General features: G+C 43.3%; 6 protein-coding genes and 2 long non-coding RNA genes across 22 annotated transcripts; 6 read left to right on the plus strand and 2 right to left on the minus strand.

The window, feature by feature from the left end:
• Nucleotides 1–11,044: 11,044 nt before the first annotated feature.
• TMEM106B (transmembrane protein 106B) lies at nucleotides 11,045–33,865 on the plus strand. 2 transcript variants are annotated; one of them, XM_053409856.1, is made up of 9 exons: nucleotides 11,045–11,200; nucleotides 15,263–15,333; nucleotides 18,984–19,196; nucleotides 24,707–24,770; nucleotides 25,677–25,836; nucleotides 25,963–26,103; nucleotides 26,203–26,252; nucleotides 27,555–27,608; nucleotides 30,067–33,865. In XM_053409856.1, exons 3-9 carry the CDS (start codon nucleotides 18,989–18,991, stop codon nucleotides 30,203–30,205), a joined length of 816 nt encoding a protein of 271 aa, XP_053265831.1. In that variant the 5' UTR covers nucleotides 11,045–11,200; nucleotides 15,263–15,333; nucleotides 18,984–18,988; the 3' UTR covers nucleotides 30,206–33,865. The 2 variants fall into 2 exon arrangements, with proteins under 2 accessions (XP_053265831.1, XP_053265833.1); XM_053409858.1 differs by lacking the exon at nucleotides 15,263–15,333.
• Nucleotides 33,866–43,116: 9,251 nt separating this feature from the next.
• Nucleotides 43,117–51,574, minus strand: LOC128424412 (uncharacterized). The gene is made up of 3 exons (XR_008333011.1): nucleotides 51,487–51,574; nucleotides 44,271–44,370; nucleotides 43,117–43,307 (listed from the first exon to the last, which is right to left on the minus strand). It is a non-coding gene; the product is annotated as an uncharacterized LOC128424412 (long non-coding RNA).
• Nucleotides 51,575–56,882: 5,308 nt separating this feature from the next.
• On the plus strand, nucleotides 56,883–79,158 carry LOC128423838 (wnt inhibitory factor 1-like). Its single transcript, XM_053409354.1, has 6 exons — nucleotides 56,883–57,165; nucleotides 63,035–63,130; nucleotides 63,557–63,661; nucleotides 64,569–64,664; nucleotides 75,550–75,670; nucleotides 78,579–79,158. Exons 1-6 carry the CDS (start codon nucleotides 56,931–56,933, stop codon nucleotides 78,643–78,645), a joined length of 720 nt encoding a protein of 239 aa, XP_053265329.1. The 5' UTR covers nucleotides 56,883–56,930; the 3' UTR covers nucleotides 78,646–79,158.
• On the minus strand, nucleotides 79,078–123,730 carry VWDE (von Willebrand factor D and EGF domains). 3 transcript variants are annotated; one of them, XM_053409338.1, is made up of 31 exons: nucleotides 123,497–123,730; nucleotides 121,201–121,385; nucleotides 119,734–119,965; nucleotides 116,230–116,289; nucleotides 115,125–115,384; nucleotides 113,206–113,295; nucleotides 111,831–111,975; nucleotides 109,788–110,002; nucleotides 108,982–109,055; nucleotides 106,849–107,122; nucleotides 105,015–105,223; nucleotides 102,654–103,648; nucleotides 101,202–101,338; nucleotides 98,678–98,833; nucleotides 98,204–98,308; nucleotides 95,892–96,006; nucleotides 94,245–94,495; nucleotides 93,896–94,115; nucleotides 92,926–93,063; nucleotides 92,090–92,236; nucleotides 90,420–91,106; nucleotides 89,455–89,550; nucleotides 89,276–89,371; nucleotides 86,983–87,078; nucleotides 86,119–86,214; nucleotides 85,010–85,105; nucleotides 83,034–83,129; nucleotides 82,825–82,920; nucleotides 82,082–82,177; nucleotides 80,190–80,293; nucleotides 79,078–80,084 (listed from the first exon to the last, which is right to left on the minus strand). In XM_053409338.1, exons 1-31 carry the CDS (start codon nucleotides 123,579–123,581, stop codon nucleotides 80,064–80,066), a joined length of 5,673 nt encoding a protein of 1,890 aa, XP_053265313.1. In that variant the 5' UTR covers nucleotides 123,582–123,730; the 3' UTR covers nucleotides 79,078–80,063. The 3 variants fall into 3 exon arrangements, with proteins under 3 accessions (XP_053265313.1, XP_053265316.1, XP_053265314.1); XM_053409341.1 differs by having other exon boundaries at nucleotides 94,007–94,115; nucleotides 123,497–123,729; XM_053409339.1 differs by lacking the exon at nucleotides 89,276–89,371 and having other exon boundaries at nucleotides 123,497–123,729.
• LOC128423836 (uncharacterized) lies at nucleotides 115,237–159,689 on the plus strand. Of its 12 annotated transcripts, XM_053409344.1 has the most exons (9): nucleotides 115,237–115,309; nucleotides 116,517–116,598; nucleotides 139,847–139,928; nucleotides 146,414–146,477; nucleotides 147,884–148,345; nucleotides 151,902–151,986; nucleotides 154,768–154,916; nucleotides 157,907–157,987; nucleotides 159,245–159,689. In XM_053409344.1, exons 5-9 carry the CDS (start codon nucleotides 147,905–147,907, stop codon nucleotides 159,515–159,517), a joined length of 1,029 nt encoding a protein of 342 aa, XP_053265319.1. In that variant the 5' UTR covers nucleotides 115,237–115,309; nucleotides 116,517–116,598; nucleotides 139,847–139,928; nucleotides 146,414–146,477; nucleotides 147,884–147,904; the 3' UTR covers nucleotides 159,518–159,689. The 12 variants fall into 12 exon arrangements, with proteins under 12 accessions (XP_053265319.1, XP_053265326.1, XP_053265320.1 ...); XM_053409351.1 differs by lacking the exon at nucleotides 139,847–139,928; XM_053409345.1 differs by lacking the exons at nucleotides 115,237–115,309; nucleotides 116,517–116,598 and adding an exon at nucleotides 123,870–123,980.
• Nucleotides 159,690–171,719: 12,030 nt separating this feature from the next.
• On the plus strand, nucleotides 171,720–221,023 carry SCIN (scinderin). The gene is made up of 16 exons (XM_053409363.1): nucleotides 171,720–172,257; nucleotides 176,166–176,320; nucleotides 177,152–177,313; nucleotides 183,107–183,256; nucleotides 197,961–198,053; nucleotides 198,206–198,338; nucleotides 198,472–198,560; nucleotides 202,188–202,403; nucleotides 203,870–203,991; nucleotides 204,672–204,762; nucleotides 208,714–208,884; nucleotides 209,830–210,007; nucleotides 210,431–210,552; nucleotides 212,937–213,014; nucleotides 215,963–216,023; nucleotides 218,660–221,023. Exons 1-16 carry the CDS (start codon nucleotides 172,056–172,058, stop codon nucleotides 218,791–218,793), a joined length of 2,157 nt encoding a protein of 718 aa, XP_053265338.1. The 5' UTR covers nucleotides 171,720–172,055; the 3' UTR covers nucleotides 218,794–221,023.
• An 8,666-nt stretch (nucleotides 221,024–229,689) lies between these two features.
• Nucleotides 229,690–232,438, plus strand: ARL4A (ADP ribosylation factor like GTPase 4A). The gene has a single exon (XM_053409365.1). It carries the CDS (start codon nucleotides 229,953–229,955, stop codon nucleotides 230,553–230,555), a length of 603 nt encoding a protein of 200 aa, XP_053265340.1. The 5' UTR covers nucleotides 229,690–229,952; the 3' UTR covers nucleotides 230,556–232,438.
• Nucleotides 232,439–254,549: 22,111 nt separating this feature from the next.
• On the plus strand, nucleotides 254,550–256,035 carry LOC128423843 (uncharacterized). The gene is made up of 2 exons (XR_008332878.1): nucleotides 254,550–254,986; nucleotides 255,335–256,035. It is a non-coding gene; the product is annotated as an uncharacterized LOC128423843 (long non-coding RNA).
• Nucleotides 256,036–270,086: the final 14,051 nt, after the last annotated feature.

The raw sequence follows: 270,086 nt of genomic DNA on the forward strand, positions 1-270,086 counted from the left end.
TAATAGAATCACCACAGAATTGTAGAGTTGGAAGGGGTTCCAAGGGTCATCTAGTCCAACCCTTGCAATGCAGGAATCCTGCCCACAGCTGTCGCTTGGGGGGGGGGCCTCGACCCACCAAGCTTCTGGTTAACAGCCAGATGCACTGACCCTTTCTGCCACCGAGATGTGATGCTCGGAACCCTCTCTCCATCCCAACTCAGGTGTAAATATGTGTAAATAAACCATATTTCATAAAGAAATATGGTTCATTTCACCGTGACTTATTTTTCCCCAAGGAAACACAAACCCTGGCTAACTGCCAAGACCACTGGAATCTCGCACTGCTCAGCAGGGATTCGGGTGGCCGGTAACAAAGTATTGAGAACAAACCATTTGTTCAGCATGTCTACAACAAATCACCTGTAGAGATGTCAAATTACGATGCCAAGGTTCAGAAAGAGCAGCGCACAAATACACCGCAACACGGAGAGCATTTCTCTCCACTATTGGCCTCTTGTCCACTGGCAGAGTCTCTGCCTAATGTGGCTCGACGGCTTATGAGTTATCCTTTCCCGGCAGTGGATGGTCAAGTCCTACCCCATAAACCACAACAGTTATGCAGAGACTTGGAGTATTGCAGACACTGGGAGAAACCTATGCTACGATTCTCACTGTGGCCCTAGATCTGTGGTTCCATTCTCCCTCCCGTTATGCAAGACCTCCAGTGCTCAATCGCTCATCTGGATTCATGGAAATATTATTATCATGCGCAGCAATTAATTCCTACCTGAAAAGCAGCATTTACCAGGGATGGGAAATTCGTGGCCCTCCAGGTGCTGTTGAACTCCAACTCTCATCAGCACCAGCCAGCATGGCCAATGGCCAGGGGTGATGGGAACTGGAGTCCAGCAATATTTGGAGGACCACAAGTCTCCCAGATCTTAAACAACAATAACATCTTGATATAGTAGGGTGTGTGTGTGTGTGAGAGAGAGAGAGAAGGAGACAATGGAATAGACATGTCAGCAACACTTTAAAATTATAAAACCAACCGTGAAAAACAGCATCTATGCCAGTAAAAAGTATTGCACTGACCTAGATCGTGAATATCGTTTCATATATTCCTATTTCATATTCCCTCATCTTCTGTACTGCTTTCTTCCTCCTTCTATTCTCTCCTCTTCCCTGTCACTTTCTCCTGTGTTCCAATTAATTAGGAAGAGAGTTGTGCGCTACATGTTAGCCAATTATATGGTTAAACAAAAACAAAAACAAAAAAAACACCAACTGAATTTACACATGGAAATTTGTTCCTGGGCGATTGGTCTCTGGGAAATTAAAGGGATTTTAAATCTCTGTCTGTCTATAGCACAATAGACGCATGTATATAGAACAATAGGCATTGTTGAAAGCAGAGGACTGACTGAAGTTGAAGAGAAAACACGACAATTATTATTATTTGTAATGAAGTCCTTAAATAATCTAGCCATATTTCCAAGGACTGCGGCTATTTAACTTTTGTACACCAGGTGGCATGCTGGGAAGAAATTGCCTTAGCTAATTAGGAGGAGTCATAACCTACCTGCAGTATCATTTAATTCTGGTAAATAATTGAGTCCACTATTAGCTGAAACCATTACCTTTGACTGTCTTCAGGCAGTTATTATTCCTTCTGGGTTGTTAAGAAGCAATTAATATTATGTTATAAAGACACATACACAGTAAGGCACCAATCCTATGCACAGTAACTAAGGAGTAAATGCACATTTCCTGTACTATGGAGTGAGCCCCACTGAACTCATCAAAAAGCTGATGAAAAAGAAAAAGAACTTTTTCCAGTGTGTATCCAAACCCATCTGCCTTTCTTGGTGAAGCTATTGGGGATTCTCCCACCCAATCCAACATTTTTTTTGTTTTGTTTTTAACATATAGCATGGTTCTATAAGCATCACCATACATATTTTATATTACTATTCACAATAAACATGTTATCTGATTTAGCAAGCAGAAAGTAGAAAAAACCCTAGGATTATGGATATATAAATCACCCTAATTAATAGCACATCATTAATAAGTTGTCTTCCTGTGTGATGGTGATGCCTACATACAGCAATCAGCCTTCATAGTTTTTTCTACTCTGAATGATTGGGGGAAATGCTCTGTTGCCAATAGCAAACTGCCCATTGATTCCCAATTTCGAGCCACCCAATGCTTCCATTCTGCACAAAGAGGTCGGTCCAGTTATTATGCAAGAGACACTGACGGCTCCATCTGGGCCTGCGGCAAGGATAGTTCACAAACTTAACAGGTACTTTTTGCCTTGGGAAAAGGATGGATGGAGAACTGACGCCCTCCAGATGTTGTTGGAGTCCAACTTTAATCAGCCCTAGCCAGCATGGCCAATGGTCAGGGATGATGGGAGTTCATAGAAGTGTGGAGTTGGAAGCAGTGGCAGAGCTTCATGCTCCGGCACTGGGGGATGAAGAGAGGGTGGGGGCGGGGCTGGCGCGTGTCCTGGGGGCGTGGTGCGCCACTTGGGGGGACCTGGTGCCCAGCACGGGCAGGGAGGCAGCAGCGATGGCACCCCACTGGGATTGCGCTGCCGGGGGCGGTGAGCCCCCCCGCACTCCTCTTCCTCCGCCAGTGGTTGGAAGGGAACACAAGGATCATCTAGTCTAACCCCCTGCACTGCAGGAATCTTTTGCCCAACATGGGGCTCGAACCCACAACCCTGAGGTTAAGGGTCTAAGGCTCTGCTGACTGAGCTACTGTTTCCCCTAGTAATTGTAGACCAGTAACATCAGGAAAGACACTGGTTCCCCACCTCACCTTCAAATGAAGCCCCAAATGCTACAACACAATGGTTTGCCTCTGCAGTTTTTAGTATACATTTGGTTTCCTGGGATTTTCTATTCTTAGGAGATGTCTTTGAGCAACGTCTTTAATATTTACAAGGAACTCACTGCACTCTTCCACATTTTATTATGCCATGCAGATGGTGCTTAGTACCAGACGTGTTTTTCCCCCCTACAGTACTTGGCTGAGAGTTTATATACTCATGAGCCCTATCTAATGAGATCTCCTGAAGCTTCAATCTATGTTAGTCCACTGTTAGTCAATTATGCTATTGTTTTCTCTTTTCCAGCACAGGCACTCTCATGCCCTCTCAAGGAATAAAATGCTGAAACCAGTCAATAGGACCGTTGTATTTGCATAACCTCTCATTGTTAACCACAGGCTGCCACAAGCTGATAAAAGGTGAAATGAACGGCAGCAGCTAACCTCAAATAAATAAATAAATGCTAAATGCATTTAAACCTGGCAGTCGCCCACAAACGTAATTGACATATATTGATTTTCAATTGCCACTGGCCTCCAAAATCACATCCTGAGCCGCAGCCGCGCAGGTAAGCGAACAATAACAAACTGCTCTCTTTAAGTTTGTCATAAAAAAGCAGCTCAGCGGCTCGAGGTTTCTATGAAGAGAGAACACACCAGGGCCATCATAGCTGTCAGTCATTTCAGCCCTGAAATGTTTGCAGGAATAAATAATGAATCAACCATAAATGCAGGGTATTCTAAGAGTTAAGACTGATGTAGAAAGACAGCCTATTAAAAATAGAGAGAGAGTCTCCAAGTCAATGTACTTGGGAGTTCATGTTTTAGCACACTTGTGTATTGAAAGCTACGGGCGACAACTGCAGTAAGACTAGCACTAGCAGCTGGAAGATCTGGGAAGCTAGGAAAGAGGACTTAAACCCTGGGCACCAAGTCTAGGGGGCACTGTAGGCCACTGCAACTATGCCACAGTGAACTGAGACATAGCGGAGTTGAGAGGGGAAGGGGAATTTTGGCCTTGCACAGGACACCGCTGAAATTTGAAAGGTCAAAGCCTGCTCCTGATTTAAACCAAGGTGCTATGGTCCCAGTATAATGCAGCAAGCCCAGCCTTGACAGCAGCAAGGGTTAGCTAATTTCGCACACGCACCAAGTTAACTATTTGGTCTAGATAATTCCTTTGGAATATTGAATGTATTCTACGTTTGATGAATCATGATCTAGACCGCATGACAGCATTTCAATCATTGATACATTTTGTAAACAAATCCCCCCACCCACCAATTTTCTATTTTATTATGCATTATGGCTTTGCTCTGCCTCCACCGTCAGAGGCAGAAATGATTCTGAATACCAGTTGCCAGAAACCACAGAAAAGGAGAGTGCTCTTGTGCTGGTAGAAGGCTTCCTACAGGCCACGGTGAGAACTGGGTGTAGGATTAGATGGGCCATTGGCCTGATCCATCAGGCTCTTTTTATTATCTTAGTAGCAAGTTGAAATGTGTCGCAAGCTGCTTTGGGTGCAATGCACTATGGGAAAATGGCACAGGAAATAAATAAGACATAAACTTGGTTAGGATTTTAGTTTGTGCACCAATTTGGGAACTGTGACTTTGGTGCAAGTGAATTTATCCCCCATCCCTACAGCCAAGAACATGTAAGAAATTGTTAGTTATTCAGTTTATAACTACTGTATTTTTCCAGCCAGGGAATGGCGCTTTTGGGATTTCCAGTGTTAGGTGCCAAAAATAGTTGCAAAATTGTGTGTAGCAGTGATGATGGGGGTCATGTATTGTTCTGCCTCAGGCAGCAAAATGTCTTGGGCTGGCTGTAGGAGCAGCAGCAGACAGCCACTTCATTTCACTGATACAGACTCACACACATTAGAAAGGGAGCTCATCGTGCATTCACAGCTTTTTTTATATATATTTCTACCTAGGCTCTAAATAAAGCCAGAATGGCAGTCACCGATTAGCAAGAACTGTGCTGTATTTCAAGGGGACCTCCGTGTGCCAGATTGCAGCCGTTGTAAAACATGTAAAACATGCAGCAACGAGAAACTGCTGCTGGCTCCCTGTATGTTCAGCCCAGTTCAGCTATGTGATCCACAAAGCAAAATATTTGAAAGTGCAATTCCTGTGCAGAGCAGACTGTAATGAAAGAGAAGTGACAATGGCAGTTTGTTGGGAGTTCTCTTTAAAAACCCTAAGCCAGGAACACTGGGATCATTGCTTTGACGTTGCTAGTGCTTCATCGTTAAAATGATAATTTTAAGCACATTTTTGCTTGAATTACTTTCAAGCTCCCTGGCCCCTTTCTTCCACAAATTGTTATGGATGGCAATTGGGTAAAATTAATGACTACTTACGCCATGTAGCAGATATGCATTTAATTAATGGTGATCATTAATTCCCTGTTATTGCCCAGAAAATTTCCATGATGCTACTGTGATTTGCGGCTCAAAGCAAATTAGAGAAATCGGTTGCCCTTGAGAGGCGCACAAATTCCTATACATTTCTTCACATGAAGGAGCAGCACCCTTAAATACTGAATGCTGAGAATGGAACTGAATGTTACCAGGACATATGTGTCTTTGCCATTTCAGCAAATGATATGCTGTAGGAGTGGAGAAACCCAGAATGTGATCATGTATCATTTAGACCAAGAACGGGGAATCTGTGGTCCTCCAAGTCTCTCAATCCTGTCCTTGGGACTCAAGGACATAACATGCTTCCCAGATCATGCCCCTCTCAAGCCACATCTTCTGCTAGAGCTGCTCTGTGCCACCCTCAAGTGCTTTTTGCTTGACTGGAATATGCTCTTAAACCACGGTGATGCCTCTTGCTAGACTGGATGAAGAAATGTAAGAGGTGTGTGTACAACCTCTGAATTTTGTGTCCACTTTCTGCTTCTGTCCCCATCCGCCGCTGTGTCATGGACTGGTTGGATGTAGAGGAATGGTGGGAGAAAGCGGCTGGGGAACCCCCAAGGGAAGAAGGCTCAGAGCCCAGGGAGTGGTGGTGGTGGGACAACTATGAGTGGTCAGAGGGAGAAGACTGGGAAGAGGAGGTGTCAGAAGCTGAAGAGGTAACAGGGCTTAGTGAGCTGGGAGAGTCGGCGGCAGACAGAAACTCAGAATCGGAGGCAGAAACTGAAGCAGGAGAGGATGGAAGCCAAGAGGCAGAGATGAGGCAGGCTGGTGAAGAGCCACAGGTGTCTCCCCCTCCTCCTGCAACAACCTCACCCCCCCACTTGTCTGCCAGAACCAAAAGAGGCAATCAGAGACTGTGCCTGGGTGCAGTCAACCTCTCCTCCTCCCATAACCACTACGTAGCCCGCAGAAGATGGCCCACAAAGGAATGCAGTCCTTGGACGGATAAAAGTTCCTCATCCCTGCCACAGCTGGTCATTTTAAGTGCAATAAGGTCACATCTATCTGCAAAGGCAACATTGCTTCTTTTGACATTCTGCCAACAGGACATCCCTAAAGTGTCACTGTACACACTCAAGAAGACACTGTGTGTGTGTGTGTGTGTGTGTGTGTGTGTGCAGACTTGCGTGTTATCTACCTTAATGTTATGATCTGAATAAGCTGTCTATATTATGAATAGAGTCCAAGTGTACAGTAGACATAATCTGAACACTTCCCCTGCTTTAGATCAAAGCACAAGAGGCATTAGTCTTTATTTACGTCAGCACTTTTCTTTGCTTGATAGCTTTTATATTTTCATGTCAGAAACACCGTACCTTAATGTTTCAGAGTTTTACAGCAAACTCCTTCTATCCTGCCCCGTGTTCCTTAACAACATGGTGCCATCCATCAGCCGTTCGGTGTCAGTTCTCACAAATCAACTGCCAAGAGAATGCACTTCCAAGAATAAAAATGAAGATGAAGTCAGCAACATTTGAGCCTGCTCCAAGTTAATGACAAAAGAGCGCATCCCATCATGAGATGAGTGGGAACCAAGATCTCTGGAAAGGAGAAGGTAAATCGTTACACATTAGTTGCAACGTGGCTGTCGATATAAATTATATGCTAAGGAAGGAGGTGTTCTTTAAAAACTTCTAGAAAGAAAAACGACTTCATTTATGCACATTTTGATTCAGTTTTAAGGCAAAAGCAATAAATGGAAGAAAGAATCAGTAAAAATATATTTTCCATGATCCCAAGCTGCCTTAATTCTGCAGCCAATTCCATTATATACACCCCACCCTAATCTCTGAGCAGCAAGAGACTCCAAGCGTTCCAATCACTTTTCCGGGGCTGAGTTTCCTTAGAATGAAGATTAACAGCAGATCAATGTCTTTAGGATATATGCTTTCAATTACCGTATTTTTTGCTCTACAAGACTCACTTTTTCCCTCCTAAAAAGTAAGGGGAAATGTGTGTGCGTCTTATGGAGCGAATGCAGACTGCGCAGCTATCCCAGAAGCCAGAACAGTAAGAGGAATCACTGCACAGAGATCCCTCTTGCTGTTCTGGCTTCTGAGATTCAGAATTTTTTCCCCTCTTGTTTTCCTCCTCCAAAAACTAGGTGCGTCTTATGGTCTGGTGCGTCTTGTAGAGCGAAAAATTCGGTATACATTCAGTACATACAACCTAAGCATAGGATGGAGGGGCTCACAGCATTAATACCCCAACAGATCTTGCTTCTCCATTAAGTTTCCAGAGAAGCCCAGCACAGAGCAAGACACTTCCAAGCTGCTTCTGGCTCACCTGACACACAGCTCTGCCCATTGCTATCCTATGTAGCAGCTAGTTGAGGGTGGGGAAGGTCCACCCATTTGTTCTATGGCACAGAGCAACTTATTTTTATTTGCTAAATCATGGTACTTAACTAGCCTGTCAAAGTCATTATTTTAACAAAGGAGCTGGTTTGGCTGGTTTCCCTCTTGTAGATTCTACCACATGCACACAGGATTACAGGTTTGGAAGTGGACCCCAGGTTCCATCCGGACTACCCCCAAGTCCTAACAGTTTATATTCTATGATCCCAATCTCACACTGCCTCAAATCTGCAACCAGTAAGTTCCATTATACGTAGTGAGCTGGTGACATGAAACCAGTGATTGGTAGCAAGGCTTTTTGCAATTAGACTCTGCTTAAATTTGGTGCCAAACGCAAGCCCCTATTTCCTCAGAAGCATCTGAATGAATCTGATCCCTTCCTAAAGTAGTATGGCTTGCATTTGGCACTGAATTAAAACGCCAAATGCAAACCCTGGTGCCAAGGAACCACTGGGAGCACATGGCTTAAGAGTACATTCCCAATTGCTCATTTGCAACTGGGCTTGCTTTGGAAGGTGCTTAAACTCAACACCACTGCCTTCCAGGAGGGATCAGATCCACTTGGGGGTCATGATGACATCAGATGATAGACAGACTTGCCCACCTGTCAAAAGTGATCTATGGAGAGGTGGCCACTTTTTGATCTGACCCACCAAGTAACTGTGGTTCCCCACCACTGTTCCAAAGTTAGGTTGGTGTGAGCAACTTCTGAGAAGACCTTTTCAAATGGGGTAACCCAACAGTGGAATGTTCTCTCCAGGGATGACTGCTGGGCACCTACTATTCTGTGTTTGGGGTACCAGAGAATTTTGTTTTATTTTGTTTTCTTTTTGTTCCACTTAGGCCTTTTAAAACATCAACTGAGCGGTCTCCAGAGTTGTTTCAAACTGCTCTTCTGATACTATTGTTTTCACCCGCAGGCTGTTTTCATTGTTGAGTTCCTTTTTATTGGATTGCTTTATTTTATTGTCAAATTCTTTATAATATGCATGTAAGTGCCGCCCTGGGAACACTTTCGAGCTGGAGGTGCAAGATATAAATAAAATAAAATAAAAAGTGGCTTTGTGTACAAGAAATGGAAGAAGGGTAGGATGGAGAAAAATCAAATGTTCTGTTTGTGATAATTTATAATGCTGCATGAAAGCCACAGTTCAGATGTAATACTAGCAGGAGTGCATAGCAACTGGGATAAATTATACCTTTTATCCTTTCCTTTCCTTCTCATGTTAATCATCTCACTCATTTGTCAGCCAGCCCACAGCTCCTATCATTTCAGACCACAGATAGCATCAAGAATGACAGTTGTCGATAGCAGCACAATATATCAAATGCATACATCGGATATGCTTATGCTTTATTCATACAGAATAGTGTAATGCAAAGATATCATCATCACAGTGTACACAGGGTTGAGATGATCCACCAAGAAATCTATCTGTGAATTATAGATCGGTGCATTCATCAAGGACTTATTCTTAAGGGGACCATCGGGAAAGCTCTTACTTCTTTATACACCCTACCTAACAATATAAGCTTCGCTTAGCAACTGAGGTCAGGTGCACACTCATGTTGACTCTGCATCCAGTGCGCTCCCACTGCTGGTTTGGGAAGCAATGGTCACACAACGTTAGGCACAATTCATACCTATTGCGTCGTTGCTTATGAAATATTGCACTTTTCTCCAAACCAGCTTTGATCCATAGCAGTTGAAACATAACCATGTTTAGGCTCCAAGTATTTCAGAAACTCTACTGGCCAAATTTGGATTACAGTACCCATCATCCTGACCATTGGCCATGCTGGCCACAGAAGTGGATGAACTAAATTTGTCTTGTATGATGTTTCCATACAGTGGGCCTATGTAAATCTAAGTCACAACTCAGTCCATAAAAATGTTACAATATATTTGAGGAGTCGTGTGTGTGTGATAATGTGTGTGTATTCCAGAAATATATTAGTAATGCATTTTTTGTGTTTATGGAAGAGTTGGCGTGATGCTCAGTTCAGCTCTCCCTTGCCTAGGAGGAAGCAAAAGGCTCAGATGCTCCACTTCCCAATTCTATTTGGAACCAAGCTTGAAGTATGTTTTGTAAGCCAAGCTCCTGATTTCTGACTCATTAGAATGGCAGATCAGATGTCTGGAAATGGCAAAGAAAACCCTTAGATTAGAAAGAAGCCATCTAAAGAGTCCAAGTGGGATTTCTCCATCTCCCTCTGCAGCACTCATCATCCTTCCCTTGAGCCTGGTGTGCATCAGAGTGTGGCCACCTCAGCCTCTGGGGGAGAGATACCTAGGGAAGACTGTGGCATTGGCCCAGCTTCCTTTGTATATTCTGACAGCCCTCACTTGTTTCCTTACTGAAACCGGTCAATGAGAGATGCCTCTGTTTGTCGGCTTGCTCTTCCTCTTTAGCCTCAGTGCTGTCCTTGCAGAAACCAGCAGGGAGGAGGATGGGGACAAAACTAGGATTGGTTGGGGTCTGCCTCCACCTACTGTCGGTCTCTCTGCCTTCTGCCCAAGCAGTCCTAATGGTCACCAGCCAGCACCAGAAATACCCCAAACATTCTCTCTTTGCATACAAATTCTGCTCAATGCAAATCTGAGGCAGATCCCCAAATTTGGACAGGGCTCTTTCCCCCAGAACAGCTGGGTCTTCTTGCTGAACCCCGCACCCAAACACACAAGCAAACCTAATTACTCTTCTTTTTTTTCCCCTTCTTTTTTTGCCTTGGGTGTTTAAGAAATCCTTCTTGGTAATATATCCTACGTTGTGGTACATCTGAAAAAAGGACTTTCCAGAAATTAGCTACCTGTAGTCAGAGCTGCTTTTCTAAGCCAAAGATAGGAAATTTGGACAAAGGGTCTCTCTCTCACCCCCCTGCCATTCCAATTGATTCCAGATGCCTAGGAAACTCCACCCCCCCCATAGGCCACAGTAGTTAGCAAGCAGTCAGGTCTCTACACCCAGCTCAGAAAGCAAAGCAGACACATGCATAAAAGAATTGTGATCTCAAAGGTGATAACTGAAATCCAGTTATTCACCCTTCTTCTATGCTGCCATGTCATTGCAAGCACCTGCACATCCTCTTCCTGTGATGGCCAAACCCCTCCCTCCCTGTATATTTTTTGCAGCCAGTTCTCCTTAATGACAGTCAGTTAGGACGATGACTGCAAAGGGAAGGAGCATGCTACGTGGAGCATCCTTGGCTCCCCACCCCCATTATAATTATTATTTTGCTCACGCAAATACCGCTGCTTTTTCCTTCCGCCTGCATCCCCCCTCCCCCCCGTTTCCAAGATCAGGCGTTGCACGGCCCTGAGCCACTCCGCCTTTCCCTATCTAGATTTGGGCGTACGCCTCTCAGCTCGGCAGACGGAGCTCCGATTCCAAGGATGGGCAAAAAGGAAGGGCAGAGGGCTTCAGCGTCTGCTACGGCGCATGCTCAGTCGCCTTTCGCCGTAGAACTCGACGGGCAGCTGTTTAGGTTGCTACACCGGGAGCGGAGGGAGGCGCTGAACCAAAGGGAGAAAGAAGCCCCACAAAAACAAGCCGCGCTCCTTTCGCTTGGAGAAAAGGCTCGGGAGCGTGCGGTGAGTTTCGGGGAGAGCTGGGCGAGGAAGGAGGGCTGGGCAAACGGGTGTTGCTAGCCTGGTGCTCGGAGGGGGAGGTCGGGGCACCTTTGGGTGCGTGAGCGCGCACGCGCACGGATGGGTTTGTTTTTCTGCTTATGGTATCAGCTGCGCGTTCCGACGAGCAACCCTGGCCCAGAGTGGTGGGAGGGAAGGATCGCGGCCTGCACGCATCCTGGGCTTGTGTGTCTGCGTGCGTGCGCAGGAGCGCTGCCAAACAAAAGAAAAAAGAAAAAGCCGGGAGCGGAGGAATAAATAAATGCATCGCCAGTGGGAGCGATGGGGCAATCCATTGGGAATTTGGGCCGCCATCCTAATACAGATACATCCTTTTCCTAGGTATCAGTTTCCCTGCTTTGAGCGCAGATTGGGGGGCGAAAGAGGAAAGAGTTGTGCTGCTGCCCTGTCATTTCTCTCGGGGCCTCTGAGAGGGTTAGGTTTGGGAAGGCCTTGGAACTGGCGGGCCCTTCTTGCAACATACATGTAAAACACATTTAAAGAAATCCTGGGAAGTGTAGTGCTGGTAACCAATAGCTCTGCGAGTGTAAGCTACAGTTCCCAGGATTCGAGGTGTGCATGTGTCATGTATTCCTTTTCCCTCCGCCTTTCTCGCGTCTTTCTGGAGTTAAGCCTCAGCATTTCGGTGCCTAATTACGTTTACCTCCCATTTTCTGTTTGCCCTGGACGAGCAAATGTGGGGTCCCAGCTTTTCTCTTGGGTCATTGGGTTGTTGTTTTTATTTTGATTATGTATTTTGTGGTTTTATATTCTGATTTTATCCTGTGAATCGCCCTGAGACCTGCGGGTATACGGCAGTATATAAATTCAGTTACTGTATTAGTAGAAATAATATATTGATACAGGGTTTGTATATAAGGGGTGTCTGAAATCTAATGCTAACTAAAGCGCTTCTTGAGACAAGCATTTATATTGTAGGTAGATGTTAAGGGCTCCTGCCAATGGTACAGTAGATTAAGAAATGCTAAATCATTACTTCCTCTCTACTTCCTCTGTATTGAGGAAGAGTCTGCATTGCAGTTTCTCATTGCACAATAATTAAAATCTTTATTTTTCTGAATCTGGAGCAAGCAACTAATAATTACTCACTCTCTACTAGAGTTGCAGAGAAGTGCATCAGTACAGGTGTGTTCATAATTTGGGTGTGAAGTGATACACCACAGCGGGTGGAAAAAAACACGTGAGCTTCCCATGAATTCAGATATGGTTCTGAAACCTGAGAATTGGAAATGGCTCTTCCTCTCCATAATATAATTACTCTGTGCCTTTGAGGCACTGTTGCATTTTACTGTTCCTGCTTTTGAACTGCATTTTTGTGAATCCCTTTTTAACTTTCTTTTGTCTTTATACGTCAGTGACCTCTGAAGGTTTTTAAAATAAAATAAAAGGGGTTAAGTGTGCTTAATGAATTAATTAAATAAATTTTGTTCTACTAAAATAATGATTAAGTGCTAAGTTGCTGCGCAGTTTCAGTTTCATTGTATAGCAGTTTGGATTGCTTCTGTGACCCAAACCAAACTCTGTTACAGCCTTCTTTAACTAATTAGAATTCCATTGAGGAATATGGGAGAGTAGAATGATTGGAAAGTCACCCTCCCCTCATAGCTCGGCAACAGGAGACAGGTGAGCTCCAGGTCTAAATGAGTAGCTTCTTGCTCACCTCATCCTGTACCTCAGCAGCCTAGGCATATTAAATTACCCAATGAAATTCAGGACTAATCTGCTCATCTAAGATCTGAACTGGAATGCTACAGTGTTTGGGGAGGCAGCTTATTTTTGCTTCCCCTCATGGGGTTGAGAGATGCATGCCTCATTGATGTGCATCCCTGTTCTTTATTTTCACACCACTATTTGAATTCCAAGATACAGTGGTACCTCAGGTTACATACGCTTCAGGTTACTTACGCTTCAGGTTACAGACTTCGCTAACCCAGAAATAGTGCTTCAGGTTAAGAACTTTACTTCAGGATAAGAACAGAAAACGGGCTCCAGCGGTGCGGCAGCAGCAGGAGGCCCCATTAGCTAAAGTGGTGCTTCAGGTTAAGAACAGTTTCAGGTTAAGTATGGACCTCTGGAATGAATTACCGTATTTTTCTCTCTATAACACACACCCGACCATAACATGCATGTAGTTTTTAGAGGAGGAAAATCCGTAGGCATGCCATCCGTAGGCATTCCCTCCATAACACGCACAGACATTTCCCCTTACTTTTTAGGAGGAAAAAAGTGAGTGTTATGGTGCAAAAAATACGGTAAGTACTTAACCTGAGGTACCACTGTAATTTAAGCTGTTTAAAGATCTACCCCTCCCACAGCAGAAACAGTCCTTCTGTGAGTATCTTATTTATTTGGATTTGAGAAAGTGCTTTTACTGTAATCATAAACCTAAGGAAGCTGCCTTTTACTGAATCAGACCATTGATTGATCTAGCTCAGTATTGTCTTCACGGATTGGCACTCAGAGTTTCAGGCAAGAATTTCTTCTTATACCAAACTCTTTGGTTCATTTAACCCAGTATTGTCCCAAGATTTCAGGCAGGTATCTTTCCCAGCCCCATGTAGAATTGAGCTTGGGAAATTTTGTATGCAAAGTGCGCGCTTTACCACTGAACTATGATCCTCCCCCAAGTTTGGGAACAAGAGCTGTTTTGAAGAAAGTTTAAGCTCTAGTACCACATAATATGTTTTACTTATTTAAATTATTTTATTTATTAAATTTCTATACTGCCCTTCATCTGAGGAAAAACAGGGTGGTTACAATATAAAATTATTTCTAACCTACTCTTAATTGTTCACACAATCCCAGCCTGAAGGATTTCAAAATGCAACAAAACAACCTTCATTTAAGTACAACTTAATGTAAAATTATACAATATACTATCAACATAATACTACAACTGCCAAACAAACGGTACCATTTTGGCCAAATGCTATGTGTTTAACCTGGTGTGCTAGCGGATGTGGAATTTGTTTAGGTATTGAGTGAGCGGATGTGTACTGAGCAAACTCTTTGTTTTTTAATGGATTTTTATATTTTATCTGCTTTATGCTCCGTATTATTATTTATACACTATATTACATATTTTTAATTCCCTCTTTAAAACGCTTTGCAATGAAAACAGTAATTCCAGAGTTGGGATTTTTTGAGAATAAATTGCTCATTATATGCATTGCTCTCGTCTCACTACTTATTAAGCACAGGGCAATTTGAATGTCAAAACCCTACGTGGGTAGGCACCACACACACATGCACATAGAGCTCCCTGCTCTTTTCTGCCCTGGCCTGTAGTTGCAGGATGTTGCAACCTGTAAGCCCTGCATCTTACAATTTTTAGACTCATCCATACAAACTCAAGTGACTTTTTTTTTCCTTGGGCAGGCCCGGGAATGGGGGTGAGAGGCAGAAAAGAAACAGGACCCCTCTTTTAATTTCAGTACAGTATGTGAAAAGCTGAGAGGAGGGAGGGGGGAAAGAGAAACAGAGAGCATGCTGGGAGCTGTAGTCCTGGATGCTCACTCTCGTGCTCAGCATCCTACTACATCTCCCATAAAGCCAGCCATTTTGCAAAACAACCCCCTCCTCCGCCTCTCTGGGGAAACTCGTCTCCTGGGTCCCGAGGAGAGAGGGAGAAGCAACCTACCGGAGCTACTTTCATGGGGGTTTTTTGTTTATTTTAATGGCGTGCGCATTCCCTGATGTTGCAGCTTGCAAGCCGCGCAGCTAGGCTGGGCACCAGAGCCGTGCGTGTGTTGGTGTGACAAAAGAAATCCCTGCAGAAACGGGGAGAGCAGGGGCTCCCCTCTGGAGCTTCTTCTGCCGGGCTACGTCACACGGAGGGAGAAAATACCCCGGGCCCCGCGCAAGGCACCGCGCTGCGTGGTGTGTTTGCACGGCGACTGACCTGCAACTTGATTGCTTCACTGCTTGCTTTTCTCACTGAATTGCCCGTAACTTAATGCCGGCTGCTTCTGGAAGGTCTTCCATGTCTCGTTTTTGTCCCTTCAGGTGAAGCGCCCATACCTGCAGGAGGAGGAGAAAGGCGGTGGAAGAGGAGGGAGCGCGACCAGGGGACGCAGGTGAGGCAGGCTGAGCCAAAAAGAAACTGCACACCTGCTGCCTTCTGGAGCGAGGCTGTTGGGGAAGGGGCAGGTGATAGCAGAGGGAGGGATGGGACTAGCCGACCACACACCTGTGTGTACATCTCTCTCTCTCTCTCTCTCTCTCTCTCACACACACACACACACACACACACACACCCCAGCACTGTTACCTGAGGGATGAGAAGCAGAGGGGAGGTGGGGTTTGGCTGAGGATCGTTTGCAGGGATCATGAGAGGGGTTTAATTTGCTTGAAATTTCCCCTGGTTGGCTACATCTTTTATTAAGATAGGCTGCTTTTTAAAGACATGTAATGCATATTTATTATGGCATGCGGTTTTTTGTAGATTAAATGCCCCCTCTTTTTTTTTGTATGGTGCAAGTCCAAAGCTTGCATGCTACTCTGCAACATTCCAGTTGGTCCTCCCAATAAAAAGTTTGCCCATTTGTGGATTTGGAGGGATTGTTATTATGTGCTGACATGACTACCTTTGCTTTTCATATTTCTTTCCATCTTTAAAGTGCTACGGTTTTGTTTTTGCTGCAGCAGGCTTAACGTTGCAGTCCTATTCAGGTCTATCTATTCAGAAGTAACTGCTGATGAGTTTAGTAAGGTTTATTCCTCTTAGTTGCAGCCTAAAAGGGATACATATCTAGAAGTTGCTGCATATCTATCCTTGCTATATCTGATTTCCTTCCTTCGCTCCATAATTGTTTCTTGAATTAGGTCTTGGAGACATTTGGTGTCTACTGTTTACAAGGCTTCTGTCATCTTATGTATGCTTTGGCTCTGGCAAGTTTAGAAATCTAAGATTCATCATAGAGCTTCTTACTTGCGTTTATATTACAGAGTATTAAATATTCCTCCCTCTTCTCAGAGGATTGATGAATGCTAAATAATTAGTAATTTGCAAATTGTGGTTTGCATCAGCAGCCATTATATATTACATATGCACTGAGATTATAACTTCAGTTTGTATGTAAGTCATGTTCAGAGCAGACCTATTAAAATTAATGGATTTAAGCAGGTCATGACAACTTACCTCCATTTTAAATGGGTTTCCTCTGAAAATGGCTTACATATAAATCTTGATCTCCGTTTCTTTTCTAGTGAAAAAGATGCTGTAGCCCTAGTCATTCATTGTTATTAATATAGAAAGGTGAACAAACTGCTGTTTTAATCTGGGTGTTGTGGAAATTATACTCATTTTCTCAGGTAGTTTTAATGAATAATTTTGTTTCTTGGGAAAATGCAGAAAGGGTTAAAATGCTGGTGACTATGACCTTTTGTGAGTTCCATTTGTTTTGATAGGTGGATGGGAAGCCTTCCAGTAAGGAATTATTTACATATGTATAGCTAGGAAAAATCCCAGGCAACCCAAAATAAACTTTCTGTCACTGATTAGGACTCTGAATACTTGATTCTGGAAAGAAATATATTATGAGCAGAGCTTAAGCTCATTACTATAATTAGTTTGCATTAAATTATGATTAGGCATTAGGTTGCTGTGTGTCCCACTTGCATTTTGGGTCAGTTTGTTTTGTTTTTGTGGACCAGAGCAAACTTCTACAACTGTTTTTTAAATATTTGATTCCGCAGCCCCTCTTCAGTATTACATAGGGTTTGTTTTGTTTTTGTGGACCAGAGCAAACTGCTACAACTGTTTTTTAAATATTTGATTCATCAGCACCTCTTCAGTGTTACATAGGGTTGCCATAAAAAAGTGAAAATCACTTTTTTCTTAGGAAAATCAACACTTCAGATATGGGCTGCCATAAGCCCACGTTTCCCCGGATATTTTAGCCGCTTTTCGGAAATTCTACCCAGACGCCATTTTCAACAGACAAATCCTGGCTATGTCTGGGAAATTCCAGACATATGGCAGCCCTAGTATTACAGTCTTATTATGTGTGTTCTAAAGGATTAATTCCCAGGTTAACGTGCACAGTCTTATAATCAAATTCATAGTTATTCTGATACAGTTTGATCTATCTATCTGAAATACAGTGGTCCAAGCCAAGCTAACCATATCAGATACTGGCTTGCTCTTAGTTCCATTAATGCATAGTTTCACAATTCCTCTAGCCTCACAGATGTACCTGAATTGAAGTTTATTTTTCGTTTCAAGTAGTTGTCTTATCACGGCTAGCACACTGTCCAAATGTCCAGTGTGATAACTGCCTGTTTTATCTTTAACTCAGCTGACTTTAAACCCTGACCCAGCAAGTCTTCCCATAGTCCAGGAAATTTTAGGCTGCAATCTGGCCGGCAAAGCTGTATGAAGCAGCAAGGCCACCGCTGTACCTGCAGGCCTGCCATGCACAGAGGAAGATGTGTGGGTGCGTGCAGCTGCACCATCCTGGATCTGGCCCATGCCATCACATAGCAGTGTAACTGGCTGGGATCCAAGGCATCCTGGGCCAGCTCAGCCCCACCTGCTCCCTGCCTCCAGAATGTCCTACTTAGAAGCTTTTTGCCGGCCAACACCCCACAGACAACACTCACAGTCAGCAGGAGGCCAGCTTAGCTAGGGGAGCTGGGTAGAGGGACCTCATTACTCATTTCAAACTGCCCCCAGCCCCGTTCTGGGCTCCGTTAGTCAAAGTTCTGCAAGTATAGCAGGGAAATGGAACAGACATTGTTGGACTGCAATTTCCATCAGCTCTAGCCAGCATGGCCAGTGGTCACGTTTGATGGGCCGCCGGTTCCCCATCTCTGGAAGCAGAGTAAAAGCAAAGCAGGGATAGCCCATTCAGCCGAGAACACATATAACATTGCTGTGGATTTCAATTCACAGGAGCCCTATCTTAAAAAGTTGACGACCCTACATGTTTAATGTACTTACAGATGGCTCTCTCGGAGACAGCTGATTCCAGGATTTCAGATCAATATTTAAATGTTCTGGTTTCTGGCTGTCAGGATGATTTGTGAGGAACAAATGTAGGATTAGTGTACTGAGTGGAACACATGAGTAGCTTTGCAGCAACATACATAGTACTGAAAGAAAACCAAGAGGTAGGTATTATGAAGAATGTATTCCCCATAACTAAAGATTCTGCACACAACTAGAAACTTTTGGGATAATTATCATAAAATGAATGTATGGGTGGTAATAATTCTTGAAACGATATAACTTTTTTCCCCAATCAGAAAAAGCAGATGATGATGATGATATATTATATCCTGCCTATCTGACCGGGTTGCCCAAGCCACCCTGAGTGGCTTCCAACAGAATATAAAATAACAACAAAACAGTACTAAACACCTCCTCAGCCTTTCACAGACATAATGCTGAACAACTGTTTTCCTTAATTGAGATTATGTGTTGCAACTGAATACTTCAACTGTGATTAAGAATTGGCTTGCAACCAAACCAGGATGGGAGACCACAATGTCTGAGGTTTGCAAATTATGGCTTGCATCAGTCACAGTTAAATATTACATCTGAACTGAGCCAGTCATGATTATGGCAGTTTGCCTCCTTTTCTAGGCTCCCTGCTAACAAGTTGCAAGCAAGTCTCCCTGAATGTTTTCCTGGTGGGCAGTGGTTTATCTCAGCAAGCTGAACCATAGTTTTAGTGTTTATGCCTTCAGGGTCTAAAGTCTGCCTCTTAACTTTTCCTACCAGCAAACATGGGGAAGTCTCTTTCAATGCCTTTACATGGATCTAAAGAAGATGGGGTTTCGTCAACGGACAACATGAGGAAGGGATTAGTTCACTCAGAATCTCACAGTGAAGATGGAAGAAATGGAGACGTGTCACAGTTCCCATATGTTGAATTCACAGGAAGAGATAGCGTCACATGTCCCACATGCCAGGGAACAGGGAGAATTCCACGTGGTATGTCTAAAATGCATGAAACAGTCTAAATGATAAAGTGCTAAATATGTTTTTGTCTTCCTCCTCTTCAAGTCCCCATTAGTTCTTATGCTTATCTGTTGTAGAAAGTGTATGATGACTGAGTACTGATAGGTTTTGCTGGCCTTTTTTTGTACCTAAGAATATTATTGAAAGACTTATGGTAGGATAACCTTGGATTTGGGTCCTTTGATTTTCTCTCTCTGCTTTATTCACCAAATTCATAGAAAATCACATTGAACTTTTTAAACAATACTAATGTGATACCTTGCCAGTTTTCAGTTGCAAATATGGCAGCTGGGCATTCACAATGCAAGAAGGCAACCATCAGTCAACACCAGGCAAAACAAGCCATGGTTTATTATCTGTGAGCAGGATTCTGGTTTCTTCAACAAACCATTGTTAAAGCAAACTACGGCTTAGTTTTTCATCCAGTCATGGTCTATGATATCCTTTTACCATTTTAAAGTTATTTTTTCTCATTTTTAAATTTGGAAATGTTAGAACTTTTATCGGATGGCCTCTGTAGAGTTGTGCTTACTTGTTAAAGTTATGCTGATGTACAACTGGGAATTCCTTAATATGGTGCTAGTATATTGTATAATGTAACTGGTAGCTGAAGCGAATGTTACTCAATATACCAGTATATTTACATAAATATAAATTGCTTATACGTTAATAGGGGTGAGTTCTAAACAATGGATCCTATTGATACAGAAGGCTAAACTTAAAGCCTGCAGCAAAGTATGTTTTGAATGAAGTTTGAGAAAAAAACTTGTTGGATTAAGTAGCAGAAAACAATGTGTTGAAATTACTGCAGTCATTTTAACAAAATAAGTGAAAGGGTTTGCACTTTTAAAAAAGCATTTCATAGGTTTCAGAACATGCGGTGCCATGAAAATTATTAATTCATAGATGTTATAGCGGTTTGGGGGGGGTGGAAGCCAGCAGCAAGCTAAACAAAATACTAAATATAATGTCCATTGAAAATTTCCAATGAAAATTAAAAGCTGAGGGTAGGGTGGAAGACATATTCAGTGGTTGTTTGTTTAGTCATCCTGTTTATGTAGGACCTTTCTTTCCATAGGAGCACAGAATGAATTAGGCAGATTTTAATTTTAGGGTCTAAAAGTAGAGAGATACCTCAGATATGCAGATGACAAAACCTTGATGGCAGAAAGTGAGGAGGAATTAAAGAACCTTTTAATGAGTATGAAAGAGGAGAGCGCAAAATATGGTCTGAAACTCAACATCAAAAAAACTAAAATCATGGCCACTGGTCCCATCACCTCCTGGTAAATAGAAGGGGAAGAAATGGAAGCAGTGAGAGATTTTACTTTCTTGGGCTCCATGATCACTGCAGATGGTGACAGCAGTCACAAAATTAAAAGCAATGACAAACCTAGACAGCATCTTAAAAAACACAGACATCACCTTGCCGACAAAGGCCCGTATAGTTAAAGCTATGGTTTTCCCAGTACTATTGTATGGAAGTGAGAGCTGGACCATAAAGAAGGCTGATCACCGAAGAATTGATGCTTTTGAATTATGGTGCTGGAGAAGACTCTTGAGAGTCCCATGGACTGCAAGAAGATCAAACCTATCCATTCTTGAGGAAATCAGCCCTGAGTGCTCACTGGAAGGACAGATCCTGAAGCTGAGGCTCCAATACTTTGGCCACCTCATGAGAAGAGAAGACTCTCTTGAAATGACCCTGATGTTGGGAAAGATGGAGGGCACAAGGAGAAGGGGACGACAGAGGACGAGATGGTTGGACAGTGTTCTCGAAGCTACTAACATGAATTTGAACAAACTGCGGGAGGCAGTGGAAGACAGGAGTGCCTGGCATGCTCTGGTCCATGGGGTCACGAAAAGTCGGACACGACTAAACAACAACACCACCTTTTATATTGTGTCTCTGTTGTGGAAATTCTATTCAGTATTGATCCACAGTAGAACCTCAACGTATACTTAACCTAAACGTATACTTAAAAACCTAAACACGTTGTAGGATTCCCCCAAAATAGACCAGAGGCAATTGTACTTCATCCAGCAGAGCTTTACTGCTACTGAAGGCAAATGAGCATAATGGTCACAAATCCAGTACATTCGGGATTGGCACTGTCCATAATAAATCCAGTTGCAGCAGACTTAACTTAAACATACAATTGTTGCTTTTGTTTCTGGGGGTACGCAGGGGTACGCATACCCCTAAACATTTTGTGAATCTTAACGGGAGAAGAAACTACAAAAAATAGTTTTTTCTCTAACACGATGAATTGTCGGTTCTGTTACTACCTCTGATGGCGGCCTCATTTGTTGTCACAGTGTTTCCCGAGTCTCAGACGGAATGAAAGTACTCCTAAACCTTTTTAAAGAAAAAAAGCACTGCTTACAATAACTTGTAATAAGACTAAACCGTAACACTATATACAGAACACCACACTAGAAGGAAAGAGAGACAGAAAGAGAAAGTGAAACCCAGGCTCCTTCTGGCCTTACTTTTATAGTCTGCATGACCTTGACAGAAGAGGTAACAGAACTAGTCTAAGCCAGCTGTACTCAGCTTCTCTGAAGGAATAACCCAAACATCAGGAACCTTCTGCTTGTTTCTTTCACAAAGAGAAGATTTCCAGAACCCTCTTGAATTAATTAGAATAGGAAAGATCTCTGCACATCAGTTCAGTACTTTCTGTACTAAGAAATGCAAACTGACACTCTCTCCTAAGGAGCCCAGGGTGGCAGACATTTATTTGTGTACAAAATTTCTATACGGCCCATTAACAAAGTTCCCTAGACAGTTTGTCTCTCTCATTTTAGTCTTGCAGGCAATAAGTGGCAAGTAGGTTAGTCTGAGTGTGTATGTGTGTTACTTGATCGAAGTAAACCAGCAAGTTCCCTTTCTGCGTGAGGATTTGAGCCTATGTGTCCTTGTCAGATGTTAACACAGCCCATTGCCCCATGCAGGCTCCCGTGTGAAGCCGATTTATGCGTAATTGCAATTTTGCAGCCTGCTTTCTTGACATTTTGCCAAAATCTTTGTTAACAAGAGTACACAACTCAAAAGCGATAGAGGCCTGAAGCCAACGATTTGACTGGCTACTTCAATACTCAGTGCAGATTCATAAAAGCTTGTTGCCTCAAGCCTCCCTACTATTCCCATGTTTTGCCAGCTCTTTTACTGTCCACCACACACTCCCTACCCCCAGGATCCATGAAGAGCACCCAAATGTCTCTTGTTTCTATTGTGGGAAGGAATCTGCATGAGGGTTTATCCTCATGTCTCATTCTGATTACCAATTAATTCCGCCCACTCCTTCAGTGCCTCTTTCCCTGCCTCTTCTGCCTCCCCTTTCCTTGAGTTCCAGCTTCTCAGACGTAAAGACACCAGAAGAGCCTGCTGTATCAGGCCACAGGCCCATCTAGTCCAGCATCCTGTTCTCACAGTGGCCAGCTAGATGCCTATGGGAAGCCAGCAAGCACAACAAACTCTTCTCCTGCAGTTTCCAGCAAGTCATTATAGAATCATAGAGTTGGAAGAGACCACAAGGGCCATCGAGTCCAACCCCCTGCCAAGCAGGAAACTTGGTATTCAGAAGCTTACAGCCTCTGACAGTTCCTCTCTCATCCTTTTGCCACCCTAACCTGAGCTTCCTATCCTCTTAGCATTGCCATCTTTGTCCTTGTTCCAAAGCTGCCGATGAGCATCCACAGAAGTAGTGATTGTGGATGAATCACAAGTTGTTGTTTTTTTAGTGATCAGATTTTCTGCAGTAAGGGGAGGGGGAATCCTGATTAAATACTTCTTTAAAAAATATATCATGCGGATGCTACGAATAACTGTTTGTGCATGAGCAGGACTGATTTCCCCAATAAACTCTTATCTGGAAACACCCAAAATGGAAATCTCCCTTTTTATTCAGGGCAGTGAAATGCTTTGCACCTCTTTTCTGAGCCGTGTGTAGTGATGTGAGGAGAGAATATTCTCCGGAGAATATTCTCCACAAACCGTAAATTCTAATGTAAGAACCAGTTTTACAACCCACATTTTAAAAATCTAGTAAATAATAAGCCAAGCTGTGATATTGCCAGTGTAAGTAATGAATAATGATTTTATTTTGATCCATTTATATTACTGGGCATTGTGTCATTCACCATTGGCAGTTCTAAAATGTGAGCTACAGAAAACTTTTTTTTTAAGTTTTAAAAATGCTAGTCATTTAATTTTATCAGCATTTGAATCCGTATGTATTTCAACTATATGTAATAGCCTTTTTTCTATTTTGGTGTGACCTTATTTTTAGCAATTCTATACCCTTGGCCATACATTATGATTATTATTATTTTTACAGAAAGTAGCTTTAATGCTTTATACACTTAAAATAACCCAGGCCCATACAATTATGTGTAACAGAATGTGAGCTGGCCTTGATTTAAACGTTTCTATATTCTTAGTTAGTGCTAGTAACTGGTTTTTATATCATTTTCAATTAATTAAAATGAATATTCTCCTATTTTAAATGAAAATTCTCTAATATTCTCATTAATTGAGAATATTCTCAATAATATTCTCCCAAAGATTATTCTCGAGAATTTAACATCACTAGCCGTGCGCATGTTTGCACACTTAGAACTGCTGGATATTGGTGATACATTCAGTAAGCGCTACTTGTCACACAACCATAGTCATGGAAAGTGGGACCAGTTGAATTTCTCATTATAATGTAGCAGTTCAAAGCACAAGAGGCACTACTGAAAAAGAAAGTAAGAACTCTGATGAAAGGTAAAGAGCAAATAATTTTCTGACCTAATTGGGACAACAGGGTGCTTACGTGATGGGAGCAGCTATGGTCTGTGATCTGCCATGCTTGTCTTGTACATGCTTGTCTTGTCAGGTACAGTGTAGCCCTTGCATTTTTCAGCCTTACTTGCCATTTTATCTTACTTGCCATTTTATCTTATTTATTTTAACATATTTATTAGCTGCCCTTCCACCCAAACTCTCATAGCAGTTCTCAAAACTAAATCCATAATATAGTACACAATAAAAGCAAGGCAGAGCTAAATAAAATAAAAGCATAAAATGCATATAGTCTAAAACAATGCAAACCTCTGAAAGCCATGGGCAAATAAAAAGGTTTTCACCTGGCACCAAAAAGAAAGCAGGTGCAGACAGGAGTCCTCTTGGGAGAAGCCTTCAGAGGCATTATGCCACAGATGAAAAGGCAGCACAGAGCGAAGTGGCGTGTCAAAAAACCCCAAACCAGTTCTCTTCTGCAACAAATTTCCTTCAAAGAAATTGTCTCTTGATAGTTTTATTGCACATTTTTCTTAAATTTACTAGACTGCGAAAGAATTCAGTGCAGAGCTGTAGTACTGCAGACAAGTCATTTTTATCATCCTAGGATGCTACACGTTTTATTGATTCTTTTTAGCTGCATCGAACATGGGTGGAAACTCAAGATACTGAACAGTTATGTTCTTATTTGTAGGTCAGGAAAATCAGCTTGTTGCCCTGATTCCATACAGTGATCAGAGACTGAGGCCAAGAAGAACGTAAGTTTTACAGAAGCAATATAAACATGTGTTGTCCATGAATTATTCAAGCTGGGTTTGGTCTATCCAAATCTAGAATAAAAAGATGCAATTCGGATGCTGTTCACTCTGTGACTTTTGAGTACTCGAGAACGATTTCCATTAACCTCATAAGCCATTTTTTGTGTGTGTGGTGATAGGTGGCTGCTTTGTTAGAAGTGTTCTTGTGGAATATTGTCACAAAGTTCTATCAACACTGAAGCATTGTCATGTTCCTCTGAGTGGATATGAGGGGAGGTGCTTACTATGGTTCAGGTCATTGTAGTGTTCTCAGGGACTTCAGTGAAGAAAGCTGGCATCCAAGGTGTGGTCCTCCATCAGTGCCACTCTTTTTCATTCATACCATTGGGTTTTCTCTGCCATTTTATATATATATATATATATATCTATATATATATATATATATATATATATCTAAGATGCTTTGTCCAACTGTTAGAAATCATAGGATGGCTCAGATAAACCTAGCTCTGCCTTGAGTGGGAAAGTGCAGAACCATGTTGCAGTGGCTGTGCATAAGGTCTTAATGCGCTGTGCATAACGATCTTGTGGGGAGGGCGATCTGGCCCTCAGAAGGCTTTGTTGTTATGCTGGGTCTCTTTGCTCCCATACTTGCAGGATTTAGGTAGAATGCAGCCAAGCATTTGCGAAAAAGCGTATGCACACTACATGCTCTGTTCAAAACGGCAATTTGCTTTAGAATAGGTGAATGGTGAAGGGCAAAGCAAGTCTGGCGCAGCTTCTCCAAGAATGTATTATATATATATATATATATATATATATATATATATATATATATATATATATATATAGTGTATGTATCTATGTATCTACAGTGGTAACCTGTCTCTTCTCTCTTTCCTGCAGAAAACTTTACGTTACTGCTTCTGTAATTGTATGCTTACTACTTTCTGGGCTGGCAGTATTTTTCTTATTTCCTCGATCAATTGATGTTGAATACATTGGAGTCAAGTCAGTATATGTCAGTTACGAAGCACAGAGGCGCATAATATACTTAAATATTACGGTATGTTCATTGTTAAGTTCTCTTTTGCTTCCTTCTGTGGTTAGCATTTTACTGTATATGGATCGTTGAGATGCGTATGACTTCTCTTTAATCTAGAATTTTTTTAAAAAAAAATCTCTTCTGTAGAACACATTGAACATCACAAACAACAATTATTATTCGGTGGAAGTTGAAAACATTACAGCGCAGGTGCAGTTTTCAAAGACTGTTATTGGGAAAGCACGGCTGAGCAATAACACTCACATTGGCCCACTGGACATGAAACAAGTAAGTGTAGTTGACTTAATTCCATACCATATGGCTGAATGTGCAGCAGTCATCTCGTTTCACATTCTTTATCCTGATCTTTCTTTTTCTTTTTTCCAGATCGATTATATGGTGCCCACAGTTATACAAGATGAAATGAGCTACATGTTGTAAGTGGTTGGCTCTCTAGAGTACACTGACACACAAGAAGGGGGCCCACAATGAAATATTGCAGGGTATCCTCAGCCCCTAGCTAGCAATTACAGTCATATCTTGGTTGTCAAATGCCTTGGTACTCGGACGTTTTGCTTCCCGAATGCTGCAAACCCAAAAGTGAGTGTTCCAGTTTGCGAACATTCTTTGGAACCCGAACGTCCGACAGGGCTTCCAGTTGGCTGAAGGAGCTTCCTGCAGCCCATCTGAAGCTGTACTTTGGTTTCCGGAACAGATTCCGTTCCACTTCTGAGGTACAACTGTATGTCTATACTTGAAGGAAATTTGTCCAAGGAATAAAGTGTTCAGGTTCAGGTGGCATCACTCTGACTTTATTCGTCTTTAGCTGGGGGAGTGGATGGGTAGAGCATAGGAAAGAGAGCTTAACCTCTTGGAGTGCATCTGTCCAGGGATTACTGCTGGACAGCCCAGCAGAAATAAGAGAAGCACCTTCCTGTTCAAAAGTGGCCTCTACACCTGACCATTAGGCTCACTTCCAGCCCCCCCTTTCACCCTCCATTTTTTCATTTTAACTGTTGAACATTCCTTAGGCAAAACTCCTTCAAGTATAGGCATAATTGCTAGATTTAAATGAACCTGGTTGAGCCTTGGGCTCGTACTCTCTGCCCCCCCCCCGGTAATTGTCACAAGGAGGAGATTGGAAGCTTTCATTTTTAACTAACTGTAGTATAGCATCCTGCCCCAAAACAGCTAGTCTTAACTATGGGTTACTGAAATAACCCAATGCAGTGCCTTATTTCAGTAAGCTGTTATTAAAACTAATCAGCTGCTGTCTAGGTTTAGACATGCTAAGCTGAAGTTAGTTAAATATTGAAACGAAAGCTTTCTGTCTTCTTGCAGCTGTGTGCCAGCAGAGGAGTGCTCAACCCCAAACCTTGCCATGGCTTATTCATGTTGGCATTGTGTGCAAACCAGCCATACAGTCTGCCTAATCTCTGGTTCTTTGGGACCATCCTTTTTTCTTTCCTCCCCTGGCATGGGAGCACTCATAGGAAAGCAATCTGAATTTCTCCCATTTTCTTCTGTCACTCTGACTTCAAAAGTTTGGGGGATAAATTTGTATTCGGCTCAAGCCCCATTCCTGCCATCAACCAATTTTTGTTAAGTACCTCGTTTTACCTAAGCCCATTCCCAATTGAGCTAAGGGGAATCACTAGTTAGAATTAAGAACTTGGCGTGTTTGTTTTAGCCTTGCTAGCTTTTAATTATGCTTACATTACTTTTTTTCTTTCTTACAGTGATTTTTGCACCTTACTCTCTATCAAAGTGCACAACATAGTAGTCATGATGCAGTAAGTATATTTTGCATTTGCATTTACACAGAGCCCTAACTTTCTAAACTATGGGTTGTATCCAACATTCGTAATACTCAAGAGTACTTTCTATTTGCCATTAATGGGCACGACCAACTTAGGTCCATTAACTTCAGTGTGTCAGCTCTGATTATAATTTTAGTTCTGGAGTGGGGAACCTTTGCTCTGTGGGTAATTTTTGACCCTCTGGCAGTTCCAGTTTGGCCCGTGAGGCCATGTTTTCTAAAGCCACATCTGCCTGTCAATCAACTTGTGTCACTCTGATGGATGGGTGGCATCACTTCATTAGATGGTGTTAAATCAGGGGTCTGCAACCTTTAAGACAAAAAGAGCCACTTGGACCGAAGAAAAAAAACCTGGGAGCCGCAAAACCATTGCGACATTTAAAACAGTGGGGAGTGTCGGGGCACACAATGCGCCTCCTCCCCTCGCTAGTATCCGCCCCGGAGCCGCGGCAAAGGTGTAAAAGAGCCACATGCGGCTCCGGAGCTGCGGGTTGCTGACCCCTGTGTTAAATCATGCTCAGTTTGGCTGTGCATGTGGGTTTCCCACAACCATTGTAGCAGGATTCAACTCTTTGCTTATCAGCAAATGATTGGGGTGGGGTGGTGTTCCATTAAGAGCAATGGTATGGGAGTGACCTCAGATAAGATGAGGAGGCGTATGATGACATATTTTTTCTTTATCTCTCATTGAATATCATGAAAAGTGACAGCAGCTAGGGTTTTCTTCTCTTTTGTTCCTTTTCTTTACAGTTTGTGAAAAACAGAGTTTAGTTTGTTGCAGGGTGGATGAAAATCAATGATTTGAAATAAAAAAAATAAGATTTTTAAATATTATTTAAATTGGATTTTTAAAATAAAATGCTTTTGGAGGAAAAATCTTTGTAAGGATAGTTTTCTATTTAAGTTACATTGTAGTCCAAAGGCTATTCATCAGGAAATAAGGATTTGTTTTGTTTAACCACATCAGTTAACAAACATGGATGCATATGCTATAATGTTTTTGTTTTAGTTAAATAAATTGTTTAAATTGTTACTAAGGAAATGATTATTTTTCTCCTTCCAATAAAGTACAGCAGAAAAGTTTTCCAAATATAAAGTTAGCTTATTAAACATCACAATAATTTTATAACTATTGGTCTTATGTATTTCCAATAGTATAACCAAATCAGTAATTTTCGATATAACAGTTAAAAACTACTCTGAAAATTTATTATTCCCAAAATGAAACCTTCCTCTGGTTGTAAATATTAAGATGATACCAGCAAGAATGAGTCTGTAAAAAATGATTTAAATCAAGTCTTACTGGCTAGTGATTTAAATCGATTTGATTTAAATCAAATCCACCCTGGTTTGTTGGAAGAGAAGGATGTCAGTAAATAAAAGAAATCTGAAGTCAGCCTACTGAGAGCCGTAATTTCTGTTAAGAAAGCCTTGGCTGTTACAATCCTGGGGCTTAAATCCTGCTCTGTTCAGCAGGATTTAACCCAAACCTCTGATCAGGAAGGTGTTTGCATTGAAGCCCTTGCTACTAAAGAAAAGGAATTTTCCTCCATTTTAGCAGCACCTTGCTGTCTGTGAGATGCCTTGAGCTACAGCACTTAAATCACCAAATGTCAGGTGATTGACAGGGTGGACTCCCGCAGGGCTCCCTAGGCTGCGGATATCTGCCCGAAGCGTGGGCGCTCTGCTTTAGCGCGCCCCGCGCTCCGGGCAGCAGGCTGCTATCCGCAGCCTAGGTAGCCTTGCGGGAACTCCCGTGGGCTCCCCAGGCTTGCTGATAGCTTCCTGAAGCCTGGAGAGCGAGAGGGGTCGGTGCGCACCGACCCCTCTCGCTCTCCAAGCTTCAGCGAAAGCCTGCATTCGCCCCATAGGACGCACACAGATTTCCCCTTCATTATTGGAGGGGGAAAAGTGTGTCCTATAGGGCGAAAAATACGGTACCGAGTGCAGGACTGGAGTTTGGGGAACAAAACTAAAGGACTTTCAAATTAAGTAAATGTTTGCATAGTGTGTGTTGGTTGCCCTAATAGGAAAAGCCCTGTCAAACCACCATAAACTCAGAAAATCCTGTAATTGCGGAAGAACGATATTTCTGATCTGTTAGGTGGTACCAAAGATGGGTTGAATATGCTAGATGGCATGGAGGAGCTAGCCAAATACATCAATCTGGAGCTGTGAAAGATGTTTATCTTTATTCCCTCACTAAACGAAGGGTTTGCAGGCCCGATGTGGCCCAACAAGCCTTCCCCAGAGGCCCCACAGTCCCCCAACCCAACTTGGTGCCACCACCAGTGGATTTTTCATCTCAATATGGGCACCCCACCAACATGGTCATGATTGCGAACGCCCCCTCACCTCCAAAAGCTGAGGTAGTATATAACGTATAAACTCTAATCGTTCTCTCTTCCCTGACCCTTTTTTTTCCTTTTAAGAGTGACTGTGACCACCTCTTACTTTGGTCACTCTGAACAAATATCTCAGGAGCGGTACCAGTATGTTGACTGCGGTGGAAACACAACTTACCAGCTGGGACAGTCAGAGTATCTAAATGTACTTCAGCCGCCTCAGTAGAAGAAGTAGAGTTTCTGGCTGCAAGAGGAAAGAAGATTAACTCTTGGTTCTTCTACTACTCATTGAAGTTGAACTTTCATATCTAGTACTGCTTAAAGAGGTGGATGTATATAATTTAGCAGCCCTGAAGGCTTCTGTACTTTGGAGGCGTGAGCAGCAAAAAGTCAAACTGTATATATTCACGTTTGATAACTTTCCCCTTTCCACTCTAAATGTGTAAGTATTCTGTCAAACTGTTACAACGGGGAAGCGGGGAGGGGTGGCTGTTAAATCAGCAAATCTGTATTTTCCCTAAATGGAAAAATGGGTACATGATTATAAAAGTCAGAGTGAAACCATATAATTGTATAAATTATGCTGTGATGCTAACAAGTATGTATTAGAAAGTAAACTAATAACGCACCAACAGTATGACTAAGGTGGTTTTTTTGGTTTTTTAAATGAAGGAAGTTTGGCCGTATTGCAGCATTATAGAGGGTTACACATTGCATTAATAACAATATGGCAGATTTCACTGTGTTGGAATTTTGATCTTAGAAATTTTTATTATAGGCGAAGTTACTGCTGTTTTTTCCACAAAGAACATAATTTGCTTGAAATCTTTGGGTATATTGAATATATGAATACCACTAGATTGCTGCATATTTGCAGAGCAATAGGTACAAAATGAAGACTAAAATGTATTAAAATGTGGTTTTGTTTTTAAAAAACCTAAAATAATACATGTGCTTCAAAGCTTCACTATAGAAATCTGTAATGAGTTTTTATGGGTTTTGTGTTTTCCATATTAATCAATATAAAGAGGTCAACATGCTTATCTCAGAATGTGTTGTGCATTTTAAGCTTAAGTTCACTTCATTGTCATTTGAGTAATACCATAACTAGACCTCTGACAGCTTGAAGTGAATGTAAAATATACCAATCAAAACTGATAATGTCTTGGAAAAATCAACCAAGTTTTGACTTAAATCAAATTTGAGAATTGCCATAGGTCAAAGCAATTGCATTGTCTTAAAGAGCTTATGTTTTGACTATCTTCTAACTGAACTGAATAGAGCGGTCACTGAATGAATGGTGTAGTCCTAGTATGGTTTGACTTGCTAACACAGCCTTTCTCAAACTTGGTTCCCCAGCTGTTGTTGCACTACAACTCCCATCATCCCTAGCTAGTGGGATGATGGGAGTTGTAGTTTAACAAACAGCTGTTGACATACTCCCATGTTTTTGTAATTTCAGAATGGAAGCAATTGCTATAGGAGACAGAATTGTTACAGTGGTAGGTTATGGTCACCTTTCAGGGATTACTTCCTTTCTAATAATAACACGACATGCAACTGTTTTACAGTAGCTCCCATGTCATTCTACTTATGTATGGATAGGGCTTGTTGCATCCAACTTGGACAACTGGTGAAAGGCACATCATTTTGTCATTGCTTTGTTGAGATAGATACATTTTCAATTTGCTGTATTTTCAGTTGTATAAGCTCTGTTTTGTTGGTTAAGGAATACTAAAACTCAGCTGCAGTATTAGGCCCTGCTCATAAAATATAAGCTAATTACTAACAATTTGAAAATACTGGACTTGATCCAACTCAAGTAAAGCAATGGGTTTATATGCCCATTTTTTTGCTTACATATATTTTTTCCATTTACAGATGTATATATAGACTTGATACGACAGGATTTGGACAGCCACACTTGTAAATTCTTATAGATTTCTTTTTAATGTTAATGGGGATAATGCACTTTGCTTGGGAACAATAACTGGTATGAGTTTTGCTATTGGAAAGAAAACCTACATGGGATTCTGAATCCTGAGATTTCTCTGGTATAGAGGAGTAAGTACATTGTCACAAACTGGCATACTGCCTTTGTATAGACATTTAGAATTTTGCTGTGTAACATTTTTGGAATCAACTTAGTTAACATAACTGGGAAAATGTCTCATAGCAGGGGTTTTTTAACATGCTTTCTGCTGTCTGTGGAGCCTCTATGAATAGCCTTATTAAAATCATGAGACAACTCCAGGATGAAAATAAATAAATATTGGGCTATATTTGGCATCCTGAGTGAGGCCTTAAAAACCACGTTTTACTTAATATACAAACACAGAAGTAGTATATTACAATTCTGAAGATTAATCTTTTCTTAATACAAAATGTCTTAAGCTTTTTGATCAAAATACAACAAACAAACCGACCAACACAACAAATATAAGCAAAGGATAGGGAATATAACATTGTAAAATCGCTGAGATTTAAGAAATAAACTCTTGAGTGGTCAACGCCTCTTCTGTAATTCATTTATTTATTTGATGCATTTATATACTGCCTTTGTGACAAGGGGCAACAAATGGAATGAACACATTCTCTTGAGCTCTCTATAGTGACAACGAAACACAGTGATTGTTTTACACCCCTTAAAAGTTTTACATCCAGCAACCAGGCACTTGTGGTTTGGTGAAATGTAATTTTCGGCAATGCTCTTGCATTCCATCTCACAAGACGAAACATAATTTTGAGAGCATTAATGTTTGGCTGGGGTTTTTTTTGGTAGGCAGTATACACACCTGTACTATTTTGTGACTTTACTTAGGCACTCACGCTTTGATGAAATTCATACATCACCAATGTAATTAAACTTTTGGCATAGTCTATAAAGCGTAGGCCTCTTACAGTGATCTAGTCCAAACATGATTTAGAGGTATATGAGGGGGGCTGCTGTGAGATCCTGGGGTTTTTGTTTTTAACCTTATCACAGAATAAACCACATTTCTATGTTTGGATGTAGCAGAAATCTCTGGTTTATTCAAAAACCGAAATTGGATGCTTTCAATCTTCTCTCCTTGCATGTTGGGAGCTGGGAGTCAAGAGATTCATCACAGCACTCCCTTATAATGCTAAATTGCAGTTTGCTTTCCTTTGGGCTAGCACTGAACTTTTCTGCCATGGAGCTTTGGGGAGAAGGAGGAGTTGACATGTATCTGAAGCAGTTTCTTTTAGAATAAAACAACAACAGGGTTTATGAAAACGGGTTTAAAACTAATTCTTTTGTGCAAACAGAATCAAAATGGCATTATTCATTGCTATCTTTCACATGTCTTTGAATGCCTTGTTTCTGGAAATTGTGATTGCTATGTTGGTATAAAAAATGGCTGCTACAACTGGGGGGAAAAATTTCCTTTTATTTTTCTTGAGTATGGAGTGCTGTCGTACTTACAGAACGCCAGTGCCACATTTAGACTACCAGCTATAATTAGAGATTAAATGTGCTGTGTCCAAGGCTAGAATACTAGCTACATGTCAATATTCTTGAATTTGTGCTTGTCATTTTAGCCCAACATAAGGTAAATTGTGGCACATCTGTCATTATGCTGCCATGTTTTTAGCTGGTAAAGGTAGGGCAGGCCCTACAATTTTTCTCTTCCTAACAATTTCTACATAAAACCTTGAAGCAGTAACCTGATGACCTACTTACTACTCATTAATTAACCACTAATAGTGCTCATAGGCAAATAATTTGTGTATAGAAATTCTAAAAGGTTATAACTATTTTTGTAATTCCAAAATTGTAATTGTTCCTGTAATTCTGTGTGGCAAACTTACCTGTATGCAGTGTTTTGAAGCATGATAAATAAAACTTCTCTATGCGGTTCTCTTATTTGGACATCCCTTTGGGGATCCTCTATGTAACTTCAATAATTTGTATCCTCTTGCAATTTTTTATTGAAAAGGAATGACATTATATCACGAATTAATTTGATTCTTGCCAAGGGAAGTGTTGAATTTTATGAGAAGAATGTCACAATGTAATCCTATAATGTCTACTAAGAAGAAGGCGCCATTGAATTCATTAGGACTTCATCCCAGGTAAGTGTGGGCAGGATTACAACTTAAGTTAGCTAGGAGTCCTACTGGTGGTGTCAGGTGTGGGGCAAGTAGAGGCTCATTCGATTAGGCCAGGTACGTCCAACTCCCAAGAGACTGCATTCTACTCCAATACTCCCAAGTATTTAAAAAAATGGCAGTGATCTACACATTGTCATTGGAGGGAGGAGGAGCGTGGGGGGTGGAAGGGGAGGATTGCCCGGAGTGGTTGAGCTTTTTTTTTGGGAACAATTGCCCACAGTTGTTAGGGAATGATTGCAAAGATAAACATGCAAACGTGAAGAGCAAACAACAAACAATTGCACACAGGACGCAACAAGGGGCAGAGTGAGGGGTAGGGGGCGGAGACATTCATTCCACATTTTTATACATCCAGAGATTGATAAGGATCCTGTGATCGACTGTGATCACCCAGGGATCTACCTGTCAATCACAGTCGACAGGTTGGACATTTCTGGATTAGGCCATTGGTTGTCAACCAGTGTGTTGTGGCACCCTGGGGAGACGTGAGGAATGTTAAAGCAGGGGGCTGTCCTTTCATTAACTTGTAGCCCATATTTTCCTGCATTCTCTCTCTCTTCCATCCCGCCTCCACGATGGCCAACCTTCTTTGAGTCGTCCTCTTCGCTGCCTCCCAGACACATCTCAGATTCCTAGTCTACCCACTTATAGACGTGCTGTAATGAAATCCTAGTGCAAGTAGTCACAGGGAAGCTGCAGAAAAAGAGTGGTTGGTCAAGGGAGCCGTGGACTCAAAAAGTTTGCAATTAGGCCAATGGTGTAGTCCAGCATGCTGTACTCATGGTGGCCAACCAGATCCCTGTGGGAAGCCTGCAAGCTGAACATGAGCGCAACGGCACTCTGCCTGCCTGCAGTTCACAGCAACTGGTGTTCACAGACATACTGCCTCTGATAGTGGAGGAAGAAGATGGTCATTGTGGCTAGTAGCCACTGATAGCCTTGTGTCCTCCGTGAATTTGTCCAGTTCTCTTTTAAGGCCATCCAAGTGGGTGGTCATCCTTGCCACCTCTGTGGGAGTCAGTCCCATATGGTGCTGCATGAAGAAATAGTTATATCTGTCCTGAATAGTCCCAACATTGAGCTTCATTGGATGTCCATAAGTTATAGTGTTAGGAGAGGAGAACTTTTCTCCATCCACTTTCTCTTGTCACTTTGTAAGCCATGAGTAACTTCGTAAGTCGTGTCACCACTTTCTCACCCTTTAAGCTAAAAAGTACCAAGCGCTACAACATCTCATCGCCCCTTTGATCCTTTTGGTTCCCCTTTTCTGTCCGATTCTTCTCCAGTGCACAAACGGGAGCCTTAAAAGTCTGCTACCCTGTTGTGCGCTGGCAAAGGAAAGCTGTTGTGGACTAGAACACACCACCGTGCATAAAGTTATCTCCTAAATTAGTGCCTATATTTACAAACAGTTGCCGGGTGCTGCCAAAAAGTGAAAGAGAAGATAGCAGGAAGGAAGTCATTTACGTAGAACAGAAATTAGTGTACAAGATAGTTCACGGTCTGCATAGATGTGTCACTCATGTATTTTCTCAACTGTTTGAGCTCCACCATGTAGTGTTGGGGTCCCACCATGCAAATGGGAAATTTCTCAAGAGAAAAGCCACTTATGGCACATTTCTAGATAGCTTTGTTTTGCTGGGATAGACGTCAGTGGTCTTGAAGTGTGATTATGGGCAAACTATTAACAAACTTTCCACACAGAATTGGTTTTCAAATCCCAACAGTAGTTTCATAGCTTTCTTTTAACATGTATTGAGGCCTATCATTTAGTGTTTGTGCTTTTCAGAGGAAATAATGGTGAAAATATTAGTTGTTCTTTAACAAGGTAGACTTTAGTAGCACCTCAGTTTTATTTCAGTTTAGGTAATCAAAGCTACACTTTCACTAAATCAGCTTTTCCAAACTCTTCATCTCACTCCGTGCTACTTTTTTAACTCTGGTCCTATAAATTTTTACATAATACAGTGAGGATATGCTCAAAATATCATGCATTGTTGATTTCTCTCAATAGATGGTGCCATATACTTTACATTCCTATTAGTGAAGCACATATTTATAATGTAAGCAGACAGGAAAGGCCCATATTATATTTTTATTAATTGTTCAAGGCTATAGAAATATTAAATGTACTGGGTTTTGCTGCAATATGGGAAAATAAAAGAGGTACAATATGAAAAGAACAATTTATAGTACAGCCTCTGGCATAAACTTTTGATTGCCTAATAAAAGGGACTTAAAAATCAAGCATTGCCCAAAAAGAGAGAATGTACATGTACAAAAAGATATTATTCCATACAAAAAGTGTTTGTATGCAATCTTTTTTTTTTTAAAGGCTTATCCAGTTTACTTTAATGGTCTCTTAGAATGATCTGTTGCAGTGCTATGAGAATAGTAACCACATTGCCATTTTAATCTGCTTGAGTTCCTCAAATATGGATTGAGGCCCAATCATGGTATTCAGAATGCACTTCACCTTCCAAAAAAGATATGCTGTAATTAATATAAGTTATTCCGTGTGAACTTAACTCGTGTGTATTCAGCATAAACTAATGTTAGCTATCTAAGCTGCTAACTGTAAGAGAAGTGGGTACCTTATATTAAACTTGGCATTGTATGCAAATTTATTTCAGCGATAGGCTCAGCCTTACAGGACTCCTTTCACTCCATTGCTGCAGTCCAGCTTCCCCCTTTTTGCACAGGACATTCACTTTGAGATCAGGTTTAGGGACTATAGCTCTAGCCTTGTATCCAATGAAGCTGTCATGTTAGCACTTGGACTTTTGTCCGTGCAATGGGATGCCCTCTCCTGCTGCTCTCCTTCCGTGCCCTTTGTGCATTCCTCTCCCAAGTCTGTTTGGGTCATTCATCCAACCTTCTGGAGTAGATTGGGGAAGGGCAAGAGGAACCAGGAATGGGAGAGAGATGTAGTTTTGTCCCTTCCTAAGCATTTCAGAGCTGCCAGAACACACTGCACTTAAACTGCAGCATGTGCAGAAACGTAGCCAACAGCACAGTCGAATGAATCAACTCTAGTTTTACGTTCCAAAACTTGGGAGGATAGGAGAAAATTCCCAAAAGTAAGCGTGTGTCCTGCATTACAACTCTTCAAGCCAAGAACTGAGTGAATAACTTTCCACTCACCTAAATTAGCTATCCACAAGACACTAGTGTCTGAAACTTTGCAAAGTCTGTACTTTGCTTAAGGGAAGGCACAGTATACGAGTAATAACAGACTTGTATAACTAAGGCCAACTGCAAATTGAGCTTATAAAATACAGAGATTCATTTCTATATGCATTCTGCATCTGATATATTTATTTATTAAAGAACATTTAAAAAAACACCTTCCTTTCAGTCTGACAACTTCCAGAGCATCTTGCAGACAGCATTTGAAAACAAGAAAAATGATACAAAATGAACAAGAGTACCGTAAGCATGCAGAGCATACATCGAACCAAGATAATAATATGACCAATCCAACACTGCTGTTAACACAGCAATCCTTGCCACCTGCTCGACTGACTGGAAGTCATATGGGGAGTGTTAGAGCTTCACCCCTGGAGTTGCATCTCCACTGAGGAGGCCCCACAACATGTGCTGATGGCTTCATCAGTGTAGATGTACTACTGGTGGTGCTGTGGTCTAAACCACTGAGCCTCTTGGGCTTGTTGATCAGAAGGTTGGTGGTTCAAATCCCCGCAACGGAGTGAGCTTCCATTGCTCAGTCCCAGCTCCTGCCAACCTAGCAGTTTGAAAGCACACCAGTGCAAGTAGATAAATAGGTACCGCTGCGGCGGGAACATAAACAGCATTTCTGTGTGCTCTGGCTTACGTCACGGTGTTCTGCTGCACCAGAAGCAGTTTAGTCCTGCAGGCCACATGACCCAGAAAGCTGTCTGTGGACAAATGCTGGCCACCTCGGCCTGAAAGACAGATGAGGGCCACAACCCCATAGTCGCCTTTGACTGAACTTAACCGTCCAGGGGTCCTTTACCTTTAAGCTTTTAGTGCTGGTGGTTCTTTTGCCAGCAAAAACCAGCATTAGGTCCCAAAACAGGACATTTGGGTGGGGAGGAAGGGGTGGGATAGAAGTAGTATACTAAACCCTGTATCTTTTGCTTGTGTTCAGGAAATATTTAAATATTTCTAACCAGGCTTTTAGAAAAACAAGTTACAATAAATTGTTGACCATCTAGAAATGTACACCCAGGTTTTTTTTGCATATTTTCCCCCATCCTTGCTTCAGATAATGATACTGGCAATGATATTGCTGCACTAACAACAGTGGAGGCAAACGGGGCTGTGCCCCACCAACTTCAACCAGCCCTCATCTGCCATCCGTACTTAACATCCAGTCCAAGGGGTGGTATTGGCTGTCAGCTTCCTCCTCCTTAGCCTCAGTTATGCCCTTGTAGAACTGGGCAGGGAGGAGGATGGAGCAAAAATTGAATCAGTTGCCTCCGACACTTACTAGCTCTGGCTGCAGCTACTGTTAATCTCCCTACTTTATCCCATTTGGCACCAGCCACCGCTGGAAGTAGGATGGCCAATTATGCATTATAGGAAAAAAACGCATCACCCAAAAAGAAGACGAAAGGGGACACAGGTTTCCAATAAATTTGCACATGCTAATTCATATGTATATATGCAGATATAGACGTCATAGTAACAAAATAGAAATGCATCTCACCACAGTGAAGAAGGCTGATGAAGGAGAAACCTGTGCTGTTCATGAGCTAATCGCTGGCAGGTATTTTCAAGCCCTCCCTCCCTCCCTCTGCCTTCTGATGGTTCTTTATCTTTACACCAGGACCTGGACCAGACAGCTCTTAAAATAGAGGATGCAAATAAAGTAGGACATATGACCACTCCAAATGCAAGTGACTCCATACGTGAAGATTTTGAAGGTGAACCGGAAACTACATCTAATCCAGAATGAGGCAGCTAGACTGGTGACTGGGAGTGGCTGTCAAGACCATATAACACTGGTCCTGAAAGACCTACATTGGCTCCCAGTATGTTTTCAAGCACAATTCAATGTGTTGATGATGACCTTTGAAGTCCTAAACCGCCCTGGCCCAATATACCTGAAGGAGCATCTCCAACCTCAGCGTTCAGCGCCAAGGGCCTTCTGGCAGTTCCCTCACTGAGAGAAGTGAGGTTACAGGGTACCAGACAGGCGGCCTTCTCGGTAGTGGCGCCTGCTCTGTGGAACACCTTCTTATCAGATATCAAGGAAATAAACAACTGTCTGACTTTTAGAAGGCAACTGAAGGCAACCCTGTTTAAAGAAGTTATTAAAAACTTCTGGGTAGCTCCCAACAGAGTATTAAAAACATGTTTTATCATCAAACATTAAAGTTTGACAATAAAACGTGTTTTTAATATTCATTGGGAGCTGCTCAGAGTGGCTGGGGAAACCCCGCCAAATGGGCGGGGTATAAATAACAAATTATTATTATTTAGTGCATATGCTGGAATATATGCACATGTGCCAAATCTCTAAAATTATTTTAATGCCTTCACGTTCTTAAAAAAAAACCATGGATGAGTTGTTTCTTTATCTCTCCATCTTTCCTAAAACGGTTTTCTCCACCACAGGGTAAAAATTCCCATGTGCTAGTTTAATTTCCTCCTTACTTACAAAAACTCTTGGATGTTTCCTCTCTTTGTCAGTGTAGTCGTTTAATTAAAACCACGAAACAAATCAATGTTAAGTCATTTTGCAAAACTGAAGACCTGGATAATGAAATCTACAATATGCTCTGCATCATATATGCAAATCACTGAAATATAACAGGTAGGATATCATTAAGATAATTTTATCAGAATTTCAAGTAATTGGACAGTAAGATAAACAACTCTTAGGCCTCTGAAAAGGATGATTCATACTGATGAGAGCTGACATCTTTAAATTAGCTCTCAAAAGTGCATCTGGGTGAGGCCATCTGTTTCCCCTACCCCTTTAGTTTAAAACTTCATGAAAATATACTGTATTTTTTGCTCTATAAGACTCACTTTTCCCCTCCTATAAAGTAAGGGGAAATGTGTGTGCGTCTTATGGAGCGAATGCAGGCTGCACAGCTATCACAGAAACCAGAACAGCAAGAGGGATTGCTGCTTTCACTGTGCAGCGATCCCTCTTGCTGTTCTGGCTTCTGAGATTCAGAATATTTTTTTCTTGTTTTCCTCCTCCAAAAACTAGGTCCGTCTTGTGGTCTGGTGCGTCTTATAGAGCGAAAAATATGGTAGGTTTTTGATATACAAAAGCTTACGTGAATGTACAGTTGTTTTTCTGTAAATGATAGAAGAAAATTAGATGCTGCTTTTTTCCTCACCTAGGGAATAAAATAGGGTACACTGAAGAACCAGCTGCCTCCTGCCACACATCACAGGGCAGCACAGGGAGTCTGTGGAATCAAGTGGTGTAAATCTACAAGCATTCAGTTACTGACCCCAGTCCTAAGGTATGGACTGCAAGGGGATAGATTCTCTTTTATATTATTAGAAAGTCAATATGACATTATACAGACCACCTAAAAGTTTTAACTTGCAACTTGCTTTCAGCATTTTGATCCTAAACAATTTCAGCTGCCCTCTGTGCCTTCCGGCACTGTGCTGGTGGAGTTGGTGGTTTGATGGGGTAGCCAGTCTTAGGACTGAGCTGTTAAAAAGTTTTTCAGACTGTCTGATAAACCCATTTAGAGCCAGCAAGAAGGAAACGAAATCTGCAAAGCGATACAAAACATTGTTCCCTCTTGGAATATTTCACTGCTACATAGGTCTCCAAAAAAAGCAGTCCTGTGGTTATGTTTCACCTGAAATGTTTGCCAGTTCTTTCACTGTTACTTTTGCTGCCAAACAAACATAACAAAACAAACCTTTATGTTCCATAGCCTCAACATGTAATTCTGTATTATAATTTAAATGGTAATGGGAGTGTGTAGTAACTAGTGTATCCAATGATTGTAGAGTTTATACCTTTGTGGACTTTGGGGCTTTTTAATTGAGCAAAAGGGTGGCCCCAGGAGCGATCTGTAACATTTCATCACCTGAGCAAAATGGGACTGTGCCGTTTTCCATCTCCCTGCTGTCCCCACCCTCTGCCGCTCCTCACTTCTACCAACACCAGAACTTGGTGAGAGGGGAACATTCAGCTAGTGGTGAAAGCAGCAGGGTGGGAGCTCCGCCTCTTGCACTTCAGCTGCCTGAGGCAGCTCTGGGTGGCGCTGACTGTCAGTTTGTAGAACACGAGGAGGAGGAGGATGGGGTCAAAACCAGAATTACTTGATTCTGCGTGTCACTAACTCCGGCTCTCCCTACCGTTGGCCTCACTGGCTTCTGTTCCATCACTCTCAAAGGGCACCAGTCACCATTCTAACTTTGGTGTCCTCCCTGGCAATGTAATTTCTATAGGACATGTTATGCAACCGGCTGATTCTGCTTAATAAATATTTGCACTGCACACGCCTCAGTCAGAAGTTCTAGAGACAGACTGACCTGGGCCGTTGGTTTACTTTAGATAGGTTTTTGCAATATCTGTTTTATTTATAGGTATACAAGAGCATGTTCTTCTGTAAGGCAGCAGGCCATCAGATTCCCAGGGGAGAGACCTTGAATCTCCAAAAAGTTTCTAGCTTTCAGTCAACTCCTATCTCTTCCTCCCCACCCCCCAATTGCAGAACTCCTGATTCTACACACACACACACACACACAGAGAGAGAGAGAGAGAGAGAGAGAGAGAGAGAGAGAGAGAGAGAGTACATCAAGTCACTGACCTGGGGAGGATCCCATTCTCTAAGCTCTGTTGGTGGCAACCTCTTTCAGACACATAGAGAGATTGCATTTCCAGGGGGAGCTAATGACTTTGGACACAGTTGGCAATCTCTTCAACCCTATAATTAAATAGGTGAAAACTAGGAAAGCACTTCAACTGGGCAGGAAGTAGGAGGGCTTTTGTTCTTCCAGGCTGGCAGTCAAATCCCTGTGCCAGCACCATTCTCTGCTCCATGCATAAATTAGCTGTTCTGTCCAGCTTGATACCCCCAAGAGATTGCCATCTGCCTCCCAGCTGTATCATCACAAGGCTCAAGCTGAGATGCTATCTGGATTTCCCTGGGACAGCTACAAAGTCCACTGTGCAACTTTCCCTGGGAAAGAGTGCCACGTATAAACACATTTATGGTCATTTCTCTACCAATACTTGACTGGTGTCTTTGACAGAAACACCACTGTGATATTTCAGCAGATGACAGAGTGGATTGCCCTGGTAACTTTCCACGCTAATGCACTTCACTGGACATTACTGCCTCATGTTGATACATTGCACAGTGGACATGGGGGTTTTCAATGGAAGAAACAGTGAGCTGCTTTGGCTCTCTATATCCCCTGTGTGTCTTAAAATACTTTTTCTTCCATTATTTCTTCCTCTGCCTTTTATAACTCAGAAAGCACACACAGGAGCCTTTGTTGCCCTAAATTTACTGTACATTTACCGCAACTGTATTATTGGCTTCCGGGTAGTCTCCAGCACCTATTCAAAAGTACTGGTTTTAAGTGGGGTTTTTTGGAAGCCTGGGTCCAAAATGCCTTATGGACCATTTTCTTCCATACAACTATGAAGGCCTTCCTCGGACGTCTTGCTCTTGGTTCCCTCATTATCTGGGGGCAGGCAGTGGATGGAGAAGTAATTGAGACAGGGGCCTTTTCAGAAATAGCACCAAAAATAGCATCTTCACATACGTGTGTTGCTCTGTCCTTTCTCTGTTGGCCTTTAGCAAGGCTGGCTCAGGATGTTTTGCTGCCAGAGGCAAAACAGAAAATGTCACTCCCCTCCTGTACTTCTGTACGCCACCCACTGCCCACTTTCTTTGCTCATGCACTGCATTTCCAGATTTGTATAATGCCTAAATAAGACTAATGCAGGAAGCATCTGTGTACATGGAGCATATTGCTAATTTCTGCAAAGGTTTTTCATTTAAATAATACCCAAGCACAGCAACCGTGATTTATTAGTCTGCTTTTATTTCAGGCTGACACTGTCCCTCTGCTAAAGTTTAATTGAGATATATATATATATGACCCAGCTTTTCAATTTATCATAGACTTGCAAGCCTCTTTTGTCCCATATTGGCCATCCATTGGCTCTCTGTGAAGCTCCACACAGAATCACGGTTTTAATGGATGGTCTGCTGAGGGGTAAGAGCGAAGGGATGACATGAATTACTTATAAAGTTCAGAGATATACTGTGGCTGACAACAAGACTAATGACTGGCTTCTAGGCTTAACTACTCCATTTCCCACCCACCCCTCACCTATAGGCTGTCATTAACAAACCGCAAAGGTGTAAATGGGTTGAGAACACAGTCTGATGCCTGGGTGTTCACAAAGTGATGGAAAAGCTATGAAATAATATGGGACGTGTACATTTTTCACGGCATCATATCTTAGCTTTAAATTCACAGATATCACCTTCCAAAAGAACATGCGGAGAGAAATGGCTGCGTGCCTTCCTTCCCCTTCAGATTTAGTGGGCAGGAGTCCTGCTTTACATCGAGACTGAGAGCGCAAAATGCTTTAGCAGGCTACAGTTAAGTCTGCAGATTTTGGTATGTTTCCCAAACAAAGCAAATGTGTTTCTGTGCTGGGCTGCGGTTCAACATTCTGTGTTGTCTTCCTGTGAACAATGCAGCAGCTTCAGCAAGAATGCATGTGTGGGAGAGAAGTGGGGCAAATCCTTCAAAACATAGTAACGTGTCATGGGAAATGCTCCACCATCTGCTTTTACTAATCGTACAGGCACCCTGATCTTCGGTCCTCAGCATCTTTTATCCAGAACACACAAAGGGGCCAAATGTGGTACAATGCAGTCTACGTGCATCAGCTCCAGGTTCAGCTTCCAGGAAGAAATTGTGGACTAACCCAATGAAGCCGGATGCTGGATGATTCAGGACAGATAAAAGAAAGTACTCCTTCATGCAGCACATAGTTAAAACTATGGAACTCACTTTTGCAGGAGGCAGTGATGGCCATCAACTTGGGTGGCTTTAAAAGACAATCGGACAAAATCATAGAGGACACGGCTATCAATGCCTAGTAGCCTTTTTACATTACACTTAATGGGAGAGGTTGTGGTAGGGAGAGTTCTTTTTACCTTACACTTAATGGCTGCCACTTCTCCAGCCCCACACTTGCAAATGGAGTCACGAAGTTGACTAGACTTGATTGCATGCAACTTCTGGTCTAGTTCGTTTCTCTGTTCATGGAGGACAAAGGAAAGAAATGTTATTGCAGTGCAGCTTTGAGAGGAAGCTCTACAAATATATATAATCAGATAGTTCAGCAATATAGGATCTGTTCTTCTAGAACCCAATATAGTTGGGTTAAATGAGCAACAATAACAAAACAATGCACATTGTTAGACATCTAAGCTTTTTATCTTCAGTAAACTTCTGTCTCACTCACTGGTACATTAGAAATAAGAAGCTTTTTCTCTTTTCATATGATGCGTTGTTTGGACATAGAAAGTGCATGTTGTCGTATTGTAATAGCTTACCCTCAGTTAAATGTGAGACAGTTGATTAAGGTGTTGCCCTGCTAGAGTCAGTTGCAAGTCTTCTGCAGGACATCCATTTGTCCTGTGTGACAGTGTGCATACACGCACATTTACGTGCACACACAGACAGACATGTGTGCTTGGAATTGAAAAGAAGGATGTGTCTATAGTTCAGCAAGGCAATCGAGTTGGCTTTTATTATTAGATTCATTGCTCAGACAATAAAACTAAGATCTTGCGGCTGGCGAAGTGCACTTTCCCTCCCCTTCCCAAATGATGTCAAATCACAAGGTGCTTTTCAAACTTGTCATTGTAATAAAGAAAAATGTGCTTTGAACATACTTCATTGCAACTGTTCTCCCGTGTATTGTATTGAAGTGGAACACTTCAAGCTGAGAAATAAAATTTTTGAAGAGAAAATATAACCCGCTTCAACTGTTTCAAAGGAAAATGTATGAGTATATATAAATGATAAACTTGCTGGGTATTAATGGACAAAGAAAAATGGTGTGATAAATGACCTTATTTGTAGAAACCCAAGAATACATTTTTGGACTTCAGCTCTGCTCCCCAACTGTCTGCCATTGATACTGGCTTGCTGAACCAAAAATTGGCTATTTCATAAAGCTTAAGCTATAGCTAGGTTTTTATAAAGCACTCAGTACAATGGTATTGAAGCATCACAATCCATTGGTTGTTAGTATCAACAAAAGCTAGCAGTACGGGACATTTTGCATATGTATAGCTTGCACTATTGGAAAATAAATCAATATCGAAAATAAATACGCTATCACACACCCTTTTGAAAGCACAACTGGTGCTTGATGTTCACAGGCTTCCTTTTTCAATAAGATGTCACAAGCAGCTCCGTAAGAACATTAAGAAGGCCCTAACAAGAGCAAACCAAAGGCCTATCAAATCCAGCTTTCTGTTCTCGCAGTGGCCCTCCAGATGCCTATCGGAAGCCGACAAGTAAGACCTAATGGCACACTCCTAATTCCATGTGTGCATCCTTTTGATGCACAAGTCTCAAATGTTGCAGTGAAGGAAGAAGCCTTGTCTTGGAGAAGGGATGAGGGTGGCGCTGTGGTCTAAACCACTGAGCCTCTTGGGCTTGCCGATCAGAAGGTTGGCGGTTTGAATCCGCACAACAGTGTGAGCTCCTGTTGCTCTGTCCCAGCTCCTGCCTACCTAGCAGTTCGAAAGAACGCATTTCATTGAGCCACACTTTATTGTTTTCAGTGGAGCACGCATTTGAACATGCATCCCCATTGACATAATGGCACAGCCAGTCATGTGTAAAGGGTACTAAGCTAAATCAGCACCTTGGTATTTTAACAGATAATGTGTGATCAACTTTTGCTTCTAACCTAATACGTAGCTTTTCCAGCCCATTAACAGATATTTCAGACTGAAACAACTTAATCGTGACTGCTATAAAGTTGTGTCTGGTATTAGGCATAAGGGGCATAGATAGAACAACAGCATTAACAACATTTGGTACACACATGCAAAGAGGAAAGTTGCTTCTTTGCTTGTATGTATTCCAACACATGACATCAGCTCTACTGCAAGTTTACTTTGTATGAATATAGCACATTTAACCCTTGCTACCCAAAGCTTTACTAACATTAATGAACTCTTACAACAATTGAGTTCGATCCTGTGCTGTTTCAGAAAACGGAAGCCTTGTTAAATGCACACCTAAGAAAAGCACAGATGTAAATAGCAACAATGCCAGCTGCGCAGCTCAGTGCAATGCAACCATGCATGTAAGTACCACGGAGTTCATTGGCGCTTACTCCCGAGAAAGTATCCATAGGAGTGAATCAGATCCAAAAAATAAAAAATGATGCCCATTTTTCTTTATAGGAGCACACAGCTGGTTTTTTGTTTTTAAATGACAAGTAGAAAGATCAAGAACAGATCTTGGCATTGTTCCTATAAAAAAAGGGAGCAAGCATGCCAGAGATCATATTAACAGGAAGAAGAGTCCAAGCACAGTGTGTGTGTGTGTGTGTGTGTGTGTGTGTGTGTGTGAAGTATGAATAGGAGTAGCAGAGTGAGATATCAGGGACCTAACAAGACAACGACTTTGGAAAGAGTGAAAGAGGGCATTAAAAAGAAGGTTCCAAAGTTTTAAATTGTAAGTGAAATTCAATAGATAACTTTAAAGTAGGCACACTACTAAGACTCAAAGTCATGGCTACGAGTATTTTTCCCCCCTCAATCAAAGTCAACCTTGCCCATTTTTTCTTGCGGTCTTCTTTCCACTTCTGTTATTCACATACCCCAAAGATTCAGAGGCCTTTTAATAAACTGTGCGCCTACATATCAAATCATGATTGTACCGGATTCACACATACTGTACCAAGTTTCAAGAATGTGTAAAGCATTGATCTTAATGCACTGCTATAGAAGGACAGCTTGAAATGGTTCTGGCTGCTGTGGCACTGGCTTCTTCCTTTTGATCATGCACAGCATTATATTTTAGCATCCATTATGCAGAGGTTGTTGGGACCTTTATCTACAACAAGGTGAACTTCAGGAGTGACATTTATTCAGTACAAAGGGCCATAGCTCAGCGGCAGAGCTACAAATGTCCCTCATCTGAATCCTTGTAGAGTCACTGCCAGCCAGTGTTTGCATTCAAGCACCCATGTCAAGTACAGAAGTGAAAAGAATTCATTTGGCTTTTGGCTCCTGTTCCAAAAAAGTCACAAAATCCATTTATTAAAAAAGAATGTCACAAAACTAAAATAATTTCTAAAGAACACTAAGAGATTGGTTTCATGAAACAACAACTTAGAATGCTGGACTTTGTTTGAAGTCCAGCAATGCTAATGATGGTCTCCAGTATCTAAATATAAGTGAATACAATATTTTTCCTCATCGTTCCCCTGAATTGATCTAAATGGCTAAAGATTATTTGCAGTTCTATCATAAGAACAGCACCATTTCTGCTGGGGATGACTGCTCTGTATTTTGCATACAGAAAATGGTTACGAATAGTTTAACATACCCGCCTCCCCCCCCCCCGCCGGTCGTCAATGCCCCCTTTACTCCAGTCCCTATTTACATAGAGCAATCTATGTATCAATCTATGCATCTCAGCATCAGCATCTATAATAAAACAGCACACACAGAGATGGCACCAACTGGCTCATCCACCTGCAAAGGGGCTTTACAAAAGCCATTTGTAAAGACCCCTGTAACAGCCATTGATTATGTCCTAAGACAGAGATAGACTCTTTGCTCTTCTTCACAGTGCCAATCATTGGTTAGGCTCAGGAGGAAGGAGCTCTCTTTATTAGCATCAAGGCCAGGGCACTGGGGAGAGGAGGAGGGGGGCATGATACTAAAGGGGCTAAACCTTTTATCTGCACCATTTCCCCAATATAAATGAATCGCTCCCATACTGCCCTAGTAGTATGGTGGCTAAGAGATGGAGCTGTAAAGTCCCCGGTGTGAATCTTGTTTCTGCTATGAACTCACTAGGTTGGCCTAAGCAAGCTACTCTCTCTTATTCTCAGCCTAGAATAGGGAGGATAATAATACTAATTTACACAGGGCTGTTGTACTGATTACACCCAGATGAGGCATGTGAACATTTGAAAATGCTATTTAAAAGTTGTAGTTGCTGTTGTTGTTCGCAATACAGACAAGCTTTGAGGGCTGCTTTTCTGATTTAAATTAGGGAAATGAAAAATTGGGCAAATGAAATCAGGCAAAGAAAGATGTTGGGAAATTCAATTCTGGATCTCCTCCATCAGATCTAGCTTTGTCTTTAGGGCCAACTAGAAGTTTGCCGTGCTGCGGCTGCGGCAAAACAGTCTCTCCTCCCACTGGTATAACTGTAAAGGATTCGGTCTGTTATTCGGGATCTAACTCATACTGTTGTTTCAGCTGCTTATTTAGTCTGAAGGAGGAGAGTCAACACACTTCCTAAAGGAAGGTAGACTAGTCAATGTTCTCTTCCAACATAGTGGGAAAATAAATATTCCTTTAATGAGGTGCCACCTTGTGGGGTCAGGGAGGAAGCCGGAATTGAAGTGTTAATTCATGGGTAGGCAAACTAAGGCCCAGGGGCTGGATCCGGCCTTCTAAATATGGCCTGCGGACAGTCCAGGAATCAGCGTGTTTTTACATGAGTAGAATGTGTCCTTTTATTTAAAATGCATCTCTGGGTTATTTGTGGGGCCTGCCTGGTGTTTTTACATGAGTAGAATGCGTCTTTTTATTTAAAATGCATCTCTGGGTTATTTGTGGGGCATAGGAATTTGTTCATCCCCCCCCCCCAAAAAATATAGCCCCCCCCAAGGTTTGAGTGACAGTGGACCGGCTCCCTGCTGAAAAAGTTTGCTGACCCCTGTGTTAATTGGAGACATGGCCTGGAAGATAGGGCAGACAACAGCATCTGTTGGCAGTGTAATATGGGAATATTCCTGCCCTTTGTAAAGACACAGGATTTATTAATGTTTTTAAAAGATTTATATAATAAGCACCAACCAAGGATGGTAACCCAAAAACTGAAAATTTAGATTTATTTCTATTGAGAAATGTACTGTTAATTCCAATGACCTTCATTTGAAGGTCACACACCCCCTTTAAAGTTTTATCAATCAATGACCATTGTTTGTGCATTCAATAACGGTAGGATTTTGTTCGGCCTTTCTTTTGTGAATTGGAAGAACAGTCCCTCCTCTTCACACACAAAACCAGCTATTGGCTGCAAGGTTTTTGGTTTGGTTGTCACCAAATGTTTTGGAAAGATAAGAGCTTAATAAAGTTACAGCATGATGGTTGAATGGCTAATTGTTTTCGACTTACTGCAGTTAATGTTTGCACTAATCTTTTTACAAGCAAATTAAATGGATGGATTTAATGGATGGCAACTGCAGGGCTTTTGTTTGGTTTGGTTTTGTATCTGCAGCATGCAAAAACCCTCCAGCAACCACATTTTTAAATGTAAAACAGAATGACAAAGCACCAAACTCTGGGGTTTTTTAAAAAAATTAATTCATAATTTGTAGATATTTCAGTTACTAGTCTAGAGATGCTGGTAAAAATATGTCTGTTTGTCTGGTAAAAGAAAAAACATTATATGCTACTGTAGTACCATGACACTCTGCCAAAAATTTCCATATTCTAGTGCTAAATAATTGTAGGATTGGATGAGACCCCAAGTGTCATCTAGTCCAACCTCTTGCAATGCAGGCACTATGCATGGTGCAGCAGGTAGGTGTCAATATATTTACTTTTTAAAAAAAGTAAACAGCAACAACAACAGCAACACCTTGGACAATGTAATGTGCAATGTGTTCACAATGGGTTATCATGTCATTTTCTTTTGTGGCAGAATTACGGTAGCATTTCCCCAACAGACCCAAACCAAACTGTTCAGATGGATTAAAACATAGATCAGTTGCTCTGACTGAATTAAAAACTATTGCTGCCCTAAGCTGCCATTAACTGAACGCTATGATGTATTTTTTGGCTGGGGAAACTGGCGTGATCAATGCTGCTAATCTATGATGTAATTTTTCATTGTCTGGTGTGATAAATCATAGATAGAATGATTATCGTGATCTGTATACACGGGGCTGCCTTTGAAGATGGCTCAGAAACTGCAGCTGGTGCAGAAACCAGGAGCAAAAGTACTGATGGGAACAAAGCAGCTTGAACATATAACACTGGTTTTGGCACAGCTGGCTAAGCCACTTTGAATATACACAGATGCAGCATTCATCCTCTTGAGTCGCTTCTCCAGGTGGCCCCACTGAGAAACATTCGGGGGGCGGGGTGGCAAGAGAGAGGTTCCCCATCCATTGTAGTTCCCCATTTATGGAATAATCTCTCATGAGGCCTGCTTGGTGCCAACATTAACATCCGTTCAATGCCAGGTTAAAACATACCTCTTCTTCCAGGCGTTTGAAGAAATATGGTCATCATTACTACTGGTGTTTCCATGTTATACATATCTTCTTTGAAGGGGCATTGTTGAACCACGTGAGTTTCAATTGTGTATGCAAATTGCGTAGAAATGTTTTGTATTAGGCAAGAAGGATGCAGCTAGCCCCATATGCCTGATGTTACCGTGTGCACTTAAAACATGAGCCTGAATATTTTCAAGAACCGGCAAATGAAACCCCTCTCTCTTAAGTAGTATGAATATGGGTATGGGTTGGCTTCATCTGTACAGTCCACTTTTCATCTCTGTGATGCAGATCTAGTGCATGCCATAAAATTAGTTTCCGGTCCCAATTCAAATTGCTGGTATTGACCTATAAAGCCTTAAACAGCTCAGGACAGCAATACCTCAAGGACCGCCTCTTTCCATATTAACCCACCCGGACCCTGAGATCATCTTCTGAGGCCTTTCTTTGTGTGCCTCCTCCTCAATAGGTCCGGAGGGTGACAACAAAGGCCTTCTCTGCAGTGGCTCCCCGTTTGTGGAATGCTCTCCCCAGGGAAGTTCGCCTGACGCCTTCATTATACACCTTTAGGTGCCAGCAAAAATATTCCATTTTAACCTGGCCTTTGGTTGATTTGATTGATATCCTATGTCCTTTTAAAATGTGTTGGGGGGTTTTTTGGTGGGGGGGGGAGGGTTATTGGGTTGTTGTTTTTATTTTGATTACGGTATGTATTTTGTGGTTTTACATTTTGATTTTGATTTTATTCTGTGAACCTCCCTGAGAACTGTGGGTATAGGGTGGTACATACCGGTATATAAATTCTATTATTATTATTATTATTATTATTAATAGCAACAACATCAGTTAGAAAACTTAAGTATACACTGATGTCATACTCACCTGTGTTATTTCCATGCATCCCTCTTACCTGAGGGGAGCAGTAAGTTGTGATTCTGTTCCCTTCTGTCTCCAGGGACAACAAATGGGCTAGAATATAAAACATAACACTGTTAGCCTACATATACGCAAGTGACACCATTCTGCTTTGCAGGGCAACTGGCATCATTGGGCCAGAGGTTAGGCAGCTACACCAGTGCAAGGAGACAAGGTGCCCCCTGGTGCCCAACTTGTAATATGAGATAGTGCGTGTTTTTAGGATCCATTTGACAACTGGCAAATTTTATTTTATTTCAAGATTATAAATAAATAGTTTTTGAATGGGTATGTTTTTTGGGGGGTGTCTAGTTCCATGTCTGTGAACTCAGCATGCATCCCTTTTTATTGTTATTTTTATGTTAAGCGGTAATATTATTCAGAAAGGAAAAACATGCCTACTGAGGTTACAACCACTCCTGTTTTAAATGAGGTACAAACTGCATGACTCAGGCAATTTAAAAATGCAGATTACCAGACTCATAAACCCTTAGATGAATTTTGGTGCACAAAGATAATGACTAGACCTAATCCCTAATATTGGAGATAATGTTTAAACAAATGTATTTAATTTAATGAGACACCTGGACAAGCTTATTTAATTCACCCTTGCATCTAATTAGCTGTATTGAAGGGACAGTTACTATATTTCATCTTAAGGATTCTCCCCCCACCCATTTCATATTAATCCTTTTAATACCCTCAAAGGAAGCACAGATGAAAACAGGGAGGGGCGAATCTTGTTAATTAACCTGGACCTCTGGAAACCCTTTTCTGGGGTGTTATAGAGTGCTGCTAATACTCTGACCTCCTATTAAAATCTGAGTTCGGTGCATGAATAATAATAAGTATGCAAATAAATGTATGCTGTTGCCAGAAAGAGGACTGTGTTAATATTAAGTTGTTCAATAGTTATACCTAATCATATAAAACCAAACATTATATTAATAAAAACTGTGGTGTTTCCCTAGTATTTTAGAAGATTTCCCAGAGCAATGAAAACAACGGCCTAAGGCCCCAATCCAAAGATGCTGTCTTGAGCTCCTTGGGAGGCAGGATAAAATTGTGTAATAATAAGAAGTAGCAGCATATAATGCCAATCCTGCCCCAACTGCCAATTAGTTTCTGGGCCCAATTCAACATGCAGGCTTTGACCTATAAAGCCTCTCCCCATACGAACCGACCTGGACCCTGCAGCCCTTCTTCATGTGCCTCCTCTGCGAGAAATCTGGAGGGTGGCAACATGAGAACGGACTTTTCTGTGGTGGCTCCCCTGGCGCCCTTGTTACATATCTTTACAGGGGTGCCAACTTGAATAAAATATTGTGGGGGCCCAAATAAGTCCTGCCCCGTTTAATCGATTACAGGACGCAGTGCACACAAACACCATTTGAATGGGAATGCCCATCAACTTATTGCCCAATATTTTATTGTGGGGACCGAAACCCCCACAGCCCCTGGGAGTTGGCTTCTATGCTTAGGTATGTCTCTCAGGCAGGGGACGGACTTTCAAATGCCCTCAGTGTCCTATGTGAGGCCAAAGTTTGGTACCCTCTGCCTTCTGTTCTCTGTGTGTGCAGTATGTCAATAGTTGAATTTGCTTTATGCCAGACTGTTTTACTTGATGTTTCAATGTGTTGTCTTTTTTCTTTTTTTGATACAGTGGTACCTCGGGTTACAGACGCTTCAGGTTACAGACTCCACTAACCCAGAAATAGTATCTCGGGTTAAGAACTTTACCTCAGGATGAGAACAGAAATCGTGTGGCGACAGCAGGAGGCCCCATTAGCTAAAGTGGTACCTCAGGTAAGAACAGTTTCAGGTTAAGAACGGGCCTCCAGAACGAATTAAATTCTTAACCCGAGGCACCACTGTATTTTTATTTAAAATATTAAGCAGTATAGAAATGAAATAATAACTGCAATGCCCTGTGGTGCCCACCCCCCTGTCAGCTTGGTGCCCAGTGCAGGACCGGATTTAGGTTTGATGAGGCCCTAAGCTACTGAAGGTAATGGGGCCCTTTATATGTCCAGCTGTCCTTTGTCAACAACAAACTGTCGATGTTATTTTGTGTTGAATATATGCTATACGGTAACTTATGGACCTATTAGGTATCTAAAGCCATTTGCACATAACAAAATATGCACATCATAGGAGCCCATACAACACGAAACACTGTTGCTGCATGTAGGTTTTATTCTATTTTTTTTAAATCTTATATTTTGGAAATGTACATCTAGTTTATTTTCTTTAATTTTTTTTTTGGGGGGGCCCCAAGAGAGTGGGGCCCTAAACTATAGCTGGTTTAGCATATACAGAAATCCGGTACTGGAAGCACAAGCTTAACCTGATATTTTAAATTTGCCTCTGCCCCAGGCCTTTTCCCCTTAATAATTAATTAAACAGTTTTTAGCCTTTAAAACTGGGGGTTTATTGTTTCTGTTTGTTCAGATGGTATGCTTTGTTCTAAGACTGTGGGCAGTCACTGTTCACCGGATTTGGAATATGTGGCTGTTAAATGTAGACCAGCCTATCTCCCTAGGGAGTTTACAGCTGTTATGTTAACTGGTGTGTACGTGCCACCAGATGCCAATGCCAACTTGGCTTTGGGATGCCTGCAGAGCCTTATCAGCAGCCAGCAAGACAAGTATCCTGAAGCTGTGCACATCATTGCGGGAGACTTCAACCATGTAGAACTTAAAACAGTGCTCCCAACGCTCTATCAGCATGTGAAATGTCCCACAAGAGGGGACAAGACACTAGATAAAGTTTATTCGAATGTAAATCACGGCTATAGGGCTTTACAGCTGCCACACTTGGGCCAGTCCGACCATATGTCTTTGTTCCTGGTACCAGCATATATCCCACTCAGGAAACGGGCTCCCACAATATTAAAATCTGTTAAAATCTGGCCTGAAGGTGCTATTCACCAGCTGCAGGACTGTTTTGAGAGAACTAATTGGGATATTTTCGATCATTCAGACCTGGAGGAGCACACGGCGGCAGTTCTGTGCTATATCAATCACTGCACAGACACTGTCACAGTAAACAAATCCATCCGGTTTTATCCCAATCAGAAACCCTGGATGAATAGAGAGGTCCAGGGCCTGTTGCGGGAAAGGAACAGGGCTTTCAGGTCAGGCGAGGTGCAGCTTTACAGTGTGGCAAGAGCAAACTTGAAGAGGGGTATTCGACAGGCAAAACGGGATTATAGGCTGAGGATTGAGGACAATTTAAGGAGCAACAACACAAGACAGATGTGGCAGGGGATTCAGCACATTACCAACTACAAACCTAACCTTGGTGCTGTCGACGGTGACCCTTTGCTGGCGGAGGAGCTTAACCTCTTCTTTGCTCGCTTCGAGAAGGAGCCACCTGAGACGCCGGTATTACAGCCACCAGCCCATAGGGGCCCCTCATTCACGGTAGAGGAGCATGAGGTGAGAAAGGTATTGAGGATGGTGAATCCGAGGAAGGCGGCTGGACCTGATGGCATCACTGGAAAGGTGTTGAAGGGCTGTGCGGATCAGCTGGCGAGGGTCTTTACTAAGATCTTCAACAAGTCCTTACACCAGTCTATTGTCCCACCCTGCCTGAAGTCGTCAACTATTGTCCCTCTGCCTAAAAAATCCACAATCAGTAGTTTGAACGACTACAGACCAGTTGCACTGACTCCAATCATCATGAAGTGTTTTGAGAAACTGATGCGCCGTCATATTATTTCCTGTCTTCCATCAACTTTTGACAACTACCAGTTTGCATACAGGGCAAATAGATCCACAGAGGACGCTATCACCACCACTCTCCATGCTGCTCTGTCCCATCTGGAGCAGCCGGGGAGTTATGTGAGGCTGCTGTTTGTGGACTTTAGCTCAGCTTTTAACACTATCCTCCCCCATAGACTGGTGTCCAAGCTAGAGGCGATTGGACTCTCCAACTCCACCTGTCTCTGGGTTTTGGATTTTTTGTCAGAACGTTCTCAGAGGGTTAGAGTAGGGTCACATATGTCCACAGCCCTTAGCCTTAACACCGGCTCACCACAGGGTTGTGTGTTGAGTCCCCTGCTCTATGCTCTCTATACGTATGACTGTACAGCCACCTATTCCAGCAACAAAATCATCAAGTTTGCTGATGACACTACGGTGGTAGGGCTCATTTCAGGAGGGGATGAGTCCGCCTATCGGGACGAGGTGGAGCGGCTCTGTGTTTGGTGTGGAGAGAACAATCTGGCTCTTAATACGGCTAAGACCAAGGAATTAGTGGTGGATTACAGGAAAAAAAAGGCGGACATTCAGCCCTTGCATATCAATGGGGAACGGGTGGAGAGGGTGGCGGAATTCAGGTTTTTGGGAGTAACTATCGATCAGGGCATGACTTGGAGTGCAAATACCACTGCTCTGGTGAAGAAGGCCCAGCAGAGAATTTATTTCCTCAGACTTTTAAAGAAGAACAATCTGAGTGAGAGACTGCTGGTGTCCTTCTACCGAGGCTCCATAGAGAGCATTCTTACATACTGTATTTGTGCTTGGTTCTCCAGTTGTACAGCTAGGGAGAGGAAGGTGCTCCAGAAGGTCATAACCACAGCACAAAGGATTATTGGTCAACCTCTCCCATCTTTGGAAGAATTGTACGGTTCCCGTTGTCTTAGGAAAGCAAACAACATCCTGCAGGATTCATCTCACCCGGGATACAGTCTGTTTGCACTACTGCCTTCTGGCAGGAGATATAGAAACATCAAGTCAAGGACAAATAGACTGAAAAACAGTTTTTACCCGAGAGCTGTGGCCCTTTTGAATGCTGTAACTCGATAGTGTGACCTGGGAGATTGATGGGTGTGGGTGTGGCTGGAATGTGGTTTGTTGGTTGTTGTTGTTGTTTTGCTTTTGTTGTTTTTAAGGGATGGCATCCAATTTCGTTGCACTTGTGCAATGTTGCACGTGTGTAATGACAATAAAGAATCTATCTATCTATCTATCTATCTATGCTTTGTTTCCATTGTAAACCACCCTGTGATTCTCTGATGAAGGAAGCTATAGAAATCAATAATAATAATAATAATAATAATAATAATAATACTCTTGCATTGGACAAACGCTTGGATTTTGCTTCGGAACATAAACTCACGTGCACAAGACAGAGCTTTCTTTCAGTGGCTCCAGCCACCCGAAGAAATATGTCGTGTAACGAATATATATATATATATATATATATATATATATATATATATATATAAAGTGAAAAAGAGAAGCGAGTGAAACGAGAGAGGGTCCGGGAACAGAAGGCGGGGAAGGGGAAGGAGGGAGAGAAAGGGGGAAAGCAGAAGAGGAGGAAAGTGCGGGAGCGGAGGAGCGAGCGGCAGCGTGCACAAGGGGAGCGCAGCCGGGACCAGAGAGCGCCAGGCCGAGCGATGGGGTGGCGCGTGGCGGGAATCCCTCAGGCGGCGGCGCTGTGGCTGCTCTTGGTGGCCTGCGCGGGGTTGGCGCTGGCGCAGCCGTCCAAGGTGTCTCGCGGCGTCGCCGTGCCCTTCGTCTTCGACCCGCGCGCCGTGTGCGACGCCCCGCCTTGCCAGCACGGGGGCCTGTGCATCCGGAACGGCACCTGCTTCTGCTCCAGGGGCTACGAGGGCGAGCGCTGCCAGTATGGTTGGTATAACGGCTAGAAGAGCGGGTGGTGGCCATAACAAGTGTGGGGGAGGGGAAGCCCCCTTCCCGTGCAAGGTGTAGGTCATTGCTGGACTTGAGATGTGTGTTTTCAGGATCCAACCACGTACCTTTGACTATCAGTGCTGAATTTTAAATTGCTGTAAGCCGCCCTGGGATCTTGCTGAGAAAGTGCCAGTAATAAATGTAACCCTAGTCCCTCTGGCGCAGGTTTGCAGTTAAGCTCTCCTGCCTCTCTGCACCTTTCTTTGGGGGCTGCCCATCCGAAGGGATGGAGGAGCGACCCTCTGGGTGGAGGCAGATCAGAGAGCCCTCTGGGGCGAGGTGGCAAGCTTCTTTACGGTCCCATTGTTTTCTTGGAATTAGTTTTGGGAGTTTTACTTCGAAGTCAAACTGCAGTACTCTGCATGCACCTTTACCTGGCAGAAATGCATGGGTGTTGGTTATTCCAGATTATAAATACGCAGGAAAGGGGTTAGGGCACATTCAGGATCGAAGTTTTGCTGCCCGATCCTATCGTTTACTTGGAAGCCCCGTCGATTTCTGGCTGTCAAGTCAAGAAGTCGAGTCAAGTCCAGGAAAGCTAACAGTACAGTAAGACTGCAATCCTAAACCTAGGAGTAAAGCATCATTGGGCACAACGGGACCTTATCTTGAGTAAACATGATTGAGCACTACACTTCTCCTAAAGATTCCTGCCACAAAGCTCATGTTTTGTGTCTGCTGTGAAAGTTGACTGCCTGGAGTTTGTCAGCATTGATTTCATTGGTGCTGCTTGTACCCAAGAAAGTGTCTGTGGGATTGCAGTCATGAGAACAAAGAGCGTTTTGGCTTCAGCAAGAGATTCTTCTTACTGAAAGCAAGATCTTGCTTGGCCGACAAGCCCTGCCTCAATTCTTATACTGAAGTGCTTTTACAGGAATACTTTTGTGACTGTGGAGGAAGATGTAACCCAAGTATTCATCTGGTGGGAATAATGTGCTTGGCTGTTCCGCTTGCAAGTCACCTATTTTCCAGCACCAGGGAAAATGTTTGAGCAGGGAATCTAAAAAAGAAGAAACGCTGACCCTACTTTGTGTAATGTTTTTGTCCTCCTGAAAGTCCCAGATCCCAAAGAATGGGGGGGGGAGAGATATGGGGGTGGACCACACTTCAGGGACTTTCTGTAGTGCTTTCCTAAATATTCAGCTTGTTTAAAAGTGGGTCTCTAGCCCTTGTAGAAACTTTTAGAGAAACAAGGAAGAACTCTGTGAGTATACTCTCCAGTTGATCCCTGCGCACCAAAGTTGTTCCTGCCTTCTGCTGTTCTGACCAATGAGTGCAAAGGCATGAGGACAATTGACAAGTGCTGGGGCAGCTAGGGAATATTGCATGGATTGTGAATGGAGCAACGTTTTGACAAACTTTGTGGAGAAACATCCAGGAGCCACCTATCAGTGGTGAGTGGAGCCTGGTGCAAAAGTGGACATGACTCTTACTCAGAGCTTTCCAAACTGTGTGCCGCGACACGTTAGTGAGTCGGCTGCAGTGTGTAGGTGTGTCACACGCTCCTCCCGGGGCTGGAAACACTGGAAAGGGTTAGTTTAACCTCTGGTTTGCTAGTAAAACCGAATTACTGTGTTATGAAATGATGCAAAATTGAATTACTGTGTCGCAAAATGATGCACGTCCCAAAAGTGTGTCACCATCTTGAAAAGTTTGGAAAGCTCTGCTCTTATCTTTGTACTGTAGGCTGTGTTCTAGCTGTACAAATTCAGGTGTTTCTACAGACACCCGTTACATCTCTCTCCATCTTCGTTCTGGCAGGCAAGAGGAATTGCCATCATTCAAGGAAGGATACATTCCAGCCAGGCAAAAGCACTCAAGGACGGTGTGCCCTAGAGAAAGCTTTGAGGGCCGATAGAGAGGACCCAGGCCTGAGATTCCCCACCCCTACACTAAGTCCTTATTTCTACCGTTGCAAAATGTTTTTAAAAATTTGAATTAACATTTAATTAATTCATTTTATTTACTTTTATGGGCTGCCCAGTAACAAAAGTTCTAAGGGTGGTTTATGATGGCATATCTGTGTGCTCTGGCTGTACTATGGTGATTCCCTCCTTCTTTAGGCTTCCTCACCAAAAACCTTCAAGACCTCAGGATTCGGTCTGAGATATAGGTAAGTTGAGTAAAAGCTGGAAGATAGTGAGGACATAGCGTTCTAAGCCTCAAGGCTAGAAGCAAAGAAGATGAAGGGTTGCAAAGAAGATGAAGGGTAGGGTTGCCATATTTCAAACAGTGAAAATCCAGACAGAAAAGCTGTTGAGCTTTTTTGGCTAGATCGCAAAAAAGGCCGTTTTTTAATGAAAAATGGCACTGCCGACATGGGGTGCCATACGTCCGGATTTTTACCAATTTCCGCCCAGACACTGCTGCTGACTCCAGTGTTCCAGATATGTCTGGGAAATCCCAGCTATATGGCAACCCTATGAATAGGCCCAGTCTGTCCCTCAAAACTCAACAATCTGTGGAGGCCATTTTGATATTTGGCCAAACATATCCTAAGGCCAATGCTTGTTTGTTAATTTGTTTTGACATTTACACTCCTTCTTTTATGATTTAACTCAAACTCTATGAAATTCCATTTGATTATGAATTAAATTTCAACTTAAAATTATAAATCACAACAAGGTTCAAGCAATCCTAATGCTTAAATGAAACATCTGGAAGAATGGCAGCATAAAATCAGCCATCAACAACTGACAGAAAACCACACCAGTGGCTTATGCTGCCAGTGGCTTTAACTACAATATGCCTGCCAGAATACAGTCTTGGGAAAATGTATAAAAGTAGACACCTTTATTGATACAGCCAGTATAATGAAAGGAGATTATACCAATTAATCAGGTATAGTTGTGTCTAGGGTGGAAAGCTACTTATAAGGATTATCACAAGAGGGGGTCGAATATGAAGAATCTTTTATTTGCATAATTGAATTAGGAATAGTTCTTTGGAGAATCAAATGTATATCACTCTCTATTATTAAAGTGAATAGTTAGCATGCAGGTACACTGGGTATTAAAATGGGTGGGTCCCTGAAGATGGGAAGAAACAAAACCCCTCCAAGTATGCAAACAAATCTTGCTTTTAAAAAAAGAAAGCCCAACTTTTACTTTAAAGCCCGGGTTACAGAGCTACTACCACTACCCTATATCCATGGATCTCAGTGTGGTTCACAACGTAAAATCACAATATAAAAAACAGAAAATGAAAAAGGAAAAAATACACAATGAATATGTGTATATATATATATGTGTGTGTGTGTGTGTGTGTGTGTGTGTGTGTGTGTACCTAATATGTACATGCATTTAATAAATAATAATACATTTAAAAGGCCATAAACTGTTCAATTAGCACAAGGCCTGGGAGAAGAGGAATGCTTTTGTCTGGTGCCTGAAGATTTGTAACGAAGGTGTTAGGAGAGGCTCCCTGGGGAGAGCATTCCACAAGTGGGGAGCCACTGCAGAAAAGGCCCCTTCTCGTGTTGCCACCCTCTGGAGCCGCCTTCGTGGAGGAGGTACACAAAGAGTGGCCTCAGATGATGATCACAGGGGCCAGGTCAGTTCATATGGGGAGAGGCAGTCCTTGAGGGACTGCAGTATTTTGTTGAATATTTGAACAAGTTTTAAAATACTAATAAATGCTTACCGCGACCTTTAAAAAATATTTGAAGGATTTAATAATAATTTTGAAAACACTACAAAATAGAGAAAAAAGAATGGTAGCAGTGGACTACTTATGGGCAATACTTATTGCAATGCGCTGAAATATTTTTTTCTGCTCTTCCTCATTCATGAACAATGATTTAAATAATTCTTGCTCACGTACTTTTTTGAGAAGTGTTTCTTCTTGTGATAAGCTGCTAATGTTTGCCATTCATTATTTTTTTGTTAAAGTGCACATCTTTTTATTATTTTAAAAAATTGCCATTTCCAACATTTAATTTGTGCGTTCAGAGACCAGAACCGTCACCACACATTATAGACTCCTGCCAGTAAATTCCTGGTGATCACCTGAATCTCAATTTAATCCATAATGCAAGTCCAGAGGAAAACCTGAAAACGTTCTATTGAAAATTGTTTGCAGATAGCAAATACATCGAAATCGGGATTGGCTCATGAATGATTTATTAGCCAAGAACTAGCTAAACTTGTCAGATAATTTGTTTGCACAAAATCATCGAAGCAGCCGTATGCCAAAATGTGCAATTTCCCAGTTATTTATTTGTCCATCGTGCAGGCACATCTTGTAGCTGCCACAAAGAATTCCCCTAGAATCCACAAGGAATACTGTCTCCTCAGCAGGTTTTCATTTTAAGCCCATATTTAGCATGGATGAAAACTTAAGAAAATGCTGTTTGCTGTAGGAAAACTATTTGTGAAGAAGCTGATTAATCACTGGGAAAGGCTGGTGAAAGGGGTGGGGTGCGGTGATGAGAAAAATGGTTGTTTGAGGACATAATCAGCTTTAACCTGTAGAAAGATTTGCAGTTGTGTTGTGCAGTTCCATATGGCTTCCAACCATAAAAAATCAAAAACTTAAGAGCTCAGATGAAGTTAGATGTGGGTTCACAGCTGCTCCCAGAACTGTCCTGAATAACCAGGCAGTCTAAGGACCCACGATATTCCCAATGGATTACTAGCATCAATAAAGCTTTAGAACCAACTACAGTTGTACCTTGGAAGTTGAAGTTCCAGCAGCCAATCGGAAGCCGCAGAAGTTGTGATGGATGTTTGGGTTCCAAAGAGCGTTTGCAAACAGGAACAATCACTTCCTGGTTTGCGGCGTTTGGGACCCAAAATGTTCGACTCGCAAGTTGTTTGAGATCCAAGGTATGACTGTAGTTCCTTTTAGATAGACCTGTTAATTGTGTATTGCCCAGATCAGTGCAAGAGGTAACAATGAATGAATGAATGAAATCTGCTTTTTGAAATGCACCTTTACATCTTAAATAAGAAGCCATTCATGAAGCAAAATGGGCACTACTCAGAAAGAAGCATGCCAGAAAATAAATGATCAAATTATTAGTGTTACCGAAATGATAAACTCGCTGATTCAGGGAGAATCAATCAGGTGTTCAAGAATAAAGGGAGGGGGGGGAGTTAACTTTATGCAGACCGAGCACTCGCTACTGTCATATCTATCAGTACACCCAGCACTAACTTCAAAGGGACTTCAAGAGCTAAACCTGTCCCACCATCCTTTGACCAGTGAGATAGGAGTGATTCATTTATAATATTTCTGTAGCCATGTTGTACTGTTACATTTGCACCAATGTTCATCTGGATTAGCTCTTAATCAGAGTTTTAAAGCAAAGCATTTCCCATTACTGTAGCTCTTCTCTTTTGCCTCTGGTTTAGCTATTGAGGAATAGCTAATCTATTGAAGAATAGCTATTGAAGAATAGCATGACCCTTCGCTTTGGAGATTGGATTTGGTTCAGGGTCATCCTGTCACCAGTTCTTTTCATATAGCATTTGAGAGCTAAATAATATAATCAGTTGTGGTGGTTGTTATCAGATGACAAGCTTTGCTCCTATCACTGGATAGCAAACAGCATTTAACACAATAAGAAAGTTCAGTCTTCATTATAGCCATTTCACAAACCAAATTAGTAGATTATATTTACCATTACTGAATGTATAGCATGCAATCATATGAATTGCTGCCCGGACTACTGGGCCCAGGCAAATGTATGAATTAACTGGTAGGCTCCTTGAAGGAGCATGGTGCTTTTGAGTAGACTGTTCCCAACCCCGAAGCCCAGAAATGTCTCATCTAACTTTCTTTGTCCCTTTCTTTTGGTTCAAAGCAACTTGTTATCCGAAATGTAAAAATGGTGGGAAATGTCTCAGGCCTGGAAAATGCAGATGTCAGCCTGGCTATGGAGGGCGATACTGTCATAAAGGTAAGTTGAATTTAGACAGTTTTCAAATTGTAGCAAAGAGTGGGGGAATAGTCTAAAACCATTGCACTTGTAGTCCAAAATTTTTCGAGGGTACTAGGTTGATCAGGACTGTAATACAGACATGGTATAATGTGTCTGGAACTCTTATATATTGAGATTAATATTTGATTACTATTTGCATTTCTGGATCTGTTGTGCAGTCGCTTTGAGTGTTTCATTTTGAGGCAGAAAGTCAGGATAGCAACGTTTTCCATAAATAACAATAAGCAGGTATAACGTTATCGTAAACAAATGAGCATGAAATTTCCACCTATATGCCTCAACTCCATTCTAGAATTGTTGCTTGGAAGAGGCAACATTTATGCAACAAAACACCCTTACTATAATGCTATAATGGCTTGCTTTGTGTGTGCTGTTTCCTTCCAGTAAGCTGTGAGGGAGGGTGTCAAAACGGTGGCGAGTGCATCTCGGTCAACGGGCTGGTAAAGTGCCTTTGTGCTTCAGGCTGGACAGGATCAAGATGCCAAGAAGGTAAAAATCTTCACTTCGTTAGTTATTGCGTTTCAGTCCCACTCTTCTTTCAACTTGGAGTTTTCCCCATTTTATTGTTGAAACAATCGGTATAACTAGATTAGGCCGAGAGAGAGAGAGAGATTTGTTCAGGGTTACTCAGTAACTTTTATGGCTGAATGGGGATCTGAATTCAGGTCTCCTGTTCCAAGCTGAACTTTTTCCACTATGGTACACTAGTTATCTAATGCCTGGCAGAGGAGTGAAGATCTCAACTGGTGCTTGGATGCAGTTCATTAAAATATATCCAGTGTGTTTCAGGGGCAAATTGCCTTATATGATTCTGCACGGAGGGGTTCCTCCTACTCTTTCCCCCCAAAAAATCACTGTCATAGCTAACACAGTTTACCCTCTGTTCAAGAGGTAACCGTTTCTGAGAATGACAGCTAAAGCCACTGCTCTCAATCTGTCAGTTTCATGCAAAGGTAGAATGTGGTCACTTTTAATGATGTTAGCGTTCTTTTCTGGCCCGAGGGAGGAAATATCCCCCCCCCCCTTAAACCAGTGATGCCTAACCTATGGGCTTCTGAATGTTATAGAACTACAACTCCCATCAGCCTCACCCAGCATGGCGAATGGCCACAGATGATGAGAGTTGTAGTTTGGCAACATCTGTAAGACCTCTGCTTTAAACATTCTCTAATGCTCTATAGTGGGGGTGGGGAAATCTCATCATCACCCCTTCAGATGTTGGTGGACTACAGTTCCCATCATCCCTGACCACTGGCCATGTTGGCTGGATAGAAGTTGGACTCCAGCGACATCTGGAGGACCATAGGTGTCCCCCACCCCCTGCCATCCCCAGCTCTACAATATAATATTGAGAGACCGAGATAGATGACTTTGCTTTATTGTTCTTTCGTTGCAGCGGTTTGTCCTCAGGGATGTCGGAATGGAGCAACTTGCGTCGCTCCTGGAATCTGCAGCTGTGCAACTGGCTGGGTCGGCGGCGCCTGTCATTTAGGTGAGTTACATATCTTTTAGAGCCTCTTAAATGAAATGCCTAAAAGCTGACATGATCATTGCGACACCCGCAAGAGCAACAAAGTCTTTGCAGAGGCGTATGAGCTGCACCCAGATTCCCACCCTCATTACCTGTCTCATGTGTGTACTATCCCCTCATCTAAATATGAACGGATCGATGCAGATAGGAAATATTGCATGAGTTACTAATTTTGTATTGGGATATAGCTGACCTGAGCAGTTGCTGGCGTGTAGTTGGCAGTTCATTAACTGTACCTGCCTTTGGTCAGTGGCTCTTTCATGGCTGTCCCATGCAAGATTGACTGAAATGAATGAGACAGCAGCAGTGTAAGGATAGATTGCTGGTTTGCATTGTTAGGCAAGTCCTACTGAAATTTATGGAAAGTGAATAGTAGTAGGAATGATGATGATCATTGTAGTAGTTGTAGTAGTAGTAGTAAATAATAATAATAATAAATTTTGTGCTTCATCTAATGCGGTCTGTTCTATATGAAACCTGCAATCTAATCTAACTTCAAATTTCATTGGGTAAATAGCCGTTACCACTCAGATGCTGATATTGGTGAAAGTTAGGATAAAATAGACAATACTGATGCTCCAGAAATGAGTTTCATATTACAGCAACCTCTAGGATTTCTTTTTCCAGTTCAGCAGGGCTTTAAAAAGAAGGGAAAGAGTCTTCCTCTTCCCTAAAGGCAGACAAAAATAGTCTGTCCATAGCTGCTGCAGGCTTGAAGTGGAAAGCATGCAATCCTCTTAATGCAGTGGTTTGCAAATGGTGGGTCAAAGCCCTTAAGGCAATGATAGATGTCAAGTGGGCGGGTCACTAAACTGAGTAGCGAGTGCCAAGCATGAAGCAATGCAAGTGGATAAGAGAGTATCTTAAAAGCAGCTTCAGGGATCCTTCAGCTAAAGGATATAAGTGACTGTCAAGTATGTCTGTGCCTGGAGCTGCATTTGTCTGGGTCAGTGGCTGCAATCTAGTAGTGCATTCTGAATTAAGGCAATGTGGGATGGATTGGGTACAGAAGCTTCCAGGCAGGACCTTTCTTTAGGCAGAAAGTCAGCTGAATTGAATTGTGCTGCCATCTGTCTTTCCTTGAGACTAACGTGACAGCTACTCTTACAACAAATGACTGAGACTAACCATATAGGAGTGACTGTGAGGACCATAAACCTCTTGTGTTTACTGTACCTCTAATTCTCAAATATACCATTACTTTCCGTTGGGGCATCATTCTCTTTCAGTACTTGCATGATCATGAGCGCTTTTAGAACTATCAGTGGCAACTTCTTTCTTTTCTTGCTTCTAAGATGGGGGAGGGCTGCTTTCGAGCGATGGCCCTTGAACTGAGTTCCCTGTGAAGTAGTGATTAGCTACTTCACTTTTGAGTCTCTGGATTAATCTTATGGGTTAATCCTCTTGAAATGAATAATCATTGCAATAGCAGTAAGTTGAAATAACAGGTATAGAAATATAGAACAGCACTGAAACATGCAAAACAGTAGGTACTGCTAGAATGGCTCTGCAAAGGAGCATTCTATTCTGGTTGCTTTTATTAGGAACCCACACAAATCACCATCACTGGCTAAATAACTTGTAATTTGCTTCTCTCACCTGCAATGGTGCAGACCTGGAAACTGCTTTAAAGTTCGAGAACACCCATGAGGGTTATTTATTTTTCTATTTGTTTTATGAGTCACTTCTCAACGAGTTGTCTCCAAAGCATCTTGCAATATTGAAAAAGCTTGAAACAATAATGAGTGATAAAACCATAATCAACAGTAATGTAAACAACAGGCAGAAGTGAAAATTAATAAGGGAGCAGTCAATAAAAATGCAGATCCAATAGAAGGCAGAAAACAATTTAGCTTTGGTAAAAAGAAAAAAGTCGACACGGTGTGTAAATGATGATAATGTTTAGATTTACAGACCTGTCTAGAGAGTTTGTTCAAAAGATAAAGCGTCACCACTGAAAAGGCCCTTTTTTTTATTCCCAAGGTGCCAATTACTCACAGTGTCCTCCTGGAAGGGAAAAACGCATGAGCATCAATCAGTTAGCACAACAGATGTCAGGCGTCAGGGAATCCGACCCCCCACGGTAGACTGCCAGGAATAGATAGACAAAGAAGACTCTTACCAATGTCTTATATTCAATATTCACAGAGAGGGGCTTAGAAATGCAGCGTCTTGGAGTAATGGCATAGCTCTGAGTAATCTTCACCCCCCCCTTGTCTCCTCAATTATCAACAGACCACCTAACTTACGGTGGCTGCTTAGGGCCATTTGTCTCTGAGCCCTTTGCTCTCCTACTTTCACTGTTTGCTGGGTTCTGGGAGAAGGGGGGTCTGGAATGATTTCTAGCGATACGTGTTAGCCAGCTGCTCCGGCTCCTCTTCTCCCATTATTTCCCAACTTTTCCCCTCATCTGCCTCTGAGCTGTGACCTCCCTCAAACCCCTGTTGTAAATCTAAACTGTCTTCCTCTTCTCTGGAAGGTTCAGGCTGGGGAGGCGGTTTCCACCATTCCTCCTCTGTCCAGTCCCTGACAACAGATCGCCCTGCTCAGGCCTAAATTTTGTACTTGCGTGGAATTGTCATAGTCCTGCCAAGCCATGTTTCCCTTTCAAACCAGTTTGTAAACTCATGGGCAGGCAAGCAAGCAGGATGGGTGGGATTTAAACAAGCCGTAGATTTTGAAATCACAAGACATTTCCCCATTTGAATTATTTTTAAATCACAACAATCGTTCCTCCAAGTATAAGATTTAACAAAATTCCGACACTATAAGGATGAATGGCAGGCACGGATACTGTAGTTCTGCTGTATTTTACTGATATTTTCTTCTTAGGAATAATTGTGATAATTCAATAAAATACTATGCATCAAATGTGGCTATTGAGATGAAATCTGTGCTGTGTGACTGATGTGAGTTTTGGACTTCCCCCCCTCCCCAGCATTGTGTAGGTTGCCATGTCACCATGGAGGCAAATGCATCGCTCCAGATGTGTGCAGATGTCGTTCACCATACTCTGGTATACAGTGTACAAAGAAAATGAAGCAATGAGACAGCCTACTCTGAAGACGAGCTCCTTTTATTTTAATGAATAAACATTGGGAGAAAGGAGAAATTTAGCATTATGCTAGACGGTCCATCCATAGGATTTTAAAGTCTTGATTATATATTAAATGAAAGCTCTCCTATACTGAAGGGCGTTTTTGTTTTTTTAAAGTATGACAATATCAAAGCAGTTGAATGTGTATCAAAATATATGCGTGGGGAGAATTTGGAAGCACGTGGATACCTTATGTTTCATTTTAGCACATGTAACATTGAATATTTTTTACTGAATAAAGCATCCCCCCCCCGCCAAAACCCCCTCTGCTCTTGCTGTTTCATTCACTTCCACAAATAGAATTTGTTTTCCCATATAATGAATATACAGTGGTACCTCGGGTTACATACGCTTCAGGTTACATACGCTTTAGGTTACAGACTCCGCTAATCTAGAAATATTACCTCGGGTTAAGAACTTTGCTTCAGGATGAGAACAGAAATCGTGCTCCGGCGGCGTGGCGGCAGTAGGAGGCCCCATTAGCTAAAGTGGTGCTTCAGGTTAAGAACAGTTTCAGGTTAAGTACAGACCTCCAGAACGAATTCAGTACTTAACCCGAGGTACCACTGTAATCTTGTTTTTTAAAGCTCTTTGATCTAGCTTGAGAAATCGCTGGGCAGAAGCAAAGCATCAAATGTGGATCTTGGTGGGTCATACGGTTTTATAGACATTGCTTTCCTCTAATAGTGAACTCAATGAGTATCAGGATAGCCTCAGTGGGGACACATGAGAAAAAAGAGGGATGTATCAGAATGGTTTTTGGGGGGTGGACTCCAAGGTTTGCAGAAGTACAAATTTTAAAATCTTAAGGGAATCGCACACAAAGTGCACGCACACACACACGCATACACACACATGAGTCCAGTGAATATAACAGGTGCTTTGGATTTATAGCTTCCTGGCCCAGCATGAGAAACCTCTGGGCAGAAGCAGAGTTCTCTGTGTGGATTTTGCAAGCATGTACTCAGGGCTTGGATGCCTATAGCCAGCAGTTGGGGCTGCGCATGTGGTTCTTGAGGAAGCCTGTGCACACACTCTATGGCACTTATGAAGCCCCCGGCACTAAAGTGTGGTCAGTTCACCAGCTCTATTAGCTTGTGGTGCAGATAGGAATAACACATGGGCACCCTCTGTCTGGAGCCAACCACACACAGTTATTTCTCTGCATAGCTAGTCACACACAACGTTTTCTTCTATGCAGTTATTGCTGGGTTGGGGACAAGAGCTCCAAGGAAAAGTAGCTGCTGTAGATATATTTCCTACTTAGTGATTTCCTCTGTATATTAAAAAAAAAAAACCTAGCAGTCAACAAGAGAGAAAGCATTTCTCCCCTCCTCCCCCCAATCCCTTTTGAGGCAGTAATCGGAATGTGCATGCGTTCAGAAATCTTATTCTGAAGTTGCCACGGTGCTAGACAAACATTAATTTCATGGTTCTTTAATTAAAAGCATGGTTGCTTTGCCAACGGCAGGCAAATGTTGGCCTCTTGCAAGGTCAGTGAATTTCTGTAGTTTTGGATTTTAAAAAATTGCTTGAAAACAGCTCCATCTGCTGGCTGTTAAGGTTGTTTTTTCCCCCCTCCTGCCCAACTTTGTCCATTCCCCTCTGAACCTTCAATGTAATTTTACTATTCAGCATCAGCTCTCTTAAGTCTTTTCTGACACAGCAGCACATAGAATCCATGTCTTAAAGGATCAAATCACAAAGGCTGTGTTAACACAGAGCCTACTTCATAGCATTTACATTTGAAATGGACAGAGTCTGTGCCAAAACTAAATTTAGTTAGTTGCTGTAGTAGCCCCTTACCTTATGTGTGTGTGTGTTTTACTACGGTCAGTGGGGTGGATTTTTTTTTTCTTATTAGGCTGCATTTAAGATTTTGTCTGGGTAGATGACTCATTGCTAGAAACTGCTGGTTGCAGTCTAAATGTGTTTGTGTGTGTTGTAGAGTGAGGTATAATTATATTGATTTAAAATGGTAGATAAGAACAAAGCCTAATTACATGAATTGGCTTTAGCTGCAAATAGTTGTTTGTGCTCCTTGCTACAAGAGATAGCCTCTTCTGCCTCATTTGCCATAAAAGCTACAAAGCTGTTGGTAAAACAACAACAATGACACAGGGTTACACCATTGCTGCTGCTGGGCCAAAAGACCTGAAATCAGCATCTCTTGTGGCAACAACAGTCAGTATTTTTGGGCACCTGCTAAAACTCATATCAATATCTTAGGAGAGTGGCTTCTTCTTAGCAAGCAACAGGCCTCTAGCGTTGTTCACTACTCAGGTGTTGAAACAGTATTTAAGCGTAGCATAAGTAAGGAGTTTATTTATTTTGAGAAAAATCTTTACTTTTCCAACTTTTAGATTATGGCTCCAGATGAGCACTGTAACCTCTGGTGAGCTGGTTTAAAGTAAAGGGTATGAAAGATATAACGATAAGACTCTTGCCAAATGGCACCAGTGAAAGAAAATGTGCAAGCAACAGGTTTTATGTTAGTGCTACCAATCACTCCTGGTCACTCACAGCATTCTTGCTCAGATTTGAGGGGAGGGGCATTGGTGAAGCACAAGGTGCCCTCCCCCCCATTTCACACACAGAAGCCAACTAGACTGGGCAGATGACTCTTACTTCAGCACCGGCAAGAGGACAGCGTCCTCCTCTTGGCAGTTGGCTAGATTAGGATGCACAAGCTGGGCTGTGTCGATACACCTGCTGCTCTGTCCTCCAGCTTCCGGAAGCACTCTGCCTAAGGGTAGGACCAACTTGGGCTCTATTGAGTGCATCTTGCCCAACCTTCCCCAAATACCGGTAATCTCTCGTCAACCCCTTTTGCAGCAGAGGGGGAAAGGATTGCACGATGAATTGCAGAGAAAGAAGTGTTTCTTCTGGAATGTGAGTCCATCCAATGAAACTATGGGTGCTGGAAATTTCAGGACGCATAAAAGAAAGTGAATAATTCACACAATGCATAGTTAAACTGTAGAATTTGCCCCTGCACGAGGTGGCGGGAGCCATCAATTTGAATGGCTTGAAAAGAAGACGAGACGAATTAGTGGAGAACAAAGCTATCCATAGCTACTAGGCACGTTGACTATGGTCTCCCTCCACTGTTGGTAATACAGGCAATGACTGGCACAGCCAAATGGTGCGTTATTGCGCATGTGCACAGAGCACTGAACCCAGAAGTAACCCCAAAATGTCATAAAGTCATGGAAAGGAGCGGGGTGGGCTTACACGTGCTCCACTGATGCACATGGGGTCCAGAACCTAACCCTCACACAAAACAAGTGCCTGTATGTCTCATAACTACCAGTTGCTGGGAATCACAAGTGTGGAGTGTGCACCAGCAGGCATCTATCTGGTTGGCTGTTGTGAGAACAGGATGATAAGACTATATGGCCTGGTCTAGGAGAGACCTGCTTATGTTCTTATTATGAACATTGATCTGATTGAGCAGGGCTCATATGTCTTCTTCTTTGGTGATCATTCGTAGCTGAGTAACATTGTTTTCCATAAACACGGTTTTAACAATGAGTTCATAAGTGACTCTGGAGGCCAGTTCTGGATCCACATGTCCTTTCACAGTGGGGTTCAGGAAAAAAGGGAGGCAGACTATGTTTAGGGCATATTTTCTAATCCCTCCCCCTTTTCAGGGTGAGCAGAGTGGATCCTAAAAAGGGCTGCTCAGTCATGGATACAGCTGCTGAGCTGTTCAACTGCCTCATTTCTTGAGTCAGAACGACTGAATCTATCCACCGCCCATGTGCCAGTTCATGACTAGGGGCTTCCAAATTTCACGATCCTGCGCCCGTTACCATTTGCTGATCGCCATGGGACTTTTGGGGTTTGGGATGGGTTTTTGGAAGACACCTGTGCATTAATTTGTTTTATGTGTGTAGATCAGTGCACGCTGACCAATGCACAGTCTTCAAGGTAAGGCTCTGTTCCAGTGGCATGAGAAGTCACGAGGACCAGTAGATTCTTATCTGCTGCAGCTTTCATCTGACTTCACAGCCATTGTAACATACCGTTTGTTATCACCCGCCTGCTCTGCCATTGAGGACATCTTGGATCATTCTTTGTCTAGCTCCTTCCCTTTGACCTTATCACTTTGGGTGACTCTGCTGGGAGTACGAGATTCCCAACGGCTTTGCTCACAAGGGTCATAGGAACGTGCAAGCCCATTCATCACGACAAGGTGATGATCCAGCACGTGAGGGCTCGTATGTACAGTGGTGTGGATCAGTACTGCTAAGGTAATGTAGTGCCAGGTCCAAGTGTAGCACTCGTGCTTTGAATCGTTACACCTAATCTTTTACACCTTTTGAGTTGCAATCTGAAGGCAGAGGCTTATGTGACTCAATTTTAATAGACAAGGAGAAATTCAAAATTACTCCACACTTTTGTAGCTTAACTTGGAATTGAAGTGGGGCTGGAATCATGTCTTTTGTTTCAGACATCCCTTAGGCTTGCACATTTGTCATGTCTTTATATTCTGATGATAGCAACATAGCCTCCAGCCTTCTGCAGTGGCGCTCACAGAGTTGCTCTAGTGAGATTTCCAGGCTAAAGTCACCTCTGTAGGAAGACTATGTCAAGTTACTACAATGAAATGATAAAAGAAAGTTACAGATGCAAGTCATGCAAACCAATTGTGTCTAGAAATGTGTCTGGAAAATCAGACATATTTTTATGAAGTAATGCTTTAAACCATTTGTCAGGGGAGGGGAACATTTCCAGCATTGTAACATGTCAGATAACAAACACCCTTGATCTTAAACTTTTAAAATTGTAATGTACATGGTTTACAATGTTGTAAATGGATTAAAGGGGGAATTTTTTTTAGGTGCTGTAAATCCCTGTTCTTTTAGGTGGTCAGATGGAGGTCTTCACCTCTGGCATATTACTTTCTCTGAGTGAAGATGGGGTCAGGCTCTGACTTCATCAGAATCTTTTGCTCAGTGTGAAGCAGATGATTGGTGCCAACCGCAAATCCCACTTGTGTTACAGATTGACTCACCTCAGAAGTAGTCAACCCCAGCAAGACCAGCAGTTACCACCCAATTTAAAAGGTGCTGAATATAAGCCTCCCTTTCCATTATTATTATTATTATTATTATTATTATTATTATTATTATTATTCCGCCCTATACCTGGAGGTTCACAGAATAAAATCAGAATATAAAACCACAAAATACATAATCAAAATAAAAACAACAACCCAATAACCCCTTCCAAAAAACCTGACATTTTAAAAGGGCCTAGGATGTCAATCACTCAACCAAAGGCCAAGTTAAAAAGGTGTATAATGAAGGCGCCTAAAGGTGTATAATGAAGGTGCCAGGTAACTTCCCTGGGGAGAACATTCACAGACGGGGAGCCACTGCAGAAAAGGCCTGTTCTCATGTTGCCACCCTCCGGATTTCTTGAGGAGGAGGCAAACAAAGAAGGGCCTCAGAAGATGATCTCAGGGTCCAGGTAGGTTCATACGGAAAGAGGCGGTCCTTGGGGTATTGTGGTCCCGAGTCATTTAAGCCTTTATAGGTTAAAAGCAGCACTTTGAATTGGGCCGCAAAACTAATTAGTAGCCAGTGCAGTTGGACCAGGATCAGTGTAATATGCTCAAACCAGTGAGCAACCTGGCCACTGAAGGCTGCAATCGCTGAAGTTTCCAAACCATCTTCATAGGCAGCCCTATGTATAATGCATTGCAGTAATCTAACCTTGAGGTTACCAGAGCATAGACAACAGTATTTAGGCTATCCCTGTCCAGATAGGGGCATAGCTGAGCCACCAGCCAAAGCTGATGGAAGGCACTCTGGGCCCAAGCTATGAACCTCTTTCAGAGGAAGTGTAACCCCATCGAGCAGGCAATCTCCCACCCATCTGGTCTAGGTAACCACACACTAACAGTGCCTCAGTCTTATCTGGATTGAGTTTCAGTTTGTTGGCTCTCATCCAGTCCATTATCAAGGTAAGACACTGGTCCACCGCTTCCACTGCCTCACCGGCAGATGTAAAGGAGAAATAGAGCTGAGTGTCGTCAGCATACTGCTGACAATGTACTCCGAACCTCCAGATAACCCCATCCAGTGGTTTCAGGTAGATATTAAACAACATGGGGGATAGGATTGAGCCCTCGGAACCCCATATTGAAGCGTTCCCCAAGCAACACCCTCTGGGAATGACCATCCAAGTAGGACTGGAACCACCGCAAAGTGGTGCCACCACCCCTAGTTCAGACAGTTGCTCCAGAAGGATACCATGGTTGATGGTATTGAAAGCCGCTGAGAAGTAGAGAAGTAACAGGGATATGTTTCCCTTGTCTCTCTGTTGACAGAGGTAACCATACAGGGTGACCAAAGCAGTTTCTGTGCCAAAACTGGGCCTAAACCCTAATTGAAATTGATCCAGAAAATCAGTTTCTTCCAAAAGCGCCTGGATCTGGCCTGCAACCACTCACTCCAGAACCTTGCTCAGGAAAGGTAGATTAGCAACTGGCCAGTAGTTAGTTAGATTTTCCGAATCCAGGGAAGGTTTCTTAAGGAGTGGCTTTCTGGCTGCCTCCTTCAAACAGGCAGGGACCACCCCCTCTAGTAAAGAGGCATTGACTGTCACCCTGGTCCAGCCAGCTGTTCCTTCCCTGTTGCTTTTTATCAGCCAAGAGGGGCAAGGGTCTAGAGCGCAAGCCCTGACCGACCTGAGCACCTTGTTCACATCCTCGAGCCTTACCAACTGAGCCTTTCCTTGGAACAATCAGGAGTGCAGTCCCAAGTACTCCTTTGCAGCCACACATTTACCTGTTCCATGTGGCAGGTGTAGGTCAGGTGGTTCTAGCTTGGGCAAAACAGCTTCCCTAGCCACCCTTGCTTAGGCCAAATTTCTGGCTCAAAGTCTTATTGTGCACTCTAAATGCTGCCTTCAAGATGCACACAAGGCAGAGTTAGATGGTTTTAATAATAATAATAAATCTCTAAGATGACCAGTAGTCAGTCTTTTTTCTCCAGGATGGTGCCTCTTCCTGGTTGGAAGAAAGGTTGAATGGTGCCTTCACCAGGGAAAGGAGAACCCAGGGTGCAGAGTCTTTATGAAGCTGTGTTAAATTCCAGCTTCTGTAATGAATAAAGCGCCCTTACTCCTCCGTCCCTCATGATAGCAAATTAGAAACTTGTGAAGCTGCCATTGGTCCACCTAGCTTAGTACTGTCATGACAATGACTGGCAGTGGCTCTCCATGATTTCAGAAAGGACAGTCTTAGATTTATACCTGGAGATATTAGAACCTTATGTTCTACCACTGAGCTACATCCCATCATGTCAAGTCTGGAGGTTTGACATGACCCATCTTCTGTGCAGACACATAGAGCACAACAGCACTGCAATGTCAATTTCAAACCTTCTCCCCACTCTGTCCTAGAAATAGCTCCAGAAGCCTTTTCAAAAGATAAATGCCAAGGTTGGACCAGCATTATCTCCAGCTGGACCAGCCTGGAATCACAAAAGCTACAAAAAAAGTCAATAAAATCTCTGGCAGTACTGCAGAAATTGCAAAGTCAATCCCAGGCACAAAGTTCAGGAACAAGAGGAAAGGTTCAGGCTGCAGTCTCTAATTGAGAGTCTCAATGCCCCGAAGGCTAGAGTCACTGCTTCAGTTAAGGAGCTGCCCAGGAATTGGCCTAAGGGAATTGCTGGGAGGGAACAGAGTGTCTGGCTAATTGGATATGATGAAGGTATGCTCTTTGATTTAAAGCTTCAGGGGAAAGCAGCAGCAGCAGCATCCCTTTTGAAGAAAGAAGATACCAAACAGTCCTTACATCATCAGTCATGTCCTTCCCCACCATTTCATCAACAGACAAACTGCATTCTTCAAGGTAACTGCCATTGCTCCCATCAGAGAGGAACATTTCACTGGATGCTAAAGCCATCACGAATATTATGGAACAAACCAGAGCTGGAAATAAATTACATCTATCCTTCTCTCTGGCTTTAAAGTGAAATTCTGTGTTTCCACAATCCCTGGCACAGGTGCTTCTCCTATGCAACCCAAGGCAATTCCCATCACTTGTTTGCCCATGGGACTCCAGCGAGCCCACATTTGAGTTTCATAATCTCTCAATACTATAACAAATCTTACACAGGGCAGAAAGGAGATGCTGAGCATGACATGTCCCCCCAAAAATATTCATCATGAGCTTGACTTAGATTGCTGAATCAGAACTATAGTCTAGCATTCTGTCTCATCCTATGTGTGGCCAACCAGACACCTATGAGAAACTCACAAGGAAAGCAGGACGTGAGCTCAATTTGGATAGCTCCATTGTTTAGAGCGTGATGCTGATAATGCCAAGGTTGCAGGTTTGATCCCCATAAAGGACAGCTGCCTATACCTGCATTGCAGGGAGATGCAGTAGATGATCCTCAGAGTCCCTTCCAACTCTGTGATTCTATGAAGAACATACAGTAGTCTACTCTCCCGCTCATGTTTTCCAGCAGCTGATACATATTGGAGGTCATACCTAGCCAATGTTACTAGTAGCCATTGATAGTCCTACCCTCCAAATGTGGCAGGTGATGTTTCTGTGGTTTTAAGAACATATGGAGAACCTGCTGGACCAGGCCAATGGCCCAACTAGTCCAGCATCATCACAGTGGCCAACCAGACTCCTATGGGTAGCTTACAAGCTGGACCCAAGCAACAGAGCACTCTCCTTTCCTGCTGTTTCCAGCAACTGGGAAGCAGTTTTGTTGCGTTGTTCGCTTTTCTTGCTTGCAATTTTAATATGTTCCATGAAGCCTGGTGGAAACATAAAATTGTAATGAGTGTGTGTGTGTGTTGGGGTGAGAGCTCTGTGCAGGCTTGGCAACTGTTGCCAAGGAGACCAGAATGCTAGGAGAGTGATAGTCGGAGGGCATTTTAAGTAAGTGTGCAGCTGTTGGGAGGGGGGAAACGAAATAATGATAACTGAGGGGAAAGAAATAGCTGTTTGGAGTTTGTGGAGGACATCTTTGGTGGCGACTGAACAGACGACTCCACAGCATCAAAACAAGACTTGAAAGCGGCGTGGGGGAGACTGTAGTGCCAGCTCATCTCTCTATAAAATAATTATGCTGGGAAAAGGTATCCCTTTCACCACTTATAATAAACACTGATTTACCAAAGTGTTTGTGTAGGCTTTCAAACTCCCTTCCCAGATGGCAAACTGAGTGTGTGGCCGGTCACGAGTCTTCTGGTGTCACCAACAGGATCTGGGAATGAGGAATTGGAAACAGAGACAAACAGGGAAGCTGGAGAGGAGCAAGGCCCTGTTCAGTCTAGGCATCTCCAGGAAGGGCTGAGATAGACTTCTGTCTGAAACTCTGTGATGGCAACCTGGTGCGACTCACGGTGCCAACCCATGGTAATTCTTCACTTGTGCCCTCTTTGTTATCTAATCACTCTCATGCCCATCCTAGATTTTAGTGAAATCCCACTTCCAAATTCAGGTTTATGTCTGCTGCTACAGCTGGATGCCATTTGTATTCCCAAGGTGTTCAGCTTTTGGGGACACGAGCTGAAGGCTGCTCCAAGCTGTTTTTCTTATGCTTCAACCTCACAAATCGAGCTGCAGGAGCCCTGATTCTTCCGGAAGACTTTAGCTCATGGACAGCTATGATGCTGAAACATCTGCAGGGCACTGTATCAGCTACCGGCGCTTGATTTAAGTTCTCTTCCTTGCCTCTTGTTCTGTCCCATAACCTCTGCACTGTGTTTGATATTTTCTCCAGGTTTAGTCAGGCTTCCTTAGCCGAAAGGCACCAGTCAGTGTCTTTCTAAATGCTAGATCTCCATTTTAAACTATATTAGGGGAACTCAAAAACGAACCCAAATACAACTTAAAAGGGAACAAACTTTAAGAGGGTGGGAAGCCAGCGCCTCCTCTCAAGGACTGTGGTGGATGAAGGAATCCCATGACTTGAAAGAGTTGGTGGTAGTCTCCAGTTGGGTATAAGAATCCAGACCCTGGTTTCTCTCAACAACCCAAAAGTAATACAGATGAATACCTTAGCCCAGTGCTCTTCAACCTTGGGTCCCCAGGTGTTGTTGGACTCCAATACCCATAATCCCCAGTCAGCTTAGTCAATGGCCAGGGAGGATGGGAGTTGTAGTCCACCAACATCTGGGGACCCAAGGTTGAAGAACACTGCCTTAGCCCATTCATGACAATGTACTTCAGTGAAAATCCAGTTGTTCATTTCTCTTTGTTCACTCTGACAGGACAGATCATTCTCATATTTCAACTCCCTCACTTCTTTCCGACTTTCACACTCCCCCAATCTTGCTCACATTTTCCCCTCCTTTAGTTGGAACATGTGTTGTGTGGCACATGAACTTTGCCTGCTTTTTATCTGTCCTTCCACAAATAAGGTGGGTCTCTAGGACTTCTCCACAAAGCGATTCTCCACCACTAGCCCCTTCTATTCCCACAACGTGGAATGGATAAACATGCAACCTTTAACCATTTTAGTCTCCTACATCAGCACTTCAAACCTCAAAGCCTTTTTTATTTCTTGTTTGGCCAATTACTTGTGGATAAGTATTCTAATTATAACAGCAGTGTGATCATTTCCAGTTCTCTGAAGCAAGCCCTCCTACTGGCATTCAGGGGTCATTGTTAAGACTCCCTAGTGCAAGTGCCGTAATGGGGTCTACTGCAGTAACAGCTATGATGTGCAGCCAGCTGCAGTAAAGATCTCCATAGCGGTGCTAACTCTCCTAAACTGGCATTTCTGCGACTACAGGTTCTTCTTGGGCATATGCCAACCTGGTGACACCAACAACAAGCAGCAGGTCCTGCCAGGGCCCTGAAACAGTTTCCCAAGGATGCCAGCTGCTGCTCATTGGGCAATGGAGTAATAAGAATTAGAAACAACATGCTATTCACTGGATCTGTGTACATGCGACGTGTAGCCAAAAGTTCTCTTATGTAGATGAATTGCTATAGAAAACCAAACTGTGATAAACCATTGGCTAAGGCAGAAATGATTAACATAACCGGAGCACAGGTATGTTTGAAGCAGTAACCCTGAGAAGTAGATGGAGCCATCCAGCATCCCCCAGCTTACTCAGATGCCGGTGTGAGGTTACAGTGGTTCACGATGTCCTATCTTACTCACAGGTCCACAGCATGCTGAGCATCTTCACTGGGTCGAGCTGGTCCTTTTGTATGTGGGTGTGTTTGATCTTTAATTTTCAACCTCAGCAAAAGTTCATCGCATACAAATATGGAATTCTCCTGGCTCACAGAGTATGGTGCAAATTTATGGTGCTGGCATGTTACATATGAGGGGATGTATAAACCGTTCCAGAGTTTCAAATTCATATTGTCTCCAAATGCTCATTTTTCAATCAGTTGCAGTAAACAGATGGCTTAAAGTCACACAATTGAATCCTACACCATACATATTGGTAGCGTCATATTCTACAACTGAACTGGCAGAGGCACCTCACAAATTGCAAGACAGGATCCCAAGCAATATTAGGCACAGGTTTCTTTTCTAAAGCTTGCTCCCTCCAGCTATCATGGATTGGGAATCCGAATTATCTGCCTTATCCAAGTATTTATTACACAAATTTAAACCTGCCATAACCTAGTTCTGAGGCACCATGACAAACGCATAAGTGATGGTGTATTATGCCTGATTTGGATGTTTTGCATTAATTAATCTCATTGGTTTTCAAAACCATACTGAGACATATTCTTTGCTGTAACAAACGTGGGGTACTCCAGCCAGAGTAGCAGTGAGATGGATGTTGATTGCCAGTAAATCAGGGGCATTTGCTGCTATTCTGAGCATCTTGCAACTTACTCAGCCATTTGTGGTTAAGGTAAGGCCTGGTCTGACCTCACCTGGAAGTATCTAGCAGCCCAGTCCCGATGGATCCCACATTTGATGCCACTATCTTTCTGCTGCAAAGAGCCTGTGCACCACAGCCATGGGGAGAAGCAGGCCACTGGGTGCTTCGAGGTGAGCCCTAGACAGGCTTCTGCTTAACGTGATTGGCTGGGAAGGTTGCAGCATGCCTGGCAAAGCAGTGTTGCGCCCTACACAGAGGCAGACTGGTGGGGAAGGGAAGAACTTCAAAGCATTCATATGAAGAACAACTCTGCATGTGGAAGGAGCCAGATTGTGCCACGCATGTAACATTGTCTTGAGTGATCCTCTCCACACCAGAGATGGCTGACATCCGTGCAGCACATTGTGCAACCCAGAGACATTTGTTCTTCATGCGCGACGTCCTTGTACCTTGAAACATAAGCAGCAAAAAGATGGGCAAATTAGGATGCAGCTTAATTTCTCCTTAAACCTCTTCCATCTTTCAAAAGCACTGAGTATTTGTACTATGATTACCTGAATTTTTTTGGCACATGTGACTCCCGTGTAGCCAGGACGACAAGCACATACGTTTGGCAGTATGCATGTACCTCCGTATAGGCATTTCCGGTTGCACGTGGCTGAAACATACATGTGTGCATGTATTTTAATCTGGCAATCAAACAAAACCTGTCTGTTGAGGAGAGAGAGCCCCTGGGGATTCTGCAGTAACTCTTAGGGTGCACAAGCATGTGTTTACATGCTACAGCTCAGCAAGAACAACAACAAAAAGCATTGGTCAGAAAGCCATCCCTCGTTCAGTTTCCAAATGGCCCATGAATATACAGCAACAAAGCAACGTTTTCAAGAGTGTGTGGCTCTGCTAATGGCCCAGTCATTTGAAGAATGTTGCACTCCTATAAGATGATTTAAAAAATGATATCACACTCCTCAAAGGCTGTGAAAAAAATGTATGTATTCACTTCCTATGACACAGTGTTGGAGATGCTAATTTTAGACATATTTGATGAGGCTGTAGGGAAATACAGAAGTACTAGGCTGATGACTATATAAAAGAGATATCAGGGTAAACAGACTGCTAACAAATACAACTGTGTAGCTTTCAGGAAAGCTTGATGGTGCAATCCTGTAAAATGGCAGGTAATATGTGGATTGCAGCCTGTTTGCTAGTGGAAGCAACAGCAAAAGGGAGTAGTGTGGATTTTATTTTTGCCAATAATGAAGACTAGGAAAGGAATACACGGCATAGGAATTTAATGTGTAAGGGTGCAATTTTAACTCCAGCTGGCTGAGTTGCCTTAGGAAGAGCAGGAACCACTGTTCAGCTAGGGAAGATGGAGGTACTGTGCACATGTGGAACGACCTGCCACTGGATGTTCCCTGGCAGAAACCTCAGCTCTGCTGATGGACTGGAGAGGGGGAATGAAATGTGTTGGGTGAAAGCATGGAGATGCCATGCTCAAAGCCTCTTCACCTCCCCCAACACACCTGCAGAAATGCTGAGGTTCCGTGCAACAGCCCTGGGCTGGAGAAGTTAATTCCCTCCAGTTGATGACAGGAGGAGGAATAAAGAATGCCCCCTCGTTCACCTCCAGCAGTGAAACAGCAGGGCAATGGATGCAGAGTCTACTGTGCTAGCAGATCTCTTTGCACAATACTGGAATAGAAATGCTAATTGTGAAAATGTTAAGAGGGAGGTGTTAAATCATAGAACTGTGGAGTTGGAAGAGACACCCAGGGTCATCGTCCAACCCTCTGCAATGCAGGAATCTCATACACTGCACTGGAAAAAAAAAGAAAAGTTTCATTATATTGTTTTAGTTTGAGCTTCAAATATAATGTCAACTTATTCACCAAGGATTTAAAAAGGAACTTTTTTTTAGTTTCAGGTTTTAGATTTATTTTTAATTTTTTAATGTTATGATCTAGTACAGGGGTGGGGAACTGGATCTGACCAGATCCAGAAGTAGCTAGCCCTCCAACAAGCCACTTTTGACAGGTGGAAGGGCTCTCCATCTGTCAGTCACCTGATGTTGTGTATGACATTGGCAGGTGACTGAAAAGTCATGCCTCAGCTGCAAAGAAGAAGCCACCGTTTGAATTCAAAAAGACAGTACTGAAGTAGATTGGCAAAAATCTGGCTGGGTACAGGGCAGTTTCCTACATTCCATGGAACTTACATTTCTGACCATCAGACATAAAAGCCCTATTGTTTTTAAACATGACTGATTACCCTGGGATGAATGGAAGGTGAGGCAAGAGTACTTTATCTTGCAGGGAATGCTCTCTTTCAAGTTACTTTAATAAAGACCAGTTCATATGGTGCAGCTCTGGATGAACAAGCTATTAAAAGCCCTATAAAAACACCTGTGCCCCCCCCCATAATCCAAACTTTACATCTGACTCACGTGTTTGACACTGAACTCCTTCCCATCCTGGAGGGCAATGGCAAGTACTTGGTCCAATACATTCACCCCCGTTCCTGCACTTCTGAAGGCATATAGCTGTACAAGAAAGGCATGCGTAGAAAGAGAAGTGTGAATACCCTCAATGGCTCAAAATCTGTGCAAACAATGAACAAATGGTACTGGGAACTGTAAGGTATACCTTTGCTTAATCTGCTTGCCATATTGATGCGTTCCCACCCTTGATAGTTTTCTGTGAGCTTAGGCAAATTCTAACAACTGTCTGCTACTCTTGGCGATGGCATTCGCCGGCTTTTTATATATGAAATTAATGCAACCTAATGTTGACCTCATTTACATTAGTTTAATCAAGCTACAGCCTCATGTCTTCTGGAGGAGAAATGGGAATTTGTCTCCCAGAACTGTGGTAATGCTTCAAAAAGACTGAGGGAGACATGCTGTGCCAGTGAGATACTAAGTTGAGCATTCAAAGCCTGTTTGCTTAAGAACGGAGATAAACAAGGAAATGTGAGCATGCCATTCTGCAGCAGAAGCTAAGACCTGCTTCCATCATTTAGACAGGAAAACCCTCAGGGTCACATTAAGCAGCAGTGGAAAGATGCCCTCCAGTTACAAGCAAATCTAAATTAAATGCTACTTATTGCTGTAGCTTGGATGGAGAGCCTTTTTTATACGCCCAATTTAACAGGCTTCTCCTTTTCCAAGCGGCTGAGAGTAATACCTACGAGTGTTACATCTTTTGCCTCTCCAGCCCGATGGGCAGGAACAAACGTTTGGGCCCACGCATCTTCCTCTGTTCATGCATACTGGGTCACAGACACCTGAAACCAAAGAGCAACGAGAAAACGCTCAGGACATGAGACTGAGCTGCCAGAATCACCCCAAGTTGGCATGTTGAGATGCGAGAGCGGTTTTTTTAATGAAGCAGTCTTACTTTTTTCACACCGTCGGCCACCATAGCCACCAGGACAGGCGCAAACATTGTTTCTCATGCAGTGGCCGCCATTCTTACAGGCAGGGTTGCAGATGGCTAAAGACAAGAGAGAGAGAGAAGTGAGGCAGTGGTTTGAGCGTTGCATAGCAGAGGGGCCTATTATTTTTATTTTATTTTCTACAGGGAAAAGGCACCTTAGGAAGGGGTGCGGGATGCGGCCCTCAACTCTTCAGTATCTAGCCCTCCAGATGCTTCGCAGGCCACATCCCCTCATTGGCTCCCCTTCACACCCTGTTTTTGCCTGGCTGGAATGTGTCCTTGAACTCTGTGCCCTCCATCCCGTGGAACCAGAGGCATGATCAGAGGGGTGTGTGAGCGCAAGCACACTAGTGGCCAAAATTGTGGAAACCTTTATTGGCAAAACCTATTGGTGTTTCGCAACTTTCAGACTAGTTGCAAGACCTTAGCCAGACCTAGCAGAGTAAACGCAGAATCCACAAAAGCAATTGGCAACTTGGCTGCAAACAGGATAGACGAAGCAGGAACTTGTAGTTAGGTATTTATTATATACAGTGGACTATTTACAGGAACAGAACACGGATCTTTTGCTAGCTCTCTCTGACACGACCCACAACTCCTACACTGACACACTGAACCACTGAACTCTTGAACTAACATATTCCAGTTAGTAGGCCATTAATTGTCACTCCCTTGAGAGAGCCTGACCAATCAGGGAGCGGTCTCCATGTCTCTGTTATCACCAGGCAGACTTACTCCTTCAGATTGCCTTCTGGCTGTCTGCCAAACCTTAATTGACTCTGTGTGAGTAGCTGCACGTACACAGTTTCCCAACAACCTTTTGGGGGAAAGTGTATTTCTGAGGTTTGACGGCTCATAACACCTGATTGACTCCCTAAACACTCGTGCTCATTGGCTACATTCAAACGAAGGAAAGCGATTGCATATCAGCCTAAGCAAGTTGTGCTTCCATTTTCTGGTCATTTGGCTATAACTTTGGATAGAATACAGATAATTGAACAAACTTCATTGCATTACATTCTTCATTAACTTATCTTTCCATTGATGTACAATTTTATGGTATTACTCAAAAAAAGTGTTATGAGCCATCAAACCTCAGAAATATGCTTTTTCCATAAGGTTTCCACAATTTTGGCCACTAGTGTAAGCTACCCGTGTGACCCTCAGAAGGGAATGCCGCCCACACTGTTTTAAAGGTCCCCCACCCCCTGATCTAGTTAGATCTGAAATTCTCATCATTGAGGGTTGAGAATGGGAGCTGATCGGTTCTCTCCAGCTTCTCAATCAGAACAGCTACTGCTGCTCTGAAGCCTGCAACTACTGACTGTCCACACTTAGGCCTATTCATTCCCCATCAGCACAATCTGATGAAGATCAAAGGTGGGGCAGTGTCCCCTTTAGTGGGTCATGTATACGGTGGGGCATATGTGATGAGTGGAGCTGGAGTTGAGACCTGCCCCCAGCTGCCCTGCCACAATACGGTTAAAATAGGAAAGGCTGAAACCTGATGGCAATGAAACCCTCCATCTGGATCCAGCAGTGCTTCTGAAACAATCGCTCTCCTTTAGCTCCTACAAATTCTGACCAAGTGCTTGGGTTTGCCCAATGTTCAGACCACGATAAGCTACATTACCCCCACCAGGGATGTTTTTAGAGCACTGGTCCATGACGCAAATTTGCATGTGCTAATTATATGTTTTGCCAGCACTGGATTGTGCAGAGTGCCCATAACCGAAATGGGTGGACGCACAGAAGTTGTGGGGTCCACCGCAAAGACGAAGGGGTCACCACCCCATCGCAATGCCCTTTGTGCCTGCTATATGATCCATTTGGAGCCATTCTATCAATGTTTCTTCCCTGAAAAGTAGAAGTGTGTGTGTGTGGGGGGGGACCATTAATTATCACACGTTTCTTTTAAAATAGCACAACAAAATTACCATTCTGGCAATAGGCACCGAAGAATCCATTGGGGCAAAGGCAAATGTTTGGTTTAATACAGGATCCGCCGTTGAGACACACTGGGTCACACACAGCTAGAGAAGACAAGGAGAGAAGAGAAGAGTATTTCATTTTAAAGGTTAAGTGGAAACACATTTAAGCATGTGTGCCATGTAGCGATTTCATTTCACTACACACAAATACTTCGTTAAGTCACTTAACTAAGTTGTAATGGGAAAAATAACTGAAGTGTAATTTGCTTTGAACTGTTCTTTGGAAGGAGGGCTGCTATATCTACCGGGCCAAAAGAAAAAAAATAACCTATGCTTATTTGCATAGGTGGCTTATATAAATATATGCTTGGTTAGAAATGCCTTTTCACAACTAGCACGGAAACTGTAATCAACAACAAAACACCCTCCTCTTCTGGGAGAACAAAACACAAAGGGGGGACAAACAAACAAACAAACAAACAAACAAGAAAAACCCCAGTTGGATGGCTTAAAAGAGGCCAGGTGACAGTTCTACCCAGTGTTTAAAAATCAGTGAGAACTACAAGAAACTGCATGAAATATTATTAAAGCTGATCTTGCACACATAAGAGGGTATTTGATTTTCAAAGCTATAGCAACCCCTGACTTCCCCCACACAGCCTCTCTAGAAGGTTGGAACCTCCCCCCCCCAAAAAAACCCCAGTTTAGAATAGGAAGCCAGGGGCTGCTGAGGGGAGGAGCAGGCAAAACCTCATGTGGTTTCAGTGGAGAGATCCGAGCAGCAAATTCTTCTTCCATAACTTCCTTAAGTAGGGCTGAAGCCTTGACTGTTATTCTGCAGAGGAAGCCTGACCAGAGCTCCACCATGTGGTTCCCACAGAAGCTTTCCAGACAGAAGTTCTTGTGGGAGCCGCTCCCTCTCCATTCCTACCTTAACCCTGGTGCGAATAAATCTCTTACCACAACCAGCGTAACGCTGGTCCTTCAAAGCCTGCCACTTTTCATATCACCAATCGTGATTTCAGCGTTTTTGAGCTGATCTTGTCTCTCTTTGTGGCAACGTGTGTGTATGGTTTTACTGCAAATAAATGGCCTTTGGGGCTATACTTTTTTACCTGTGCTGCATGTGGGTCCATTCCAGCCAACCCTGCACTGGCAGACATCTGGGGCAAGACATTCACCGCCATTTTCACAGTGCCTGTTGCAAACCACTAAACCAAGCAACCAGTGTTTAAGAAACAAAATAAACAGAAGTTAGTAGAGAAAAAAAGGGTCGCTGTCATATCTTTATTGCATATCTATATACACCCAAATAATTTCCCAGGTTTTGTCTGCAATTGTCTTTCTGCTATGATATTTATTTAATAAAATTCACACACCAATTGATTGTAAAAACAAACAAACCTCAAAGTGGTTTACAAAGAGAAAATAATGAGAACTACACCTCAAAATATTTAGCTGAATCAGGACTTAACCATGCTTAGAATAGGCCTGTTGACATCAAAGAGGTTGCTGTTAGTATGTATTACAAACAGCTAAATAGGAGTCTTAGGTGTATTTTTCTATTTTTTATCATTGCAAAGTATATTGTTGTAACATTCTCTGGGATTAAATGGTGAAGAATGATTATGGAATCAAATAAACAAATGACCTCCAATTAATTTATTCACTGGCTTAGTTCTGAGGGTTTTGGCTGGTGATTTTGGCATTGTTTTCATTTTTTTTGTTTTATGCCACATTTTGTGTGATATGGTTCAATTTGGGGGGGGTTGTTTGTATTATATTATTGATTAGTTGCCTTGAGTTTCTTTGGAAAAATCAGGAGGGTCGATTTTAAAAAAGCAAACTAATCTGACAAATTCACCAAGAGTTTCTTTTGGGGCACAGAACATCAGAAAGGTATAACACCTCTTATCTATGTGCATCTTGCTTAACCAGGATGCTTTGTTTATATTATTGTCACATATTCCATTACTTACTTGTTTCACAATGTGGACCCACAAACCCATATGGGCAAGTGCAAAGGTTTCTGGTCAGACAGGTCCCTCCATGTTGGCAAGCTGGCTCACAATGTGCTGGAGGTGGAAAGGGAGGCTGGTCAAGATATCAGTTCCAGAAATCAATTAACATTAGAAACTTTTAAACAAAAGGTGTAAAAATAGAAAGAAAAGATTTCTACAACACTATTTTTGCATTGGTTACTGGCAAAACTATCATGTTGGGTCCATGTCCCCACCTAGTGGTCAAAAGGCAGGACAACAACTTGTGAAGTAGGGGACTCTCAGTTCATCCTGCCTTTGAAAAAAACCAGTTCAGGTTTGCTTGCAAACAATTTGAAATTGCCACCATCTTGTTAAAGAAACAACTGAAGCTGTTTCTTGGAATATCGAGAATATCCTGGTTTTAGCAGGGATCCAACTTAAGTATGCATATAAATAGGCATCACTCTGATGATATCAACAGAGGCAACCCTGGTAAATGTCAGTGCTGAACTCAATCTATGTTTGTTTTTGACAGTGGTCTAAGTAGCTTAATGACAGGAAATGTGCTCCATGGCAGATTTAAGACCCCAAGGGCTATTTCATTTATTTCATTATCATCCTGTGCTTCACAGGCAAGCAGTCCCAGGGTGAGTTATATAATCCATATATATATGTGTGTATATATACTGTATATATATATATATATATATATATACACAGTAAAGCAACACAATATTGAAATGTGTTTTTACAATCTTCCATAACTTACTCCATCTCCTCCTTCTCACCATTAAAACAACTGGCCTACTATATTAATTCTCCCCCTCACCAAGAACCTGGAGGTAGAGCTGGGCCTTTAGCAGGGCTTTTTTCAGCCAGAACACACCTGAACTCAGTTCAGGCCCCTCTCAGGTGGGCTAAGAGAACAAGGGAGGTGTTCATGGTGAGTTCCGGCACCTCTCTTTCCAGAAAAATAGCACTGGCCTTTAGATTATCTATTCTAAAGGAAACATTAATTTGGCCATGAGGGATATGTTTCACTGAGTACTGTGCATTTAGACAATATGTCAAAATGTCGGCCATCAATAAAATGACTGCCATTGACATCCATCTTTATACATATGAACAGGCATGGGAACTATGATTCTAAAAATATAGGGTCTTTCAGGACAAGTATATGTACAAAACTGTGTGTATGGATATTGTTAAGATGGAGAGTAGGGAGGTATATTCTGAGCGGCGTGGGGAGAAATTCAATTTTGTTTGCCTTTTACTGAGAAACTTCCTAATCTGCGCTTTTCAATTCAATACGCGAATCACAATTTGCATGTCTCCAAATTTTGTGACGCAGTTCTCCAGTCAAATAATTGGTGAAGAAACGAGTGTATATGGGGAAGTGTGCACACATAAGTAAATGCATTACGTTTAGGAAATTTCCTTCCAAAACGCATACATTAAAAACTGCAGGGGGGGGGGATGTATGTATTAGGTGAAATCTGTCCTAAAATGTTGGTAAACTTTCATGAGGATTCTTTTTAAAAAGCAAATTGCTGCAGAAAATTGAATTACATTTAAAATTGGAAAAAATGAGAAACAGAGAAACAAAAATTGACAGATTCATCAATATCCCTACTATACCTTCCCTACACATTTATCACACCAAAAATATAACACAAAGCTGTGATGCAGGGTAGAACCAAGGAAGATGGAATAGGACACAAACAGAACTGAGAAGAGCTTGGGGGTGACTCATGCATGCATTCCAGCCACTCTAAGGCCAGTTACATCAGAGCAAATCTTTGCACCAGATACATGGAGGCAAACTGTTAGAACAGAACAAGAGCTGCCTGCATCATGCAGGGTGCCATTATTGCTATTCTCAGTACAGTTGCAGTTCTTTGGAATACCTTTAGGACCAAGAGTGGCGCACTAGAGCTTCTGCTGTTGTGGGAACGTTGTGATCAGTGGCGTAGCGTGGGTTGTCAGCATCCGGGGCAAGGCAAGTAATTTGCGCCCCCTAACCCGTGGATTTTAGCACTCGGGGCAGAGAGCTGCGAGTGCGAGCGTGCCCCCCCAGATGTTGCGCCCGGTGCGGCCGGCCCCCCCTGCACCCCCCACGCTACGCCACTGGTTGTGATAAACACGAAATACAACTTTTTCATTTGTTTCAGCTGTTTTCTGGAAGGAGTGAAATAGCTGACACTGCAACTTCTGAGAATCAATTTTGACACCGACATTCAGCATGCATTTTGGGTCGTCCTTTAATTTTAAAAGGACAGCCCAGTGTTACCTTCATCACAGATGGGGCCACTGAATCCGGGGGGGCATTGACATACATTAGGCTTGGTGCATTTCCCATTGTTTTTGCACTCTGGTCGACACAGAGCTGTATAAAACCAACATTAAATTCTTAGATGTACCATTTAATATTATTAAATGCAGAGGGTGCATAAAACAGGCATCACTCACCAGCCTGACAGCTACGGCCAGAGTAACCAGACTTACACCTGCAAGTATTGGGTGCCACACATTCCATGTTTTCACCACAGTTATGCCTGCATATCGCTATGAGAGAGAAAAAAAACGGGGAAAATAAGATCAGTAACTCATCTGGTTTGTGGTATTCACTTTCAATACCTAGCATGCAAAATTAGCTAACAGCACTGACCTTGAAAACGCTATACTTTCCATCAGTTTGTGCAATTATGAAGTTCAAGTTTTTCTGCAACCCCATCACATGTGGCCACCAGCAGATATGGCGAAACGCAATCATCAGTGAACAGAATGTGCATTTGGGGAGCCATTTGTGCAATTTCTGTGACCTTGTTGATAGTGCTCTTGCTCCTCTCTCCTTCCCCACCATGACTGCTCTTTAGACACAACTCAGCCATGCAAAGTTTCACATAGAAGAGCAACTACCCTAAATTTTTGTATACCCCATGCAGCTTGGAAACAGCAAGCTGTCCAGCTCTATGGTCTGGTTCACACATAACAATAAGCCTTAGCTTGTTTAAGCAGAATCATGAGGTAACCATAAGTTGTTCCACAGATGATCAAACAAAACATGGTTTGTTCCTCCAAAGTTTGTTTCCACTGCTTGTGCCTCGTGTGTTTGTAGTTTGGTGAAGCTCTGGAGTGGAGTGCTCAAGCCATGGTAAAGGGTGCTGAGTTCACATATAATCAAAAATTCCTAAGCCAACAATATAAACATGGCTTTACATCATGTTTGTTAACAGTAAACCAATGCTGGGCTGGGTTCACACACAAACCTAAGCAACGGTTAATAAACCATACTAAACCATACTTTAATAAACCACAGTTTAGCGTTATGTGCATATCAGGCCTCTACCGCCATTGTAAAAGTTCGGCACAAACATCTGCTGGAAATAGGATTATGTTGCAACAAAACAGCAAAACATATGTTGCCGCAGTACCTCTACAAATAATACCATCTCCGTAATAACCGAAAGGACAATGACCGCATCTGAAGCTTCCATTTTCACTTGGCTCACAAGGAACCCCAGGGAAACAGGGTGACTCTGCACAAGTGAGTAACAGGGAAGCAGTTGACGCAGAGCCTGATTTTCGATCTGTGCCAGGCCTTTGGAGTGTCACAGCAAACCTTTCAAAGGTGGGTTGCAAAGTGCTGTCTTTAGGTTTGCCGAATGGCCTTTGGAATTTGTGGCCACTTCCTCCTCCCAGTTCTTTGCTGGTTATTAATGTCACGTTAGCTTTGCTGCTCAATGTTATGCTGGCCTCTAGGGGAGAATAGATCTGCTCTCGTGCCACCGTCGTCTTCTCAGGAAATACTGTCTTATTCCTAAGTGGCGTGTCAGATGCAGAGCCTACTGCATCTGCTGCTGACTCTTCCTTTGCGGTGCCAGAATGGATGTTTACAGTACTGGCACCTAATGCATAATCAGGGGATGCACTACTAACAGGCTTTCTCAAAGCTGGGCTCTGGGAAATGAATACATGTGGAGACACAGTTGTTTTGGCTGCAGAAACGGATGGACTGCTGTTGGCTACTTCTGTGGGAATGAAACTTCTGGGAACATCTGTGGGATTAAGAGGGAAGTCTGTGGTATTTGGAACCTCAGCAGTTGACAGTTGCAGGAAACCTGCCAAACAAACAGGAGACAGACACAAGAGCATTATTACAAGATTTACATTTCAAAGAGAATAGTTTTTAAACAGTAAAAAAAGAACGTAGACTTCTACATATATCTGGATTTTTCCAGTTGTGCTTGCTGCCGTGTACTTAGCATTAGAAGTCTACTAGAAAAACACACAAAAGGTTAAACCTAAACAAGAGCTCCCAGAATTGTCAGCGGGGAGCATAAGACATAACGGAGAGTTGGAGGGAGTGTAAAACATAAACCTGAAATTAATACTCCTTAGCATCTACCTATCAGTAGCCTGCACAAGAAGTGAGCCGCAGCACAAACCATATCCTTTCCTGTTTGTCAGTCCATCTTCCTTTAGATAATACATTCTCCAGAACCTACAGCCTAAGCAAGATGGATAGAAAAACAGAAAAGAGTGAGGCCAAGAGCTTATGCAAAGTAAGAGTAATGAGAATGAGGCATAAAGGAAGACTAGGGCCTGCAAACTGTGTTTCAGTGAGGAATGCACCTGCTCAGGATTACAGCCAGCCATGCCAGCCATGTAACAACAACAGGTTAAAAATGCATTAAAACATCAGTCATTAAAAACTTCCCTAAACAAGGCTGCCTTCTGATCTCTTCTAAACGTCAGATAGTTTTTTATTTCTTTGACATCTGATGGGAGGTCATTCCACAGGGTGGGCGCCACTACCGAGAAGACCCTCTGCCTGGTTCCCTGTAACTTCGCTTCTCACAGTGAGTGAACTGCCAGAAGGCCCTTGGAGCTGGACCTCAGTGTCCAGACTGAACAAATAGGGGTGGAGACACTTCTCCAGGCAGATGTCATTCCGTTTTTAGAAATGGCATACACTGCTGTTCATTCTGATGTTCAGAAATCAGAAGGAATTCTAATAATAAGGTTTGCCTCCCACCCCATTCTTTTATCTTAAATATATATATATATATATGAATAACATAAACCTGAGCTCTTTACTTGCCAGAGACATTTTCATCAGTATGGGCACCAGCAATTCTGTATCCATGATTTTTGCCCACACCGATTATTTCACTGGGGTCTATTTTGTTATATCCATCTTCTGGAGTCAAATGACCAGAGGGAGCCTTGCTTGTTGGTTTTATTCCAGCTGCGACATAAACAAAAGAATGCCCAAATCAAAGGGATAGCAAACCAAAGGTAGCTTATTTAAAGGACAGCCAAAGGGTTACATAAAAAGTTGTTAGGCTTATTGAAAAATGTTCAACGTTCCGGGTTACAGCCACTGCCAGCCTCACTTTTCTAACTGTGGCCAGAAAGATTCTACGCACATCTTCTGCAAGCACACAGAGGAACAGACTGTACAAACAAACATTTAATTGGAAGTTGCTTATATGGGAAAACACATACAGACACAATTATTTTACAACACTGTGTTGATCCTCTCTTGAAAAGTCTTAGTTTCTTACCCAGTAAACGCTGCTATTGTTTTTGTTGTTAGATTCCAACTCCCATCAGCCCCAGTTAGCTCAGAAAATAGTCAGGGATGATGGGAGTTATTGGAAGGCAACTGGTTTGGGAAGGCTGACTTAAGTCAATCGTTCAACCTGTCTACCAAAACTTTTCTCATTCAAAACCATGTTTCCTATCCAATATAGAGAGAATCAGCTATCAAGCATGAAAATTCTATGAATTTCTATTATATGGACAGGATTATTAGACAGGTTTCTGCCTTAGGCACATCCGATGTTTTAAGCACCGCTTAGTGCAATGAACAAAACACTTGGAAATAAAATGAAATGTGATTTTTTTGGTGACCAAAAAAGGATAGCTTTTTACCATAACATCTTTTCCCATCTCCATACAGGCCAGTAGGACATGGACCACAATAATAGGAATCCATAGTGTTGAAGCAAGCTACTCCAGGGAAGCATGGTCTGGATTTGCATTCATCAGGGTCTTTTTGGCAATGTCTACCTAAACAGAAAGAAAGACATTCAGGCATGCATCAAAGGCCCTTTTCAAGTGTCTGTTCCTTCTCGGGAGCTAGTAGCTCTCACACACACAAAAAGCCACAAAGATTTTCAAAACATAAAGCAAACGTTGGTTCATTGCCTAACTCTTGGGAGATAGCAAGCCCTTGATTTTCCAGAAACAAAAAAATAAATAAATCTGGGATTTTTATGATGTATTTGTTCTATATACATTTAAGGGGACATGGCCACTTTTGTAGGAAAAAACCTCCAGCCTCAGGAAAAGTTATTTGGGATTGATTTCAAACAGCTGTGATGGAGATTCTGAGTTTTGATCATATAGATTCATCTCTATTTATTCTTAATGTTTGGTTGTTTCAGATAAGATTTAAGACAAAATGATTTCATGTATATATTTATGCGGAATTTAAAAAATGACTTTTATGTTACAAAATTTGTTTGTTCTCCTTCTATGCAGTCTGCAGACTAATTCAATAGTACCCTATCCTGTTCCTATACAACCCTACATCCAAGCCTCATTAAACTCAATTGCACGTACTTCTGAGTAGGCATGTATAGGATTGCACTGTGCTTTCTAACTTCTTATTCTAGCTTCCACTGTAATCCACAAACCACACAAGCTTTTTGAAAGGCAAGCTTTTGCCCCTCTTCCTCATTGGCTTTAACTGGCCTGAAGAGGCGTACGCGAAGATCTAACTCAGTGATGCTTGAAAAATATTTGTTCTGCTTAAATAAACCTCACAGTAAACTGGAGCCTGAAATCATGCATGTAATTGAATTATTATTATGTAAATGTAGAATAAGTGACAATTCACCCTGCAGCCCAGGTGTACATTCACAGCGGAAGCTATTTATTCCATCAAAACATCTGCCAAGGCCACAGGGGTTGGATGCACAGTCATTGGTATTCACTTGACAAAGGTCACCTTCAAATCCTGGCATGCAGATGCACAGATATTTCCCACTTCCAGGAGGGAAATTGGTATCGGTCACACAGGACCCTCCATTTAAGCAGTCACATGGTTTCACGCTGACCTACAAAACATGCCCAATAAACAGCAGGCTATAATTACTCTTGAATGGGATATTCCATTTGCAATGGAGCTCTTGTCATGGCTGCATGATAGCAATTAGCGTTGCCTGTTTGACCACAATAGTTATTACCTCGATTGCAACTTTGGTTTCGGCACTGCAGTCGTCCGTTATGAAAAAGGTAAACAGCTCAGGCTTCTTCGACAGCGCCTTCCATATCAGGAGTCCAGCGGGAGAAAGACTGGCACCTGGCGGGCCGGAATTCAATAAGAAAGCGACGGCAGAGCCTTCTGCATCCGTCGCTGAGAACTGATACACAAAATCCTCCCCATAAAAGGTCTGCAGCCTTTCTTGCGTATTTTGAAATACAGGAGGCTGGTTGTCTGAAAGGAAATAAATGGAACAGCCACAAAGTTAGAAATATGAAAAACGGATGACAACAGGAAATTTTTATCTGTTCCCCACCTACTTACATAGCCACTGTTAGAGGCCTATACCAAATGTGCACCTGACTGCAGTGCTTTACTTGATCCCATATCATAGAGGTGTTGTTGAAAGAGAGCATGAGGATCACCTAGTGAAACCCTCTGCAATGCAGGAATCTTTTACCCAATGTGGGGTTCAAACCCACAGCCTTGAGATTAAGAGTCTCATTCTCTACCAACAGAGATATCCTCTTGTGTTTTTTCATTAAGCATTGCAGTAAGTCAGCCTTCCCCAACAGATATTGTCAGATACCAACTCCCATCACCCCTGACCATTGGCCATGCTGGCTGGGCCTGATGGGCCTGATTTGGGGGTCCAACTGCACCTGGGGGTTGCCAGGTTGAGGAAAGGTGTGCAACCAGTCCATGACACTGGCTCTGAGCATCTGCTGAAAGGGATTTCACTGGGGTGTGTGAGTTCCTGCACAAAGTGGTTTCCTGCTTCCCACTTGCCTGTGCCCATCTTGATGGCAGGCATTGCTCTATACAAGGAATCAGATACAACTACAATTCGATTTCCTGGAATTTCAATGGGAGGGAGTTAATCACAGGTCGCACTGAAACCAATAGGACTTCAGTTAAGTTAGCCTGGATTCAACTCAAGGCTCTTTAACATTCAGCAGGTCATGAAATGTGTTTCTTCAAGACCTGTTTGCAGGTGCCAATGGATGCAAACAGGTCTTGAAGAAACATATTTCACGACCCACTGACATGCAATAAACATCACCCTCCCCCAAGAGCATTCCACCACAGAACAAAATGGCACAAATCCATCAGGAAAATGAACCAATGATGAACTTTAGCCATCATCCTGGCACAGGCAGCTAGGAACAAATTGAGCTGATGCAAGGTAAGCAATTGCTAGATAGCAAATTTTGTCTGAAGTTTCTGTTTCTCATGAGGAGGTTCACAAGTCATAAAGTCTAGAGAGGTGATGTGCTGCTCCAAGCTCTCAGGCAAGAATAGACAGCCTGTGGCCTTCCAAGATGGTGTTGGACTCTCAACTTCAATCAGCTCCACCCAGCATGGCCAAGGGTAGAGAACGATGCAGGTTGTAGTCCAAGAACATCTGGAGGGCCAAAGGTTTCCCATTCTTGTAGGAGTAACACTAGACTCACTGCCAGCTCCGTGTCATATGTATCTCCTCCTCAACTTTCTGGAGATGTGTCTCCTCTTCACAGTTTACTGTAAACATTGGTATGCGCATGAAAAACTTGCATGAATCTGAGAATACAAATCATTTGTTAGGTTTAGGCATCTGAACCAGTGAGCTTCATAACTAATTAGAACTTACTTTCAGCAACTGACCAAGTTAACTTTGATATTTCCGGTCTGCAGAGTAAGCAAGGGCTTGTAGGATTTGTGTCACCTTCACCATAACAAAGTCCATCTATGTTGCATGTTTTCTCCTTTGCAGAAATAAAACATCATTCATTAAGACTTTGGAATATTTTTCCTGCATGCTTATTCATGTGCCATAAACTGTCAAAGCAGTGGCCTGCTAGTTACTCTCATGTGCCCCCAGCCTCAATCTAATTTTTGCATGCTTCAGAGAGTTCACAACTTGTAACAAGCCAGGTCTTCAGAAAGGTATTCTACGCCACTGTCGCTAAAATGAACAGAACTTGGGCTGGACCGAGTATGGCCAAGCTCTTGCACAAACGACATGCCTTCCAGTGGGGCATTCAGGAAATCCTTTGTAGTCCACACCTGATAGGATTTCAAGGTGCCGTGTTGAAACTACTGAGTTTGGTGTTTCAATTCTTGATCAACCAAAAGTCCACTATGGGAATCTGAATTATTGGGAGGGTTCTGTAGTGGATCACTAAATGCAATGCTGTATTGTATTGTTCTATAGCAGATTGCGAATTTGGGTTGCAAATACTGTAGAGATTTGCCTGGGAAGAATTCTTGCTGAACATAGTGGGACTTATTTCTGAGTAAACTTGCACAGAATTACCACATCCTTCCCTGAACTGGTGCCATCCATATGTTGTTGGACTCTTTCATCAAACCCAGTCAGCATGGCCAATGGTCAGGGATGGTGAGACTTGTAGTCTAGCAATGTCTGGGGGAATCAGGGCAGGGAAGGCATGATTACATTTATTCATATCATATTTTTTTTGGGTGGATACCTAGTAATACAATACCATTTTGTATCCAAGTAGAAGGTGCCTGTTTTTACTTAGAAAATATCTTAGAAAACAAACCATTCTGTGCCTGAGACAATCCATCAATGTTGTGCAGTGCGAAGCTTCCACAAAATCTGTGTTATGCTGATTCAAGGGCTGCTCTGAAGCAGCTCTGCTATTGGTCTAGGGCAGAGTTGGAGAAACAGCAGTCCTCCAGATGTTGCTGGACTACAACTCCCATCATCCCCAGCCACATGGCCAATGAGCAGGGATGGTAGGAGTTGGAGTTCAAGAACATCTGGAGGGCCATAGTTTCCCCATCCCTAATTTAGGAGATGTGAGACTCAGTAGCGCACACAAGGAAGTGATATTTTCATGGCTGTGATAACCTCTTAGACCTAGAGATGTATGAGACACCTTAAGGACAGAAGGAGGGAGGAAGGGCTGAAAGAGAGAACTTTCCCTTCTGGAAACAACCAACAAACACATCAGAAGTTATTTCTGGAATGAATCCAGTCAACCCAGTTGGAAATTGGGAAGTAAGGCATTACGAGTAACAGACTGCCTACTTCCAACCTGTGAACCTTAAAAGTTTCATGTTCCCCTCACCACTGACTATTGGCGATCCTGGTTGGAGCTGTTAGCCAATGGGGAACTCCCCAGATGCTCCTATCCCTACACATTTAGCTGGGAGTCTCACTTAACTCAATCAGGCTTGCTTCTGAGCAGACATGTCTAGGACAGTATTGTTGGTCCTATGCATCTGATGGTGTGGACTCTAGTCATGAATATATGTGCCATAAATAAACATGTTACTCTTTAACGGAGTAAACCCCAAGGAAAAATCTGTACTCACTCCCTTGCTAAGGAGCAAACCCTACACAAATCTGGAGTGGAGTCCCCAAGATGGCTGGATCACGTCTTGTATGCCTCCTTCCAGCAACTCCTGCACCCAGGCTCCTGCCAAACGTAATGCTCTGCTTCCCCTTGCATCACATCAGCAAGGCCAAGAGTGGGGGGCTTGTCATCTGGGCAGCCCAGGACCCCCATGCACACTGCCAGGGCTTACACTCCAGAGAGGTCACTTTGGCACTGCTAATGCAGCAAAAACAACACAGGAGGCAGCAGTTATGAGTTACTGATCTCTGCAGCCACAGCAGGCACTATGATTCTCCAGTGGTTTGGCTTCACCCCCGGAGGAGCACCCTATCGTCTCTCAAGACAGACAGATGCCAACAACAACTCATTAAGGTGCCACAAGACTCACAGCTGTAATGGATTAACACTGTTGCCCCTCCAGAAATTGTGTATTGCATATTTAACTGACTAATTAATTGACCACTCCGCTGAAATTGTACATGATTAATCTATTCCGTTTCATTTAATGAGGTGACATCTCTGCTAGATTTATCTCCTAGCCCTAATGAGGTTGTAAATATTCAAAGCAAAACAACAACAAAAATAAGACACTTGCCTTTAACGTGCAAAATCCATTTGATTGTGGGTCGCATATCTGACAAGCTCCATCAAATAATGTCACTGTTTTAGGGTTGCTATAAGCGAACCCATCATTAGAAATCTGTTTTGACATAGAGCAACAGTTCTGTGAGTTATATAAGCATCCGAAAGGGGATTATGGCGCGTTTCACAATTGACAACATGCACATCCTACCTAGATTCCCTACATATTTTAAGCTTGGTTCCTACATACTGCAGGGGTAAGCAGAAGATATAACGGGAAGTAATGGTAGATCTCTGGGTGACCTATTATAAACAGAGAGCAAAACTTGTTTCTTTTGTGCACCCCCCCCCAGTGTGCCTTTTGATGATTTTTTAAATGGTTTTACAAGTTATGCTCGTGCACCTCCTCAGCTTACTTCTGCAGGATTTGTTTAAAAAATTATCTCAGTCGCTATATGACTATATGAAGTAAATCTCTAGAGATTACCTTAATTTGCCACTTTGCAATGGGTTGGCCATCCACAAGATCCAGACCATCATTCTGGTGTCCTTCAGTGGGAAGTTGGCAATCCACAGTCCTGGTGTTGTGGAAAGTGGCGTGGGTGAATAAAGATTCCCCAAGCACCCACTTGTTATCACTGTACTGAATTAAAGGACCAAAAATGCCTGATTTAGTGACCCTATAAACAAGACGGTGATATACAAATAGATATACAAATAATCTCAACTGAAGCAAATCTCTACAGAGTACCTTAATTTGCCACCTCTTTTGACCCAATTTGGCAGTTCTGGGGGTACAAAATGGGCAAGTATTCTGCAGCACTAATGCACCATCAAGTCAGAGCCATATAGCGTAATGGCAAAAGATCCGTTATTGGATCTTCTCAGGGAGGCCCTAATTTATATTTAGGCTATGACACTTGGCAACAACCAGTTCCCACCCCCCACTGAAGAATACAAGTAGGTTCCAGCTTGTGCGGGTGGGTGTCATTTGGATTGCAAAACCAGTGCAAGAAAGAAAATGGCTTAAACCGTTGACCTACACCATCTCACATCTACCTTTAGAGGAGGGACTTTTTTTGCTGCATACCCTGAGATGATTCTCATTCAACCTGCGCAAGCACCTAGCTTTATCCACTGACAGTGGGTCACTTTTATATTCTGTCAGTGAACTCTTTATTTACAACATAGTGGCTGAAATGTCTATGGGCCACTTAAAGAGTAAAAACCCTTCTGCTTGCTTCTTCAGGATGGTTTCCACTGCTCCCACATATAAGGTAAAAAAATAAAAAAAAAGGTAAAGGACTCCTGGATGGTTAAAGTCCAGTCAAAGGTGACCATGGGGTTGTGGTGCGCATCTCACTTTTGAGCTGAGGGAGCCAGTGTTTGTCCACAGACAGCTTTTCGGGTCATGTGGCCAGCATGACTAAACCGCTTCTGGCACACCGGGACAGAAACCAGAGCGCACAGAAACACCATTTACCTTCCCACCACAGCGGTACCTATTTATCTACTTGCACTGGCGTGCTTTCAAATTGCTAGGTTGGCAGAAGCTGAGACAGAGCAATGAGAGCTCACTCTGTCGCGGGGATTTGAACCGCTGACCTTCCGATCAACAAACCCAAGAGGCTCAGTGGTTTAGACCACAGCGTCACCAGCGTCCCTCATATGGAGCAACTCAAACATAATACCTTTCTTAGAAATAACAGAAATGCAAAGTACCGCTCAAGCTTTCACGTTCCCTCAGAACATGGAGTATTCAAGTTGAATGTTAAGCAAAAACACAAAAACAAAAAGGGGAGTCAGAGCGAGAGAGAAATAAAGATGACAGTGGGTAGGCATAGTGAAAAAAGTATGCCGTCTATAAGGTGGATTGCAGGAGCTGTGCAACACAATTCCATGCATACAGGTGCTGAAACAGGTCCCACTGTGTCCAACAGAGCTTATTCCCAGAAAAATGAACATAGGACTGCCGGCCTAATTAGGTCAGGCTGTGCTGTTTGTGAGCAAAAAGATCTCAGGTTGTGCCAGAAGTTATAGCAATGGCTGTTCTTCTCCCTTTGCAAAACATAAAAATTAGACATTATTCAGATCTAATGGACTCACATGGCAACCCAAAACTTTATCTGCTTGATAAAAGGATAGGCCACAGAACCTTTTTGTGGGGGGGTGGGAGCATAAGACCAAGAGTGTCGCTGCTGAAAGTGTTATTAAAACCCTCCAGCTTGCAATGAGTGAGGAGTGAGACAGTTCAAGCTGTGATAAGTGAACTCCCAATAATTGTCTCACTAGGAGTTTGGAGAGTAGCTCTTAACTTAATGGAATGTAAATGTGCTGTTGGCTTTCTCGTTTCAAACTGACTTGCTGATGAGAGGATCCATGTTGTGTACAAAGGGAAATCCACAGCCTGCATTGTAATATAACCTGCCAAAATAACCTCAGCATCAGCTGGATGGAGCCAAGTATTAATAAAGGTGCGCTGGAAAAAGAAAATGTTTTCTACTGAGTTGATGGGAAAATTGAATTTCTTATACATGAGGGATTTTTTTTTTTTTGGAAAGTTGTATTATATCTCAGAGGCCAGGCGCTAGTTTCAGCTCCTTTAGCTCAGGCTTCTGACATTGATCAAGGGTCTTGGATAAACTCCAGTTTGAGTAATTGCTTTCTCCCCTACAAAAATTGTCCTGTAAATTTTGCTCGCAGTCTTCATACTCGCAGTAGTAATGCAGAACCAAGTAGCTGCACCCACAAGTCTGAAAGAGACTTTCCAGTTTGTCACCTTTGCACAGGGCCAAAAAATAAAGTTGAGAAAAGAAAAGAAAAGAAAACCATGCTGAACTCAGTTTCTCATAGCCTTCTATTTGCAGGTTCTACCACTTGTACCACCTCTGATTTCCTCAGTCAACAACTGCTTGAATATGGAGAATACAGATGCAGAATGGCTTACAGGAACTTCAGGTTCTAAAAACCTGAACGCTGAACCTTTATCAATAATACATAAAATAATCCACCTGCAACTTATTAATTTCACATCTGGGGCCTGGTGACTCCATGAATCCACGGCCAAAAACTCTTACAGTTGTGCAGTCATACTGCTGGACATCACACAATCCTCCATTGTTCAGCTCTGTAATTTCCGGAACCTGATCTTGAAAACGAAAATCAGAAAGTGAAACACACCGAGTTAATCAACGGGCCCTTCATGTAAACAGTATGACAAAGCTTTTGTGCCGACAAATACCTATCAAACAAATATGAAGAAAATAGGGCACTACAGACACAAAGCCTGGGCAAAGAAACAAACTAATTTCAACATATTTCACACTGAATTTCTTTGAGAAAATTCGACATACCGAGTTAAAGGAAGACATAGGTTTCACAAACAGTGAGAATGGAGGAACACTTGTCTCTGAACCTCAAATTTCCATTCTGCGGCCGGGGTGGGGGCGGGTGTGCGCTCATATGATTTGAATAATGTTCCATCCAAAAATAACCCCAGCTCTCAGAAAACTAAATGTCAGAGAGAAGTGTTCTTACTTAGATATGCTAATTGTTTCATATGTGCAAAGAATATGGGGAGCATAATTAGATCCATTACAATCTGGGTTCAGACCTCGCCACAGAATGGAATCAGTCTGGGTTGCCTTGATGAAGGACGTTTATAGAGAGCAGGACACAGGGAGTGGGACCTTGTTCCTGCATTTTGGTCTCTCATCATCAACCATGGCATCCTCCTGGACCAGCTCCGGGAAATGGGAATTGGGTGCACTGTATTACAGTGGTTTTAATCCTCCCTTCAGTCCAGAGAGTACTATTCAGAGAGTGTCTTTCGGCACCCTGACAGCTATGCTGTGGGGTGCCACAGGGGACTGTCTTATCTCCAGTGCTATTTAATATCTTCATGAAGCTGTTGGGAGCGGTCATGAGGAGTTTCAGGGTGAGTTGTCATCAATATGCTGATGACACTCAGCTGTATTTCTCCATAACTCCTGAAACAGGAGGCCACACAGTCTCCTGGCAGAGGCATAGTGTGGGGGGTGCCAGGGGTGACCATGGCCCCGGACACACAATTTATGAGGGGCTGTGAACCAGGCAACCCCATGTAGACACCCCCCAGCATGGTGCTCCTCTTCACCCACCAAGGGCTGTGTTGCATTATATAAAAGACCCAAACGGTATCTAATAGAAATACCAAATAGAGGCATCCGGCTTCATTCTATAAGGAGGCTGGAATGTGAAATTGTACTATTTCCCCAAGCTAATAATTGAGACTAGTGTTCCAGTGAGCAGTGGTTAAATCTGGCACAACAGGAGTCAAATATAACATGACTTACCTCTAGGAAACAGGACAGATGCAGAACAGACTGCAAAGCTGACTGTTTTACAGATTAGAATATAGATGTTGGATAAGGAGGCTTGCTGTGGGGCAGAGAAAGAATGCTAGTAACTGTAGATCGACTCACCAGATGAGGTGCTGCAGTCATACGAGCTGAAGCCTTGAAAACAAGCACAGCCCCATTCAACGCAGTGACCTCTCCCGCTGCAGAGGTTGGGACACTTCAGCGCTAAAAGCAAGTCATCAGATAATCTCTTGTCTTCTTCTCCAGTGTGGTAATTAACTTCTTCCAAAGCTCTCTTTTCACATTCGTTTTCTAGGAGGGCCAAGCCTGCCTTTGCCCAGCTGAGGTCGTCTTTCAGTTGCAGATCCTTGATGCACAAGTCTACCACATCGCTGACCCGCTGGCCGAGGAGAGCCTTGCAAGCCCTCACTATGCTGGAATTGGCAACTGTCTCCTGGCAAAGGTCCAATGCATCCGACTCAGTGAGGCCAGAAGGCGTAGGCCATGAAGAGATGGGCTCTTGGTATGGGTCAGCCATGTGATCTTCTGGGAAGAAATAGCTAAATCCATCCAGATCTGTTTGGCTTAGGCTCTGGGATGGAAACACAGAAAGGTAATCGTAGTCATGTTGGCGCTTTGGGCGTGAATGTCTTTTGCGGCGCCGCTGGCTTCCAAACTTGTCTGTGTAGCTGTCAGCCCCCCGGCCCCAAACAGCCTGTTTGTGTGTTGTAAATCCTGTCTTGGAGTTCAGAAAGAGAGCTGTGCGTTCTGGGGTTGCTGTCTGAAGAGCTCTTTGATTCCGAGAGCGTCCCTCTCTGGAGGGAACAGCAGAAGAAACCTCCTCCAGCACGGAAGCACGTTTCCTCAAGCCCCTGATAGGATCAAGCGAGCCGATGTACTCAGTGGTTACATCCAGCCCCGGGATCAAGGAAGGGAGCCAAGCGTTTTGTTTGTTTCTTCTGCAGGGCAAAGACAATTCTGCCTCAAAAACAGAATTCAGTTTATTTGCTGGTTGGTCTTCTCCCACGTCACCAGCATTGCAATTACAGAAAACTATTTCCTTGGCTGGAGTTGAAAGATCCGGTATTTGGTCAAACAGACTCTCTCCTGGTGAAATCCTGTCAAAAAAAACAACTGGAAAATCTCAACATGGCTGCTATCCAAACATGCAACATGCATGCATGGATGGATGGATGGATGGATGGAGGGGGGGAGGGGAGAACTGTTCATGCCACTGGAGCTTTGTGATACTTGTTACCATAGCAATTTTCCTTTTAGACATTTGGCTGTCCAGCCTCTGTTCCAGCAAAGGAAATCCTACCAGACCTCTAGGCAATTCATTTAAATGTTGAACCAGTCTAACCATCAGGAAATTTCTCCTGCCACCCAACCAAAAAGTATCCTCCCATAACTTAACGTCCAGTAGATACAGTTGTGACCTTTGGGGCAGCAGAGAATAAGAGCTTGCTCTCTTCTATGTGACAGCCCTCCAGATAAGTGAAGAATGTTCTCCGCTCAGGCTAAGCAGTTCCTTCAAACCCCCTAGGACTTGTTTTCTATACTGTTGAGCATCTCTGTTGCCTTTATGGACTCTAATTTGTCAATATCCTTCTGAAAGTGTGGTGTCCATTATTGCACAGTGTTATATAGTTGGGTTTTTTGTGTATGTATATATAAATACACAAATACATAAATAATGGTGACACGCCTGCCATCCCCTCAACCTAGATTGTCTCACTGTGCAGATAAAAAGATCAGAGACCTTAAGCTATGAAACAGGACACATTCATAATGACAGGGGAAATTAATTAAATGGAAAATGGATAGATTGTGTAAGTTTGTGCAGTATCTTTTCATTTTTTTTTAATGTTATTGAGGAAGTAAAGTCCACATCCCCTTCCTGCTGTTATCATTTTCATAATTAACTTTAAGTGACAAGAAGTCAGGGCATTTTGGTACAACATTTCAAAATTCGGTCAGTGCCTAGATGGAAGGCTGGGAACCACTTGTATGTTACCTTGGGTTCCATGACAGAAGAAAGGTAGAACAGAAATAAGTCTGCACTATTGCGAGCCAGTGTGGTATAATGGTTAAAGCAGGCATAGACAAACTTGGCCCTTCAGATGTTTTGGGACTACAACTCCCACCATCCCTAGCTAACAGGACCAGTGGTCAGGGATGATGGGAGTTGCAGTCCCAAAACATCCAGAGGGCTGAATTTGCCTATGCCTGGGTTAGAGTGTTGGACTAGGACCTGGGAGACCAGGGTTCAAATCCCCACTCAGCCATGAAGTTCATTGGGTGACCTTGGCCCAGTCACTGTCTCTTAGCCTAACCTACCTCAGAGGGTTTGTTGCGAAGATAAAATGGGGAAGGCAAAAAACCCACACATGTATGGCACCTTGAGATCCTTGGAGGAGCGGCGGAATTTAAACAAATAATTGAACGAATAGATCTCCCCTTTGCAATAATATAAAAGATTACCTCCATTCATTAATAAAAGATGTGTAAGTATCAGCTCCTCCACTGATTTCAGTTCCGTCCACATCGTGGTAATCGTTCTCCACAATGCCATCAAATGTTCCACAGAGGCCCAGCGTGTGTTTATAATCCAAACTGGGGGCCCTGAGAGTTAGACTCATTCCCCATTCACTCACGTCGGCTCGAATAAAAGCTCCAGAAGAAAACGAGATCTAAAAACAAATGGCATCACACCGAGAGAACAGGAAGACCTTTTCAGACTGTGGTTTCCATTTATTGACCATTTTGGAGATGAAACAAATTACTGCTTTGCCCTATCTCATCTGACTCCTTTTTTCTGTCTTTTAAGTACAGTAAGCCCACAACTTATGCAAGGAATACATTCGACAGCGGGTGGAATTGCCAATGTCTTTTTTCATTTTCCCCATCCTAAATTTCCTATTTTGTCAAGTGCGTAAAGCTGATTGCACACAAGTTAAATGCCCATAAGTTGCAGGCTTACTGCACAGCACTGCATTTAAAAGATGCATTTTCAAAGGAAACGAACCCTGTGCAACAACTCCACTTGCAACTGACTGCTATATTCAAGCGATGGAGGCCCTCAGGACAACCAATCATAAATCTGTAAATGGTAGGGAGAATTGTCACTTTGACATGGATACGTAGGAAAGGTTGGCTTATCAACACAAAAACCTCTGTGATGGTTCTCTTTCATCCCTGCACCACTCCCAAATCCATGTCAACCAGATCATGTGAGAGAGGCAGAGGACTGTGACCCAGATTCTACAGATAATATGACCAACAGGACAATAGGTCAGGAGCGTGTACCACTCTCCTCCTCTGGCGTGGTCACAAGGAGATCAGCATCTTTTGCTCCTGCTTTCAATTAACAATAGTTTAAGATTTGGACATATGATTAAGCTTAACTATGGCTTATTGAAACAAACCTGCTTTATCAATCACAGTTTGAAGTTGGCTTCTTTCAGTAATCATAAAAGGTAAAAGTAAAGGACCCCTGACAGTTAAGTCCAGTCGCGAATGACTCTGAGGTTGCGGTGCTCATCTCGCTTTACTGGCCGAGGGAGCCGACGTTTGTCCGCAGACAGTTTTTCTGGATCATGCAGCCAGCATGACTAAGCCACTTCTGGCGAAACCAGAGCAGCACAAGGAAACGTCATTTGCCTTCCCGCCGGAGCGGTACCTATTTATCTACTTGCACTTTGACATGCTTTCGAACTGCTAGGTTGGCAGGAGCTGGGACTGAACAACGGGAGCTCACCCCGTCATGGGGATTCGAACTGCTGACCTTCCGATTGGCAAGCCCAAGGCTCAGTGGTTTACACCACAGCACCACCTGTGTCCCTTTCAGTGATCATAGTTAAGACTAAATGCAGTTCATCAAGGTTTAGACATAACAATTGTAGCTAAGGCTTCTAATTTCCTCATGGCCACACTGGAGTAGCAGAAAGAAGGAATGCAGAAGTCCAAGACTAAGCCATGTTTGTTTAGATAATCATAAATCATGGCTTATCATTAATGTCCAAACACAGCCCATGTATGTTTATTGGATTTTTTAATTTAAAAATCCCTAATGCTAAACTGTGGTTAGTTAAGAGTGGGTAACAAAAGCTCCTAGTTTCCTCATGGCTAAGTTGGAGGAGAAGGGCTGGGCAATGCAGAAGCCCAAGGCTCAGCCAAGCTTCTTCATGCAATGATAAACCATGGTTTATCATTAATGTCTGAAAGTAGCTTATATATGTGCATTGATTAAAAAGGAAACAGGAAACTCCTCCTGAATCAAGTTGCTTTACAATGGATATAAAATGGATCAACACACCGTGACTTTTCTTCCTGAATATGATTCACTGATCCTGACGCCGCTGTCTGCCGAAGCTCTGCTCTTTACAGATAAGTGCGGCTGCGAATCACGTAGCTGACCACTGCACATGTCAAATGCTATTATATCAGCCCCTTCTTGGGCAACAAAACCACAGTTACATGATGCTGGGTAATAGAGGCTCCCACAGTCCCACTGGCGCACGTGGACTTCAAAATCACGGGAAGTACTTCTGTATAGCACAAACGTTCCCGTTTTAAAGTTGTCATACATCCTAGAAAAAAGGAGAGCATGCAAAATTATTTGTGTTTCAAAATTATCATCACTTTTACGAATTGCTATTTTAATGCAGTGCTGATTCATCCAATGTTGTCATTTTTTAATCTAACTTTTTTTTTGGGGGGGGGACTGTTCTAACAGTTTTTTTTATAAATCAACCCTATGCATGTTTACTCATAGGTATGTTCTGCCTAGTTTTAAAGGGCCTTGCTCCATGAACAGGATTGCGCACTTCCTCACTGAAATACTAAAGTCAAATTATAGCATTCTGTCGTGTATATTTTATCCCAGATTTCTTTTTATTTACAAAATATAGCTGGACTACAAACAAAAGCCGAAGGCCAACATTGGGTGGTGATGATTTCTTAATCATTTTCCTTTTTGCATTTCCCACTAAAAATTGCCCCCCCAAAACAATTTTTGCCCTGCCAAGGAAAATATGATGATCATTTCACTTGAAGGGTAAAAAGTTATTGAGGTTAAGGAGTTTTTAGGGTGGAAACTGAATGAGGGGAAAGCGTTATGAACACCCACTTTTGTTTACTGCCCCCATAGCTGCATTTTTGAAGAAAAAGAAACTATCAGGGACAAGCTGTATGTGACTGAGGATCGGGTTTAACTTGGCCTTCGTCAGAGGATGTTTCTGGAACTTTCTTTTTCCTTTCAAGGCTGAAGAAATATTATTGGGGGCGGGGGTTCTCCCCAGGGAGCTGAAACTGCTATAGGAGAGCCATTTTTACTCATGACGTGCAGACTTATTATCTCTGCTCACACCCAGGGCGTAGGGTGAAGCCAATTCCCCCAGAAGAATTCCTGCACAAGGAGAACTGAAAAAAAAACACTTTGGATTTGGCTTGGAATGTTGGATTTTTGACTCAGAGATGCTAAAGTTTCTTTGAGCAATGTGTGCTTTGCTTCGACAGCTCCATGCTACTCAAGCAGCTTCCACAATTGTAAGTAGCACGATTATTATCCAGACATGGCAAGCACCCGATCTCCTGTCCTCTAATGGAACCTCACCTTACTCAGGTAATAGCTGCACTGAACTTCCTACTGCTCAAGAAAAGAAAGAAAGTTATTTGTTTGAAAGAGAACCAAACGAGTATGCCTCAGCCTTCGCCAACCTTGTGGAATTCAGATCATTCAGACGACTGCCGTTATCCCCAGCCAGCACTGTACGGCCTGGGGCTGATGGGAATTGTAGTCCCAAACACCTGGATGACAGTAGGTTGGTGAAAGCTATATTCCACAATATTATTTAATCACTCCCTCCCCATTCCTTGGTGTGTTGATGTTCCCCCAACTCCCTAAATAATACCTTTTTATTTTCAAAGGGAAGGTTTTGTGATGACGTGAGAATGGCATGATGGACAGTTTTTTCCAATACCATTCAGGCAGGCCGCATTTACCTGTGTGAATTTCAGGTAGTTGCTAGGAGACTGGGCTGAATAAAAAAATCTCACTGCCTCTTTGCCTAGTCAAGGCTCAAATAATATGGGTTTTTATAAGCACACGCTCATTCCTGGCTACGCATTGTGGGTGTGGAGCATTCAATGTAACCACCATTACTCATCTCTAGGGACATATTCTGTAGAACTGCTCAGAAGATATGATCAGCCCTGGCTGTGTTTCATTGTGACAGAACAGATTTCCTTCATAAATATAGCAACTGGCGTCACTGAGTTGAAGCAAGTCACTAAAGCCATAGGTTCTTTCTACCCAGCGTTTTGATGGGGTGGGAGATGGTTTTGATTAACAAGCGACAGATAAAAAATATTAATGTATTCATCTTACGATTAAAAAAAAAATCCTCTCTTGAAAAGAAAAAGGGGAAAGAGTAAGTTTGTAAATTACCTGCCATCAAATGTAATGATATGTGGGTCAGTAAAAGAGTAGCAGTAGGCAGAGGGCAGATCTTTCACAGTAACCTTTAAAAGAAGTGAAGACATTAAGGTAAATCAGCTGATCAGGAATCCTTCAAATATATTGACGTGCTGATTATGGAGATTGACTTACAAGTAAATAACACAGCAATGCTTCAATTCTAAGCCTCACTAATTTCAAAGAGACTTACTTGTATCAGGTAAGTGTGCAGAGCAGGCGATGGGGAATCTGTGCCGTTCACAGATGTTGTTGAACTACAACTCCCATCAGCGCCGGCCTGACTGGCCAAAGGCCTGGGATGTTGAGAGTTGTAGGCCAACAACATTTGGTCACTGGTTTCCCCCATACATGGTGTATAGAGCGGCTGCTTAAGGGGGTCTACCTCATACATACAAAGGAATACGCTAGTCATCACTGGCTTTTCAATACGTTTTAGTCATCAATAATGTTTTTAACTAAATTCATCCATCAATTAGAGGCTTCTGATGAGGTGGCAAAATGGTTTTAAAATAGCTTTTTAATCAATTAAGATGTCCAAGTGCTGTTTTTATTTCATGTTTTATATATACATGTAAGCCACTTTGGGAGAGCCCTGCCCTGAAAGAATTTCACAAAACAAAACAAAACGACATGCTGTGCGAATTAGAAATGTCATTATAAATGATGCTCGTAAGTCATTGTTAAAAACGTGCAAAAGAGAGAAAACCTAGCCAGTTTACATCAGCTAACTTCCAAGTGATTTCTTTTTATCAAGACTGAACGGAATGGGTTTCGACCTGAATACTTTCCACCATGTAGCCATTCCACAGGAAGTTGTCACTAACAATAGGTTCTGCCGCAATTCTGGTTACTCTCTCTCCATTTCGGGTGAAATCCGTCACCGCGGTGTAATGGATGCTGCCGTGGCCACACGTCCCATTGTGGCAGGGATGCTGAAGAAGCTCCACAGAGCAAGAAGAAAGAGCCACGTTTAAGCTCTGTAGAGCTTTACCTATTCCAAAGCAGACAGCCATTAGTAAGATTTCTCTTTAAGATGCAACAGAGTTCTGTTTTTAGCATTAGTGATTGGTTAAAATCAATGCAGTTTTTTGGGGAAGCGGCAGGATATAACAGTCAGGTTGCAAATAACCAGAGAGGCAACTAGTTTAACCTCTTGCAGGATCTTGTATATATTACTCACTTCTATCTCATCGCCCTCTTTTAGCTCCAGAATTTACTTATGTTATCATGTGCACACAAGCATGTAGCAGGAGTGGGAAAATGTGTTATTGGGGTGTCAGGCTGTGTGCCGAGACCCTTCTCACCCCTGGATACAGCAATGTCTGGGAATGGTCCAAACAGGATTGGGAAGTGTATCCTCAGCCAGATCAGCTTCTCTCTGAAGAGGAGGAGGAGGGGAAGGATTCACCCCCCCTTCTACCCCGCAGTTTTGGTAGGAGAGAGAGGGGAGAATGCTACACAGCCTCTGCAGGAGTTACCTAGCTACAATATAGTTGAAGAAGAAGGGAAAGGGAGGGAACAGCCAGCAGAGACCTCCCTAGAGAGCCTGGGCGATCCCCTCTCTTCTCGGGCTCGTAGGTCTCTCCATATTAGAGAATAGAGGATGCAGAGAGCTGAAACTTCCCGTTGGTGCCCAGGATGTTGCTGTAGATGGAAGGGAAGGGCTCAGAGTAGCCAACACCTCTCTTTGTGGAGAGATATGGATTACTGCTTTGCAACCAGATGACTGAATAAAAAGGACTATAAAATACAAACTGCTTGTGATTCTTGCCTATGAAGTTACCGGGGAAGGAGAGGACTCGCCATGCCTGACAAGCGAGTATTAAAATATAAGTCAGGCTAGCTTCCTGATGAGGTGATCACCTTGGTAATGGGCCATTAAGGGAGACAAAGGAAAGGGGCTCTGTCTGAGACAACAAATGGGCAGGGTCCCCTCCTTCAACTCTGTTTGAATGCAAAGCTGCGGTTTTGGGGAAGCAAGGCTCTCTTGGGGTGTTAATACTGTGAGCCCCTCCATCAGGTTGTACATATGTGTGAACAAACCACATATCATAAAGACACCACAGTCTTCACCATACCTCATTCCCAAAGGAGACATGAACCTTAGATAAGCATCTGGAGGCCCTGAATCTCACACTGCGTGGAGATTGGGGTGGGGAGCAACATTATCACGTCACAGCCAGTGCCAGACACCAATACATCTTATTGCCTTAGACCAAGAATGGAGAATGGAGAACCTTTGGTTCTCAAGATGCCATTGGCCTTCCCATCAGTCCTCGTCACTATGGGTCAACGGATTCAGAACAGACAAAAGGAATTACTAACAAAGACAGGCCATAGCTCAGTGAGAGCATTTGCCTTGCATGAAGCTGGTTCTAGGTTCAAACTGCAGCATCTCCTGGTAGGGCATGGAAAATCTCCTGTCTAGAACCCTAGAGGGCCAAGGTTATTGTCAGTGTAGACAATTATAAGCCAGATGGACCAATGGCTGACTCAGTATAAGGCAGCTTTCTGTATTCTATGTAACCCAGTTTCCACACCTGTGACTAAGAAAAAGAACATGATGAACCCTCCTGCAACCACACTGGTTTAATCTTAGTTTAACGTGGGCATTGGTATGGTGTTTTCCACTGTTTCAAAGGGCAGCAAGCTAGGCTAGAGGTCTGAACTGCAACACAGTGCTGGCTCCTCACACAAAGGCTGCCATGCAACCAGCATGCATCACCTGAGCAGAGCAATGCATGAACATGTCAAAATGAGGATAAAAAGTACATATTCAAGGCACAAGCCAATTAAAAAAAAATTGAAGAAGAAATTACCTTCCTCTATTGTTCTTAATTTTAATGAGATTTTGCAGTCATTTTCCAGCTGACTAGCTTGAGGACAAGGAATGGGAATTTTGCTTTCTATCGTCAGTCTGTATTCCTTTCCATCTTCTGATATTATAAATGCCTCAGGATGTAGCTGAATATAAGAAAAGGAACATGCTATGAACACAAGGTATCTGTGTGGAATTATCTCACAGTAAATGTTCAGAACAATGCTGAAAAGAATTTAAAGCGAAAACTGGTTTTTACAGCTGTAGAAAACAACAGAAAGGCAATCACTAAGATAACATCCAACTGTAAACCTTGCTGTGATGATGGCAATTAAAAAAAAAAAGTCCCTTGGACTTAATTTCAGTAATCTTCCAAAATAGATTCCACCCCCCATGCAAAAGGAATACAAAAGCGTTTTGCTTTTATAAGGAAACTCCACAGAGTGTGCCTAAACACAGGCTGATTTAAACAAACAAACAAAATGATTGCATGCCAACTCGTTAGTAGAAATAATTTAAATGGTTTGACGAAGACCAATTGAGCTTGCACTTAGTTCCCACGATGTCAAGTCTCAGAATGCTTACGCGCTGCATATATAAGCACATGACTTCCCCCAGAGAATCCTGCAGACTGTAGTTTACTCCTTGCACAACTACATATCCCAGCAACCATGGCAAGCTACAGTTTCCATGACTCTTTGAGGCACATCATGTACTTTAAATGTATGGTGTGTACACAGCCTTTTCCCAGTGATTTAAATGGGACCTAAGTGTAATTAACTCAGGCTGGAATCCTATACACAATGGGGTTTACTTCTTAACAGGGTAAGCTTGCACAGCATGCCTGGGTCCAACTCAGAAAAAAAATATTGAATGCATTTGGAGTGCCATTTATTACCTTTACATGCTATCACACCACTAATTTTATTGCCAACAGAGAAGAATTATTGCACTAGCAAATACTACAATATTGTTCTTCTGAAAATTTGCACCACTGCAGTGAAGACAAATGTGACTTACAGCACAATCCTATACAGCAGGGGTGAGGAACCTGAGGACCTCCAGATGTTGCTGGATTCTCCCATCAACCCCAGTATGGCCAATGACAGGGATAATGGGAGTAGCAGTCTAGTAACTTGTGGAGGGCCATCCACACATACTGTATATCTACTCAGAAGTGAGCCCCACTGAGTTCGATGGGGCTTACATCCAAGTACAGTATGCAAGTGTGGGTCCTCCAGACGTTGTAGGAATTCCAACTTCCAGCCAACATGAACGATGGGAGTTGTAGTCCAACTTCATCTGGGTGTATGACTTTTCCACCCCTGGGCTACAGGATTGTAACTACACAATGCACTGTTTTCTTTTCAGCGTACCTTAATTCCTGCAAAAAATTCCATGCTCTCGATGAGTGAACTCTGCATTTCTGGTTTCTCTAAGAAAAAGGTGGAACTGCTGCAGTAAATCTATGTAAAGGACAAGAGAAGGGACAACACTATATTAAAGCAAGAATGGCAAAGAGCCTTGTGGCACCTTAAAGACAAACTAACTTAGCTTTCAAGGGTTAGAGTCCACTTCGTCAGAGACATGTGTCGTCCTCTGTTGCAGAAATATATACAAAATCAAGAGGGGTAGGACAGGCAGAAGCAGTGAGATCAGAAGGCAATGAAATGCAAGGAATACAGACAATGCAGAAGATCACAGAATGGTTAAAAAGCAATTCCTGAGAATTGGTGCTTCGCTATTTCTGTGTTGTTGCTTTTAACACTCTTATGTATCTCAATTGGATCTCCTTCAGTTGTATGCCACTGGGGTCATTCCATATATCAAGTGATCCAACTTTTTTACCTCATGTCATCCAATTATCTTAATATTTTGTACAATCATTGAATGATCAAAACTAAGTTTAAATCTTAAATTTTAATTTTAAATCTCATCCCGTTTTTTAGTTATGAGGGTTCAAAAAAAAAAGATGGCAATTTTGGCCTTGCCAGACTACACAAAAACCTTTAAAGCTCAGCCCAGGATTGAGATACATCAAAACTAAAAACACCAATCCCTTCAGAACTTCGATCATTTAACAAGTGTACAAAATATTAAGAAAACTGGATGACATGAAGTAAAAAAGTTGGATCACTTAATATAGAATGACCCACCTTGAGAGTGTTAGGTCCTTAAAAATGGGATATAACTACTTTTGTTGTTGTTTAGTCGTTTAGTCGTGTCCGACTCTTCGTGACCCCATGGACCAGAGAACGCCAGGCACCTCTGTCCTCCACTGCCTCCCGCAGTTTGGTCAAACTCATGCTGGTAACCTCGAAAACACTATCCAACCATCTCGTCCTCTGTCGCCCCCTTCTCCTTGTGCCCTCCATCTTTCCCAACATCAGGGTCTTTTCCAGGGAGTCTTCTCTTCTCATGAGGTGGCCAAAGTACTGGAGCCTCAGCTTCACAATCTGTCCTTCCAGTGAGCACTCAGGGCTGATTTCCTTAAGAATGGATGTGTTTGATCTTCTTGCAGTCCATGGGACTCTCAAGAGTCTCCTCCAGCACCATAATTCAAAACTACTTTAATTAATTAATTTATTTTTAGATCCTGTTCCTTTACCAATTTTGATTATGGCACTGCCTATTTCGCCTCTAGCCACACCCACCACTGGCATGCGGCTCCCAGGAGCCTGGCCAAAAGCGAACATGGCCCTCAGGCTGAAGTCTTCACCACCCCTGCTGCAAGCTTTCTGGCCAAATGGAGATTTAAACCTGGGACTCCCTGGTCAAAGTCTAGCCACTATGCAACACTGCCTCTTAGGTTGTAGGCACTCTCAGAGGGAACAGCAAGATGCTCTAGATCAGTTTTCAGTTCACTTTTAAAAATGTGTATACTGGCTTTCCATATTACGATACAGTTTTTATGGAACTGCACTGAGATACATGTTATTTGTTTGCTCTGTACCTGGTAAAATTTTGCTTGCCTGTGGCAATTATGAGGGGGTAATTTTAACAAAACCAAGTGTTTAGACAGATGCAAATATAACCGTCTCCATCCCAACCCTAAAATCTCATCCGGTGAGCTTGCTGGATTCTTAGAATAACAGATACACAAACCACAACCTGGGAGTTAAGGGTGCTGCTTCTAAGGGAATCACAAATAAGGAGTTTTGGAACTCAGCATTTATCATTTGGTGCGACTCCTTGCTTAACATGGATTAACTTTTTGGATTTGTAATTAGAAGAGCACTGAGGAGCACCACCTCTTAGAAGAAACATAAAACAATAATACAGAACTTAAACATACCCTGTCTCCTAGCCTGAGGTTTACCCCATCCAGTTCTAAGAGTGAGAATGCCTGGACTGTTGTCTCTTGCTTCAGTTCTTCTTTGATGCTTTCAGGCGACAGTCTGGACCAAGCCACAAGAAAGCCCACAGAGGTGTTTGTGGTAGGAACATCAAAGGAGCACCTTAAGAAAATGCTTCCTTCAAGTAAGACCGCCACTATTTCAGGTGTGCTTGGAGGGGGTGGTAAAGGAAGTGGCAACTGTGAAGTAGGTAATTTCTCTAACAACAAAAACAAGTGGAGAGGTGGGTTAATGCCATTTAAAAAATGTAAAGCAGAGAGAAGACTTCCAGAAACAAGCAGCAAGCAAAATAATGTGATTTCCTGCTAACTATTTTAAACAAGAACATAACAGGAGCCCTCCCGGATCCAACCAAAGGCCTATCTAGTCCAGCATCCTCTTCTCACAATGGCCAACATTTAAATTTAGTCTTGATATAATCAGAGTCAAACAGGTATGGTGGTATAGCATAGCATGTGGTGTGAGAGTGTGTGGGAAAAGGGTGGCTGTTGGGAACAGAAAAATCAACACACAATTAACACACAATATCCATTGAACCTATGAGCAGATCATCACGACACATGCAACATAATGAAAACCAGATAGTTGATAGAAATCCCAAAGTGAGAGGCAAGGAAGTGAAGATCTTGAGAGGCTGCAAGAAGAGATGAAAGCTCCCAGGTGACTGCTCAGCAGGTCTGTCATTTTCTGTGGGTGGCCAGGACTGAGAGGTACCTTTGAGAGAAGAGTCTCAATTTGTGTGCTGTATTTGTATTTTAGATACCACGTTGCTGATTTTCTCCTCTTTTTATGCAGTTGCGAGAATTTGTATTGCATTTTGTATTCCTGAATGTAACTACATTTGTATAACTGTTCTGATTTTAATGTTGCACAGATATCCTGTTATGATATTTGTGTTGTAAACCGTCCTGTGATCTTCTGACAAAGGGTGGTATGTATAAACAAAACAAATAAATGTTAAATAAAATCAAAGTTAAGACAGAAAATACACAGAATCCCTGGGTCAAAATAATATATTGACAAAATCTGTAGAAAACAACTTACCACTGCATGTGGTTTCTCTCTCCCCAGTCTGGCAGGCCTGCAGTTCAGCACCTGAAGTAACTAGAGATAAATTCCTTACATATAATTGCATCAGGTGACTGTTAAACAGGAACTCTGAGCATTTTTGCCTTGTATTTTATTAAAGATAAATTAGAAAATTAATGGCCTAGATTTTTGAGCCTAGATTAACAGACCCTGCAAGTGTCCCTATTTTCCAGGGACGTCTCTGATTGAGAGAAGTCGCCCTGGTTTCTGATTTGATCCTGGAATGTCCCGCTTTTCCTTAGGATTCCCCTATTTTCATTGGAGAAATGTTGGAGGGTATAGAGTTATTCAACCCCCGAGCCGTCTGAAGGCAATCCTGTATAGGTAAGTCTTTTTAATGTTTAATTTTTATTATGTTTTTATATATGTATTGGAAGCTGCCCGGAGTGGCTGTGGCAACCCAGTAAGGTGTGTGAGGTATAAACAGTAAAATTATCATTATGGAATGGGACGTCCCTACTTTCATAGGAGAAATGTTGGAGGATATGGATTGACAGCTGTGGCAAATTCCAGAGTGCTGGCCATGCCAGTTTCTCACAGCAAAAATAAGGGTCCTGTGACATCCTTTCAAAGCAGGTGATGAAAGCTAGCACCTGGTATCAAAAGCTCTCCTTCAGATGCCACAATACTTTTTTGGCTTTTGCTCCAGCAAATAAGCATTTGGATCAGGGATTGGGGGACTGTGGCCCTCCAGTTGTTTGTTGCACTACAATTCCCATCATCCCTTGCAGTTTGCCATGCTGGCTGGGGGTAATGGGAGCCGGAGGGTGTACATGTGCCCTCAGAGGCCTTCCTTTGTGCCCACAGGATTCTGTCCCCTCTGACCCTCCCTCAGCTGAAAGAAGCCCTGTTTAGGGAAGTTTTTAACATTTAATGCTGTATTAACACTTGATTGGAAGCCGCCCAGAGTGGCTGGGGAAACTCAGCCAGATGGGCGGGGTATAAATAATAAATTATTATTGTTGTTGTTGTTGTTGTTGTTGTTGTTGTTGTTAAGCCCTCTATTTTTGCAGTGTGGGGTCAATGCAGGGGAGGCTACAACTGGGCTGGGGAGAGTCTTGCTGTGTGTGGAACCACAATAGTTGCTCTGGTTTTCAAATGTGCCCATAGGCCCCAGAAGGGTGGGCAAACCCTTCTATACCTACTCCTGTTTGAAAGTTACACCTCTGGGAAGCTCTGGCCTGGTTTATTTCGTCTACAAATATTAAACACCACCCAGGACTGAGTTATAGAGTGGGAAGATTGTTCACCCGCAGTCAGTAAGTCCCTGGTATTGTTAAATGTTGACATCTAAGTTCACCCTGAGAATGCTTATAATTAAAAGTTCAGTTTTTATTATAAACTATTCAAGCTGAGTGAACTGTTTAAAAAACTTTTCAGCACGCTGCAATTTCACTAAACAGTGCTAAGCTTTTTTAAAACCAAATGTATTTCGCTTTTTTAAAGACAGCTCATTACTTTCAGTTTAAGAAAACAAGTTGGCTTTTAGTTTAATGTAGCAATGAAAACGTTTTCAATATTTAAATTGTTCTCCGCCATAAAAACAAATGGTGTATTATACTATACACATTTCGCATTTTCAGTAAATAAGTTGCATAGGATGATGAAGAGTGTTTATGCCTTTCACTATCGGCTTTTCGCTGGCATAATAAAGAAATCCATTAAATTATGATAATTTCTTTTGGCACATAAAAGTAATAAAGAAAACATTATTATGGTGGCCTACTCAGGGTAAGTAACAGTTCCTCTTCCTGATAATAAAAAGTTTATTTCATGTCTTTTAATTAAAACACTCGACAGTACGAATTTAAAACCCTCTTTTACTGCAAGTAAAGTGACTTTTACTAAGAGATCCTTTTTTTGTTCTAAGGCCAATTTTCAGATGCAAATGGAATTTTGCTCCAACTACTCATCAAGTTTTTGAAAAATAACGCAATTTAGCATGTCAATTGCTCATTTATTCTTTAATGGGAGGGTGTTCCAGGGGCCAGGAGAAGCATCAAATCTCCTTCTATTAAGAAAAGAAAGGGAGAATCACAAGCCAAAGCTTCAACATGAGATGCCTCCTTCCTGCCACTGTGAAAACCTCCATAGCTCTTGCCCTACCGGAAGCGTGTGCAGATTAGTGGATTGGAGGTGGGTTAGTGGAAGTTTGGATCCAAAGGATCTATAGACTACCCAGTCCCTCCACACACCTCCAAACCACAGAAGCTGGCATAGGGAACCTCCCTTTCACAGTTTCCAATAGGAGGGAAATCATTAACTACAAAATAACAACAATAAGAACACCTGGAAATGGAGACAGAGGTGCTCATGCCTTGCTTTGCCGTTACTTCTGTCCTGCTGGTGAGAGGTTTGGAAACTGCAGTATATATATCTGCCTTTGATTTTCCCTTTCCCACAGCTTTTAGGATCATCATCATCATTACCAACATAATTTATTATTTATTCCCCAGCCATTCTGGGCGGCTCCCAAAAGTATATTATTATTATTACAGGGAGGGCGGCACTACCGAGAAGGCCATCTGCCTGGTTCCCTGTGGCTTCACTTCTCGCAGTGAGGGAACTGCCAGAAGGCCCTTGGTGCTGGACCTCAGTGTCCGGGCTGAACAATGGGGGTGGAGACGCTCCTTCAGGTATACCGGGCCGATGCCATTTATAGCTTGCAATCTAACTCAAATAATTCTTGTAGATGGGGCTGCAGCCTTGTCTGAGCTTATGACATACATATGATTTATTATTAGAGACATTTTATGTAATAACTTATAAGAATAAAGCACAATGGCTGTCAAGAGTTTGGCTCATGATAGGTGATCGCTGATTGTTTGGATCACTTTTGAGAGAGGACACACTGAGAGCAGCTTTCTAGAAAGGAAACATTTGAAAACAATATTCCCCAGCTGCAGTCTGAGGTGATGCAGTCCTCTCTATAACACTTCAGAATTCTTTCATGAGTAGACAAGTCCTAATATTCTGTATAGATGTAAAAGGTAAAGGTAAAGGGACCCCTGACTGTTAGGTCCAGTTGCGGATGACTCTGGGGTTGCGGCGCTCATCTCGCTTTACTGGCCGAGGGAGCCAGCATACAGCTTCTGGGTCATGTGGCCAGCATGACTAAGCCGCTTCTGGTGAACCAGAGCAGCACACAGAAACACCATTTACCTTCCCACCAGAGTGGTACCTATTTATCTACTTGCACTGCGTGCTTTCGAACTGCTAGGTTGACAGGAGCAGGGACCGAGCAACGGGAGCTCACCCTGTCGTGGGGATTCAAACTGCCGACCTTCTGATCAGCAAGCCCTAGGCTCAGTGGTTTAACCCACAGCGCCACCCTAACCCTTCCATAGATGTAGAAGGACTTATAAAAACGTAACAAGAGACCAAATGGTTTGAGACACGTTTGGGAAAAGAAAACATATACATGTTTTGGGATGTAGCAGGCAGCATGTGCTTCCTCACCTTCTGCACAATATCCCATGCACCCCTGGGTGGGCTGGAGTAAGTATACAAAGAAATCTCCACAGTTCCTCACACTCACAGGAATTCGGAAAAGGCAGCAGTCCTCTGTGGTGCTGAAGAAAAACTGCCAAGTTGCACAGGCTGTTAAGTGTTTGATCTCACCAGGCTGAGGCAAGGACTCGGACTCTCTCAAAGACAACCAAACAGGGGCCTGTGTCCCACAGTGATTCATCTTTTAGCACCAAAACAGAAGAAGAAAACAGTTGATCAACAGAATGTTTCCACCATCCAAGATAAGAAACGCTTGCATACACACACACACACACACACTAATAAGCCAAGCCAAAGAGGAGATTGTGGCCACTTCACTCCTCCTTGGATGTTTTGTTGGGCTGAACCAAGCCATGGTTTGGCTTGGCTTAGCAGACTGTCTGATCCTGGGCTCATGGTTTAGCTCTCTCCAGAGTAACCATGAGCTGTAACCAAGATTTGCTCTATGGTTTACAGCTCATGGTTCAACAGGGAGACCAAGAAGCAGATTCAGATGAAGAACTAAGTCACACCATGGCTTAGCTCAGCACAGAAGAGAAGCAAAACCAAAGAGCAAAGGGGTTGCAGTCTCCTCTCTTGGAGCTTGATGCCGGTGCAAAATCATGGTTAGCATAACATGCAAAACAGCCTTTTGAGAAATAAGGGACACCATGGGCAACCCATTCCCAACCTGTTGAGCGCCATAAAAATAATGAGGTTGACAAAGCACTTGGCAGGCAACAAATACATGCTGGTGGGCAGCCTCAGGCTACGCAACACTTAGACTATACAAACTGAGTCGGTCTATAGCAGCAGCTATCTCATAATATAGGGTGGGGAACCTGTGGTGCTGCAGAGGCTGCTGAACCACAACCTCCTCATGCCTGACTGTTGGCCAAACTGGTTGGGGCTGATGGGAGCCCAACACTATCTAGAGAGCCACAGATATTCCAGCCTTACTTTAGTGATAAAGGAACATAGGGAGCTGCCTTTCACCATCCTGGTCAGATAATTGTGCCTTCACCTTGCACTATACAAGTTGATTGTGGCACAGATGATAGAGAGCTAGAAGATGTCTTTCGTAAGTTGATCATCTGCATTCACTCAGTGTCAATAATGTGGGGAAAGTAAACTTGTTTTAGAACAAGAACAGATTTTTTTTATGCTGCCTACTAAAATCTTGCCCACCTCAGACCAAACAATTCTCTATCACTACTCTAGAAGAAGAATATTCAGGGAGGTTTTAGGATGCAGCTGTGGACTTTGCAGCCTTGTGGTGGACCAGGTGGTGGACCAGAAGGACCCTTGCACTATAAAGCCAAGCATAATAGCTCAGATTTGCATGTATAGAAGATGAGCAATATATATATATATATATATATATATATGGAGTCTGCCATATTATACAATTATAGATTAAAAGGAGAGCATCGATACCTCCACACACTTGGTTGGCATTTCAGCCTGCTTATCGAAAATCAGGAAGCGGTACCACCCTGATGGCAATGAATGATCACATATTAAGTCCTGGATGGCTGATTGCTGAAGCCGTGATGAATCAAAATCAACACTTCGGTATGGACTCTGAAGGATCTGATGACCGCCTGCATGACATTCCAGAGCTGTAGAAAAATTGGAGACATTAGCATTCTTATACATTCATCTGCAGCGGGTGTTGCCAGTCATAAAATGGCTGCCATGGAGGGTGTGCAAGTGGTTTAACACAAAATGGCTGCCTGGAGCATAGCATAACACTAAATTAGGTAGACAACCCCTCCCATCCTCATTATGCTTATGACAGAAAGTTAGCTATGTCCTGATTATGGAGGTTATACAAACTGATGCTGTCTAATAACAACAGGGAGCATTTCAAGCCAAGGTTGCCACACCACTGTAATTTCACAGAAATCACTTAAAAGTGCCTGCACATTTTGCCCCATAACTTTCTTTCTAGGAGGATTAGAGACTTACTTCTTTCTAAAACGAAAGCTGAAGTCTAGGGTACCTGCCAGAAGCACCATTGGAAACCTGCTGGGGTGCCATGGGCACCAGGTTGGTGACCTCTGATCTACAGCATTACATCTAATCTTGATCTGGTTTGCAAAATATGGCAACCCAAACTATGGCTATACCAGAACAACTCTTGAGCACAACTTGTGGTTAGTGAGGAGAAGGCTTAACCATGAGCCTCAGTCTGGAATACAAACGAAGCCAAACTGTGTTATGCAAACCAGGCCACTATTTGCTGGAACAAAATGATGCCTTGCTTTTGCTACTAATATTTATATTAAATAAAGGTCTATTGGGCTCTATTTAGCAGGGAGCTAAGAAGTTCTGGAACATGAATCATTTAGCAAATATGTCCCTTCTATTTATCACAAAGAAGCTATGTTTGCAACTAAAGGAGTTTGAATCTCCTTTTAAAAATGCAAAGCTTGTGAATCAGTTGAATTCTGATAATAGTGTGTGATATTTGCCAGAGACTCTAATCAAGACAGGAGTCAAATATATACCTTTTTGTTGTGTGTGTCTTTGGAGCAAGCGCCTAGTATATCATGGCTCATTTCACCACAGAGACAAAAAACAACCATCCTGAATTGAAGAACTTGAAATGCAGTATTAAACAAGAAGACAACTGCTTTAAGTAATCAATAGACAAGGAAGCACAAGATAACTTAATAAGACAGCCTCGGTTACCATGATAAGCTTAGGTCAAAACATATCAGCAATGCAATCTGTCTTCGGTTTGTATAATATGGCTAACTTCTGCCAAGTTGTCAAACAACATTTATATAAATGTTTCCTACTAAAGCCCATAACATCATAAAAAAGCAACTCGGTTGTCACTTTGTGTAAAAAATCATTATCAGCACTAAAATCAGTTTATAATCAGTGCCAAGACAATCGATTAAAAATAATATTGAAGCCTTTCTCACTTGGATTCTCACATTTCACGCGATATCCTAACCACAAAGGGGTTCCCCATACGAACCACGGCAGAAGTATTATAGTCCTGTCTCTTAACTTCTGATCACCATCATTATTTGATTTCTATCCCTCTCCTCCTCCCAAAGGAGCCCATTCCTGTATATATTCTGTTAATTCATCTAGAATCAGTACCCCGACTCCCTACATTTATACAGCAAGAGTGGAAATACATAATAATAATAATAATGTTTGATCTCTCTTGAAAGCAATGAGGGGTTAAAGAGGCAACATCATGGCTATTAGTTATGCAAAGAATTTCATTTATCTGGGGGGCTTTCCTTCCAATTATTAGCAATTATTGGTAGCAGTAATAAGGACAGCACTATTCTGTTATTGAATTCCTGAGGCTGTGCGCACACCATATCTTTAAAGCTCATTCAAACCACATTTTTGACTCCTAAAGAATCTTGGGAACAGTAGCTTGTTAACCCTGTACGGAACTGTAGCTCCGTGAGGGATAAACTACAATTCACAGGCTTCTTTGGGAGTTAAAAAGCGTTTAAAAGGTACCAGAGCGCGCAAAGTGATGCTCAACAGGCACAGAAGGAAAACAAAACCAACAGAACAACTTTTGCGGAGTTTTTTTTTTTTTAAGAACGATCCACTACAGAAGAGGGCATTCCATTTGCCAGCATTACACCCGTGAGCGCGCCCCTTTCCGTGAGCCTAAAGATGCTCCAGAGGCTCCCCTTTTCTTTCTTCGTGCCCAGAGCCACCGCGCGCCCTTGCTCTCCTTTCTTCTTACCTTGCTGGCCGCGCGCTACCTCGAAGCACACCACCAGCGCTGCGCAAAGGGAGAGGACGTTCCCCGGCAGGCTTGGAGAGCGCATAGCTCTCTCCTTTCTCCCACTCTGGACAAGGCGCTTTCTCCCTTCAGCAAGCCAGCTTGGAGAGCGAGCTTGGCTCCGATCCGCTGGGCGCCCTCCGCCGAGCGCGCTGGGAGCGAAGTTTGTGCGCTCTGGCTCTGCTGCAATCTTCTCGCTGCTGCTGCTGCTGCTGCTGCAGTTTCCCAGGTCCCGGGACAGCCTCGCGCGCCCTCTCCCTGCAGGCCGCTCCGCCTGGAAGAAGGAGAAGGAGACAAACAAAAATGCAACAGCTGGAGCACCAAAGCTGGGAGGGGAGCAGCAACCCGAGTAGCTGCAACCGAGCCTTGTCGCTGACCCCACTCAGGTCGGCGGGGCTTTCAGTTTAGACTGCCAGAGTAGCAGCGCCGTGCCGCTTACTGCTAGGTAAGTGAAGTTGGGATCGCAGCCTGTAAGCCCCGTCGACCGTAAACTGTGGGTTTCTCCGGCGTACACGGGACTGGCCATTCCTCCAGCATTCTCACATTTGGAATGCACGGAATGCTACCAGTGTGCCGCAGTGAAGCATAAGAAGCAGAGGCCCGGCACTTGTTCTTTCACAGGCCTCTCCACAGGCAGGGTCCTCCTTATTCAAGGTAGCCCTGGGATGATAGAGGCTTCTACAAGGAGATGAAGAGAAGGCAGCAAAATAAAATAATCCCAGGGTAGGAAATAAATTACCAACATTTCCAGCAGAAATAGGGGAAGTGGACAATGCCAGGCACACAGGCAGAATTATGAAAAACCCAACAAATCAGAAGAGTCCAGCTTTTAGGATTTGGCTTAGTGGTTAGTCTTGATTCCAAACACCTTGGACCAAACACAAACAAAATTGTCTGGATTATGCCCATTGTACAGAAATCACTGCTGGCAGTAGTAACAGAATGTTAGACTAATTCTGCATACATTTAGCACATTGGGTCTTTCATAGAATCACAGTATCAAAGAGCTGGAAGGGTCCCCAAGGGTCATAAAATGCCTCACAGCTGTGCCATGGTTTGTTTTGTAGGAAAATATAAGGAGCAGGTAGGTAGCCAGATCCTATGTGGATGATACTCAGTTTTGCTTCTTGTTTCTGTTAACTAATCCCAGGGAGTTTCCAGAAATCTTAACCAGGTGTCCAGAGGTGGCTTTTGGATGGATACAGACAAATGAGCGAAACTTAATCCAGATAAGATGAAGGTCCTTGGGTGTGGGCTGGGAAATCAATGGCCATTTCCAAATGGTTCTAGATCAGGGGTCAGCAACCTAAGGCCCATGGGCTGGAAGTGGCCCGCGGAGGTCATTTGACCGGCCCATGAGCTGCCCCTGCACCGAATTGCCCGCTCATGTGCTGTGCTAAACCGGCACAGCACGGTGCAAGGACCCACTTCCACGAAGCCAGAAATCGCGTCTGCACACGGGCCTGCGCATGATCTGGCCCACGGAGGGATCTCCGCGGGACTGATCCAGCCCAGGCAAGATAAACCTTGCCAACCCCTGTTCTAGATGGTGTCGTTCTCCCAAGCTTGTGTCTTGATCTCAGTGCAAATTCTGGATGTGCAGGTAACACACCAGCTGCAACCCTTTTAAAAATATGGACCTTGCCTCAATTTCTCATGCCCTGGTTACACCCAGACTAGACTCCCAGTTGGTAAAAATGCAGCTGTCCAGCTGCTTGTTTTAGCCAGATGTTTGGAACATGATACACCTATAACTGCACCAGTTGCATTGCCTGCTTGTTTGTTTCTGGGCCCCAAACCAAATGCTGGTATTGATATAGAAAACCCTAAATGGTTCCGGACCAGGTTATTTGAAAGACTACCTTCAGATAACCTGGGAATCACAAGTGGGGGGGGGGAGTCTGTAGCACTCTAGTCCTGCTAGCGGACTTCTCATAGGCATCTGGTTGGCCACTGTGAGAAATGGGATGCTGGACTCAGTTGGCTGTTGAGCTAATCCAGCACAGCTCTTCTTATGTTCTGATGTAGGTTCCCCATGTGATGTAAAATCCTGGAAATCAGAGAGCCCACAAGAGTGAAAGGAGGCTCATTGCCTTAAGCAAGGAACTGTTGCCCTCCCTGGCATAACTCACTTGGTAGAGCATGAGACTCATAATCTCAGGGTTGTGGGTTTGAGCCCCACATTGGGCAAAAGATTCCTGCATTGCAGGGGGTGGAGTAGATGACCCTCGTGGACTCCTCCAGGTTTGCAATTCTACGAACGTGTGGGGGATGACTGGAGGGGGCAGAGTTAATGCATTTGTTCCTGTATCCTCCTGCTTATGTGTTAGTTTACACAGTAGCCAGAACACCTTAAGAGGGTTCTTGTGTATCCTTTTGTTTATCCTTCTAAGCTTGAAATCCTAAACACCCTTAACAGGGAGTAAGTCTTACTGAACTCAGAGGCACTTAATTCTTAAACACACAGGGTTCTTCTGTAAATCTCCTTGGTTTACACATTGCTTTGATATTGAACTCTGCAGATGTATGCTGGTTTTGCAAGAGATTGCTTAAGATCACACATCGTTATATGATTTTTGACGATACTCCAATGTCCCGCAGCAAATTTTTACTCTGCTTCAATCCTATTGACGTTTCTTTTCCTTTCTATCCTCTCTTATCCTTATTTCCCACTCCAAATTGTTCCTTTTCTGCCTGCCTTTCTTGATCACTTTGATCATTTGCATCTGCATTGGGTGCTCAACAAAACTGTTCTGAATCCTACTTTGCTGAGTAGTAGGTGTGTATTTTTATTTTAAATCAAAGTTAGCAGAAGGTACTCCTTTAAAACAGAGGGCCAGACCTTGTTTAAAACTTGGAACCGCTCTTTCTAAGAAACCTGACATGTTGATTACAGGACCAGGCATCAGTGTGCAACATTAATCACTAGAAAACAACATCGGGCCAACTTCCAAAGGTATAATCTGAACAGCAGGCTCCAGGGGAGCTGATTCATGCATATTAGTCTCCTGGACAACTTACGGTAATTATTCTGTCAATCCTGTCCTTGTTACCTTTTTTCGGCCAGGGTAATTTTCCCTTCACAGTCAACTGTCCCTCAAGCTTTGTCTAAGGAGCTGTGCAAGCGACAGGCAATAAGCTGTCCAGTTTCTTGGCCATTTTGTAGATACTTGGTTATCATCATTGTAACATTTAAACATACTCCTGTTTTGTTTTGTTTCTTTTTTAATGATTTTGAAAAAATCCAAACACCACTTAACACTCACATTGATAAAAGAAATAGCAAACTGGTAAATCTGTGCTGTGTTAGGGTCATCTATTATGGTACTTTCAGGCTGCAGCAATGTATAATCTCCACTAAAGTTAAAAGGTAAAGGACCCCTGGATGGTTAAGTCCAGTCAAGGCGACTTTGGGGAGCTGCGCTCATCTCACTTTCAGGCCGAGGGAGCCAACTTTTTAGTAACAACAAAATTTATAATTCTCTGTGTGTAGACATCTGTGGACATTCTTAATTAGTGGACAGGAGAGCTTATTAAAGGGAAAAGATGTTGTGAGAAATGGCAAGATTATGGTGGATTGCAGTAAAACAAATTTGCATTAGATTTTCACCACTTGGAAGCATTTCTTAAGGGACTGATGCACGGCAGGGATTGTTCCTATTCTACAAAACAGCCCATCTCACCATTTTGGTCTTCATCTTTTGTGAGTTGTCAGGCACTAAAACTATACTGCTGGTCTTTGCTCTGTAAGAAGCTTACATTTTGTAGCCTAACCATTTGTTGCTATGATCACCCTGAAGGTTTTCCCTGCTGATAATCTAACTCTGCAAGGTCACCATTGGTGAAAGTTTGAGCCAAGGTTTATCTCAATGGTAGTTCTGAGAGAACTTCCATAAAAGTCTCACTATAAACTTCAAAGCCTATTAAAAAAAGATGGCCAAAAGCAGTTGAGGCCAGTTTTATTGTTTAGTCATTTAGTCGTGTCCGACTCTTCGTGACCCCATGGACCAGAGCACACCAGGCACTCCTGTCTTTCACTGCCGCCTGCAGTTAGTAAATGTTAAAAGAAGGTGGAGGTGTTTTAGGATCTTTTTAAAAGACTTTATAATTTAGACTTCAAGTCTCACCTCACTTACCTAAGAGTAAGCCCCACTGAATTCAATAGGGTTTATTTCTGAGTAGGTATCCTCTCTGAGAATGGACCTTTCAGCCACTAATTCCTTGAAACTGAATTTTGCCATCGCTATTCCCTTTTCCTGTTAAAGAAAATATGAATTCATGAATGGTTTTCTGATTTTATAGTTAGTTTTAATTGATTTTATCATTATTGTACCTTTTGTAACCTCACTGTATATCAGAACACACAATTTACCTCTGTGGCAGCTTTTTCACTACCCTTGAAGAGTGTTCTTAAGTCCTAGCAGGAGTTATGCAGAAGGTGTAAAGTGTGCAGCATTTTTTTAAAAAAGAGCATGTGGCTTCTTGTAGAGGATGCTATTTAGAACAACGATAATGATGGCCTTCAGAGTATAATGAAACTACTGTGTTCTTCAGACCAAGACAAAGGCAGAATTTTGCTTCAGGGCTTTTCTTTCTTTGGTCATCTTGTTCTGCCACAGAGAGAGGTTCGCTGAGTGGCAGCTTCTGATCCCAGAGGTAATGAAAAACAAGTAAAGGGCTTTGCAGATGGTGATCTGGTGATATGAAGTCAACAATAAGAAGCTAAGGAGAATCTAATTGCATCCGTGAAACTTTTCCTGTACTGAATGAAGAGTGCTCATCCTGCTTTGCCATTTTGATTCAGTTTGGCCTTGGCAAGAGACAGATTCATCCCACCTCTCTATAATCATCACAATTTTTAAATAAATTGAATCTTAATTAAATGCACCTCTCACCTACTCAGAGGAACTAACTTCTCATTTGCAAGTCAGTCCCTGCCCTGTGGGTCACCCTTCCTCCCATCCTTACCTCCCTTAAACCTTTCCCAAGTTACTTCTGCTGCCCATCATTCTCATAGGCTGCATGCAGACTTAAGGAGGGCCCAGGGCAAGTGCTGCAGACCCTCCAAGTGTCCCTGTTTTCCAGGAACAGATTTACAGAAGCCGGTCTGGTTTCTGATTTGATCCCAGAATGTCCTACTTTTCCTTGGAGGTTCCTATTGTCATTGGAGAAATGTTGGAGGGTGTGGAGTTATGTGACGCCCGAGGCAAGGAGATAAGTAACACTGTAATCTTTAGAAGACATCTGAAGGCAGCCCTGTATAGGGAAGATTTTTAAATGTTTAGTGTATTATTATGTTTTTATATATGTTTGAAGGCTCCCATAGTGGCTAGGGCAACCCAGTCAAGATGGGTAGAGTATAAATAATAAGATGATGATGGAATAAGACATCCCTATTTTCATCTGAGAAATGTTGAAGGGTATGCAAGTGTTATCTGTGAGCACTGCCAGAGCTCCAGCAGATGGCCAAGGATGCCAGATGCTAATGCAGGCCCTGTTCTACCTTAGTATCGCAAGATTGTCATGAGAGCACTGGGACTAAAATTGTGAAGCAAAAGCTTTACTTTTCTGGTTTATCACCACAACAGTTATTAACACTGGGCTTCAGTAAAGCAAATAATTTAATTAGACAGCGCCTCTATGATATTGAGTGACAGAATAATCTGGCCACAATTAGGAAATTTTGCCCACGGTATGATTATTTCCCACCTAGCCATTTTGACACTTTGGCACTCTATTTGCAAAATTTAACAATTCCAAAATACAGACGCGCTTTCACTTTCTCAAGACTGAGTATACTGCCTTCGGCTGTTCTTGAGGGATGATTTCAAAAAATTCCACTGGAAAAACGGTTGCTGTATTTTCCCGTCTATAGGACGCCCCCATGTGTAAGACCCCCCCTATTTTGGGGGACTCAATTTTAAGAAAATGAGGGGAGGTGGCTCAGAGTTGTTGAGCCTCTCCCCCCAGGCACCTGCGGGCAAAAAGTACTCCCTAGATCGTTTCCCACACACAGCAGTGTCGGGGGAATTTGCGCTCCTGCCAGCCAACCTGGTGGGCAGGAGCGCAACCTACCCCGATACCGCCTTGTGTGGGAAACGACCCAGGGAGCGCCCCTCCCCCACGTAGTGGCATCAGGGGAAGTTGTGCTCCCGCCAATGAGCTGGCTGGCTGCACGCAGCTTCTCCCGCCATGCAGCTGTGGGCAGGAAACACCCCCAGATTGCTCCCTGCTCACTGCAGCATCAGGGGAAGCCGCGCTCCTGCCAACCGGATGGCTGGCGGCGCCCCGCTTCTCCCCCCCATGCCACTATCCGTGTATTGGACGACCCCAGTTCTTTGACGTGATTTTTGAGTCAAAAGACCTTGTCGAATACATGGAAAAATATGGTATGTCCCTGTGGAGATGGCAGTATTGAATCAGTGGCTCATGTGCTTCTGGCTTGCACTCTTGATGAAGATATTATTGTCCATGCCAGGTCACTCAACCATTGCTACTGTGTCCTTTGTTTCAGCGGATCAAGATGATCAGGTGACAGCAAAAACTGCAAGGTTTTTAGTGGGGGCAAATAGAATAATATCTATTATTTGATTATTGACATAAATTCTCAAAATGTATTTTCCACAGTTAAGTTTTTATCTCTATCTTCAGTACATTTTATTTTATTGTACAGTGGTACCTCGGGTTAAGTACTTAATTCGTTCTGGAGGTCCGTTCTTAACCTGAAACTGTTCTTAACCTGAAGCACCACTTTAGCTAATGGGGCCTCCTGCTGCCGCCGCACCGCCAAAGCACGATTTCTGTTCTCATCCTGGAGCAAAGTTCTTAACCCGAGGTACTATTTCTGGGTTAGCAGAGTCTGTAACCTGAAGCGTATGTAACCTGAGGTACCACTGTATTGCTATGGCTAGTGGCTGATGCAAATAAAGATTCTTCTGATTCTGATTCTAACGGAAAACAAACAAACAACCCCCCCCCCCAGATCTGACACCACTCCAGTAAAGTCACAAAAGAACATAGGAAGAGCTGGATCAGGTAAAAGACCCATCTGGACCAGCACCCTGTTCTCACAGTGTCTAACCAGATGCCCCAATGGGAAGCCCCCAAGCCGCACACACACCCTAGCGATGCCTATAACTGGTATTCCAAAGCATCCTTTTCCCAGCTCTGTTTCATGTGATGCAGCTGCAGCCATAACTTTGAACAATAAGCCTCAAATCTTTTAATTTCCTTGTTTATCTTTTTTTTTTTAAAGGAAACATTAGCAAAGCTATAACCCTCTGTTTTCTTTCCAAGGCATCCATTAATAAAAGTGTTACTCGGAATCCTAAGGAAGGTGTGTGTTTCTGAAACGTAAAAGCTCCATGTGTTTTATCTTAAGAAACAGCCATAACAGAGCTAGTTATTTAAAAGTGACGCACCCATTTTTAACAAAAAGCTTTATCAGATTTCCCACCAATCCATTAAGAACTCTCTTGGCTCTTCCACAAGCAGCCCAACGTTGACTCTATGACTCAGAGTCTCAGAACCCGTATAGTGCGACTTCTAACGGATGCAGTTAAAGTCACAGTTTCCCCCCAAATATTTGCTGCTGATGGGGTGAGCTCCCATTGCTCGGTCCCTGCTCCTGCCAACCTAGCAGTTCGAAAGCACGTCAAAGTGCAAGTAGATAAATAGGTACCACTCCGGCGGGAAGGTAAATGGCATTTCCGTGCGCTGTTCTGGTTCATCAGAAGGGCTTAGTCATGCTGGCCACATGACCCGGAAGCTGCACGCCGGCTCCCTCAGCCAATAAAGCGAGATGAGCGCTGCAACCCCAGAGTCGTCCGTGACTGGACCTAATGATCAGGGTTCCCTTTACCATTACCTTTATAGGACAAACCAATGAAAGTTAACCATAGGCAGAGTGGAGCTTGTCGGCTTTCTCTGCTATATATTTTTCAAACACCCTGTTTTAAACTGTAGCCTTGCTTAATGCCTCTCCCAGTTTTAGTCATCATAGCAAGTCACTCTGGCAGTGCCTGAGCAAACTTGACACAGCTAGGTAAATTTATGTCATGCATGTCTAATTCTTAGCAGCTTGAAAACAAATCATGTCTTTAAAAACCTTCGTGTTTAAGGATGGGAACAGCAGGCAGCATCTTGGAAAACCTGAAACCTCCATGAAGCAGCTTCTAAAAGCACTTTTATAAATGGTTTAAAAAAAGTTTAAAAAGTTGAATCCTGCATTTTGTTTTTACTTGTACCAGAGGAACTCTGTATTAAAGTATCTTATGCAAATATATACCTAGATTCCAAGCCTGGATATTTTAATGCCTCCTTATTTGCACCACAGCCAACTTATCTAGGGTTATATACCTATTAGCAGTTTAAAACAGTTCTTCCACAGGGTTCCACGTTGCATTTGCATGTTTCTGTACCAGGCATAGGCAAACTTGACCCTCCAGATGTTTTGGGACTAAGATTCCCATCATCCCTGACCACTGGCCCTGTTAGCTAGGGATCATGGGAGTTGTAGTCCCAAAACATCTGGAGGGCCGAGTTTGCCTATGCCTGTTCTATACACACAAGAGATAGGGGTAGGGGTGTCTTCTCCTGATGTGCATTACCTCTCACACATCTGCAACACCCCAAACTCATATTCAGTGAGACTCATCTGCACACGCACAACGGCTGCCTCAAATGCACATACCACAGCTTAACTGTGAAGTGGATGCAGCAAATAGGATGGGAGCTGGTATGAGGGGAAGTGCATCACGTAGCTCCAGGCTAGAGATGGATTGTGACTCATGTTGTTGGGACACAGCTTCAAAGGCCAGGCGTGAGAGCACACTGGAACCAGAGTAAACATTAATGTGTACACAGCCCAAGTGGATCACACCGGAGGTTATTTAGTCTGTAATTCAAATTAATATATCATGCAAGGAATACTGGAACAGTTCCCCACATGTTTGTGACAACAAATAGAACTGCAAAATGGGAAGTTTCCATGCGCAGTCATGTTGACAGTACTTAATTTAGAGTGGTGGAAGGATGTTGGGGCTCAAATCAGTCTGGAAAGGTCATCTTCCAGTCTAGAATTGAGACCCTTATTTGGATAGAGACAGAAATGCACTCTGGATTTGCTCAGAGGCCCTTTTAAATTCTGTTCTTTCTGCTTGTGTTCCGGAGTTGGAAACTTGGCACTGAAAACAGATGCCACGACTGAGCCTTGGCACAAATCAAGTCATGTGTAGTGAGTAGCAGAAGTTGGCATGGCATGAAATTAAACTGTGGGCAGGGTACAGCTATGATTGCTGTTTTGGCATGAAGGTTGCTCCCATGCAGATCCTGAAAGTCCCACAAACTACATGTTGAGCAGGGCGGTCTCAGTTCCAATCATTGCTACTCTCTCTTTGTAAAACTTCATTAAAAGCTTCTACATAGAATGCAAACTAGGCTGCATATATATATGGAGTTGATTTTGACATGTTTGAAACCCAGGCTTACCTATAAAAATGACCTTTAGAAATGAAACAAAAAAAGAGACTGAAAGTTTAGGAGCTCTTGCAACATCAAACTATTTTAGATGTTCAAACACCCTTTGCAAATACAAAAGATGGGTGGAAAAGGCCATAGGTGCAGTGGGTCAGTTTGGCTGGCTGTTGACTGGAAGTTTGGTGGTTTGTGCACACCCAGGGATGGCTGTGGGTGATTCTATTCCCCCCTCCTTTTCCCCCTCCCCTTCTTCTTCTTCTTTTGACAAAGTAATAACCATAAATAAATAAGAATAAAAATGTGCATCCCACCACTGAGACCATTCCATTGTAACTATCCAACCTTGCAAAATTTCAACACCTCTTGCAGTGGTTTGACCCCTTTCCGTTTTAACAGTACAAATTCTACAAACACCTTCCGTATCTCCTCGAAATCATTTCTCCTGCGCAGTCCTCGTCTTACCTCAGTGGCACATGTTAATTTATCAGTAATAGATACACCCCACGCCTCTTTATACCATTCTTCCATATTATATTCTGCTTGCCCCTATTATAAATTGGATGGTCAAGCTGACATCTGGGTAGACTATCAATAGCCACTAGCCACAATAGCTCTGCTCTGCCGCCATGGTTGGAGACAGTAATTTTTCTGAATACCAGTTGCTGGAAGCCACAGGAGGCAAGAGGGCTCTTGTGCTCATGTCCTGCTTGCAGATTTTCCACTGGGGCACTTGGTTGGCCACTGTGGGGTCAGGATGTAGGGCTGAATGGGACACTGGTCTGATGCAGCTGGTTCTTGTTATGTTCTTAAGGTTTGCTAAAATCCTATTGAACTCAGCAGGGCTTACTAAACACTTATAGGATTGTACTGTTAGATCTACGTACGTTTTTTGATGGAGGTGTGAAATTTCTCTACCAGGACCGTAAGACTTGATATCCACAGGCAAAACAGGTTTGCCATGCATTAGGCAAGGGGATGTGACTTGATTGAAACTTGCAAGGAAGACCAGCTGACTATAATCAAAATACCACGGATGGAAATTTCTATGCAAATCTGAATCTTTAGCATTGCGGGTGTCGGAGCAGAGTTTGACATATTTTCCAATCCTAAATGGGTTTCCGAGATACAATACCTCTCTCTCTTTTTGTGTGGCTTCCCCCTCCCCATTTACATTTTGGTAAAATTACACTTCCTTCCACTCTGCCTCCTATAGCGATGGGATTTCAGAGGCTTCACTTTTCAATCATAATTCGCAGGATTCTTTTAACACGATGTGAGCACAACACCGTTTTTGTTCATAGCTAGGAGCTTTTCGAAATATCGTTACTGAGATAAGATCTCTGATTCACAGAAGGCCGGACAAAGCACTTTTTAATGCCATTTGGTTAAGAAAGTAAAATGTCTTGCGGACAGGTTAAGTATTTAAAATGATAATAAACACTTAGTGAGGGGAAGATTTGCTGTTCAAAGCCACAAATTTGAGCCTGAGTGATTCACTAATTGCTTAGGACCTGGGCTGGACAGCTGTGATAGAGAAGAAAATGTATCATCATATAGATAGTTGATGGATGTATGGTCTGCAGAGAGTTAAAATGGTTTTCATTCAGAGTTGTAATTACAAATGGATTATTTGACCCCCCTGTAATTCAGCGGGTAATCTGAGCATCAGCTCTATATAACTCATTATTATTATTTTTTAAAATGTGCTTATTGAGTTTTCAAAAACAACAACATGCAGACAAGACGAACAATGAATAAAGAACAACAAGTGTGTGGAGCACATTGTTGCAGTTAGAATGAAATAAACAGAAGGTTCAGTACACTTTTGCAGACATAATAAAATAGATTCTGCAAAGGGAATCAATTTTAGGCATGTGTTGTTGGGGGCCCTATGCAGCACATTATTTTTATTTGTGAGGCATATAAACAGAGATCAAATGGTCTTATTTCTTAACCCCTCTTATCACCCTCCTGTGATGGGTTAAATTCTCAGACAAAGCAGCGGTCCCACACCCTCTCAAATCATCCATCCCTAGAGAGATCCAGTGCAGACTTCCAACTTGTGGGGATTTCTAGTCTGGCTGCAGCCAGCAGCAGAGCTAGCAGCTCCTTGTGAACAAGAGTGGGATTTAAATCACTTTCAATTATATCTTGTATGTTTGCTTGTTTTGTGTTATATATTTACTTTTAGCTAAATGACCACAAAACTAGGAAGAGGACAGGAAGAAAAAACAGGAAGAAACACCAGGGCGCTTTCAGACTGTGGCTGTTTTTGGGTCTCAGTGCACCAACACAGGTAGTTGTAGTGCGGCCACAGTCTTGCCTCCTGGACAAGGAGGAGAATGGTCTGAGGAAAGGCATGGAGAACCTTATTTGGCTGCATGGCCTGAGGTTCCTCACCTATAGGTTCACCCATACGTTTAGCGAAGTGCAAGTTAGGGAAACACTTGTCCTACCAACCTTACTGTATGCTTGTGAAACATTGACCACTTATAAACTTCATCTCCAACTCCTCAAAAGATTCCATCAACAGTGTCTCCAAAAAATTTTTACACATCACTTGGGAAGACAGGTGAACTAATATCAGTGTACTGGATGAAGCAAAGATCACCAGAGTGGAAGCAATGATTCTTCAACATCAACTTCGTTGGACTGGTCATGTTGTGCGGATGCCTGATGATTGTCTTCCAAAGCAACTACCTGTACTCTATTTCGAACTTAAAAACGGAAAGTGTAATGCTGGTGGTCAACAAAAGAGGTTTAAAGGCACTCTCAAGGCAAATCTTTAAAAATGTAGTATAAACACCGACAACTGGGAAACACTGGCCTGCAAGTGTTCCAATTGGAGAACATCCTTTACCAAAGGTGTCATGGGCTTTAAAGACACTCGAACTCAGGACAAAAAGGAGAAATGTACTAAGAGGAAGGCATGCTTGGCAAACCCTCACCATGATCAACTTCTGCCTGGAAACCTGTGTCCCCACTGTGGAAGGACGTGTGGGTCCAGAATTGGCCTCCACAGTCACTTGCATGCTCACTGTTAAAACCATGTTTATGGATGGCAATCTTACTTGGCTACGAGTGATCACCAAAGAAGAAGGGAAACACTAACTCAGAGAAAGAAATATGGGGGGGGGGAGAGAAGGAGCCCAGTTATTAGTAGAAAATTCTTTTTTTTTTTTGTTTTTAAAAAGAAGCCTGGAAGCACGTTTACGTCAGTTTTTAAGTGTCTTTGTATGACTAGAACATTTGCTAGCCCCTTAGTGAGGTAGCATCTGCATATTAAGGAAACTAATGAATGTATGGTGTGGTAAAATAGCACATAGATTTTTTTTTAAAGCATCAATCAGTCAGTCAATCAATCAATCAATCAAGGTGGGGAAATTCCTGATCTTTTAAAAGGGTCATTCTGTTCTCAATTTCCTGTTTCTCAGTGTTGAAGGCTATTAACAAAATAATAATAATATGTGTCGGCACCGGTAGTAGTTCATAAAAGCTGAACTTTGATTCCGTTTCCTGTTCATGGAAATGTTAAGCTTTTAAGATTTGTCAATTGTCCCTTTGTGTTTATTAAGAGGACACCATTGCATTCTGAATTCTGAGATCCAAAGGAAATACCTCTGTTCAAATCCAAACACTGGGAAACGATAAATTGCCAGTAATAAAAAGTACCCCTTTCTTTGCTGAGATAAGCTATGGAATCGGAGTGTTGTCTTTTCCATCACTAGCAAAGTGGTCACATACAACTTATGCTCCACCAGCCTCACAGCTGATTGTTGAATCGTCTCTGTACAGCATCCACAGAGCCGGCAAATCTCGCACAAGGGAGCAATTCAGTGACTCTGCTAATGGATCTACATCAATATAAGTGGCCATTGAATCGTACCAAACGCTTGTAGAATCACAGAGTGATAATCCTTCGATCTGTGCTTCCTTCCATTTCCTTGTTTCACCCATCTGACAGCATCTGTGAAAAAGATATGGCAAATTTCCTGTGTATTCAATCATCTGCTGGTTTACAGCTTGGACAAAAAAGCAAAAAGAAAAGAAAAGAAGAAAGACTCCCACAAGAACATTAAAAGCATAAATAGCAGGAGCTTAGTGAGGCAAGTGTCTCCATGGATGGAAGAAACCATGAATTGTCTAATATGCTTCCACAGAAATTGCACTGGTCTTTAAGGGCTCTTCCTTCTTGGAGCTCCTAAACAGAATGTCAGTCTCTTGATTGTCCCCAAGTCCCCATCCATGTGTAAAAGGGCTGGTTTATTAGATTGGGGATGGGGCACCTGTGGCCCTCCAAATGTTGCTGAGCTACAACTTCCATCCTCTCTTACCCTTGGCAATGCTGGCTGGGGATGATGGGCGCTGGAGTTCAAAGTGCATCTGTGCTAGAATGTTGCATGAGAAAAGTTAAACTCAACAACGTACATTGGAAGCTGCCAAGTCAGACCCAGATTGTCTGCATTGTCTGGCAGCGACTCTCCAAGGTTTCAGACAGACCACATTCCCAGAGTACCTAACCCTATCTGTGTAGCAATTGCAGGGCTGGACTCTCATTTAAGCTCTTGCACAAGTGTTTAGGGAACAGTGCTAGCAAGCTATTTCCCTTCCGCCCACAGTTCTCTGGCTCTGTTTTTGTGAAATTCCAACCTGGTCTCAAGCCAAATAAACAATGAAGAGAGAGGAAACCGATATTTGGGGATACTGTATGTTCCAAAACCCTATATATGCTTTTTCTTATATGTGTCTGTGGAGTTAATCTGAGCCAGGGTTTAACTGGACTCAGCTCCAGAGGCTGATTTCAAATGCCAGGGCTCTACACTTAAAGCAGAAAAGAGAGACAGACTCTGGGGATGTGCAGAATGTTTTTCTTAAGTCCCGACTGGGCTGCTTCCCCTGCATGTGAAGACAGGCTTTGGTGGATCGAGCAGACGAGACCAAGAATAGATCCAATGATCAAGAAGGCGGTTTCTGCATGTGCTGTAGAGGGAAGCAAGGGTGCCTGCCAACTTGAATAAAATATTGGGGGGACCCAGGTAAGCCCCACCCCACATAATTGATCACAACACATGGTGCATGCACACCATTTGAATGGCAATACCCATCAACTTTGGGAGCTCCCAGACCCCTCAAATATTTAGGGGGGGTGAAGCCCCAAGGAACTGGCTCCTATGGGGGGAAGTGAGAAGCAGATGGGGCTTGTCAACCTGGAAAGGGAGCTCATCTAAGAGAAGGGAAATTCTGATCCTGAACCTCATCTGCCTTGCAGGATATCTTTGGGAGAAGAAAAGAGTAGGGAGTAGACCCTACACAAATTTGGAGTGGAGTCCCTAAGACTGTTGGATGATGTCTTGTACACCTCCTTCCTGCAACTCCTGCAGCCAAGCTGGTGCCAAACATATTGCTCTGCTTTCCTTTGGATCACATCGGCAAGGCCAAGAAGGGGGTCTTGTCACCTGGGCAGCCCAGTACTTCCATACAGACTGCCCAGGCTTGCACCCCGGAGAGGTCACTTCGGAGCTGCTTCTTAAGGGTGAATATAATGTACTTCAGTCAAGCGTATTAAGCACCTCCTGGTGATCAGTAATATAAAAGGGATGGTTCAGGATTAGAGAATATGGTAGAGAAGGATGTCCAGTTGTCCGTGTTGAGTGGAGATTCAATTGCCAATCTGATTGGCTTCTGTATCCGGAAGGGGGAAAGGTGCAGCAAAATGCTTTGGAGTTGCCTAGAGTAACAAGTGCCTGGAATTTCTGCTCTCCTAGCTGTCCTTTGTGAGGTCACGCATGGATCTTCCTTTGGGTTGCTTGTCATGAACCGGCTTTTGTGAGATCACAGGCATGCTTCCGGATGGAAGGAGCCCTACATCATCGAGCAGCGTCGTGATCTGAGCCATTCGCCTGCATGGCTCTGCCTCTCATCCAATGGGAGTTGTTAGGGCATCTTTTGTTTCTGTACGCAGACAAAGGTAGAATTAATGTATGTGTTCTAAAAGCAACCGAGTCAGAGGGAAAGGGGGATCAGGGAAAGAGTGCAGATAGGTAGGAACTTTAATGATCTCCTTCATTTCCAAGCTTCCTTGATATTCTCTGAATTCCAACATGAGTGACTAATATTCCAAATTAACTTTCGCCCAATAGTGAGGCACTGCCAATAAAGAAATAGTTTGGCCACAACTCTGATTGATAACGCAGCCTGTAGGACATTTGAAGTTACTGTAAATAAATGTATAAATCTCAGCAATGGCCACAACGGGCAGTACAGTGTCCCTTGAATTGCAAGAGTATATAAACTTTAACATACCCGATTAACAAAATGTTCCACTTGGCCTGCTTTTCCTTTCCAGTGGCATAAAGCGAGATTTTGCAGACAATCGTTAGATTTAAATACCTGGTACAGTGATCCCTTTTAAGCCTCTCCCACAGGTTTTGTTAAAAGGCAAGCTTTCCTGTGTCTTGTTTTAAAAACACAGACAATATTCCTACAGTTTTATTGTTCATGACCTGGTGTGGACTTTTGAGGGTTTTAATGATGATGATGATGATGATGATGATGTTGATATGGCATATAGTGACCTGGCTTAATCCTACATAGGACTCCATCTTGTATCTAATTCTATACCTCTGAAATCAGTGCGGCTGGCAAGATTGGAGCTACCCATTGCCAAAGTAGAAAAACAGAAGAAAGGAATGAACCTGTGACCCCATCTCCCATCAACCCCAGACAGCAGGGATGATGGTCAGGGATGTTGGAAAGTATAGTCCAACAGCATCTGGAGGACCACAATTTCTCCATCTCTGCCGTAAATTGATTAGGACATATTGCTGTTTTCAGGTTGACAAACAAGGGATTTGGACCCTCCGTTGCTATAGGGAATCACCATGTGGCACAGGATCTACAGTACAGGTGGGAAGAGGTAGGTCGTTCTATGTCACTAACAGCATGTGCATCCCGTGCCACTATCTTCAGATGTGATGGGTGTGACCCCATGAAGGCAGGGCCTTTTTGGTGGTGACTCCTCAGTTGTGGAATAGGTTCTCCAGGGATCTTGGCTGCCACCTAGCATGTGAGCTTTTGAGCACAGACTGAAGGCAATTTTATTCTCTCAAGCTTTTAATCAGTGATGTACAAGTGACTCCTGCATTTGCTAATTCACTCATTTTATTGCTTACTTTTATGGTGGATATTGCCGTTTGGCTTCAGCTTTCAATGTCACTTTCTAGCTCAATGTTAATTGTTGATATTAAACCTTCATTCGTAGGAGCCTTGGGCACCACTTAAATTGCAACATGGGATAAAACAAAACAAACTTTAAAATAAGTAAATCACTAATACATAGTTCTTTAATCTTGTGGTGTTTCCATTTAAAGGACCGATAGATTAATTTTGGAGTCTCTGAAAATGGAACTTTGCATGTTGTTTGATTTGCAAGTTGATTTGCAATTTCTTTAACAGTATATGGATTAGGTCTATAAGGCCTTAAAAATCACGCTTTTGAACTCTGAAAGTAAATGTCTCATAGCTCTGGCCTTGAATCTGAGGTACGAAGGGATTGTTTAGGCTATAACAAGGGGTGTCTCTAAATTTCCCATTAGAGATCCTGCTTTTAGTGTTGGCAGTTCCAGTCCTCTGTAATAGGCACCTACTGCAGAAGTTGATTTTGCTTAAGAAGGCTGTCCTGAAGTGTGAAATATTAGGAAATATTAATTGAACATTTGTATGAATTGGTTTGTTGTTTTTAGAGTTTGTTGAAATGGGTTTGATTGTTTTTAGAAACTGTGTTTTCTGTACAGGCAACCCCTGATTTGTGTGGGGGTTGCATTCTAGGTCATTGTATGTGACAGGGAAGGTGTATAAGCCTGGTCTAACCCACCCCCACCCCCAGTTTCGCCCCCTTTTCTAGCCACTTTTGGGTCACCATGATGTGCGCAGTTGCGCACATATCAAACGCATGTCAATCGGTCATTGCCTGCATTTTGTTTTTTTCTTGTTTTGCATCACTTTGATGGCCTCAGGCTGCAACACGGTTTATAGACTCAGATCATTACATCCAGGGTCTGAAATTAAGTACTTGCACCTCTAGTGAGAATCAGGCTCCCCACTATTTAATTAGTTATGGAAAAACAAATTATTTATTGAAGAATTTATTAAGTATGCATTAAGTATAATGTATGGTTTTTGCCAGTGAGTATAATAATGTATAATCTATAGATTAAGTTAACATGGAAGGGTTGACCCAAACTTGGTTGCAACCTGAGAATCCAGGCTGTAGGTATTTTTAGCTGAAGATGGCGCAAACATCCTCTTTAATTATCTGTAACAAAATCTCCTAATCCTGTATCCTCAGGAGATGATGAGCAGTCATCAGTTAACCCCATTTAATATACGGCTGTTTGAAATGAGAGGAAGTCTGTGTAGTCAAGCATTTTCAGCACAGTGAAATTGAGTAAAAAAAAGGTAATATAAACCTGTCGGAGAAAATATCAGGAAAAGTAAGTGCTAGGATGATGGGGGCCTACAGGAAACAGATTGAATTATTTACACACATAGAATGATAATGCAGTAAATATATCCGGAAAGCCGTGGCTTATCCTTTATACACGGCAGGTTCCAATTAACCTACAGCCTGTGAACATCCAAATCCATTATATTCAGAGTTTAGGAAAGAGAATGTAATTGATTTAATGGTAACTTAATGGCACATAATTTTATACCATATTAACAACAATTAGATTCCCCCCCCCCTTCTTGTTATGGGATGGCGACTGTGGAGCAGTAGTACCACTGCTTCTGTGTGTTTTTAAAAATTCTGTCAGAACTTTGTCCTCTGAGGGCTTTTTTTGGGGGGGGGTGAGGGAAAGGATTTGTACAACTCAATCCTTCTCCATACTGAACGTTTAAGACAAGTACCATCTTATATTGGGTTGGATCCCGATAAAAGCTGCAGTCCGACCTAAGCCCACTGAAGTGCCACCAAACCCAGGAGGACTTACTTCCGAGTAGACATGGTTGGGATTGCACTTGTTCTCCACTGAAATAATGGGACGTAAGTAATGACCAATGCAGGTTCAACTAAGTTAGGATTTAATTACCTATTGACAAATCCAGGTTGCGCAATTAAGGTAGATTTAAAGCTCTTACACAACAAACCCACTTCCTCCTCCCATACTCATAGCTGTCAACATTTCCCTTTTTCAAAGGGAAATTCCCTTATTCCAAATAGGATTCCTCGCAAGAAAAGGGAAAAGTTGACAGCTATGCCCAGACTAAATGGGGAAATGCACTTGAAAGTGCGAGAGAACACCTAATGCAACGTTGTCTGCCCTCTCCACAAGCAGATCAGCATAAATGATGCATAAATAACAGCCAATGTTGCTGAACAGCAACTTCAGGCAAACAAACAAGAATGAACATTCAGTAAGGTTATCTGGCAGTGACTTTAGTCTGTATCCAACCGGTTATGTACTATCCCCCCCCTTTCCAGTTGTCATAGTTTTATCTGGCATGTATACTATCGTTCAACTTCTCACACTGTACAAGTAACAATAACTCCCCCATGGACCTTTCTGGACCTTTTGCTACAAGTGTGAATCTCGGGTGTCTTTTTTTGTTGCCCCTGCAGCTGTTGTTTTGGAAGACTCGTGCCAATAAAGCAGTGCAGAAGCCTATAAACGCATCGAAGATGGCTGCTCACGCTGGTCACATGGCATGATTAGCAGGGCTTTCCATTCTCCAGATGGTTTGGTGCAGAGAATACAGCAGCACTACTAGCCCTCATGGAAACATCCAGACCTTTGAGATTGTAGCAACAGAGATGGTAGCCTGTAGTTACAAATACACTGCACAGGAATGTCTACCAGAACTCAAAACCAGGCATAGGCAAATTCGGCCCTCTAGATGTTTTGGGACTACAACTCCCATCATCCCTGACCACTGGTCCTGTTAGCTAGGGGTGATGGGAGTTGTAGTCCAAAAACATCTGGAGGGCCGAATTTGCCTATGCCTGCTCAAAACTACCAGTCTCCCTCTTTATACAAGGAGTGTGTCTGCACCTTGGGTGATGATGTCCGCATAGAGCCTCACAAAATCCTTCTTCTAGCTCTATGTTTTCTGGAATGCAGAGCATGTTTAGCGGTGGAATCACGTAATCCTAGAATCATACAATCACCGGACCAAACCTCTGACCAACTTTGATCCAAGTCCTCTATGAACACTTTTGGAACGTGTCCTCAGATTTGCTCTGCTTCTAGTTTTTGTGGATGGAGGATGGATCTGTGTGTTTGTGTTCGTCGAAACCTCTGACTTTTGAATGGCAAGAAAGTTGCATCCATTGCCCTGCCCATGCTTGTATCTGGCTGCACCCATCTTTGACTTCTGGCCACTCGCATCACTGAAGGGATTGCTGCACTCCTGCCTTGCTTGCATTCACACCATAAATATAAAGCACTACAGTACCACTTTAAACAATCATAGAGTTGGAAGGGACTCAAGGGTCATCTAGTCCAACCTCCTGCCATGCAGGAATCTCAAGCATCCATAACAGATGGCCATCCAATCATGGCTTCCCTCAAAGAATCCTGGGAGCTGTAGTTTGTTCGGGGTGCTGAGAGTTGTTAGCAGATCCCTATTCTCTCCTCAGAGCTAACATTCCCACCCAGAGAGGTTTAACAATCAATCCTTCTTCACAGGGAACTCTGTGAGGGAGAAGGAATACTTTGTTCTGTCTTTCTTTCGTCTTTCTCCAAACTGGATGCCATTGCCTCTTGCTTTTATTCATTTCACAATATTTCTGTTTTCATTTAGATGTAAATAAATAATGCCTTGGGTTAGAAAAATATCAATTTATTTTGCAGAACTATTTGTGGTTGCTTTTCTAAATTTTTTCATTATTCTTATTACTATAGCAAGTAATACCCTGCCATCTAGTGGAGAAAAGAACCACCCAGTTTTACATGTCTGATGATGCCGGATATATGAATTCCCTTCACCTTTAATACACAGGAATCAATCCTTATGATTAGGAGTTAATATCATGCTCACGCATTCACTTAGATTCATGGCTGCGATCAATCAATTTGGATAGAAAATCTCAGGCTAACTTGATGCCAGTACTTATTCTTAGCTTAAATCTCTGTAACATCGACTATTTAAAATGACAACTTTTATACATTTTAATATTCTGTGCATTTCATTGAAGAAGAAGAAACACAGCAAGAGCAGAAAATGGAACTCTGAGGACAGGCTGATTGTCATAAAGGCTCACTATTATTTGTATCTCATCCTTTTGACTTGCAGGCTTGATATGTGATGTGTTAGTGGATGTGTCCATCTTGCTCCTAGAAATGTTTTTTGTCTTTAGCGTTTCTTTGCTTGCGGAAAATTGGTTGCCCTATATTTCCTTTGCTGCTAGTGCTCCTCGGAGTTTTGCATGTCACCGATCATTGATACAGGGGATTTGTGGTGATGTGCATAATTTGTGGTACCTTCTCCAGATACAACTGGAGAGGAAGAGGATGCTCAGTCCATTGTGTGCATGGAAGGATGTGCTGGGTACAAATGATGATGATGGTGGTGTACAACCAGTGCTTTTTTCTGGGGGTACACAGGGTTACACATACGCCTAAACATTTATGAATCTAAGTTTGGCCTCATTGAGGGGCAGTATTTCAATATGAGTAGGAAGATGAGAGTACCCCTAAACATATTTTTTTTAGAATAAAAGCACTGGATACAACACTTCTTCCAAAAGCAGTCAAGGGCTGTGCACAACAATAATCAAAACATCTAAGTGCTACAAAACTAAAACAATATATTACCACAGCATGGTACTAGAACTGCTAGATTCAGACCATGTATTTGTTGGCATTTGGTGTGTGTGTGTGTGTGTGTGTGTGTGTGTGTGTGTTGAGACTGCAGACTGAAAGAATAAATAAATAAGTTTATTACCAATGGCAAGCAAAGCCATTGTGAGTACAAGCTTATATGTGGCCATCATGGAGTCATAACAAAAGACAGAACGCTAACTGACTGAGGGAGGAGGAGAAAGGAAGTAAAGCTTGAGAGAAAACAAATCTACAGGTAGTTAATTGCTTGATCAGTGAGGGAAGAAAAGGTTGCCTTCTTGTTTATTGCCTTCTGCTGGTTCAGGTAAGTTACTGCAAGTGTTGCTACTCCCAACAGTACTGGCCCTTTTCTATCTGCTGTTTCCAGGGACAGGACTAGTTTCCCATATTTTAAAACTGGATCCATTGGCCACAGTACAAAGGAAATAACTTGGCAAAAGGTATACCATACCCTCCAAAATTTTCTGATGAAATAGGTAAAGGTAAAGGTACCCCTTGCCAGACTCTAGGGTTGTGCGCTCATCTCACTCTATAGGCCAGGAGCCAGCGCTGTCCGCAGACACTTCTGGGTCACGTGGCCAGCGTGACGAAGCTACTCTGGCGAGCCGCACACGGAAACACCGTTTACCTTCCCGCTAGTAAGCGGTCCCTATTTATCTACTTGCACCTGGGGGTGCTTTCGCACTGCTAGGTTGGCAGGCGCTGGGACCAAGCAACGGGAGCTCACCCCGCTGCGGGGATTCGAACCACCGACCATGCGATCGGCAAGTCCTAGGCGCTGAGGTTTTACCCACAGCGCCACCCGCGTCCCTGATCTGATGAAATAGGGACGTCCTATTCCATAATAATAATTTTACTATTTGTACCCTGCCTATCTGACTGGATTGCCCCAGTCACTCTGGGCAGCTTCCAACACATATATTATATAAACATTAAACATTAAATAACTTCCCTATATGGGGCTGCCTTCAAATTTTAACGGATAAGCATAACCTCCAACATTTATCCAATGTAAATAGGGATGTCCTAAGGAAAAGTGGGACATTCAGAAACTGGGACGGCTTCTGTAAATCCGAGATTGTCCCTGGAAAATAGTGACACTCGGAGAGTCTGTTATATGGGAGAGAGCTTGTCCTATAAGAACAGGAATAAAAAGACTGTCTTTATGCCGGTTCTCTCTCAATGGCCTGTTTCATCTTGTTCGTTTTCCCTCAGTTTCATTTCCCTCAGTGAACTTTTCTGTTTCCTAGCATTTGAAAAAATAGCCTTGAACTGGTGTAGCTTGTTGCTAGGTTTCAAGCTCATTTTATACAGCCAAGAGAGGCACTCTTTTCAGGGTTGTTTTTCCCCTCTTTTTTGAATTTTGAATGACGTCCTGAGGCAAGAATTGTCCTGTTTCTTAGCAACCCAGATGGGTTGAATACATTTATGCATTCAAACCTCTTTGTATAACAAAAAAAGAAAGAAAAAAGAAGAGCATAAACATCTCCCAGAACAAACATTGCTGTTATGAGACTCTCCTCTCTCTCTCTGTGTGTGCTTGCTTTGCTCTAACCAGGGCTGCAAAGGGAAAAATGTGATCCGGCATGAAACACTTGGGAAAGGACTTGGCTTTAGAGAGGGTGAGTAGAATCTCCTTGCTTCTTCAGCTCTGCCTCCTTTATAAGGGTTGCAGTTTTACTGTTATTAATAACTAGGGCAACACTTAACAGAATTGTGATGGTATCAGGGAGAACTGTGTATATGGCCAGAGGAGATTTCAAAAGTTCTCACCACAATTTCTAAAAAATGCAAGTTTGTACTTTACAGCCTACTCCATGTCAGGTTCAGGGTTCCTGGGCTGATATACAAATCCCAGAACAACGTAGGTCCAGGATAGCTTAATATAAAGCTCAAACACTGTGATCATCTGGAGGAGTGCAGTTAATTGTACTCACCTTCCACTCCTCCCTATAACAGAGGCCCGCCTGGATGAACTGCAGGCTGGACATTGAGTGTCGCTGATTCCATTCTTTGTAAGACCTTCCAAGAGAGATTCAGTAAGCATCCTTGCTATTGACTTTCAGGTGTCCCTTGCAGACTTGTTTAGCTGACAGGCCTTTGCAGTTGTCTAGTTTTTATTTTTGCTTAGCTAGTCACCTTAAATATTAACTTTTAACAGTGTTCTAACCATGTACACTGCCTTGATATCTTGGCAGTATAGATATACTTCTATAAAGGCATAAATGTCTGGCTGCGAATATATCTGCATATGGAAATACAAGCTAGCTATTGATTGCATTTTCCTTGGGGGAAGGAACTTTTTTTGTTTTGTTTTGCATTCTTGTTGGGTGGGGGGAAAATGTATGTGGTGATGTTTTGCTGGGTACCATGTGTTGCCACAACCCCAATTTCAATTTGCTCATTGCCTGAGCACAACTTAGTACAGTGATACCTAGGGTTACATACACTTCAGGTTATAGAAGCTTCAGGTTACAGACACCGCTAACCCAGAAATAGTACCTCGGGTCAAGAACTTTGCTTCAGGATGAGAACAGAAATCGTGCTCTGGCAGCGCGGCGGCAGCAGGAGGCCCCATTAGCTAAAGTGGTGCTTCAGGTTAAGAACAGTTTCAGGTTAAGAATGGACCTCCGGAACGAATTAAGTACTTAACCCGAGGTACCACTATAATCAGCTACATTCGGAATGAAAAAGCGCTTTATATGCATTATAACACTGTGACACCAGATGGCGCTGTGGAGTCCCATCTTTCGCAAACACGATTTCACTTTATGAAATTTACGTGTTTAACTGAAATGCATTTTTGATGTGACTCAATCCAGACCTAGTCAGTTTTTTTTCGAGGGTGACTTCTTCTGTCAGCCCAAAGGAAGCGATGCAGCGGGCTTATTTTCATGGGTTGTTGCTGTTGTTTTTAAACAGCTGTTTTCTGCAGAATTGTATTAAAAATAAATTTGTATGATAAATCAGTAATAATCAAAATCTTTCTTCTTATTCCTCTTCCTCTTTACCTCTTTACCTTGTTTAGGCATAGAGCGGCGAATGCAGAATGTTCCCCAATATCCATGCTGGAAACCAATCAAAGTGTACTTTCGATTTGAAGGGGAGATTTGCTACGAACCTGGAGTTAGCCTTACAACGAGATCAAGTCAATGAGTCTCAGCCACTCACAGCCCCTCTGGAAAAGGATAGCTGCCTAAAACAACCTCCCGATTTCAGCTACAGGCTTTATATCACCCGAGGCCTTCTCAGGAAGTCGCGAGGAAAGTCGAAAGAGCTGAAAAAAAAATCGCCCCCAAGCACGGTGCAGGAAGAGTTGCAGAGGATAAGGTCCAATTTATTTTTCTCCATCGTGGAACGCGAACAGGAGCCCAAGATCATTACAAGGTTTCCCCACATGGGTCCCTACGAAGCCCAGCTAATGTTCGTGAAGATGGGAAAGTTCAAGAGCAGCAAATACCAAGATCCAAAACCATTCGACTATAGACAGGTAAAGGGAAGGATGAATTGAGATAGAGGCAACTGGAAAAGGGTGGCCTTTGTGTGGAGGGGGATTGAGGCAATGCACTGCACCAGGTGTGGGTAGACTACAAGGCTTCTGGAATCTACTTTGTTCTGCCCCAGATGTATTGGGACATTTATGCACAATCTCACTTTCAATACCGTTTACACAGTTTTGGGGTGGACATACTGCTTTGTTTCCAGTCAATGCATGTCCCATGACTTCTTGCTTAAAACATTTAACTTTTCATACTACAAATGTTCCGGGTTTGTTTGATTGTTTTCCTGCTTTCATTGTGCTGCAGCGCAAGACTGTCCCTCCAGACAGCAATAGTAACTAACACCAGGGAAGCTTCACAGAGCAACTCATAAAGCAAAATGACCTGTGTGGATGGTCCATAGCATAAATCTACCACAAATGCATTATTGTATTGCTGGGTTTGCAGAATAACCTGCAAACAACAACAACCAGCCAAGGCGGACTGTTTGGGGTGGTTTATTTCTTTATTTGTTTTAACTATACGGTCATACCTTGGTTCGCGAACACCTTGCGAATTGAACGTTTTGGCTCCCGAACGCCGCAAACCCAGAAGTGAGTGTTCTGGTTGGCGAAGGTTCTTTGGAACCCAAACGTCCGATGCAGCTTCCGCGGCTTCCGATTGGCTGCAGGAGCTTCCTGCAGCCAATCAGAAGCCGCGCCTTGGTTTCTGAACGTTTGACTTCCGAGGTACCACTGGAGTTCTAAGATCTACAAGTTGGAGCCAAGTGTTTACACAGTGGCTCAGTCAGACAGATGTACATAGAGAATTGAAAAAGGCTAAAGGGTACTTCTGAGAACATGCTTGGCCCAGTAATTTGCTTTTATCACCAGGGTGGGTTTCTCACAGAAATTCAATCCTGGCCTGCCCCCCACAAGTTTTCTTCATTTCAGCAGTGAGAGAGGCACATGTTTTCATTTGATGCTTTTCTTAAGGAGCCAGACATCAGAAACCCTTGCAATCTAACTCAACTCACCTAGAAATCTAGGTTTGCAAAAATGTCATATTGGGCAAAATTGTATGCTACAATGCTGATGAAATTTCATGAGGACTTAAAAAAAATAAACTAATGTGAAGAACCAAAATAAATATTAGAAAAATGAGAAAATGAGAGAACCCTAAATTGACAGTTTCGCCTATCCCTACCTATATAACACAGAAGCTATATCATTTCTGTTTGGTGTGTCTATAACAGGCATAAGCAAACTCCGGCCCTCCAGATGTTTTGGAACTACAATTCCCATCATCCCTAGCTAACAGGACCAGTGGTCAGGGATGATGGGAATTATAGTCTCAGAACATCTGGAGGGACGGAGTTTGCCTATGCCTGGTCTATAAAGTACACACACACCAAGAAACACACACGAGCAACAGAATTTAGTGTCTCCACAAGATGGCACTATTGCAACAAATGCTTTGGTCAAATGAATTCAGTGATGTGGATCACATTTATCTTTTCCTTATAGTGTAGTTGGGTGATGTGGTTATATTAGCCTTTGAAAAATGTCTTTGAAGCCTCAGGGCTCTTCAGAAACTTTTTAAACATTAAGATCTTCATGGTACTCTGTTGGTGACTGGATTTTTTCATGAGACTTAAACTATTTTATAGAGGCACATTAATGTCCAATACAGCCATTTCTAATGCATTTCATTGTTTTTCTCCATTCAACTACAACACAAATTAACAGGTTAAGCCTCCCCATTTTTTTTAAAAAAACCCAATATCATTACTTTTATCGCACCAAACTTTTAAGGTTGCAGCTAGGACAGGAGGCCTTTCCACCTGGTCCTCAGGACTCTTCCTAGATCTCGCCCCTTCCCAAGCCAAACCCCTCACTGGATCTGCACCGTCCTTGAGTGTTTGGCCTGGAGGATGCAGAGGTGTAGGGCAGTTCTGAGCCAGACAGACCAATGGTCTTCCTCAACAGAAGGCAGCTTCCTATGTCCCTATGAGTGTCTGGCTGGCTGGAATATGTTCTTCAGCCCTTACTTCAATGGAGGACAGAGAAGGGTGCATGAGTACATGTAGGAAGTAGCCTACCATACAAAGGTAAACTTTAGATTTGTTGCTCTCCTACTTTTCCCTCTCATCTCATGTACCAACAGCATGCAGCAGGCTGCTTAAAAGAAAATGTGGCCCCAAGCAGAAATTGGTCCTCAGACCTGACTTAAAAGTTTTTCTTTTCATTGAAAGACGGCCCTGCTTATGCAGTTACATGTGAACCTTATCATATTAACAAAGGGCAGGTGTTTACTAGCAGAACTGGTTAAGAATGTGTATACAGAGATGATTATCTGAGGTGCTTTGAAAAGCTAAGATTAGCATTTCCGTACTAGACTTACTGGATAACTTATTCCTGCCTTAAACCAGGAAGTGACTGTATATTATTAACGACAGCTGTGTGTCTTCTGTTGACTTTTGAGAGCCTCAGAAGTTTACAAATCAGTTTTATTGATGTTAGCTGAGCAGTTTAACAACTGGGTATGTGGCAAGAAATGAGCTCTGTCCGGTTCCAGGATCACTTCTTGTTTATTTCTTTTAGAGAATCTCAACCTTTTCAGACCCATGACCCACTTTTAACCCAAACATGCATTTGGAGACCCATTTCTTAGTCTTTTACCACATATCTGCAGTGCTCTTGTTGCCACCCACCTTGAATCAGGCTGCCACCCACTAGTTGAAGACTACAGTGGTACCTTGGTTTATGAACTTAATCCGTTCCCGAAGTCTGTTCTTAAACCAAAGCATTCTTAAACCAAGGCATGCTTTCCCATAGCAGCAGGAGACTCAGTTTACAAATGGAACACACCCAACAGGAAACAGAACATGTTCTGCTTCCAAGGCAAAGTTCACAAACTAAAATATCTGCTTCTGGGTTTGCAGCGTTCTTAATCCAAGTTGTTCAAAAACTAAGCTGTTCTTAAACCAAGGTACCACTGTAGTGCTGTAAAAGGACCCCGGTGTTGCCTTGAGACTGAAACACAACAATACAAAAAAAAACCAACACCAAAAAACCGCAGCCTAGTAACATAAATAAATAAAACAAAATACGGGATATAAATCCATTTAAAAAGCAGTATGAAAGAAATGTAGAACAGCTCACTTATTAAAGCTATGTACACACTGCATATTTAAAACACATGACTTCCCACCCAAAGAATCCTGGGAGCTGTAGCTTGTGAGTATGCTGGGAATTGTCATAATGTGAAAGTTAAACTACAGTTCCCAGGATTCTTTGGGGAAGTCGTGTGTTTTAAATGTGTGTTGTATATCTATCTGTATAGCCTTTGCTTTAAAAGTACAGTGCCGCAGCAGGAGGTAAAAAAAGCTCGACAAACCTAAAAAAAATTAGAAACATGGCAAAATAAAATAAAATAACCCTGTTTGCTATATCTACAAGGAAGTCGCTGTGAATGGGCAGTAAGAATGACAAGCGCCAAAGCATTGCTCCCAACTTGTTTGCCAGCAAATCCAGGTGTTCCCTCTCCATGTTTTTCCCCATGCAGTATGAGCCTGATAGACCAAATTTTGTGACCAGCTATGCCAGAGACCCTCTGAATCTAAAGTTGAAATCCCAGTGTTTAAGCAAAGGTAAGTCCTCGCTGATCTTCAGAAGTCAGTATGACACCCGTTTCGTGCATCAGAGGAACATTATGGTTTGAACATCATGTTCTCTCAGTAATATTTTGGATTGGGAAGCTTGTGTTGTGTTGTGCTGGGCATGGGGTGTGGTGTGGGATGTGGCTCTCAAGACTCTCTCCAGGCCGCGCTTCCTCCTCCTGTTCCTGCTTTGCACCCTCCTTCCTTGGCTGAAATATGTCCTTGAAATCTGATAATGCTTCTTACTTACTTAGGTGGAGGATAGATAGGGGTGTATGAGTCGATATGCTAGATACTGTCTAGCGGCCTACGGTATAATTGCGCTGGATAGCTCAGTTGGTTAGAGCACAGTGCTGATAATGCCAAGGTTGCAGGTTCGATCCCCACATGAGACAGCTGCCTATTCCTGCATTGCAGGAGGTTGGACCAGATGATCCTCAGGGTCTCTTCCAACTCTAAAATTCTCTGATTCTATAAAGGTAACATTAATGTCTGCTGCTCTACCAACTTTTGCTGCTGGCCCTGCCTCCCACAGGCCTGCAGCCCTCAGAAAGTTGCGAACAAGACAATGTGGCCCCCATAAGCTGAAAAGGGCTCCTCATCCCTGTAATAAATAATAGAATCGTAGACTCATGGAGTTGGAAGGGACCCTGAGGATCATGTAGTACAACCTCCTGCTGACCTATCCTGGAAGTTAAAGAGGGTTGCAATTGGCTCCCAGTATGTTTCCGAGCACAATTCAAAGTGTTGGTGCTGACCTTAAAGCCCTAAACGGCCTCGGTCCTGTATACGTGAAGGAGCATCTCCACCCCCATCATTCACTGAGGTCCAGCGCCAAGGGCCTTCTGGCAGATCCCTCACTGTGAGAAGCAAAGTTACAGGGAACCAGGCAGAGGGCCTTCTCGGTAGTGGTGCCCACCCTGTGGAACGCCCTCCCATCAGATGTCAAAGAAATAAACAACTACCTGACGTTTAGAAGACATCTGAAGGCAGCCCTGTTTAGGGAAGTTTTTAATGTTAGATGTTTTATTGTGTTTTTAATATTCTCTTGGGAGCTGCCCAGAGTGGCTGGGGAAACCCAGCCAGATGGGTGAGGTAGCAACAACAACAACAACAAATTGTTGTTGTTGTTGTCATTGTTAAACTCTGATAGTATTAATCTTCATTAAGCAGACATATTAAGTAGTTGGCCCTCACAACAGCCATTATTTCCTTTAGGGAACAATAGTATTAAAGGTTAGTTTCTGGCATATTTATAACACAAAACATTAACGCTAAGATTCTCATTTGACTGTTTATAACACTCAAAAGTCAACATATCATTACAAGCAGGTGATTGTGAAGCTTGACTAGGGCAGTCCAAATCTTCCTCTTTTGTTCATATACCCCAGTTGAATTTTCCTTGCCATATTTGACCATGCTGCTGCCATTTAGCAGTGTACTAGGTGCTCTGGAGAATGTGTAAGTGGCACTGATAGACACGTTCAGAACTGAACATCTACGCTAACTGGTTGTGATCTATGGAGCAGCAAACTCGGCAGAAGGCCGAACACCTGCTGTTGCATTTACAAAACTTCATGCGAATATCTGTCCACCTGTTAGGTAAATGGGATACAGCAAGAGGCACAGGTGTATGATGTGCCTGGTGCAACTCTGGCCGCTGATCCTTTATTTATTAAGATATGCATGGCACTTGAGTATGAAAGCAAATAATTTTAATGTGGTTTGCAAAATGAGTAAAACAATGGAATTATCAGTAAAAAAAAAAGTTAAGAACAACTATTCAAAATATATTTTTTTGGGGGGGGGGAACCCACCAATAAGCAAAAAACAACAACCCACCCCAGAATAAAACCTATATTGATGTTCTTGGTAAGGTAAAGGTAAAGGTAAAGGTACCCCTGCCCGTACGGGCCAGTCTTGACAGACTCTAGGGTTGTGCGCCCATCTCACTCAAGAGGCCAGGGGCCAGCGCTGTCCGGAGACACTTCCGGGTCACGTGGCCAGTGTGACATCGCCAGAGCCAGAGCCGCACACGGAAACGCCGTTTACCTTCCCGCTAGTAAGCGGTCCCTATTTATCTACTTGCACCCGGGGGTGCTTTCGAACTGCTAGGTTGGCAGGCGCTGGGACCGAACGACGGGAGCGCACCCCGCCGCGGGGATTCGAACCGCCGACCTTTCGATCGGCAAGCCCTAGGCGCTGAGGCTTTTACCCACAGCGCCACCCGCGTCCCTACCTATCTTGGTAGGCTTGCCTAAATGAAACTGTTTTACCAGGCACTGACTAGAATACAGAGAAGGCCCCTGGCTGTCCCCTAGTTACTTTAAATTTATATGTACGCTTTTATACTAAAGGTAATCTCCAGGCACTTTCACACCAGTAATCCAACATCACACCCTTTAATAAATCTTCCCAAAATCTAGTAATAGTTACAGTGGCAGACATTGGGCTCTCAAATTTTTGTGTCACCCTGTGCAATGCTAAAAATTGGCACACACAAACCCCACCTCTCATGCTCCCTTCTGCATAGTTGTTGAGGCACCCCTTGTGGTTACTGGTGCCCAGGGCAGCCAGACCGGTGTGGCTCCCTAAAACTCATTAGTTGCTTTGGCTGCAATTCTATTAGTCCCACTGGCTCTTGTGGGACTTACTCCCAAGTAAACACCATAGGATTGTGCTGCATGCACTTTCAAATCCTTTCCCTGTCAGCAGCAATGCACAATACGGATTCTGAGCCCAAACTGCCTTTTGTATGCTGTCCCTTTTCAGTCCACGGACTCCATCCTCTCACAGAAGAAAAGGGGGGACCCCGATCCAAGGAAAGATTCACCACCTGCTACAAGCCTCAAGAACTCAAGTGGGATTCGAAGTTACTTCTGCCAAAGGAGCCTTGGCCTACTAAACCTGTTTCCTTCACAGTTAGTACAACACTCCATAATTCCCTTCCCTTCTTCGCATCTTCTTCCACTGAGCTCATATTTGGAATAGAAATCTGTGGGTGTTCTGAATGGTTGTTTTTTTTAAAAAAAGTAAAATAAAATAAGGGCATTGCTTTGCTGGAGTACTTGGAAGTTTCTGCAAAGCTGATAGCTAGCCAGATTCTAACCTAAGGTGATATAATTAGAAGATAGGCTGTGGGTTGTTTTTTTAAATGTCTGTCTCATAAACAGGTTATCACAGGTGGAAGATATTTGTAGGCCTGCTGCTATTTATAGTTTTGTTTGAAAACTGTAACTGTTTCTCTTGCAAAATGCCATGAACGACACTGTGTTGCTTTACGCCATCAGATATGGGGATACTTTGTAAAAAAAAATATTTTTTTAGAAAAAGCAAAAAATATACTGTAGAACCTTGGGTACATTGGCTACATTGCAGGCTGAAAGGAGCAGATTCACCCAGTTTTCTAGGGATCAGAAGCGACTTGGGCTTTCTGACAAATTATAGACTTTTCCTAATGAGGCATGAATGACTCTTGTGTTGTTTTAAACGGAAACAAGCCAGAGCCATTTCAGAATGTGGGAGGCGTAATTTTCCTGAGCTAGTCTTGGAGATTCAAATGCATGTTGGCAAATAGTGTAATAGCATATGTAGAATCTTGCCTACTGTTTGATATCACTTGAGCTGCAAATGCTCTTAAATTATAAGCGCTAATACATGTGGAAGAAAATTCCATTGTAACCAGTAAGGCTTCCATCTGATTCCCGGATATAGATATGCTGTATTGGGGATAAGGAACCTTTGACCCTTCAGATGTTTCCAGACTACAATTCCCATAATTCCTGAACTTTGGCCATGCTGGCCAGGGCTGATGGAATCCAAAAACCTCTAGATGACCACAGGTTCCCCATTGATGCCCCATATAGAATGGGGCACCTCCCTGACATTGGGTGAGGATGCCCGTATGCACATGCAAAGTTTTGGATCGTATCTATGAAGATATCAGTTAAGAATTTTTAGTCACTTTAGGGAATAACATACTAAGATTATGTCGTTTATGGTGAATGCTTGAATTTGTTCCTGCTTTGTTTAGATGCTACACAATCACAGATGCATGTATTCATGTGCCAGCATTTGCTGGGCAGCACAGAACCCAACTTTCTGATGCAGAACCTGGTTTAGCAACTTTTTAGAGCTACATAGAAAATAATGGGCAGATATTTTTCTTGCAAAGCAGGGCCAGCCCACCTATGAGACAAGGGGAGGTGACTGCCTTGGGTGGCAGAATTCACAGGGGCAACAAATCTGGCCTCCAAGGCATGCATTGCCCACTGCGGTGCGCTCCTTGGAAGCTGGGTCTGCTGCCTTCTTGGTAGCACCCCCCATGCCAACTCTATAGTGGTCTCTCTTGGCTAATAGGAGGTGCTGCTGTTCTCCTCCCTCCCCTAGGGAGGAAATAGCAAGGGCTGCCTTCTGGAGTCTCCTAAGCTCTGCATCTGCCTAGTGCAGGCATAGGCAAACTCGGCCCTCCAGATGTTTTGGGACTACAGTTCCCATCATCCCTGACCACTGGTCCTGTTAGCTAGGGATCATGGGAGTTGTAATCTCAAAACATCTGGAGGGCCGAGTTTGCCTACACCTGGCCTAGTGTGATTCAGAGTGGGCCCCTCCGACCCACCATGATTCGCTGCTGGTTAGGTGCCCTGTACATTATCCTGTCCCTCCTGTAAGTTCAGATGTTTACTGCTGCCCCCAGCCTATGCTTTCTGTTATTTTATTTCTTCCTCTCTCTTTTTGTTCTTCTGTGTTCAGCTTGATTTTTTAAATTTAAAAAACACATGGCATATTTTTAGGCATTGTGCGAAATCATATCACAGTACAAATCTTGCCAGTCCTCTATATGGATGATTGGATGAGGTGCTTCCTGTTGTTGTTGAAGGGACTTCAATCGCTTGAAACGAAGCACACATCATGGAGGCTTTCAGGAACGTCGGCTTTGCCAAGAAACTGCAGGAAAAATAGCGCCAAAACACAAACATTGCCACCACCGTTACATAAATGGATTGCTAACACCCCAGTATGAACCATGTCTGCTCTGATGTAAACCCTGTTGAATTCAGTGGGGCTTATTCCCAGGCAAATGGAGGATGACAGGGATGGTGTAGAGCTAGTTTGCTCGCACCTACTCTCCCCAAACCCCTTTGCATTTTCATGTCAGCCATGTACTGAATGTCTGAAGGAGCATCTACACCCCCATCACTCAGCCAGGACACTGAGGTCCTCCTCTAAGGGTCTTCCCTCACTGCAAGAAGTGAAGTTACAGGGAACCAGGCAGAGGGTCTTCTCAGTAGTGGCGCCCTCCCTGTGGAACACCCTCCCCTCAGATGTCAAGGAGATAAAGAATTTAGCAACTTGTAGAAGACATCAGAAGGCAGTCCTGTATTGGGAGGTTTTTAATGATTGATGTTTTTATTATGTTTTTAGATATGCTGCAAGCCACCCAGAGTGGCTGGGGAATCCCAGCAAGATGGGATAAATAAATAAAATAAAACAACTATTATTATTATTAGGCTTACCGTATATCTGCTGAGGCCAGTGCTCCTCACAGGCAACCACAGATATGTGAGGAGACAGGCCTGCTGGGGAAAGTTTTTTGACAGGCTCTCATCATATTTGGCAACTGTGAAGCACTAGCATTAAAAACACTTGAAACAGGCTGAGTACATATCCTCGCTAGTAAATGGGTGTCTGTATGATATTCAATTTGGATGGGTATTCAATTATTGCAGTTACAGCCTTTTTTGCCAGTAAATGTTATGTATCTTCCCTTCAGGCTATGCTTATGTTATAAAGCCTAGCTGCAGAGCAAGGCCCTTTTGTTTTAAGATGTTTGATATCTGTGAATCCCCTTTTGGTTAAAACCATGCCCGTCAGTAGTTTTCTTATATTGTTTTAATGATTTTGTCTTCAGAGGCACAGAAGCCAACGAGCTGCACACAGTGCCTTTCTGGAACGTGTAGAAGAAACACTAAGCCAGCTGTGGTTGAAAGAGGTAAGTTGCCTTCAGGAAATCTAGCAACCCAGTTTTAAACCAGTTTATTCCCCTCTAAGGAACTCTTATGGTATAAAGTACAGAGAATATTTAGACAACTCCCACCAGTTCCATTCAAGACACAGAGAGCCACAGGTTCCCCACATCAGGGGAAGAACTGAAGGAAAGTTGGGATAGAAGTCGTTGTGGTGGCTAGTTGTCCTTGGGGCTGTTCAGGCGGAAGGCCGGTAGATCAGCAGTAGGTAGAGTCAGAGACAGGCAGTGCCACCTCCTGATTGGTTCTAAGTAAGAAGACAGTGGATGGGGGCTGACGGAGGACAGACTGACCCTAATTGACTCACCCAACTTGCCCTAATGGACCAGCCTCCACTGAGAAGAACTGAGGAACGTGCTCCAGGAACACACCTGCAGCCTTCTTAAAGGTAAAGGGACCCCTGACCATTAGGTCCAGTCGTGGCCGACTCTGGAGTTGCGGCGCTCATCTCACTTTATTGGCTGAGGGAGCCGGCATACAGCTTCTGGGTCATGTGGCCAGCATGACTAAGCCACTTCTGGCGAACCAGAGCAGCGCACGGAAACGCCATTTACCTTCCCGATGGAGTGGTACCTATTTATCTACTTGCACTTTGACGTGCTTTCGAACTGCTAGGTTGGCAGGAGCAGGGGCCGAACAACGGGAGCTCACCCCGTCTCGGGGATTCGAACCGCCGACCTTCTGATTGGCAAGTCCTAGGCTCTGTGGTTTAACCCACAGCACCACCCGCGTCCCCCTGCAGCCTTCATGGGTCACGTAGATAAGGACATATGGAGACCCCTCTGCATCGTGCCAGAGGCCCATCTAGTCCAGCTTCCTGTTCTCACAGTGGCCTTATAGGAAGCTGGCAAGCCAGAACTGAGCACATGAGAACTTCCTCTACCTGTGGTTTCCATTCAGAAGAACTACTGTCTCCCGCTGTGGAGGAAGAGGAACAAGCATTGTGGCTGGTTGGTAGCCATTTCCTCCATGAATGTGTCTGTTCCTTTTTTAAATCCTTCCAAGTTGGTGGCCACCAGTGCCTCTTGTGGCAGTGAGTTCCACAGCTGAACTGCGCTCTGTGTGAAGCAAAGTAGCCTTTTATATGTCCTCCATCTGCCCAAATTTTGGCTTCATCGAATGCCCGTGAATTATAGCGTTGTGTGTGTGAGAGAGAACGAAATTAGGCAGGCTTTCTAGATATGGATGTTTACCTTTTGTGACATTTCCTCCCTGCTCTCCAGGCAGCCCAGAAGCAGGCCCAGGACAGAAGAAAAGCTGCATCTAGTCTGAGGCAGAAAACGCCAAGCATAGCTGTTTCCATTGAGAGCGATATTGAGATGCAGCAACAGGCCAGCAGGCAGCAGGAAAAAAGCCTGCAAAAAGGACGGCTCTCTCAGCCACCACCTATGGCAACACTGGGGTTGCAGCTGTCAATGGATATAAAACCAGAACCTTTGGGCTTCTTGCTGCCAAACGGCGTTGCCCAGAGTGTCGAGGAACTGAGGTGCAAATAATGAGGGGGAGACCACAGAACACTCTGCAAACACCTGGATTGTATTGTACTCATTGCTGCTATTCTAGTGCCAGTAGGGTTCTGTATTGCAGGGGGATAAATCTCATCCTCTCTTTAGCACAGTGAATGCAGTAATTGTAAAAAATAATAATAATAAACAAACATACATACAAGTGCAGCAAGGGGTGGTTTTCTCTATATAATACACTCCCACATCTAATGGCACTCAGGAGTGTTTTGCTAAAAATGATATACAACGGTACCTCGGGTTACAGATGCTTCAGGTTACAGACTCCACTAACCCAGAAATAGTACCTCGGGTTAAGAACTTTGCTTCAGGATGAGAACAGAAATTGCGTGGTGGCGGTGCGGTGGCAGTGGGAGGCCCCATTAGCTAAAGTGGTACCTCAGGTTAAGAACAGTTTCAGGTTAAGAATAGACCTCTGGAACGAATTAAGTTCTTAACCCGAGGTACCACTGTAATCAAAACCATCAATCTGTATTCAAATAGGGGGAAATTAGCAAAAATATATATGTTAATACCATGAGAATGAAGTAGAACTTCCTTTGGAGAAGACAAACGGGCCTGCTGCAGAATCTGCACCATGATGGTGTGAAAGATCTGGGATAGCTCAGATTCCTGCATTGCAGGGGGTTAAGTTAGATGACCCTCGTGGTCCCTTCCAACTCCATGATTCAACGAAGTGTGTCTCACATGAGCATGGCCACAGCTGTCACTCCAACACACCACACAGAAATGCAGGCACATATGCACTCAGTCCATGCATGAGCACACACGCAGGTGTGTAAAAGAAGTTCAGGTCACATAAAGGCAAATAGGATGCATGCATCTAAAAACAAAGGGGAAATGATCCTGCCACAAATGAGTGTTATCTGCCCCGTGCGTATGGAAGCACACTGTAGACACAGCATTTGCCAGGCTGCTGAAAAAAATTCTCACAGCTCCATGAATGAGTATAAAGTTGGTTTCCCTGGAAAAGCACATCACGTGCGCCTAAAGCTCTCACCCAAACGAAAGGCTGTGTCAGCGGTTGCCGTTTGTCTCTAAGCCTCGAGTCCATTCAGTGCTTACTGCAGGGGAACAACAAAGATGTTCACAGTGTACGGTGCCGGATTTACATATAAGCTAAACAAGCTATAGCTTAGGGCCCCACTCTTGGGGGCCCAAAAAAAGTTTAAAGGGGGAAAAAACCCTGGATGCACATTTTCAAAATATAAGCTAAAAAAACAAATAAAATGAAACCTACCTACAGCAACAGTGTTTTGTGTTGTGTGGGCTCCTATGATGTAAGTAATGGGCCCCTCCTGCTAGCCTGCTCCCTAAAATATCACTAATTTGCTCATTTCTATATATAGGGTGCCTACATTCTGCATGGACTGGTTGCATCAGTGACTACAGTATCATATGAGCACTGATCCAGAGCATATTTTCTACAGCATTTATATTTGCTTACATGTAAGATTGGCTTGTTAAGAAATTGAACTCCATCCTTCTCATATTACTTACAAGTCTGGCTGATGAAGAATTGATGAAGCATTGAACGAAACAGATTGGTTATCTGGAAACTCTGTTCTGGCGATATTTGATGACAGATTATGTATATATCAAACTTTTGAATTATTCTACTGCGACTGGTGAAGAAGATTTAGAGACTTTGGTTGTAATTTCTGATCATTTGTATTAGTCTATAATAGTGTTTAGTGCCATTGTTATTGGCCATCGTGTTGTATTATATTTTTCAGCTTGTCTATATTGCAACATGGGTCTGTTTACAGAAGGACTGGTTGCATGGCAACATGTGCAAATGGCTTTAGATATCTATTAGCTCCATATATTTCCATATAGAATATATTCAACACAAAAAACAGCGACAATTTGTTGTTGACAAAGGACAGCGGGACATATAAAGGGCCCCATTACCTTCAGTAGCTTAGGGCCTCATCAAACCTAGCTCCGGCCCTGACTGTGTAGATTTTCTTTATTGAACTATAGAAAGCATTCAAAGTTCTTCAGTGAAGAACTTTCAATGAAGATCACTTCATTCTTTTATTGAGCTGGTCTCAAGATATGGTGTTGAGGACTCCCAGACTGCTGGTTTTGGGGGACGTCAACATCCATGACAAGGCAACTGGCTCTGGGGTTGCTTCATGGCTGCCATGATGACCATGGGGCTGCCCCACATTTCACCATTTGGCAGGCTACATTCTGGACCTACAACTGGGCACATGCTCAGAGTATTTCTTCTTTAAAAAAAGAGCTCATGGTTGTTTTTGCTGTAACACTCTTAAGGAGTGTGGAAGCAATCGTAAAGCATGAAACAGTGTGTGCTTCACTCCCCCTCACTCACTCCCCCCACCCCAGCAAGACCATTAAGTCCAGGGTCTAAAATGATGTAGCTGCCCCAATGGAGATGACTGGTCAGCTTGCTACATCGACACATCACAAGTTGTCATGATCATCTTGTGCAATGGTCTTTGTGCCCCATTCAAAGTACTTTGTGTTGGCATTCATGACCCATGAGATGAGGCCTTAAATTCTTTCATGTATTTTTAACAATACGAACGAGGTTTTTAAAGACAAGTCAAATACATGTAGCTTTTTGGATCGATAATCCACATTTTTGACAGGGATCCTTGTTTTCTCTATTAGGCTTGTTACATAACTCTGAAAACGACGGCAGTTTTTTCTCTCTCTTTCTAACGTCAAGGCAGCTTCCTCTTGTTCCCTGGAGTCAAAATAGCCATCAGAAACAGAATAGGAATTTCCTTGTGTTTTGGAGATGTGCTTATTAATATCTGGAAACAGGAACCATCTAAAGCTTTGATGCAGAAGGGATCTTCCTTAGCACTGGAAAGCTTTTAGGCAATGTTGCTTTGGCCACTCTTTAGCATACAATGCTTGCTTCTCTCAGGACCTTAAACATGTTGAGGGGTAAGAAGTAAACACTCTTTTCCTTTCTATTCCTAGAAGACAGAGCCAGATCTTCTGTAAATGCCACTCGAGACATTTTGGAAATTGACCTGTCCCTCTCGCCTCTGATCCAATTTGCTTGACTGTCCTTGTGAGGCCTTGATCCCTTTGAAATCAGTTGAAAGACCAAGCGCTGAGTTTAATGGAATTTGAATCTGTCCTTTCCTTTGCAAGACAGAGCTGTAGAACAGTTCATTTCCTGTCTTGTTCAAATGGAAACACAATACTTGAAAGTTTGTAGAGGGCTTTTATAGCAAGAGAGGCTCCTAGGGCTCTGAAGCAGATTGGCATGGTTGTGCATGTCTTGTCTAAGCTAGCTGTTGACATCCATTTTGCAAAATACTTTGGGAAAAGCCGTTGCAAAACAAGAACTGGAAATAAATTAGGCGGACTTTGTACAGTTGCAGTTTATCCGCACCAGCCATTCTGATTTCTGCTCGGTAGAATATGAAACACAATTTTAATTCTGGCCACTTAGCTCGTAAAGATTGTTACATCATAACACGATCATGATATTTAATCACAGAACAATGCAAGTGCTCTAAATAGCTTGAGGGTTGCCTCAGCTGCTGCTTAATGTTCTGCTAACATTGGATTCTTGGATTTTGAGACAGTCAAGGGGAGCTGTACTGAAGAAAACTCAGCTTGCTATTTGTTTATACAGACTAGATGCTTCTCACTCCTGTGGTTTTCTTCAGGCAGTGATGGCAAGTTAAAGGGAAGTGTCTATTTAAAGAATAATAGAATCATAGTTGGTAAAGATCACGCCTTTCGCACATTTGTTCAGTGAGAGACAAACTGTGTGGTGTAAACAAAATGTTGGAAAGTAAAGGTGAAAATGTTCTGTGGTGTACTGTGTCGAGCGGGAACAAACTATGAGGGGGTTATTTGTTTATTAAATTTATATCCCATCCCTTCTCCAAAGGAACTCAAAGAGCAGGGAAAGGACATATCACCCAGCAAAGCAGAGCTTTCCAGGTGCTATTCAACTTCATGTTAGTAGTACATGTGAAAAGGATCCAGGGATCTTATCATAAGTCAACAAGCTTAACATGAGTCTACAGTGTGATGCAGCAGCAAAAAAGGCTAATGCTGTTTTTTTAAAGGCTAATCCCACTCTGTTCTGCTTTGGTCAGGCCATACCAGGAGTACTGTGTCCAGTTCTGGGCCCCACAGTTTAAGAAAGATATTGTGCAGAGGAAGGCAGAGGAACCAAGATGATCAAGGGTCTGGAAACCAAGCCTTATGAAAAACCGTTGAGGGAGTTGGGTATGTTTAGCCTGAAAAGAAGAGACTGAGATATGATAGCCATCTTCAAATAGCTAAAGGGCTGTCACAGGGAAGGCTAGGACCCAAATAAATGGCTTCAAGTTACAGAAAAGAGATTCTGATTAAACATCAGGAATAACTTTCTGACAGGAAGAGCTGTTCAACTGTGGAACAGACTCCCTCAGGAGGTGGTGGACTTGAAAGTTTTTAATAATAATAATAATAATAATAATAATAATAATAATAATAATATTTTTTTTATATACCCTGCCCTTCCCAGTTCAGAAAACCAGGCTCAGGGTGGCTAACAACAAATTTAAAACACTTAATTGATGCAACAAAAAACAGCATAAAATGCAGTATAAAACGTGAATAACAAATTCAGAATTCAAAAATCAATTTAGGGGGAAAATCCATCCAATAAACATTAGATGATCATCAGGGCTAGCTGGCTAAATTAGTCCTATTTGGACCAGCGAGGAGACCAGGGGAGAATTAGCTGTGGGATCCCAGAGTGGATAATCTTCATAAAAAGGGGAGAGGGAGGGAAGGAAGGGGAATAAAAGATCAGGCTAAGTTCAAATTAAAAACCAGACAGAATAGCTCTGTTTAAACAGATGGGATGACCATCTGTCATGGATGCTTTGGCTGAGATTCCTGCATTGCAGAGGGTTGGACTTGATGATCCTTGGTGTCCTTTCCAACTCTACAATTCTATGAATGTATGATTCTATGATGCCATTCACTTCAGCAGCAATTGTTTATGAAAAGACCCTGTGGATTGTATCTCATGGAGTCTGACTGCTCTGGATTTTTGTATGGTGAAGTTGTTGGAATCGAAGTGACATCACTATACATTATGTCACTATACACTATACATTCTGCGAAAATACAAAACTGACCCCTGTTACCTCAGCACTGTGGATCATTTAGGACAGGATTAGGCAATGTGGCACCCTTCAGATGTTGTGGACTATGACTCCTAATCAAACCTGACTACTGACCATGCTGGCTGAAGTCCAAAACGTCAAGGAGGCACCATATTGGCTACCCCACACTTAGGGTCACTCAGAATAATAGTATCATAGAGTTGGAAGGGACTAAAGGATCATCTAGTCCAGGGGTCAGCAAACTTTTTCAGCAGGGGACCGGTCCACTGTCCCTCAGACCTTGTGGGGAGCCAGACTATATTTTGAAGGAAAACAATGGACGAATTCCTATGCCCCACAAATAACCCAGAGATGCATTTTAAATAAAAGGATACATTTTTACTCATGTAAAAACATGCTGATTCCTGGACTGTCCGTAGGCCGGACTTAGAAGGTGATTGGGCTGGATCCGGCCCCTGGGCCTTAGTTTGCCTACCCATGATCTAGTCCAACCCCCTGCAATGCATATCCCACACACTTCACTCATTACAAAACCCCTCCACAGGAGGCATTTCTGTGGACATGTGAAAATCGCAAGGACAAGTTGGGAAAGTAGAATAAACACATGTCTATGCAACTTTAGTGTTTCCTGTGTGAAGACATGGACTGCTTTGGACCTAAACTCCTGCTCAGATCTGTTAAGAAACTTTCCTCTGGCCCCTCCAGTTCTTCACTGCTGCCTTTGAACTTATCTCTGCCTCCTGCCTGTTTGGAACCACACAGCTGGATAGCTCTGTCAGTTAGAGCGTGGTGCTGATAATGCCAAGGTTGCAGGTTCAATCCCTGTGTGGGACAGCTGCATATTCCTGCATTGTAGCAGGTTGGACTACTAGATGATCCACAGAATCCCTTCCAACTCTATGATTCTGTTATTTGCTTTTGTCCCGCTAGGATTGACAGCCAGCTCCCTCTGGCTCTAGGGACCCAACGTCTTTGGAGCCTGACTTGACAAGGCCTCACAGCCTACAAACTTGTTGTTCAGTGTGTGTGTGTGTGTGTGTGTTGTTTTTAAACACGCTTCCTCTTTTGATAACACAAAAAGGGCCACCTATACAGTTCCAAGCAACCTCAGGAAATATCAGCCCTGGAGTGCGTGGGGAACCCTTTGACCAACTATCAGAAAGCTTTTTCCTTTTGCACCACTGACCAAAAGATTGCAGTCCCATCTGTGGCCCATTTGACAGCCTGTTATTAGGGCCTCATGACTTACAAGCCAACACACCTGCTGACCAGTAAATCCCTCTCCCCATTTCCCCCATTAAAAGCAGGAAGAATACGTAAATGCTTCCTTGTGCAATTCTCTGGAGTGAGTAGCTCTTAAAAGCATTTGTAAACCTAAAGCCCTATAACCTGCTCTGAATGACCTTAATGTTCCGCTGTGTATGCAAACAGTGGCCATTAATGAGTACAGTCTAAAGTAACTCAGGAATAGTGACTCAATCTGAAGCATATAATGGTGTTTTTGAAGAGTATAGTGAGCACTAGCTGGCTTGAGTTTAGATTATAAAGCAGTGAGAAAAAGCAGGTAAAAGAAATTACAGGTAAAGACAATTCCAGGTTTAAATGCAAGCTAGACTCTCGGTGAGAACGTGTGTTAAGCCCAGCATTTAGCAGTGACTTTTACTTTGGGGATCCCTCAAAATCAGAGTGAGAAATATATCATTAAAAAAAACTTTGAGCTCCTCCAAAGCTTATATGGAGGTAAGATTTATTGAGCATGCATTCTGATCTGCTTTCCCTTCTGTGACTTCTCACTAGTCATTCATTCATCCCGTGTTTCACTTTCCTAACTGTAAAAAGTTCAGGTTTCTTTAAGAAGCACATTTGTTGCACCAGGGCAAAAGAGCACTCTAATCCACTTCAATCGTGCTATCCTAATTTCCAGGATGCACTTGAATCTGACCTGCAAAATACTGACAGCTTGAAGGCAGTCATAATACGTTGTCAATGATGGAGATACAATAGGAACAGAAGGCCAACTGATAGGACCATCCTATTATTGTCAGCATGTGGCATGACAAGACCTGCGCTGAGTTTGCCACATAGCAAAAGTAGTCATCAGATTGATTGTTAGGCAATGAGTTTGCAATGCAATGTTTCCCAAGTAATTTCCAGTCTACTCTGAGCATATCTTTAGTCATTTAAAAAACAACAACCCACAATCTACTCTTGACAACTTCCGTATTTGCCTACATATGCAAGTAAAGGTAAAGGGTAAAGGGACCCCCTGACCATTAGGTCCAGTCGTGACCGACTCTGGGGTTGCGGTGCTCATCTCGCTTTATTGGCCAAGGGAGCTGGTGTACAGCTTCTGGGTCATGTGGCCAGCATGACTAAGCTGCTTCTGGCGAACCAGAGCAGCACACAAAAACACCATTTACCTTCCTGCCGGAGTGGTACCTATTTATCTACTTGCACTTTGACGTGCTTTCGAACTGCTAGGTTGGCAGGAGCAGGGACCGAGCAATGGGAGCTCACCCCGTCGCAGGGATTTGAACCACCGACCTTCTGATCAGCAAGTCCTAGACTCTGTGGTTTTACCCACAGCGCCACCCGCATCCCTAACAAGTAGTGGGCTTTAATTGTCTGTCTAAAGTATCTCAGGAATGCCTGAAATACAGTGTTTCTAAAAAGTAAAGTGAGCTAAGGCAACCAGGAAGTTGCTCTACAAGCTGAGAGAGTGGTGAATCAATTAAACAACCATTTCACTAAACACCAAACATAGCCTAGACCCACTCAGCCTTGATATTTGCCACGGTTGCACCAATTGGTGTGAGACTGAAGCATTTTTTAGAGTGCAGCAGTGCTGATACACATACTGTTTTGAGGGTACCCAGGCACTTTGGTGGGACACGTAAGAGGAACCAGCCTTCCCCTTTTCTGTCACATTCTTCTAATAACTTGTTAAGAGGATGTTGTGGGGAAGTGGGGTTGTTGTTTTTTTGCAAATGTAGCAATCAGCAATTGAGAGATCTTCAAAGCAGAGCTTCCTTTTTCTCAGAACTTAATAGCATCTATTGAGTGCTGGCACGTGGCCCCGCTTTCAGGTGAGAAACTTCAGCTTGGTAAAGAAACGAAAACCTTTGAAAGTTCTGCTGCACACAAAATCCAGGGCTTTTTTTCAGCAGAAACTCAACACCTCTCAGGTGAGCACCATTGCCATTATAAGGGAACAAGGGAGGTGTTCATGGTTAGTTCTGGCATCCTTCAGTGGGTCCATTGGAAAACAGAGGTAGGTGGTCCTGGCAGTGAAAGGTGTATCCACACCTGCCTGATAATATGTTATGGTTACCAGACATTCCCATTTCCCAGGGACAGTCCCCAGATTTACAAATCTATCCCCTGACAAAATCCATCCCCGTAATGTCACCGGATTTCATTTAATGCAGGTATGTCCAAAGTCCGGCCCGGGGGCCACTTGTGGGGATTGTAACAAAAACACTGGGGCATAATTTGAATAAAAGAGCGCCTGGTATCTGGTGGGCAGACCAAAGCACTCGTCAGGAGAGCTATGAGATTCAGGTGAGGGTCAGATGCCTTGTCAATTCCAGCAGGTATATAACAGGAAAACACAGCCTGCCCAGGCGTGCTGCCTGCCCAAGACATATTGAAACTGGCACCATTGATGCAAAAATGAAAGTATGCTAGTCAGCAGTTAAAGACACCCACTTTCTCCAGCATGAAACCAACTTAGTCAGCATATGCAGCAGATGGTTGCTAAGGTCTGGCAGTGGGGGCAGGGGTCATATGGCATGCCAGTTTCACAATATTAGTAGCTAACAGAACTGGTGCAAACCAAACTGCTTATTCAACAACTTAGCATATGCGGGGGGAGAACTAAACACTTATAAACAAGTATTATAAATGCTGGATTACCACAGGTAGGATGTTAGCAGTTTAGAAGACACAAAGCAGTCTAAAAGACTCTATGTGGCGTATAGTCTAAAGAATATTACATTAAAACAAAATATTAAAACACAACCTAAAACTAGCAACCACACCCACCCTTGCAGATGGCAGGATTAAGAATCAATCATGAATGAAAGAAGCTTGTTGAAGATAAGCCTGAACGATTCCAGATCAAGAAAAACTACATTTTTGCGTTCCAGATGGATTAGCGGGTATGCAGCCTAAGTTGCTGAGTAAGCATTTTGTTCTGCATTGATATTGTTCGCTAGCAAATATTGTTAACAAGCATCTTACTTCCTTCTCTTATATCCAAATACGTAGCTTTCCGTGACCTTTGTTCCTGCAGCTCCGCCACCCTCAGCCAGCTGAAGGTCTACTTTTCTCTGTCTGTGTTTCCTACCCCTTATGCTTCAAACTGCCTCACCTTGTGCGATGCCGTCTCCCGCTGTTCTTTCAGATCCCGGCTCAAAACCCACCTGTTCCATTAAGTGTTTTGTTTCAAACCAATATTGTTAGCTGCCAATATTGTCAGTCAAACTCTTCTTTGACCCCTGAACTTAGCAAGCAAAGCATCTCATCTGATTTCCTAGCAAGCTGCATATGCTGCCTTAGATTTCGCCCCCTTCTTTTAATACTGGAGAAAAAGTGGAAGGTTCTTTAATTTAATTGCTGAGTTCAGCACTTACATTTTTGTGTCCAGTGTGCCAGTTTCATTATTGGACAGGGGTAAAAGGCACAATTTTGCTGTGATGTGTTAGATACCTAGGGTGGCTCTAGTTCCCCTTACTAGTGAATCCCAGAGGGCTGATCTTGCGAGTCTGTTGCAATAAACACACACAGGGTCCCTTGGAATTTCAAGAAGTTGGCTGTATGCCACCTGAGTTTAGGCCACCCCCATCCTATTAATCTTTAGAGTGCCACAGGGCTCAGGGTGTGTGTGTGTGTATTTTCTTCTATCAGTCTCCTGTCCTTTGCTTTGGGCCAATATTTAACAGGTGCAAAAGTAGGGGGGGGGAAGGATTCATTGCACTCAGAACTCTCTATGTTTTAATTAAGCACGCTGCTGAGATTGATCACACTGGGGTTGTTGGGTTTTTTTTTATTCTAACTTGTACATCACCTTGACATGAGAGTGTGGAAGGCGATAAACTTAATTAATTTATATTAATAACCATCCTCCTCAACACCTCTCTTATCTGATCCACTCTTGCATGATGAAGCCAAAGCTGCAATCCATTCTCAAACTGATATACTATATAGTGTTGCATAATCCACTTTAGACATATCATTCAATCAAAAGGCAGATAACAAACATACAAACAAGATGGGAAAATAAACTGTCAGCAGCCGGGCTGTTTCCATGTACCATTTCCTCAAGGCTGCTGAGGGTTCTGGGGACACACTCTCACTTCATGTAGAGGCCTGGCTGTAATAATAATAATAATTTATTACTTATACCCTGCCCATCTGGCCGGGTGTCCCCAACCACTCTGGGTGGCTCCCAACAGACTATAAAAAACACAATAAAACATCAAACATTAAACACTTCCCTAAACAGGACGGCCTTCAGATGTCTTCTAAGTCAGATAGTTGTTTATTTCCTTGACATCTAATGGGAAGGCGTTCCACAGGGCAGGCTCCACCACCGAGAAGGCCCTCTGCTTGGTTCCCTGTAACCTTACTTCTTGCAGTGAGGGAACCACCAGAAGGCCATCGGAGCTGGACCTCTGTGTCTGGGCTGAATGATGGGGGTGGAGGTGCTCCTTCAGGTAAAGCAACAAAGTGCTTTCGACATGGACTAGCTTCCCATAAAAATAATTCAACCTATAATTCCCTGCAATATACATTGTAATGGGGCGAGTGTGGAGCCTCAGTGAGTGAGGAAGGGCCATAGCTCAGTGGCAGAGCCTTGCATGTAAGCCCCAGGTTCAATCCCTGGTATGGCTTGGGAATATCCTCCATCAGAAACCCTGGAGAGCTACTGCCAGTCAGAGTATGCAATACTGAGTTAGATGGACCTTTGGTACACCCTATACCTTCCAAGAGGGACGCAGGTGGCGCTGTGGGTTAAACCACAGAGCCTAGGACTTGCCAATCAGAAGGTCGGCGGTTCGAATCCCCGAAACAGGGGTGAGCTCCCGTTGCTCGGTCCCTGCTCCTGCCAACCTAGCAGTTTGAAAGCATGTCAAAGTGCAAGTAGATAAATAGGTACCGCTCCGGCGGGAAGGTAAACAGCATTTCCGTGTGCTGCTCTGGTTCACCAGAAGCGCCTTAGTCATGCTGGCCACATGACCCGGAAGCTGTACACCGGCTCCCTCGGCCAATAAAGTGAGATGAGCGCCGCAACCCCAGAGTCGGTCATGACTGGATCTAATGGTCAGGGGTCCCTTTACCTTTACCTTATACCTTCCAAGCATGTCCAAAACACATTCTTTCCCTCAGAAGATGGTAGGTACTGTAGTTTGTCAAGGGCTGCTGGGAATTGTACCTCAGTGGGGGATAAAACTACAGGGCCTGGAATTCTTTGAAAGGGGAAAATGTCCTTCAGGTTTGCTTTAATAGCATGTACACAACCTTGTGTATAATGTATAAACAGATATGTTGACTTCCTGTATCCCTTTATCAACCTTGCCCTGCCTCTCTTCTCACACAGGAATACCGCTGTACTTTTGCTCTGTCCAGCTGAATCTGGCACAACCACCAGAGTTGGCACTGCTTCACCAATGCAGCGTAAAATTTATTAAAGTGTGTGCATTTCTGAAACAGATAGATGAAGGAAGAGTTTTCTTCAGTTGCAAATCCACCTGGGGATCCTTTCCTCACCAGCTCCTCAAAGGCAGAGGAAAGGGAAGCACGCTGTGCATGCTCAGAGACTTAAAAAACTTTTTTTTTTTACATATTAAAGGAATGACGTCCCTGGACCTTAAAACTGGAGAAAGAAATGGCCCCGACAGCTTTATATAGATTTGTAGACAGGCGTTGGCTGGAACCGCTGTAAGAATGAATCGCTTCCAAAGAGGAGAGAGAACAAGGCCGGGATTGAGAGGAGAGTTGAGCAGCACTTTGGAGGTTTTCCTGCGGTTCCTCAACGCACAAGCGGCCTTTGAGCAGCAGCAGCAGCTCCTGCCCTCCGCGCGCCCTCGCCTTGCCATAGGTGCGCTTGGGGCTGGGCGCAGCGAGGCCTCTCCCGGCCGCCCCGTCGGCTCTGGGGAGAGATACAACCGCAAGACCCGCCTCTCGGGGAACTGACAGGCCTCGCCCCTTGGCTGTGCAAACGCAGCGCTCGTGCCATAAAACAGGGGAGTTGCAGCGCCGGCTTCGCAAACTCCGTCCGGCTGCGTAATTGCAAAGTGGGTTTAAAGCTCGTGCGCTTTTACGCTCAACTTTGGGCCACTTCGGGAAGGACTTTGCTGGTTGACATCGGGGCAGGAGGAGCATCGATGGCGCCCCCGGAGCTGTACCACAAAGAGTTCGCCAGTGCGGGCCACCGGGCTGGGCTGCAGATCTGGCGGATCGAGAAACTGGATCTGGTGCCGGTGCCCGAACCGCTGCACGGCAACTTCTACGTGGGCGACGCCTACTTGGTGCTGCACACTGTCAAGAGGAGCAACGCCACCTTCTACAATCTGCACTACTGGCTAGGTACGGGACAGTGGGGGGTGGATGCAAGGGTAGAAGGGAGGGGGCAAAATCAGCCACCTCCTGGTCTAGCGGCACCTGTCGCTAGGCTTTAAGGGGCCACATGATGCGCTTTTGTTTTTGGGTGCTTCCCCCGCCGGTCTGGAAAAGTTCTTGTAGATGAGCCAATCTCTTCTACTCAAGAGAGTTTGACACGTTCAGGAAGGTGCTTTTTCCATATCTATATTTTCTCACGCTTTCCTCAAGGGAGCTTGGGAAAGCGGCTCCTGGTCGAAATGCGGGGTGTTCCCATTTTATCCTCCCAACAACCCTGTCAGGTAGGTTAGGGTGTGAGACAGTGGCTGGCCCAAGGTGAACTTCATGAGCTTCAAATCCCAAGTGGTGATTTGAATCCTGTTCTCCCAGGCCCTCGTCTGGTGCTCTAACCATTACACCACACTGTCTCTCCTTCTGTGTTGGCTCCTGACACACCCACCTTCCTTGTTGCTGCTACACATTATTAGGAAGCTGCTTGGTATCACTGGTGCAACTTGCTCAGTTATAGACTGACAGGCATCCACTGCCCAGGGTTTCAGGCAGGAATCTTTACCAGATTTTACCTGGGGATGCTGAGGTTTGAAACTGAGCCCCTTCGTGTGCAAAGCAGATGCGACAGTGTTCCTCTCAGCTGCCTGGGTTTGCTGTCAAAAAGTTTTGGCAGTGTTACCCAGCTGGTGCCATAATGTTTCTGCAGAATTCTGTTTCTCCTTCGGGGCACAGATTATAGGATTTAAAGTACTGGCGGGGAGATGTGTGTGTGTGTGTCTTCTTTGATGCTGATTCCAGAAGATGAGTTGCAAAGGAGCTCAGCACCCGAGCTGTTTTGTAAGCAGCAGATATCTGTTGTAGGTGCTACAAAGAGGAATCTTATGGCACCGTTCAGTCTAGATTGTAAACTCCCCGCAGGCAGGGACCTGCCCTCTTGTGCCCTTTAAAGCTCTACACACACATGTGGCTTTGTAGAAAGAATGATATTATCAACATATTTATTGTGGGTTCCCACAATGTGTCTAAATCCGGTGCCTTCCAAGGTGACATGTGCCGGAAAGGTGGAACCAGATTTGCCTCCTACAATAAATGCAAAAGAGAATCTCTTGTTACAATGAATCTGTTAGCCTTCAAGGTGACATACGAGTTTGTTTCTTTGCAGATACTAGGAACTTGCAGGTAATGTTAATCTTGGTCTTAGGGTCCAACCCATTTAGCGTCACCTTTTCCCTGCTTTGGTCCTGCTCCATATTTAAAGAAACAGTTATGAATTAATATTTTATAATAATAATAAAAAGTATTCCTGAGCATGTACAGAGCAAATGCCTTAAGTCCCTGCATTTCTGGAACTGAGGTACGAGGCTTCTTTCCAGGAGAGATGGCAGGTTTCCCATACTGCCCTGAATGACGTTGCCTCTCTTTTTAGAAGTAGTTTTTTTAAAAAAAATAAAAATAAAATAATGTTTCTATCCCGCTCTTCCTCCAAGATGTTCAGGGTGGCATACATGTTTCTCCCTCCTTATCCTCACAACAACCCTATAAAGTTGGTTAGATTGAGAGAGAATGACTGGCCCAAATAATCTAGTGAGCTTCATGGCTAAGTAGGGTTTGGAATTTGATTTAATGTTTGTACACTGTTTTTCCAACTGCAATATTGAGCTCAAAGCAGCTCACAATCATGACAAAGCACTAAAAAATAGTGGACAACATTTCCATCAAGATCATCGCATCAGAAATTGCAATAGCATATAAGTAACACAAAAACAAATGATGAAAGCAGAACAATTGAAAGCGATAAAACAAAAATAAACATTTCTTTATTACATTGATAGCCACCTTTCCTCCAAAGAGCTCTTTTCTAGATCACCTCATTCCACAGTGCCAGGTGGATGCTGCAAGGAGTAATGTGCGCATAAAATGTGGTAAACTCATTTTTCTGCAGAAAGAACCAGAGGCTATTGGCAAGGTGAGGCAGTTGGCAGTTTTGCTAAAGAATTTTGCCACCCACGGTGCTGTGTTGCGCTGTGTTTAGGTATCTCCTGTGGTCTGCAGAAGAGGCTGTGTGCAGGGCTGAAGGAGTGGGGGGAGGGTAGAAGGAGGGCCCTTTGGCCTGGGTCTCAAGCTCAAATGTTGGGCCCCTCAGATTTAGACTCTTGTCAATTTTGGAGGCATTTGATAAGCTTATGCACATAAGACCAAAATGCAACACACTTTGTCCGCTCAGAGCTGCATAGTGAATCAACGAAGAGATGTGGTTTGGCGAAACACATTTTTTGGGTTAGCTGATAATAGGTTTTGTCACATTAAAGAATCATAGAATTTGAAGGGACCCCAAGGGTCATCTAGTCCAACCTCTTGCAATGCAGGAATCTCAACCAAAGCATCCCTGACAGATGGCCATCCAACCTGAGTTTAAAATGTTCATCCATATTAATTAAAAAATATTTCTGATCTGATGGCACAAGATTGGACTGTGATGGACATGCCGTCTCAGATATGCTGATTATATAAACAAACCGTTAATTATTATTTTTTGGCAGGGATGCTTTATTTGGTTTTCGTGTATCATCATTTTTTATTTTTTATTATCATGGCTAGGGGCCTAAAATGCTGAAAGTGGCCCAGGCCTCTCAGGAGAAGGTCTGGCAGTGTGTAAATCTTTTTCTGCTTGGTTTTGTGCTCAACTCATATATCGCTTGATGAAAACTCTCTATCTACATCTGCCAATTTCCATTTTGACCTGAGGTTGCACCTGAGGTTTCATGCACGCGCACGCGCGCGCGCACACACACATATCCACATATGCACACAGCTTCTGTTTGGTGCACAAAACAAAGTCCTGCACCTGAAGATACCTTCTTTGGCTGCATGTAACGGGAAATTATTAAAGGTTATATTTGTGATTAAAGATTATATTTTGAAGTTGCGAATTACCAGTACTTCTGAAGTACAGACAAGAGCATCAAATGGGGCTTTGATTTGGATTTGCGTGGACTCAGCCATGTGGAAATGCTGACATCAAGAGTGTTACGCAGCATTCAATTCAGTAGGACCCCAACTAGATAGAGTTCAACTTGGACTCAGCCATGAAGCTCAGAGGGCGACCCTGGACCTGTCACTAGGCTTTAGCTTCATCTGTCTCACAGGGCTCCTGTGACAAGAGGAAGAGGAAAATCAAGTAGAGCACCATGAGCTCCTTGGAAGAAAAGCGCAAATAAATAAATAAATAAATAAATAAATAGTAAAGGTAAAGGGAACTCTGACCATTAGGCCTAGTCGTGGCAGACTCTGGGGTTGCGGCGCTCATCTTGCTTTACTGGCCGAGGGAGCTGGCGTACAGCTTCCGGGTCATGAAGCCAGCATGACTAAGCCGCTTCTGGCGAACCAGAGCAGCGAACGGAAACGCCGTTTACCTTCCCGCTGGAGAGGTACCCATTTATCTACTTGCAGTTTGACGTGCTTTCGAACTGCTAGGTTGGCAGGAGCAGGGACCGAGCAACGGGAGCTCACCCCGTCGCTGGGATTTGAACCGCCGACCTTCTGATCTGCAAGTCCTAGGCTCTGTGGTTTAACCCACAGCACCACCCGCGTCCCTATTAAATAAATAGACATATGTCAAAACTGCACTCTTTGGAACCTGGTCAATGTATGTGGAGGACAACATTGCTGGCCTCAGCAAACCGGACTACCCAAAGTTCCTTAGGAGGAACTCATGGCATCTAAAATAATTTAACTGTATTGTACAGGCAGGCATTTAATCTGTAATAGTTTGCCATTCTTTGCTATTTTTGCTCCTCTAAATATTCTTATTTTAGGAAAATACTTTAGGAAAATTACTTTAGGAAATCGAGAATATTATTAAGAACATTCCTGTCTGGTTTTAGGAAAAGAGTGCAGTCAGGATGAAAGTACTGCAGCAGCCATCTTTACGGTTCAGATGGATGATTATCTTGGAGGAAAGCCTGTTCAGCATCGGGAAATCCAGGGATATGAGTCTACTCAATTCGTTGGATATTTCAAAGGTGGCATAAAGTATAAGGTACGTAATAGTGTGATTGCGTGATGTGTCTACAATAATTGGAACCTTTGAAAAGGGAACTAAAAAGAAGTTACAGTTCTGACTCGGTGTTAAAGCAGAACTTGAAGCAAACAATAGTCTCTAAGTGGTTTACAAAGATACGATACAAAAAATCAAAATCAATTAAGGCTATAAAATCACACATCAATTAAAATGCATGCTGGAATATATATTTTTTTTAAAAGCTTCAATAAGTGGCAGAAGTTCAATAGGGCAGCCCCATGTAGTCTATGTCCCACCAGTCAGCAGTTTATTTCTTGCGGTAAAATCCTAAAAAGAGCTCAACAACTTTGGGGTAAAATCATAAAAAAGCTTAACAACTTGAATCCTAAAAAAAGTAAAAAAAGGTCAACAACCTTGGTTGGCCCTCATGGCCCTTCACTTCATCAAATCTGGCCCTCTTTGAAAAAAGTTTGGACACCACTAAGGTTACTTATGTATAGATCCTCTTGGCCCAACTATCCCTGTCGAAAAATGGCTGCTGTTGATGATGTATCAGCTATAGCTGCTAAAAGGCACTGAGGCCACCTGATTTTTCAGTGACAAAGATAGATCCAGGTACAGCCTCAAACTTCAAACTTGTCCTTTCCAAGGAAGTGCAAGCCCATCCAGAAGAAGCAACTGGTCTGTCTCCCTGACCACCTTCTCAGGTTTCCAATTCAGTTTTCTGTGTTAGTGCAAATCTGGTTGGGTGTGATGTATGATCTACTTCTGTATGTGTATATGTGTACTAGGCCCTTATATACTCCATCACAGAAACCAACTAACCCTAAGTTGCTTCACTTTATTTAGGCAGGTGGTGTTGCCTCGGGCTTTAATCACGTGGTCACCAATGACCTCAGCGCAAGAAGACTTCTGCATATCAAAGGCCGGAGAGTGATTCGAGCCACCGAAGTTCCTCTTAGCTGGGACAGTTTCAACAAAGGAGACTGCTTCATTGTTGACCTTGGAACGGTAAGTGGTCAAGGACTGAAGTTTTCCAAAGCAACAAAATCTCCTACAAAAACTGCCATATAATTAAGTCTGAGCCCCAAACCAAGATCTTCTCCATACATTACAAACACTTCCTCTGCAATATTAGACTCAAAATAACTTGTGTCGCAAGCACTGGTGGTTTGCTGCTGACCACATCCCTTGAAGCATTTAAGCAGATAAAAGACCAACAGGAAACAATATTTTCTAGAATTTGTCATGCTCTAAAATGGCCCCAGCAAAGCTTGGTTAAAAAGGAATAAAGGTAAAGGGACCCCCGACCACTAGGTCCAGTCATGACCGACTCTGGGGTTGCAGTGCTCATCTCGCTTTATTGGCCGAGGGAGCCGGCGTACAGCTTCCGGGTCATGTGGCCAGCATGACTAAGCCACTTCTGGCGAACCAGAGCAGCGCATGGAAACGCCGTTTACCTTCCCTCCAGAGCGGTACCTATTTACCTACTTGCACTTTGTCATGCTTTCGAACTGCTAGGTTGGCAGGAGCAGGGACCGAGCAACAGGAGCTCACACCGTCGCAGGGATTTGAACTGCCGACCTTCCGATCGGCAAGTCCCAGGCTCTGTGGTTTAACCCACAGCGCCACCCGTGTCCCTTTAAAAAGGAATACCTTTATCTTAATGTAGTTCTGATTCAAAGACAGAAACAACCATATGTAAGAAGCATTGAAAAAAGCCAGGATTTCTCAAGATTGGAATCAGATTTGCTATTTCCCTTCATCTTGTTTACTCCCCTCGTGTGGTCAAAATATTAAATTTGACTTAGGGCAGTGGCGTGAGACCTGGTTAAGGATGTAGTATTCATTATCAGGTGGTCAATATGGGACCCGGGCTGAATGTTCACGATTTATCATTACAAAGAACTGAGAATAAGCAGCCCATTGTGAAAGGTTAGAGAGAATGCAGAAGGAAGATGCTGTGAGCTAAAAGCAGGGGTGGGGGAACTATGGCTTTCCTGTTGTTGTTGAACTCCAAATCCCATCATTTCTAACCATGCTGGCTGGGGCTGATGGGAGTGGGAGTCCAGTAATATTTGGAGGGCCACAGATCCCCCACGCTCGATCTAGAGTTTTGAAGGAAAGACTTGCTTTATTTCTGAATAAGAATACTGTAGAATAAACATATTTATGTCCATAATTACAGTTGGGTCACTTCAGAATGTTGCTTTTGTGTGTGTTGAGAGGTCATTCAGCTCCGTTGTACTGCTGTCCTTCTGAGGAATTTAGGGATCACAGTGATACAATTTATTAGACAGTGTGGCTGATTATTTTGAGGGTGTGCTGAGGAAACACACAACAACCTTCAAATCTTGTTGATTTACTTTTGTAACCAGATAAGGTCTATGGATTGCAAACACAGCTTCCATGGAGCCATGGTGTTTGCCCATGCAGTATATTTCCATATGTTATTTGCATTTTTATTTATTTAAAAAAATGCTTTGAGCTTTGTTTTCTGTTTCTTGACTAAGCCAAGAGATGTTGAGATTTTCTCATTTCATATCCCTACGTGGTTGTGCATCTGGTTGGCATTTACTGTACATGAAGCAAGAACTGGAAATTCAGGTGCCTTACTAAACAATTAATCTGATTAATTTGGCAAGCCTTCCATAGCAAATGCACACTAGCATTGCTAAATGAGAATATTCTGCTACGTTCGCATAACCGTTTGTACTGGCCGCCAATAAACATTGCACAACTAAGATAATGAAAATGCAGAATACTTCGTAAAATCAGCAATGAGATGCTATTAGCTGCAGCCGAAAGAACATTTCTCTAGAAGGCAATATGTGCTTTAAAAAAACTTGGACCTGCAATAAAATGCTGCAGAGTAAAAGTGCTTCCTGTCAGGGTTCCAGCCAGCTCTTCCAGGAAACTCCATTTTACCCTCCTCACATATTCCAGTTGCCCTTCAGCAGTGAATCTGCAATCTGTGCCTACTGAATGCAGTCAGTTTGCATTGGGTCTTCCCCAGCTTAGAGATTTAAAAATAACTTTCTTTGTACTTCTCGGGGTCTCCTCAACCCTACTCATACTTCCCTCTTGTGCGTGGGTGATTCCATTTTGGCTACATAAGAATCCGCACATACAGAATGAGTTCACTGTTAATGTACAGAATTGTGCAATGAACACTTTGAAACATCCCAATTGCTGTTTCTTCTTTTTGTTTCCTTAATAACCCCATGTCCTTTTATTTAGTTTATGTGTGTGTGAGGAAAAAAAAGAGAGGTTTTCATTATCAGTTCAGAGGTTGTGCTGGTGACACGTGTTCGTCTGTCTAAATATTGTTCTGGGGTGCCTTTCAACACTCAAAAATGATGTTAATCGGCTAATTAGATTTCTCACTTGACTGCATTGCCACTACCTCATTTCCAGGCCAGTAAGGATTCCTTACTGTGTGAATAATGATACACATAAACACAAGGGTTAAATAGATCATGTAACTGGGAACAGTCATCCAGACCACAAAAGGAAAAAAGGATAAAATGCAGTTTTATTAAATGATAAAACAAGGCCCCAGTACGATAAATATGCCACAAGGCTGCAACCACAGCAGGGGATAAAAACGACTGAATAATGACTGAACGCCCTACCATGAGTTGTCAGGGAGATAAAGAATTACAGTGGTACCTCGAGTTACATACACTTCAGGTTACATACGCTTCAGGTTACAGACTCCGCTAACCCAGAAATAGTACCTTGGGTTAAGAACTTTGCTTCAGGATGAGAACAGAAATTGTGCTCTGGCGGCACGGCAGCAGCAGGAGGCTGCATTAGCTAAAGTGGTGCTTCAGGTTAAGAACAGTTTCAGGTTAAGAACGGACCTCCAGAATGAATTAAGTACTTAACCCAAGGTACCACTGTACACAACTTTTAGAGAACAGCTAAAGGCTGTTCAGGGAAGTATTTAATGTCTGACATTTTATTATTTATTATATTTTGCTGGAAGCCGCCCAGAGTGGCTGGGGAAACCCAGCCAGATGGGCAGGGTATAAATAATAAATTATTATTATTATTATTATTATTATTATTATTATTATTATATTATTATTATTATTATTATTATTATTATTATTATTGTTATATTATTATTATTATTATTATTATTATTATTATTATTATTATTATTTTATTATCATTATTATCATTATAATATTTTATATACACCCCTCCTGCTATGTAGCTAGCGAGGCATCTACTCCCCTCCACGCTTGTGCCCTGAACTGGACGACTAATGCAACAGCATGACCACACCTCTTCCCAAACTCAAATTCCCTCACCTGACGGGGCTCATGCAAGTAGCCGGCATCTTCCGCCTTTGCACCTGGCGCAAAGGGCCCCTCCTTGACCTTGGAGACATTGGACTGAGGAGATCTAATGGCCCAACTCTCTCAGGGACCGGCTCTTTTGCCTCTTCCTGCCCTCCCTGCAACTCTTCCTCTGTCTCTGACAGCCCTGACTTTCATTCTTCCCCAAGCCCTGACTCCTGCCTTGTGCACAAATCACTGGCCCCATGATCCTCCACCCCCCTTGCCTCCTCAGAGTCCTGCCTGTCTTTGATAACAACAGCAGTCCTCACCCCTTTCAGCTGAGCTGCATGTTTATGTGCCCAATGCCTGATGATGCAGGATGTGGCTTGGCGAAAACCGACTTGTCGGTCAAATAGGGAGGTGATTTGCATTAGATGTTGCTGCCTAGGAATCTGGAATGTTTATCTACTCTTGCTTTTCTGAAAGTTTTGAAACCTTTCACAGCTGGGACTCTGAAAGGCTTTCAGATACTCGGCTTTTATTAAAATTGTAAAGAGTTGTGTCAGACCTCACCAACTGGGACCCATTCACAGCAGGCAGGGGAATTAATAGCTGTCTTGACTTCAGGCACATGCCAAGTGCTTTTACAGTGGTTCCTCGGGTTAAGAATGTAATTCGTTCAGGAGGTCCATTCTTAACCTGAAACTGTTCTTAACCTGAGGTACCACTTTAGCTAATGGGGCCTCCCGCTGCCACCACATGATTTCTGTTCTCATCCCAAAGCAAAGTTCTTAACCTGAGGTACTATTTCTGGGTTAGCGGAGTCTTAACCTGAAGCGTCTGTAAACCGAGGTACCACTGTAGTAGCATTTTTGGAATATGAATCAGAATTCAAAATTGTGAATTGTGAATAGTGAAGCTGTTTGGTCTAGAAAGTATGCGTGGGCTGTTTCATTTAGTACTCCTTTCACTGGTAAGTAGAAAACGCTGTATTCTTGGGTGTGTGCTCAGAATGGATTCATTATATGCCAAAACGCCTGTGGACTGAGGAACAAGATGTTTATTAATGGAGATAAATTTTAGGCAAACTAGGAACTGTAGTTCTTTTAGAGTCCTCTTATTCCACCTTTCTGTTTTTCTACTTTCAGGCTACCAAAATCTGTTCATTCCATGCGATTCTGTCGTGAAATTATTTGCAGCTTGTCTTTGAATTAAGGCTTCTGCTTCCATACAAGCTTATTTGGATGAGTTTGCGGGATTTATTTATTCAGTCAGCTTGTTAGCTGTCCTTTAGCATAATCTCCCAGGGCGGTGAACAATTAAAAGAATGAAATGAAACAATCAAAATGCAGCAATCAAAGCCACAGTGACAGCAATTAAGAAGAGCCAGCTGTGAACTGTGAAACAATAATTAAGAAAGCAGAAATGACTGGCTAAACCAACGGCTGGGATGCCAGGGCAAATCAAAGAAGCCTTCATCTTTGGCAGCCAAGGGATCGCTAGGCAGGGCTGGCATCAAGGGCTGACATGAGTTGCCTTCACACCAAGTACTTACAAAGCACTGTGATGCCACTTGAAGCAGTCATAGCTTCCCCCAATAATTCTGGGAGCTGTAATTCATTAAGGGCTCCGAAAACTGTTAGGAGACCCCTATTCTCCACACGGAGCTACAGTTCCCAGATTGGTTCCACAGTCAACCCCTCTTCATAAGGAACTCTGGGAACCTATAGCAACCAGCTATAGTGTCAAATAACCATTCTTGCTAGTCCTTAATAGAAACAGTTATGAATCATTCTGCCATATAGACGCAACTTATCTGTATACTAATCTGTAGACACAGTTGTAGCTTTGTGATGCCACAATGAATAAACCATGGTTTATTGTGTAAGGAATGAACTTAGGTAAGGCTTGTGGTTATTGCTCTCCCCTCTCATGGGTTATGGTGTTGGCTTGTTTCAATAAACTGTAGTTAAGATCAACCATAGATTAGGGTGTGGACATGATCCTAAACTCCTCACAGCCATCCTAGAAAAACAGAGGAACAAAGTGGGGAGCAGGTAAGCTCTAGGCTTGCCTTAGACTTGTTCCCATAACAATAAACCAAAATTTACTTAACATCCAGGTGCAGTCAGTATTAACAAATACAGTGGTACCTCAGGTTACATACACTTCAGGTTACATACGCTTCAGGTTACAGACTCCGCTAACCCAGAAATAGTGCTTCAGGTTAAGAACTTTGCTTCAGGATGAGAACAGAAATTGTGCTCCGGCGGCATGGCAGCAGCAGGAGGCCCCATTAGCTAAAGTGGTGCTTCAGGTTAAGAACAGCTTCAGGTTAAGAACGGACCTCCAGAACGAATTAAGTACTTCACCTGAGGTACCACTGTATCTGCAGCTGCGTTCCAACAGAAAATTTTGGAATTGTAATGATGCTGGAACGTTGCAAGCTATCCATGTGAAGCTTTCCCCTGAATAATTCTGCTGACTGATGAGATCTCTTGTTTTGTTCTAGGAGATCTACCAGTGGTGTGGCTCTACATGCAATAAATTTGAGCGCCTGAAAGCTACGCAGGTTGCTGTGGGCATTCGGGACAATGAACGGAATGGAAGAGCCCAGTTGATTGCTGTGGATGAAGGAAGTGAGCCAAAAGAACTCCTAAAGGTATTGTATATTCACTTGGTGGCGAAACCGCCCCCCCCCCGCTCCATTAGCTGTGTTGTTTATCTGGCCAGTCACCCTGCCTCAGGCTATGGCTTGAGATACCATGAAGTAGACAGAACGGGGCTTGCCTATTGCATACATGGGGAACCAGAGTTCAGTGATGGACCACATGAAGTGCGTGCTGAAGATACCAGGTTCAGTCTCTGGCATCTCCAGGAAAGAGCCTGAAACCTTGGAGTGCCATTGCCAGCAAACATGGCAGCTCACCACTAGTGGCCTGGACCCAGGTCACATTATGAGCTATTAACCTAGATGGTAATAAATGGTTAATGAATGATATTTTTAAGTTGCATTCTCCCTCGGTTTCTAATGGAAAATAAGTTAGCAATTAATTATAGTAGTGCTAGAACCCTTAATTATTTTTGGAGTCGGTAAGCTTCACAACTGTTTGGAACGTTAATATTGGTTTGGGTTAGAGTTCCTCTCACATCCGCATGGGAAACCAATGGAGTGTGCATGAGAGCACCGTTGCTGATATTTGCGTCTCTGCTTTGTTGTGCTGATTGCGGCTTGAGCAACCGAGTATGACAGATGTTGTGCCTCAAGGCATGTTGGCCATGCATGATTCATGGATGCCTGGGCTGGTGAGGGGGGAGGAAGAAGGCCATAGTTGAGCACGGCCTGTAATTTTTGCTGAAGGAAGAAAGGCCCGTTGCCATTTTCGAAGCCAGTTTCTTTTAGCTCCGCTTCCTACCATTTAACTGGTGCCGGTGCTAAAACAACGTGGCAGAGGAGCAGCGCATCGTGAGAGCCTTGCTGGATCTCGCCCAACGTTCTGTTCTCGCAGTGGCCAACCAGATGCTTTTGGGAATCCTGCAAGCAGGATCTGTGTGCAGCAACACTTGCTCCACTTGCGATTCCATGCAACAGGCATTCAGAGGCTTGTTGCTTCTGCTTTTTACAGTTGAGGTAGTACAAGTTCCCTCTAGAGTGAATCAGGCTCTCCACATGAACAGCTGATGATATGAGGGCCTGGTGGATGTGGGAGGATTGGAGATCATCTGCAGGGAGACATGGAGGGCTGTGCATTCTTCTACCACCATGCTCTTCCAGCACCGCCACTGCCTTAATATATGAGCCAGGCTATTAGAATCATAGAATTGTAGAATTGGAAGGGACCCTGAGGATCATCTAAGTCCAGCCCTCTGCAATGCAGGACTATGCAGCTGTCCCATACGGGGATTGAACCTGCAACCTTGGCGTTATCAGCATCACACTCTAACCAACTCAGTGGCGTAGGAAGGGGGGTGCGGTGGGTGCAGGCCGCCCCGATGTCATCACTGAGGGGGTGACAAAATGTCAAAAATATGTGTTTTTTAAAAAAAAATTAAAAAATTGGGCTCACGACACTTTTTTAAAAAATAACTCCTGCACCCTTTCCTATGCCACTGGTAGCTAGGTGAGGCGGGTGGCACTGGGTGCCACACCGCGGGGCCTGCAGCGTGCCTGAGCCACACGTCACTCGTGAGGGGGAGGGGGTGGGCGGACTGCCTGCAAGGTCTGTGCTGCTTTTTCGAGCAGCGTGGGGCTTTTGTTTGCCCACCGCCTCAGCAACCCTACAGCTGAGGGGGAGGCTGCGGAGAGGCTCCACACAGCGAGCCCTGCCTTGGCTCGCCCCGCCCCCATGGGCTGCTCACTTCACTCCTGGCTGCAGGGACGTGTGCACTGTACCGGGCACCCGAGCAGTTAGCTATGCCACTGAACCAACGGAGCTATCCAGGCTCCATTAGTTCATAGGTGGGGAACTTCAGGCCCAGGGGTTCATGTGTCTCTCTCTCTCCATGCGTCTCTCTCTCTGTGACCCTTGACACTCTCCTCAGGCCACACCCCAGTTCCCAACCACACCTTTTCTCCTCAGGCCACACCTCTCAGCAGCCTTGTTTCAGACCCTCCTCAAGGGCCTTTGCCCAGCTGGGATGTGACCTTGATGCCTGGTAATGACTCTTGCTTGCCTGGGTGCCGGATGTGTGGAAACTAGCCTATAAGAGTAAAATCTGCATTCATTGATATGTCCGCTTTTGCCTCTGGGTCTCCTCCCCACCACTGGCAAGTGTCCCCTGGAAGCCAACACAGCCCTCAGATTGCATAAGGCTCCCCACCCCTTTGGTACAGTTGCCAAAGGAATCTTCCAAGCTATTTACTAGCATAGACTGGCAGAATTCCATCTAAGTTAGTACACTTCTTTTTACAGCTGCAAAGACCTTGAATCTATGAACGTAGCATTGCATGAGTACAATCCGCTCTCAGTTTATTTTTTAGGAGGTGGACTCTCCAGGACAGAATAAAAAAAAGGGGTATTCCCTCTGCCCAGTGATTTCATATAAAGTTTTCATCCATGTGTTTAAAATATGGGGTGTTTTCCTCTGTCCTTTTCTTTGGAAAAAGGTCTGTGCCCTTTAAGCAGTTAAAAAAACACACCCATGTTGGCATCCTTCCAAAGTCAGTGGGAACTTCCTTATAGACTCCATTCAGCCATAAAGGTCAAACAGCACATTTCCCTAGTTAACTTCTAGATAAGATCACAGATCATTCAGGCAGATGGGCATGGAGTAACTAAAAAGGCACATGTCAAACATAAATGTATGACAGAATATGTCTGCTTTTTCCAATTTTTTTGCACTGAAGTGCATGGATTTGAATTTGTTTCATAGAGTTTCTATGCTTCATATTTTTTTATTTACAATAAAACAAAACAAGTGGGTTTCAGTATTTTTAGGAAGTGTGTAAATTACCGTATTTTTTGCTCTATGAGACTCACTTTTTCCCTCCTAAAAAGTAACGGGAAATATGTGTGTGTCTTATGGAGCGAATGCAGGCTGCACAGCTATCCCAGAAGCCAGAACAGCAAGAGGGATTGCTGCTTTCACTGCGCACCAATCCCTTTTGTTGTTCTGGCTTCTGGGATTCAGAATATTTTTTTTCTTGTTCTCCTCCTCCAAAAACTAGATGCATCTTGTGGTCTGGTGCGTCTTACAGAGCAAAAAATACGGAATTTCGCTACTATGTTGTATTGATCAGGACGTTCAAAAATAAATCCCACCGCACTCAGTGGGGCTTCATTCCTACTTGCAATGCGTTTCGGATCACGTCCTCAAAATACCTTTTCCTAGGAAGGTTTTATCTTGAGGAACTTTGGGCAAAGATTTACCTCTTTCGAAAGAGATTGGCCAAATGGTTCAGGAAACATGTGGCAGTTGCTGGGCTGGCCCACCCGTGAGCTGAGGCGACCCTCTCAGGTGGCTGGATCCACAGGGGCAGCAGATCTGGCCTCCAAGGACTGCGCCACCCATGGCTGCCACCGTGGCAGTGAGAGCTATGCCATGCAACTTGGAAGCCGTCTCTGCTGTGTCTCTTTAGCCGCCCTTCATAATGCCATCTCTGCAGCAGCCTCTTGGCAAATAGGAGGCGCTTCTGGTCTCCTCCCACTATTGTTCCCGATGTAGACCTTTATTTTGCCCTTGTTCCTGATGTACCGTATTTTTCGCCCTATAGGACACACTTTTTCCCCTCCAAAAATGAAGGGGAAATCTGTGTGCGTCCTGTGGGGCGAATACAGGCTTTCGCTGAAGCTTGGAGAGCGAGAGGGGTCAGTGCGCACCGACCCCTCTCACTCTCCAGGCTTCAGGAAGCTATCAGCTAGCCTGGGGAGCCCGTGGAGTTCCCGCAGGGCTCCCCACGCTGCGGATAGCAGCCTGCCGCCCGGCGTGCGGGGCGCCCTGAAGCAGAGCGCCCCGCGCGCGGGGCAGACACCCGCAGCCTAGGGAGCCCTGCGGGAGTTCCTGCAGGGCTTCCTAGGCTGCGGATAGCAGCCTGCTGCACAGAGCGCCCCACGCTTCGGGCAGACATCGGCCAGCCCCACAAGCTCGGGGGACAGCGGAGAGGCGCAGCGCCGCCATCCCGCTGTTCCCCGACCTGGTTTTGGGGGGGAAATAAAGGGGGAAATTTTCCTTTATTCCCCCCCCCCGAAAACTAGGTGCGTCCTATGGGACGGAGCGTCCTATGGGACGAAAAATACGATAGTTCTTCACTGGTAGAGGGTCCCCCCTCTTGTGGTTCCCATCAGGTGCCAAAATGTCTTGGGCAGTTGTAAAGGTGTGCAAGGACTCAGAACGACTTGTGTCCTACCTGTTAATTGTGTGAGCAAGATGCACCGGAAACAACAGATTCTTTGGCTTATTGGGCTGTTCTGGTTTTTATTTTGATTATGTATTTTTTGTATTGTAGTTTTTATCCTGAGACCTGCGGGTATAGGGTGGTATACAAATTTAACAAACAAACAAACAAACAAACAAAGAGGCAATAGATATATCCTTGCTCTCGTAAGTGGAAGTCGAAAATGGAAGTGAAAATGGAAATGACTCACCACTGCCTAGACTGATTGGGATACATTTTCTACACAAAGGAGTCTGTTATAGCCTTTGCCTCAGGTACACATTGAGCTGGTTCAGATGATCATATCACAAACTTAAAAATTGAGATTTGAAAAACAAAAACAAAAAAGTTTGCCTTCTTCACTCCTCCTTTTTTGTGAGACACAATTAAATTGGGAAGTTTCAAAATAACCATAGTTTTCCATTTGATCTGAACTGAGAAACTGTGGCTGCCAACTTCAGAACAAGCCAGAAGTTTGTTCAATATTCTGGCTTGTTTTGAAGCTATTAACCAGAATTTCTAAGTTTGGACAAAATGGGAAACTGTGGTTGGTTAATTTCCTGGTTATGTCATGGTTTCCTCAGAGGGAGGGAACAAAGCGGATATGAGCACAGGTGAAAGGCTCATTCATATCTTAGCTTGTTAAGCAGTCATCTGATCTAACTCAATGCAATGCAGTTGTACACCATTGGTCATAAAATACTTGTAAATTAGACTCTTGCCTCAGTGTTCTGAGAAAGCATAAGCTCTTCTCCTGACAAGGACAGGTGTCCTCTGGACTTGCCTCTCATGCTTTTTGATTACATAGTGGCTGTCACAATGGGGATTTTGGCATTTATTTGATTAGCTTTTCAACATGATGATAATTGAGCTAATCTCAAAGTAAACTTATTCCTCTCTACCCCTTTCCCACATCTGTTGTGGGCTTCTGCTTATTGTATTGGGGAAAGTAAACTGAAAGATATTTTTAAAACAATTTGATTATTTGTGTAGGGAATATCCACTGGGCCCAGGGTCCAGTAATTTCCATCTTTCATTGGTTGGGGACAAACATAATGCACTCAAATGCTGCTTAGAAAGTTTCACATGATATTTAGGCAAATTAAGATAAGCTAACAAGCAAATCACCTGTGTGCAGTCGCCTTCGCCTTAATGTGAGTCGGGGCTTAACACACCCACCCACCCCACCCCCTATAACCAGAATGAGACAGACAGTAGATCAGTAGAAATGAAAAGATAAACAGTTATCCAAGCCATTAAAAATCCCACCCCTTAGTTCCACTTCCTTGACCAATTTGAGCCTCAGTGGCCAGATTCAGCCCCTGGCTTCTGCAAGAAGGGCTGGGAAAAACTCCATACCCTCCAACATTTCTCCAATGAAAATAGGGACATCCTATCATCATCATCATCATCATCATCATCATCGCTCCCATCTGACTGGGTTGCCCCAGCCACTCTGGATGGCTTCCAACATACATAAAAACATAATAAACTATTCAACATAAAAAGAAACTTCCCTATACAGGGCTGCCTTCAGATGTCTTCTAAAGGTTGTATAGTTGCTTATCTCCTTGACCTCCAACATTTTTCTGATGAAAATAGGAATGTCCTAAGGAAAAATGGGACATTCCAGCATCAAATCAAAATCTGGGACTGTCCTTGGACAATAGGGACACTTGGAGGTCTGAGACTCCTGTCCAAGAACCTGGTGACCCACTGCCAGATAGCAAACACACTGTAGTGAGTTAGATGGACAGTGGTCTGACTTGGTCCAGGATCATGCAGCTTCCAGTGTTCCTGATCATCTTTTGCGCCATGTCTCGCCAGATGCTCAGCTCAGTTGTTCTGGAGCAAGACTTTATTTGGACATTTCTGTCCTGCTCTCCATCCTAAGATCTCAGGACGGAGCACAATTATTCATTCCTTGGCTTCCAGGATTCTGTCAGTGGTGAGATTGGAAACAACTTTTTGGGCTTTCACCTTCCCCCTTACAATGGTCATCTTCCTTCAGGCAATGGTAAAGAAGGTATTGAGAACACTAGGAGGATCCAAAGTTCAAACAGATAGGATCCCAATTCACTTGCTGATTTCTGCTTATGGAGAGAGGAGTCTGAGGCCTACTTCCAGTTTGGCCAGGAGTCAGTAAGTAATGAGCCTACCTTAAATTCCAAGTTCACATAGTGCGATTGTGCTAGTGCTCTAAATGTTCCCCTGGCACCTCTTTCCCAAAGCCCGGGAAGCCTCTGCCCACCTTAGGGAGGGAGGTGCAATGCTCATGCTCACGGCATTGGGACCTTGTGACATCACATGTGCGACATCCCCTCCCCCATCATCCTTGCAAGCTGGTGCCTCTGGCCCCAACTGTTCCCCTATGAAAAATTCCACTGCAAACCACTGCTGAATGGGGATGGGTGGATAGTGTTGACGGTTTTGGGGAATATGTGGGCTTCCAGATCTTGCAGAACTACAACTTCCATCATCCCTTGGCCATCAGCCATGCTTGCTAGGACTGATGGGAGTTGTAGTCCAGCAATGTCCTGAAGGCCAAAAGCAGGCTTCCTCAACCTCAGCCCTCCAGATGTTTTGAGACTACAATTCCCAGCATCCCACTGGTCCTGTTAGCTAGGGATCATGGGAGTTGTAGGCCAAAAACATCTGGAGGGCCGAGGTTGAGGAAGCCTGGCCAAAAGCTCCCCATTCCTGGTCTACAGCTTGATATTTGTCAAGTTAGGTGCCTGAAGTACAAGATGCGGTACTTCTCCAGAGGCCTAAATGCCATTTTGTGTGGCTTGCTTAATGTTTCTTCACCTGACAATTATTGCAAGGCATTAATCTTAGACTTCAGGAGAAACTCTACAGTGGATGGTTGCCAATGCAAATACTCTTTAATTCCTTGAGCAAGCAGAGACACCCTTTTATTAGGTGTTTAAACAGCTTTCTAAGGCAATTACAACTCTCTTATTTGGGGGGGAGGGAAGTGCTTACAATTAAATTATAGTATACAGAATCTGCATGCTGAAACCTACTCATCTGTGTTGTGTGGTCTCCGACTTGGCATCATAACTACACACAAGGTTAGATCCTTAGACAGTTATAAATTACTTTCATGCCCTTACCTTACAATTATCAAAACAGCGAAGCTTTCTTTCACGCACTAGGCTATTATCACACAGCTATAATTCACTTGAGATAGAAATGGTTGTTGGTTCCATCTTCCACCCATCAGATATGGGAAAGGTGGTAGGGAAAGGGGTGTTGTGCTGCCTTACCATAGAAGGAGTCATGGTTTATCTCCCCAGGAACCAAGCCCCTCCCTGCAATTATTGCAGGACCCACTTAAAAGCATTGTATCATCTGCACTGCTGGATGCCCAGATTCATTATGCTTAAAAGCAAATGGTCCACCTACTTTCTCATAGCCTTGTGTGCCAAGATGACATTCCACTTGAGGTGAGTTCAGGGCTGGATTTAGGTTTGATGAGTCCCTAAGCTACTGAAGGTAATGGGGCTCTATATGTCCAGCTGTCCTTTGTCAACAACAAATTCTTGCTGGTTTTTGTGTTGAATATATGCTATATGGTAATTTATGGACCTAATATGTATCTAAAGCCATTTGCACATAACAAATAGGAGCCTACACAACACAAAACACTGTTGCTGTATGTAGGTTTTATTTTATTTGTTTTTTATCTTATATTTTGGAAATGTACATCCAGTTTTTTCCTTAAATTTTTTTGGGGGCCCCCAAGAGAGTGGGGCCTAAGCTATAGCTTGTTTCTCTTATATGTAAATCCAGCACTGGGTGAGTCTCCCGATCCCTTGTTGCCAGATATCTAAAAACATTATGACCCTGCTTTTCAGTTTTCAAGGCAGCATCCAAATTAGTAAAACTACAGTCCAATTGCAACTATCGAAACTATAAAACAACAGAAAGCATTAGTCAGAAGCCATAAGTGTGCTTCACCTTGGCCAGTTCTAAAGTCTTCATTCATGGGTAAAGTTGGTGCATCAGCCTAACTTGAGCAAAGGCAACCCTCATTTGATACCTGGGCTTCCAAAGTCGCCGTCCTTGCTAAATAGTGTGAAATCCTTAAAATCATTTTCCCAGCTGGCTCACTGTAGAATACACAGCTCTCTTCGCTAACGTAAACAACTGTGCATTTCTTTCTAGTTTGTGCAAGTAGTTCCAAGGAACTCGAAACCACTTTCCATTGTCCGATAATGAATTCAGTATTCAAGCACAAATATGAGGCCTATTGTTTGGTGGCATAGCGTGACATAAATATTTGTTTTGATCGGGTGGTTAGCTAGAAAAGAATGACTTGCAAAAGCCTTGTTGTCAAGACATGGCACTCTTCAGGGATAATTCTTGAAAACAGCATGGTTGTGATGAGGAGGATTAATCATGGCAGTGATTTGTGCCTGAGAATCTTCCCATGGCTGTGGCAGCTGCAGCTCTGAGGAAATCTTAATTAAATTATGGTCATGGATATCATGAGCTGATATGACTGAATGATTTGGTCTAGTGCTTCTGCAAAGCTACCTTTTCCCAGGACTCATATCAGCAAGAAAAAAAGGTCAAATAACGTTGAATTATGTGTGTGTCATAAGCATTCATGTAATCATGACTTCTACTTTTAATTATTGTACTTATAGTTCTATTACAGGGGCGTGGGTGGCGCTGTGGGTTAAACCACAGAGCCTAGGACTTGCCAATCAGACGGTCGGCGGTTCAAATCCCCGCGACGGGGTGAGCTCCTGTTGCTCGGTCCCTGTTCCTGCCAACCTAGCAGTTCGAAAACACGTCAAAGTGCAAGTAGATAAATAGGTACCACTCCAGTGGGAAGGTAAACGGCGTTTCCGTCCGCTGCTCTGGTTCACCAGAAGTGGCTTAGGCATGCTGGCCACATGACCCAGAAGCTGTATGCTGGCTCCTCGGCCAATAAAGCGAGATGAGCACCGCAACCCCAGAGTCGGTCACGACTGGACCTAACGGTCAGGGGTCCCTTTACCTTTACCTTTAGTTCTATTACTGTATATTGGATTTCTGTTTCTTTTGTGAGTTGCATTGGATATTCATTTGAACTGGAGAGTCGAGTTGAAGTATATAATAATATATAATGAAATAACAACAACAATAATCTCAACTCTCAAAATTGGCTGCCATATTCAGAGAGGTTCCTAACAACAAGCCCAGAAACTAAGAAAGCTAAGTACTTTGACTGATGCGAGAGTATTTCAGAGCTGCAAGTGTGGTCCATTATCTGTTACGGTTTTTGAAGCTGAGTGCTCGCCTATTGCTGAACAAAGGGAAAGAGATTCCTAATATTTATGTAAGATCTATGTGTAGAGTGTTGTAGTGTAGAGAAGAGAATTCATGCCACCTCAAAGTGCACCTTACAAAGTGTTTTCAAGCAGCAAACGTTTTATTATTATTATTGGAATGATGCCAAAGTGGAATGCCTTGTGTTGTAGAAAATTGAGAGTGATACACTGTGAACAAAGAGTCACAATACTTATGAAGCTGAAAATTGAAAAAAAGAAATGTTGCCTGGTGATTTCAATTCCATCTTGCCGTTTTACAGCATCCTAAATAGGGACACATTGGGTTGAATGCCCTGGTGCAATAAAACCTATTTGACTGCATTGTACAACTGCAGGAGAAGGTACAATAATAAGTACCTGGGCAGAAAAACTGTATCTTCCTGAAGTCTTTTGTCTTATTGCTCTAATTTCTAAGGGAAGCCTTCTGTTAGAAGCAGATATTGTCATTCTACATCTCTGAGCATTCTACTCGTAAACTTATATACTAATAGTGAGTTCATTTCCTCAAGTGCCAATGCTTATACAGCCAGCAAATATTCATAATAAGAGAACTGTGCAAATTGCAGAGCTCAAGTTGTTAAAGAGGAGAACAGTAGGAGTGTACAAGATTACCCAGGTGGATACAGTAGATGATCTCCCATATTCTGGAGCCAGTGGATTGAATCTGGCGAAAGACATTTCTAAATCTCGTTATGTTTCTTAATTGGCATATCAAGGCCAAGACGTCTGTGTCACCAACAACTGCATTACGAACTACCTTTGTTAATTATGCAATTTTCACTGTCGACATGCTTTCTGCATTTAATTTTCCTCTGACCTCATTGCTTACAATCCACTCCTAACCTGCCACTCCCCTGACCTCTGATCGATTGCATCACGGCTGCTTACTGAGAAGGAGAGGAGGGAGGTGGCTGCATAGTTGGCAAGGTGCGAAAGCCCTGGCAGGAGCACCAAACTGGCTCTGGTGGAGAGCTTGCACCACTCTGACCTCATAGTTGCGTCACCCTTCCTGCTCTGCCTCTGATAGGCAACAAGAGGTCAGGTGGGTGCCAACCCCCACCATGCTGTCCACTACTGCCTTATATAAAAGATTTGTACCTGAGAAGACAAATCAGCCTCTCACTGGGCTATTTCTTGCCTGACATCATGATAGGCCTGTTGGTGATGTTTTTATCAAATCTATCAGCCACTAAGTGACAAGGGGTATGCATACAGGTTATTTATTTATTTGGATATGTCTGTCCCACAGTACTAATACATAGCAAGTTTCGCTACTGCGTTTACCAGCTGAGCAATGAAATTCTATTTGCATTTAACCTGATATAGCCTTTTTATAGACTCTGTAATAATATTTATCTTGCTGAGAGAGAAAGCTGTACAGGTAGGTTGGCTCTTTGAAATATTTAAGGTGTTCTCCATCAGCTACCTTTGCACTCCTTATCTTGGCAATTTCTCCTTTATCAAATATTTACGTTGTCAACATGCCCCTCCTTGTCTAAATACAAGTATCTCCTTTGAATGGGTGATACAACATTGCACTTACCTTATTTCAGCTAGTTTGACTTTAAGCCAAATTCAGCCGGCCCTTCTCTGGTGAATAGGAGGAGAATTATAGGAATGGTGTCATATCTATCAGCTGCTGCATATGAGGCAGCAAGCCATATTGGGTTACTATTTTGCTCTATGCTTGAGACCTAGATTTAGAAATTTACTGTAAGCCAATTTTAAAACTTTTTTCTTTATTAAATTTCTCTTGCTCTGTAACTATAGCATTCTTGAATGCCTCTCAGCTCCTCTTTCCTGCATGGGTGGTTGCTGGTTGGTTCCCTCTTTGTAGCCACAATTGCTTATTTATTTATTTTGTTGTTGTTATTCCAATTTATTTTTTAAAAAAATTATAACGCCAGATGAGTTGTCCAATGCATTTCAAACAGTTCCCCCTCTATCAGAAGGTACTGCATTCCTATATCCACTTATATGGAAGCAAGCCCTATTGAATTCAGTGAAACTTCCTTCAGAATCAACATGCATTGAGTTAAACCACAGAAGTTCAATTCACCTCTGATGAAGGCATTTGTGAAGATTGTTTAGCAGTTTTTTCTATTTCAGCACCTGGTTAAAGTTCACCTATTCCTCTTTTTCTGGCTGGCTTTTTGCTGCGGCCATTAAAAGGATTCAGTACACTCAGTACATAAGGAATGTATTTTCGGTTCTGTTTTCCTCAAACTATGGGTTGACGTCACTTGGATTTCTCCCAAGATGACCACATGGGAGAACATCTGAACTGGCTCCTTGGCCCACCCTAATCTGTGTTTAAGTTATTAATTGGGCCTGCTCTTCCACTCCCCCTCCCTCCAGCACCATAAAAGCTAAGGTTGTTTTAAGCCACTGAAATTAGAAAGGAGTCAAGTCAGGCTTCTCCAGCCTGACTACAAATTCTACCATCCTTGATTATTGGCTTTGCTTTTTCTCTGGGGGTACTCAAGGGTAGGTGGCGCTATGGTCTAAACCACTGAGCCTCTTAGGTTTGCCAATTGGAAGGTCGGCGGTTCGAATCCCCACGACAGGGTGAGCTCCCATTGCCCTGTCCCAGCTTCCAACCTAGCAGTTCAAAAGCACAGCAGTGTGAATAGGCACTGCTGTGGCGGGAAGGTAAACAGCATTTCTGTGCGCTCTGGTTTCCGTTACGATGTCCCATTGCACCAGAAGCAGTTTAGTCATGCTGGCTATATGACCGGGAAAGCTATCTGTGGGCAAATGCTGGCTCCCTCGGTGTCAGGATGCTGTCAGCGGCTCCAAGCTAGTTGCCCAGAAAAATATAAAGACAAGGAAAAGTTTCTTACTGTCCTTTTTTATTTTGATCTTTACAGAGAGAGGCTATAGAACCCAGCCTCTTGGATAATGGTGTTGTCCCAAGTGACTCTTCACACCCCGTCTCTCCCATTCGTCACTTCTACGGGTGCTGCTATGCGCCCTCTGTCTTTGAGCTCTTTGCTCTCCTACTTTTAAGGCTCGCCGGGTTCTGGGAGATGGAGGGTCTGGAATGCTTTCTAATGACACCGTGTCAGCCAGCTGCCACTTCAGTTCTGCCTGTTCCTCCTCTCCCATTATTTCCCAACTTTTACCCTCATCTGCCTCTGAGCTGTGACCTCCTGCAAACCACTGTTGTAAATCTATACTGTCTTCTTCCTCCTCCTCCCCGCTGGGAGGGTCAGGATGGGGAGGCGGTCTCCACCATTCCTCGTCTGCCCAGTCCCTGACACTTGGCCTCAAAGTTAGATGAGCGCCCCAACCCCATAGTCACCTTTGACTGGAATTAACTGTCCAGGGGTCCTTTACTTTTTTTTTTTAACCTTACTCAAGGGTAGGCAGTACAGTCATACCTTGGTTCTCGAACAGAATGCATTTCAGGAGTTTGACTCCTGGAACTGTTCGAAAACCAAGGCACGGCTTCTGATTGGCTGCAGGATGCTCCTGCAGCCAATCGGAAGCCACAGAAGCAATGGACGTTTTGCTTCCGAAAATTGTTAGAAAACTGGAACACTCACTTTCGGGTTTTGATAATTCGGGAGCCGATTTGTTTGGGAGCCAAGGTGTTTGAGATCCAAGGTACAGCACCTTAAAAAAACACACAAAATGTTAAAACTTCGTGGTGAGTATTGGCACCTTTTATTCTTAAAAAAAAAGGCACTTGATGGGACCGAAGGGAATGTAAAACATCTGTAGGATTCTTGGTTGGGAAAGCCTCAGTTAAGTTATTAACAGCCCCGGAAAGGGGAAACCCACAACCTGAAAATGCAAAAAGCTGTTAATATAACAGACATGACCATAGCATCCCTGGAAAGGTCATTACAGCCCATCAGTCAGGGACTGTGCTTATGGCACCTATATGCTGCTCACACACAGAAGCAGCCAAGGCACTCAAAGAAGGCAGTGGTAAGATTCCCCCAGCACACAACCCTGCACAGGCAGCGTCCTCCTTGTTGAGATTTCCATTCCACCTTAAGGAGCAGACGTGTGGAACTGTTGCGTGTCACATGTCTGTTTACATTCCAGCACAGCTTGCTGGGAACTTCCGTTGTGTGTATAGCTTTTGCTCTCTGAGAAGAGGGAGAGAGAGAGACGACATGTTTCTTTGTCCTGATTTATGATTAATAAATCTGTAGTTGTAGTATGCTTCCACAAGCCTCACACCTATTCTGTGTGCGCAGTTCGATCTGCTGATAGTGTGCCCTGGCTTTGAAGCCCGTGTTGCTGATTTATGTCGGAGCAGATGAGTCTTCACAGTGAGATGGCTGGAAGGAAATGGCCCAGCTGGGCCTAGCCAGCTGGCCTTGCGGCCCTCTGCATGTTGACACTCCAGAGCAACTGTGGCACAGAGGAAAGGGGGCTTTCATTCTTCTCCCATGCTCTTTCCCCAAAGGAATTCATACTCCCAGGCTTATTAGTTGTGGACAGGAAAATATACAGCTACCGCTGTTCCTGTCCTGCCTCCTCACTTCATGGCTAAGAGCAGAGTCTGGGTGGATCTGGGAGTGATGTCTATTGGAGGGACGTCATCACAGAGTGACAACCTGAATCCCACCCCTCCTCACCCCTAGCACTGTGGCTCCAATTCAAATCACCTCTGAACCAGCTTATTGCCCAAGAAAAATATAATGTTAGTATATCCCATCACAGAACTTTTGTACCATGCCAAGTGTAGCCCTAAATCATGCAACATCTTTTTTTAAAAAAATTCAAATTTCAAAATTATCCCAAATTTTGCACGGCGCTGCTAATAAAGCCATAGCTAAAAATGACTGAGTTTTTCTTTTTCTTTTTCTCATTTTGTTTATTTACTTACTTGAGTCTGGGTGCTTGGCTTTTGTTTCTTTTTATCGCAAACATGGTGAAAAGAAGAAGGAAACAACATCTGCTCACGTGAACAACAAGAATAACCCATCAATCCTAATTTAAACAGGCACATTGATCTATGCAGTCCATCTGTCCAAATAGATAGCCAAACAAGCAGATGATAACAAGATTATATGTTCAAATGCAGAAAGGGGAGTAAGATATTCAGACCTTTGAGTAACGGATGGCGAGCATTTTATCTTTCCGGTCTTGAAATAATGTTTGGCTTCATCCACCAGTACAATTTTTCTCTTTCTCTTTTTGTTCTGAAGGTCTTGGGACGGAAACCAGAACTTCGTGAGGGTGATGATAACGATGATGAGGCTGCTGATATTACCAACAGGAAAAGTGCCAAACTCTACATGGTACGAGCAGAATTGCCAGCTTGCTGCAGGGCTGTTTCTGAACAGAACCCTGTTTCAACTTTAGAAGTCATGACAATATGTGTTTGTTTGTTTTTTAATTACTTGAATGCAGATTTGTAGCTGATCTAAATGTGAATGTCCTGCATCCTTAGGTATCAGACGCCAGTGGATCCATGAAGGTTTCGATTGTTGCAGAAGAGAATCCTTTCTTGAGGGCAATGCTTTTGTCTGAAGAGTGCTTTATACTGGATCATGGAGTAGCTAGGAAGATATTTGTGTGGAAAGGTATGTGGCAAATCTCTTTGCTTCTCTTTTAACATTACAGTATTATAATTTACTATTATAATCAACAAAGGCTTCTGGGAGTTTCGCTCTCCTTTCGCCATTGTAATTTTTCCTTCTGCTTTGTTTTAACAAGGTAAAAATGCTAATCCAAGTGAGAGAAAAGCAGCCATGAAATCGGCTGAAGAATTCATTCAGCAAATGAATTATCCTGCCAACACTCAGGTATACCTCTGCAAGGAACAACCGTACTTTCCGTTTTTCCCCAAGTAAACTCCCACAGGTGACTATGGTCACTTCCAGATGACCTGTTTGTCTGTTGTTCATCCTAATTTGTTTCCAGGGAGGCTAGATGATGTTGCTTCAATTGATACCTCACACTTTCGGGTGCATTTTCCTTCCACTTTTCTTGTTGCAAAAGGTGTGGTTTTCCAGGGGTCGGTGGGGAGCATTTTTGTTGTGCAAGAGCACCAATTCAAATTGAATGGTGCAACCTGAATTTGCTGGTATGTGGATAAATCACACCAGAAAACAGTGGCAGTCTGAAACTACCCTGAGGATAGAAGTGCCATGGTCAGATCACTTCCTGGTGCAACTGGACTTCTCTGCGACCCATCCCCTCTGCAGGGAGGTGGGACCAATTCGGATGGTCCGCCCCCGCCACTTAATGGATCCAAATGGTTTCCAGAGAGTGGTAGGGGATGCTTTATCCCATGTTGATGGCCTTTCAGCTGATTCCCTGGTGGCCCGCTGGAATGCGGAGTTAACCAGGGCTATTGACTGTTTGGCTCCGAAGCGCCCTCTCCGATTGCATGGAGCCCGGACAGCCCCGTGGTTTTCCACGGATCTGAGGGCAATGAAACAATCGTTGAGACGGCTAGAGCGCCGGTGGCGGATAACTCATTCCGAATCTGACCGGACACAGGTTAGAGCTCAACGTCGAGCCTACCAAGTGGCGATAGCGACGGCGAAGAAGAATTTCTTCACCGCCTCTATTGCATCTGCAGAAAACAGCAGCAGGAGACTTTTTCAGGTGGTTCACAATTTAGCGGAACCACCTGCAACATCGGGGCCCAGTATGGGCCACATGTTCTCCTGCAATGATTTTGCAAAGTTTTTTGCAGATAAAATCGCTCAGATTCGGGAAGAAGTAGACTCCACCGTGGGAGCAGGGCCGGGGCGGGAGAGTGCTAGAGTTCTGTCTAGTCAAGTTGAGTGGGATCAATTCCAATCTGTTACCTCCGAGGATGTGGACAGGCTGCTTGGACGAGTGAGACCAACCACCTGTCTCCTGGATCCTTGCCCATCCTGGCTTATAAAAGCTAGCCGGGAAGGACTGGGCGATGGGCTTCGTGGGGTGGTGAATGCTTCCCTCCGTGAGGGAGCCTTCCCAGACCCGCTGAAAGAGGCGGTTATTAAACCGCTTCTTAAAAAACCATCTTTAGATGCGGCCACGATGGCCAACTATCGCCCAGTCTCAAATCTTCCATTCTTGGGCAAGGTGATTGAGCGAGCGGTTGCCGAACAACTCCAGGCACGCCTGGAAGAAGCGGACCATTTGGATCCCTTCCAGTCGGGATTCAGGCCTCATCATGGGACTGAAACTGCCTTGGTCGCACTGGTTGATGATCTCCGGCGGGCTAGAGACAAAGGTGAGAGCTGTTTCCTAGTTCTGCTGGATCTCTCAGCGGCGTTTGATACCATCGACCATAACATCCTTCTGGACCGTCTTGAGGGGCTGGGAGCTGGGGGCACTGTCATACAGTGGTTCCGCTCCTTCCTCCTGGGCCGTGTTCAGAAAGTGGTGGTGGGGGATGAGTGTTCAGACCCCTGGGCTCTCACTTGTGGAGTGCCTCAGGGTTCTGTCCTCTCCCCCATGCTTTTCAACATTTACATGCAGCCGCTGGGAGAGATCATCAGGAGGTTTGGGCTGGGTGTTCATCAGTATGCGGATGATACCCAGCTCTACCTCTCTTTTAAATCAGAACCAGTGAGGGCGGTGAAGGTCCTGTGTGAGTGTCTGGAGGCGGTTGGAGGATGGATGGCGGCTAACAGATTGAGGTTGAATCCTGACAAGACAGAAGTACTGTTTTTGGGGGACAGGAGGCGGGCAGGTGTGGAGGATTCCCTGGTCCTGAATGGGGTAACTGTGCCCCTGAAGGACCAGGTGCGCAGCCTGGGAGTCATTTTGGACTCACAGCTGTCCATGGAGGCACAGGTCAAATCTGTGTCCAGGGCAGCTGTTTACCAGCTCCATCTGGTACGTAGGCTGAGACCCTATCTGCCTGCGGACTGTCTCGCCAGAGTGGTGCATGCTCTGGTTATCTCCCGCTTGGATTACTGCAATGCGCTCTACGTGGGGCTACCTTTGAAGGTGACTCGGAAACTACAACTAATCCAGAATGCAGCAGCTAGACTGGTGACTGGGGGCGGCCGCCGAGACCATATAACACCGGTCTTGAAAGACCTACATTGGCTCCCAGTACGTTTCCGAGCACAATTCAAAGTGTTGGTGCTGACCTTTAAAGCCCTAAACGGCCTCGGTCCAGTATACCTGAAGGAGCGTCTCCACCCCCATCATTCTGCCCGGACGCTGAGGTCTAGCGCCGAGGGCCTTCTGGCGGTTCCCTCATTGCGAGAAGCAAAGCTACAGGGAACCAGGCAGAGGGCCTTCTCGGTAGTGGCGCCCGCCCTGTGGAACGCCCTTCCAGCAGATGTCAAAGAGATAAACAACTACCTGACATTCAGAAGACATCTTAAGGCAGCCCTGTTCAGGGAAGTTTTTAACGTGTGATATTTTACTGTATTTTTGGTTTTTATGGAAGCCGCCCAGAGTGGCTGGGGAGGCCCAGCCAGATGGGCGGGGTATAAATAATAAATTATTATTATTATTATTATTATTTATATAAGGCCAGCCACTGGTATTATTATTATTATTATTATTATTATTATTATTATTATTATTATTATTATTTATATACCGCCCTATACCCAGAGGTCTCAGGGTGGTTCACATAAAAGGATCACAGTATATAAAATTAAAATAAGAGCAATAACCCAATAAGCCCCCCCCCAAAAGAGCTACATTTTAAAAGGGTATGGGATGTTGATCACGTCAACCAAAGGCCTGGTTAAAAAGGAACGTTTTTGCCTGGCACCTAAAGGTGTATAATGAAGGCACCAGGCGAACTTCCCTGGGGAGAGCATTCCACAGACGGGGAGCCACTGCAAAGAAGGCCTGTTCTTGTGTTGCCACCCTCCGGACCTCTTGAGGAGGAGGCACACAAAGAAGGGCCTCAGAAGATGATCTCAGTGTCTGGGTAGGCTCATATGGAGAGAGGCGGTCCTTGAGGAATTGTGGTCCTGAGCTATTTAAGGCTTTATAGGTCAAAACCAGCACTTTGAATTGGGCCCATAAACTAATTGGTAGCCAGTGCAGTCTGACCAGAATTGGTGTAATATGCTCAAACTGTCTTGCTCGGGTGAGCAACCTGATATAGGGGGCTGAGGTAGAAATGATGAGGCCAGTCTAGGAACACTCTCACTTAAGAGTTCAAGTAGACTCCCCCTTCTGATATGGCAGCATGTTAAGGAAATACACCATTGTGAAAAAGTGGCAGAACTGTAAACTGGGGAGGGGGAACCTGCAGCTTTCCAGAAGTTGCAGGACTGTCATGATCCTTAATCACTGGCCATACTTTTGAGCCCTTGCTCCTGCCTGGTATATATTTAGAGATTGGGTTAACTGGCAACTGTTTTGCTTCTCCCATACATTAGCACACAGCGGGTACTCTAGGAAGGAAGGAGAGCTGTCAGTTATAGGCTTTCCAACCCTTTGCTTCTTGGTTTCAGATTCAGGTTCTTCCAGAAGGAGGTGAAACACCAATCTTCAAGCAGTTCTTTAGAGACTGGAAAGATAAGGATCAAAGCGATGGCTTTGGAAAAGTGTACGTCACAGAGAGAGTGGCGAGGATTGAGCAAGTTGAGTTTGATGCCACCAAGCTGCACGAGTCTCCGCAGATGGCAGCCCAGCACAACATGGTTGACGATGGCTCTGGGAAAGTGGAGGTATTTATTGACATCTAGCTCCCCGGTTTCTCTTTTAGCTGCTGTTCTGCTTTATGGTCGTAGTTTTGCAGCACAGTCGTACCCTGGATCCCAAACACCTTGGTACTCAGACATTTTAGCTCCTGAACGCTGCAAACACGGAAGTGAGTATTCCGGTTTGCAAATGTTCTTTGGAACCCGAACGTCCAACAGGGCTTCCGCGGCTTCTGATTGGCTGCAGGAGCTTCCTGCAGCCCGTTGGAAGCCGCGCTTTGGTTTCTGAACGTTTTGGAAGTCAAACAGACTTCCGGAACGGATTCCGTTTGACTTCCAAGGTACGAATGTACTTTGTACCTATTTTCCCCATTCCCATACAAATACATCTAGTACATGGTTTTATGAGGGTGGGGGCTAGATTGTGTATGTGACATACAACTGAGTCTGAGAAATACCTGGAATCCGAACCCTGTACATGGGGGAAGGTCTCCTTTGAATGCAGAATCCACTGCAGTTGTGGAGAGGTTCTGTTCTGACTTCTGCTTTTAGCATTGTTACAAAAGTTGGGTGCCTCCCCCCAATCTTTGCCAAGCAGTAGCAAGAGTCCAGGGCACTCCAGGCACTCACCCCGGGGTCTGTGCTCCTTTGGAGAATCAAGACATGGAGGAGTACGTTATAGCTTTAAGAAATATGCTTTGTTCACCTGTTTACACCTTCAGTTTACATGGGGGGGGGAGTCCAGATCTTACAGCATGGTCATTTCAAGACAGGCTTGGACCCCACATCAGTGTAGCCCTGGAGCCCAAGGCATCTCTCCCAGCAGACCTGCAGCCAGCCTGCCCAAGATGGATCCCAGTCTCTCTTCTTCCTCCTTCTACACAGCAACCTTTGCCAAAGACTCCCTTTCCCTGTCACCTCACAACCTTCCAAACACCTAGTCTCTGTTCACACCTCAGGACAATGGGGAAAGGACAGTTCTCTTCTATTGCCTGTGGCCTTGTATTGTTTCTTTAATGGGTCTTGCTCAGCCAGGTCATTTTGCAGACACAACCTAGGAATTCCTCTGCAGCTGGTATTCCTCCTTTCAGATCCCAAATAATCAAAATCCTGCCATTTATTGATTTCTAGGGGGTACCCAAAATTATAACAGTATTATACTGGAGCTTACTATACTTACATTTAGGGGAATTAATGTAGCTCAGTGGTAGAGTATCCACTTTGCCTGCAGAAGGTCTCAGGTTCAATCCCTGATAACGATAATTGATTGTGATGCCTAATAGTGATAGAATACATCTCATGGCCTTTTGGACCTACTGTTTACATGGGAATTGATTGCAGTGCATGAAAGCTTCAGCTACAATAAATCAGATTAGTGTTTCTGCTGCAACTAGCACAGCTAACCAGCTCTCTTGAATCTGTCACCTTATCAAAATGCTCTGTTTTGAGAATTCTGCAAATGCTCTTCCCCCGTGACATCTTTCATGTCTTAGATTTGGCGCGTCGAAAGCAATGGCAGAATCCCTGTGGAACCTCAGAGCTATGGGCAGTTTTATGGCGGAGATTGCTACATCATACTGTACACCTATCCCAAAGGACAGATAATCTACACATGGTATGTTTAATGGAAGCCATGCTGCTTCTTAGCTTACAGTACTGTTGTTTTTATCCTTGATGTATTGCAAGAAGCCTCTCTTCCCCTTTGGGGGCTGCAAGATGTTTTGGTGCCAGGAGCAAAGGGCAAAAAGATCCCTCCCCCATTCCATAACTGGAAGCTGATTGGACTGGCAGCTGAATCATCCTCCCCCCCCCCCCGAATCTGCCACCTGAAGGAGCCACCTCACTCTGCCTGATAACATTGTGCCTGCATCAGGCCTTCAGAATCGGACTGAGATGTGCTTTAAATAGCTAAATCTGCAATAGGGACACTCCAACTTTGGCTTATGGGAAGAGCCCTCCTGCCTCAAACCGTGGGGCATAACCCAGTTCTACATTCTAGAGCGAAACCTGAAGGGATTGACCTGAGGAGTTCTTGGATAGATGAGTGATCACCTAATCCATGATCTCTTCAGGTCTCAAATGCTCCATACTTAATCCTGCCCCATCAATAACCTCCCTGAATCTTTTGGATGGGGTCGGCTACTCATTTTGGGGGTAAGCTTTGCAGTTCCGAAGGCAATTGCGGGTTCTCCCAGCTGGTCACCTCTGCCACTCCCCTGTGCTTTGACTCCTATAGTCGGGAGCTTCACGTTTCAAAGGGGACTTGTGTTTTAACTGCGTCTTCTCCATCCACAGGCAAGGAGCTCATGCCACCCTAGATGAGTTAACTACTTCGGCGTTCTTGACAGTTCAGCTCGACCGGTCACTAGATGGGCACGCAGTCCAGGTTAGTGCCTTCCTGATAAACCTGAAAATATTGATGGTGCAAACAGGAGGTCACAGAAGCAACTTGAAAGCTACATTCTATTTCTTGCATACAGCGGTTCTCAACCTGTGGGTCCCCAGATGTTGTTGGACTACAACTCCCATCACCCCTGAGCTCTGGCCTTGCTGGCTAGGGGTGATGGGAGTTGCAGTCCAACAACATCTGGGGACCCACAGGTTGAGAAAGGCTGGAAGCCCATGCTCCCTATTGTCCTCCAAATGATTTAAGGGCAACTATCTGTGAGCGGGAAAGACAAACACACACACCCTGTACTTGCGGGAGCTCCTGTGTCTTTGGAAACCCCAGAAAAGGAGGGTATAGGAGCCTTTGCCATTGCAGGTTGTGACTTGTGGACACACGGAGGGAGATGCCCACTTCTGTGTGTTCCCCCTTCATTGCATATTTAGTTAAGCCCTATTCAAAAACAGGATCACAATTAAGGCTGGGGCGGGAAGAGAAATTCCATTAAGTTCTCATGTAAAGTCGGACCTAATTTGCACTTTCTGAAACAATATGCGAAGTAAAATACAGTTACCCTTCAATGACACAGTTCTGCAGCCAAATAATATAAACAAAAATGCATTTGTAGTGTAGAAGGTTAACATAGTTGCTTATATTACTGAAAAGAACATGCGGAAATGCGTTATATTAACAGAAGCCGCTTTGCAAAAATGTGCATATTAGGCAAAGTTGCATACAGAAGGGTGTCAGGAGAAATCCACAGTGCTGATGAGTTTTTTATGAGGGCTTTTTGGAAAAACAAAATAGCAAACTCATGTGGAGAACTGAGCTTCACACTGGAAAAAATGAGAACCTGAGAGACACCAAAACTGACCTTCTATCCTTAATCACAATACACTCGTGGTGCAACTATATTTTTGTCACTAGATGGCACTGCAGGCTACATTACAATAAAAGGAGGCTCTTGAAATATTGTTTATCTTTGTAAGTAGTTCTGCACCATGTTTCCCTGGGAGTCTTTGCTGGACCTGCAAATGATTGCCTTCTTCGTTACACAGGCAATTTGTGGTGTGTGAAGCTGATTTCATTTGGCCAACTCCTCCCTTGATCATACCTGTACATCCCATTGTCAGAGCAGCCTCAATTGCAACCACCTGCAAGGAGTGCAGGACGAAAAATTGGCTTTCAAGTCCTGCACGGGTTGTGGGGAGGTGGAAGGAAGAATTTCCTGCAGTCTGCGGAGATCTGAACAGTTTCTCTTGATCTGAACAATTACCAAGTTGCACTGAGGGGGAATAATAATATATAATAATAATTTATTATTTATACCCCACCCATCTGGCTGGGTTTCCCCAGCCACTCTGGGCGGCTTCCAACTGAATATTAAAAATAGTACAGCATTAGACATTAAAAACTTCCCTAAAGAGGGCTGCCTTCAGTTGTCTTTTAAAAGTAAAATAGTTGTTTATTGCCTTGACATCTGCTGGGAGGGCGTTCCACAGGGCAGGCGCCACTACCGAGAAGGCCCTCTGCCTGGTTCCCTGTAACCTTACTTCTCACAATGAGGGAACCGCCAGAAGGCCCTCGGCGCTGGATCTCAGTGTCCGGGCTGAACGATGGGGGTGGAGACGCTCCTTCAGGTATACAGGACCAAATGCTGCACTACAGAACGTGGACTAAATTGTGGAGGGCGCCAATGAGATTGTGACTGACATGGATTACTGTCTGCCTCTGTGCAGGCTGAAATGCCTATTGTGGTGGGTTTGGAGATTCCAGTCCCTTCCCCCCTTCTCACCTGTGAGGAAGGTGGGTTCCTGATCTCCTGCCCCTGCTATCCTGTTCAGCCGTTAGGGCAGGTCTGTTCCTTTTGTGAGCAGTCAATCCAAACGCAGCCTGCCCACTCCTGCCTAGCATTTATTGTGGCCTGCCCTCCTCTTTTTGTAGTCCTAGGCAAGCCAAACAATGATCAGGTGCATACATGGACTCTAAGGGTGGAGTTGCAGGCTGACACAACTCTTGTACGTCTGCATTAGGACTTTGATAAACCCCCTTGCAAAATGCCAAAGGAAGCCATTGTGCTCTTTGGCGCTTGTGCAAGAGAAGCGCCACATGTTCAGACCACATCCAGAACATGTTTAAAGCATGTTGCTTCCCCACCAACAGTCCTGGGAACTGTAGTTTCTTAAGAATACTGAGAATGCTAGCTGTAAGGGGGAACTATAGTTCCCAGGATTCTGGGGGTGGGGAGCAATGTGATTTAAATGTAGTTTAAATGTAGTGCCCATGGTTAATGTCCACATGCTCCCTAAGGAAGGAGTTCTTCAACCACCACCCAACCCCAATTCCATCCATCCGTAGTTTGCTTCTCATCTGTTGCCTGTGTCTTTTCCTTCCTGCACTACCATTAACAGGCATGGGGGGCGCCTTTTTAATTTATTCCCTAGCATGCAGCCTTCCAGAGGCTGCGTGCTGGGGGTGGCTGGAGCCAGAGGCAAAAATTGGGTGGTAGCACGGATGTGACTCTTACCTCGGTACAGTAGGCTGCATCCCAGATACACCAAGGTCGGAGGTTTCTGCGCACAGTCTCCTTCCTTCATCCCAGAAAAGCAAGAGGTGTTATCATGGTTCCAGCTTGGAAGTACAACCACAAAAACAAGCACCTTGTTCACCCCTGTCTCCTCTTCTGCTGCTGTTTCCCATGGGTCAAATTTTAGATTGTAGGCTCCTCGGGGCAGGCTTACCTATCCTCTTGTATTCTGGTTAGGTGCTGGGAACATTGATGGCACTTTATAAATATTAGCAAGGACCAAGTCTTTGACACATGGCAGGTTGGGTGCCTCAGAACAGGCCGTAAGAGATGCTTGCAATTAACTTGCAGCAGGAACAGGGAACCTGCAGCCCTCCACATTTTGTGGGACTGCAATTCCCACCATCCTTGACTATTGGCCACGCTTGCTGGGGCTGATGAGAGCTGGAGTCCACCAACCCCTTCTGTGCAGCATTGGACTATCTGAAATCTCAGGTACCTGAGTGGGAGGATTCGTGGTCCATTGATGGACGTTAGTATTTCTATCCTCCATGCAACGGAGTGTTGGTGCTGACCTTTAAAGCCCTAAATGGCCTTGGCCCAGTATACCTGAAGGAGTGTCTCCAAACCCATCGTTCAGCCCGGACACTGAGGTCCAGCACCGAGGGCCTTCTGGCGGTTCCCTCACTGCGAGAAGTGAGATTACAGGGAACCAGGCAGAGGGCCTTCTCGGTAGTGGCTCCCATCCTGTGGAACACCCTCCCATCAGATGTCAAAGAAATAAGCGTTTATCCTACTTTTAAAAGACATCTGGAGGCAGCTTTGTTTAGGGAAGTTTTTAATGTTTAAACCTGTATTGTGTTTTTAATATTTGACTGGAAACCCAGCCAAATGGACTGGGTATAAATAATAAATAATTATTATTAGATAATGCACCCCAAAGATCAACTGATAATGCATTCCAGGGATCAGTTGTAAGAAAGAGCTCTTCTCGCTTCCTTCTTTAATGGCAGCCTTCTTGATAATCGACCTGGTTGGTGCATTTCCATTCCCAGATGGCTTTATGCTCCTTGCCTTTCTCCCAGCTCCAGGCAGGTACACAAACAGGGCGCTGCTTCCTGCTGCATTTAAATGCAAATCTCAAATCTGAACCAAACTCACACGCACACACCAGAATGTTATATGAGGAATATTTAGATTGCAATGGCATGCTGCATTTCTGCTTCCCTGAGAGGCAGGTTTAGAACGCCATGGCTGCACACACACACACTGCAGTCACGTAAGCTTGAATTATTCAAGAGAAACGTGCCACTCTTCATTCTTGCCAACTTCCAGCGAAGCATCTGTTGGCCAGGGCAGGCCAGGGCAGCAGGCAGCCTCGTAAAAATCTGTTTCTGTGCTGTTCCCTTCAAACGTCGCTGCAGATCAGAGTCAGCCAAGGCAAGGAGCCCCTGCACTTGTTGAGTTTGTTCAAAGACAAACCGCTCATTGTTTACAAGGATGGGACGTCCAAGAAAGGCGGACAGAAGCCTGCTGCTCCAACACGCTTGTTCCAAATCCGCAGGAACCTAGCATCCATCACCAGGATTGTCGAGGTAAGAAATAGGCGTTCAGAAACCTGTTCTCCGTGTAGCAAGATGAAACGGACACCAAATTCCAGAGCCGGGGATAAACTAGATGTGATGGTAGCAGACACGTGTGTCTGCCTGCAGATGCGCCCCAGTCAGGTAGAAAGGTGTGATAAGACCCTAGCAAGCTGTTTTATATTGAGAGAGGTTCATCTAGCTCAGTGCTGAATACATTGATTCCATATGTATTCAATCAAAGGAGCTCTCCTCTCTGGATTTTCAAAGCATGGGGAGTCTCCAGATTTGGGGAAGAGATAGGGTAAAGTAGCAGTCGTTGTAGGAGAATGGCATATGAGGGGGGAATTAAAATGGGCGCGAGGGGTTCACAATCCACATGAAACCAAGGTATGGATGGGCCAAAGCAGCACCTCTCCAGGGCTTCAGAAAAGAGACATCCTTGGCCCTCTGGAGCAGATTCAGGGAGTCCTGTTGTGCTACTGGGCATTCTTGCAGTGTCTTCCATTTGTGCAACCATTCAGCTGAATGGCCCTGTATACTGATTTCAGGTCCCACATATGAATGTTTGCTGACTAGGTTGTATCATTGCCGCACTGAAACTGGATTATATTGAAGCTTGTATGTATTTTTCAGTGTTATCTTGATCCAACTTTTATGAGTCAATTGAAAGTCCTGCCAAAAGCACTTTCCTAAGAAGTTGTTGTTGTTGTTTATTTTGCTGGGTGGGAATGGAGATGTGTGTACAGTAAAACCTTCCTTTCACTGCTAGTTAATTTTTAACATCATAATTAGGACTCTCTCTTTGTGTTGGCCTTTTAAGAGCTTGCATCTTGAGTGGCACCTGTGAAGTCAGAGGGATTGTTCTGGGCTTAAATTAATGTTGCAAACTGCAAAAATGGGAAAGAAATAGAAAAGAAGAAGCAGGAGACTGATGCAATCTCACTCCTGTCTCAGGTTGATGCGGATGCCACTTCGCTGAATTCCAATGATGTTTTCGTTTTGAAACTGCCAAGTAATGCTGGGTATACCTGGATTGGGAAAGGAGCAAGCAGAGAAGAAGAGAAGGGGGCGCAGTATGTAGCTGGTGTCCTCAAGTGCCAAACCTCAAGGATTGAAGAAGGCCAGGAACCAGGTGAGCACAACTCTACAATTCTAGCGTTCTGTTATTCGATGCAGGAAATGTCCACAGCCCTTGACATTCGAGAAAATGGCTTCCTAATATTACTGGCCGTACCAGTGGTGTAGCATGGGTTGCCAGTGCCCAGGGCCATATGGAGGAGGTGGGTGGGAGGGAAAAGGACAGAGTATGCACGCACTTTAACTGCCTAACAGCGTCCACATCATCCAGGAGATTGCAGCTGCAAATATAAGAAGAGTCGTTCTGTTGTCTGGAGAGGTCACTTCCTGGCTTGCATGGAGGAACCCCATGATGGAAGCACACAGCTGTATTGAGGCAGCACCCAGTGTTGAAATTTTACACCCCTAACAATCTTGTTTCCTCAACACTTGTTTGCAGGGCATTTCACCAAGGAAGTGTTTTTGTTGTATCTTCCAGAGCCATTTTGGAGTGCCCTTGGTGGAAAGAAAGAATATCAGACATCAGCACAGTTACTGACTGAGTCCAAAGACCATCCTCCACGTCTTTATGGCTGCTCTAATAAGACCGGCAGGTTTATAGTAAGTATATGGCAGATAATTTCTGCTCTGTCCCTTGATTGCTATGATCATTCCATCTCTGGGTCTTAAATGAGATTACTCACATCCTTTGCAGAGCAAGGAAGAACATCATTTGCAGGGCATAGAGCAAATTTATCATAACATGGAGGGCTCAGACGTAGGCTGCCTTATAGTTGATCATATTTCGGAGCAATGCTGCCCCACCCACTGACAATCCTGCCATTCTGTCTTTTATTTTTTTCCCTTTTCATGTCCTTCTGGCCAGTGTTTTTCTCCATGTCCACTGAGCCACTAAGCAGTATATATATATTTATTTGTAATATACTGTGGCTCAAAAGCTTTGTCAAAGAGAGCTGAAAAACCTCCAGGTATATAGCTGTGCTATGTTTGGAGTTCGATACATTCCTTTTGCCTTGAGAAATGTAATAGGTGTGAAAACAGAAGGGTCTTTTAAGAATTCTGAGTAGTCAAGCCCAGAATAAGCAAAGAAGATATTGATTAACTGAGTCAACACTGGTGGATAAAAATGTAGGTCACACAAAGGATCTTCATGAGGCATGGATTAAAACATTTTTTCCAAGGAAAGCTTTGTTGAATCTCTCCCTTTCTCTCTTTCCATACATACACATATACATATACACAGTGCTTTTTTCTGGGGGGACGCATACCCCTAAACATTTTGTGAATCTTTGTACTTTTGTCCATTTACCGTATTTATTTTCCCCGATTTGAACTATAAAATGGTGATTTTCTTGTGTCAAAATGAGAGTACCCCTAAACATTTTTTTAGAAAAAAAGCACTGCATATACATACATATAATTTAAAAAAAAAACTAGAAGAAACATTTTCCAGGACCACTTTTCATAATACAAACATTGATAACCAATAACATTAATTAAATAAAAACAAGACAGAGAGATTCTTATCTGCTCATTGCTTCACCTAAATGTCTAATAAATCATGGCTCTTTGTGTCCATCAAGTGTATCTGGACTCTGAAGGAAAGAAGCAACTGACTTATAGGCTCTATATACTTGCATACTAAGCTGGTACTCCATTGAGATCTTCCAATTTTACTATATAATTAAGTCAGAACAAAACACAGGAAGCTTTGAGGAAGAACATATTAATGGAACAAAGCTTGGCTTGATTATGAAAACACATACTTTCTGCAGTGTAAGAGGGCTTACATTTTGTTTCAAAGTTGTATGAGAAGGACTGAAATATCCAGTTTAATTTTATCGTTCAGCAGCAGTCTAGTTGCTCTGTGTACAAAGGGAGAGGGAGATGAACTTTTTAGTAGTCACTATCCTATTTTCTCTTATTTGGTAGCTTTATATTGTATCGAATGGTGGCGGCTTACTCATTAGTCAAGTAACAAGTGCAATGCAAATTCCCACACACATCTGCCCTAATTTTCTAAAACGCAATGTTCTGTACCAAAAAAGTGTTTCTCTTAAAAAAAATAATCTGCTAATTTAAAAAATAAAGTAATGTCACCGGGTGTCTAGTTAATTTAACAGATTTACTGCATTTTATTCTTTATTTAAATCCTTTCTAAACATGGTTCCTCAGCGCAAGCACAATATGTCCATTGCTTATTAAAAATAAATCAGCAGCAGCCTCAAATTCACTGCCTGGGTAAGTTTCCAGACAGCTAAATAACAAGCGCTGCCATAGGTGTAATGCCACCTGGAACATTTCTGTCTTATGGCTAGTCCTAGATTCTGATTGGCCAAGAAGGATGTATTCCACATTATTTGGTTTGTGAAAATATGGGTGCCTCCCGACTGTCACTATTTTGTAGGAGGAATTCGAGCGCATACCATCAATTTAGGTGTGTGCGATTAAAGTAGATTAAAGCATTTTGTTGTGCAACAAATCCATTTTAAGACTTTCTGAGGTTTGGAATGTGATGGGAGAATGCATTGGAAAGTGTGGGATGAACAAATTATTAATGGAAAGCCATATGAACACCCCACCAGCAAATTAGGATGAGTGCTCACTGCCGTATAACCACTGTATAATCAGAGTAAATGCTCAATAAAGACAAGATATAATCTAACCCTTGACACTTTGGCCTCCCCCCTTGCTGCAGCTGGTCCTGAACGCCTGACTGCATTATCTTGACTGTGACTCAGTCTCTAACTGTTCTCATGGCTGTGATTTCTCCTTTTCAACCTCCCACAGTCCAACCTATACTGTCCATTGCTTGCGATTTTGACCCCCAACCTTTACCAGCTCTTAAATAGCTTCTGCCACTTCCAGCATAAGATGGACTCTACCTCAACATCCACTCATAAATCAGAGAACATTGTAGACTAGTCTGTGCTGTTTTGTATACAGGAACGTTTGTTGCCAAGTGTTGTTGTTTTAAAACATAGATTGAGGAGGTTCCTGGAGAATTCACTCAGGAGGACTTGGCTGAAGATGACGTCATGCTGCTAGATGCTTGGGATCAGGTAAGGCACATGTTATTAACGGAGCTGTGTGGGACAAAAGAGACATACAATCTGGTTTACACCTATAGCAGCATTAAGTGGAAGGACATGTAAGATGAAGAATGGACTGCACCACTTCAGGTTGCAGATGGAGTAATCACATCTTCAAATCCCAATCCCATTAAAGATACATGCAAATAGAAAACTGGCACAGCAGGCTGGTTTGTAATGCTAGCTTTTTATGTGCAGGGAGCTGTGCTTCTGCTTTTTGGTTTTTGTTTTCCCTGGGGAAAGATTCAAAAGTGGTAACCCCTATTTCTAGTCTGAAATGGTATAGCCTATGCCAGGCTCATTCCGTAGCCATGGTCTAACTCAGGGGTAGGCAACCTAAGGCCACAGACGGTCCAGGAATCAGCATGTTTTTACATGAGTAGAATGTGTCCTTTTATTTAAAATGAATCTCTGGGTTATTTGTGGGACATAGGAATTTGTTATCCCCCCCAAAAAAAAATAGTCCGGCCCACCACATGGTCTGAGGGACAGTGGACCGGCCCACAGCTGAAAAAGGTTGCTGACCCCTGGTTTACCTGGATTGTTGTGTAAAGGAGTTCAAAGAATGATAAAAGAAAATCTTGGGATGTGCTGTGAAGGAAATGAATGGCATACAGAACTCCACAGAAGTGAAGTTAAAGGAGGAGACATGGAGGGAGGGAGAGACCTCTATTTTAAAACAAGCAGTTGTAAAAGATGTTTATTTGAATATATTTGAGAAATGACTATATTTGCCAGAAGAATGTGCTAGATGCTTGGCTTTCTTGGGGCCCGTTTCAACATGACATTTGGCATCTCTGGCTTGGCTATTGAGCAATTCCCTTGAAAACATGTTTAAATGAGTCATTCACACCACTTTCTCAGAGATGACCTGGAGAACTTAGCAGATGTTCTGCCAAAAGTAAAAAGATGACTATTTATATATATGTATCTGAGAATCCACCCAAACCAGAAAACAAGTCAGTTGAACATAAGACATATCTTTAATTAAGGAACATGATATTCAGCACAAATGGTCTTCATATACACTTTTTTTTATAGAACTGTCTTCTGTTTCATAACAGCTATGCCAACTCTCCTAAATATGTAATTTAATATCTCTCTCATCTCATTTCCTCCTCTCTGTCCCTCACAACCACACTCTCCAACTCTCATTTCTCAGCTGGCACAAGCTAGCAGTCAGTCCCAACTCCATTCCCTCCCTTCCTGTCAATCATTCTTCCGCTAGTTCTTCTGTCACAGTTTATTTAGCTGCCCATCAATAAATATTCCCCAGCCAGCGTGCAAGCAAAATAATGCTAAAAATTGCAATATATCATAATTAAACCAGCAAAAAACTGCTGAAAAGATAACAGAAAACTGCCATTACCCAGAGGAAGTATAAAACAGCTTGAATTCAAAACACAATTAAAAGATCTGGGTGAATAAAAAGGTCTTTGCCTGGTGTTCAAAAGACCATAGAGATGGTGCCAGACAAGCTTCTCTGGGAAAGGTATTCCCTAGCCAGGGTTCTACTAGCAAAAAAACCCCAAACTTTCCTAGACACCCACCTCCCTTCACTTGGCGAGGTCGCCCACAGTGCATGCAGCCTCTTAGGAGTATCTTAAGGGTTGGGGCAAGGGTATCCAAAGGAATTTTTCTGGGGAGAGGGACAAGTAAACACTCCAAATCAACCAACAAATATGCATCCATAACTGAAAAGTGGGAGCAGGCAAGCTCCTTGCTAAATAAATGAGAAGAGTGCCTGCACATTTTGTCATGTATCTCGTGCTCTACAAATACTAAAAACTTGCTCTTTAAAAATAAATCAAAGAAAACTGGGAATCTGGGGATTGTGCTTCATCTGGGGGGAGGGAGCCAACAGCCTCCCCCCCGAAAGCCCATGGTTTGGGGAAGCATATGCGGGAGGGGGCAATTTTCTTTTTTTCAAAACTGTAGCAGTTAATTGCACATTTATTCAAAATCCTATTAAAGTTGCATAGTTTAATTAATTTGACAAAACTGATGAACTTGATCCAGTGATAGATGCTCATCAAAGCCTGATGGTCATTTATACATCCAGCCCCCCATCACCCCCTGCCCCCCCCTGGGGAATCCCAGGGGGTGGTACCAACCACTCTGGGAACCACTGGGCTATCTCATTTCTTCTGCCTTTTTGTCCAGTTTCAGACTCTTTTCTCTCTTCCTTTATGTGAGAAAGAGAAATTAAGGAGAACCAGAAACCAACAGGAGGCAAAAGGAGGGGGCAATTTTCCAGGCTTTTAATTACATTTACACCCCCCCCCCTTTCCTCCGAGGAGCCCAATGTGCACAAAAGCAATGGACAAAACTGGGGGGATATAAAGGTCTTTGCCTTGCATCAAAATGACATCAAAGTAGGCATCAGGCAAGCCACACTGGGAAGAGCATGCCACAGTTGGAGTGTCACCACCAAGCAGGCCCTGTCCTATGAAGCCACCTGCCACATCTCTGATGATGTGGACACCGAAAGGAGAGCCTTTGTTGTCCTAAGGGACACAAATAGCTTGAAGGAGAGAAGGACAGATGAATGTCGGACTTCTACAACCTTTTGCCATCTAGATGTTTTGTGCTGCAACTCCCATCATCCCTGATCACTGCCATGCTGGGTCCAAAACATTTAGAGGGCACCAGATTGGGGAAGACTGGGAAAAGTTGGTGGCCAATAGAGAAATGAGGTGGAAATAAGACTACATACAGCCTGAAAGAAATTTTCAAGGCCATGGGACTGCAAACCCACAGAGGTGGGCAAATCATGGAGCTGAATTTTAAATATTGACTAGAAATCATCCCTGTCTTTGAATGCTGGGCATTAGTATTTTATGTACAGGTCAAACTGTGGCGAAACCTCAAATTTATACCACTTTGTTGAAGCAGTCTCTCTCTTCATCACATCCTAGATATTTCTCTGGATTGGTAAGGATGCAAATGAAACGGAACGCACTGAATCAGTTAAATCAGGTAAGCTATGATTAAAATTGATGCAGTCTTTTTTAGATGAATGAAAGGGGATATTTGAAGAGCTTCTCCCAAGTTATTTATACTAATCAGACAAGGTAGTCAGAGGCAACCCCAGTAGAGGCGGGCCTATTTGGGCGGATGGGGTATTGCCCCACCAACTCCTCAGTCAGCCCTCAGTTTGCCCCCCTACTTTCTGCCAATCCAGATTCCAGACAGGCCCATTGTGAGAGGCAAAGGCAATTTTCCCAGGGTGGTGCTGGCTGTCAGTCTCCTCCTCAGTCTCCGTGTTGCCCATGTAAAAATCCTCAGGGAGGATAATGGGGCAAAGGTAGAATTCTTTGGCTCTTCCTGTGACTGCCTTCATCTCCATGTTCTGTTGGCCTCCTAAAGTTCTGCCCGACCAGCCCCACTGGGTGCCAGCCACCATTGCTGACCCAGAATAATTTGGGCCTGTTCCCACATTACCTTTGGGGCATAGTGATAGCCTCTGTCCATATAGGACATCTTCATTTGTGTATGAGTTATCACTCCGCTACTTTTCTTGTTGACCTGCTAGTGAAAACTCTGGAGAATTGTAGGTTTAGCTGGTGTGTGTTTGTGATTAACCCTGCATTTGTGAACGTGCCTTATTTCCCCCCCTAATGTATCATTTGATGGACCTCTTCATATGACCTCTGCATGATAGTCACTTAAAACTGTATCCTTGTACAACAGAAAGGGTCAACATTTTAAATCCACAAAATTCATCAAAGCAGTTATTAAATAGAACCCCCCCTCCCAACTCTCCCCTTTCTTCTGTCTCATTTAAATAAGCATTATTCACTTTGATAAGGAATATTTGGGGACGCTGTTGTGAGAAAAGCCAGATTTGATCTTAACATCTCAGCTTACTAGCTGAGATAAGAATTTCCATGCATGCATCCTCTTCGCAAAAGTGAACAGGCCAAAGTCTTCAATTAACTGTAGTTTTCCATTGCATCTGAACCAGGAAACTATGGTTATTGGCTTTATAACAAGCCAGGTTGTGAACACATGGTTCAAAGTTGTCTTAATATCTTTGCTTGTTCCAAAGACATTAATCACAGTTAACCATGTTTCGACAAAACAGGGAAACTATAGTTTACTGAACAGTTTCTGGTTTGTTTGTTTGTTTCTTCCACAAAAAGGAAGAGCAAAGAAGCTGCACACACATCCAAAAACCTCAATTTGCATCTTGGCTTATTAAGATTCATGTCCTGTGTGCATTTGATTGCCCAAAGGAGCCCAATGGGTGCCCTAGGTGGTCTATGGGGGGGATCATTAAGACAATGCAATGTGTATCTCACATGAGACAGACTGTAGCCCCCCAATAGTCCTTGCAGTATAAAAGCTCACACATTCCCCATTTGTTTTAATAATAGGCATTTTGCTGATTATTAAAATGCCTGCAGGACTCAGATCTTTTGTATGGACAGGATCTGCTTTGCATTTTTAAAATGTGTACCTATTAAATTTCCAGATGGCTCTGTAGCAAAGCTCTTAGTGGTTTACAAACAAGATTACAATAAGACAAACAATGAAATCAAAGCTAACAACACAAACCCAAATAACATTATCCAGTTCAAAATGAAATCAATAAACTCATTCATTTGGAAAAGTTGCGGAAGTTTATTTGAAAGATAAGAGAACGCTGATGTGGGTGTTGAAGAGCAGGAGGCCTTCACAGATGTTTCTGCATTTTGAAAAATGTCTGAATGAACCCTATAACTCAAGGGATGGAGTGATCCTTCAGCACCTAATCAATGGAGCTTACAAGAGTGTTTTAGATAGTACTATAAGTCAATTGCAGTACAATCCTATGCATCTTTACTTGGAAGTAAGTCCCAATTAATTTAATTGGATTTCTTCCCAGTAACTATGCATAGGATTGTGGTGTCAGAAACAGAATAATGGCCAAGATTTACAGTGCGGACTGGCTTACATATCCATATGAGAAGATTCAGTGATCCCAGTTTGGTATAGAACTGTGGTTCCCAACGTGGGGGCATGCTCTCCGCAGGGGGGCAACTTGATTTTTAAGGGGGGGAATTTGAGAACGAGTTATTAACAGTTAATGGTCTTTTAGGCTTCCTCCACATGAATAGTTCACTTTTTGAATAATAAGAATTATATGTCACGGGAGGGGGCATCAGGATTTTAGAGATGTTTAGGTGGGGCATGGCCCAAAAAAGGTTGGGAACCACTGGTCTAGAACCTAGACGTGAAGGAAGCAGTGCCAGGAAAATGGCTACCCCGGCATAGACTTACCACTTGCACTGATTTTTCAATTCCTCTGGTCTATCACGCAGGCTACAGATCAGGGCTGGGGCAGGCTAGGTGTGGTTTTCAGCGACTGTGCACTGAACCAACATATTGGAGCCAGGGTAGGATGTGAGGGGCATGAAAAAATATATGGACATATCTTTCCACCGAGGGCAAGGTCACTCCACACACACATATGTGAAAAGAGGTACACACAGAGCAGCCTGTCTGTTGCAGTGAACAAAGAAGAGAGTTTAGGATTGCGGGTGGCGATCTGTGTTTGAACTGTAATGTTCAAGTTACTTCCCTCACTGATAAATTAACGGATTACTATCTTGCATATTCATGTGTTTCAGCCAAACGCTACATTGAGACTGATCCTTCTGGGCGAGATAAAGGGACTCCACTTGTTATTGTGAAGCAAGGTTACGAACCCCCCACATTCACAGGCTGGTTCTTGGGCTGGGATTACAACAAATGGAAAAACTGAAGCTTCAACTGCAGAAGAGATATCCCAGGACAGCCATCCTCTGGCAGCTTTAAGCATGTGTTTGCAAATCACTGTATATGTTGCTGCTGTTGTGGTCCATGTGCCAGTTGTGTGTGTGTGTGTGTGTACAACACAGAGGTTGCCAATATTTTTCTAAACTGGAAAAAACACCAGGCACCACACACAAGAGAGTGAAGGACCTGCCAGCTTTGGTTCTCTCAGTTTCTCATTTTTGAATTCTGTTCTCCACATTTCTGCAGCAACTTTCAATTTTTTTAAAAAAAGATCCTCATGAAAATTCTTAAGTGTTTTCTTAAGAATTTGTCACAATAAACACATTTTCATATGCAGTTTTGACCAATGCATACATTTTTGCAAGCATTTTCTTCTAATATAATGCCTTTTTGCATGCTATTTTCACTAATAATGTTAGATTTTATGCCCATTTCTCCCCAATATATGCATTTTTGTAAACATTTGTTGGGGAACTGCATCACAACATTTGGATACATGCATGGCTGTGTTTTGGTTCTCGTATTGTTTCGGAGAGTGCAAATTTGATCAATTGAGCTTTAAATGTAAACTGAATAAAATTTCTCCCCCATCCCTAGTACACACACACAGCTCAACCTATTATTTTGGCTGGCTACAATACAATGCTTCTTTCAAGCCTAATTTCAGTGAAAAGTGGGGTGGGGAGGAATGGGGCCCTATGAGCACCGGGAAAAGCCTGTGCAGGTACCTGCAGGTGCCACATCGGTGACCCTCGGTAAAATAATATGCACACATTCTCTAAATATGTTCCCAGATGCAACTGGAAATGGCCCTTCTCCAGTTCCAAGTCTGTGCATAACTCCCCCAAATCCAAGGCTTAATTCAGTTTTGAAAAGGATTAATAGAACACCCCCTGCATAGCATTCCATTGTGCCGGTGGCTTGGCTTGTTATGTAATTGAGTGCAGGTCTTGGTTAGGAATAGCGGGGGATGAGTTACACTCAGCTCAGACCTAGCTTGGTAATCATGACTTCTCAGTGAGCATTCAGAAGCTCGCCTGATTTCTCAGAGCTCTCGCCTAGCTCATAATGCTAGTGCGGTCTTTTTAGATTGCTTTCGCTTTAGTTATTGTTGACAATGTATTTTTCAGTGAATTTTCATTGTCCCCTCAAAATGTCTCCTATTTTTAGCTCAAGTACTGGATGCTAATTCTGCCTTATCTCTCAAAAGTTTAAGGCTCCAGGGGACTGTAATAGTAATTTTTTTTTTTTACAGTGCCTGTACCTCCTGACATAGGAGCCAACTCCTAGGGGCTGAGGTCACTCCAACCTCCCAATAAAATATTTGAGGGGGCTGCCCCACCAAAGTTGATGGGCGTTGCCATTCAAGGGAACTATATCATCCCTGAACTTGTTTGACCAATTCCCTGATCCCAGTGAGCCAAAGCTTAAGCACAGTGTGTTTGTAGAGTCTCTATATTTGAGCTCTCCTCTTAGCCCATGTAACTGGTAAGAGCCACAGCCTAGAGGGAAATACTCAAGCTATTTCCAGCTGTGCTCCTTTGCTGAAAACTCTATTTGTTCCTCTTTCTGTGCCAAAACTGTGGTCTAAACACATTTCAGCAAAGCTTGGTTCCTCGCCATGCTACTGTTTGGGGTTTACCACTCTCTTCACGTCATTGCAGGGTTGTGTGGAGGTTTGTGGTCTGCCAAAAAAACCCACACACATTGGGACCACCTCCTCGTCTACCACCTCTCCAGATCAATCTGCATAATCCAGACCATGGCGTGTTATATGAGTAGAGGCAAAAAGTGAGCAAGATGCCCGCAGAACTGGAAATGAAAAAAATGTATGTCAAATAGTTCTCATGAAATAGCTGTAAAGAATGGATGAGCAAATGAATGCCACACCATAGAGTGTGAATGAAGATCACAGTGGATTCACATTGCTGTTTGGGGGAATGTGTGGCTCCTGATCTAGCAAGAAACCCGCATGTAGAGGCCTGCTTCTTCATAAAGCGTTCCTTTTCTGGACCTGAGCATCTATGTGCTAAGTCATATTTTGATACATTGCTATTTTTTAAAGTATATATTTCAAAGAAGCAAATACATTACAAAAAAGTGACAGCCGTGATAACTAAAAAATTTCTAAATTATGCATTTTTAAAAAAAACTTAGACACATTTATAGATGTATGAATCCAATAAATAAATGCTTTCCAATCCTGAACAATCTAACTACATTGTTGTTTTCCTTCTTTTATCATAATGTAACTAATTTTGACATGATGTTATATTCATAGAGTTTATTTTCCCACTAACTGAAGAAATTATCTTTTATTTAGCTTTCCGAGGTAGATGTAAATATTTCTTTATATTTATTTGTTACATTTTTATCCCACCTTTCTCCAACGAGTATTGTACGTGGTCCCTCCCATCAACAGCCCCGTGGAGTTGCTTTGGCAAAGACAGCGTGCCTGCTCCAAGGTCACTCAGTGAGCTACCCAACTGGGGCTAATCTAACATTCTTAACCCCTTTGTTCCACTAGCTCTTGCTAGCAGGATAATTAATGTGCATCTTCAAAAATACCACACTGAGATTAGTACTGGTTTAGTAATGCAGTGCATATTGCACACCATGACTCTTCATGCTTTACTAAATTTCAAATGAGATGTAGCTGCCTTCAGCAAAAGGATAATTCAGTCTAGAAACAGATTTTGATTTGGAAGGAACCTTAGAGGCCATCCAGTCCAAGGATGGATCTATACCAGGCTTCCTCAACCTCGGCCCTCCAGATGTTTTGAGACTACAATTCCCTGCATCCCTGACCACTGGTCCTGCTAGCTAGGGATCATGGGAGTTGTAGGCTAAAAACATCTGGAGGGCCGAGGTTGAGGAAGCCTGATCTATACTGATCTGTAAAAACGCTATGGAAGGCTATTTATAAAAAGTTACATAGCTCTCAATGCAATTTCCCATTGCCAACAGATTGCTGCTCTGCAACGCCCTCTGGTGTCACCTTTTTTATAACACATTTTTAGCGTTATAACCAACCAGTGTAGATTCGCCCCAACTCACTAAATTTAGCAATTCCTCCTGGAAGGGTAAAGACCCCACTTGTATGGCCTATGCTTAGTACTCATGGGAATGATTGGCCATTTAATGGCTGATTATCTTTGACTGCCCCCCACCCCATTACAACCTCCTGTCTGACTGAAATACACAAGATTCAAATGCTAAAGAATATATGGTATGGTTTACTTATATAATGCTTTTTTTAACTCAGGGCCCCCAAAGCAGTGAACAACTATATATATTAATGCAAATAAAATATATAATAAAAGTACAATGTATCAATAAATCAAAAGAAAATAAAATAGCATCAGGACTCGGCCATGAATATAGATCCTACAATAAGATTTGATTATCACTAGGTGCAATGCACTGGAGATTGCAGAATTCTGTTCTTTGTGGGAGTGAACAAGTCATCAGAACCACCTTGTTGGCATTTCTTACACACCATGTTAGTCAAAACCCCCCAACACACTGGCCATCATAGCTCATGTGCATAGGGGTTTCAGCTGCTTCATAGTTGTTAGGTCTATTACTGTTTTTGGCTCCAGATATGCAGAACAGAAAGATTTGTACAGCTGCATCCCATTTTCTCACAAGAGATTTGCACAGCTTGTAAGGGGTCACCTTATGAAAAACAACAAAGTTTATTACTATTTGCGTGAACACAACAATGAAAGGCCTGATTAGCAATTTCCTTTTATAATGCAATCAACAAAAGACAAATGAAACGCAATGCTATATTTTCCACCACCAGTAAGCAACTTAAATTGTTCTCTGTGTTGTCTGATTCTGACATTAACCCAATAGGAAAAACTCTGAACACCAATTCCTTCTACTGGCATTATCTGTACAGTGTGTGTTAACATACTTCTGTATCGTTAAATTGTACATCAAGAGTGTCTATCATGAAAACAACATGATTGTTAATCAAGTTGATGCATGCAATCTACTTTTAAAACATATTTTAGAATGGGCATGTTAGTGGCACTCCCTTGAACTTAAAAAATGTGACTCATACAGAGGTGATGATCTCAAACTGGTTTGTTGAAATAATTGCAGTCACCCCAGAAACGTGTGTGCAGCAGAACACCATGTGCATGGGCATATATTTGTACAGAGGGAGTCGAATGAAGAGCTGCATTTCTTTCATATATGCCTGTGATGGTTGTACCATCCTATTGTATGCCTGATATAGTATCTGGAATATGGTTTTTGCAGACAGAATATGGAATGTGGTTTCTGCAAGTAACACTTGCATTTTTTGGTTTTGCATTTAATGCATCTGCTATTTGATTGTAAGATGTATATACGTTAGAATGAATGTTTCATTTAAAAAATGGGCTTTCCTTTCTCACATCTCCATGATTTACAAGGGATGCATTCCAGAGTAAAATAAGGTATAATGTTGCAATCCTATATAATGTCTATGGCAGATCCCTTCCTTGATCCAGACCAGGATTCCAGAATGCTCTGTCCTAAGCATAGACTAGTCCACCCCAGGACATAGAGAATTCTGGAAGGAAGAGCATCCATCTGTAATTGTGAGCAAGGAAAGTATTCTAAAACAAACATCTTCATTTAAAACCATAGTCTCGGTCCATGTTCTCATTTCTAATACAGCCTCAAGCCTCTGAATTCAACAACACTAACCTGGAAATATGCTTATTTGAACTCAATGGGACTTCATTCTGGATAGGATAGCACTCCTTGTTTCACTAGTATGGATTGTGGAAGGAGGTTAGAAATAACATCAGATCCATTAACCTAGGGGCAATATCTACTTTAAAGCAGCAAGATGTAATGTTCTGCTGTCTGCCTTATGGCTAGGTTAGACGGATAACCACCAAAACACAGCATTCGTTCAGACTCAGCTGTCTTGAAGGAAAATGTCAACCAGGAATTAATATTTTATTGCCAAGAATGGCTGGATACCAGATTCCATGTGATTTATTTATTAGGTATGAATCACCTTACATGAATCATCTCAAGGTGATGGATAATATAAAAATAGCACATCTCAAATACAAAACACATGGGATTCAAAATTAAAAACACTGGTGTATTCATAAGAAAACCTTCACAAGAACCCCCATTCCATTGTCATGAACACCACATAATTGACCTGTAAAACTAATTCCACCCCACGAAGCAAGAATCAGCAGGATGCCTGGCAATACAGTTTTTGCCTGACACTGAAATAATGTCAGAGCTGGCACCAAGAAAACTTCCTTACAGACATCATCTTCTTGCCTATGCACCTCCTTATAAATTAGCACAGATAATTGTAACATAATTTTTCCTAAGGATTCTACTTTGCAATTTAAAAACTGGAACTTGGCATGAGAAAACCCAGTCAGCATTTTTACTTTGCTGTCTGACATCATTTGGATTTCCTCCTCATAAACTACAAAAATAGCAGTATCAGGTTTAATGTCTTTCAGTGGATTGAAAACATTGATACAGTTTTCAGGCAGGTGGCAGGAAAGGACTACTGCTAATGTTTGTTGCTCTGATGAGGCCTTTCCACCCTCCACTTCCTATTATGTGTTAGCTTCCCTCTCTCTGTTTTCTTGCTCTAATCCTAGATGAGAGGCTCCCAGTTTCAGGAACAAGCCTTGACTGTATAATGACTGGACAATCCCTAGCAGAACAAGCCATTAATCATCTGGAAAATAGCAGTGCCTATAAGTCTACAAGCAGCCTGTAATGAGCCGCAGCAATTATAATTCTCATCGCTGCTTTCATGAAAGTTTGATATATTTATTGGATATGGGCACTCAACAAAGTGAGAGAAAATATGGCCAAGCAAGACACAAGAGAATAAGAAGACCAATAAGTTTGGTTCAATGGATGAATGGGAAGCAACGGTAAAGATCCAAATAGGAGATGCTCCCTGCAGCCTTCATCCATGCACAATAAGACCAGTGCATACCAGGTGTGGAGTTTGCCACTAAATGAAGCTCTTCTCTGAACCCCGCATACTTACAGTGTATGCATGCAACCATCATTGCTACCACCTTTTGAGTAAAGGAGAGTTGTTTAGATGGTTGTTTGGCAGTAGGCTTGCTTCCTGTTCCTCATTTAGTACAAAAAATGTATTCGTAAATAAGGAGCTGGTGATATCACCTACTTGGTGATATGCTGTGATTACCTGCAGAATTAGTTTGAATCCACAATCTTTGTACTGACAATGGAGAGAAGGGAGCACTTGCTTGGTCTCCAATAGGAATACAGGCAGCAACTGTTTTAGGTGTGTCTGATAGGTGCACGACTGTGCATGCACACAACACGCCAAACCCAGAAGTGACCCCAAAATAAAAAAACCAGAAGCCTTTTTGCTAGGTATTTCAGGTCAAAAATTGCCGAAATAAAAATGGATATTTTTAATGTATGCTACAACAGTGGCAAGAATTCTATTAGGTCAAGGTTGGAAGACTGGAGAAGTACCAACGAAAGAACAATGGCAAGAAAAACTGAAACTAATTTTGCAGAATTAGCAAAATTAACAGACAAATTGCATGAAAAGGACAATAGTGACTTTAAAAAAGAATGGGAACCTTTTACAACTTATCTACAGAAACAACAAAAAGAGATGGACTCATTGGCAAGTTTTGAATAAACATTCACAATTTTATTTAAGTAAAATATGGAGAAAAACAATGCAATAACATTTTATGTATATTAACATGCAGATGATAACAAAAAACGTAACAAACCAAGGGGGGAAGATGAGGGAAGTCAATGGGGGGGATTGAAAAATGTAAAATTGGATAATTGTTTTTACAAACTGTTACAAAAATAATAATAAAATATTTAAAAGAAAAAGAAGTGACCCAAAAATGTCACAAAAACTCCATGAAAAGGGGCAGAATGGGGTGTTTGCAGGCTTTCTCAACGGTGTTTCAAATATACGTACATAATTTCACTTAAATGCGTGGTGCTTGGAATGTAACCCCCATGTAATTTGGGAGTCGCCTGTATTGTTAATTTCATCACGTGAGACTGAGTGAGAATAGGTAAGTGGCTGTTGTTATTGCTTTCATTTATCAGTTGCTTTTTACAGTAAAAAAGCCTCAAAGCAATTTGACAAGAATAAAATAACAACTTAAAACTAGAGAAAGTTTAAAAACACTAACAATACAAAATGCTCGCTATTATGTAAATGAACAGTTCCTCATCCCACCTTCTCTCCAACGTCACCAAGCTCTGATAGAATAAGGATTCTGCAGTACCCACATACCAGTAGATTCCTTACGTTGGTGCACCTCCAGGCTCTGTTGAGAAAGGTGGATTTAGGAGCAATCTTAACCCCACCTGGGTTGGCTTAAACAAGGAGTAGGATTGCAATGTTAATCAAGTAGTCCAGTCAGGTAAACAAATTTCCATCGTAATATGAATCACTGCCAACTCCTGCTGATTATAAGCTTTGTTATTTTCTAAAGAATAAAATTGATTTTCGTCCAGCAACTACTTTTTCCAATATCAAAGCAAAACAACTCAGGCTGGCAACATGCAAATTATTGGAGAAGTGTTCAGCAGACATTGCAGAGATTATGAAAATCTACTTTGTTCAAATTACATTGCACGCCAGTTAATTTTACTTGTTATTTGCATTATGTTGCGCTTCTCCACATTTTCAGTCAAATGTTAATACTCTAGTAATAAAATCCCCATAGAACATGCATGCCATTTTGCCAAGAAAGACCCTTATTTTAAAAAAACTGCAGAATGAACTCACTGTAAGAAATGTCTGAGTTTAAACTGAGGATTAAAAAATTAACAATATATTTCTCTGTTCCCAATGTTCTTTCATGGTCTTCTGAAAACTCTTTTGCACCCTCTAGAAACATAGCATAGGGATGGTGAAGTAATGGCTCTCCAACTGTTGGACTGCAACTCCCATAATCCCTGACCATTTGCCATGCTGGCTGGGGTTGCTGGGTGTTAAAGTCTGACAACAGCTAAAGGAACCACATTTTATTCATGTAAAAACACATATGTAACAGTAAGCAAAACACTAAACTAAAACTCAAAAAAAAGAGAGAAGAAGACAGCAACTTAAGTAAATTCCCCGATAAAGCAGGAGTTCTGAGGTAACCATGGAACTCCTCAGGCTGCAAGAGTCCTCTTGTTTATTCATTATGGTTTTCTCAATATAAGCTGCAAATGTAGGGCTAATACGTGACATGTCAAATATCTATTAGGAACCTGTGCACTTAGATACACATTCTTAAAATGTGGCCCTCTTTGGATAGCCCTGGGCAAATACTCTGGTGACTATAAGGTTGTAGAATGTTCAGATAAATTGGAAAAGAACAAATTAAAGGAAGCCGAGAGCGAAGTCCGGGATTTCTGCATCTGAAACAAATGAGTTCTGCCAAAAATGTATTTTTGGAAGATAAAATGAAAGGTAAATTAAATTCACATCAGCACCATTTCAATTTGTTTTTGCTTGTGTACACACCAGGGGGCGATGACTGGGTGGGGATGTCTTTACCCTATGCAAAAGGGTTCACATCTTAGCTAGAGATAAATTAGAAATGGCTTAAGGATTCCAGTGGGACGCGGGTGGCGCTGTGGGTAAAAGCCTCAGCGCCTAGGGCTTGCCGATCGAAAGGTCGGCGGTTCGAATCCCTGCGGCGGGGTGTGCTCCCGTTGTTCAGTCCCAGCGCCTGCCAACCTAGCAGTTTGAAAGCACTCCCGGGTGCAAGTAGATAAATAGGGACCGCTTACTAGCGGGAAGGTAAATGGCGTTTCCGTGTGCGGCTCTGGCTCGCCAGAGCAGCGATGTCACGCTGGCCACGTGACCCGGAAGTGTCTGCGGACAGCGCTGGCCCCCGGCCTCTTGAGTGAGATGGGCGCACAACCCTAGAGTCTGTCAAGACTGGCCCATACGGGCAGGGGTACCTTTACCTTTAAGGATTCCAGTGGGTGTGAAGTTGGTTTGAAAAACAATACAAGCAGGATACATACACATTTGGGATGCCATGTGAATATGGATTAAAAACCCAGTATTGGAAATGCAGAATGTGCACGGTAAGCAGGAGTGTGAACAGAACCTTAAGAGTCTTTTTTTAAAAAAATGATTTATTGCAGTGTGTTTTATTATGTTAGGGTGGACTGATATGGTAAATTAGAAATGAAGGGCGCTTTTTGAAGATTGTAAGGAGATAGATTGCTTCCAACCTCATGAGCCAATTCTGTGAGGAATAAGCCTTTGCTCCAGTACAAATATTGAGTAGGGTGGGAAGGTGGGTGGACAAAGATAAGTAAAATTAAATAAGGAGGGGGGGGGGAATCTTTCTCTTTGTTCCGCAGTTGCAATTCATCATTGTGGCCTGCGCTTGTGTATAAGTCTGGAGGAATTCTCCAAAGTTATCATTGCCATTTTCTAACCAGATGCCTGCACCTTCAATGGAACAGGCAGAAATCCAACAGGTGTCCATTTTTTTCCTGGTGTGAAAAAAAGCCTCCTCCTCCTCCTTTCTGGTTAAAATCTACCGCCTTGCTTATGAACATCCCACATTTTCAGTTCTTTAGACCCAGTTATGGGACCAGTAGCCCTGGGCAGGAAAGAAAAGCAGCAAGCAACGCGCCCAAACGAGGACTTGCGCGGAATGAAACCGGGAGAAACCGCAGAGCAGAGGCAACAGGCAGGAAAGGGCTGGGAGGCGGCGGCGCAGCAGCAGCGGCGGGGGACGTGGCTTAGAACTAGCAGCTGTAGAGGCGCGAGAGGGGGCGTGGCCCAAGCGCCGGTGGTGCAAGGACGGACACGCGGCCAGCAATCTGACAGCTCACGTGACGCGGCACATGGGCTGCCGAGACGGGCTAGGGAGAGCTGAGCCTGCGGCGAGCACACGGAACTCTTTCTGGGAGGGGCTTTGCGGGAGGGGCGGGGCCTCGGCGTTGGCCGTTGAGAAGCTGCAGCTCCGCGAGGGCGTCATTTGAAAGGGGTTGCTAGGCGACGGCTCGCCGGTGGGGGCGGCGCCTCAACGGAAAGGCTTTTCCGTTACAATGACGGCGTTTCACCGCCAGTCTGAAGGGGAAAGGCGAAGGGGCGGGCGGCTGGTGTGGCGCGGCTGAAGCCAGCGCGTCTTTTTTTTTTTCGTGCCTGAGGCGAAGTCGTGTGAGCGAGACAACGCGGCGTCTCTTCCTTCCCTCTGTTCGTGACCGAAGAACACGACGGCTGTCGAGGGTGGCGTTCCCAGAGATGGGCCGCGGCGTGGCTAACAGGTGGGAGGAATGGCCGACAGGAGAGCCGTTAGGCGGCGCACTGAAACCCAGGGGCTTCGTGTCGGGGGTGCTGGACGACCTTCGGCGCTGCCGGAGGCAGGTCGGGTGTCCTGTCAGAAAAGGGGCGGGGCCTGAAGGGTTGAGGGCGGCTAGAGCTGGGGGTTTATTATTACACTTCTCCACCCTCAAGACGTGACTCCCTTTACCTTGACGGCTTAAAGGGGCCGGGCGCTGCAGCACGTCCCGTTCCCGGCAAAGGAGAAAGCGTGGGTGGGTTACAGGCGAGGGTGGCCGCAAGGAGGCGACGTGCGCTACCTCCCGCCTTCCAGCAGCTTCGCGGCGACCAATGGGCGGGAAGGAAGGCGAGCAATCCGGCGGAGTGGCGTGTCTCTGGGCCAAAGAGAAAAAGAGGGAGCTGGAGGGTCGGCTTCCCTTTGCGCCGCCTCGCTGCCCGCCCACCGCAGCTCTCTGCGTCCAATGGGAGGCGCGCTGTGCGAAAAGGGGCGGGAAGCATGTGGGGTTAGGTGAAGAGGGAGGAGGCGCGGCCGGGCCATAGGCAGCGGCGCTCCTTTGCTGCAGCGTCACTGGGAGACTTGTTGGAGCTACTGTTACCGGCGCAGGGAAAGCTGCACCTAGGGGGTGGTGGGCGCCTCTCGACAGGATTCCTGCGCCCGCCACGGGCTTTCTTCGTCGTCCTTTCCCCGCCCCGGCCCCGCGATCGTCCTCAGGGTCTGACCCTGCGCTTCTTTCCTTGGCAGGGAAGGACCGTGACTATAGGAGCCTGAGACCAGCAGCGGGCGGCTTGAAGCGGCGGCGGGCGACTGGTGCCCCCAGCTCGCCCCGGGCCCCTCCCCTGCGATGGGGAATGGGTTGTCGGAGCAGACGTCGATCCTGTCGAGCCTTCCTTCCTTCCAGTGCTTCCACATCGTGATCCTGGGGCTGGACTGCGCCGGCAAGACCACGGTCCTCTACCGGCTGCAATTTAACGAGTTCGTCAACACCGTCCCCACCAAAGGTTTCAACACCGAGAAGATCAAGGTGACGCTGGGCAACAACAAGACGGTCACTTTCCACTTCTGGGACGTCGGAGGCCAGGAGAAGCTGCGGCCCCTTTGGAAGTCCTACACCCGCTGCACGGACGGCATCGTCTTCGTGGTGGATTCTGTGGATGTGGAGAGGATGGAAGAAGCCAAAACGGAACTGCACAAAATCACGCGAATCTCGGAGAACCAAGGGGTGCCCGTGCTCATAGTGGCCAACAAGCAGGACTTGAGACACTCGCTGTCGCTCTCGGAGATGGAAAAGATGTTGGCCACAGGCGAGCTGAGCGCTTCCACGCCGTGGCACCTGCAGCCTACCTGTGCTATCATAGGAGATGGGCTGAAAGAAGGACTCGAGAAACTGCACGATATGATAATTAAGCGAAGGAAAATGCTGAGGCAGCAAAAAAAGAAGAGATGAGCTGCTGTAGGCATGAGGGGTAATTCCTTCTTGGCATTGAACTAAAACAGTTCCCAGCACCTGGCCTGCTTGTTTGGATCCTGTACAGCCTAATAAAACACTCAGCCTGGTGGGAAGCTTTGCAGACGCAGACCCTTTTACCTGGTTTCCCCACAAGTTATTGGCACTACAACTACTTTTTTTATATAAAGAAAGCAAAACAGAAACAGCTCCCTTGTTGCATAGTACAAAATGATCAGGAAACAGATGGGTGGGTAAATGTGACCTGGATATCTTAAATAGCCAAATAAAACAATGAAGAGTGTTCTGCTTGGTGGTGTAATACTATGTTTGAGAGTGCCTTTTGCAAGAAAACTGCGTTCAAGGCATTCAGTGTTTTTTCAACTACTGCTTGTATGTGGAGTGTTTAGATGAAGATATGCAGCTTTAAAATAGTATCCTTTAACATATATGGAGCTAGTATACCATTATTTAAGCAGGCTGTGAATGTGGAGGGTTTTTAATGAAAGTTTGGCAGTATGGTATGCTTTTAGATCTATTCTCTTAAAATAACACTTGTGGCTTGGATGATTTGAACTACCACTACTGTGGTATTCATGTTATCTGAAGCTTGATAGAGGGAAAAAGTATGGAACATATAAGAGCATGGATGAGTTTCCTGATAATGTAGCATGTCTTGGTGTGTAGGGGTTCTTTAGAAATAGCTGTGCATCGTTAAGCAGTGCTAATCAGGTTTGGACCATACTTATTTGTCCTATGGAGACATGTTCTAAAATGTTTGCTCACAACAAACACTGAACAATGAGACAAAAGTAAACTATGACCATAAGGGACTTGGGTTTCTGGATTTTTATAGTGCAATATTACCTTTAAATGAAATTGATGGCAATAAAATTTGATCATAATGAATTGTAAATTAAGCTAAATTCAACAAAACTACATGTCCCACGTGCCCAGTACTGTTAAAATGTACTGCCAGGTTATTTTATTACCCTTGCAGTACTCTTAGGAATGTATCAAAGCTTTATACACTTGAAACATTTTGACACTGTGGAAAAACAAGAGTTTAAAGATGACCTGTGTCTGCTCAAATTATGCTTTAAGCTTTCCTTGTTTACAGTCATGCAAACAGTGTTAAGTAGGTGGGACAGCATATGATGGAAAGAAATGAGTTTTCTTACTGGTACAGTTTTTTAAAAAAATAAATAAATGGGCAACTTGGGTAGCAGGTTAAAGGGCTAATGTGAATCCTGTATTACTCTACTGGTGCTGTGAAACATAAGAATAATTCCATGGTAAGAGAACAGCTCAAGGGGTAACAAGACTTCTCTACTTGGCACAACCCACAACACAGTTAGCATGTTCTCTTACCTACTAGTCAGATAATAGGGAGGATTAGTTGGAAAATAGGGAGGCTATCTGAATGTCAGGAAACATAACTTATTGATACTTGTATAAAATCAAATTTTATAGCCAGATACTGCTTAGAAGGTAACCAAAAATGCACTTTAGTGTTTTCCAATACTGAAAGTGACAGCTTTTTTTTAATTAAAAAAATAATGAAATCCTGGTCCTTTTTGAAAGAATTGAAGTAGCTTCCAATGGAGCTTTTGTACGTTGGTTATATGTACCTGCACTAGTGACATTGAAAAGTCACTTAATGTCTATATTTATAGAAATGTGGATAACTTCTTAAACCTCAATAAACCCAACTCCAAATGAGTCATCGGCAACAGAAGTTGACAACATTTTACTGTGCGGATCATACTTTTTATCAGAACTGTCTGCATGAAACTGAACCCTTTATTCATGTGAGATTTGTAAATGTGACAATGTTAAAAATCGCAGGTATCTTATTAAAGATTTAATGGCAATTTGCATTACGTTCTATGTTTACAACAGAAAACTTATTGATACAGTCATTTGTGGTTTAAAATTCTTTTTTTTATTACAGTGCCTGATACTGTGGTATAAAATAGGTTTTTCTCATTAAATTGTGGAAAAGTTCAACTGCTTTTAAAAAAGGTGTGACATTCTTTGTTGCTTTGTCACAGTTCAGCATTCTTCATAACTGCTCTTGAACTCTGAGGCCCTATGTACACAACTGAATATGAAGTATAAGGGGCTAGCCATGGTGTTCCCTTTCTTCATTGATAGCAAATACATTTCCAGAAGAGTATGCATGGGTTTTATCTCCCCTAGCTACATAGTTTTTAAGTACACTTTCAGTGATTATAAATAACCAATGCCAAACAGGAGTTTAAGCAAAAGTTGCAGGACCCTGACTGTCCGAATTAAGCCACTGAGCACCACAGGATCCCAATGCAGATGAATTTCACATAAGACTCTTATGCTACACAAACAATTCTTGCATGCACCTATAGTGCTGTGTCCCATATGCATGTGAGAGGTGAAAATACCTGCAGCTGCCAAGAATTCCTCTACTTTGATCTGTGGACTTCAGTAGGTGACTGACAGGGTCATACTACCATTGCTTACAATTGTGTACTTCAACCTTTAAGCATTTTAGAAGCCTTGGTGGTTTTCCAATATGCGTAGTATACTTTATAAAAACAAATTGTCAAACATAAGGTGATGCCTTATTAAAGCAGTGCGATTTTGCTGTGTTGTTTGGAGACTGAATAGTCAATTTAGCTGATCTAGATGGAGCCAGCTGTCTGCTGAGTACTCCTTTTCAATATTTTTGTAAAGGTGTGTCCTCTTAAAACTACAGCTGTGAGAATTTGCAGTAAGGTGTTTTTTAGTCTCCCCACCTCACACCTTCCCGGTGTGGCAGCACCAGGAAGAACTAAGTATTCTGCTGCTGGGAAAGATCCAGTTTGCCCAAGCCAGACGTTCAGCCTTCTGAGGCCATTGAATGTGGTGTTTTTTGTGTGTCTGTCAGAGAAGGAAGTCGATTGCTTGAGTCTCTCCCCGCCCCCTTTCAGGGTTTGCTGAACATGGTTCATTTTCCCCTTACTCTTGCTTGAAAGGGGTGTACTTACTAGAAGCAAAATATAGATTTACTGGAAACTAACAATTCTGGGTTAAAGCTAGGGATTCTTTGAGACTAGGTGAAACTTTCCACTAAAATGGACAGGAAAGGGAGGAAATACCTGCTGAGAGAAATACTTAGTGGGTGGGGAAAAACATTTTCCTATTTTTTTTGTTCCTCTTCCTGTACAAGACTTTGATGTAGATTAATAGGATTCACTCTGTAGATAAGGTTGGTTCTTTGGACATTCAGTAACTACACTTCAGCCACAGATTTAAGGGGGAGGGGGGGAGAGCAGCCAATTTTCTTTTTGTTGGCACAAGCCAGTATATTATCCATGGTACTCCATGGTTCACCCAGTTTTGCAAGAAAGCAGGGCAGCCACACATCCTTAAATCACTAAATGAAATTCTGTTGTGCTTCTAAAGGCTAATTTATGGAACATTTTAGTAAAGCTTAGTATGATATTGAAATAAGTTCTTGTGATATGATGCACCAAGACACACATGTTCTGGTAGTGCAACTGTAATTGTATTGGTTTATTCCATCCATGATTGAAGCCAAGGCAATATTACATCAGGTTTCTAACCAGCCACACATCTGTAGTATGTGTTATGCCTCAGTAGCAATAACTAGTTGCGTGTGTGTCTGTGTGTGGGTGTGGCAATGAAGTTGGATGACATTCACTGCAGAATGAATGTTTCCAGACATTTGAAAGTATCTTAATCTGAAGGAAAGTTTTACTAGTTCTTCTGAGATCTAACCATGTAGGATTAGGGAATTCAGCCAGGCTGTAACAGATACACAAATGCAGCAGGGAGAGCAGGATGGGAGATGGTTGTTTACAGCTCTTCTATGGGGAAATCCATTGTTTGTGTTGCAGTGATTCATTAAAATTATGCTTGGCTGTTTCTCCCTATCTGAATATTTTGAAAGAGATGCTATCTATGTTGATAAGCAATAGATAGAAAGGTTTTGTATGTAAGCACCATATCATGCTGAATATAAACGTGTGGCCAAGATAGGTACAATGGGTTGGATCCAGATTAAGTTAGTTGCACTTCAGTCCCATTACTTTTAACATAGGTTATGTGAAAAGTAATGGGATCTAAGTGCAACTAACCTAGTCTGGATCCTACCCAAAGAGTATAACTGAGCATTTAGAAAAGTTTAACTTGCTCACAGGTACTTTATTTCAATCTGTTTTGGTTTGAATAAGTAGCTTACAGGTGCTCTAATGCAGACATATTTTTCGGCCTCTTAAAAGTTTATTGCAGTGTTTCAATCTATATAATCCCTAATGAATTTGCTAGATTTTTTTCCACATCCTCTTCCAGTTTACAGGAATTTATTTTAAGAATTTATTTTAAATTTCTGCTTCTAGAGAAATGGGGCAAGTGTAGGTTCCAGATGCACCTGGAAGTACTTCCATAATTATGGACTTCCATAATATAGGTAGGTTCCTTTCTCAGCCTTGCTTAATATTATTTTGCACATACAGTATTCACAACCTCCTTTCTTGGCAACTGAGCTTAGACTTCAGAGCTTAACCATGCTGCTGACAAAATCACATCTCTTTTTGTTGTTACTCTTTACTGAACAGCATGATTGGCTCTTCCATTGTTTGTTCTCTAGCAACTACCTGTTAGAGCACCAGTTGTTTTTTTTTAATATAGGGTGCATTTCAAAAGTGTTTAGAGACTGAATAAATTCAGATGATGATGATGATTAATTTTCTTATACCCCACTAGCCACTCTGGGGAGCTTCCAACAATGGCTGTATGGAGTAAAAAAAACACTGAAGAAGTGGGACGTACAACAAAATAAAGCAGTGTAGAGTGGTCCAACTGGCCCCCGGTGCCAGTCAGTCTGCTGTATCTCCTTTTGGAATACTTCATTCCCCATCCCTTTGTGTGCCACTGAGCATGTTCAGTCCTAATTGCGGTGTCTTTGAGCCCCCAAGTAGGTTTTTTTCCCTAGTGTGTACATGGGCTGGGGGAGAGGGTCTCTCACCTGATAATCTTCCTTCTTGCAGATGGATGGTGCTATTTTGGTTTCGTAAGGATCAACACCCAGAGAATTAGTTCACTATTAACTCAGTATTGGATATAGGATGATTTCAGATTTGGGATGGACAGGAGGTGTATAGAACAATTCTTCTCTTGGGTAGGAGGGAGGAGACTGTTTGAAACCACAGTAGTATTTAAGGAGCAGTCTATCCTGTTACACACTTAAGAGAGTTAATGGGGCCTGTGCAGGTTTTGGGCATTCTTATATTTTGCTTAGGGGCAAAGTCATCAAAGAGTTTTTGCCCTGTAAGCAGATTGGGAAAGAAGAAAGAAAGTGGCAATAGTTTTGTTTCTTTTCAAATGAGAATATTGTGGGAGTGCAGAGGAAGCAGGAAATAGACGTGGGGTCTGGAAGTTTTGGGAACAGTAGGGGGAAATGGGAAACTTGGCAGTCAGGATTTTAGTGATTGGGGATTCCTATGTGGGTTTGGCATTAAGCTATCTAGCACCTTGTTTTGGTCAGCAAATTGAAAATTAGTTCAGTTTCCTGTTTAATGCTAAGGTTTTTGCAGCTGTTTGGAGTAGCTGGGGGCCTGCTAGAACTCATTTGTTCAATTCCCTATCAAACCTTGGTCTTTGTTTTTCCATCTCTTATAAACCTGAGTTTTGTAGAACAGTCTTTCCCTCCACCCCCATACCATAAGTAATTTAAAACAATGTATTTACAGTACTTGCCAGAATTATCAGGGTCTTGATGTCAAAATTAGCTTTGGGATGAGGCTATTTCAGAAACTTATTACGGGACGGGGGTGGGGGGTGGGGGACATTTTGCAGTGTTGGTATTCATGTTTGCCAGAGAAAGTCCTGATGCAAAGCTGGCTTATCTGAGAAGCAATGGAAAGGTGGAGTATTTTCAGCTTGTGTACAATAGGGACAATTTCTAAAAATATCCCACTGTTGCTAAGATCAGATGAGCTTCGTTGTGTTAGCAGCCTTAGGGAGCTCTGCATGAAATGCTCTGCTGGCATTTTTAACACCCATCTCGTGATGCGACCCAGTGTTAAATGCTTGTAGTTTCTGGCAGACCTCAAGCATGACAGATCTCGTGCTTTAATGTGGTAGACAAAATGCTGAAAATGTCCAGAAACGCATCCTGCTCTGTTGAGCCATTTTCTTTTTCATTGGGGGAAAAATATCTTACTTTGATCATTGCACGAAGGTATCTGGCAATTGTTTCTCTGTGTAGTCTTGGAAATGCAAGTTGTGCTTAGAGTGCATATGAAATGGGCTACTGATATATGCCAAATACCACTTCTGCATTATTAATAAGAGCATCATCTGCATGAAGCAGCGATTTCTGGAAAGGCAGGGAGCTCCCACTCATCTGCAGAGTGTGCATCAGAATGATAGGCTATTGCTCTAAAAAGGCTGGGCCTTACTTCCTTTATCTAGCCCCGACCCAAGCTCTATCAATGGTAACAGCACTCATGACTTGTCCGGTTCTCCTCCCTTTTCCTCCTAGAAATGCTTTCATGCAGAACAGATGTGCCTGACTCAGCTACATCGGGCAAGGAACAGAAGTTGCACGCTGGTTTTCTGGCACGAAGATAAAGTGATAGGGGGAAGGTTATGTTTGATTATTTTGTGAATGTAACTGCTGTTAAAAAGCACAGGGACAAAACCAGCCGAAAAGGTGGCAACCTTAATCTCTCCCCCAACCCCACCACTGCAGCCCCACAGCCTGGCACTTAAACACCACACTGGAATTTCAGGAGACATTTTCTTCCCTTTCTCTCTCTCCCCACTTCTGCCATCTGTAAGATGTAGCATAGATCTGCTTTGTGCCACTTGCATTTTAGCACAGTCAACCCTCCACTATTGCCTCTAAGGAATGCAGGGATCTTGGAGGCCTCTGACTGACTTACCCATCGTTTGTTCATTCAAAGACTGGTAACAGTTCAAGGGGACTCCAAGTTGCATTGGGATTGCATACCACAGGAGGTATTAAGCTCCTTCTAGCACCACTTTCCTAGATATATGGTCTGAAGGCAGATGAGATCACCCTCTCACTGAAGCTAAGAAGGTCCGATTCTGGTCACTGCCTGGATGGGAGACCTCCTGGGAATCATAATACACATATAACTCATGATGGAAGAAAGGTGGAATATATAAGGTAAAAGATTCATGAATCTCCAAGGCCATGCCCAAGGCTATTGTGTGTGACACTCACAAAGCTGAGTGCAGCGCTTTTCATACATTACGTGCCAGGCTGCTGTACATGACACACCATCCTATCCCTGCTTTGCTGTTGTAGGCATGTGTCAAGAAATGAAAATGTATATGCCATACATTTAAAGCACATTTCTTTCTCCCAAAGAATCCGGAGAGCTGTAGTCCTCAAAGAGCTACAATTCTCAGCACCCTTTACCAACTAGTTTCCAGGATTATTGTGGGGTGGGATGTGCTTTAAATGTATGGTGTGTACGCTGCCATATAGAGCCCTGGAGGGGCCATCGCTATCTGCATGTGGCTGAGTAGCCACTTTGGGGAAAGGTCACAAGTTGTGCAATTAGGGCTCCCCTAAAACACATAGGAAATTCCTCCCTGTTAGCTTCTGTCAATAATGTGTGGCCATCCAGCAGCGATGTCAGACGTCAGTTGTGGGGTGGCTAGCAGAGATGAGGTTTTGAAGGAAAAGAGCTGTGTGTACTACATAGCTTGTCCTGCAGTCCTTATTTTGAGTCTGTTGTCCTCAGGTGTGGTGTAGGAAGCAGTCTCACCCCTGGAGCCGAAGTAAAATTAAAGTACCAGTCCAGTTGCCTTCAAGATATACAGTGGTGTGGTTTGGCACTTGTCCTTTGCCTCAGGCAGCAAAATGTGTTGGGCACGCGCTGAATTTAGAGGATTCGTGTACTAAATGTATGCCTACATTATGTCCTCCATGCATATGCTGCTGTCAGGTAGAAAACTGCTTCTACCTCCTCCTGTGTCTGGCAAAATGGAAAAGCCACCCTTGACTGACAGGGGGATATATTCAGTGAAACTTTTGAATGAATGGAAGAAAGCTGGGGAGTGATAAGCAACAGAGAATTATGAATGAACTCCATATTCAAGAAATAGATCACAGCTAGGTGATCCCGAATTCTTAAAACAGCTAGTTTTCCTTATAGCAGCAGGACCGTAAGAAGAAAAAATAAAATCAAAAGGTGCAATTTAAAAGAGGTGCCTTTGTATCCTTTAATCCAGGTCTAGCAGAGTGTTGAAATACCGCCCCCCTCCACCCAGACATGAGGCTTCATAGATCTTCCATTCTGACTTTGTTGCTTTGTAATAGAGCTGTGGCACAGGATGTAGCTGCTACCAGATGATAATGCAAAGTGAAACGCCGGACCATCAGAAGCCCCAGGGTGGCTCAGCGTGGTGCTGGATTCTCACGAAGAACTGATTGCTTTCCCATAATAAGAACAGGAACTGGGGCAGATAATCCATCTAAATACACTTGCTTCTGCTGCATGAACTTTGTGTTAGGGAATAATGTACCCTTGCTTTCTGAATTAAAACGTCATACCACTAGTAGTCCTGACATTGCTACCTTTGTACTAAAGTAACCGTGCTTTGGGGGGGGGGAAGAATGCTGCGGCATTATTGTATAGCCTGAAAGCAGTGTCCAGTGTTTATTCCAGCACTGTAGTAAATAGTGTACACAATGCAGAAAGGATGCAACCCTGCCCAGAAGGTGCTACAAGACAGGAGTGAGGAAGTTGCAGCCCTTTAGATGTTGTTGGATCCAGGTCCCATTGGCCCTAAGTCAGCATTGCATGGGAGTCCAACATCTGAAGGGCCACATCTTCCCTGTCTCTCCTGTAGGGAAACATCTGTCCTCAAACTTATTTATCTTTACAATGGTAGGCAAATTGTTGTTGTTTACAGGTGAGCAAATAAGGTTGAGAGAGAGATTTGCCCAGGGGCCCGTGTACACTACGGTGGAACTAAGATTTAAACCAGCCTTAGAGAAAAGTCCTATTTGGTAGATTATGTTGACTCTTTTAATATATTGTACTTCCTCTGCCCTCAAAGAGGTTATTCCAACTTGTCTCGAAAGCAAATCTACTGCCATGGAAAAGACTAGTTGTGGTTAGCAGCAAGGAAAAACAGGAGTGCTTAAGAGCGCTCTTCTTCTTTGTGAATGCTTGCCTGCTACTTTTGGAACCCTTCCCAATCTGAGGCTTCTCTCCAAATATGTTGAAGGTACAAAATCTGTTTAGCTCAGCAGTCAGCCTCACAAACACCTTGACTCCCATTGTCCCTGAGTCCTGATGGCTGCTGCAACAATACAGGATTCACATTTTCAGTTTTGCTGGTAATCAATTAAAAAATGCTGATTCCTCTGTTTTTTTTAGAATTGTTTGGTAATCACATTACCTGTTCCGTTAGGCATGTACAGCCATGAAGCATCATGTTTCTATGTGAAATAATCTGTGTATGCACTGCTGCGCCTGCAGTGGAATCACTAGAACGAACACAACACAGTTCACTTTGCTTCTTTTATTGTAAATTATGCTTTTTTTCAAACTATGTGAGCGCCACAAAGTTTTAAATTTAGCATAGCGCAATTAGATTTGGCTCAGAGTTTGGGTTTGTCAGCATTTCTGTTCTGTTACTGTTTCAGGAAGCATAATAAAGTTAAAAGCCATGGAATCACATACTAATCTGAAACCTGGCCCGTAGGCTTTCTGCTTTAGGACTTCTCTCAAAAAAAGAAAAGAAAAAGGAGGGGGAGAGTTATTTAATTTGACATTTTGTACTGAAGTGTAGGCAAATGAAACAAATGCGCGGGGAGAGCATTGTTTGTGTTTTTGTAATATGTATAACTCAAAATTGGATTATTCCTTGTTAAAGGAAATAGTATTAGGTCACGGTTCTTAGCAGAAATACTAGAGGTTTAAGAATTGCCCATGCTAGTCTTTTAGTCAAACACACAAGTTCTCAGGTTCTATCTTGCTAAATAAGCTGCTGTGGCAGTTTCAGAGCAGTTCAAATTATTGCTGAACTGTGAAACTCATAGATTGGCATTTGGCCAGGTTTCACCTTTTGTTTTTAATAGGGTTTTTTTCTTGGGGGGGGGGTACCTTCTCAATGTTTTACATTACAACAGGCTGACAACAGGATCGTTCTTTCCTGTTCCCTCCTTCCCCTTCCTACCCTCCCCCACCAGCTCTTGTCCAGCCAAGTTTCAGTTTCTCAGCTAGGTTTGAGGATTCTCTGTTTTGCCTCTGAGGCTCCTTACCTTGGGAGCAGCTGCATAACAGGCCAAAGTTCAAGGAGTTTAGATTCTGAACCCCTTTGGAGACAGAAAGGTTTATGTTTGGGAAAACTGCTGCAAGCTATTCTGAGCCCATGGGGCAGAGATAGCCATCTAATAAGTTAGCCGAGTTTGCCAGACCATCTCCCTGCTGAGCACCTGTTGCAGCAACAGCAACCACAAAGGATCTTCTGGTACCTTGAGGGCTAGTAGATTTTAGTGTGGCACCAGCTTTTATGGACTGGAGCTACTTCAACAGGTACATTAAGGTATGTGTGTATATATATGTGTGTATGGGAGCTGAATGCCAGGGAATTTCCTCCTGATTTTGGGGTGCATACAATTGCCCTGCAAGTAAGTGTGTGTGTGTGTGTGTGTGTGTGTGTGTGTCACCCACATCATAAATAAACAAACACAAACAAACAAACAAACCAGAAAACTGTCAATGGTGGAGTCAAATAACAAATGAAAGGCAAGAGGTAATGTCTTTGACAAGTCTGCGTAAAACTGAAATATTTACAAGGTAAGTATAGTGACCAACAGCAGTAATATTTTATTGATTAAAGTGCTGACCTTTAAAGCCCTAAACGGCCTCGGTCCAGTATACCTGAAGGAGCGTCTCCACCCCCATCATTCTGCCCGGACGCTGAGATCTAGCGCCGAGGGCCTTCTGGCGGTTCCCTCATTGCGAGAAGCAAAGCTACAGGGAACCAGGCAGAGGGCCTTCTCGGTAGTGGCGCCCGCCCTGTGGAATGCCCTTCCAGCAGATGTCAAAGAGATAAACAACTACCTGACATTCAGAAGACATCTTAAGGCAGCCCTGTTCAGGGAAGTTTTTAACGTGTGATATTTTACTGTATTTTTGGTTTTTATGGAAGCCGCCCAGAGTGGCTGGGGAGGCCCAGCCAGATGGGCGGGGTATAAATAATAAATTATTATTATTATTATTATTACTTATATTTTGCCTTTCCACTAAAAAAAAATTACCCAAGCCAGCAGGCAGTATAATATTAAAACGGCACAATAAGATTCTTTTGCACTTAATTCTAAGTCGTGGTTTAGTTTAAGAGGGTGAGCCTGAGCAAGCTGCAGGTTTGCTTCCTTCTCTCCTACAGCAATGCCGTGAGGAGCTTTGTAGCTCTTGCTTCTGGTTTTAACTAACCGCAACTTATGTCCAAACCTGGACAATCCATGGTTTGCCCATCTATGGCTTCCTAAAAGGAAGCCAGCTTCAAACTGTGGTTTATGAGATTGGCTTGTTTAACTAAACAATACAGTGGCACCTCGGGTTACATACGCTTCAGGTTACAGACTCCACTATTCCAGAATATTACCTCGGGTTAAGAACTTTGCTTCAGAATGAGAACAGAAATCGTGCTTTGGTGGCGCGGTGGCAGCTGGAGGCCCCATTAGCTAAAGTGGTGCTTCAGGTTAAGAACAGTTTCAGGTTAAGAACGGACCTCCGGAACGAATTAAGTACTTAACCCAAGGTACCACTGTACTTAAATTGAACGACAGTTTAGTGTGCAGACATAACACTAAACTGTGGATAATCAAAAACGGAACTGGAGGTTCCTCATCTTTTCCTTACAAACTGACCTTTCCCTAGCAAACTACAGTTCCCAGGATTATTTAGTGGAAATCATGGCTGTTAAAACATTTCAAACAGTATCATACCACATTAATGTGGGGCCCTAATTTACACAGAAATGCAGCCATCTAGCAATAGGTGACAGCAAAGCTTGGATAATTGTGTTATGTTAATTAGCAGGTGCTTGGGAAAATATATAATTGATCTAGCCCTAAACTAAAAGAAAACTCAACACACACAAACTATTTTTCAATATTCAAAAGACATTAGGTACTTGCATCACCCCGTCACAGGGGAAAAATCCAAATGGCACAGAAAAGTAATACATTTATTAGGACCAGTGAAAATGGTGCATTTTTGCTGGTCCTAATAAATGTATTACTTTAGTGTGGCAACCCAACAGTTTCATGCTATAGTTTCCCTTTGAACATCCATGGTGACTTTCAGGGCAGCAGCAATAAACTCAGGATTTGCTACCCTACCCAGTTTGAGCTATTACTTGCAGGAGTGGCACCCAGTTAAATGTTTGCAAGGTATATCGTGCCCTTACTAACTAATATTCTTTATCAGATATATTCAATCCTTAGTTACTTGGGAACAAGCCCCATTAAACTCAGAGGGACTTCTGACCTAACATGCATAGGATTACTCAAGGCTTTCATGCTTCTTGAGTTAGCTACAGAAAAAAAGCTGGTGTTTATCCCAGCCGTTGCAGCAGGTACCACTGCCCTAAGCATAGTTTATTTTCCAAAATGATTCAGAGTGCTATGCTTGCAGAATTAGCCCGCTGTGAAGAGAAATTATGCACACCATGATTATTACTGTAAATTAAAATGTTTGCCAAAGTGTGTTGAGGCACTAAAAATGAATGTCCCAGACTTGACAATTGTCCATGCAAATAAATTGGACGAGAAGCTGTTTCTGATTTAGGGGACAGGTAACTGATAAAGTAAATCTAATAAAAAATATAGTACAGTTCTTTTTCTTTCTTTTAAGTCTTAACATAAGCAGAGCTCTCATAAAGGAAAGGTCATGTGTTTTACTGGTCAGGGAGTAGCACCTCATTATTTTTCACAGCTGGGAAGCAATTTTGGGAGCTCTGACAGTTGCTGTTGCCAAGATTTACTTGTTCAGAGACATTCATGGCATGCGGTTATCTATCTATTGATAGATACTTTTCCTACATTCTGTCACATGATCCTGTGACGAAGAAATAGAGCCCAGCACGGACTGTGAACAGAGGAAGAGGCTTCTATCGGTTCCATTCGTTTCTCCTAGCTGGAGTCCACAGTTCAAATCTCAGCTCAGTTGAGTTCATTGGCTAAGCTTAAGAAAAGCCACTGTATCTCCCCTACAGCTCCTACCCCAACCCATCTGCAATAGGAAGATAATAATGCTGAAATGCCGTATAGGATTGCTTACAATTACTGATATAGTTTATTTGAAGCCCTTTGAGCACGAGCAAAAGTGTTGCTATAGATAAGAGGAGATGGTGGCGGTGGTCTCCAAAGGAACAGGAGTTCACAGGAAACGGTTCCCCATGGCACTGTTACCCAATTGTAAGCAGAAACTTACATTCTAAGCCAGTGCTGTTGTATTTGGGGGTATGCTTTTAGCTCAAGTGTTTCTGTAATGGGGAACCGTGGATCAGGCTGCAATGAAATGTTGTAGCTTTGAGAGCTGCTGCTCAAGATTCCAGACACGTCAATGCACAGCGGTACCTCGGAAGTCGAATGGAATCCGTTCCGGAAGTCCGTTCGACTTCCAAAACGTTCGAAAACCGAGGTGCGGCTTCTGATTGGCTGCAGGAAGCTCCTGCAGCCAATCAGAAGCCATGGAAGCCCAGTCGGACGTTCGGGTTCCAAATAACATTTGTATACCGGAACACTCACTTGCAGGTTTGCGGTGTTCAGGAGCCAAAACATTCAACTTGGAAGGCATTCGGGGTCCAAGGTACGACCGTATTCAACAAAAGTTGTATATAGTGAAGAAGCCAGATGCACCTCTCTTGGGAGGAAATTCCACAACCCAGGGGACAACAATCATGCTGTCAATCATTTCATTTCTCATTTTACTTTTAATGTGTATACCGCCTTTCTATATTACTATACGCAAGGCGGTTTACATGCTGAAGAAACAACAAAATAGACAGCAAAGATCACACATACAATAACAATCTGATCTGATACAAAAAAGTCAAAATGATCAGATGTTCCTTGGTGTAAAAAACAACAACCCAGTCTATAGCCTCTATGTTGTAAAATATTCAGCTGTTATACGTGGGTCCCAGGCTTTAAACAAATAAACAATCTAACAACAGTTGTTTTGAAAAGAAGAAGCACCAAATCTTGGTGTTAAGAATATATATGTGTGTCTGTGTGTGTACGTGCATGCATATATATGAATATATATGTATATGTAAGGTAGAGGACCCCTGGATGGTTATGTCCAGTCAAAGGTGACTATGGGGTTGTGATGCTCATCTCGCTTTTCAGGCTGAGGGAGCCGGCCTTTGTCCACAGACAGCTTTCTGGGTCATGTGACCAGCATGACTAAACCGCTTCTGGTGTAACATATGTGTGTATATTTTTGTGTGTGTGTGTAGACATAGACCATAAATTTAAAGCAATTTTTCTTAATCATTTTTCATTGCATTTCCACAGTCAGTCATCAGGGATGGCTCTGCTTAACCTCCCGGCCCCATCAGTGTTGCTGTCTTGGAATCTGTTTCTGGAGAATTGTCGTTTTCGTCATCTTTGTTATTTGGGCTGGCCAGATTCTTGCCTGTCTTCTAAAGAGTTTGACATGGGATTCATTGCTATAGCATATTCATTCCAGGGAGGTCGGGTGGAGCAGAGGCGAAGAGCGTTGGACACAGGTCACGGTTTGAGGACAAAGGTTGAAGAGCGCCATCAATTTCCCATCTGACAGATGCTAATCGTGGGGCCGGATGTTAATGGATGTCAATGGATAGGACCTGACATTCTGATGAGTCCACTGCTTCATTTTAAGTTTGTGCCAGAGTTGCGATGTGATGGATGTGCTGGCTGAAGTAAAGTTTGACAGTTTGATGAGCAACGAGCCTTCCAGTTCATCTTGCAAATAATGGAGATTGGTGGCGTTTGCCATCATCTGGAAGTACAGCTGGCCACGGCCTTTGTCCTGCTATAGAAAAACTAGTTTCCCAGAAGTGCTTGCTTTTCCCACTAAGCACAGCCTGCCCCAAAGGACAACATGGTGCCCAGTTCCCAATTCCATGCACAGCAGCTGAATGGACTGTCAACTGAATCATACTTTGACAATGGCAATAGGATAGTGTCCTCCAGGAAACCTGATGGCAACAAGCTAGCTTAGGGGACACAAAGCAAGCCTGTGTCACACAGCTCTGATTTCCAACAGGTGTGAATAGCCAGGGACTTCCATTGGTGCCCGCTGGAACCTACAAGGGTCAGATTTAAGGTGCTGGTTTTGACCTTTAAAGCCCTTCATGGCCTAGGACCCTCATACCTACGGGACTGCCTCTCCTGGTATGCCCAACGGAGAGCCTCAAGGTCCATAAATAGCAACACCCTAGTGGTCCTGGGCCTTAAGGAAGTTAAATTAGCTTCAACCAGAGCCAGGGCCTTTTCAACACTGGCTCCGGCCTGGTGGAACGCTCTGCCTCATTTCCACAGGGCCTGTAAGACAGAGTTGTTCCGCCTGGCCTTTGGCTTGGAGCCAATTTGATTCCCTCCCCCTCTTTCTTTTTTCTTTTTCCTTTCTCCTGTGATGAGGCTGCATTTTAATGTTTCAATGTTTCAATGTTGTATTTTAATCTTGTTTTTAAGTTGTATTCATTCAACTTGTTTTTATTATTGCTTGTTAGCCGACTGAGCCCGGCCTTGGCTGGGGAGGGCAGGGTATAAATAAAACATTATTATTATTATTATTATTATTATTATTATTATTACAACCTAAGGCCTTCTCACACATTGCCACCAGGCATATAGGAAGTTGCCATATGCAGTGTCAGAGCATTGGTCCATTTACCTCAGTATTTTCTACACAGACTGGCAGCAGCTCTCCAGGGCTTCAGACAGGGACAGTCGCAGCCCTACCTCTGAGCCAGGCAATGGACACATGCAGGTCACACAGCGTGTGGGGTGCCAGTGGGACCGTTGCCTCAGGCTGGGCCCAGTGCATCCTGGCCTGTTGCTCCTCTCCGCCTGCCAAGGACCATGTCAGCTGGCCAGGCTCCCCCCTGTGTGGGCAGACAGGTGGCTCAGTGCGGCCCTGCTTTGCTCTGGTGGGAGTGTGGTCGCTCCGGCAGTGTTGGTGTTGAGGGCTGGTGCTTCCTTGTCCGGCTCCCATATATCCCCTGCTTGGTGCACCTGCCCTCCTGGTGCACACACCCGCCCCGGGCACAAGCAAGCAACGCTATGCCTCTGGACCAGGGGTCAGCAAACTTTTTCAGCAGGGGACCGGTCCACTATCCCTCAGACCTTGTGGGGGGCAGGACTATATTTTTTGGGGGGAGAATGAACGAATTCCTGTGCCTCACAAATAACCCAGAGATGCATTTTAAATAAAAGCACACATTCTACTCATGTAAAAACACACTGATTCCCGGACTGCCCACGGCCAGATTTAGAAGGCGATTTGGCTAGATCCGGCCACTGGGCCTTAATTTGCCCACACAATAGGGCAGAACAGCCAACCTTAAAGGATGGGCTGGTTCACATAAGATGATCTGGTCTTTCAACTAGCTTCTTCTCAATTGAACCAATATACATGCTTGATTATAGTGCTACTGTGCAGAACATAGTTAGCTTTGCTCGTAAGGAAGGCTCTGGTGTTTTTTTGGTTTTATTTTTGTGTCTGTTGTTAGAAGGGATGAGACAGACTCTCTGATCTTATTTAATTATTATGTATCATTTCTACAGTGCTGTAGTTACACTGCACTAATCCAGCCGAGGTCTATTATCAAGCTGAGTTCAGGTTCTTCCATATAGGGGAATATTTACACCTACGAGGCCATTTCTTTTCCGTTTGATTACTTCTCTGGTTGTTCCAAACAAAACAAAACATTCAGATGCGCTAGGAGCAGACATACCAATTTAGCAGTCCGTATGATCATTTGATGTTAAGTAATTAACAAAATAGGATTGCCTTCAAATGATTCATACTTGACCTTAGATGGTTTGGCTACTGAGGTGGCTGTGAGCAGGATTCAGACACCTCTGATACTTAGCGACAGAAAATAAAAATGGAATCAGCTATTTCGTCTAGTTCAGAACTGACTGGATTTCCTTCCTGAGTGCCACAATGCAAGGAATTTTTTTTAATGTATGAGGAGATTTGGTCAATCAGGAAGAGTAATGTAAGATGTCTTGTAGCCATCTTGCTCTTCAGAGTCATCTACTTGGCAGAAGGGCAGAGCAGGCAGAGGTCAGTGTCTTTGAAAAGAACGGAATAGTGTCACAATATTCACAGGTGCAGATTGATTTTTTTGTACACTGAAATACCACCTTTTCTTCTATCATGGACCCCAAAGTATTTGTGGTTCCAGGAGGTTTTTCATCCAACCACTGATAGGCCCAGACCTGAAAAGAAAAAAAGGTGAATCTGTTGCTCTAGGGCAGGCATGGCCAAACTTGGCCCTCCAGATGTTTTGGAACGACAATTCCCATCATCTCTGACCACTGGTCTTGTTAGCTAGGGATGATGGGAGTTGTAGTTCCAAAACATCTGGAGGGCCTAGTTTGGCCAAGCCTGCTCTAGGGCAACAGAACAATCCATTTCATTGCAGAAACCTAACGTTCTGGAATGCACTCAAAATCCTCATGCAAAATACTAATATAAAGGACCCAATAGATGTCCTTTTATTAACAAGAGTGAACAAAACATGGCAGCTTCACCATAAATGTGTAAAGGCAAAGGTAAAGGTACCCCTGACAGTTGCAGACAACTCTGGGGTTGCAACGCTCATCTCGCTCTATAGGCCGAGGGAGCCGGCATTTGTCTGCAGACAGCTTCTGGGTCATGTGGCCAGCATGACTAAGCCGCTTCTGGCGAACCAGAGCAGCGCATGGAAACGCCGTTTACTTTCCTACCGGAGCGGTACCTATTTATCTACTTGCACTTGACGTGCTTTTGAACTGCTAGGTGGGCAGGAGCAGGGACTGAACAATGGGAGCTCACCCCGTCGCAGGGATTCGAACCGCTGACCTTCTGATCATATTAGAAATGCATGCAAAGCAAAATATTTTTTTTTTTTTAGATTTCAAAGTTTTATTTTTGCTTCTTATATTGATACCCACAGCACATTGCAAGACAGCATAATTCCAGAAAAGGGTGAGTCTTCATACAATTAACAATTAAATTAGAAATAATAGAAATCTTAGAAATCCAAATAACAACATAAATCCCTAAATAACGAAATGTTCCCCACATGGCTCAGTTTTTATTCATATGGTATGAAATGGTGGCTCCTATACTGGTAGGTAAACAAAAACATTCTGTAACATCCGATATAGACTGATAGAACTGTGTCCTTGTCACGGGTAGCACAAACCCAACAACAATAAACATATAGTGACCCAATTGCCACACACTTCTATAAAGGAATTAACATAAGAAGACATATATCTCCTTTTTTCTTCTATTTTCAGGTACAGTGTCTACTTCAGCATTTTAAGTCCCTGCCTGATGTTCAGAGTTTCCCTGCCTTCTGCTCACACTAATGTAAGCATCACATGTGGAAAAAGGGTTAAAAGTCAATGCCATTTTGGAATGTAGAAACAGAAGCAGGGGGTTGTAGAATTGGGAAGTTGTAGCTCATTTTTCTTCTACAAATCACTTCCCACAGCAAAAAATCAAAATCAAGAAGAATACATTTCATGATATTAATTATGAATAATAATCATTCTTATTAATCATAGAAATGGATTGTAATAATAGCACTCTGTTCAGTTTTGTTTAGATTCATGTAGAATATTATACTGGATCGTCGTGTCACAGCTGAAGGAAGATGATAATAGACTGGAACAATTTGGAGGAGAGCTATTAGAATGATAAAAGGGAAAGTTGTACTGTGGAAGGAAAGTCCAGCAGAGGAAAGAGGGCACGCTGCATCCAGACTGAAGTCAAAAAATTAGCAAGACAGGGTCAGTTTAAATATATTTGAAGTCTGGAAGCTTTCCCTTCACACTGAAGTCACAGTCAGGTCCCACAGGGGAGAGTGTTTGGTCCTGCAAGTGGTTTGGAAGAATGTCTTATCAGAAACGTGGACATATTGTAGTAGACTACTAAGGGGTTATTTTAAAAACAGCAATTTTCTTGAAAAGCCAAACACTTGCAGGCACAAACAGCATTGTATGTGGGATCGCATAGGACCACCCTGATAGCATCATGAGCACATATAATCATGAATGTGCAATGAAAATAACTGGAAGAACTCATTTTAATGTGGGAATAAGGTGTTTGTACTGTTGATATTGTTGTGTATCACTTGACAATGACTATTCCCCCCCACAGGAGAAGAAAAGGCCAAGGAGTAAACTTGGCTGGGGAAACCCAGCCAGATGGGTGGGGTATAATAATAATAATAATAATAATAATAATAATAATAATAATAATAATACAGAATGAAGCCCCTAAGATAGTTGTATGGTGTTTTGTACGCTTCTTTCTGGCAAATCTTGCAGCCAAGCTGGTACCAAATGGATTGCTCTGCTTTCCTTAGGACCACATCAGTGAGGCTGAGGGTGGGGGCCTTGTTGTCTGGGGAGCCCAGGACCTCCATGCGCACTGCTCAGGCTTGCACCCTGGGGAAGTCACTTTGGTGCTGCTAATGCAGCGGTTTGACTTCACCTTCAGAGGCACACTCCATTGTCTCTCGAGACAGATGGATGTGAACAACAGTCCCAGGTAGGAGCCCAAGGAGCCAGCTGTAAGACCTTTTCATCTGGAGTTATTCTGACTTTAATTCTTATTTGGTTTTAATATGTAGTTATGGGTCCCATGCCTCCAGGACCGGTGAGACTGAATTAAATTAAATGATTATCTGGGGGTGGTTGGCCCACTCCTTTCAGATCCCTTTTGATCTGTGCTGTGCACAGTCCCCAGGTTAAAAGCAAGACTGAATCCCCCAGGCAAACCACCTGGTTTTTTCTTTGGTATGAGCCGCTCAAAGAAGTTGCCTCCATATGCCCCCCCCGGCCCTTCTCAGAGTGCGTCTCTGCACCTAGGGCTCTCCAACTTTTTCATTAGGCAACCTGCTTCAGGGTCTGAGGGTGGATTGATGAGGAATTGTCCACTGTTACATGAGTGTTCAGCTGCTTCTTAGAACAAGAAGAGGAAAATAACAGAGCACCAGATGTTGTTCCTATAAGAACATTGCAGAAGATTCCTCTGCCACTCTGCTGATCACACTGAGAACTGGAGTATACATTTTGACATCTTCATAGAACATTGTGGGGGTAAACTGTGGACCTCCAGATTTTTTGGGACTAGAATTCCCACCATCCCTGACAATTGCTTGGGGCTGATGGGAGTTGGAGTCCAACAACACTGGAGAGTCTTAGGTTCCTCAGCCCTGACTTAGAGGCCTGGTGCAGGCATAATGCTACCTAACATCCTGGAAGCCCCCTGTGGGCTCCTGCGCACCTCTCTGTTCTCCTTGTACCTCCTCTCTCCTACGGGCATTTGCTTCCCTTATACCTGTTATGTCCTGAGCTTGGATCCTAGAACAATAGGCAGGTAGGCTCCTAGCATGCAACAACCTGATTGGCCTGCAGTAGCAGCCCAATCAGGCTCCAGGAGGGAAGCAGAATCAGCCAATCAGACGGAACCCATTGTGTAAATAATGTATATAAAGCCTGAGGTTTGGGGGGGAACTCACTCACTCACAGATTTACGAGCTGCAATAAAGAGCATGAAATCACTACGCGACTCCGAGTATATTTCAAGACCTAACTGGTTTGTGCTACATCTGCACTGGCATTTTTGCTAATCATAGTTGTCCCCAACTGCAGTTTGAAAACATGCTTGATGGACCATGTTTGCGAACTGTGGCGTGGTTTGGCACCAATTGCGGTTAGCTAAAATGCAAGAGCAAAGGTATCGCTAGCCATAATTAGCTCCCAGACTGAAAGGGATTGTTGTTCTCAGTTTTCTAACTAACAAAGTCTGTTAGCTGGCACCAGGGTCTTTGTTTAAAGAGTCACACTAGTTTCTTCAAGCCATTCAGCGTGGTCATATAGAAGGGCTCCCAGAAACATTGAAATGGCCCCACTATGCACAATGAATGCACCACAGCAGCTGTCTGGGTATGATTCGGGGGCAATCCTGACCAATCTGGACGCAGTGTTCAGTGGGTACAGAATATCTGCAAATTTGGAAGATGTGAATCTCTCCTAAACTCTATTAACCCTTTGTTCAACACTTCTAGATGCTCTACAAGATGGAAGAAGTACTAGGATAGAAGTGCTTAAAATGCTAGAAAATAAGAGATCAAAGTCACAGATCAAAGCATTCAAGGTGGCTTGGCATTGATTCTTTCACACAACCATTTCAATAAGAGACTATCTGACCGGCATGCTAATACAAGCAAACCTTACAGTGTCAGCAACCTACAAATTAGAGGTAGACACTGGGAGACTTTTTTCTCTTTTAAAAAGCCTTTTCAAATTTGAAGAGGACTGAGTTTGCCAGCAGTGTGTAGGGGAAAGGGTAAGCCTGGGAGATGCTTCCTGTTCCAATGTTTCATACAGAAGGGAATTCAGAAAAAAAGAATCCATGAACTGAATGTCATGGGATGCGCATAATTTTTCATTTAAGAGTATTAATTGGGGAAAGCTAGGTCTAGCAAAGAGGAGAGGGGTGCCGCAGCTGGCATTATGCCGAAATGTTGGTGTGTGAGCGAATGGACAAATGGCCAGATCTTTAATGGGTGGTTGGAGGTTTATGGTTTTCAAAGTGGGTTCCTGAGAGCTCTGTGAGTCTTCAGAAAGAAGATCAGCAACAGTGGACAAACATTGCTGGCAGACGGCTTGCCTACAACTGCCCACAATTACAACTCTGTAACGTACAACTGCAGGAGAATGTGGATGTCTTGCATTCATCAGGGCAATGTCAAGATGCAACAAGACTGACCAGTGCTCCTCATGAGAAGGACATTCGCCACATTCACACCATACATTTAAAGCACTTTTATATCATTTAAAACAGTCATTGGCCTTCCCCAAAGAATTCTGGGAGCTGTACTTTGTTGAGGGCACTGAGCATTGTTAGGATACCCCTATTCCTCTCACAGAGTTCCCTGTGAGGATGGATGGATTGGTAAACTCCCCTGAGAAGCATCAGGCAATCTCCATTTTCATTTCCCATAATGCTCCTGATGTAGTGCTGCTCCAGAGCCTTGTGACAAGTACAAAATGGTGGCCAGGGCGTTTATTTTTTTAAAAAAATTCTAAACGGGAGGGGATGCATACATAGAAAATGATATACAATATTTTACAATATGCAGAGCTTCTGTGGCATATAGCAATGAGGGAAGAGTTCCCTGAAGGCAGAAAATTTGAAAGCCCCTGATCTCGGTAGGTCCGGATTGGAGTAACAGTGATCCCTTTCCTCACCTGTAGTTTGCTGACTCTTGTCTCTCGTCTCCTGCTGATAAAATACCTTTGAAATGAAATTGATTGTAGGCAAACTGCTGATAACCTTTGGTTAATTAAAGCCTTCTCAGAGAGCAGAAGTATTATGCCAGTTATGAAGTAACTCTGCACATTTCTGCGTATCTGTACCACGCGGTTGTCAGGAAACAAAATACTTGGTGTAGCCTGGCATAACATTAAGCAGACGCTTATTCCCTTCACAGAGCTACAATTCTCAGAATGGTTTAGCAGTCAATCCCGCTTCAGAGGAAACTCTGGAAACTGTAGCTCTGTGAGGGGGACTAGGTGCTTCCTAACAACTCTCAGCGCCCTAATAAACTACAGCTCCCAGAAGTATTTAGAGGAAGCCATGACTGTTCAAAATGGTATCATGGTGCTTTAAATGTATGATGTGAATGTGGCCGTAATTACAACCTGGGAAAGAGAAGGATCTCTATTATGAGCATGCTCAGTAGCAAGTTATCTGAAAACACTAGATGATACTGTTGCAAGCCAGCCCAATTTCCAAGCGGTGTGAGTTTCCAGGGGTTCCAGGTGCTCACCCAGGGTCCTTTGGAATGAGGAGCAGCAGAGACTTTGTGATTCATGGTTTATTTATACATATATTCAACCTGAGCCTTAGCACCCCAAGAGGGTCTTGCTTCTCCCATAGCCACAGCCTTGGATTCAAGCAAAAATCTGGCATGATTCTGACCCTCTGCCTTCCCAGCCTGCTGCCTTGCTTCCAGCTTTTAGCTCAGCATTAACTCAAGTCTGCACTCTGGCCTTTGTTTTTCTAGCTACCAGCGAGTTGACCCAGATGAATCTAGATACTGAGGGAGATGCCTTATACATCTGAAAAGCGGTTGGGCCAGAGGTGGGGAAAGTGTGGACCCTCTGGATGTTGCTGGTCTAATATCTAAGACCAAAAGTTTAACCACCCCATGTCACACGTGACTTCTTTTTTGTGGTTGGCTCAGCGTTGTCTTAACCCTCCCGTTGTTAAGCTCTGCCGTAAGCTGCTCCAGCCTGAATCGCAAACACAAAATGCCAAGCTAAAGATCAGCATTTTTGAAAAGAGAGTCAATCCCAAGCCCTTTTCATACCTGCTTGATATAGATACACTGCAGAGAGCAGAAAAGCGCAGAAATACAATTGTTTTTGTGCTGCAGGTAACCTTTAGCATGGTAATTGCAGTCTCCATGTTAGGGTTCATTGTTTCAGGGCTTAAATGTATTTTGCCATTATCCTTTCAAGCTCCAATGGCAATATGAGCTGAAATATGTACCAACATGCCTCTGTTTATTGCCAAGCAGAGACTTAATCCTATGCTATGTGCGTTTTTCTGAAGCCAGTCGGTGCACCAGTGATTTAGTTATATAAAACAGTGAGCTCAGAACCTTGCCCATCAACCTTTGTTTTGATTGGATTTTTTAAAAAATACCTGGCTGTGTATGTTGCATAAGAAGTACTATAAAAATAAGTTTGTACACCACAATATTGAGCTGTGTTACATAACAGAAAGTAAAATAAAACTCTACCTTTATTTTCTTTTTGGAAAGAATGCAATTTCACTTCAAGTCTGGTTTGTCTTGCTCTGGGGGCACTTGGATGGAGCAGCCCAGCGAAAACAAGTTTAGTGTCGCGAGAAGCTTATTGGGCTAAGAACAAGAAGCTCCGGAATTTCTGAGTTCTTCTGTCCATCATAAAAGGAAGTATCACTTGGGCTTTAGAAGCCAAACACATTCCATTTCACAGGTGCTGCCTGATGCTGGTCAGGTAGGGAAAGTGGCTTGTAACAAGCCCATGGAGCTGACTCACTGAGCCTCTGTGACAGAGAAGGGTTGTAGTATCAGCTCTGCATCCAGAAGGTTACATGTTCAATCCCTGGCATCTCCAGGTAGGGCTGAGAGACATACCTTCCTGAACCACAGTCAGCGGTAGATAACATTGAGCTAGATGGACCAATGTTCTGACTTTGTTTGACTTCCTATGTCAGTGTGGTGTAGTGGTTAAGAGTGGTAGACTCGTAATCTGGTGAACTGGGTTCACTTCCCTGCTCCTCCACATGCAGCTGCTGGGTGACCTTGGGCTAGTCACACTTCTCTAAAGTCTCTCAGCCTCACTCACCTCACAGAGTGTTTGTTGTGGGGGAGGAAGGGAAAGGAGAATGTTAGCTGCTTTGAGACTCCTTAGGGTAGTGATAAAGTGGGATATAAAATCCAAACTCCTCCTCTTCCTATGACAGAGGGCTGGACTCCTGGACACCTGGGATAGGACAAGATAGCCTGCCTGGCTTCCATTCATCCTGGGAGCCTTACATGAACACTCTCCTGCTGCATCCTCTATCAGTAGCAACTAGGGTCCTCCAACTGGTGTTAGCCTTCAGCTTCCAGAAGTTCCAAATAGCACAGCCAATGGACATGGATGATAAGAATTGTCCAACAACATCAGTGGGGGTTACATATTTCCCATCCCTGAACTCAGGAGAAACAAACAAATCTCTCTCAACAGCTGGGTTTAGGGACTGGAAGACAGGCATTGTAAGAGAGATGGGGCTGGAGAAGTGATGGGGTAAACAGAGGGAGAATGTTTTAAAGGACTCCATTGGTTCACGTTCCCTCCTCTGTTTAGTGGTTAAGTGGGGAAAACTCTCATGGATTCTGCACAAGGGCTACTAAAATTCTAGAACACATCTTGTTCCTGCCCTTTTCTTTCTGGATGCTTCCAGGCTGTGGCTATTTTGGGCTGGAATTTGATCATATACTGAAAAATTCAGGTTACACAAAGCTAGCTGGCTTACACAACAAATCTGCTTCCCCCAAAGAGCAGACTTTCTCCTATTTGCATTGGTAAAATGTGAAATAGCACTTGCTTTGATACCATTTCATCTAACCTCCCTGCAAACAAATCAGGACAAATGTTCATTAAACAGGCAGGTCATCTGAATGTGCTCCCTGTCTCCTCTTGTGGTATGGAGTGTCAAGAACAGGCAACAGATAGGCTTCTTGGCTGGGTTATTTATTTATTTTTACAGTTCTATTCAGCTTTACTTCCATGGGACTCATGACAGTGCAATGGGATCCCTGTGGGGACTGCTTTGCAGGTGCTGACTAGGGAGCCGCAGACGGAGGGAGAATTAGGAGGCCTTCTCCCTTCCATGATGAAGGTGAAACTGATCCTCCAACTGGTTGTTTTCAAAACTCGGAAATATTATATATTACAATGGAATTTAATGGTTTTTGCCTGAGAGCTTGTAACAGTGGGCGGGCGAATAAAAAAGGGCCAATAATGATGCCCAGGAAGGCAAGAAATACTTGATAGGCTTGACAGCCTCTGCTTCTTGTCCTGCCCTGAATTGTCAGTCTATGGCTAGATCTAGACACATTACAGAAGCATTTCAGTTAAACACATTGTAAACTCGTACGGGGAAATCCGGTAGGGAAAGACGGGATTCCACAGCACCATCTGGTGTCACAGTGTTATATCACATATAAAACGCTTTATCTAGCTGAGTCCTCGCCTTAGAGTGCCTCTGCCAGTCAGCCCAAATGATTTGGCTGCCAATTAAGCCACCACTATCTTTAGCTCCAATCCCTCAATAATTCCTAATGTGTTTTTAATAAGTCCATAAATCAACCCCCTGCATGTTTCTTATCACCAGTGGTTATATTATTTTCCATGAGACAGGCAGTGACTCCAATTACCATCGAAAGGGCATGAAGACAAGGATTATCTGAGAATGGGTTAATTATTACATGCTAACTGGGAACAGTTTTACTACTCTGTGGAAAGACACCTGTCTCACACTTGTCAAGAGTTCTGTGGATCTTGTGTTATTCTGAATTTATCCACTTTGTGAAACCCTGGTTGTGTCACAGCTCTCGAGAAGTACCTAAAGTGGAAGATTATATACCGTAGGTATGAGAGAACTATTGAGGTGTGTGATTGCATGACCTATTGGGCCATAGTTATTAATAATCTCTGGTCATTAAGCCCTCAGTCTGAGGAAAGTACCTCTGCCTTGTAGCTGTGACAGAAGAATTTGAAAAATGCTACTTTAATGAAAATGTTTCTTTTTGTCTGGATGGGATATAAACCTTTTATTTCCCTTTTTGAAGAGGGAAATGTCTGTTTAAGCAGAACTCTCTGGAGGCAGGAAGAATCCCATTTTGACAAATATGTGTTTCGTTGGGGCAGTGGTGGAATGATTATAGCCAGGAGCCTGTCCCAATCCTTATGTGCAACAAGGGCAATGGAAAGGCCACACAACAGTAGGCCATTGGGAACGTTTGAACAACTTGCATCAATCCAATATGTTTCAAGAAAGCTATGCACAAAACTCTTGAAACTCCCAGCAATTTTGTCTTTTGCTTATCCTCTGTTTGGATTCCGGTTAGTTTATAGAAGTGGAGGCCAGTCCACCATTTTGCTTCACCTGCTCTGAGGAAGCATGAGATAACATAAGCACAAAGCTGCAGTTCATTGGTAAGAAAGGTAATCTTTAATACCATCTTCTCCATTTCCTATGACATTGATATATTAGAACCCAAATCAACCAGAAATAAAAATAAACAACACTGTTTAAAATGTTGTAGATTAAAATTCCCTTTGCATTAATCATCTAACATGCAAACAAGGAATGGAGAATGTGTGGTTCTCCAGATGAGGCTGGCCTTCAAGTCCAATTAGACCGGCCACTAGCTACAGATAATGGGAACTGTAGTCCATCAACACTGGCACAGGTTCTCCAGATTCCCGTAATTTAAAAGGATTAATCTGCTGAGCAAAGCTTGTGGCTCTAGTTCTTTTGCATTGCTAGACTAGCGAAGGCTGGTGTGGCAGCTTAAATTTATGCACATGCATGAAGGTCACTATGTGCCAAGATGTTAAGGAAGGGCCGTGACTCAGTGTGTAAGCGTCCGCTTGCATGCAGAAGGCCCAGGTTCAATCCTTGACATCTCCAGTTAGGGTTGGGAGTGTCCCTTGGCTGAAGTTCTGGAGAGCTTCTTTCAGTCAGTGTAGACAACACCAATTAGACAGGCCAATGGTTTGACCCGGTGTAAGGTCACATCCATACCAGACATTTAAAGCACGGCTATACCACATTAACAGGGATGCGGGTGGCGCTGTGGGTTAACCCACAGAGCCTAGGACTTGCTGATCAGAAGGTTGGCGGTTCGAATCCCCGCAATGGGGTGAGCTCCCGTTGCTCGGTCCCTGCTCCTGCCAACCTAGCAGTTTGAAAACTTGTCAAAGTGCAAGTAGTTAAAGAGGTACCACTCCGGTGGGAAGGTAAAGGCGTTTCCGTGTGCTGCTTTGGCTTGCCAGAAGTGGCTTAGTCATGCTGGCCACATCACCCAGAAGCTGTATGCAGACAAACGCCGGCTCCCTCGGCCTATAGAGCGAGATGAGTGCCGCAACCCCAGAGTCGGTCACGACTGGACCTAATGGTCAGGGGTCCCTTTACCTTTTATACCACATTAACAGTCATGGTTTGCCCCAAAGCATCTTGGGTACCACTGTTTAGCTCTCACAGTTCTACAATTCCTAGCACCCATAACAAACTACAGTTCCCAGAATCCTTTGGGAGGACTGTTAAAGTGGTATACAGTAGTGCTTAAAATGTGTGGTGCAGATGTGACCCAAGGCAAATTCCTACGTTCACACAGTCTCAGAATGGTTTAAAACCCTCTTGTCTGTGTTCCGCCCCAGTTATGATAATTGCATTGCCCTTGGGAATTCTCTAACTTGCCCAGAGAAGTAACAGCGAGGACATTTGCTGGGACTTAGGGATGCCACGTGCTCATGTTGTGGTAGGAAAGATTTATTTTTACCATTAATACTGCTGGTGATGGGGCATGATCTTTTGAGGTGGAGCAAATGATGCATTGTTTTGTTGCCTTATAAATCATACCGAGAATGCTACTTAAGCTAATGAAAGTGACAGAGGTTATGCATAACTCAGGCACCAGGCAGAACTCTGCGACTCGAAAGATCCATAATTTAGAATGGGGATGTGAAAGATGCGGAATGTAACTGGTAAGGGACCCAGTTCACATCCACACATTTAAAGCACACCCATCCTGCTTTAGCAGCCATGGCTTCCCCCAAAAGAATCCTGGGAACTGTAGTTTGTTAAGGGTACTGGGAATTGTAGTTCTGTGTAATTCTCTCAGCACCCTTAACAAACTACAGCTGAATGCTCTTGGACACAGTTAAATCCCAGGATTTCAGACAGCTGAAAATATTAACAGTTACTTGGGCTGCAAGGCTTCATCCCAAACAATGCATTAAAAACTTGACAATAGATTGTTTAAAACTGTTTTTTGTAATAAAAAAAAAACTTATCAGAAGGGCAGGCAGCTGGTGCCCTCTTAGCAAGGCATTCCCTGGCCTGCAGTCTTTTATTCCTATGTAAATTTATGCATATCAAATCTGTTAAAACTCATATGGTTAATTGGCTAGCATTTCTCCAATCTAAATAATAATAGTAGTAGTAATTTTAGCTGTTCTTATTTTTATCTGTAAGCTGCCTTGAGTACCCTGTCAGGGAAAAAGGGCAGGGTATAAATAAATGAATAACAATATTAGTAGTTGTAATAATAATCATCATGTCAGGCTTAAGAGAGCTCAAGGTGTGACACAAATATTACCTCAGCAGTCTTTATAGCATCCCTATATTATCTTTTGAAATGCCCTGTTCTGATATCAGTTAGCAACAAGGCTGCCTTTGATACAGGAAAGTCGGCCAGATCTTCAAAAGAATGGCTTTTTGCTAGCTAAGATATATCAAGAAGTATTACTTGGGTCAGCAGCTTATGTTTTTTAGTGCTGTCTGAACCCCAGGCTGCTTTTATGGAAACTCATGCTGTGAATTGCTACCACGACTGCTGTAGAGGCGATTCATTTTGGTTGATCTACCTCTTTCTCAATGGGTTGCACTTATGTCCCATCGACCTCAACCAGAGGCACAGCCAATGACAGATGGAGCTGGACAACTGTTAAAGCTACTCGGCAGCCGATCTCACATTTGCACCTGATCACTCCACATTAAACTGATCCCTTTCAAACTCCAGTGCATCTATAACATGCCCATGTGTGTTGTGTAGGATTGGTTGGCATATGGAGGAGTGTGCCTTTGGGGGTGAGGTCAAACTGTTGGAAGGTTACAGCATCTGCTGTGACAGAGACCAATACGGGAGAGGCATGTTTTGTTGCAGATGGGGCAGATGAAGGCGTCCAGTTGTGTTGCTGCAGATGCACCATGACATTTCTTCACTCTGCATTCCTCCCAGCGGTCATTGTTCCTCTGGTCCCTGCTATGGATACACAACCTCATAGAATCAAAGAGTTGGAAGGGACCCTGAGGATCATCTAGTCCAAGGCCCTGAAAATCAGGAATAGGCAGCTGTCCCTTATGGGGACTGAACCTGCAACCTTGGTGTTATCAGCACCATGCTCTAACCAGCTGAGCTATCTGGCACTGATTGTCTGTCCCCTGGCACTGTGGTCATCTGCAAGATATTCCCACATAGTGGGGTTGATATTGCTAGCCTTCGTGTCATGTTTGCAGACATCTTTGTGACACAGAGTCAGCTCCTTCTAGGGCAGGCATAGGCAAACTCCAGATGGTTTGGGACCATTATCCCTGACCACTGGTCCTGTTAGCTAGGGATCATGGGAGCTGTAGTCCCAAAACATCTGGAGGGCCGAGTTTGTCTATGCCTGTTCTAGGGCATGCCCTTGCAACGACCTCCCTCGGGAGGTTGTGGACTCTCCTTCCTTGGAGGGTTTTAAGCAGAGGTTGGACAGCTAAGTCATGGATGATTTAGCTGAGATTCCTGCATTGCAGGGGGCTGGATATGACGACCCTTGGGTTCCCTTCCAACTCTACGATTCTATTATTCTATCCTTCCATCTTCTATTCTGTGGACGATGGCCAAGCCATTGTAGACATCGCCGATCCATGTTACTAAAAGACTGCTGAAGTCTCACATAGCAGGCTTTCTAACTGGTGTGCTTCATACTATAATGTCTTCCTGCTATCTCTGTGTAGACTTCTCAGATAGACTACAAAGGTCCCCTAAGCAGCACTCCCACAGCAGCAAAAGTAGGTCAGGAAAACCTTCTGAAGATCAGTGTGAAGCTTCTGCTATTCTGCGTAGGCCCTGTGCAAATGTTTTGTGCTGAGTCCAGCCAGAGAAGGCACCGGGGGTCTGCTGTTGTTCAGCATTCCACAATATTTCCCTGGGGCTATCTGAGTGACAGCTCGAAGCAGTGGTAAATGTGACAACAAGGAGAAGCCTCCCTTTGCAGGACACTTAAGGGTGGTGTGGAGATAGCCGAATTTTCAGGAGAGTCTTGCTTCAGGGAAGAGATTGAGAAATGAGCAGCCCACACAATAGAGGCAGGGAAAACCCAGAGTGCTCTTTTGCAGCCTAAACAATTTTGCAAGAAAGGAGTCAGGAGAGAACAGGTGGGGAGAAGAGAACCGCCCTAGATAAATACAGGAGGCGGGGTGGGACTGGGAGGAATCCAAAACTATAGGTTTCCCTCTGAAATGTAAGCTGTTTGATTGAGTGGCTTTGCCCATAAAGAAATCTCTGTGTGGCTTTGAAGGGTCTTTATTAACATAAAGGGAGTTCACAGACTTTCCCTTCTCTTCCCCACCCCAGCCCTTGTTTTTTTAGGTGGGTCAGGGATTTTCCTCCCAGGGAGCCTTGAAGGAAGAGACAATGCATCTGTTTCGACAAAAGAATTAAAAAAAAAGTTGCCATTGTAATACAAGAGAGGCCTGGAAAAGGCATTGTTTGTTTAAAGAGACGTTTGGGGTCTAGAGAAGAGAGCGAAGGCCACCCACTTAAAACAATGCAAAAGGCCCCAACAGCTCTTCCTTGTTTCCCTGCCTTTCCCCTGAACTTCTATAAGTGTGTTTGTTTTTAAGAGGCTGGAATATTTATGTGTGGTGATGATGATGATGCAACAGGTACCATGTTTTCGCATTATTTAAAGTAGGTGATGATCCTTCCGATTGCGTGGAAATATTCTCTGATGCAAAACCTTGAGCTGCTGCAATGTTCAGTTAATTGCAGCACAGTTTAATGTGTGTTTGTTCAGCACTAAACCACACTGTGTTCAGAGGAATTAAGAAGATAAAAACATGAGAACAGCATGGCTGGGTGAGGCCAATTCAGTCCATCAGCCTGTTCTTATACTGGCCAACCAATGTCTGTGAAAAGCCTGCAAACAGGACCTGCGATTCCCAGAAACTGGTACTCGGTGCAGGCAGAACATAGCCATTGCAGCTACCTAAGTGTGCAGAGGACTGGAGCCTTAGTTTACTTAGATTAATTGATTTTAAAACATTCTGATGAACTAAAAAAGTGCCCTTGATCAATCACTCGAATATTTTTAATGCAACTATATGTAAAAGCTGCAAATGGCAAAACGCCGGCTTAAAAGCCAAATTCCTAAAGTGTGAGAGACAAGCGTTCTATGACGATGTCAAAAAACAACAGCCCCAAGACATTATTTCTTCTTTAGAACTATTATTTTTCTTAGATGCAGATTTATGCAGATTTAATTAATTGACTAATTATCTTGGCTGACAAGCCTAGTGAAAACCTGTCTTTGAAATCCTGGGTGGGCAGAACCGCTTGTAGTCAATCATTGATGAGGGAGAATATTTGTGAAGGACAGAGCTATTAATGATTGATAGGCATGGCAGCCCCGCAGAATCTCAGCGTTCAGATGCAGCATATATTTGAGTCCTATAAGCTGGAGGCAAACTAAAGGAGGTGCAACGCACTTGGAAGCTTCCACGAGACAGTTTGGTTAGCGTGCTGGGAGACTCAGGTTCAAATCCTAACTCAGCAATGAAGCTTACTGTGTGACCTTGGGCCAGCCATGGTCACTCAACGAAACCTACTACTCAGGGTTGTTGTGAGATAAAAAATGGATTGTGTATTGGTGGGTGGGGGTCTAGGTATGTCACCCTGAGCTCCTTGGAGGAGAGGTGGGATAAAAATGTAATGATAGATAATAGATCTGGCTGTTGACCTTTGGAGGCAGAATGCTGAACCAAGCAGACTTCTGTCTCACCTACCAACCTCACACCTCAGCAACGTCTCCATCATTCCTGGAACCTTAAAAAGCTGTGCAGTTCCCTCTCGCCTCTTTCCGGAACTACACATCACACAGTTTTGAAGCACGATCCATTTTGCCGCCTTTCAAAAAGCAGAGAAATGGAATTGACAAAGCTGTGCCACTTTTTATAGGAAGAAATGTTGACCAGAGCTCCTTTCTCCTCCTGTCAAGTCGGGATGGAACAGAGGACTATGGTAACTCGCAGAAGGGTCAAGGAAAGGGGAGAAAGAAAAGAAATATGCTGCTGGGCTGAGTTGACTCAAAAAAAGAGGTAAACGAGGAAAAGAAAATTGTAACCTCAGATGGGAATTCAGAAAAGGGTTGACTTGCACAGCACCCTGTCTCATGATGAAGAGACCTGGATCCAGAAGAAAATCTACAGCACCTTCGCTCGATTGCGAGGCAGTGTTAATTAAAAATGGGGAGAGCCAGCCAGATATTGCTCAAGGTGAATGCATGGCTTACAGCTAACCTGACCTCTGATCAGCAGGTTCCATTCTTAAACTTTGGAGATTCAGATCTACATCCAGAGATTAAGCCTGCTGGAAAGAGTGCCAGAAGGAACATCTGCTGCATGATGTGCTGCAAGACTGTGGATGTGAGAGAAAGCTTGTGCCTATAAAACATAAATCACGGTAACTGCCCTCTAAAGCAACCTGCTACCTTTATATACACAGAGAGAGCAATGAATGTTTCATGAAATTCAGCAGCCATTTCAAGTTGGAGCCATTTTCCCCATCTCGAGTTTGTGGTTAAAATTATAAAATGCCACCGGTTGTAAAGTCAACTCATAAGGAACTTAGTCTCTTTGTTAACAGCTGCAAGGATGTTGTTTGGCTAGAAAGTCACATTGCCCCCTCCTTGGAACGAATGGCTTAATAAAGTTTAGGACTTTGCTGTAATGGCAAAAAAAAACAAAAAACAAAAACAAAAAAACCCCCATCCAAGAGCAAGTATTGCAAGTGAATATGGAAATAAATTCTGGGCAAACTGGTTGCCCATTACGCAATACAGTATTGCCAAGAAAATAATTACCTCCAGTGAAAGCATATTCAAATAGGTTTTGAATTCTTTTAAAATAAATATTGTAATGGTATGATAATTCACATCTCTGTGTAGAATAATATGATATGGAGTACCTTTCCCACCCCCTGGAGCAGAGTCTTGTTGATTATTGTTTAATAGTTGTGAAATGAGAAAATTTGATAAAATGATAAAATGTGAGCAGCTTAACAGCAGCCAAAATTGCTGTCCTTCCCTTGTGATTCTAAGCACAAAAAACTCAAATGAGATCTATGTGACTTTCTTCCTTTCAAGTAAAACACCAGAGGGACTTTTGAATTTGGGATCTTTTACAGGCAAGGCAGATGCTCTACCCCTGAGCTGTGGTCCTTGCCCTGAACCTTATTGCTCCAATAAATTATATTAAAAAGTATCCATTTCTCTGTGAAGCCGTTATCTGACTCTTCTCTCTGGTTCTCACCATATTTGTGAGCTGAGCCATACATGCAACGTGTAAAGTACTCAAGACTTTTTCCAGTTTAATGAGCTAACACAGCTATCCCTCTGGAGATTGAACTCTGCACGTGGACACACACCATTTATGAGCTACCCTTCAGCATAAGCTCCCAGGGTGATGTTCTATTGAAAAATAAAACACTACAATAAAAACATCAACAGCGGAACAGTACAAAGCACATGAGGAGCAGCATGCAAGCTTTTCCTCATAAATCCTAGCTGGCCTCCGCTCATTGGACTAAAGCTCATTCTAAAGCTCTGCCTTGTTTCCTTCCAGCATAGCCAACAGCCAATATATCACAATGAAGTTCCATAGCAAACGATGGTAAGGAAACCACACCACGATCAGCAAATGTGGGATAATCATCCCCTTGCAATCGTTCCTTTTTGTCTAAAGTCTTTTAAGTTGTGACATCATTGAACTTTGCTTGGTGGGGCTCGAAGTCTAAGAATACATTTCCTTTCCCACCGCTTTCCACACCGGGAGCATAGTAGCAGGGTTTTCCTGGTGGAAGTGAACTCCCTGCGCGTAGACGTTTTACAACTGGCGAAAGCCACACCTCGGCGCAAGATAAACAGAACACTTTGTATCTGCTTAGGAGTTCTGTGTACTCTGACCCTTGCGCCAGCCTTCACTCCATGCTGGCTGCCTCCTCTTTCCCTTTTGCTGTGGAAAGCGGAGTACAGCTGGACTGCTGTTAAGGGGTGAGTAAGCCATAGGGAGAGTCGGGCATGAAACTCTGCCAAGGACAGATTTTTAAAAGATACCATCCTTGAGCAGAATCCTTTGCACTCAAACGGAATTTCATAGATGCTTACTTACAGCTGAGTCACCTATTATTATGTGTCCTCCGCTGCAGTGTGGAGGCCCATAGGGCTCAGCCCCTCAAGATTGGGGGGGACTGAGCTGTCCTCAGCCCCATAGAGTTGACGCCTTTGACACCAGAGAAAGGACTTCCTCCCCACATTGTGCCCATGCCCCTCCAAACTGGTTCAAGGAGGGAGTGTCATGAGAACCCCCAGAACAGCATGCGGAAGCAGGAGGAGGAAGTGGGGTGTCATTCTGTCTGGCAAGCAGAAGTGCTTGCGCTGATAAAGCAATAATAACAGCATGAAGTTGAATTCCATCCCATAGTTAGATGCCATCCAAACAGGGATCCAGTGCTCACCCAAAGTTCAGCTTCCATGGAATAGAGTTCAGAGGACACTGTAGTGTCTTTAGGATATATGGTTTTATTGACAGATACAGACATACCTTGGAAGTCAAACGAAATCTGTTCCAGAAGTCTGTTCGACTTCCAAAAAGTTCGGAAACCAAGGGACAGCTTCTGATTGGTTCCCGATTGCGCAGGCGCACTGGAAACAATAGCCGAAGCTGCGCTGGGCGTTCAGCTTCCAAAAAAAGTCCAAAAACTGGAACACTCAATTCCGGTCTTTGATCGTTCGGGAGCTGGAATGTTTGACTCTCCCTTGGTGTTTGGGAGCCAAGGTACAACTGTATATACAACCGGAGCATAGGATGGAGGGGCTCACAGCGTTGCCATCCTGAAAGATCTTGTTTTGCCTTTCTTTGCAGCTTTGGATGCAGCACAGAGCAAGCTGTGTCTTCATCTTTCAGCCCAGGTCACACACCACTCTGGCAATTGTGCTAGCAATTGTGCTAGCAGCTAGGGTGAAGGGTGTGTGGGGAGGCCCACTCATTTGTTCTATGGCACAGAGCACCTTCTTTGGTTATGCTAATTGTGGCAATTAAGTAGCCAGCCAAAGCCATTACCTAGACAAAGGAACAGGTTCAGCAGCTCACACACATTCAATGCCCACAGATACAGGATCCCAAGACCTGGAAGGGACTCAGGGCATTGTTCACACTGACCCCCCCCCACAAAAAACACACACACATAACACTATAATGTAAAAATGAACTTTTGACCAGTGCAGATACTTGTGGCTTCAGCACCAAGCCAGGTGTCTTCCATGCCCACTTTCCCTTAATAACCAGTCGGGTGGACTCAAAGATCGGTCACATCACCAACATCATTCTTTTTTATTTTTTGCTCGCCTCTCACCAGAAGGCCCCAGGGAAGGTTACAGCATATAAAAACACAACTGAAACAGTAAAACAGCAACCGCCCCACTCATAACCTCAAACTCAATAATCCTTCCACACATTACAAGGAGCAGACAGACCAGCGTGCAGAGGTCCATGTTCAGCAGTTGACAAAGGCTATGACATCTTAGTAGCCACCGAAAACTTCCCTTTCACAGATTTTTGGTGCATTTCTCCCTGAGAAAAACTTTATTTATTTGGCAAGCAGTGGATCTGCAAAGAGAAGCCCAGCAGATGACCTCATTGTCCCTGCGGTGAAATAAGGAGGAGACTCCACCCATCTCTCTTCTGCCACACCAGCTTTTGTGTTTACTTCTCAGTGTACAAATCAGCAAGCACGCCTTCTTTCACACGCATGCTTGTACACAGGTAGAGGCAGCGTGTACCAGCGTGTTCAATGTAATGTGTGAACAAGCCCTTGTGTGGCCGTTGCTTGGGATCTTTCGGATCCAGAGGCAGACGCCTCAGTGTTTTGAAGACAGTTTTGTAAAGGACAAGTCAATATAAACCTCTCTGTCATTTTTTGGGGGGGATACCACAGGAGAAGCCAAAATAATTTCTTGCTTTTTTATGACCGGTGGTGGTAGGGAGGAGGTTCTTTTATTTTTATCCTGTTCCATTGAACCCCCCACCCCCATTTTCTTTTTGCTTCTTTCAGGAGCAAATCTTTTCATTTTCTTAAATAGGTTGGCTTTCCTGCATGACAACCACTAGGTGACATAATAATTTGTATTGGAAATGTTCCCTTCTTGGATTAAAAATCAGCTTCGACTGCATTCCAACGTTCTGGATGCACTGCCAGGTTTGGTTATCAATGGACTAAATAATTCAAAACTTGGTGTCATTAAATGGAGCGGTGGGGAGGTGTAACTAAAATGAATTTTCAGCCATGCAGCTGGTATTTTAACCCACAGGAATCTGAATGCATAATGTCTAATTGGGCCTTTATATTTTTGGTTATTGTCAAGTATAAAAAGGTAATCATGGCAAATGTTCTTCAAACACACTGCTATATCTTTTAACTCAGAAGTAAGTCCTGCTGTATTCAGTGAGGTTTACTCTCTAAATGTCATTTAGGGATGCAGCTTCAGGTCCAAAAATATGCAAAGCCAGGTCTTGAATCAGAGAATTTTAGGGTTGGACATGACCTTGAAAATGGTGACTCATACTTACTGGAACTGGTAGGGCAGATGATATTAATATCCCCGTGGCACAGTGGGTCAGTGGGTCTGGCTGTTAGCCAGAAGGTTGGTTCAAGCTCTCTCCATGGATGGCTGTTGGTAGAATTCCTGCATTGGAGGGGGTTGGACTAGATGACCCCCCAAGGTCCCTTCCAACTCTACAAGCATATTATTCTATTATTATTATTATTATTATTATTATTATTATTATTATTATTATTATTCCAAGGATCTCAAGTTGGTGGACATGGTTCTACCCCTCACTATTTTATCCTCACAACAACCTTGTGAGGTAGGTAAGGCTAAGAAAAAATGACTGGGTTACGATTATATGGTGTTTATTTTCTTATATTAGATAGGGTTTTTCTGATTGTTAGATGAAGGGTGCTCTAGAAATAATTGCCATTATCATCACCCATCAACTACAAACTCATACACTCCAATATGCTTCCCTGTTTGCCAGAACAATTCCTATTTATCCTGGTAAATCACTGTCCCTGCTTTCACCCAATTTCTTTTTGCTTGCTAGGGATGCATTGCTAACATGCGTATGTGAGACTTTCTCATGTCTTCGGGGTTTAAATCTTCGGAAGTTAAATCTCAAGAGTTGTGAGCAGATGCATGTTTCCTTTAAGGGTACCAGGTAGTGTGCAACCTGCCATTTTCCACACTGGAGCTGCTGAAATCATCATAATCTGTAGAGCACTTTCAAGTCTTTAAAATGCTTCACACAAATTGCCATCCTCACAAGCGCCCTAAAAATTAAATCAGTATTAATACCCACCTCCATCACAAACAGAGAGGAGTGAGGCTGAGGAAGAGAACAGCTTGGCTAAGGCCATCCAGGGAGTACACTGAAGAGATAAAAGTTAAAATGGGACATGGGTGGTGCTGTGGTCTAAACCACTGAGCCTCTTGGGCTTGCTGATTGGAAGGTCAGTGGTTTGAATCCCCGTGATAGGATGAGCTCCCGTTGCTCTGTCCCAGCTCCTGCCAACCTAGCAGTTTGAAAGCACACCAGTGCAAGTAGATAAATAGGTACTTCTGCGGTGGGAAGGTAAATGGCATTTCCGTGCGCTCTGGTTTCCCTCACAGTGTCCTGTTGCGCCAGAAGCGGTTTAGTCATGCTGGGCACACAGCCCAGAAAGCTGTCTGTGGACAAATGCCAGCTCTTTTGGTCTGAAAGCGAGATGAACGCTGCAACCCCATAGTCACCTTTGACTGGACTTAACCATCCAGGGGTCCTTCACATGGGAGAGTTGAGATTTGAACATCTCTTTAGTCATTCCTTGCTGTGTTTTCTTACTGTAAGGGAGAGAGCTGGATCAGCATTGAAAGAAGTTAATGATAAGCGATGGACATAGATAATCCCTGTTCTGTGAAAGCCACTAGCTTTTGAAGGTGACTCATCCATCCTCCTCACCACAGCTAAAGCTGAGGGAGGCCTTATCTGAGGCCTCTGCGTGTGTGCCTATGTGTAAACTGCACTCTGAGTCAGAGAGGGTGCTCCCAGGTGAGGGTCAGAGTTTGCGTACACACCACATGTCTTTCCCCAAAGAATCTTCAGAACTACTGTATACTCATGGAGCTACAATTCCCAGCACCCTTGATAAACTATAGTTCCCAAGATTGTTTCCCATGGGCTTTAAATGTTTGGCATGTACACACCCTGATATCGCAAATGTTATTGCTCAGAGGGGAATGCAGCCCTCAGGATGAACAAATTTCCCACACCTGGTGTTGGCAGTCCTGAGCTAGATGGATCAATGGTCTGATAAGACAGCTTCCTGTGTACCTATATATTCATTTTCTGCCATCAGTGAGAAGTCAGAATTCCTCCTGGTATCAAGGAGTGAAGTTCAGCCTCTCCTATGAAGGCAAACCTTTCTTGACTGGGTAAAGGTGGAGTTTTTGGCTGGTGAAACGAAGACTGTGCCAAAGGTCAGACAGAGTGCATGCGAAGGCTTTTTGTCCTCTTTTGTTCCGATTGCCCATAATGACATCTCATTGTAGGTGTGCAAATAAGTACCAGGAAGCCATAAACC

The sequence above is a fragment of the Podarcis raffonei genome, chromosome 12 (genome assembly GCF_027172205.1).
Source record: "Podarcis raffonei isolate rPodRaf1 chromosome 12, rPodRaf1.pri, whole genome shotgun sequence".
Taxonomy (NCBI): Eukaryota; Metazoa; Chordata; class Lepidosauria; order Squamata; family Lacertidae; genus Podarcis; species Podarcis raffonei.

Bases quoted from the DNA above. Each gene is read 5' to 3' on its own strand.
- TMEM106B (XM_053409856.1), top strand. From the start codon at position 18,989: ATGGGGAAGTCTCTTTCAATGCCTTTACATGGATCTAAAGAAGATGGG. The intron at 24,771-25,676 runs GTAAGTTTTACA...TCTTTCCTGCAG, and splicing joins AGACTGAGGCCAAGAAGAAC to AAAACTTTACGTTACTGCTT. The intron at 27,609-30,066 runs GTAAGTATATTT...TTTCCTTTTAAG, and splicing joins AACATAGTAGTCATGATGCA to AGTGACTGTGACCACCTCTT.
- LOC128423838 (XM_053409354.1), top strand. From the start codon at position 56,931: ATGGGGTGGCGCGTGGCGGGAATCCCTCAGGCGGCGGCGCTGTGGCTG. The intron at 57,166-63,034 runs GTTGGTATAACG...TTTGGTTCAAAG, and splicing joins GGGCGAGCGCTGCCAGTATG to CAACTTGTTATCCGAAATGT. The intron at 64,665-75,549 runs GTGAGTTACATA...TTTGATTTAAAG, and splicing joins CGGCGGCGCCTGTCATTTAG to CTTCAGGGGAAAGCAGCAGC.
- VWDE (XM_053409338.1), bottom strand. From the start codon at position 123,581: ATGCGCTCTCCAAGCCTGCCGGGGAACGTCCTCTCCCTTTGCGCAGCG. The intron at 98,309-98,677 runs GTAATCTCTAGA...ATGTCAAAACAG, and splicing joins TTGCAAAGTGGCAAATTAAG to ATTTCTAATGATGGGTTCGC. The intron at 83,130-85,009 runs GTAATTTTGTTG...TCTTGTCTTTAG, and splicing joins CGGTGCCTATTGCCAGAATG to CCATCTGCAACCCTGCCTGT.
- LOC128423836 (XM_053409344.1), top strand. From the start codon at position 147,905: ATGTTCCCCAATATCCATGCTGGAAACCAATCAAAGTGTACTTTCGAT. The intron at 151,987-154,767 runs GTAAGTCCTCGC...GTCCCTTTTCAG, and splicing joins ATCCCAGTGTTTAAGCAAAG to TCCACGGACTCCATCCTCTC. The intron at 157,988-159,244 runs GTAAGTTGCCTT...CCTGCTCTCCAG, and splicing joins GCCAGCTGTGGTTGAAAGAG to GCAGCCCAGAAGCAGGCCCA.
- SCIN (XM_053409363.1), top strand. From the start codon at position 172,056: ATGGCGCCCCCGGAGCTGTACCACAAAGAGTTCGCCAGTGCGGGCCAC. The intron at 177,314-183,106 runs GTAAGTGGTCAA...GTTTTGTTCTAG, and splicing joins TCATTGTTGACCTTGGAACG to GAGATCTACCAGTGGTGTGG. The intron at 216,024-218,659 runs GTAAGCTATGAT...CATGTGTTTCAG, and splicing joins CACTGAATCAGTTAAATCAG to CCAAACGCTACATTGAGACT.
- ARL4A (XM_053409365.1), top strand. From the start codon at position 229,953: ATGGGGAATGGGTTGTCGGAGCAGACGTCGATCCTGTCGAGCCTTCCT.